The 279,293-nt window shown below is 57.5% G+C and overlaps 3 protein-coding genes, 2 long non-coding RNA genes and 1 other non-coding gene across 25 annotated transcripts in view; 1 reads left to right on the top strand and 5 right to left on the bottom strand.

Moving 5' to 3' along the window:
* The window catches only part of PEMT (phosphatidylethanolamine N-methyltransferase), a 91,956-nt gene extending 2,905 nt beyond the window's left edge, over positions 1–89,051 (bottom strand). For 2 of the 11 annotated variants that reach the window (XM_023653677.2, XM_005597842.4), the window contains exons 1-5: positions 84,805–85,591; positions 66,221–66,328; positions 13,650–13,765; positions 3,445–3,590; positions 878–989 (exon numbers count right to left, since the gene is read on the bottom strand). In XM_023653677.2, coding sequence (XP_023509445.1) covers positions 878–989; positions 3,445–3,590; positions 13,650–13,765; positions 66,221–66,328; positions 84,805–84,906 — 584 coding nt within the window. In that variant the 5' untranslated portion in view covers positions 84,907–85,591. Of the gene's footprint in view, positions 1–877; positions 990–3,444; positions 3,591–13,649; positions 13,766–66,220; positions 66,329–66,403; positions 66,955–84,156; positions 84,517–84,804; positions 85,757–85,776; positions 86,068–86,209; positions 86,369–88,944 lie in introns of those variants that run through there. The other 9 variants (XM_070228352.1, XM_023653681.2, XM_023653679.2 and 6 more) reach the window with 9 other exon arrangements.
* Positions 89,052–138,441: 49,390 nt separating this feature from the next.
* On the top strand, positions 138,442–257,015 carry RAI1 (retinoic acid induced 1). Of its 3 annotated transcripts, XM_023653664.2 has the most exons (6): positions 138,442–138,908; positions 176,770–176,904; positions 240,719–246,250; positions 250,740–250,833; positions 255,274–255,323; positions 255,651–257,015. In XM_023653664.2, the coding sequence occupies exons 3-6, from the start codon at positions 240,731–240,733 to the stop codon at positions 255,663–255,665; spliced, it is 5,679 nt and encodes a 1,892-aa protein (XP_023509432.1). In that variant the 5' UTR covers positions 138,442–138,908; positions 176,770–176,904; positions 240,719–240,730; the 3' UTR covers positions 255,666–257,015. The 3 variants fall into 3 exon arrangements, with proteins under 3 accessions (XP_023509432.1, XP_023509434.1, XP_070084441.1); XM_023653666.2 differs by lacking the exon at positions 138,442–138,908 and having other exon boundaries at positions 176,765–176,904; positions 240,715–246,250; XM_070228340.1 differs by lacking the exons at positions 138,442–138,908; positions 176,770–176,904 and adding an exon at positions 229,960–230,084 and having other exon boundaries at positions 240,715–246,250.
* Positions 166,695–174,389, bottom strand: LOC138916336 (uncharacterized). Its single transcript, XR_011423531.1, has 4 exons — positions 174,245–174,389; positions 173,057–173,208; positions 171,972–172,102; positions 166,695–166,937 (listed from the first exon to the last, which is right to left on the bottom strand). It is a non-coding gene; the product is annotated as an uncharacterized lncRNA (long non-coding RNA).
* Positions 194,699–200,591, bottom strand: LOC138916337 (uncharacterized). Its single transcript, XR_011423532.1, has 3 exons — positions 200,486–200,591; positions 199,913–200,058; positions 194,699–194,849 (listed from the first exon to the last, which is right to left on the bottom strand). It is a non-coding gene; the product is annotated as an uncharacterized lncRNA (long non-coding RNA).
* Positions 257,016–257,665: 650 nt separating the features above from the next.
* SREBF1 (sterol regulatory element binding transcription factor 1) lies at positions 257,666–278,229 on the bottom strand. 8 transcript variants are annotated; one of them, XM_023653669.2, is made up of 19 exons: positions 277,931–278,229; positions 265,529–265,960; positions 264,943–265,130; positions 264,722–264,859; positions 264,419–264,640; positions 263,604–263,718; positions 263,156–263,376; positions 262,720–262,921; positions 262,407–262,585; positions 261,837–262,098; positions 261,596–261,762; positions 261,246–261,414; positions 260,595–260,703; positions 260,183–260,292; positions 259,943–260,075; positions 259,601–259,766; positions 258,959–259,159; positions 258,750–258,861; positions 257,666–258,431 (listed from the first exon to the last, which is right to left on the bottom strand). In XM_023653669.2, the coding sequence occupies exons 1-19, from the start codon at positions 278,019–278,021 to the stop codon at positions 258,202–258,204; spliced, it is 3,447 nt and encodes a 1,148-aa protein (XP_023509437.2). In that variant the 5' UTR covers positions 278,022–278,229; the 3' UTR covers positions 257,666–258,201. The 8 variants fall into 8 exon arrangements, with proteins under 8 accessions (XP_023509437.2, XP_023509436.2, XP_023509442.2 ...); XM_023653668.2 differs by having other exon boundaries at positions 262,711–262,921; positions 277,931–278,228; XM_023653674.2 differs by having other exon boundaries at positions 262,407–262,486; positions 277,931–278,219.
* On the bottom strand, positions 259,252–259,307 carry MIR33B (microRNA mir-33b). The gene has a single exon (NR_032910.1). It is a non-coding gene; the product is annotated as a microRNA mir-33b (primary transcript).
* Positions 278,230–279,293: the final 1,064 nt, after the last annotated feature.

The raw sequence follows: 279,293 nt of genomic DNA, 5'->3' as shown, positions 1-279,293 counted from the left end.
TCGGGCTGGGGTCCCAGTCAGACCCACGAGCCCCTCTAGCTCCTCCTCACTCAAAGCCCAGTGCTCGGATCTGGGGGCCTGGCTCCGAGCCCCGAGGGTGGGGGTTGGGAGGGAACATCTTGCTGACACTGCACTATTTGAGAGTCACTCCTGTGGGTCCTCTAACCTTTCTGGTCTCTGGAAGCACCTGTAACATTCTAGGCAGGTGGTTTTCAAGTGTTAAATAAAGAACCCTTTCCGCAAAAAACCTTCTGTGGAAGGAGCCCCAGTGCAGAAAACGGTCAGACAGGAACTGCTCTGCAGGCTGCGTGGTTTGAAGCCAGAGCCCACAGTGCTCCCTGTACTGGCCTCCTTGACTTTGGGGCCTCTGAGGGGCGTGAAGGGGAGGCCCGAGCCCCAGGGGTCACTTGTCAGTCCCCAGAGCTGGCGGAGGCAGACAGCAGTCAGCCCTGGGCCCCGGTGCCCCCTCTGCACAGACGCACCCCTGCCGGGCTGGAGGCCGCCAGGGCCGTCCAGCCCTGATGTCCTAGCACACGGTCAGCAGCCAGTGGTACATGGGCCAAGGTCGTCTTTACGTTTTTAAATTGTTAAAAAAAAGAATCAAAAGAATATTTTGTGACACATGAAAACTACATGAAATTCAAATTTCAGCGTCCGTGAATGAGGCAGTGCTGGCCTGGCCATGCCCATTTGCTTAGTGCTGGCTCGGGGCTGAGCCCACCAGCCCTTTCAGGAGAGTGCGCCAGCCCCTGTTCTAGGATGCTGGTTGTTCCACAGATGAGGGACCCTGACACCATCCTCAGGCTCCCAAATGCCGCGGGCTGACCGTGGTCCTTGCGGACGTGGCCATCAGGGAGCGGGGAGGCCTGCTACTCACATGATGGCCCAGCCCAGGTAATTGGCCGTGCTGCCCCAGTACATGGGGTTGTCCAGAAGGTTGAATGGGAACGTGGTCACTCTTGCCTCCTTAAGGATCCCGAAGTAATCACCTGTGGACAGTAGGGCAGGAGCGGAGGGTCACATCCTGGCCACACCATTACTGAGGGAGGCCTCCGGGCTCAACCTGGGAGGGCCTGCCCTCCAGGAGGCTCCAGGCCAGGGGGGAGCAGGTTTAACAGTGTGCTGAGTGAGGGGGCACCCCGGGTGGTGGGCCACTGAGACCACAGGCATGCAGACACCTCAGAGGGCACGAGGTCTCCAGGGTGCTGGAGACGCAGCTGAGGCGCTGAGCCCTACCCCACTGCCATCTGCTCCTCTCCTCTGTGCCTCTGCACAGGCTGTTCCCTCTGCTTAGGATGCCTCTCCCTGATCTGCATACAGCAAGCCCTCTTCCCGCTCTGGACTTCTCTCCCGCGGCTCAAGGTGCCTCCTGACGGAGACCCTTCCCACCTGCACTGTCTCAGCAGGCCTGCCTCCTGCCCATGCCCTCCCTCCTTGCCCCAGATGTGGCCTCAGCGAGTTCCTCCCCACCCCTAGGGAAACAACAGGGGCTGCTCTGCTCCTCCACCCTGGGCCCCCACTCGGGAGGTCAGCCCTCGTATTGCCGCTTTCCCACCAGCAGCTGGCCCGGAGCAGCTGGTCACAGTACAGAGTGTGACCATCGGACGGCTGATCCCAGACAGGCCAGTGACCCAGCCCTCGCCTCCCCCCGCAGTGCTCAGCCCCTAGCACAGCGGCCGCTCCGTGAAGGGCACTGCCCTGTTCTCTCGCTTCCTCTCCCCAGAAGTCCCTTGGAGCTTTCTCCAAGCAGAAGTAGGGCAGCCGCAGCAGGAGGGATGGCAGGAGCTGCGTCACTTGTTGTCTGGGACAAAGGGTGCAGGGCCGAGGAGCCGCCCAGGGGCTGCAGGAGGCTTTTTCCCAGGAGGCAGGAAGTGGGGCTGCAATTGGAGGCAGGTGGCACAGAAACCCGCTTTGGGGTGACTCATGGCAGGGACTTCCAGAGCCCAGTGGGCCCCTCAGAGTTTCTGGGCCATTTCTTTGAGGGGATGGGGGGGGCGCTGCGGTGGCTGCTATCCTCAGGCTCCTTCCCACTCACCCCACCCCGCCTCACCCCTCCACAGGGCTTTCCCCACCCAGCCCTGACCATGCAGTGGACCCCCACACTGCCTGGGGGCTCCACCAGCCCCTTCCTCAGCTCTCTGCCCACTCTGCCCGTGGCACTTGTTGCTGGAGGGCTGTTTATCCCTGGGCTCCAGAGGACCGGAACCACACAGCACGGTGCCCCTCCCTGGGCCCCAGCCTCTCCTCCCTCCCGTGGTCCGCACCCGGCTCTGCCAGGCCCACACTGTGATCCCCCCCTCCTCCCTGGCCCCCTGGTCTCAGCCCCACCAGTCCATCCTCCTTACTGCTGGGAGAGGACCCCTCTTCTGGCCCCCGCCTCCCTCGGAGTGAAGCTCCGTCCCCTGCATGGCCTTCAAAGACCCATGTGTGGTGCCCCTGCCCCAGCCTGCAGCCCTGGCCCCACTGGCCCCTGTGCACCAGCCACCCTGCCCTTGAGTTTGCTGTTTGCACACAGGCCTTGCCTTCCCACCCACTCCCACCCGGCAGACCCAGGCGACCCGACTCCCCCTCTTCCTAGGTCCCTGCCTGCATGCCCTCTTCTAGCAGCGGGCTGCCTACGGCTCCTGCCTGAGCACGAGGCACGGAACTGCCTGCTGGAGCCCACTGCTGTGGGCGCCCCAGCCCGCGCTGGGCCCACGGCAGGGCGGCCGGGAGCGCTGGCCCTCAGAGGATGGCTACTCCCGAATGCGCCTCACCTGCCCACGCACATGAGCTCCTCGGGAGCTGCGGGCCCCTGCTGCAGCCTGCCCTGCCCGGCCTGAAGTCTACAGCCCCGCCGACCGTGGATAGAGACACCCAGGCAAGCTGAGGGCGCCGGAGGCCACCCCGGGCCCTGGAGGAAACAGGCAGGACCCCCCCGCCGCCCGGTGAAGGGCTGAGAGGGAGGAGGATCCGGGAGCCCCTGACCCAGCACGTCAGAGAGCCAGCACCGTGTGCCACCTGGGGCTCCCTCTGTGGGCAGTGCTGCCCTCCTTTCTTGCTCTGCCCCTCCCCGAGGCTGCTCTCCTTCTGGGGCTTGCAAGTTGCTGGAAGTTGCTGATGTCCTGAGCACGTCCGGCCCGGCCAGCACTGGGCTCCCAGCCTGAAAGCATGGCAGCTGCAGGCAGGAGGGCCTGCAGAGGAGGGACAGCGCCACCTCTCACCTGCCCCAGACCTGCACCAGCACCCGCTTGTGGCCCAAATGCAGCAGACCTAAATCTGCCTGGCCTGGCAGCCAAGCAGCCAGCCAGCTTCCTGAGCTAAGCATGGACAGGCCAAGGCCAAGAGCAGGAAAGCCAGCCCCACAAGACACCACAGATGGCAGGGCAGTCGGCCACCTGGCCCCAACTCCTCCCCTGAACCCCGAGTGGGTCTGCTCAAGGTCCACAGCCTTTGGGGTCTTACCTAGGAAGGTCCCGGTGAAGCCCAGTGCAAAGAAGCTGGAGAGCACAAACACAGTGCCCACTCCCAGGAGCGCAAGGCCCACGCAGTAGGCCACGGGGTTATCCAGACTCTCCATCTTGGGCTGGCTTAGCATGGCCTGCGTGAAGCTGTGGGGCAGGGGACAGGGGAGACAGGAGGTCACTGATGTGGAGAGGGGGCCACCCCACCCTTCCTGCCCCTATCCTTCATGTGGCCCCCAGAGCAGCCAGTTCATGGGTCTCAAACTCAGCGCCTGCTGGGGCCAGGCAGGTTACACAGTGGCTGCAGGTGGAGTGCACCTGGAGACCACCATCCTGCCCAAGGGGTGCTGCCCTGCAGCAGCAGCCCCCTGCCACCACCAGGGAAGTGACCAGAATGTGCCCAGGTGTGCCAGATCTTTTGGTTTTTCAAGATAAGTCAGAAATGCTGACTCGTATGTGAAATATCCTAATTTTTAGAAACAGGCAAGGCATGAAAACCATTTTGGACTCTGTAAATGTCAGAAGGCTGGATTCAGCCCACAGGCTACCAGTTTGCAAATTCCGTTCGTATCTAGTTGGCAACTGGTACTGCAGAGGCAAGCGGGGCTCAGGAGGTTAAAGATGACACCCCAGGTAGTGCGGCAGGCCCCAGGGCCCACGTGTCTCTGCAGCGGGCGTGTGCCACACGTGACCGTGGCGTCCCACTCCCCGAGTGGACTCGGCACCCTGAAGCCTGGGGCACGCTCTGCCCCTTTCCCGCCTCCACGGCCCCTGCGCAGGGCTGGCTGCATCCCAAGCGGCACCTCAGAGACTCAGGATGTCTCCCCTCCACACCTGAAATGCCCTTAGCAGTCTCCCTTTGGGGCCAAGCCATGGAAGGCCTAGTTAAAAGACAAGTGAGTTGACCAAAATGGTGACTCTGCTAGTGGTTTTGGAGGTTCAGGTTCTCCAGTTGGCTCCTGAAGACTGGAAGGCCTGGTGTGAGTAGAGCAAAGCGACTAGGCTTGGGGTGATACGCAGGAGCAAGGCTCAGGGGCTGCCTCATTGTGGGGGAACAGGCCCTGGCAGGAGGGACACACTCAAAGGAAAGGATGTGCACGGGAGCTAGTGCATGCACGTACCACAGACACACGCTTCCCATTCCCCCCCGATCATAACACTCAGAAGAGACAGGGAGATCTCCTGCCTCATGCAGGGCATCGACTTGTATTCACTCTTTACCAGGTACCTCCTAGCAGGGCAGCTCACTATCCACCCACTCACTCATCCATTCACCTGTCTATCCATCCATCTACATCCATCCATCTGTCCATCTATTAGTCTACCCGCTATCCATTCATCCATCTACCCACTCATCCACATATCCATCCACCCACCCATGTCCCCCTCCATCCAACTGCCCATCCATCGTCCCATCTCTCCACCCACCCTCCCTCCATCCATCTTTCCGTCTATCAATCTGTCCTCTATCCATCCGTGCGCCTATGCATCTGAGCATCCATCATAAGGTACCTCTGTTTGCCAGGTTCTTCCAAGCAGAACAAACTCATCATCTTCATTCATTCATTCCATTGGTAAATTCACCTTGTAAAACTATCCTCATGTGAAGCTAAAAACTGCCTCCCTGGAACTCTTTCCTCAAACTATTTTCAGCTCTTAGAGAACAGAGGCTGTTCCTCCTTCCTGTGAGGATCTCCCTGGCACCTGGCACACACCAGGCAGAAAGGGTTATTGTCCATGTTCATCAACTCGAGGGGACACGGCACCCCTCGCCCCAGAGTGCAGGAAGGGGGACTGGGAGAAAGGTCTGGAAACAAACAGCAAACAGGACACTGCACAGAAGCCTGCATGGTGACCTGGCAAACAGGGGCACATGGGTCAGGCACACCTGGCCACCGGTCACACTGCCCACACCCCCAACTCTCCACCCACCACTGCCCTCCCTCTGTCCTCCTGCTGCTCGGGCTCAGGGTCACCCTGCAGCTCCAGGCTGAGCCGCCAGGACTGACTCAGGGTCACACAGCCAGTGTTGTGCGGGCCGCCAGCCCATGCCCTGCCCTTCCATGCCCTCACCTGACTTCCCACTAAACCAGCAGACCTACCCTCTATGCAGCCCAAGGACCCAGGTACACCTTCCACCCTGCAGACACCGGCAGCCGAGGCCACAGAGCAGCCAGTTTTGGCACCCAGCCCCACATCTCCCATCTATAGATGGTGGGAGGGGGCATGGAGAGGGGGCAGGCTCTGGCAAGGCTGACTGCCCTGCTCAGGACAGGCTCAAAGGCCAGCCCCCTGGCTCCGTGGCTACCACCGCACTGGGGACCACGCAGCAGAGAGTATTTGTGTGTTGGGGGTGATGCTCAGACCTCCACACTCTTGTGGGCTGGGTGACCCCCACTGCCTGGCCCTGGACCCTGCCTGCCTACCTGTTTTGCTCTGGCACCTGTATCTCCGTTCCCTGGGCTGACTCCTTACCCCCACAGGACAATGAGGCCTGCTGGCACCATCTAACTGGACACGAGCTGCCCACAGCCCAGCATACTCATCTGCCTCAAGTTCTCTGGGGGGTGCTCTGTGGCAGCCCACTAAAAATGCTGAGGGCTCCTGGCAGAAGAGCAAGATTGGAGTTCAGACAGACCTGGTGGCCTGGGCCTGTTACCCCATCTCCCCGTGCGAGCCCGGCTGGTGGCTGTGCAGGCGGGAGCAGGGCCAGGCAGGGCTGTGCATGGGGCTTTGTGGACTGTGGGAAGGACAGAGGAGGGAGCCGGGGATGAGTCCGCATGACGGAGCACCGGGCACCGCAGGACAGGCACACTAGACAGGGGCCCAGAAGGCCACGGTGAGGCTTAGCTGAGATGTGACAGAAGAAATTTGCCATGGGAAGCAGGCGGGCAGGGAGAGCATTCCAGAAAGAGGAAGGGCCGGGTCTGGACTTCTGAAAGCTCAGGACAGGAGAGTGACGTGAAGGAGCCCGCAGAGGGGCCTCGTTGGCCTGTGTGAGATCTGCAGTGCTTTCTCTGTGGTGGGAGGTCACTGCTGGGAGCAGCAGAGCGGGGGACCAGTCAGGCTGTTGCAATAGTGGGGTTAGCGCCGGGCGGCTGGGGCCGAGGGAGCCCTGCCTCAGCCGGATATGGGGCTCGAGAGAAGCGGCCGGGGGCTGCGGGGCTGCGAGCTGGGTGGGCTCCAGCTCCCCTGCCTGAGGTCATTTGCGGCTTCGACGCAGCAGGCTGCCTGCGGGGGCGCAGGGCAGACAGAGGGGAGCCCTCTCCGTCCCACGCTGTCTGGAGCGGCTTCCCTGGGGGATGGCTCTGCAGGAAAAGCCATCTGGCTGGAAGCAGGTGGAGATGCCTGACGAAGGGCAGACCTAGGGCCGGTGGCCCTGATGTGGCCTCGTGGCTGCCCCAGACTTGCCCCTGGGCCTCTTTTCCATTCCTTCACCAGAGGGAGGAGAGGGTCCCGCAGGGCAGCACCTTTCCAAGCACCCTCGGCACCTCGGCGCGCAGCTCCCCACAAAGGGCTCTGGGCCGTTCGCTCGAGGTCACCGGCCTTCCCGGGGTTTCTGTTCGGGCGCCCTTTGCACACAACAGGCAGCATGCTCCAGGGCCAGGAGCGGCGGGTTTTCGGACTGGTCCCAGTGAGGTGACCTGTGCTGTTCTGGCTCCTCCATTAAGCCAGGAAAGCACAGTCCATTCCACATGGAAAATTAAGGAAGGGATGAGTGGCTGTGTGGGCCCTGCACTCCGGACGAATGAAGTCAGAGGAGGCAATTTCCTTGGAAACAGTCTGCGCTGGGGGTGGGGGTGGAGAGACTCCTTCATTTGTCTCAGGTTCTATTTTCCAAACTTGGATTGAGCTTCCCGTCACTGTGTGACGAGCCACCTGCGCTGCACTCCCCTGCAGCCAGGAGTTGGGTGGAGATGGGGGCGGGGCGCCGCCATGCCCAGGCCTGTTCCCATTCTCTCTGCACCTGACAAACCTCAGCCATTCGAGGTGCGTCTCCATGACGGGTCTGGTGAGCACGAACTGCTGCTCACGTCCTGTCTCCCCATCTCAGGCTCAGGGCACCTCGCACCCCATACTTCGCCCCGTACTAAGCAAAACCATCCACGAAAGTAGGCGTCTGACGGGCTTACTTGTTTTTTTCTAGCATACATTAAAATTAACATCTAACTGCTAAAACAAACAAAATGTTCATCTATGTCACCCCCCAAAATCATCAAGGGACTAGAATTTAGCGCTATGTTGGTGTGTACCAACTCTGCACATTTGAACACATCACCTTCTCAAAGTGTTTCCCAAACCCATCTCAGCCAGGAGAGGGTCTGTCGCCTCTTACCAGTCAGGAAGGATTCAGGTTCGGGTAGGACGGGCAGAACCCCAGGCCAACGGCTCCACCCGCCTTCCCAGCCCGAGAACAGTGGGAACACGCACCAACATCTCCCACAGCCCCGCAGGCCTGGGGCTCCCAGGCTGACAATCAGCCTCCTCGTGGGCCTTGGGGCGGGAAGGCAGCTGGGGCAAGGGTCCTCTTCTCCTTGCCTAGCTGTGGGTCCTATGCCCACGGCTCTGCAGGGGAAGGCCCCCTCTGCCTGGCCCTGGACCCGCCACCCCAGCCCCCTGTTGAGGTGCACCCACCCTTCCCCTGCTCCTACTCCCGGGCCCCTTTGCTCCAAGTAGCCAAACCTAGTTCCCCACCCCCTCCTGGTGAGAGGCCAGTTCTCCAGCTGCCCACCTGGACCCTGCCCCACCCCTTCCACCTGCACCGACTGTGGGCCTTCAGGCTTCTGCTTCCAAAGGTCCCGACATGCACCCCCCTACACAGCCCACTGACCCAGGCAGGTGACAACAGAACTCCAGGCATCAAGGGGTGAAAGGTGTCTGAAGGGAGCCCCTTGTTCCCCCAACCAGCCACCAGTTCTCAGGGTTCTAAGCTGGCATGGGCCTCCGGCTGCCCCCAGCGCAGGCCTGGCCTCCACCTGCCTCCTGCCCCAGCCTCCTGCTGGTGCACCTCCACCCGTTGCCCGTGCCTCCACCTCTAACCAGGGCCCTTCCCTCATGGTAGACCCCCAATGGCCCCACAGCCTGCAGAGTTACAGCTGACCCCACCTGCCCTCCCACTCCCTCAGCCTAGAACTCCCTTTCACAGCAGGGCAGGCAGACCCTCAAGGGGCTGCTCAGGGCCCTGGAGCGCATGCTCTGCGTAATCGGCCCCCTGAATGCAGGCAGACTCATGAACACCACCATCTCCCTCCCGTGATGGGGCAAGGTCAGGACATTTCTCTGATGGAATTAAGGTCCTGGTCAGTTGACCCTGCTTTAATTGGAAAGGAGATTACCCTGGGTGGGAGGGGCTTTCAAAGAGGTCTGGAGGTCAGAGAGAGAAGTCAGAGAGACTTTCCTACTGGCCTGGAAGAAGCCGACAGCAGTGGTAGGCAGACTCTGGGAGCTGAGGGCCTCGTCCTACAGCCACAAGGAACTAAGTCCTGTGCATACCCAGGGAGCCTGGGGGAGGCCCTGACCCCTTTTCTGGCTGTGCTCTCACTGCACCATTTGATGGACCCCCTGCAGTAAACTGTTCCCCGTCTGCTCCCTTCGCTTGCTCCTTCGTGTAGCCACAGGCCATAGGCCTGTCCTGACCACGTCTGTGAGCAGTTCCAGGTGGGCATGGATGCAGCAATGACTAGCACACAGACGGCCACAGGGAAGAGAGCCACACATGTGCTGACATCCGCCTATTCGGTCAGTCTACGCGCAGGGTGCACCTGCCCCCAAGCAACTAACAATCAGGTGAGGGAGCTTTGCTCCCTCTACCCCTGGCCACAGCCCTGCTCCTGCTGAACAGTGCACCCCAGCCCCTGAGCGGGAGCCGTCCGCCCCTGGTCTCCCTGCCCTGTGCTTGCATGCCCATTACCACAAGCCCCCGGAAAATTCTGAGGCATACTGGAATACAACTCCATCAAGTGACTGATGAAGGGCACCAGAGGCTCCCTGATGCCCCGAGCACCTCTGAGCACCTGCCCTGAGGCCGCTGTCTGGAAGGAGGACAGCAGAGTAGGGAAGGCTGCGGTGCCTTCCTGGCTGTCTGTACAGCACTGTCCCGACAGGTTCACTACTGGGCAGCGGCTCCAGGCTGCCCGGCTCCCGCGAAGGCCAGCTGTGCAGAGGCTGTGCCAGCTGGGGAGGCTTTGATGGACGCCCAGAGCCCATCAGGCCTCGCTCCTCCTTCAAGCCTCTGCACTAACTGCCTCCAGAGACCCAGCCTGCTCTTCCTGCCAGCAGCCCCCAGCCACCTCCGGCTGCCCAATAGTGAGCTCCCTCTGAGCCAAGCAGTGCGAGGTGGGGTTAGCTCAAGAAGACCCAGAAGCCCCTGCAAATTCTAACACCGACTCAGTTCATTCATTCCCTCCCCTGCTCTGAAACCCCTGTGGCTCCCTCTCCTCCCACATCCCAGCTGCTGCTTGACCCCAGGCATCTCATCCAACCCGACCCACCACACGCTGCCCATCGCTAGACCACCCCACCCCAGTCCAGTGCCCAGCCCAGGCCAGTTTGCTGGGGGTGTGTGTGCAAGTGGAGGAAGCGAGGCCCCCCCCCCCCCCATTTCCGAGGGGTCCCCTTGGCCCAGGTCACATGCTGGTCAGGAACCAGCCAAGGGACCTGGGCAAGCCCTCCTGCTGCAGGGCCAAGAGAGGCAGGGGCTGAGACAGCAGACAGACTGTGTGCAGGCTGCTTAGGAGAGTGGTGCCTCCACACAGGGACAGTGTGGTGGTGACAGAGAATGAGGCAGACCCACGGCTGCTGTTCTGCAACAGCCTACGCCCAGCTCCGATAAGCGAGCCCACCACGCACCGGCCATGTGCACAGTGGCGCATGCCTGTACAGGGTTTCAGTAGGGATGCTCTTGCAGGGGGCACCAAGAAACGGGTAACAGAGGGCCCGGAAGGGCAACCAGGCCAAGAAAGGGAGGCTGGGTTTGCGCCACGCAGCCTCAAATGCTGCTCTCATCAAGTGGACCACATGTGAACGGGTGACCTGTAGCTGGCTAAGCAGAGGGTGCCAGCAGGCTTGGAGGACGTCTGGAGGCAGCAGCAGGAAGAGGCCCCGTATTCCTCTGCCCCATCCAGTCCCCACTCCTCCGGGGCCTGCAGATCTGCAGCTCCTTGAGAATGGGCACCTTGTTGCCACCAAAAAACCACGAAGTAAGGGCCATTCTGAGCACCCACTTACGCCAGCCCTGCCAGAGGGGCTTCTCCTGCTGGGCAGCTGAGGACCCTGAGGCTGGAAGGCCACGGTGGGGCAGAATGGATCCAGGCCTGTCTCAGGCAGCCCCCTTTTCCCACGGGAGAGTGCTGTGGGAAGGCAGGCAGAGCATCTGTAACCCCGACCCTGTGACCAAAGTCGGAGCGGGGCCCGGGGAGAGGAGGGCCGGGCAAGGAGGGGGCAACTTGTTTACACACCTGGAGCTCTCACCAGTGTTTAGAGACCTCACTGGAGCCTCCCAGCCATCCCCTGACCTTTCTTTCTCCAAGGTCCAAGGTCAGCTGGGCCCCCAGTGCAGGCTCCTTCCATTCTGCACTTAGCCTCAGTACTCACTGAGCCAGGCGCAGTGCTCGGCCCTGGGGATAAACGGCTCACGGGACAGAACACAGTCTTGAGCCTCCTGGAGCTTACGGTCTGTCGAGAGGCGGGTCTCACGTCAGCCCTGACAACTGGATGAGGTGCTGAGGGCCGTGCAGGAGCCGAGTTAGAGCTAGCTCCCACAGCGGGGTTTCTGCACATAGGGTGCAGTCAGGGAGGGCTCTCTGGGAGGCGCCATAGAAGCTGAGAGCTAAAGGTGGAGGAAGGGGTAGGGCAGAGGCCCTGCCATGGGAATTCGGAGGGGCCAGGTGAGGAATCTGGGCGTTATCCTTCCTGCAGTGGGAAGCCGGGGTAGGGGTGTAAGGCAGCGATGACACGGTCTGATTCTCACTCTAACAAGATGCTGTGCAGCTGTGGAGTGAGGAGACTGCTGCGTGGTTCAGAGAGACAGGGAAGGGAGCAGGGATGGATCCCGGGGCTGGAACCCAGGGTGCATTACAGGTTGTGCTGCGGGACTGAGCAGGGAAATTCAGAAAGCAACCAAGGCTGCCCCCAAGGCTTCTGCTTGAGCAAGTGGGGAGACGGGGCTCCATAACCGAGGGTGGACAGACAGGGAAATCAGAACTCAGCCCTGAGACAGAGAAGCTCCCTGGGGAAGGCCACACGGCCGGGACAGCCAGGTTTGCCACCTGACTCCGCCACTCACCAGCTGTGGCCCCCATCTGATGTGTGGGCTCAAATGCCCAACCCCAAGGCTCTTGTGACCATGGGTGCCACAGGCAGGAGGCAGCGTGGCTGCCCACACCTGGTACTCAGCATTGGTGGTGACTTGGGGCATGGATGGGTACCTCTAGACCCCTGGGCCATACTCCTGACTAGGCTGAGGGCTGTGGGGCTCAAGCCCTCTCCTGGCAGAGCACAGGCCCTGACTGCAATCCCAGCATGCTCTGGGGTGGGGGCGAGCTCTCTCCAGCCTCTGCTCTTCCTCAGCCTCACCACTCCTAGAGACCTGGGAGCGTGTGCCTGGGGTCCAGAGGGGTCCCTGGGTCAGGGCTTGCAGAGAAGCAGGCCCCCCATGGTCCTGCTGGAGGGGCCTGCACTCCCAGCTTGGGCTCAGATGGGCTACTGACTCCCACCCTCTTGATGGCAGCCCAGGGCCCCTCCATTGTAAGGGGCACACTCATATGGCAGGGTGGGCAAAGTGGACCATTCCCCTCTCCCGCCAAACTTCCTACTCCTATGAGCCCAGCCCAGGGGGAGTGCACTAGCATTGTGACCACTGCATTCCCTGGGCCTAAATAAATCGAGTCTTTCCTCCCCAAGCTGCGGCTGAGCCTGAAGCTGTCAGATCTCCCACCATCTCAGGCTCCATGGGCTGGAAAACCTTGAACAAATCATTGCTTCTTGCCATGCCTCACTTTCTTCATCTGTGCAATGGGCCCCCTTCTCTGCCCTACAAATGTGAAAATGCTCCTTTGGGGCCAGCAGACCCAGAGACCCCGTAGGCAGGGCTGTAAGCCAAGTCCCCTGCCCCTTTGTGCCATAGATAGGCCTCTCTGGAGAATGTCTTCATGTCATTCAACCCATGGTGACAGGTGCCATGGGCCCCGCCCCTCTGAGGACCATGACCCTTGAGATACCCATCCTGGCCTGGAGCAAAGGAAGTAGGAGATGAGAGGCAGCCTGAAAGGCCAAGAAGCACAGGCTGGAGGCAAAGGTCCAATGGGGAAGGCCAGCCTTGGCAGAGCCCCTCCCAGCCACACTCCCTCAAGGTGAGAAGACATCGAGGGTGGAAGGCAAAGGCACCCTGGATGTGGAGAGGGCAGGCCAGGCCACCCTCTCTCCATGTGTGAGTGTGGGAGTGAGGGTCCCCTGCCCGTGGCAGCTACAGAGGCCACTTCCCAGGAGCCAGGGAGGAGTACCCAGCATCATGCTCCACCTCCTCAGCCTGTGCCTGCAGGGCGGGGCCACGGGGACCGTGGGGGCTGTCCAAAGGAGCAGCTGCCACCTGGTGATGGCTCCCACGTGTGGAGACTGGAATTCTCACGTGTGATTTCTCATTTTTCAAAGCACTGCAGGGGCCATGGTCAGGCCACGAGCTAGTGTGCTCTGCGATGGTTCTCACAGAACCCAAGAGGTGAGCCGCTGAGGCTCAGGGACGGGCTGCGCTGGGCTTGGCCACGTCCGACCGCCTGACCCCACTCTCCTTCCTCCACAGCTGACCCTGCTCCCCTCACCTCACTTGGCCTCTGGGCAGCAGGGCTTGCTCCCAGGTCCTGCAAGCAGTGCCTCATCTTGCAGAACAAGTCCACTGGCCCTGGCCTCCTTCTCTGATGGCAGGAAGGTAACATGCCAGGTCCAGAGGCGGACTGAGTGGCTTGCTGGCATCAGCCTCAGCCTGGGGAAGGCCCCGAGCCTGGGGACCACCCAGGCCTTGTCCACCCCATGCCCTGGGGTCCAGGCACTGTCCCCTTCCCAAGGTCATGAGGACTCCTCTACTGATAGGAGTCTAATGGCCCTGAGAGGGAAAGGGTGCCTTGCCGTGGCACGAGGCCTCGGAGAGCAGAATTCCCTGGGCTTTGGCCACCCCCTCCTGATGGAGCCCTGTACCACCAGCCTGGGGCTTACCAGTGTGAGCGCAGGAAGTTCAGGAGCAGGATGGCACAGCCCAGGGAGTAGCAGGCCAAGTACGGGGATCGGAAGGCCCTGCTCAGCTTGCGGGTTTTCTGTTCCCATCTCGCAACCTAAACGGGGCAAGAGAGGAGGAGGAGGAAATGTAAGACCTTTGCTGGGCAGAATCCCGGGGCCAGGGTGGAGGTGGGGAGCAGGTCTCTGTGCTCCAAGGCTCTGAAGCCCCTGGTTGCAAGGCAGGAGAATTACACGGGAGCAGCTGCTGTGTGGCTCTCAGGCCAGCTCCGCGAGCATCTCCACACTCCCTTAGTCCTGTTTGGGTGAACCACGAGGTCCTCCTGGAAGCAGCTCTTGGACCCAACACCCCTCAAACACGGCAGGAAGCAGAAGGGGCCTGGCAGCCCCGGAAACACCCCTGCGCCGGCACGGGGCTCGGACCAGACTTCAGCCTCCCTCTGAGCCTGGGGCCCGGGAGGCAAAATTCCAGCACGCCCACAGCAGACAAGAAGAGACAGCGGAGGAGAGGGCGCCGCCGCCAACACATGGGGCAGCTGCCAAGGAGGCCTGCGGCGGCGGCGCCCACAGGGGCCGGCACCCCCGCTCAGGTGGCCAGGCAAGGCCGGCAGGGGCACCTCGTACCCTCACCCCCGCCTCCCCCACTCCCTGAGGCACAGACTTTCAAGCTTTTACATTTCAGACACAGAATCCTTATTTTATTTTTTCAAACTAATCATATCTATAATCAACCTTCAATAGCTGCCAGTGGAGCGAGGCGAACAAACAGCTCTAAAAAATGCCCTTCCGGCCCCTGCTGTCCCCACCGCCCCCCTTCCCCGCACCCACGTCGCTGCCACGCTGGGCTCCCGCTGCACCATGTGCACCGGTGAATGAACAGGGTGGGAGCGGGGAGGGAGGCAGTGGGTGAAAAAGGCAAATACACAGGGAGGCTGCAAAGGAGGTGGCGGGAAGTCAAGGTGGCTGTGATCTCTCTGTGTGAGTGAGTGGTCCATCAGAGCCCTGAACAGGAATATATGCACACACACGGAGCATCTCGAAGGCCCTGGCTGGCGCTCTGCAGCTCTGCGCACTGGAAGAGGACTGGACCCCGGGGGCCATCTATCTCCATTATGGCCTCAGCCGTGATTCCGCCTGCTGCCCGGCTTGGCTTCCCAGATGCACCTGCCTTTCCTGGCAATTAATCAGCAGGGACAGTGATTAGCAGCTCCAGGTCCACCAGCGACTTGGCCCAAGGCCACCGACTCTCTGACTCTCTCCCTGGAGGTAGCTCCCAGGCTTGGCCTCAGATTTCCTGGGAAGTAACAGGCCGGGGGGCGAAGCGGGTATAGGCTGAAGTTTCCGGGAAGGAGAGGTGAGGGAGGTGGCTCCTGGGCCTTCCCCTCAATCAGGTCTCCACCGTTGGCACCACTGCCCACCCTCTCGGAAGGTAAACAAGCCCTTTGTCCGGCTCCAGGCAGGCGGCCTCTGCTGACCCCGTGGGAAGCTCAGACCTCACTCAGAAAGAGAATGGCGTGAGTGCTTCCGGGGTGAATGCACCACCTAGCAGCCTGCAGATGGCACCGTGGGGCCCAAGGCCACAGACTTCACACTTCTTATGGCCACTTCGTGTTTTTTTTTTTTTAAAGATTTTATTTTTTCCTTTTTCTCCCCAAAGCCCCCCGGTACATAGTTGTGTATTCTTCGTTGTGGGTTCCTCTAGTTGTGGCATGTGGGACGCTGCCTCAGCGTGGTCTGACGAGCAGTGCCATGTCCGCGCCCAGGATTCGAACCGATGAAACACTGGGCCGCCTGCAGCGGAGCGCACGAACTTAACCACTCGGCCACGGGGCCAGCCCCGCCACTTCGTGTTTTTTAAAAAAATTTTTGAGATATAATTCAAAGTGGTTTTTAGTTGTGCAACCATCACCATAGTCTAATTCCAGAATATTTCTATTACCCTACATACAAACCCCGTGCCCAGTAGCTGTCACTCTCCACTCCTCCCAGCCCCTGGCACCACTAATCTACCTTCTGTCTCTATGGATTTGCCTCTTCTGTAAGTTTCATACAAACAGAATCATACAATGTGTGACCCTTTGTGTCTGGCTTCTTTCCCTTAACATAATGTTTGAGGTTCATCTAAGTTTCAGCAGGTATCATTGCTCCATTCATTTTCACGACTGACTAATACTCCGTTGCATGAAAGGACTACATTTTGTTGATCCATTCATCAGTTGATGGACACTTGGGTTGTTTCCCCCTTTTGGCTACTGTTAGTAATGCTGCTGTGAACATCTGGGCACAAGTTTTCGTGCGGACATGTGTTTCCATTTCTCTTGGGTGCACATCCAGCAGTGGCACTGCTGGGTCATAGGGTGAGTCTATTTTTAACTCATTGAGGAAGCGCCAGACTGCTTCTCACAGAGGCTGCCAATTTACATCCCCATCAGCAGGGCTTTGCCAACACTTGCTATTTTGCTTTTCTTTGTTTTTTTTTAAAGATTTTCTTTTTTCCTTTTTTTTTTTTTAATACATATTTTTTAAAGATTTTATTTTTTTCCTTTTTCTCCCCAAAGCCCTCCGGTACATAGTTGTATATTCTTCATTGTGGGTCCTTCTAGTTGTGGCATGTGGGACGCTGCCGCAGCGTGGCTTGATGAGCAGTGCCATGTCCGCGCCCAGGATTCGAACCAACGAAATACTGGGCCGCCTGCAGTGGAGCTCGCGAACTTAACCGCTTGGCCACAGGGCCAGCCCCAACACTTGCTATTTTTCATTTTTAAAAATTGTAGCCATTCTGGTGGGCGTGAAGTGGGAAGTCATTGTGGCTTTGATTTGCATTTCCCTACTAACTATTGACGATGTTGGGTGTCTTTTCATGCACCTATTGGCGATGTCTATGTCTTCTTTGGAGAGCAGTCTGTTCAAGTCCTTTGCCTGTTTCTTGTATTGGCTTGATTGTCTTTGTTCACGAGCTGTTTATATATTCTGGATACTAGATCTTTATCAGGTATATGATTTACAAATATTTTCTCCAATTCTGTAGGTAGTCTTTCTCTTTCCTTATAAGGTCCTTTGATGCATTAAAGTTCCTTATTTTGATGGGCCACTTTGTTTTGCCCTGTAGGATTCAACCCAACTCAGCCAACCTTCCTCTGGGGCCTACTGGTGTGTGCTCGGCACTGCACCAGGTGTGGCTGAGGCCCCCAAAATGAACAAACCACCAGGCCTGCCCTCAGGGTGGCTCAGAATCTACCAGGATAACACATAGATTTGAGTTTCTGACTGTGTGCCTGTAGTACACAAGCCAGCTGGGCAGATTTGCACAACATCAGGAGGGAATCTCGGGTAGCTGGACTGCAGGACAGGTCGTGTGGCCTATGAAGGGTTCCTTCTGGAGGTCTCCTGCAAGACACAGGCATGCTCCAAGCAGCCACACCAAGGGGGAAAGAGAAGCCCTTTCAGAGTGCCTGCCCATGAGAAAAGACTGGCAGGTACTAACAACCAATGGGGCAAAGAAGAAATCAGAAGAGAAATCAAAAACTACCTGGAGACAAATGAAAATGGAAATACAACATCCTAAAACCTATAGGATGCAGCAAAAGCAGTTCTAAGAAGGAAGTTCACAGTAATAAATGCCTACCTCAAGAAAGAAGAAAAGTCTCCAACAACCTAACTTTATACCTCAAGGAACTAGAAAAAGAGGAACAAACAAAGCCTAAAGTTAGTAGGTGGAAGGAAATAAAAAAGATCAGAGCAGGAATAAATGAAATAGAGACTAAAAAGATAATAGAAAAGATCAATGAAACAAACAGCTGGTGGTTTTTGAAAAGATAAACCAAACTGACAAACTTTTTAGCTAGACCCACCAAGAAAAAGAGAGAACGCAAATAAATGAAAGAGGAGACGTTACAACTGATACCACAGAAATACAAAGGATCATAAGAGACCCCTATGAATAATTATACACCAACAAATAGGATAAGCTAGAAGAAATGAATAAATTCCTAGAACCATACTACCTACCAAGACTGAATCATAAAGAAATAGAGAATCTGAACAGACTGGTTCCCCTCAGGGAGACGGAATCAGTAATCAAAAACCTCCCAACAAACAAAAGTCCAGGATGATATGACTTCATTGGTAAAGCCCACCAAACCTTTAAAGAAGAATTAATACCAATCCTTCTCAAACTCTTCCAGAAGAGGGGGGAACACTTCCAAACTCATTTTACAAGGCCAGAATTACCCTGATACCAAAACCAGACAGGGACATCACAAGGCAAGAAAATTACAGGCCAATACCCCTAGTGAACATATGCAAAAATCCTCAATCCTCTTGAAACAAAAAAACAACCCACTATCTGGGAAAAAATATTTGCAAGTCATATATCTGACAAAGGCTTAATATCCTTAATATATAAAGAACTCTCGCAACTCAACCACAAAACATCAAACAACCCAATCAAAAAATGGGCTGGAGACATGAACAGACATTTCTCCAAAGAAGATATACTGATGGCCAACAGGCACATGAAAAGATGCTCATCATCGCTGATCATCAGGGAAATGCAAATCAAAACTACACTAAGATATCACCTTACACCCGTTAGAATGACAAAAATATCTAAAACTAATAGCAACAAATGTTGGAGAGGTTGCGGAGAAAAAGGAACCCTCATACACTGCTGGTGGGAATGCAAACTGGTGCAGCCACTATGGAAAACAGTATGGAGATTCCTCAAAAAACTAAAAATAGAACTACCATACGATCCAGCCATCCCACTACTGGGTATTTATCCAAAGAGCCTGAAGTCAGCAATCCCAAAAGTCCTGTACACCCCAATGTTTATTGCAGCACTGCTTACAATAGCCAAGACGTGGAAGCAACCTAAGTGCCCATCAACAGACGAATGGATAAAGAAGATGTGGTACATGTATACAATGGAATACTACTCAGCTGCAAAACAGAACAAAATCATTCCATTTGCAATAACGTGGATGGACCTTGAGAGGATTATGTTAAGTGAAATAAGCCAGCGAGAGAAAGATAATCTGTGTATGACTCCACTCGTATGAGGAATTTAAAACTATGGACCAAGAACAGATTAGTGGTTACCAGGGGAAAGGTGGGGTGGGGGTGGGCACAAAGGGTGAAGTGGTGCACCTACAACATGACTGACAAACATTAATGTACAATTGAAATTTCACAAGATTGTAACCTATCAATAACTCAATAAAAATAAATAAATAAATAAATAAATAAATAAAATCCTCAATCCTCAGCAAACTGAATTCAACAATTCAAATAAATTCAAAGTCAACAATTCAAAAACAATAAAAAATACAAATAAAGAAAATGTGGTGTATACACACAGACACACACACACACACACACACACACAAAATGGAATATTATTCAGCCATAAAAAAAGAACGAAATCTGGGGGCCAGCCTGGTAGTGCAGCAGTTAAGTTCACACGTTCCACTTCAGCAGCCATGGGTTCGCCAGTTGGGATCCCTGGTGTGGACCTACACACATCTTATCAAGCCATGCTGTGGTGGCATCCCACATATAAAACAGAGGAAGATGGGCACAGATGTTAGCTCAGGGCCAATCTTCCTCAGCAAAAAGAGAAGGATTGGCTGTAGATGTTAGCTAGGGCCAATCTTCCTCAATAAATAAATAAAAGAATGAAATCTTGCCATTTGTGACAACAGAATGGAACTTGAGGACATTAAGCTAAGTGAAATAAGTCAGACAGAGGAATAAAAGCACCATATGATCTCACTTATATGTGGAATCTTAAAAAATAATAATAATAAGCTCATAGATATTGAGAACAAATTGTTTGCCAGAGGCAGAGTGTGGGGGTGGGCAAAATGAGTGAAGGGAATCAAAATTTACAAACTTCCAGTCATGACAAACAAGCCCTGGGGTGTCATGTAGAGCATGCTGACTCTAGTTAACAGCTCTGCACTGCATACCTGGAAGTTGCTCAGGGAGTAAATCTTAAGAGTTCTCATCACAAGAAAAAAATTCTGTAACTGTGTGTGGTGATGGATGGTAACTAGACTTATTACGGGCATCATTTTGCAATACATACAAAATATCAAACCATTATACTGTACACCTAAAGCTAACATAATGTCAATTATACGTCAACTAAAAACTTAATTAAAAAAACAAAACAATACACCATGATCAACTAGGATTTATTCCAGGGACGCAGGGATGGTTCAACATCTGCAAATCAATCAATGTGATACACCACCTTAATAAAATGAAGAATAAAAATCACATGATCATCTTAATAGATGCAGAAAAAAGCATTTGACAAAATTCAGCATCATTTATGATAAAAGCTCTCAACAAAGAGGGTACAGAGAGAATATACATTATAAAGGCCATATATGACAAACCTACAACCAACATCATACTCAACGGTGAAAAGCTGAAAGCTTTCCCTCTCAGATCAAGAACAAGACAAGAATAGACATGCGCACCACTTTTATTCAACATAGTATCTGAAGTTCTAGCCACAGCAATTAGGCAAGAAAAAGAAATAAAAGGCATCCAAATTGCAAAGGAAGAAGTAAAACTGTCACTCTTTGCAGATGACATGATATTGTATAGAGAAAACCCTAAAGACCCCACCAAAACACTGTTACAACTAATAAGCAAATTCAGTAAAGTTGCAGGATAAAAAATCGACATACAAAAATCTGTTGTTTCTATACACTAATAACAAACTATCAGAAATTAAGAAAACAATCCCATTTACGACTGCATCAAAAAGAACAAAATACCTAGGAATAAATTTAACCCAGGAGATGAAAGACCTGGACACTGAAAACTACAGAATAGAGCCCAGAAAGAAACCCACACCTATAGGTCAATTAATTCACAATAAAGGAGCCAAGAATATGCGATGGGGAAAGGACAGGCTACCCAATAAATGGTGCTGGGAAAATGGGACAGCCACATGCAGAAGAAGGAAACTGGACCCCTTCTTACGTCATACACAAAACTCAACTCAAGATGGTTCAAAGATTTGAACAGAAGACCTGAAACCATAAAACTCCTAGAAGAAAACATAGGCAGCAAACTCCTCGACACGGGTGTTCACGATGATTTTTTGGATTTTACACCAAAAGTAAAGGGAAAAAAAGCAAAAATTAACAAGTGAAACCACATCAAACTTGAAAGCTTCCTCACAGCAAAGGAAACCTCAACAGACTCAGGCGGCAAGGGCCGACAGGATGGCAGGGCAGAGGAGGCTCCAGGGGCGGGATCAGGTGTCAGCAACTGTCCAGAACCCCGAGGGTCTCCAAGACACTGACAATGACAATCACAGTGACTCGATGCAGCATCTCACCGTTTCTAAAGTGCTTTTACTGGAGCTCACTTAACCCTCAACACGGAGGGCGACGCGAGTGAGCTCCATTTACATATGAGGAAGCAAGGGCCCCTCAGAACCGACTGGTGGGGTCACACCGCCAGAAAGAGGGTCAGCAGAACAACCCTCGGGCTCCTAACCCAGGGCTCCTTCTAGCCACAGGTGGCCCCTCTCTCCACCCTCCTCATTAGCCCAGTTGTTTTTCAAACGAGCTACCTGGTACAGTCATGTCTCTCTTAATGAAGGGGATGCATTAGGAGAAATGCATCGTTAGGCGATCCCGTCGTTGTGCGAATATCATGGAGCGCACTTACACAAACCTAGGTGCCGTAGCCTACCACACACCTGGGCTCCACGGTACAGACTATTGCTCCCCAGCTGCAACCTATGCAGCATGTTACCACACTGAACACTGCTGCAATTCTAACACAAGGGTAAGTACTGATGTAGCTAAACATATCTAAACATAGAAAAGATACAGTAAAAAAAGATGAAAAATGGCACCCCTGTACAGGGCATTTACCGTGAATGGAGCTCGCCGGACTGGAAGTTGCTCTGGGTGAGTCAGTGAGAGAGCAGTGAGTGATGTGAACGCCTAGGACGTCACTGCTCACTGCTGCAGGCTCTATAAACACTGTGCACTTACGCTACACTGAATATATTTTTCTTCAATAATAGACTAGCCTTAGCTTACTGGAACATTTTTACTTTACAAACAATTTTTAAAACTTTTTGACTCTTGCATAATAACAGCTTAAAACACAAAACGCACTGTATACCTTAGAGACAGTATATTAATAAAGATATAGTACGTTAATAAAATGTTTCAGATATATAGTTAAAAACTAATTATAAAAATATTAGTAGTTGTTGCCCAAATATCGTCTGACTGGTGCTGAATTGTCATTATTAGGAAATGGAGGGGCCAGGCCAGTGGGGGAGTCATTAAGTTTGCGTGCTCCGCTTTGGTGGCCCAGGGCTCACTGGTTTGGATCCTGGGCGCAGACGGAGGCACGGCTCATCAAGCCATGCTGTGGCAGCACCCCACATAGAAGAACCAGGATGACCTACAACTAGGATACACAACCATGTACTGGGGCTTTGGGGAGAAAAAACAGAGGAAGATTGGCAAGAGATGTTAGCTCAGGGCCAATCTTAAAAAAAAAAAAGAAATGGAGAGCATTGTGCTTTTTCTTTCTTTGTATCCTTATTCTATACACATTTTTTTCTATTTAAAATTTTTTTTTAATCTTTAAACCTTTTTTTGTGAAAAACTAAGACACACATTAGCCTAGGCCTACACAGGGTCAGGATCATCAACACCACTGTCCTTCACCTCCACATCTTATTCCACCAGAAGGCCTTCAGGGCAATAACACGCATGGAGCTGTCATCTCCCATGATAACAATGCCTCCTCCTGGAACGCCTCCTGAAGGACCTCCCTGAGGCTCTCCTTGAGGAGGTGTCCCTCTTGCCAGGAACATGTCCATGGTGGTTTGCTTGCTTAGTTTCTTTTGTTCATCACAGATTCACTTGTGAGCAGATAATGCACCAGGAACATTCCTCTCTATGAATGAAAACCCATCAGTGTTGGGGTCCGTGTTTTCAAAGCTTTTAAGGAGCTTGTTGAGGCCTGTAGAAGCTTCTGCTGAACCCTTCGCTGTGAATTTTCTCGGGGGTTCCTCTTCTCCTGCCTCTTCTTTGCTACGCATTCCCATTCCAGTTCCAAGCCCTCATCAGTCAATTCCTCCAGGAGCCCCTCAGTGTCGTCCGCAGCCACACCCTAGTCAAGGATGTTTCCGTCTCCACCACAGCCTTGTTGATTTCTGCAACCTCCTCATCCTTGGCAAATCCTTGGAAGTCATGGACGAACCTCTTAAGTGTCTTCTTCCAAATGCCATTCATACGCTCCTTGATGACATGACCCCAAGTCCAGGCAAGGTTTTGGTCAGTCAGAGATGTTGCAATCCTTCCAGAATTGCATCAGTGTCTTCTCAGTTGCAGCAACATCCTGGGCAAAGGTCTTCCTCAGGTAACAGGCCTTAAAAGCTGCTATCCATTGGTTGGATCAGAGAAGTGGTACTTGGAGGGAGAAACACTGCTTTGATGCTGAGATGAAGAACATCAGTAAAAGGAGGATATCCGGGAGCATTATCAACAATAAGCCAAATCTTGAAAGATCTGTCATTCTCCAATCAGTACTTCTCCATGTGACTGGCACAGCAATTCAGGAGGGCATCTCGGAAGAGGAGCAGAGTCAACCGTGACTTCTCATTGCTCCTGTGGTACACTGGCAGTGTGTGCTTATTGATGTTAGAAGGCCCTCGGGTGCTCCCTCTGCCAGATCACAAAGGATTTCAATGTGTAGCCTGCAACACTGCCCCCAAGCAAGACTGTAATCCTGTCTTCAAAAGCCTTGAAACCTGGCATTGACAGGGCCTCCTTATGGATGAAAGTCCTTTCACACATCTGCTTCCAGAATATGGAGCTGTCATCCATATTGAATATTTGCTCTAGCAAGTAGTTTTTCTCCACAATCAGCTTACCTAGAGTTTCCAAAAATTCTCCAGCTGCCTTCATATCAGCACTCACAGACCCACCACTCACTTTCGCATCATGTAAGGAATAACGATTCTTTTTTTTTTCTCCCCAAATCCCCCCAGGACACAGTTGTATATTTTAGTTGTGGGTCCTCCTAATTGCACCATGTGGGACGCCACCTCAGCATGGCCTGACGAGCGGTGCCGTGTCCGCACCCAGGATCCGAACCAGTGAAACCCTGGGCCGCCAAAGCGGAGCGTGCGAACTTAACCGCTCGGCCACGGGGCCGGCCCCGGAATAGCTATTCTTGAATCATTTAAACCATCCAAGCCTAACAGTGAATTCAACATCACAGTTGGGTCCTGGCTTTTCTTTCAACACCACAAGCAAGCTTTTTGCTGTGGCTGTGGTCATCATGGAGCTGAGAGGGACATGTTTCTGTGCCTAGTCTTAATCCAGTCATGAGAAGTTCCTTTGTGTCTGACGTAGGCTTCTCAAAGTTCTGTCTGTCTCGTTGCCTTCAATGAAGTAGATTCTTCAACAACTCCCATCAATAACCATCTCAGATTTTCCACCTTGGTAGTTCTTAATCACTTTTAATTTCATTTCCAGGTCAATCACTTGACATGGCCTCTCAGTGGTGACATTAGCAGTGGATTTCAGGGGCCATGATGAACAAAACAACATGAGATTAAATCAAGCACAGGAGGAAATGATGCAAACAAGAGACACGGTAAACACGGGATGTATCAGGCTGCCGCCGGCATAACCCGGCAGACTCTTTTACAGTAAACTTTTTTTAATAAGTAGAAAGAGTACACTCTCAAATAATGATAAGAGTATAGTGTAGTAAATACATAAACCAGTAACACAGTTGTTCGTTATCACTATCAAGTGTTACGTACTGCATGTAACTGTGCGTGCCACACTTTCACACGACTGGCCATGCAGTAGGTTGGTTTACACCAGCATCACCACTAATGAATCAGGAATGCATTGTGCTACGAGGTCACAACAGCTATGACGTCACTATGGATAGGAACTTCTCACCTCCATTCTAATCTTATGGGACCGCCACCATATAGCCAGTTTGTGGTTGACTGAAACGTCATTAAGCAGTGTGACGTACGTGACTTTAAGATATAGCTTTAAAGTCCATTGATTTTTTCCCTCTCAGTGGACGGGATAATGCTTTCAAAATGGCATCGAGGGGCCGGCTCCGCGGCCAAGTGGTTAAGTTCGCGCGCTCCGCTGCGGCAGCCCAGGGTTCAGATCCTGGGCGTGGACATGGCACCACTCATCCGGCCACGTTGAGGTGGCGTCCCACATCCCACAACTAGAAGGACCTGCAACTAAGATATACAACTGTGTACGGGGGGGCTGGGGGGAGATAAAGCAGGAAAAAAAAAGAAGATTGGCAACGGTTGTTAGCTCAGGTGCCGATCTTTAAAAAAAAAAAAAATGACATCGAAGTCTGTTAGAAATTACATAAGCTTTCATGTCCTTAGACTTGACCCTCCTGGCAGGCCCAGCGTCAGGGGAGCACTAGGCAGGGAGTCACGAGCCCTGGGTGCCAGACCCAGACCTGTCCGGGTCGTCCTCCACACTTGGGGAAACCAGTTTTGCTCTCTGGAGCTGTTTCCCTAGCAGCAAGATGAGGTGGGAGTGGGCACAGGCAGCGTTCTGTGCCCCTGATGACAGCCCTGCCTCTCAGAAACCCGCCACCTGCCGCATGGAATGTGTGGACAATGTGGGTCCCATCTGCACGATGGAATGTTACTCAGTGGCGCAAAGGACAGCTGTCACCGACTTTATGCGAGCCAGAGGAGCCAGACCAGAGGAGTGCTTTCTGCTTAATTCCACGTGCGTGAAGCCCTGGAACGGGCAGAAGCCACCTGTCCCGACAGAAGTGAGAACAGTGGTTGCTGGGGCTGGGGGCTGCGGCAGGGAGGGGAGACTGACGAGGCAGGGGCGTGAGGGGACGTTTTGGGGAAGGAGACGTTCTACATCTCGATCAGGACAGACACAATGGTCAAGCTCATCAAGCTGTACACTGAAAATGTGTGCATTCTATTCTACATACATGACACCTCAATAGAGCTGGCTTTTAAACATGCAGTTCTGGTTGAATCTGAGCTCTGAGGACAGATGGAAACAGCTGCCAACGCCCGTGCCCTGGCAGACTCTTCCACACGCAGAGTCCCGAGTCTGTCCCCTGAAGGGAGGCTTCTTCCTTCTGCTTTCATGAGGCACAGCAGACATGTCGAAGGACACCCGGCTGTGAACGGACCCGAGCCCGGAGCCCAGACTCCTCCCACTACTTCTATATCACAGCACACTCCTGAGTGGCCAGGAGGCAGCCTGTTCTGCAACGGAGCAAACCAAGGCTCAGAAGAGCCCAGGTGAGCACTCAGGCATCTGGACTCCCAGGCTGGGCCCTCCACCAGGCCTCTACTGTTCTGGGGACAATGAAACATCTTTCTTCCAAGGGCCCCTTAGGCATCACTTGGCCTCCCCTGGCCTCCTCCCACCTGTCCATTCACCTGGGAAACAGTGGGGTGCTAAATGCACATTCAGAGCCATCTAATCACAAAGGGCAGCGGAGCCCAGGACTGGCCACGCAGGAAAGGGAAACAGGAAACAGTGACTCCCATGAATGACTCCTGTCTGCCTCAGGTCGGCCTCCATTAGATCGGGCTGTTATTTCATGGCAGTCAATAAATGAGGAGCCAGGGGCCTCGCAGCATCCAAGCTTAATTTCCCTCCCCGCCTGGCAGTTGCACCTTCCCCTCCTTGCGCTCCCAGCTGCACACTTCATCTGATTAAGGGACCGGAAGCAGGCAACAGAGCATGAGCACCGGGGGCTGGCTGCAAGGGCCGAGCTGTGGGATGACGCAGGTCACCATCCTTGGGCTGTGAGTGCCGCAGGAAGCAGAATGACAGGACGCTCTGCTGTCACCGCTCCTGGCCTTGCTGGTCTTCTGGATTTCCAGAATCCCCAAATATTGATGAACTGGCCCAACCCTTCCCTACCTCATGCCCAAACTCCCTCTCCCTGGCGTTCCCAGATAAATACATCGCCCCACCTCCAGTAAATTTGAATTTTGGATAAGAACAAATAATTTCTAGTATAAGTTGTCCCAAATGTTGCATTTGTTGTTTATCTGAAACCCAAACTCAACTGAGGCTCTGTAATCATGTCCCTTTTTTTTTTCCAATCTCTCCCACAGGCTCCGTGCCAGGGCAGAAGAGATAGGAACTGGCTGGTGGAGCAAGAGGAACACTGGAATGGGTGGAAATCCAGCGATGCCCTTCTGGCCTGGACTGTCACCAGCCAGCCGCGCGTCCGGAGGCAAATCACGTAATTCCATGCTGCCTCAACTGAGTCAGCTGTAAAATACAAAAAAATGAGACAATAACTCCTGGTTGCTCACGTGCCAGGACTGCTCACACAGACTCCAGCAGGCTCCACATAGTGGCCTCATACCTCAGGCCTCCAGCATGTAAGCCCTGCACACCATGTGCCCCCGATAGGGCCAGTCCCTTTAGCTATCAAGATAACTCTTGTCACTGTCCACAGGAAGGCAGAAATCTGCCTTCACCAAGTCCCCAAGACAATGTGATGCGTTTGAGCCAGGAGCCACCAGCATCGCATGGTGACATGTCCCTGCCACTCAGAACTGAGGCTTGCTGGGTTTAAGGCCGGGGAGCACAGGCACAAGCACAGAGTGTGTGACTGGTTACATTGCTGACTTGCGACCTAGAGCTCCTGCATGTAAGCCAGCAAGGGCCTTGCCAGGTTCAGCAGGCCCAAGAGCCACAGGCTCCACAAGCCCAGGCTCGGGTCCTGGACGCCGTCTTTAGAGACCAGGTTCCCTTGGGTGATCTCCTCTGCTTGAAACAACAATAATACCTGCCGCAGAGAGCTGCTGCGGGATTATACATGATGTGCTCAGCCAGGGCAGGCACCAGGTAAGTGTGTCCTCGGCAGACCCTCACTCAGAGATGCTGACAACCCAGTGGCACCTGTTAGAACCAGGGAAAGCCATGACGTGCCAAGCATCCTGCAACTGTCTGAGCATCACACTAGGGACACAGTGAGTGTGGGTCACAGCAACTGAGAAGATGAGAGGCATGTGGGTGAGGGTACAAGTGACAGAGATATGGAGATCTAAGAGGTCTTTTCAGTGCCCACAGCCCAAAGACCAGAGAAAGTCTCCAGCGCTAGAAGGTAATGAGAAATATCCTTCTACCCAATCCATTCACCCATCCACCCATCCATCTACCTACGCCCCATCCATCCACCCATCTGCCCATCCATCCACCTAACCGCCACCATCCGCCCACCCTTCCACCCATCCATCCATCATCCATCCATCCATCCATCTACCACCCATCACCCACCATCCATCCATCCACCCACTCACCTACCATCCGTCCATCTAGCCACTCACCCATCCATCTACACATTCATCCAACGTTTACTGGGGGATCTACGATACGCCAGATATTGTGCTAGATAGTAGTTTTGAAAAGAAAACAGGAAAAAAATATATAGAAAGTTATTTCAAAAGTTATAACAATGGTGCTCATTTTGATATAGTGTACGCAATTTAGCAATGTTAATTAAAGCCAAGGATGCCTCATTCCCTGAACGCACCAGCACCACCCCTTTGTCCGGGTGTCCACAGCACAAAAGCAAGGGCCATGGGAGGAGACTAGCAGAGCCCATGCAGAGGCTTGGAGAGCCGTCTCTCCAACTTGGTGAGGCCCTTTTCTGGAGACATCCTCCCCTTTGCCTCTCAAACTTCCTACATGTCCTTGAAGTGAGGGCGACTGAGAGTGGATTTTTTAAATACCCCATTTATTTAAAAGACAGAGGCTCTTTCCTGTTCACTGAACAACTAATTGTTGAGCATCTACCCTGGCGCCCAGCAGGATAGCGTGTGGGTTAAGAGCGTTAGGTTCTGGGCTCAAACACCAGCTCCCCTACTTACTGGCTGTGTGATCTTGGGTGGATCATTTCCCCCTCTCTCTGCTTCAGTTTCCTGACCTATAAAATGGGGCTAATCATACACTACCTCATAGCTTTGCTGTGAGAATCAAGGCGTTAGCACACGAGATGCTCAAAGGGCAGGCCTGGAGAGTGGCAAATGTGCAGATGGCGGTGCTGCTGCTCGCCTCACTCTGGAGTGCACGAGTGAGTGGGAGCTGAGAGGCAGAAAGCAGGCCTGGCTGTTGGCCTGACAGGCCGCTGCAGCGCACATGAAGAAAGTCCATTGTGGGCCAGCGTCCCCGGCAGAGGACAGAGAGACCCTGGGTCACACTCGGTACCAGGCCCGCCCAGCTGCCAGTCCCTCCCAGCCCGGGCCAGCCCTCGGCCTCACCAAAGGCCCCTCCTCTTGCTTTCCACGTGCTTCCACGCCTAAACCCACTCAAAGCCCAGCTGCAGCCACAGGATGTCTGAATCCCTCAGCCGAGTCACACCCTCCACAATCTAGTCTAGGGTTCTCAACCTGGGGACCCGGGGCATGTTACAGGGTTCAGTGAATATCCCAGAACTGAGGCAGACAGCAAGGTGCTTTTGCATGGCAATTCTTGCTGAGGAGAAGCCAGAGTTTCCATGAGCTTTTCAAAGAGGGCCACGGGCCCGAAAGTGAGAACCCCTCTTCTCATGATGCGGTCCACCCCTACCCAGACACACGGGCGCTCCTGCTGTCTGTCTGCCTTTCTGCTTGTGCCTCCAGCTCCTCCCGCCTGCAGCGGGGCCCCACCCCTCCTCCCTGACTCTACCCACTCCCCCACCCCCATGAGCTGCTCTGGATCACCCCAGCTATAGCCAGAACATTCCCACTCCTCTGAACTCACTCACATACACCTGGGGAATACTGGACCTGGCTTAACAGTTCAGATGGCATCCCACCTGTCTGCACGGCACAGGGCCGTCACGAAAGGAGGCCTGTGAGCACCCGTCTTCGCACCTAACAAACGCAAGGCCTCCCACCAGGCAACCAGGCTGGGAACCAACTTCTCCGACCTTCTCTCCTCTGCTTCCACCCGCCTTGCAGGGACACTCAGTGCCGCCTGCCCAGGTGGTTCCATCTTAGAGAGAGCAAGGGCTCAGAGGGCCAGGAGGGGCAGGGAGCCACTGACTGGGAACTTAGGAGCTCCATGTAGAGGGGGGGATCCACAGGCCCTTTGCCACAGGAAAGGCAAAGCGAGAGACAGAGAGGGGCACGTCTCTGCTCAGGTGGCCGGGCTGCCTGACCCAAGGAGCCCTGGACCAGCAAGTGAAGGAGAAAGCAAGCATGCGGGCGGCTCACACCTGCCCTTCCCTGACACCCAGCTTCTCCCTGTCCTTCCAGGTGCACACGGAACTGGCTCCTTTCTGAGGCCTGGCTCGATCTGGCCAGAGAGCCCTCTGTCCTTGGAGCCCTAAGCCTGGGCCAGGACCCCTACAAGATGCAGAACTAGTACACAGGGCACTGTCCAGCAGCTTCCCACAGCTGAACCGCCCTTCACCGCTGCCCACGACCTCACTTGGTCATCACCAGCTCACTCGACACCTTCCACCAGCTCATCAAGTGAATACATCAATTTGAGGTACATCCAAGACTTCCCCTTGCCGTGAATTCACATCTGGACTTGATTGCCTGGGACAGGGTCCCCAAATCATACTTTGGAAGCCAGGACACCAAGTCTTTTGTTAACCTGGCACCACCTGCCCAACCCCAGACAGTCTGCGAGGTGCCAGTACAGCAACATGACCTCACGTCACACCCGAGGGGGCCATGGTGCAGGCAGGGAAGCAATGGATCTGGGTCTCCTGCCCGTGCTTGGCATTCCTACCCCTTCACACTGCTTTGACGAGGAGCAGGAAGAGGAGACAGGGGAGGCAGGCCGTGCTCTCGGTGGGCCCAGATGTAGGGCAGGAGAAAGAGCCGAGGGGAGGGAATCCCAGCAAATGGTCAAGAACACGGGCTCTGGGTCCACATTCTGGCTCTGGCACTACGCATAACATCCTTTAACAAAGGCACCCGCCCCAGTGTCCGTCAGCAGGTGAGGGGTGGAATAAACTGCGGTCCAGCTCCACCCAGGAGAATGGCAGGAGGAAGGGCTCTACCCAGTGTACGGTGTAAGCTCCAGGATATGCCGCTAGGGGAAGGAGACGGCGCCCTGCTGTGGCGTGAAGAGCCCTGCAAACACTTGCGTACGTTTCCAAAAAGAAACAATGGGAGGCTAAACCAAAACTAACAAAAACCAGTACCTATAGGTGAGCGTGGGTGCCGCGGGAGAAGACAGATGCTAGGCATTTAAGAATGTCTTGTTTTATAATGTTGACCGTGGGACCACGTAAACATTTTATAAAAACAAAGCAATCGCTAAAACTCCAAAAATGAAATAAAGGAAGCTAACTGTATACAAAATTGTTTTCAAGAAATTTTAAACAGTATTTCGATTAATTCTCCCTCATGCAACAATACATCCTAAGGACAAAAAGAACCAGAAAGAAATTCTAAGCTGCATCCAGTAAACGCACTGTTAGTAATAATATAGGTAGTAACATAGGTATTGTTATTTTGACTACATATAAATTATGTTAATTATTCCCAGAAGAGAAAAGGGACACAAAAATAAAATTTTTAAAGTTAAGCAAAAACTTTCAGAATGGAAATATCAGTATGAACTTAGGATTTCTTTCTAAAAAATTCCTTTTTCCTAGCTCAATGCACCGAAGAGGCCGCTCCAGCTGCAGCAAGCACCCCAGCATCCAGACTGCAGTCTCTCAGGATCACTGCCACTCACAGGCATCAGAGCTCCTGTGCAAGGGCCAGCTCAGGCCCACAATAGGAAACGGACAAGACGTCGAGCCTGAGAACGGAAGCTAACAAAGACGCGAGTGGAGACGTCAGAACACGGAGGAAAACTTCAAGCTGGCTAAAAAGGGACACGGAGCAACAAAAGCAACTACAGCAGGTAGAAATTGTCAAATATATGCACGTACACACACACACACACACACACACACGCAAATGATCGACCTTTTTGGAGGTTGCTAGGACACTAACATTATTTTGAAAATCAATTTTAAAAGGGGGGGAAATTAAGCATTCATCCTGCCGTTGCTAAATGGACTGTATTTCAGGGTAACCAAATCATTGATGAGGAAAAGCTCTTTTTAGAAGAATCACAGCTAATAAGTGAGGAGGAATGACAGAGTTAAAATATCACCATTTTGCAACACCTGATTTGATAAGTGACCCAGGCGACGCGCGTCAGCGCCTGAAGCTATCAGAGAAGGGCAGAGACCTTCACAGGAGGGTCAGGCCGACCTCCTGAATCCACTGCTCCATCTCAGTGTCACTCAAAGTGGGGCTGCGGGACGTGACGCAACCAGAAGTATGAGGTTGAACAGTAGAAAACTGCCATTTTGTAAGGCAAATAGCCCAATATTGGCAATTCCATATATTTCCCTCAAACATGCAGCACGTTCCATGGAGTATTCTTTATATCTAAGTTTACAGGAAATATAGAGGAGCAGAGGAACACGTTAGAAAGTATCACAAAGATATAGGCACCCAAACCCAGAAAATTCTACTGGACGGATGACTCGGTTTCCTCCAAAAATAACTGATATGGAAAGAAGGGATGGAACGCTACTCTAAATTAAAAGGGACGTAAGAATCACGTCAGCCAAACGCAATGTGTAGACGTGACTGGGACCCTGAGTCAAGCACACTAATCGTAAAAAGACACTTTTGAGACAATCAGGAAAAAGTGAACATGGGCTGAATATTACATGATATGAAGACATTACTGCTGTCCGTCTACTTCCAGCCAAGACGGATGGAGTCCAGCCTCTCACCTGACACAACAACAACAGACAAATGTGTATGAGAGAAGGGCATCAGCTCCAAACGGGTCAAAGACCTGAACCACGAAACTCCTAGAAGAAAACATAGGCAGTAAGCTCTTCACCATGGGTCTTATCAATATTTTTTTTGGCTCTGACTCCAAAGGCAATGACAACAAAAGCAAAATAAACAACCGGGACTAAATCAAACAAAAAAGCTTCTGCACAGCAATGGAAACATCAGCAAAATGAAAAGGGAACCTACTGAATGGGAGAAGATATTTGCAAATCATGTATATAAGGGGTTAATATCCAAAATATATAAAGAACTCATACAACTCAATAGCAGAAAAACAAACAATCCAATTAAAAAATGGGCAGAGGACCTACACAGACATTTTTCCAAAGAAGACATACAAACGGCCAACAGGCACAGGAAAAGATGCTCAACATCACTAATCATCAGGGAAATGCAAATCAAAACCACAGTGAGGTGTCCCCTCACACCTGTCAGAACGGCTTTTATCAAAAGGACAAACAATAACCCGTGTTGGCGAGGGCGTGGAGCAAAGGGAGCACTCCCGCACTGTCGGTGGATGTAAATCGCAGTAACTGTAAATCGGGTGAGAACCAGAGCGGCTGTGGGTCCTGTGGTTCTCTCTCCCTCTGCGACCCTGGCCCCCAGGACACAGTCTCCTCGCCTGAGGCGTGAGGGTGCTGGTGGCACACTCAGCCACAGCTCTCAGAACAGCAGCTGACACTTACCCAGGGCTTGCTGTTGCATATTAACCCCCCATTTAACCTGCACAGCAACCCTGTGAGGGTTGGACAATTGTGTGCCTATTTCACAGAGATGCCTTACTAAGGACACACAGCCTGTAAGTGGCTTCTCACCCAAGGTTCGGCTCTGGTTACGACCACCACGTGGGTGTGGCCTGCAGTGTCCCTGGGCCTCTACTCTGGCAGGGAGATTCTGCACCAACCCCACCCACCCAAGGAATGTGTTGTCCCTCAGCACCTTCCCAACCTCTCTTCGCCCATAAAGATCCCTGACAAGGAGCCCTGGCAGCAGTCTGTCTCATGAGAACCTTACCATTGCCCCAGCTGGCTGTACAGTGGGGCCCTCTTGGGAGCCGTGAGGCTGAGCGAGGACAACAAACCCTTCACGGCACCCTCTCCCCTCACTGGGATCTCGAGCCTCTGTCCTTGGCTTTACCCAACCGCTTAAGCCATGTCCAAAGGCCACTTCCACCTGCCCCAGAGTTACCATGGAGAGAGCCAGTGCCTCTGGTCCCAAAGCACACCAGGCAGCTCCCCACCTTTCCTCCTGGGGCAAGAGGGCCTGGGGACACTTGTCACCCTCCGTAAAACTTGCACTCCATCGGCACCCCCTGCTTGAGGCTGGGAAGCGGGTGAAAAGAACAGACTGGTAAGCGTGAGTTCACTGAAATGTGGCTCCTATGGGTTTGGGCAGGGCTGCAATGGCACGGAGCAGCCCTCCTCAGGAGCGCCTGTCACACTGGGCCTCCGCCCAGGTGAGGTTTGGCGGCACGCCCTGCGTTGGCTGGAGCAGTGTGGGAAGCAGTGTGGCCCAGGGTGGGCCTGGGGCCCGTCAGGCAGAATCAGCTCCTCCTCGAGCTGCTCTCGTTCGTGGGGCGGACAGTCTGTCCGAGCCTGAGGGGGAGCACGAGGCCCACACCCCACAGCCAGGGGAATCCACCCTTAGCCAGCGAATGCCAGGTGCTGGCATGCCAAGGAGCAGGTGGTCTGACTGCAGGTAAGACCCGCCGCAGAGGCCCCTCACGGCGGGGAGCGGACAGAATGAGCTCACAGAGATTCAGAGCTGCACAACGACCACAGATTTGGCTCCTTTCCGTCTATCCGTCCGAGTTTCAAACCAAGGTCTCTCAGCCCATTTACAAAGACGGCGTGCCCCACATGTTGGGCCGGTGCTGCCCTGGAAGGAAGGAAGGAGCAACAACAAAACACAGACAACCCGACTCAAAAACAGGCAAAGCCCTTGAACAGACTTTTCTCCAAAGAAGACGTGCAAATGGCCAGCGAGCACACGAAAAGACGCCAATGTCACTAATTACCAGAGAAACGCACATCAAAGAGCAGTGAGCTGTCACCTCGCAGCCATCAGGACGACCACCATCCCAACAACAGGAAACAAGTGCTGGTGAGGATGCGGACAAACTGGAACGGGTGCGCTGTGCGTGCAATGTAAAATGGTGCAGCCGCCATGCAGAACATCATGAAAGTTTCTCAAAACATTAGAAACAGAACCGTGTGACCTAGCAATCCCACTTCTGAGCGTTATCCCAAAAGGATTCAAAGCAGGATCTCGAAGAGATATCTGCACACCCGTGTTCACAGCAGCACTATTCAGCACAGCTAAAAAGGGAAACAACTCACTGGATGAACAGATAAACCAAATGCCGAATACCCATACAGTGGAATATTACGCAGCCTTAAAAAGGAAGGGAACGCTGACACACGCTCCAACATGGATGAACCTTGAGGGCATCATGCTGAGTGAAATGAGCCAGACACAAAAGACAGACACCGTATGATTCACTTATGTGAGGCACCTAGAGGGGTCAGATTCATAGTGAAAGAAGGCAGAATGGTGGCTTCCAGGGGCTGGGAGGGGGGAGCTATTGTTCAATGGGACGGAGTCTCAGTTTTACAAGATGAAACAAGTTACGGTGATGGATGGTGGTGATGGCTGCGCAACGAGGTGAATGCATTTAATACCACTGAACTCTACACTCAAATATGGTTAAATGGCACACTTTATTTTATGGTTATTTAATTATGTGTACTATAATTTAAAAAAAAAATAACAATAAAAAAGGAGAATGGCTAGAAAATAAAACCAAGTCCAAAATAAAAAAAGGAAGACGGGGAGGGAGTCCTGGGGGCCCAGCTCCCAGCGGAGCACCGTGGCCCCGAGCCTGCTCCCACAACAAGGCCCCGTCGTCCTGTTCCCTGCCTTCCCTTCGCGCTGCTGCTGACACCCCCAAGAGGGCAGGTCCCATCCCAGCCGGTCCCAGCCCTCACCCCTGCGGGGGAACCGCGGCCAGAGGCAGCAGTCACCTCACCAGAGAAGGACACAGCCCCTCCAACACACCTGCCCTCAACCAAATCCAAGCCTGCTTGGCGCGCCCACTCCGGGTCCCAGTGGTCCACAGGCCCTCTCCCTGTGCTGGCTCCTGACCGGATGTCCGCAGTGTCCTCGCGCTCTGCCTCCTGGCCCTGATGTTTGGCCTTTGCGGGGGAGTGGGAAGAGAGATAAGACAGGGCAGGAGAAGGAAAGGGAAGCACTCGCCCGCTCTGGCTCCAGGGCCCAGAGGCTCTGCCCCCACAGGGACGCTGACAGGTCTTCCCACGGGCCCCAGCCCTGGACATGGCTGGGGAGGATGGACAGCCTGGGTTCTAGTCCTGGCTCTGCAGGGGGACCTTGGACCAGCCACTCACGCCCACTGAGCCCCGGGAGCGCACGCGCACACGGGCGGGGCCTGGTGCAGGCCCTCCAGCAACCCAGACTTCCAGGTGGCTCAGGGAAGATTTGCGATTGTCACACAGCTGTGACCCGGGTGGGACCTCATCCTGGCATACAACCTGCCGCCTCAGGGAGGGTGCAGGCAGAGGGCCAGGGAACTCTCAGCTGGCAAACGCCCTCAAGAGGGGACAGCGTGGCTACAAAGACCCATAGCATGGCCCATCCTGTCTGGCCCGGTCCCCCTGTCCCTAAGATGGGGTGCCAGTGCCAGGCCTGGTGCCCTGAGGGTAGAGGAGGATGCTGAGGGGATGCCAGCTGTCCCCACCTTGACAGGAGGCAGGGAAGCCACCCAGCTCACCCTGAGAAAGCCCCTGGAACTCCTGTCACTCACTCAATACACCATATGGCCTCTCACAGGGAGAGGGGCCTGGAGAGCCCCGGGTGGCCCTGAATATCTCAATGTTACAGTCCTTGGTTAAGCACATCAAATATCTATTTTAAATTTTCCTTAGTAAATACACTGAAGGGGAAGGGAGAATAATTGCTTTATCAAAAAGTTCACTCTGAGATTCATCTAAACATGTGGGCTTTCTGACTGTACTTATAGTGTTTGATTCACGCATGGCTTTTTAGGATCCTTTTTTAAAAAATAAAACAAAGCCCACCTGTAAGCTACTGGAAAAATACCAAGGAGTGAGTGGCTCTTCAACTATTAACCAAATACAGTACCAAACCCGGCCTGCCTTCTTGGGTCAATATTTACATGGACTTCAGCCTGCCTCGGAAAGGAAATTTGCAAGCATCTGGGGCCAGCCAGAGTGGTTGTCTGGCTACACAGGGCTGCCACAAGCACGGGGCCTTTCTTGGGCACCACGTGGGTGGCGGGGCATGCAGATGCTCCATCAGCAACAACATCGTCACCTACACTTAGCCTTTTTTTCCTTTTTTCTGAAAAAAGGGTTTATTTTTGAAGAAGAGACAAAAAATTTTTTTAGATCAGATTTATAGAGGTAAAAATAAAATTCACATAAAATATAAATGTACCCTGTTAAATGTAGAGTTCTATGAGTTTTGACAAACACGTATGTTACATAGCTGAAGCCCCATCAGACAGAGGATGCTCCCATCGCCCTGGGAAGTCCTGCCCTTCACAGCCAGACCTGCCCCCGCCCCTCGGTGAGCCTTCTCCAGTGTGCCACCCACATGGAAGCCTGTGGTCTGTGGCCCCCTCATCCTTGGCAGGGAGCCTTTGCAACTTGTCCGGGGCGCTGTGTGCCCCTGCGGTCTGCTCCCTCCTGTGGCGGTGTGGATGGACCATGGTCGGTTTGCCTACTCCCGAGTGGAGGGACCCTGGGGCGTCAGGCTGCCGTAGACAGCTGCTTCCGGGCCTTTGGGTGCACATGTGTCTGTGCTTCTCCTGACTCTCCTGGGCTGAAGAGTAAGCGTCCATTCAGTGGTCTGAGCTGGTGAGGTCTCTGCCAGGGAGCTGAGGCCACTGGGGCACCTGGCCTATCGGGCTGCACAGCCCTCTCTCTGTGCCCACCCCCACCTACTGCTGAGACAGCACTCCAGGGGGCTGGGCAGGGAAGACTGACCAAGCAGATGATAGGGAGCCCCCGCAGCTGCCACACCCCCACTACTCAGGGGAGCACGCCCACCCTCCACAGCCCAAGGCCCAGGAGTAGGTGGGGGGACACGAACCTAAACATCAGGGCCATAGCCAGGATGCAGAGCAGAGGCACAAGGGAGTGGCAAGCAAAGGCTGGGGGGCTGAGGGGACAGAGACCCCTTCCTGGAAAAGAGATTCTGAGCTGAGACAAAAGCAAAACAGAAAGGAAGGAGTCCAGTGCATGCAAGCAGGGAAGGGCAGGGAGGGCAGGGAAGGGGCCCTGGGGGCTCCCGGGGTGGGGAAGAGAGCAGTGGCAGGCCTGAGGCCTGAGGCCCAGACCTCTTTCCGCCCAGCTCTGCCCCTCCCTGCGGCCCGCGGCCCACCATCTGGGACCAGAGAGCAGCCAGGGCCCTCTGCACCTCCCTGCGGCCCGCGGCCCACCATCTGGGAGCCAGAGAGCAGCCAGGGCCCTCTGCCCCTCCCTGCGGCCCGCGGCCCACCATCTGGGGACCAGAGAGCAGCCAGGGCCCTCTGCACCTCCCTGCGGCCCGCGGCCCACCATCTGGGACCAGAGAGCAGCCAGGGCCCTCTGCCCCTCCCTGCGGCCCGCGGCCCACCATCTGGGGACCAGAGAGCAGCCAGGGCCCTCTGCACCTCCCTGCAGCCCGCGGCCCACCATCTGGGGACCAGAGAGCAGCCAGGGCCCTCTGCACCTCCCTGCGGCCCGCGGCCCACCATCTGGGAGCCAGAGAGCAGCCAGGGCCCTCTGCACCTCCCTGCGGCCCGCGGCCCACCATCTGGGAGCCAGAGAGCAGCCAGGGCCCTCTGCACCTCCCTGCGGCCCGCGGCCCACCATCTGGGAGCCAGAGAGCAGCCAGGGCCCTCTGCACCTCCCTGCGGCCCGCGGCCCACCATCTGGGAGCCAGAGAGCAGCCAGGGCCCTCTGCACCTCCCTGCGGCCCGCGGCCCACCATCTGGGAGCCAGAGAGCAGCCAGGGCCCTCTGCACCTCCCTGCGGCCCGCGGCCCACCATCTGGGAGCCAGAGAGCAGCCAGGGCCCTCTGCACCTCCCTGCGGCCCGCGGCCCACCATCTGGGAGCCAGAGAGCAGCCAGGGCCCTCTGCACCTCCCTGCGGCCCGCGGCCCACCATCTGGGAGCCAGAGAGCAGCCAGGGCCCTCTGCACCTCCCTGCGGCCCGCGGCCCACCATCTGGGACCAGAGAGCAGCCAGGGCCCTCTGCACCTCCCTGCGGCCCGCGGCCCACCATCTGGGACCAGAGAGCAGCCAGGGCCCTCTGCAGCTCCCTGCGGCCCGCGGCCCACCATCTGGGACCAGAGAGCAGCCAGGGCCCTCTGCACCTCCCTGCGGCCCGCGGCCCACCATCTGGGAGCCAGAGAGCAGCCAGGGCCCTCTGCACCTCCCTGCGGCCCGCGGCCCACCATCTGGGAGCCAGAGAGCAGCCAGGGCCCTCTGCACCTCCCTGCGGCCCGCGGCCCACCATCTGGGACCAGAGAGCAGCCAGGGCCCTCTGCACCTCCCTGCGGCCCGCGGCCCACCATCTGGGAGCCAGAGAGCAGCCAGGGCCCTCTGCACCTCCCTGCGGCCCGCGGCCCACCATCTGGGACCAGAGAGCAGCCAGGGCCCTCTGCACCTCCCTGCGGCCCGCGGCCCACCATCTGGGACCAGAGAGCAGCCAGGGCCCTCTGCACCTCCCTGCGGCCCGCGGCCCACCATCTGGGACCAGAGAGCAGCCAGGGCCCTCTGCACCTCCCTGCGGCCCGCGGCCCACCATCTGGGACCAGAGAGCAGCCAGGGCCCTCTGCACCTCCCTGCGGCCCGCGGCCCACCATCTGGGACCAGAGAGCAGCCAGGGCCCTCTGCACCTCCCTGCGGCCCGCGGCCCACCATCTGGGACCAGAGAGCAGCCAGGGCCCTCTGCACCTCCCTGCGGCCCGCGGCCCACCATCTGGGACCAGAGAGCAGCCAGGGCCCTCTGCCCCTCCCTGCGGCCCGCGGCCCACCATCTGGGAGCCAGAGAGCAGCCAGGGCCCTCTGCCCCTCCCTGCGGCCCGCGGCCCACCATCTGGGACCAGAGAGCAGCCAGGGCCCTCTGCACCTCCCTGCGGCCCGCGGCCCACCATCTGGGACCAGAGAGCAGCCAGGGCCCTCTGCACCTCCCTGCGGCCCGCGGCCCACCATCTGGGACCAGAGAGCAGCCAGGGCCCTCTGCACCTCCCTGCGGCCCGCGGCCCACCATCTGGGACCAGAGAGCAGCCAGGGCCCTCTGCAGCTCCCTGCGGCCCGCGGCCCACCATCTGGGACCAGAGAGCAGCCAGGGCCCTCTGCACCTCCCTGCGGCCCGCGGCCCACCATCTGGGACCAGAGAGCAGCCAGGGCCCTCTGCACCTCCCTGCGGCCCGCGGCCCACCATCTGGGACCAGAGAGCAGCCAGGGCCCTCTGCACCTCCCTGCGGCCCGCGGCCCACCATCTGGGACCAGAGAGCAGCCAGGGCCCTCTGCACCTCCCTGCGGCCCGCGGCCCACCATCTGGGACCAGAGAGCAGCCAGGGCCCTCTGCACCTCCCTGCGGCCCGCGGCCCACCATCTGGGACCAGAGAGCAGCCAGGGCCCTCTGCAGCTCCTCAGGTGTGCGGCTGCTGGGCACCCACAGGGCCCGCCTTGTGGCCGGCCGCCTGTCACCCACTTAGCCAGGCGAGTGAAGCTGGGCTGTCTGCCCACTCACAGGCCACCCTGGGACCACCAGGCAGCAGCAGCAGCAGGCATGGATGGGCTTTCAGCCCTGAGCCTGGTCCTCAGCTCCAGCAGGCAGGACAGCCGTGGCATCTGCCAGGAGGCCACTCACTGGGCTTCAGAAGTCAGCCCCAGACCCGGGGCTGTGGTGGGAGAGAAAGTGGAAGCCAGCATACATTTCTCAAGCCTCCAGAGGTAAATATTTCCACGTCCATTTTCCAGGAGAGGACTCCAAGGTTCAGAGAGGAGAAGGGACCTGCCCAAGAGCACACAGCGACAGGGCCGGGACTGTGCCCAGGGCTGCCAGCTTGGTCTGCAACTGCAGAAAGATTCCCTCGTGAGCCCTCTGCCCAGAGAGAAACAGGCTCCCAGCCCTGGCTCCAAGGCCAACCAGACAGGCAATGGCCCTGTGGGCCCAGCGCCCAAGCAGCACCCGCCAAGCGCTGCCTCCGAGAAAGTGCTTTGGGGCCAGGGGAGCCCAGTAGTGAATATGAGAATGTCAGGCCTGAGCCAGAAGGGCGCAGCTAACCTTATTATTCTTTGAGGCAGGCACTGTGCTGAGGAAATGGTTCATGTAACCCAGCTCCCTGGAAGTCAGTCCAGAAAAAGGGCTGGGTCTCCATGGGCTGGACGACACAGCCAGCAGGACCCTGGCTTGGGACAGAGAGAGCGTGCTCAGGTGACCCCGGACGAGTGTGCTCACCTCGTGGCGGCCCCAGATTGCCTGTCAGGCCTCACCCCAGGGCCTTACCCCAGGGCAGCTCCAGAGAGGCCCTCAGGGCGCCTGCGGGGCTGGGAGGGGCCTGTCTCTCAGGTGGTCAGCAGCGTCACGGGTGTTCTCAAGAGCGCTGACCTGCAGCAGGCACACAAGCAGGCCGACGGCAGGGCCTCGTGTTTCAGTGGGATTCTCTCACAGAAGAAAGACGAGAGCATGATTTGGACCTTTCAGCCACGACAGCACCCCATCCTGGCGTCTGTGTCATCTCTCAGGTTTCTGAGGCTGTTTCACATGCATAGTCTGTCAGGTCCTCAGCGGGGCCTGCGAGGCAGCAGGCCTTCTGGGTGTGGGCCAAGGCTGCAGGGGGCCAGGCCCGCGGGCTAGCCTCGCTGCCCCGTGCTCAGCGGCTGGGCTGTAGGGCCCGGAGGCCACTGGGCCCCTCCACAGGATGGCAGCTTGCATTCCTTGGAGTCGCTGCCCCGGCTGGAGCATCCTGACACTAGAAGGGGTTTGGGGACACAGTTCCGTTCCTCCGGCCGCCTGCCCTCAGAGGCTGGCCTCCTCACTGCCTCTGAACTAGTTCGTCAAACCCGGTGTGGTCGCCAGAGCTGCGGCGTGGGTGCCACTTGGGAGCCTGTCAGAAATGCAGGCTCTCAGGCCCCGCCCCAGAGCCTGTGAGTCGGCGTCTGCATTTGAGCCAGATGACCAGGGGCTGCTGAGAAGGGCTGTGCTGTTCCCCAACGTTCTGAGGGAGCTCACACGCCCACTCGGTATGGATGCAGCTCTCCTGGACTGTGAGCGCAGTGGCTGTTCCTTCCCACGTGCCGTCATTGCTCCACAGCTGACGCTCCCTCCTCTGACTTCCTCGGGCACGTGGCTGGTGCAGGAGCATTATTTCACTGTGCAAGTGAGTCCCATAGCGAGTGGAGACGGGGTCAGGACCGGGACGTCTCCTGACAGCTTGCTGGGCTCTCCCAGGCCTGCGCCGCTCGGCCCGGGAGCAGTCCCCGAAGGCAGCACAGGCCTCCAGCCCCGACGCTGCTCAGAGTACAGCCATTCCTCCTCGAGGCCGTCCACGTGGCCGAGGGCAAAATCAAGCCCTTGCTTTTGTTGGCCTCTGGGCTTGACCAGCATGTGATTTGCTAGAGTTGACCCTGGTGACTGTCAGTTACCGGTAACAACATGCAGCGCTGCCACCACGGAGGAAGAGAGAGCTCAGACGGAGCTCCCAGCGCGGCAGGATCTCAGTAACTCAGTCTTGCCAGGAGGCATCTTCATGCCTCTTTTGGGAAAGGCCTAGAGGCTAGGAGAGGAGCACCGGACAGGGGTCAGGAGAGCTGAGCGCCTACTGTGTACAGCTCACTGCCCAGGGATTGTCTCACAGAGTCCTCACCACCATCCACTAGGAAAGCACTTCATTTTACGCATGAGGGAACAGAGGCACAGAGAGGTTAAGTGATTCATCCAAAGCCACACAGCTGAGAAATGAGAAAGCCCAGCCTTGAACTCTGAACCTGTGTTTCTAACCAATAAGGCCTGCTTTCCCTCCTGCTGATCACCCCCATTTGCTGGGACAGACCACAACTGCTGCTTCCTCACGTATAAAGGGTGGACTCTCTAACCTCTCTCACCAGCTCTGACATCCTGCAGTGCCCATTACAGCAGTAAAATGGGGCTGCTTCCTCCACTTCCTGGCCAGCAGGCGGGGGCCCCAAGAGCATTCTCCCACCCAACCAGGAACTTTGCCTATGCGTGAAACCGGGGCAGAAGCACAGGGAGCTGGGGCCATCACACTGAAACTTCCAGTATTTCCACCAAGGGATCTAGACAGTTGCTTTGGAAAGGAGAAGAAAGGCCACATGCAGGTCACAAGAGGCAGCCACTCCTGCACCGCTGCTTTTGGAGGGAGCCCGCCTTGGCTCCAGGCCCTCATCAGCCCTCCAAGGGCCACCTGGCGTCCTCAGCTTCCCACAGGGAGGCCACAGTGAGGCTGTCTGGACTGCATGTCCCACAGTCCCTTGCCAGGCCATACCTGTACAGCCTGACCTCTCCCGGGCACAGGCCGGGGAGGGGGGCTGCCAGGACCTGAGAGATGGAGCCCAGACTGCAGCCTGAGGAACCTCAACCACCCGTGCAGGTCACCCGAGTAAGGTCAAACACAACTAGGCCACCACTGTGAGGCCTGCGCCGTCCCGGCATCCCAGCTCTCCCCGAGAAGTCTCCCCCTCCCACTCATCCACCTGGAGGAGCCGCCCCCTGCCCTTTGCCCACATCACACTGTGCTGTCAGACCACACTGGGGTCCCTCCTCTTGTGGCCACTATTCCCAGAAGCCATTCCCACGGGCCTGTGGGGCAGCCCCACTTGCCCTGCATCCTAGGTCTTGGCCTCGTCTCCTCCACCTGACTCCTGATGACAGGGCCTATTCTGTGCCCTCTCGTCCCTCCCAGGGCTGAGCACATCCATGACTCATTCAGCCATTCCATTCCAGAACAAACCCTGCTCTTGCCTGCTTCCAAACTTTTGCTCAAAATGTTCTCTTGTGATAATGAAGTTGTGCTGAGGTAGGAAATGTCCCTAGTTTTAGAGATGCTACAATGAAGGGTCAAGGGGCACATGTCACAGCGTTCGTGACTTCAGCAAACACGGCAAGATGTTCTGGAACCAGGTGATGGTGGTGGGAGGTTCGTTCTCTCCACTTTTCTGTATGCCTGAGATTTGTCAATTAAAACAAGAGTTCCCCTCTGCCTGAGAAAGCCATTCCCCCGCCGCCCATCTCTTCCTGCTAAAGCCTGCCTCCTTCAGGGGCTCTGTGCCTTCAGCCTGCTCTGCTGTCCCCTCCCTGAGCCCCTGACTCCCTACCTGGGCCTTGCTCAGAGCACAGCATCTTCTGAGCCCTGAAATCTCTTCTGTACCCACCTCACCTCCTCAAGCAGCCTACGAGCACTGGGGAGAGGCCGCCTCAGTCCTGCTCCTGTCCACTGCTCCCTGGGGCCCTGCGCTCAGGCACCTGGCTGAAGCCCTGACCTGCCAAGGGCTCATGCCCACTGCACTTCTGCACCTGTGGTGGCCATACAAAGCCATCACTCATGGAGGAAGAAAGGAAATGACAGCATCGGTGGAAAAGACTGTGTACCCCAGTCAAGGTGTGGGCAAGAACCTGGGACACCACTGCCACCCTGGCCTGGCCAGCCCACACGCTCCGGCAGGTCCCGGCACCAGCCTGGCAGTCCTGAGCCCAGCAAGCACACATTCAAGTGCCCTAGGCTCCCTCCCGGGAACAGTGAGGCTTTCTCCAGAGACATTTGCTAGGCGGGCTTCAAGCTGATGCCAGCCTCACGTGGCCAGCCTGGGGGTGGGCCTGATAGGATTTAAGCCACCCCAAGCACTTCTGACATTTGCTAAGTCTGCTAAGGGCACAGAAAGAAAATACCTAGACAAGCTGACGGCGTCTGCGGGGCTGCGTGCAACAGCTTGGGGGGGCCTCATCACACACACACCCCCTTCCTCACCTGGTGGTCCAGCCCACCAGGCCTCTTGCTCATGGATGCAGCACAAAGATGCTCTGAGGCCAATCTGCATCCGGCCCCAGGGGCCTCCCCCTTCATGGTGGGGGCAATCAACAGCTGCGATTGTCACTGCTGGGGGTGTGGGCGTAAGAGGGAAGAGTGGCTTCCATTCCAGGAGGGCTGACCTGCCTGTGGCCAAGGGGACAGGGTGGCCCTTGGTCACCTGACAGGGCTCAGAATCTGGAGGCAGGCCATGAAATCCCAAGCTTATATGCCAATGAAGGCCACCCTATTATCCTCACAGCTGCCATCAAAGATAAGTTGGAATTATTTCATTTGCCACATGCTGACCCAGGCCTCTGCCCACTGGGCTTAGTTTTCTCTCCTCTCCTTTTAAAGAACAGAAATGAGGTGGCCAGGGTGCTGGGCCTCTGCATGAGTCGAAGTGACCTGCTGGACGAAGCCGGGTGATCCACTGGAGGCTCGAGGAGCCTGCGCCTCTCTCAAGGGCAGAGCTGAAGGCCACTCTCCTGCTGCAAGTGTGCTTCCAGCAAAGCACGGCTCCTCGGGGCACCCAATGCTCCCACGAGCAGCTCGGGCCGTTAACGCCAGACTCAGGATAATTGATTCCATAGGAAATAACTCAGCAAGCGAGGAATGCGCAATGCTATCTCACACCTGCCGAGGCTGCGTGAAACATTTACAAAGCAGCCCAGACCCCACAGCAAGCGGAGGACGGGCTCAGGCTTCACACGCTGCAGGCCTGTGCTTTGGGAAGCTGTGGGGCGTCGGCCAGGTGCCAGGCGCTGGGCGCTGAGAACAGGCCAGCGTGTGTCCTCAGGATGCCTCCGTGTGGGCAGACATGCCGGAGATGCGGGCGTCAAGGAACGGGTGCTGAGAAGAAGAACAACTTGGGGTGGGGCTGTGAGGGAGGCGGCTCTGGCAGGGCGGCCTTCACACGAGGCCCGAAGGATGAAACCGTGACCTGCACAGAACACAGAGCAGAGGGTCCTCCAGGCGCAAGTCCCCAGGGCACTCTCTCTCCTGCTCAGACCGGCCTGTTTCCCACGTGGTCCCCCAGGCCTGCCGGGGCGTCTGTGCCAGGCCAGGCTCTACCCAAGGGCCTCAGGCCCTCCTCAGTCCAGATGCCAGAGAGTGAGCGTGCCTGGACCCCCAGGACCCCCAGAGCCTGGGCTTCGGAAAGGGAAGAGAATTGACCTGGTTTTCAACAAGGTAAAATGTCTTCACAGGAGAGAAGCCAGACGCATCAGGGAGGGACACAGAAAATCTAAGTCACACTACAGTCAGGGAAGTAATTCTAATCGCCACCTCGACAAGAGCAATTGGATGCAGGGGAAGGAGAAGGCAGAACCCAAGGAGCTAAGGGAAAGAGGAAGGAAATGTGAAACTCCAGAGAGTGTCCCCAAACCAGAAGCACCAGCCCTCAGGCCTCACCAAAGAAATGCAGCAAGAGGCAGGCCCAGAGGGTCGTGCAGCCACGTCACCAGCACCCGCCAGCACCGACCACCCCATCCTCACAAGAGCTCCTGAGGCCTTGCAGGACTGCAGCGCACAGACAGGAGACTCAGGAGTTGGCCGAGCCGCACACACCAGGCCTTCTGCACAGGCTGCCGCTGCCTGGGGTGCAGACGTGAGTGGGGAGCAGCAAGGACCGAGCCCGCAGGCTGCGGTGGGCGGGTGGGAGGAGGATTCCAAGAGGTGCTGAGCAGGGACGGGGATCACCTCGCCGGCGCCCTTGAGAGACCCAGAGGCTCCAAGGTCTGTGGCCAGAAAGTCCCAGAGCTGATGGGGGCTCCATGGTGGAAGCAGGCCTTGAGGACAGGAGGGAAGTCCACCAGGCAGTGGGACGCAGAGATGGCGCAGGCCACACACGTGCCCAATCTCAGTGACATTTGTCTGGAAGGCTCCCTGACCACGCACTGGGACCAACCCTTGGCAGTGACAAGCAGCCATGGCATTCTAAAATAACCTTTTATTCTGAAATACTTTTAGATTTCCAGATAGTTACAAAGAAAACACAGGGAATCCCTGTGTGCCTCCAGTCAGCTCCCCTGAGGTTGATGCCTGGACCCACGGCTGAGACAATGTGTCCATTCCTTGGGCAGAAGCAGTGCTAGTCTGCTGGGTCTGAGGACTCGGTGGCCTTCCAGCCCATCAGATGGGAGGGGGGAGCGTGCTCGTCATGGCCACACAGCCACTCCACGCCCACACGGTCACTTAGTCCCCGAGCGCCCACACCCTGCCCTCACCCTCCCAGAGGCTGTGAAGACAGCGTGGGGCAGAGCAAGGGCAGGGCAGGGAGCCCACCCCTTCCGACAGCAGGAAGGGAGACAAAGGCAGCGTCCTGACGGAAACCCAACCCCGTTCACAGAGTGGTGTGACTGTCCCCGAAACAGGTTCTGACAGCAAGCGGACAGTGTGCTGGGCACAAGGACTCTCTCTCCTCGCTGGGTACAGCCTGGGTTCAAAATACCATGTTCTGTGCTAATAACACCCCACTGGAACATTTCCCATGACCTCTGAGGACAGGGACACTTACGGTTCTCTGTCTCCCAAAGGGAGGGACGAGACAGAACAGCACAGCCTCTGCCTGCTGCAGGCACGGCCGCAGCGCGGGCTCTCTGGGGACAATCTTGTAAAGCCGCTGATCAGGTTGGGTTTAAACAGGAGCCCCTGTTGGCTTTGCAGATGCACGTCTGGGACAGGGTTTGGGGTCCCCTGTGCAGTTTGGTCAAACACACCAGCCACAGTCCAATTTAGGACATGGGGTCTTGGGGCTTCACAATCACTCCACTCCCTGCCAATCTCCGCCACAGTCACCCTCACACCCACTCTGTGACCCGGCAATTCCAGCTCCAGGAGCAGAGCTACATATATTTGCCCCTGAGCGCAAATAAGCAGAACAAGGAGGTTTCCTTCAGCTGCGTTTACAGTCAAGTCTGAAACAAGCTACTGTCCATTGGTGGGAGAACGGTGACTAAGTGACGGGACTCCATTCAGTGGAACACTACGCAGCATTGAAAAGAACGAAGTAGATCTACGGATGCAAAAGTGAACAATCTCCAAACTCCGCTGAGAGCTACTTAAAGGATTAATTAGAACAGGGTCTGGCGCTCAGGGGACACTAGTAAACGCGAGTTCCCATTACTGTTCTAAGATGTGCATCCTCCGCTTGTGTGAAGGAAAAGATGTAGGATGTGCGGAGGCTGCCGTGCTGTGGGAGGGGAGTCTCTGCACACAGGCACGCCTCCAGCAGAGAACAGCTCAGGAAGGGGGTGCAGGGGAAAGGGGTTCAAGGAGACGTTTCCACTCATGCCTTTTGGTACTGTTTGAATTTTTATCGTGCACGTGTATTGCCTGCTTTGACATTTAAAATTTTAAACAGAATAACTGCAGAGATACTAACAAGAACCAACTAACTTATGTGCCCTGGGGTGAGGGGCCGATGCCTGCATCAGGTGAGGCAGGGGCCGGCTGGAAGCAGGAATTGGTCGCTGAGCTTCAAGGCCAACCCAAGTGGTGAGGCTATGCAGCTTCTCACGGGTCTCCACCCACAGGCACCCAAGCCAAGGGCTGGTGCGGGAATGGTTACTCCTGCCCCAGGAGACATGCGCCTACGTTGCACATGATTCTTATACAGCTGATTACATGGACGCCCAAAACAGCAGATGAGACATGACAGCTGACAAGGGATCAGAAATTCAGAAACAAGTCCTGAGAAGAGGTAGTGTCTGGGGCCACCAAGTGCAGGGGCAGGGGGCCCCGAGCGCAGTGGCCCGAGAGGAGCTCTGGGCCCCGCGCCACCACAGTGTGGTCCATCAGCCCATCTGTGCTACTGAGAAGGTAGGGAGCCTACATGGGGCCTTAGACAGAGCATATGTGTGATTTAAAAAGAAGACGGAACAAAAACAACAGGGCATTTAAAGTTTCACTGAAAGCTGGAAAGTTCACTGATGTGAAACGGATTCTCCTAGAAGGTGCTGGATAAATGGCCACCTCTTCTGCCCAGTTCCTCGCTGTGTGTGCTGGCCTTCTCTCGGCGGAGACACCACGTGCAAGCAAAGCGCTGCTCCTCACCTGCAGTGGTGCCGAGCAGCCCAGCAGAGGCGCGACGCCCGAGCCGGGCAGCAGAGCGTCTGGGTGCCCCTGAGGCCCCCTAGGCAGGCAGAAGGCAGCAACAGCAGATGGTGTCTCCCTTCCAGAGAAAATCTGCTGGCTTCATAGTTAAAAAGGTCAAGAGCAGCTGTCGTTTTTCTTTTCTCTTTTTTTCTAATTATCAGCTGCTGTTTTGATATGGAGACCCAAGGTCTAAAATTAGCTCACTGGATCTCACACCTGACTTTCCAAGCTCCAGGGAGTGGGTGTCTCCTCGCTGACCACGGAAGGTGTCAAATCCGCACTCAGGGAACAGTGTCTTCTGAACACACTGTCCGGCCCTGCCCGGGCTGGAGGACCGCTGCCCCCTATGGGGCTGGGGACACACCGAAGGTCTCTCACCTGGGAGGCTGTGGGGTCCTAGCCCCCCACTTAACACATCTAGAAAGCCCAGTCTCAACTTTTTCTTCACAGAAACTGGTGCACAGGTTTCCATTCAGGATCAGGGCACTTGAAGACAAGGGGTAGAAAGGCTGTGAGGTCCCCGTACTGTGTCCTTGCGAGGCCACAGGTCAGATCTGGAGCCAGAGAGCAAGGGGTCAGGGTACCACAGCCCCGCCAGAGAGGGAGACCCCCAAATTGCCTTCTGCCCATCACCTGGCAGTTGGTGGGGGAGGCCCCCAGGCCTCTGTCTGGGCTCACAGCAGACTGTCCAGGGCTTAGCTGGGGGATGTTTCAACTTTCTGTTTTCTCACCTGTAATTACCCGTTTCCCAGGGACCTGTGAGGATCTGAGAGAGAGAGAGAGAGAGGCTGATGTGCTCCACACACTGGGAAGGCCTTTCCTGACTGCCACCCTGATTTTGTTTCAGGGACCTCTCAAATGAAATCACACTCCCAGCTCCCTCACCATCTGGAGCACCCCTAATTCTGCACCCCTCCTGGGAAGGGCCCTTCCCCTGCCCTCTCATCTTATCAGGAATGGCCTCCTCCTGGGAGAACCATCTCCGGAGACTTCCCCAGCATCCTTCACCATCAGCAACTCAGCAAAGTGAGGCCTCACGGCTCCTTCCAACTCTGCACATCTACTTGGGAAGTCTAGCAAAATCCAGAAACTTCTTGTGTGGACGAGTCTCCTTTACTTCTTTTGCCTGTCTTGAAAGATGCCACAACCCACCCACAGCAGATGGTGGGCTGTATTTGGAGAGTCAGTTTTCCTTTCTCCCTCCTGCCAGGGAGTCCAGACCACTCCAGATCGGATGGCTGGAGGCTTCTGTGGGAGAGGGACACTTGACCTGTGACCTGAGAGGCAGGCTGAGGCCAAGCCAGAAGGCCTTGTAGCCAAATCATGCAAACCATAGCAACCCCAGATGCTTTGAACATCTCCTCTTTTCTCTCCTCTGTTTCTCTTGAGACACGGCTGGTGCAGAGGTGTCTGGCGTTCAGTACAAGGAGAGAGCAATAGGAGATCTGGACCCTTTCCCCTTTGCCACCAGCCACAGTGAGAGATCACGCCTCTGCCCTTCAGCCAGCAGGTGACGTGCCTCACGGCCAATGAAGAAGCCGAAAGATGTGAACACCCTGGATCCCGTTGTAGAATGACCTGTTGGGGTCTTCAGAGGCATAAATGTGGCCCCTGAGTACAGCTCACTGCGCAAGAGCACATTCGGCAGGCACAGCACTCGGCCACAGAGGCGGAGGGCTTGCCTCGAGCTGGGCCCAAGCAAATGGAGCCCTTCCATTGTGGTTTTTCATCAGTAGCAACCAGTGTGATTTCAGCAGATTATTTTAAAAGAACTCACAGCACAGAAGTGAAAGGGGGGCATGCATCTATTCATTCATTTATTCAGTCTGCATTTATACACTGCGCACGGCCTCTGTGCCATCTGGAGATGGGGCTCCAGAGTGGCCACCGCAATCCGCATGAGCACTAATGGGTGCTGTTCCAAACCCTGCACAGGGACCAACTCACTGGCTGCTCCCAAGGACCCTGTAGCAGGTACTCTCATTATGCCCATTTCACAGAGAAGGAAACTGGGGAGGGTCCTGGCCACCAGGCTGTGCAGCTGGCAGGCCTGGCACTGTACTCACTTCACAGATGAGGTGGCTTTAAGAAAACAATCCCTGAGGCTCTCAGTGCTGGGTACTGTGATGGGCACCAGGATTCAGCCATGAGCGAAATACGCTCCTTCTTGGAGAGAAGACAGGCCCACAGGTGTCACACAACCTGCCCAGGCAGGGGACCAGGAAAGCGACACAGGGAGTGAGTGGCAGGTATGAAGGTTCCCCTGGACCATAACCCCCAATGACAGGGCCAGCTCGGGCTCAGGTTAGCAGGCCTAAAATGTGGTCCCAGTCATCGGGCCCTTGGAGCAGCCCAGACAGGAAAGTCCCGAGAAAAGAGCCTGGCCGGGGTGCCAACCAAAGCCGGGACCATTCCAGTTGAAGCCTGCCTTCTGGTGGTTTCCTGTGGGCTGTCCGAAGCCTTCTCCCCTCTTCCAGTTGCCAAACAAGCCTCTCAAAGCAACGTGAGAATAGAGAAGACTGTTGAAATACCCCTGGTTTGCAGGGAAGGCTCCGGGAACAGGACCTTTGCTGTTAACGGGGGAAGGGAAGGCCTCTGCAGACCCTGTAGTCCCCACAGGTGTCCAGAGCTGCCAGCTCTCAGTGGGAAACAACGCAGACCTGTGTGTCTTCGGCCAAAAGCAGGATGCTGAAAAGACGCAGAGAAGCCCACCGTCCGGGTCCCCAAGGCCCTAGCAGAGACATAACTAGCCTCTCTCCACCTCATGGTCCCTTGCATCACCAGCTGCTTCTGGGTCCCCAAGAGGATTCAGTCCGGGTCAGGTGGCATGGTGGCTGCCTGGCATCCCCTCCTCTACCTCGCTCCTCTCTGGCTTCCCCCAGAGCCTTTGCACTCACCGACATCCTCCGCTCCCCCACCTCTGGGCAGCCTGCTCGACTTGGGCACATGCCCCTCCTGCATCAGGCTCTGCTGGCCTTTATCTCTTTATCCCAAGCTTCATTATGAAAAGGACGTGAGGTGCTTACAAAAATACACACAATCAACAGACGGGAAATGAGAAATGGAAAAGGCGCTGGGGCCAGGGCTGCTGGTGCACGCATGAGGTCCTGGAGGAAGGGCAGGGAGTTGGCTCACAGCTGCTGGAGTCTGAGGCCTCGAAGAAAGCCATTTCCGGGAGTTTCAGGGGGTTCACAGCTCATTCTGGTACCCACGGTGGAGACAAGGATGCTCCAGCAGACCACAGCCAACTGTGGGTCCATCATCAGGCTCCAGAGTCGGCTTCCTATTCACGTGTAACACCCCACGGCTCCCAGAGCCATGCCTTCCGTGGGACATGTGCCTTGGAAGTGTCTGCTGGATGAAGTGAGCCTCAGCAGCACCGCAGTGGACGGCCCAGTTGGCACAGCGGAGTGGACGGCGATGTTAGAGGAGCTGGGTCCATGGCAGGCTGCACTCCCAAGTCCAGGCAGAGGCAGAGGTCCAGGACTGGCAGTTCCCTCAGGTCCAGGAGCTGGGAAGAGCAGTCCTGGGGAAAGCACAGGCGTCCTGGAGCCCACGGGGTGTCAAGAGGGGGAGCAAGGGCTGGCCACACACCTCCAGAGGGTTTGCCAAAAGGGAAAGGGCCTATTTCACAGAAGAGGACACTGAGGCTTGGAGAGGCTAAGTGACATGCTCAAGGCGGGAAAACCAGGATTGGAGCCCAGGCAGCCAAAGGCCATGCTCACCCCTTAGTGGCACTGCTGGGACAGGAGGCTGGCCAGCCAGGAGCCGGGCGCAAGGAGAGAGGGATAGAGAGCATCTTAAGCAGGCGCGGCTCAGGGCTGGGACAGGAGGCTGGCCAGCCAGGAGCCGGGCGCAAGGAGAGAGGGATAGAGATCATCTTAAGCAGGCGCGGCTCAGGGCTGGGCTCCTTGAAATGGGCCTTTGAGCCTTCATACAACCGCAGTTCCTCAGAGGCCCCGAAAAGCCAGTGGGGCTGGAATGAGCGGTGGGCACGCCGTCTGGGCCAGTGGGGAGGCAGCAGTGCAGCGGTCGGGGTGTGGGGGCTCCGGGTTGGGGTGAACACTCAGGGCTGTCCCCAAGTCATGGCTGGGATCCCCAGGAAACTCTGGGGCATAGGACGGAGCCAGAGAACAGCCTCAAATATGTGGGAGCAGAAAGGCCGCCGTGCAGTCCCACCTCTTCCAGTTTCTGCATGGGGAAACTGAGGTTCGCGGCAGATGAGATGGCCTGCCCTGGCTGCCGGTCAGCCAGCGTGTGACTGGACAGAGCCGCACCGTGGGGCTCCCCATCACCTGCTCCCTCCCCAGCTCAGATGGGCCTCCTGGACCCTGAGTGCTGGCAAGTCGGGTGGACGAAGCCTCTGAGCCCAACCAGCTGCTCTGGTCACCTGAGGCCACCCAGGACCCGGCCTCTCGGCCAATCACAGTGAAGAAACAGCCTGACCAGGCCAGAAAGCTCCCAGGTGGTCGGAGCTGGGGCATGTTTCTCGTGCCCCTGCAGTGACGGGCAAATATCTCGAAGGCCAACAAGGAGGTCCTGGGGCAGCAGGGAAAGGCTCCAGGTCCCGCCCTTGGGAACAAGGCCAGATGCAGAAATGGGCACCAGGAGCCCAGGAGCAGGAGAAACGCCCTGGGCAGGCACTGAGGCCGGCCCTGAGCAACGTTCCCCCAACCTCACCCCTCTGGCTGGGGGCCAGGTCCTGGGCCTGCCCTTGGCACACAAGATCTACTTTAGCCCCCAAACAAAAGCCAAGGCGGAGGTCATCCAGGGAGGAAACCAAGGTGCAGAGTGGGTCTATGCAGCCCCACAGCCCTGCTCTCTACTGCACCATGCCTGCCCTAAGGGGATGTGAGAGGAGGCGGGGGGAGAGGAGGATGCAGAGGCCCTGGGTGCAGGCGTGAGCGCCCTGTGACCAAGAGCGCCCTTGTTGCAAAGCTGCACACAGCTAAGAAGCTGCGCAGAGACGGCTAGGCTCTCTGACGTGCCCACGGGTCCAGATCAAGCCATTCCTCCTCCACCTTCACTGGGTCCCCATCACCCCCAGCAGCAGGGGCAAGCTCCTCAGAAGGCCCAGGAGGCCTCTCAAGAGTCCAGCCTCGGGGCTGGCCCCGTGGCCGAGTGGTTAAGTTCACGCGCTCCGCTGCAGACGGCCCAGTGTTTCGTTGGTTCGAATCCTGGGCGCGGACATGGCACTGCTCATCAGACCACGCTGAGGCAGCATCCCACATGCCACAACTAGAAGGACCCACAACGAAAATATACAACTATGTACCGGGGCGCTTTGGGGAGAAAAAGGAAAAAATTAAAAAATCTTTAAAAAAAAAAAAAAAAAGAGTCCAGCCTCAAGTCTGGCCACCACCCCCAACCCTCCTGAACTTCCAACATGGCGCCGCCTGCTCTCCCTCCCACCTCTCTTCCACTTAGACCATCCTCGTGTCCCCTGCACTCCCTCCTCCCCGCTCACACTCCCAGAGCTGCCCTGTAACTGGCTGTCGCCCTGGGCCCTGAATCCTAGGCCCAGCCTGGCACAGGCTAGGGACCCAGCAGGCGTGCATGGCGTGACTGGCAATGTCAGGACACATGTGTGCCCTCTCCCATCTCCTCCCTTTCTCTACAACCTTCCTGCCCCTTCCTCTAGACCGCATGGTCAAAGCACATGATCAGCGGACCAGCACGCAGCCCAGGCACCGATCAGGTGGCACCCAGACAACAGCTCACGCTTACCAAGCTTTGCTTCTGTGCCTGGCACTGCCCCCATGCCACATGTGGATTATTTCGATACTCTCACAATCCTGGAACAGAGCCCAAAATGAACCCTTTCACAAGTGAGGAAACTGAGGCATGGAGCTTAGGTGAGGCCCTTGCCTGAGGTCATGCTGTCAGTAGCTGGCCACGACTTGGACCCAGGCAGTCAGATCCCAAGCTGGCTGGTAAGGCCCTGCTGCCCTGCCTGAGCCCTTCCCAGAGGACTAAAGCCACAGGACAGCTCCACAACAGAAGCCCCAAGGCAGCCAGGCCACGAGGAACTGCCAGGGGCGAAGCTGACAGTAGGTGCTGGGAGAAGAGAAGAGAGACAGGACAAATGTCATGCTGAATCAGCTCCAGGCACCATTCTATCCACATTCTTGCCCAACCCAACAGGGCCTTGAGGCCTTGACCACTGTGCCTATATTACAGTTAAGAAGACCGAGGCTCAGAAAAGCCAAAACTCCTGCCCAGGTCTCTCGGCTGGGAAGTGCCATCAGCAGGCAGGTCTGCATGCTCAGAGGCCCCTGCTCCTCCTCCCTTGGCCAGGCAGGGAGGGCAGGGAGGACTCAGGGGGCAGAGGGGCCAGACCTCACTGGGCTTCTGAGGCTGAGCCAGCTGAGGACAGGTCCCAGGACACTTGCATCTGCCCTGCCTCTAAGCAAAGGCATGCCTTCCACGTGGCTGCCCCTCGTGCAGCCCTGCCCACAGGAAGTCCACATGCAGTCATAATATTGACATAGGTGGGGCATACACCAACAAGGAAGCCAGGCTGTCAAGAAGTCAGTGCACAGCATACACATGGACCCCAAGCTCCAGGAGGAAGAGGCCACAGGGCCGGATCCCCGACAGTGCTCTGAAGGCCTCTTCCTGCCAGCAGGGCCCAAGTTCCGCCCTATCTGGGCCAGGCCATGCTGTTGCTTAGGGCTATGTTTGCACCAGAGAGGCCCTCCAAGTGGTGGGATGGGGGAAGGGGATATTGCACAGGAGCAGCAGCCCCAGCTGCCAGGCCCAACTCTGCACTCACAGCTGTGTGACCTGGGCAGGTGGCAGGTCAAGCAACCTCTCTGGTCCTCAGCTGCTGCTTCTGAAAAATCCAGGGTTGAACCCCAGGAGCCTGCCAAGTTGAATCCATTCAATCTGGCGGGCATTGTGAAGCAGGCACCGAGCTAGCCATGGGGATGACGAAAACACAATAGCAGCAGTTGTGGCGGTGGAGGTGCTGAGAGTGGTGGCGGGGGGCCCATAATGCTCCCTCTGTGGCAGGCATCACTGAGGCACCCCTTGGAAGGCGCTGCTCCCACCCGGGGCTGTGCTGCCCTCACTGCAGGCTGCCATCCCTTGGTCCTGCTTTCAAAGGCTGGCAGGGAGATTACGCTGAGGACAGAGCAGTGCCACCACACCCAACCAACCGGCTGACCAGGCAGGCTGCCCACGCCCACCCCTTTGACCTTCAGCCGCCTCACCAGTGACCGTGTCCAAGATTCCCGCCTACTTGACAAGGAATAGATTCTACAGAACAGAAAACAGATGGCTCTGCGGAGGACAAGTCACCCCTCCTCTCGGAAGCACTCCTTCTCGCGCGTTCTGCAGAGCCAAGGGAGGAAACCTGACATCTTGTGAAGGACAGCTCAGCTGGATGGAAGGTTCTGTCTTGCAGTGACAGGGGAGAAGCTGAGGGTGGGCACTGGGGGCAGGAGGCCACAGCCAGGCAGGGGGGCAGATTCTCAGGGGCTCCCCTGTGCTTGCAGTGGGGGAGGTGGCGCCCCACACGCTGCGCAAGGAGAGCACTACCCCAGCAGGCGGGGGAGGCGGGGGAGGTCCCAGAGGCAGCACGGATGGTCCCACCCCGGGAAAGTAACGCAGATGCTTGCCCTTCTGCAGGTGTTCTGGGGCGACAGGGGCATCCGCTGCACGGCTCAAGCTGCCTTTCCCCACGCAGCACTTCCTCTGCAGGCTCCCCAGGCCCTTGGGGGCTGCCCTCAGCACAAATCTGCCCTTGGTGCTGCTGGGGCACCTCCCAAGAGACAGACTCACTCCCCCACCTCGCGGTGCACACGCAGAACTCTGCTGGGGCCTTGGAAGCGGTGGCTGGCAACAAGGTGGCTGGAGATGGACTGCCAGCTCCAGAGCCACCAGGCCAGGTGGGAAGGGGCGGGCGCGGGCAGGAGGGCAAGGACCCTCCTGGCCGGCAAGGGCTTATGGACAGATGCAGTCCACATGAGTGTTACTATTGGTGCTGGCAGGCAGGGGCCGAGGGAGCTACGCTGGGCAAGTCCTCTCACCCACCGGGCTCTCGTAGGGGTGTGCCCACCTCTCCCTCCACTTTCCGTAGGGTTCCCAGAGCTGCACGGGAGCGGAGCAGCAGGTTGGGAGGCACCAAGGGGGTGCTCAGCTGGGTCTGCTCGGGGTCCGGGCTCAGGAAGGCTGCCTATAGGACGAGAGAGGCCTGTGAGGGAAACGCAAGGCAGCCAAGCAGAGGGGAGGGGAGGCCCTTCTAGGAAGAGGGAGTGGACTGTGCAAAGGCACGGGGGCATGAGAAAAGACACAGCTGCAGAATGGTGGAGGACAGAGGGCCAGAGCTCTGGGAGGAGGTCCCAGGAGACATGCCCTATGGAGGTGGGTGGGTCCAGGTCACAAACAACCCCCAAGCCACACATCTAACCTGAAAGCCATGGACCTGACAGGAAGATCCAAGTAGGAAGGCCTGATCTGCTGAAATATCTAAGAAAAGGCAAGGCTAGGCTGAGAGATCATCCGCGCCAAACCCGCGGCCAGGAGGCGCTTCCACTGCGCCCAGTCACACGCGCTGCACACATGCCAGTGCTGTCTGCTGTCCCCACGGGCTGTGGAGGCCAGAAGCAAACATAAACCATGGCAGGAAGACGTGCTTGGGCAGCCACCCCACACACACAGCACGGACTTTCTAAGGAAACTCAAATCGCCCCTCCAGAGTGTGAGGAAGCTGAGGCGAAGGAGGAGTTGGCGGAGGAAGCCCAGCTCTGTCGGGGTTTCGCCTGAGCTGCAGGTGGGGAGAGCCTGCTGTGGCTTCCTTCCCTTTGTTCCTAACTGCGTCACCCCGAGTGATCCTGGCAAAGACTGTGAGCTGACCCAGCTCCAGGCGCTATGACACTTTCTCACCGCGTTGCTCAGACACCAAGACTCTAACGCTAGCTCTGGCCAACGGCACGAGGCTCCCCTGCCAGGCCGCAGCTGGTCCCACAGAGTGATGCTGCTGCCCAGCACGGCTCTCATTCAGAGAGGGATGGGGCCTCGGAGGCGGGCAGGGCTACTGCTTCCAGCTAAAAACACACGTCTACTCCCTGGTTCAGAAAAGAACACACACATATATGCCACAGAACATCTCGCACTTGAGCCAAAGTCGAGAGGCTGGAGCAGCAAGCATGGGTCCCTGGTGACGAGGAGCTGACTGCCCCCAGCCATGGAGCCGAGGCCAGACACGTCGTTAATTCCATAGGAATCCAGCTCTGAACACAGCTCTGAACACAGCTCAGGCAGGGAGGATGGCTGGGGATGCCACGGTGTCCTAGGTGACATCAGTCAGAAGGGATGAGTGGCCAGCCAGCTAGAGCCCTGTGCTCTCAGAGCCAAGGTCTGTGTCAGGCCCAGCCAGCCAGCTGGCTCTGCTCAGAGAAAACCCTTCTTGTGCCACAGGCTGCACCAGTAAGCCCAGCTCAGCGTTCCCGCAATGTAAAAGGAACCCGGGCCAAGGGCAATATTCTCTGACCTGGAAACGCGGCTCAGGGCCCAGAGGGTGTAGGTGGCCATGCCCCGGGAGCCAGATTTCTAAGCAGGCTGGAGGCGGGTCTCAGCCTGGTTCATGTCCCGGCCCAATTCCCCTGCCTGCCTGAGTGAAACGTGCACACACTTACACACGCATACTCACATGCACACTTGCACACTCTCACATGCATGCCCATACTCTCACAATACATTTGCACTCACACTTTCAGACACACTCTCACATTCACACCCACACACTTATAACCTTACACACACACTCGCATACTCACCGCCAACCTCTAGCAAACTATCAGGGTCACAAGCCAGCATTCAGGGTCCTCCCCAAGGGGACCTGTGCCTGCTGTCCACCTTCTGGCCACACACGTACCTTTCTTTGGTCTTGACTCTCACCTCTTCTGGAAAGCCCAACCATTACCTTGCAGCCCTCAAGCCACAGAGCCTCACGACCCCTCCCTCATCGCCTGTCTTCTAGATGTGTTCTGCAGCTGCAAGCTTTATGACTAATCAAATCCCGACTTTTAGATTGCACTTCTGATGTCCAACCTTATCTTACTGACCTGAGCACCAGCTCTAGGAGAGCGGGGGACATCCCCTGGGCAGAGCACAGGGCCATCCCAGGGTGGGACTTGGTAGAGTGAGTGGGTCATAGTGTTTCAGAGCTTGACAGGACCTCAGCTAGGTGTCCTCACCCCACAGATGGAGAAACCAAGGCCCAGACGGGGTGTGAACACAGGGGATGGGACCTGGGCCTCCCTCCCGGGGGCCAGGCTGGTTCAGCCTGAAGCATCTGCAGGGTCAGCTTCCTGGAACCTGTTGGGATCCCCCAGGGTACCCCGCAACAAGCCAATGGATTACTGACTGGGGATCTGAAAGCAGAAGATGAGGAAGCAAAGCAAATGCACACTACAGGTGTCAGGCAGGGGAGGAGGCGGTGAGGGGCACGACACGCCTGGAAGCACACCACTCGCCCTCCCGTGGCTGTCACACCTCCTCCGGCCTGGGAGTGCCTCGACTTGCCTACAGCGCCACCTACTGTCCTGCTTCCCCAGCCTCTCCAAAGCCTGTGGCTGCCAGCCCAGGACCACAGGTACTCGGCAAGTAACTGTCCCTGGGCCATGGGACCCCGGCCAGGCGGCAAGCTCCCCCACTTCCTGCAGAGGAGGCACTGCCTCCTCCCAAACTTGTCCCTGGGAAGGCCGAGTCCTTCTGCAGACTAGGGTGACCCACCAGGACCGAGGGGCTCCAGAGACATGGGACTCTCAAGGCTAACCCAGGAAGGTCCCGGGCCAGTGAGCAGGTTGGCTGTCCTGCTGCAGACGCGGAACCACCACTGCACCAGCGGGGCCCAGGCTGGGGGCTTTGGCAGTGGTTTGGTTGTGAGCGCCGCGATGTGTGTCAGCAGCTAACCCACCAAATACATTCACTCTGTGAGCACCCGGGAAGGAGCTGCCCAGACACGGGATACAGATTCCACACTCAGAGAGGGGGCCTGAGGCCAGGACGCACTGAGGGGAAGCCCGTCCCAGGGGGCTGCACTGACCCTTGAAGGAGAGGCGGTGCGTCTCAGGCAGAAGAAACAGCATGAACAGAGGCATGGGCATGAGAGAGCCATCATACCACGGGAGAGCAGAAAGGTGGGCCAGCCACTTGAGGCCCTTTGAGCCACTTTGAGCCACTCCAAAGCACCCTTTCAAGGCCTACAGAACCCGTTTGCCAGGACAGTCCCCCACTGTCCTGGTAGGATTATTAATAATGTCCCTTTCCCTCTCCCAAGTGTCCCCCTGTGGAAGGTCAAGAACACAGACACTCTGTCCATAAACTCGCCTAATTTGGCCAGGGTGACCAAACGTGCTGAGACGTCTCAATCAGCTTTGACGCCCACGACAGCAATTTGTCTCCCATAATAGTCACAGCACCAAACCATGTGAACAATTCTCTTTTGTAAACAACGGGAGAGCTGAAGGCTACCTTATAACAAAGCGTGTCCTGACATGGAGGGAGTCCTGGTGAGCGGGAATTGCGCAGGGCCACAGCCTATCTTATCTTTACTGAGATGCCAGGAATAGCCGGGCCCACCGTGCTTCACTTCCCTGCAATGCCCTTTCTTTGCAAAGAGTCAGGGTATGCATTTGCAAATGCCACGCAGATGGAGACAGGCCTTGTCCACTGGGTGCCATGGCAGACAGCTGGGAAAGAGCCCAACTGTTGGTGAAGCCAGCGAACACTGACTGCGGGTCTGTCTGTGCGGGCGGCACCAGGCGTGAGCACAGAGAGGCGAAGCAGATGCTCTGCCCTCCACGCCGCAGGGCAGGCAGCACACAGCATCTGGCACACGCCGGGGCTGGGAGCACAGAGGAGTAGCGCAGGCACTGTGTCAGCTCTCTTGGAACACTGGGGCTATGAGGAAGGCCATGGGCTAGCAAGTGATGCTGGAGGGCACACGGGACACACGTGGTGAATGCAACAGGGGTGACTGAGCCCCTCAGGGGACCCTGGCAATGTGTGGAAACATCTGAGACAGTCAGGATGTGGGGGTCCTACTGACACCTGGTGGGCAGAGACAGGGGATGTGGTTAGACATCCTGCAGTGCTCGGGACAGTTCAAAATGTCAACCATGCCAAAGCAGGCAACGCTGACCAGGAGGCTGAGAGTGGGGAGGGGCTGTGGGGAGCAGGGATGACTGCCTGGAAGAGGTGGCACAGGTGTGCGGGAGGCCTGGGTAAGAGGATGAATCACCCGGGGAAGGGCAGGGACCCAGGGTGACTGAGGGTGCAGGTGAGAGGACGCCCGACAAAGAGGGGCCTCATGGGCCAGGCGAAAGAGCCTACACCTTCTCCTAGAAGATACAGGCACTCTGAGCAACTGAGAGTGTGTTGGGGTGCTGGGTGGGGTCAATCCTTGGCCCTACGTATAGGAGTGAGTGTCACTTGGAGAAGGTTGGAGACTAACAGGGAGTAGCAGGGAGCCAGGCTAGAAGGCTGTTGTGCCAACCCAGGTGATGGTGGTGGCCCTCACATTTAGCACCTGTGAGGCCAGAGCCTGTGGAGGCAGGTGAGGGGAAGGAGAGAAGGCTGGCACCTGGATCTCCACCCCGGGCCACTGGGACAGGGTGGCCTCCTCCTTGGAGATGGGGAGGGGAGCACGTCAGAGAGATCTTGGCCAGGGTTTAAACAGTGAGCTCCCTTTTAGGCCTGGACACACCCAGGTGGGGACACAGCACCTGGACTCAAGCTCCCGGCACTCTGAGATGATTCTGGGCCAGAGATTAAGACACAGATGACAAAAGGAAAAGCCCCAATTAGCCCCTTGGTGGCACCTGACCTTTTCACAATTTTAACTACAAACCTTTTTGTGGTCTTTGAGAACAGAGGCTGCACAGGTTTACTCGCTGGCTCCTGCGGGCTCAAACAGCACATGGCACACAGCAGATTCTCTATGAACATTTGTTGAATGAATGAATGACAGTAGAGGAAAAGAAGTTCACAAGGAGCAGCAGAGAGCAAGCCAGAAAAGCAGGAGGGGCACAGGGAGGGCAGGATTTCAAGAAAGAGAGAGGGTCAACAGTGTTACAGTGTCCCCCAAAGATCCAAGGAGAGAAGGCAGAAAGCCTCCTTTGGACTGAGCAACAAAGAACTTGAGGCTGGGGAACAAAGATTCTAACAGAGGAGGACACACACACCAGCTGCCTGGAGCGAGGCGGGCCAGGGTGCTGGGCGGGGCCGGGGGGCGGGGGGTGCACCAACACATCTACCTAATGGCATTGACAATTCCAGCCGGTGTCAACACTTCCAAGAGCACAGCCCAGGGAGGCAGACAGTGGGCCCTGGAGCAGTCAGAAGGTCTGGGTCAAGGCCAGACTCAGCCCTGAGCAGCCACTCTCCACCGCTTCAGACATCATCTCCGGCCCCCAAACATTGCCCTGAATTCCAGACCCACGCGGTCTCCAACTCCACCTGGAGTCTCAAGGACATCGTAAATCTGACACAGGCATGACGGAGCCCTCTTCCTCCACAACCCTGGTCTCCCTCAGTTGTCCCATTTCAGCAAATGGCCACGCCCTCTACAATTCTGCACCCAATTCCAACATATGGGTTTTTTCCCCCACACATTCAAGCAGTTGTCTGATACCAGCTAGGTGTCCTACAATTCAACTCAATTCTGACACCATCTACTCAGCTCACAGAATTCAGGAAACCAGTTTACTCACTAGACTACCAGTTTATCACAAAGGATATTAAAGGATATGAATCAACAGCCAGATGGAAAGATGCAGAGGGCAAGGTGTGGGGAAGGGCGCAGAGCTCCACGCTCTCTGGGCACGCCACTCTCCCCACATCTCCATGTGTGTGCACCAACCTGAAGCTCTCTGAACCCTGTCCTTTTGGGTTTTTATGGAGGTTTCATTACATAGGCGTGGTTGATTAAGTCACTGGCCATTGGCGATTGAATCCACTCTCCAGCTCCTCCTTTCCAGAGGTCAGGGTGGCATGAATGTTCTAACCCACTAATCACTTGGCTGGTGCCCCTGGCAACAAGCCCCATCCTTAGGTGCTCTCCGAAAGTCACCTCATTATCAGAACAAAAGACACGTTGGTCTCACTCACTGCTTAGGAAATTCCAAGGACTTACTTGCGATGTGCCAAGATGAAGACCAAATGTATATTTCTCACTACAAGTCACTCAGGTCCCAACCATGGGGCTGGCCATGCTGCCTCTCTCTTTCACTTCCCAACCAAATCACGGCAAATCCTGCTGACTCTTCCTGCCTTCAAATTGTGCCCAGAATCTGACCACTTCTCCCCCCTTCGCTGGTGCCATTCTGGTCCAAGCTGCCATCTTGGTGGCTCAATTGCTGTGACAGCCTCCCAGCTCCGCCCTCACTCCCGGTGATGAGATCTGTTCTCATCACAGCAGCCCAAGTCAACCTCGTCAACCCTGAAAACTTGAGTCAGATAGGGCCACTCATCCCAAGGCTCCCAGCTCAGAATCCATCGAAGTCTTCCCCATGGCCTACGAGGCCTGCCCCGTTGTCCCAGCCACCTCTTCCATCTGCCCTCCATTCTCCCCGTCAGATTCCAGCTGGTGGCTGTTCCTTGAAATCACCCAGGACTTTTGTCCAGGACTTTTACACCTGCTGTGTCCTCTTCCCCAGATACCCAAGGGCTCCCTCCTACATGAGGAGCAGTATCTGCTCAGAGGGCACTCCTGCCCTGACCAGCGCTCCCTGACTTTCCCTTCCCTTCCCCTGCTTTACCAACACCGGGCAGTATATGTGTTTATTCACGTACTGTCCCCGCTCCCAGAGTGTCAGCTCCATGAGGACCAGGGCCATGTGCCCCCAGCATCTAGGACAATGCCTGGCACATAGTGGGGCTTCAATAAATACTCGAAGAAGAAATGAGTGAACCTCTTCAAGCCCCGGTTTCTAAAGGGGATACTAACAGGCTTTGCTGTGACGATTAACTGAAATACTGCACGAAACGCCCTCAGCACAAGCATGGCAAGCCCTGCCAAGCATCAGCTGTTACGGGGATTGAATTAATGTTCACGCAGTGCTTTCACAGCGCGACTTCTCACTGCTCGGGGCTGGGACTCTCCATGGCGTCCCAGAGCGGGGGTCCGGTGTTCCCTGCCTCCCAGGGCCATTCCACAGCTCTCCCGAGCAGGAGCCCACTAAACCGCAACATGTCGCTGTAACGTTTCTCCTTCTGAGGCGACTTTGAGGAGCTCTGTCTCTCCCACTAATGATCACAAACTGTTCCAGTGAATAATTTTTTCAAAAACACGGCAAATCAAAAACGTATGACAAAAGAAAAAAACCCTTATGACAAATGCACAGGCACAAGCTGCCTGTCCCCCAAACCTTCCGTGCCGCAGCCTCGCGGCTGTTACGGACATTGGTCGCGGGCACAGCACAGCTTCAAAATGAAATCACAAAGCGCTGTCGGACGGGCCAGCGGGAAGCAGAGGAAGGGGCTTGTGTGTGACGAAGTGCCGCTGTGCACCGGCAGACAGGCCCCCGGCGCTGGGAGACCAGCGTGACTGCAGTCAAGACCAGGCCTTCGGGGAGAGGCGCGTGGACCGGAGGAGCACCGCACACGCAGCGACGTCCTCCTGCCGTGATCAGCAGCCTCCTTAATACCCTGTGTCAGTTCCTGTGGCTGCTGCTGTAACAAACTACCAGAAACTAGTGGCTTACAACCACAGGAACACATTCTCTCTGCTCTGGAGGCCGGAAGTCCGAAACCAGCACCACTGGGCCACAGTCAAGGTGTGGGCAGGGCCGCCCCCTGAGGCTCCAAGGGAGAAGCCCTCTGCCTCTCACAGCTGCCGGGGCTGTGGCCTTCCTTGGCTCGTGGCCGCATCACTCCTGTCTTCAAGGCCAGCGTCACGTGTCCACATCTCCCTCTGCCTCCCTCTTGTCAAGGGAGGCATTTAGGGCAATCTCCCCATCTCAGGATTCCTAACTTACTCACGCCCGGAAAGCCCTCCCCTTTTTTTGCCATATAAGGGAACATTCACAGGTTCCAGGGACTAGGACACGGACATCTTTTGGGGCCATTTTTCAGCCTGCCACACCCTCTTTACCCTTCACTGTCTCACACTGAAGATGCTGAAGAGGTGAAGTGGGAGGGGCAGGCGGCGGGGCCCTGGGAGAGCATGGGGAGATACAGGAGGGGCTGAGGGCTGCTCGGACTCCACCAAGGCCAGCTTTTAGCTCTTGTGGGGCGCTGTGTGTCAGAAGGTCAAGGCCAGCTCAGGCACAGAGTGGGGCAAGGCCACCCAGGAGGGGGCGGGGGTCCCAGGAGGCCTGAAGAATGGCTTTGGACAAAGCAAGCTCTGGAGCTCCTTCCCTCAGAGCCCCTCCTGCCAGTGGGTCCCCCCGGCCCGAGGCTGGCGCCGAGCTTCTCAGGGCAGGTCCAGCGTGCTCAGGACAGGAGGGACAGCACATTCAGAATGTGAACTCTTGGAGATGAGCAGCCCCGCCCCCACCCGACTCCCACCCACCACCCATCTCCCCACATGGAGAAAAGACCTAACTCATAAACCAGATGAAAAACATGTCCTGTTCTGCCCCTGGGACCAAGGGATCACCTGAAATGAAAACGGCCTGGAACAGTGTGCTGCTAACGCTGAGCTGGCGTGACTCCTCAGGCTGCCCTCAAAGGCAATCACAGGACGTCCGCAGCTCTGCATCAGCAAACCCAAGCACGGGCTGAGCCCCAGGGACCACCAGCTCGCCTGGCCCGGGGCAGGAGCCTCGGGAAGCAGCCCCGGGAGCACCACTGCGGCTCCCTTCCACCCCTCTGGAGACGGCCACACCATGGGAGAGCTGGACCAGAAACCCCAAGAGCTTCCACCACATCTTGGTGAGTGGGACGTCTCACAAAAAGGCTGCAGCTGGAGAGACTGCCCTCCCTCCCACGCCTTCCTCCAAGGGCCCAGAGCCCCTTCCTACACAGCCCGGCCCCACCCCAGCTCTCCAAGGGTCCATGCACCCACAGAAGAGCTGAGTGCCGCTCTGTCTCCTGTTTTCACTTCCTGTTGGCCAGTTCTTGCTGCCCAGCACACCTCAGTTCAGCGGTGTGCAAACCATTTTGCAAGAAGCTCGTTTAGGAACAATAATCATGTTTATGGAGCACATATGAGGGGGTGGGGAGTCACAAGAAAGTGGCTTCATTGTGAAGCGTGGCAGAGGGAAGAAAACCCCTAAACCAAGAATCCACTTCACCAACTAGAAGACCATGCGTGAGATCGTGGGGCACACGTGGGCAGCCCACCACAGGACAGCCCTGCTGCCCCAGGCCAGCCCAGCAGCACCCCGGCTGTCTGCCGATGCCAAGACGCCCTGAGATCCTGGAGGTGAGGGGCTTCCCTGGTCAGCATCCTCTAACGGGGTGCTAACCTCAGTGGGGAAGCAGAGAGGAGGATTCCACACAGGCCAGAGATAGACGAGGGGTGGGAAGAGCCAGCCGCGTGTCCGTCCGTGCAACCCGCCTGGCCAGTGTCAGTGTGAGAGCACTTACCACATTCCAGAAGAGTGGGTTGAAAGTGATGGCGAGGACGGCAGCCACAAAGCGGGGATCCGAGATGTCCACGTAGCCCAGCAGCCGGGTCATAACGTAGAGGTCTGCCTGTAGGACAGAGCTGGTGTCAACAGGAGACCAGCCAGCCCCCTCCCAACACCCCACCCCCAGCCCCTTCCCGACCTGGACATGGGGAGCCCAAGGAGCGACAAGCCCGCAAAACTCAGAAACAAAGTTACCCTCTGGGAACACGCCAGGAGGCTCTGGCACATCCAAGTCCCAAAGGTTACTACAGTGTAATCTCATAAAACTGAAGATAAAAAGCTGAAACCCAATCAGCTGTGTCGCGTCTTGGGGGGGGGGCGGGGGGGGGGGGGAGCGGGCCAGCAGCGGAAGCGCAGTGTGCAGGCACGCTGGACAAGGGAACCGGCGGCTCTGAGGGGGAGTGTCAGCGCCCTGAGGGGAAGTGCCTCCACTGGGGCCAAAGTCTAGGTCACCAGGGTGTTGCGACCAAGACCCTGCGGAGGTGTTCAGAGGCCCCAGAGCAAACGCAACGGGCTGACACCCGCGTGAAGAGACGCTCAGCCTCCTCAGTGACCAAGAAAATGCAAACCAAAACGACAGCCGCCTGCCCCTTCTCACCAAACCACACGGCGGACAGTCTTGAGTATTGATGAGGGTGTGGACTGGAAAGGTGTGCTCCCATGTGCCAGCAATGACACTCCCAGCCATCCGCCCCAGAGATACTCACAGAAGTGTGCAAAGTCGTGCGCAAAGATGTTCCTATTGGTACGCGTGCAATGAATGAGATTAGAAACTTGGGTGTCTATCTACGGAAGAAGGGATAAATAAAACGTGGCCCATTCCTAAAAGAGCTAAACTACAGAAGTCAAATAAACTGGATGTATGTGTCAACATGTGACATTCTCAAACACATATTGAATGAACAAGGCAGGCTGCAGAATTCCCAGAGCATATCTATACATTTTTAGAAAACAACACACGACCACATAGTACAAAATATTCTTTCTGCACGTGTGTTTAAACACGACACTGGCATTGGACATACCGAATTCATGACAGTGGTTGCATCTGGAGCAGGGCACTCACCCTGCACACTGTCCACTCCTGGGCTGGGCTGCTCCTCATGGGGAGGCTGTGCCCTGCACTGTCGGCTTCACAGCTCCCCCTCTGGCATCCACCTACCCGAAATCAGCAGCTCTCCCCACTTGGGACAACCAAAAATGTCTCTAGATGTGACCCAAACATCCCCTGGGGACAGAATGGCCTGCAGTTGAGACTTCCTGCCTCTCAAGAGTGACAAGAGGGAAGAACAGCTGGACACTTTGCATATTGTTTTCCTTCTCTAAAACGATGAGATGCCTCCGACATTTGGAGTGGTGAGTATTTACTGAGCCCCTGCATTATTCTTTGCACTTTTCTTTTTCTTTTTAGAAAGGATTTTAGAGGCCCAAAGCACTGAAAATATTATGGTGGCTCTCCACATGTAATTCAAAGTAGAAATGTCTAAATTGCAAAATAACTCTAAGGCCATCAGAGTTCTGATCTTTCCCATAACGTCTACTTTGAGGGTGTTTTTATTCTGTTTTGTTTCGTTTGGAGGGAGAGTACATTCTTTCAAAAACCCTGCCACTTTTGGGGGCTGAGAAGAGACAATGCTCCTGGCTTGGTCCGTCCCACAGGTCACCCAGCCCTGGAGGGCAAGGAAGGTTCCACTCCAACTCTTGCTTGACCAAGCGACCTTCTCCTGGCATAACTCAGGCTGCCCTCTAGACAGTGCTGCTAAGTGTGACAGTAGGGAGATTCCAGAAGGTCACTGAGCGCAGAGGATGTGGCCCGGCATTTCCTTCACACATGTGGTCCTCCTCTCCCAGTCAGCCCGTATCTCCCAAGGGCAAATCTTCACCTCTGTGTGGCCAAGAACCGAGGTAAGAGGAGAGCAAGCAGTCTGATCCAGACGGGCCTACGAGTGAGTGAGGAATGCACGAACCCCCCAAAGGAACCACAGGCGCACTCTCACGCGCACGCGTAGAGTGACGACGGGGGACGCGACCCCAGGAGCAGGCAAGTGCATTAATAAACGCACAAAGAAGGAAGACCCGCTCAGCAAGCAGGGGAAGAAGGACCCACAGGCGGCCTCCCAGCTTGCTTCTGTCTTGTCCGGGTTGCACCCCTGGAGGCTCCCAGGCTGGGTCAGAGCAGCAAGCCTTGGGCCATGACAGACGTTTCAAGTTCCCCTGGAGAACACAACAGAAGTGAAGCCACTCATGAAGGATGAAAGAGCTGGAACAGGCCTCAAAACAGGCTGCCCCCCCTAGAAGGGGACACCCACAGCTCAGCCCCGAAGCCTCTAGAACTCAGGCTGAACCAGAGGGCACTCTACCTTCTGTTCAACAAGAAACACTTACTGAGCACCTTCCACTGCAAGGTGCTGTCCCAGGAGGGGCTGTGATGGCGCTGACCGGTGGGGCACAGCCATGGGGAGGGAGGCAGGGACAGCTGGCCAGGGAGCTGCCCAGGGTCCTGCTCTGATCCTCCCCAGCCTCGAGCAGAGTGAGTTGAGGGAAGGACCTTCTTGCCATGGACAGCAGATCCCTTGCCAGCCAGAAGCCTCAGTCACCCCCGCCCCTTCTCCCTGGTCCCCATCTCAACCCCCAGCCCAAACCTGCCTCCACTGGCCCCTCTCTCCTCTCCTCCACAAGGCCAGTCTGTTTGGTGACTCCATTGTTCCCCCGATCAAAACTCTTCCCCTGCATCCCCTGCCTACAGGATGGTGCACTCCAACCCCAGCCAACTTCGAGAGCCCTGCTTCCTACTTCCTGCCACGCTCCGCACCCCAGGCCTCCTACCTACACAGGGCTCACCCATCCCAGCACCCACCAACAGGCCATGGAGTCACCTCCTTGGCAGCACTGAGAAGACCCTCCTTGGCAGCACTGAGAAGATCTTCCGAAGCCTGGCTGTCTCTCACCTGCCATCCTTCCTGTCCTACCCCATCACCCACACCAAACATCGTGTTCTGGACCTTTTCACAATGGCTTTTTCATGTCTGAAATACTCTCTATCCCTCTGTAACCCTCCAGCAAGCTCCTATTCATCCCTCGAGGCCCAGCAGGAGCATCTCCTCTACCCTCACCCATAGCACCCTCTTTTGTTTCCTTAGTGTATACCCCGTTACAATTATTTCTTTATCTGTCCCTATCTTGCAATCATTCTCCAGGCTAGTGGCCATTTTTTTCTCCATCTTTTGTATCTTCTGCCTGACACAAAAAGCAAATGCTTGCTGAGTGAACAATGGCCCTCGTTCCATCAACAGTAAAAAGCAGAGGCTGAAGGTACGCCTCTGAGGGTCCCTCTAGCTCAGCCACCGATGCTCCTGGGACTCTGATCCCCTCCCTTCTGGCTTTGGACTGGAGGCAGGAAACTGTCCAAGCGGCCACTGTGGGGATTCTGCAGGTGAGCAGGCGCCGGGGCCAGCAGATCCCTCTGGACAGAGGGGCACGGCCTCTTCCTCTACCAGCTGCCCAGATGCCGTGCTTCATAAATATTTATTTTTATGGCACCTTTTAGGCTGAGAAATCAAGCAATGTTCACAAGCACTGGCAGGAGATGGGACGGCCAGACGGGGGACGGGGATGGCTCCTCAGGTTCGTGGAACCCTGGGGATGGAATCCACTGGAGACAGGTCAGTCTCCCGGGCGGAGGCCTGCCTGTCCCTGGAGCGTGCAGCCGGTGGAAGGTATTTAGGGAAGAGACCTGGCCCTCCCTGACTTTCAGTTACCGCCCTCCAGGCACCAGTATCCTCACCCGTCAACTCCATAACCCGCATCCTCGCCAGCGAGCTGCCCCGCGCACAGCTCCACACAGAAAGTCCTCTAGGACCGGCTTGCCCTCTGAATCCTCAGAAAGAGGAACTCAGGGCCAGCACAACTAGAGCATGAAATGTACTCTTTATCATGCGCAAACTTTTACACCAACAATTCCCACAGGAGTTCATATGGCAACTCTAAGACAAGGATTTTATTGTCAGCCAGACTCCCTTTTAAGGAGCATTCTCTCCAAGACTGCCATTCTTCTAAGCTAGCACTCTACTCCTCCATTCTCCTGTCCTTCAGTGCAGCCAGGCAGCTCGTGTTGACAATGATGGAAACGCCCCCAGCAGTCAGGGTCTGCAGTCGGCTGTGGTCCATACCCACAAGGCAAAGAGAAATAAAATATTCTCTCCTGAAATCCTGCTGCCAACCCCGCAATCTATATGGTCAATGTCATCTGCATCCTTATTTTATAATAAGCAAACTGAGGCTCAGCTTCAGACCCCTGTAAGCCTGATTCTTAAGGCTCCACCCCGTGTAATCTGTGCTGTCTCAGCAACTCTCAGGTCTTTGTCACTTTTCAGTAGGAACTAGTGGGGAGCCAGTAGCTGGCTAAGGGGATGTACACCTTCTCAAGGACTGGAAATCCCATGGTCCCAGGCAGGCCCAGTGTACCCTCAGCACTGTGCCCCCTGCCCTGTAGGCTGACCCACAGGACCAAGCCAGAGGAGAGGGTAAATGTGAGGTACAGAGGAGAGTCCGGACCAGAGGGGAAGAGGGTGCAGATGACAGCTGGAGGCTCATGGCTGGAGGCCCAGGCCTGGCGACACGGAGCGGGAAGGAGAGAGCCAGGCAAATGGTTCAGGGGAGGCCTCAGAAGGCACAGCCACACTGACGGTGGCTGCTTGGGGAGCAAGGCACAGGGAATTTCCTGGGGTGATGGCAACATCGCCCACCTCAACTGGGACCTGGGTGGCAGGGAGCGTGCGGTCAGACCTCTAACCAGTTAACCAAGTTCTGCGCGCTTCACCGTGTGTAAATTACAACTCTGGAAAAGACAGTCAGCAGGGGCCTCCACAGTGGGAGTGGTGTCCCTCATCCCCACTGGCCCCTTGGGAGGAACACTGCCTCTCGAAACGCTTAAGATATTTTTAAGAATTCAGCTCAGGGGCTGGCCCGGTGGCGCAGTGGTTAAGTTCACACGTTCTGCTTCTCAGCGGCCCGGGGTTCACCGGTTTGGATCCCGGGTGCGGACACGGCACTGCTCGGCAAGCCATGCTGTGGTAGGCGTCCCATGTATAAAGTAGAGGAAGATGGGCACGGATGTGAGCTCAGAGCCAGGCTTCCTCAGCAAAAAGAGGAGGATTGGCGGCAGATGTTAGCTCAGGGCTAATCTTCCTCAAAAAAAAAAAAATGAAAAGAATTCAGCTCAGTGTCATTCAACAGATACTGAGCATCCCTCAAGAAGGCCCGACTCCAGGGGGTCTGAGAAACAGATTGAGGGCTAAGACCCTCTACAGAAACTTCATGATGCCAGTTAACAAGATCAGGGAGCATTTATTTAAAGTTCACATACCTCATCTCAGGCAAGCCTTTCAACCACAGCAAAGAAAAGCACTACTGTTGCGCCTACTCTGCAGATAAGAAAGCCAGAGACTCCGAGAAGCCCCCAGATCAGCGGCTGACAGCAGAGCCAGCCTCCGCCAGCCCAGCTCTTCCAGATTCCTGATAGAAGCTGGGGCTTTCTGTCAGGACTTGGAGCCACCGCCACCCACCAGTGCGGCAAGAGTAAAAGTCCTGAACACTCCCCAGGAGACCAGGCAAATAAGCAAGGAGAAATAGACTTCTTTCACCTCTAGTGGGAGCTGAGGTGGAAGAGGGAAACTGAGGTACTGAAAGGTTAACAAGCTAAAACTGGTTGAAGCTGACAGCAAGGGAGAATGTTGACAGCAACTCCCAGTTAGGGCTGAACTCATCAGAACAGGAAACCCAGCCCCCACCCAGGTCCCAGTGCCCTCAGGTCAACCTGTCTTGGGAGGGAAATATCTGGTTACCTCAGTCGCCTTGAGAGTGGAGAGTGATGGAGGCTTCTGTTGCCTGGAGAGGGGCCAACTCAGCATGAAAGAATGAGTCATGGTTCACAGTGGCATTCCAGGCAGCAGAGGAGAGCCCCTCCCGGCTCCCACTCCACAGACCTAGAGGTCCCTTCCTGATTACTGTCGCTGCCCAAAACCCGCTTGGAAGGGCAGGTCTCCCTCCAGAAACTGGATCGGCAGAAAAGAGCCAAAAACCTGGGTCAGACGTGAGCAGAGCAGAAGGCTCCTGGGGCCCACCTTCACCAAGGGGAGGGATCCCCCCACTTCTCCCCCCCAACCTTATTAAAGAGCAGAAGTCCTGGCTTTCTGCCACCTGCTGATGCTACAAACGGAGCCCCTCCAAGGTCACAGACGACAGAGTTCTCCGTGTTTGGACAGAGGACAGGCGCTACCTACCACAACCAGGGATAACTCCACTAGAGTCGCCAACGAACGGGCTCAGCTACTGAAACCTCACGGGTGGTAAGGAAGTGGCCCACGGCAATGTCACTTCACTGAGGGATTTGAGGACACCTCAGGGAAGGATGTGCCCCGGGTCAACAGCACCCAGGGTCACATTGTGACATCCGAACAAACAGCAGGGGCCCAGAGAGTCAAAGTCACACTGACCACAAGTGGGATCCACACACCACGTACAGCAAAGGGCAGGAGGACCGGGGCGAGGGCTGGAGGGCCAGAGGGCACAGGGTCCTCCAGCAGGACCCCCATCATTGCAAAATACAACTGCGGAACCACAGCCCCTCTGCCTCTCCAGGGAAGCCAGTGCCCGGGCATCCTCCGCTGACTCAGGGAACTGGCACTGGGCACCTTGTGGTTAGAGCCCTGTACTGGCACAGACACAAGAAGGAATGTGCCAGAGTCTTTTTCCTCGAAGAGGTTTTATACTAAGACAGCCCCTGAACTCATTTCCTCTGCTCTGCACTGGGGGGCCCGACTCAGAAGGTCATCTCTGGACAGCCCATAGTCTGGGTTCAGGGTGCTCCCACCCTCCAGGATGGGTCACAGGCAGGCTTCCCATGACCAATTTTGGCCCAGGGTTTCCCTTTGGTGAAACAGGGGTGATGAGATGGGCTCCCCACGGTTACATTCTGGACAGAAGGGAGAACAAATGTGAAAGTCCAAGGTGCAGAGGGTTCTTCTAGGGCCAAGGCTGCTCCGGCCCCTCCTCTGTTTGCTCATTGCTAACTAACACGGACAGACACCTCACCTCTCCCGAAAGGGGCCCAAGGGAATACATGCATCCTAAGAAAGAGCCAGAGAAAGGATACTGACACAAGGAATGCAGCCCCCACGTGGAATCTGAGGGCAAGCAACCCCTGGAAACCATCTTAAGGCAGGAGGTTTATTGGAGTGTCACAACGTGACAGGGATCCGCTGCAGACAATTCCTGGAAAAATATTGAAGTGTTCCTAAATCCCACAGTAAAAAGAAACGGCCAGCAGCTGCTCCAATTCCCCAAATCCATAACTCAGTTCAGGAGGGGAAAGATGTTTACTCATTCTTCTTCATTCAGCAAGTGCGTCCTGGGCCACGTGCAAAAAGGCTCTGCACTCCCCAATCAGTGGGGCCAAAGCGAGCCCCCTCCCTGGGCGTGGGGTCTGCGGGTGGGCCCTGTGCTTCTCAAGACCCTTGTCTCCCCCACCTTGGTCCCTTCTGCATCATTGTGAGCTGCTGACCCCCTTTCACTCACCCTCAAGGGCCCAGGACAGACCCGGCTAGGTCAGTGCTACTGAGCATGTTTATGCAAATGTGCATTATACGTTAACGGCAATAACGACAACGAGCCAGCTGACCTTCACGGGGAAGTTACGGGGCGCCAAGCCCTGGCAAAGTGTTTAATGAGGGAGGGCAGAGAATGGTCCTGAGACAGGGTCCACCCCACACTGGTCAGGCCTGATGTCCTGTGTAAGCCTGGGCAAGTCACGTGCCCTCCACGAGCTTTGAAGGACAGTGGTGCCTCCTTCATGCGTCTGTCAGGAGGATTAAAGGAGACCACACAGGCAACGCACTTGGCGCAGCGTCTGGCACACGGAGGCCCATTATCGCCATGTTACTCAGTCCACGCAACAGCCCTGTGAGGCACACCCACTTTCCAGATTAAAAAACCGAGGTTAACACATGAAGCAAAAACGGACAGAACTAAAAGGTGAAACAGACAAATCCACAATTACAGTCGGAGACCTCAACACTGCCCTCTCAGTGCCTGACAGAGGACGGAGGCAGAGAACTGGTAAGGACATGGTCGATCTGGACAAGACCGCCAACCACTCAGCCCACCTGACATTCACAGAACACCCAAGCAACAGCAGACGGCACATTCTTCTCAAGTGCACAGGGACAGTCACCAAGACAGACCACAAAAACAAATCTTAAATTCAAAAGAAGAAGAAAGCATAAAAGTATGTTCTCAAAGCACAACAGAATTAAACTAGAAATCAATAACAGAAAGATACTTGTAAATCCATGGGTCAAAGGGGAGGTCTGAAAGGAAATTTTAAAATATTTTGAACTGAATGAAAATGAAAATACAACATACAAGTTGTGGGATGCAGAGCTAAGAGAGAAATGGACAGCTTATATTAATGAAGAAGAAAAATCTCAAATCAGTAATATAAGCTTTGCCCTTAAGAAATTAGAGGGGCCGGCCTGGTGGTGCAGCTGTTAAGTTCACATGTTTCGCTTCCGCGGCCCAGGTTTCCCAGTTCGGATGCTGGGTGTGGACCTAAGCACCGCTTGGCACATCATGCTGTGGCAGGCGTCCCACATGTAAAGTAGAGGAAGATGGGCACAGATGTGAGCTCAGGGCCAGTCTTCCTCAGCAAAAAGAGGAGGATTGGCAGCCGATGTTAGCTCAGGGCTAATCTTCCTCAAAAAAAAAAGAAAAAAACAAAAGAAAGAAATTAGAGAAGGGGCCAGCCCCGTGACCGAGTGGTTAAATTCACGTACTCTGCTTCAGCAGCCCAGAATTTCGCCAGTTCAGATCCTGGGCAGGGACCTAGTGCCACTCATGTCAGGCCATGCTGAGGCGGCATCCCACATAGCACAACCAGAGGCACTCAAAAGTAGAATATACAACTATGTACTGGGCGGCTTTGGGGAGAAGAAGACAAGAAAGAAGAAAAAAGGAGATTGGCAACAGACGTTAGCTCAGGTGCCAATCTTTTAAAAACAAAATTAGAGAAAGAGGAGTAAATTAAACCCAAAGCCAGCAGAAGGAAAAAATAAAAGTGCAAAAATAAATCAAATTGAAACAGAAAAATAGGAAAAAACCAAACCCAAATCTTGTTCTTTGTGAAAAAATCAAACTGAAAAACCTCTAGCCAAACTGACCAAGGAAAAAGGAGAGAAGACACAAATTACTAAAACCACGAACAAAAGAGGGGCCTCCGCACCCGCCTCACAAACATTACAGGGTCACAACGATCAAGAGGGTGCCCACTGTCCAACCACTCAGACAAAATGGCCCCATCCTGGAAAGACAAGCGACCAAAATTCATTCAAGAAAACAGAGCCCTTTATCCACTAAGGGAATTTAAACTCATAGTTTAAAACCTGCCAAAAAAGAACGTTCCAGGTGCTGAAGCTTCACTGGATGAATTCTACCAAGCACTTACGGAAGATATAATGCCGATTCCACACAGCCTCTCCCAGAAGGCAGAAGAGGAGGGTACATTCCCAACTCACATCAGGAGGACAGCACTCCTGTAACAGTGAACCCAGACAAAGACACCACAAGAGAACTACAGACCAATGTCCTCATGAACACAGCTGCCAAAGTGCTCAACAAACTAAGAGAAACCAGGGCCTGGCAGTGGGGCCCAGCGGCTGAGTTCATGTGCCCTGCTTCGGTGGCCTTGGTTTGCAGGTTTGGATCCTGGGCGCGGACCTACACCACTCATCAGCCATGCTGTGGCTGCGTCCCACATACAAAATAAAGGAAGACTGGCACAGACGTTAGCTCAGGGCAAATCTTCCCCCCAAAAATAAGAGAAATCAAATCCAGCAATATACACAAAGGATAACACCCAAGTAGGGGTCACCCCAGGAATGCAGGGCTGGTTTGACAATCCAAACATCAACGCCATTCACCATATTAACAGACAAACGAGGAAAAGCCATATGATCATCTCCAGCAGGCTCGAGAGTTCAGTGGCTTGCCTGAGGTTGCAAGGAGGGCAGAGGAGAGCCAGAACCCTGCTGTCTGGACTCTGACCCAAAAAAGACTGAAGATAAAAATTATGTCCTCGAGACCGTCCCAAAATAAGTAGTCCAGTGGCCTGATGTTTATCCTAGCTAAAATGATAACAACAGAAGATTTTATAAAATGATTTTGTATAGCCAGCAAACTTTCCCCAAAAGGCAGTCAAGACTTCCCATATCGGCCAGTGGGATTTTGCTTCCACTGGTTTACTCCACCTCCCGTATCACAAACGGGGACTGTGTGAATAAAGGGGCCTGCCCCTCAATGTGGCCTCGAGGCTCCCTGAATAGGGGGCTTTGCCACTCAGGTGGGCTGTACTTTACAACTTCTAAAACTCCTCTACACCCGTACCTCATTTTGGTCTTCACCACTGCCCTGGTATTACTTCCATTTTACAGATCAAGAAACCGAGGAGAGAGAGCCAAGATGGCGCCGTGAGTAGTCCTCTTTGTCTCTCGCCCTTCGAGTCTACAATTATTTGGACACTTATCGCTTGACAAAGGATATCCAGACAGCATCTCAGGACGTCTGAGACACCCACGCGACTATACATCGGAAGGCGGATGGACTTTCCTCCGGGAGGATGTGGAAATAGGTGAAAACTCTCCGACCCTGACGGGCAGCCTAGTACCCGCAAGCGGCTTTCTTCCAACGGGCGACCCCAGAGGATCCACGCACATCTAGGGCAGGAGCGAGAACACAACAGAGGAGCGACGGTGGAAACAGGTGACCAGAACCCTACCTAAACCCCCCGCAATTACTCCTAAACGCAGAGGGAAACTTTGGAGTTGCACACCTGAGCCCGCGGGGAGAGTCTCTCCCCGCCATTGGCAGGGAGACCCAGCCTGGTGCTCGGGGCGCCCGGAGGGTCCCAGAGAGAAACACGGAGGGCACGGAGGTCTCCCAGCTGCCGTTGCCCGCCCCGTGGGACTAGGGATTGCCGGAGATCTCGGAGAGGGCTGGGGCTGGAGAGAGTTCCAGAGACCCAGCTTAGTAGCCTAGGGGGAAACCCTACAGGCTCACAGCAGCCTTAGGGAAAGCCTCTGCACAGCACCAGTAGAAGGCACCCAGCCGCCAGCCACACGGCTGGAAGACCCCAGGGCAAAAGCAGCATAGCTAGGTGTACTAACCACAGACTGTAGAAGATGCCAATAGCTCTCCTGCGACCCATAGAGGACAAGTGAGATTTGGTGGGTGCCGACAGCAACGGAGCGACAAATATAAGTGATCCCACCCTTGGCCGCTGGAAAAGCCCATAACACCGTTGCAGACCCCAAGGAGAGAGCGCATCTAGGTGGGCAACAACAGTAGGCACCTGCAGCCTGAAGCCCCCCTGTGACGGCCCCCACGGCAGAGGAGGGAATCCAAAGGGCCACTGTGGCTACGAAGAGGGGCCCAGGCCCAGTTAGCAACTACGGACAGGGTTCCTGGTTGGTGAAGTATAAACAGCTGCTCCCCCCACCGCAGCAGCTGAAACAAGTGAAAGGAGCAACTAAACTCTATCTCCATGCGGAGGCACAAATCAACATCATCAAGCAATACGAAAAAATACATTAAATCTCCAGAACAGAAAGAAAGTAACAAATACACAGAAAACAATCCCAAAGAAAATGAGATATATAACCTAAATGATGATGACTTCAAAACAGCCATCATTAGGATTCTCGATGAGTTAAGAGAGAATTCTGACCGACAACTCAACGAGTTCAGGAGCTATGTCACAAAAGAGTTTGATACGATAAAGAAGAACCAAACAGAAATATTGGAAATGAAGAACACAATAGAGGAGATTAAGAAAAATCTAGATGCTCTGAACAGTAGGGCCGATAATATGGAGGAAAGAATTAGCAATTTGGAAGATGGCAATATAGAATTGTTGCAGGCAGAGGAGGAGAGAGAAGCAAGACTTAAAAGAAATGAAGAAACTCTCCGAGAATTATCAGACACAATTAGGAGATGCAACGTAAGGATTATAGGTATACCAGAGGGAGAAGAGAAGGAGAAAGGGGCAGAAAATCTATTCAAAGAAATAATGGCTGAGAACTTCCCAAATCTGGTGAGGGAGATGGATCTTCAGGTGACAGAAGCCAACAGATCTCCAAACTTTATCAATGCAAGAAGACCAACTCCACAGCATATAGTAGTGAAGCTAGCAAAAGTCAACGACAAGGAGAAAATACTAAGGACAGCCAGGCAAAAGAAACTAACCTACAAAGGAACCCCCATCAGGCTATCAGCAGATTTCTCAGCAGAAACTTTACAGGCTAGAAGAGAGTGGAATGATATATTCAAAAATCTGAAGGACAAAAATCTATAGCCGAGAATTCTCTACCCAGTGAAAATATCCTTCAAATACGATGGAGAAATAAAAAACTTTCGCAGATAGACAAAAATTAAGGGAGTTCATTGCCACAAAACCTCCTCTTCAGGAAATCCTCAGGAAAACCCTCATTCCTGAAAAATCCAAAAAAGGAAAGGGGCTACAAAACCAAGAGCAGAGGAGATAAGTAGAAGGACAACAACAGAGAGTAGCAGCTCTACATCAGAACAGATTAAACCATGGGACGAGAAACAAAGGAAACTGAAGAAAACCGGAAAACAAGACACAAAATGGTAGTGGTAGGCCCCCACGTCTCAATAATCACTCTAAATGTAAACGGATTGAACTCCCCAATCAAAAGACACAGAGTGGCAGGATGGATCAAAGAACAAGATCCAACAATATGCTGCCTCCAGGAAACACACCTCAGCCCCAAAGACAAACACAGACTCAGAGTGAAGGGATGGAGAACAATACTCCAAGCTAATAATGAACAAAAGAAAGCAGGTGTCGCTATACTAATATCAGACAAGGTAGATTTCAAAGCAAAACAGATAAAGAAAGATAAAGAGGGACAGTATATAATGATAAAAGGGACTCTCCACCAAGAAGACATAACACTTATAAATATATACGCACCCAACACAGGAGCACCAAAATTTGTAAAGCAACTCTTAATAGAACTAAAAGAAGACATCAACAACAATACAATAATAGTAGGGGACCTCAACACACCATTAACACCAATGGACAGAACATCCAGACAGAAAATCAACAAGGAAATAATAGAATTAAATGAAAAATTAGACCAGATGGACTTAATAGATATATATAGAACACTTCATCCAAAAACAGCAGGTTACACATTCTTCTCAAGTGCACATGGAACATTCTCAAGGATTGACCATATTTTGGGAACCAAAGCAAACATCAATAAATACAAGAGAGTTGAAATAATATCAAGCATCTTTTCTGATCATAACGCTATTAAACTAGAAATCAACTACAAGAAAAAAGCAGAGAAAGGTGCAAAAATGTGGAGACTAAACAACACGCTTCTCAACAAACAATGGATCATTGAGGAAATTAAAGAAGAAATCAAATATTATCTGGAGACAAATGAAAATGAGAACACGACATACCAAATCATTTGGGATGCAGCAAAAGCAGTCCTAAGAGGGAAATTCATCGCAATACAGGCTCACCTCACTAAACAAGAAAAAGCTCACGTAAGCAACCTCAAACGACACCTAACAGAACTAGAAAAAGAAGAACAAACAAAGCCCAGAGTCAGTAGAAGGAGGGAAATAATAAAAATAAGAGCAGAAATAAACGATATTGAAACAAAAAAGACAATAGAAAGGATCAATGAAACAAAGAGTTGGTTCTTCGAAAGAATTAACAAAATTGACAAACCCCTAGCCAGACTCATCAAGAAAAGAAGAGAGAAATCGCAAATTAATAAAATCAGGAATGACAGAGGAGAAATCACAACAGATACCAATGAAATACAAGAGATCATAAGAGAATACTATGAAAAACTATATGCCAACAAATTGAACAACCTGGAAGAAATGGACAAATTCCTAGACTCCTACAATCTCCCCAAACTGAATCAGGAAGAAATGGAGAATCTGAATAGACCAATCACAAGTAAGCAAAATAGAAACGGTAATCAAAAACCTCCCCAAAAACAAGAGTCCAGGACCAGACGGCTTCTCTGGAGAATTCTACCAAACATTCAAAGAAGACTTAATACCTATTCTCCTCAAACTGTTCCAGAAAATTGAGAAAGATGGAGAACTCCCTAACACATTCTATGAAGCCAACATCACTCTGATCCCCAAACCTGACAAGGACAACACAAAGAAGGAGAACTACAGGCCGATATCACTGATGAACATAGATGCAAAAATCCTCAACAAAATTCTGGCAAACCGATTACAGCAATACATCAAAAAGATTATACACCATGATCAAGTGGGATTTATACCAGGGACACAGGGATGGTTCAACATCCGCAAGTCAATCAACGTGATACACTACATCAACAAAATGAAAAACAAAAACCACATGATCATCTCAATAGATGCAGAGAAAGCATTCGACAAGATCCAACACCCATTTATGATAAAAACCCTCAGTAAAATGGGTATAGAAGGAAAGTACCTCAACATAATAAAGGCCATATATGATAGACCCACAGCCAACATCATACTCAATGGACAAAAGCTGAAAGCCATCCCTCTGAGGACAGGAACAAGACAAGGGTGCCCACTTTCACCACTCCTATTCAACATAGTACTGGAGGTGCTGGCCAGAGCAATTCGGCAGGAAAAAGAAATAAAAGGAATCCAAATAGGTAACGAAGAAGTAAAACTCTCGTTGTTTGCAGACGACATGATCTTATACATAGAAAACCCCAAAGAATCCACAGAAAAACTATTAGAAATAATCAACAACTACAGCAAAGTAGCAGGGTATAAAATTAACGTGCATAAATCAGTAGCATTTCTATACACTAACAATAAACTAACAGAAAAAGAACTCAAGAACTCTATCCCATTCACAATCGCAACGAAAAGAATAAAATACCTTGGGATAAACTTAACCAAGGAAGTGAAGGATCTATACAATGAAAACTACAAGACTTTCTTGAAAGAAATAGGCGATGACATAAAGAGATGGAAAAACATTCCTTGTACATGGATTGGAAGAATAAACATAGTTAAAATGTCCATACTACCTAAAGCAATATACAGATTCAATGCTATCCCAATCAGAATCCCAAGAACATTCTTCACAGAAATTGAACAAACAATCCTAAAATTCATATGGGGGAACAAAAGACCGCGAATTGCTAAAGCAATCCTGAGCAAGAAAAACAAAGCCGGCGGAATCACAATCCCCGATTTCAAAACATACTACAAAGCTACAGTGATCAAAACAGCATGGTACTGGTACAAAAACAGGTCCACAGATCAATGGAACAGAATTGAAAGCCCAGAGATAAAACCACACATCTATGGACAGCTAATCTTCGACAAAGGAGCAGAGGGCCTACAATGGAGAAAAGAAAGTCTCTTCAACAAATGGTGCTGGGAAAACTGGACAGCCACATGCAAAAGATTGAAAATTGACCATTCTTTTTCACCACACACCAAAATAAACTCAAAATGGATCAAAGACCTAAAGATTAGGCCTGAGACAATAAGTCTTTTGGAAGAGAATATAGGCAGTACACTCTTTGACATCAGTTTCAAAAGAATCTTTTCGGACACTGTAACTCCTCAGTTGAGGGAAACAATAGAAAGAATAAACAAATGGGACTTCATCAGACTAAAGAGCTTCTTCAAGGCAAGGGAAAACAGAATTGAAACAAAAAAACAGCTCACTAATTGGGAAAAAATATTTACAAGCCACTTATCCGACAAAGGGTTAATCTCCATAATATACAAAGAACTCACACTGCTTAACAACAAAAAAACAAACAACCCGATCAAAAAATGGGCAGAGGACATGAACAGACATTTCTCAAAAGAAGATATGAATATGGCCAATAGACACATGAAAAGATGTTCATCATCGCTAATCATCAGGGAAATGCAAATCAAAACTACACTAAGATATCACCTTACCCCCGTTAGATTGGCAAAAACATCCAAAACCAAGAACGACAAATGTTGGAGAGGTTGTGGAGAAAGAGGAACCCTCATACACTGTTGGTGGGAATGCAAACTGGTACAGCCACTATGGAAAACAGTATGGAGATTTCTCAAAAAGTTAAAAATAGAAATACCCTATGACCCAGCCATCCCATTACTGGGTATCTATCCTAAGAACCTGATAACAGATATCTCAAGAGTCCGTTGCACCCCTATGTTCATCGCAGCATTATTTACAATAGCCAAGACGTGGAACCAGCCTACATGCCCAGAAACTGATGATTGGATAAAGAAGATGTGGTATATATACACAATGGAATACTACTCAGCCATAAAAAAAGACGAAATTGGCCCATTCACAACAACGTGGATGGACCTCGAGGGCATTATGTTAAGCGAAATAAGTCAGTCAGAGAAAGACGAACTCTATATGACTCCACTCATAGGTGGAAATTAGTATATTGAGAAGGAGATCTGATCGGTGGTTACCAGGGAAAAGGGGGGGTGGGGGGAGGGTACGGAGGGGGAAGTGGTGTACCCACAACATGACTAACAAAAATGTACAACTGAAATCTCACAAGCTTGTAATCTATCATAACATTAATAAAAAATAATAATAATAAAATAAAATAAAATAAAATAAAAAAAGAAACCGAACGTACCTATTGACACCTACACGGAGAAGGTGACACCATTCATCTGCTCACAAGAGCAGGTGAGTGCATAAGGAAAAGGGACTCGATACCTTGGCATGAAAGGGCCACCTGACTGTGCCCGGCCAGGTGGGTTCTCCAAGAAGCCAGCACCCCCAGACCCCTGGAGCCATCTTCTGAGCCCTAGAGGTGCCCCTGCCTGTGGAAGCCAGTGGGCAGGCCCCATTCCCAGCCACTGGCAGCTGAGGTGCTTCGTGCCCCCGCCAGGCTGAGGCGGCGGCTCTGGAACCCCACAGCGGGGCAGGGCGGGGAGCTGCAGCAGGCACCTCCCTCACCCAACAGAAAATTTTGTTGCTTTTTTTTTTAAAACAAAACCAAGATTCTGTACCAGCTCGAGCAGGCCCAGAAGATAGCCGGTTCAGGGCAGTGCACCCAGCAGCTGCACTGTTCCGTATAGCACCGCGGCCACTAGGCACATGGAGCGGCCGAGTGCTGGAGGTGCCACATGATGAAATAATGTTTTTGACATATTGAATTACATAAAATACATTGTTAAAAGTCATTTCACTAATTTCTTTTTACTTTTTAAAATGTGGTCACTAGAGAAGTTTAAATTATAAATGTAACACACTACATTCCTATTGGAGGGCACTGGGCAAGCAGGCTGCTGATACCCTGCAGCTCAGATGCCAAGGGGTAAGGGGAAGCCTTGAATCTCCCTGGGGCCAGGGACTGACATCCTTTAAAAGCAGAGATTTTGATTGAGAGAGGAGAGTCCCCGTACAAGACAAACACACAATGTTGTATGTAGTTGGGTTTTCTTCGAAGAAAAAATCCCTTAGCAACAGGAAGCTTAACTGTGCCAACAAGGGCAGCAGTGGGAAACTGAATGTCAGTCAACCACAGTCACCCTGACCTGTCCCCCAAAATGTTCCCAGTTCTCTCCAACCGCACAGCCCCGTCAGGCTCTGCAGGGAAGGGAGAAAGAGCGGACAAGACCCTCCCACACACCCCCGGTATTCTGCCCTACCCACGGGTGAGTCACCTCCCGCTCTAGAACACAGGCCTTGCTCAGACACCCACGGGCAGGGCCCTGGGCCCCCAGCCAGGCCTGTGCTGGGCCCACTGGCCGCCTGCATTCTGCCCTCTGGCTCGAAGGTTTCCCCACCTCAAGTTAATGGTGATCCACCATCCCACGCGGGGGCACTCGTCATGAAGCATCTACCCCCTGAGCCCCTAATGCTGAGGGTTCCTCTTTGGCATTCCAAGTGCCTTTTCATCTGAGGTTTGCGGTGGCAGGAAACATGAAGCACAGTTCTGCCACTGACCCTGTGCATCCAGAGGGTCTCTAACAGTCATTTACAGCTTAACATTCTAAGGGTTCCACTGGATGCGATCACTCTCCAGGGACGGCTCCCCAGGGGCTGGGGGTGATCTGCCTCGATCTGGGTGCTGAGTACAGGGGTGTGTTCACTTCATGAAAATGCACGAGCTGGACCCTGTGATCCATCACTCATCCGACTGTACGTTCTACTTCAAGAAAAAGTTTGCAGAAATAATAATATCTTCTTTCTCTCCTCTGCTTCCCACCCATCCACTTCCCGCACTCCCTCAGGGCCAGGTGCTAGCCCTCTCTTTGTTCCTTGAACAAACACTCCCTCCTCAAGGCCTTTGTCCTGCTGTCCCTCCACTGAGAGCAGCTGGCCCCACTGGCTTGGTACTCAGGTCTCAGATCAGAGGTCACCTCACAGATAGGGAACCAGCTATCTCGGGATTTCAATCCCGCCTCCTCGCCAGCTCTCTCTACAACACTGACCACTTTCATCTCCTTTGGGGTTTCCAGGCTTTTTGGCTCCTCGCTAGAAGGAAAGCTCTGAGAGGGCAGGCCTTTAATTGTCGCCCAACACAGAGTCTCCATAAAAATCAGCGATCGACGCCGAGCAAAGGGAACGCGGGAACGGGGGAACAGGGGGAAGCGGGGGAGGGCTGCTTCGGGCAGGCGCGGACCTTCCGTGCTCCGCGGAGAGGTGCTGCCTGGTGAGGGAGGTGAAGGGAGAATCCAAGAGGGAGCGTGGACGGGAGGGCAGGAGAGAGGGGGCCACCGCACGGAGAGGGCAGCAGAGGGGAGGCCACCGCACGCACGGGTAGGGCAGCAGAGGGGAGGCCACCGCACAGGGAGGGCAGCAGAGGGGAGACCACCGCACGGGGAGGGCAGGAGACGGGAGGCCACCGCACGGGGAGGGCAGGAGACGGGAGGCCACCGCACGGGGAGGGCAGGAGACGGGAGGCCACCGCACGGGGAGGGCAGGAGAGGGGAGGCCACCGCACGGGGAGGGCAGGAGACGGGAGGGCAGCAGAGGGGAGGCCACCGCACGGGGAGGGCAGGAGACGGGAGGCCACCGCACGCGGAGGCTGCGAGACGCCCGAGAAGGCGAGCCGTCACGAGGGCGGGGGCCAGCCGGGGGACCGCCAGGGCTCCATCAGGCCGCGCGCGCGGCCCCCCACGGACACGCGGGCGCCCCGCGGCTCGGTCGCTCGCGCTCAAAGACCCCGACACGCCCTCTCGGAGGGACTCCGCGCACAGGCCCGCAGACTCACAATCGCAGGGGGCTCGCGCACACACAAACGCGCACCCGCGCGGCCTCGCCCCTCGCCACGCCCCGACCCGTCGCCTGGTAACGGCGGCCCCGCCCATCAGGCGTTGGGGGCGGCGCCGGGGGGTCGGCTGACCGGGCTCGCCCGCCCGATCCCTCTGCCGGCGCCGGCAGCGGCCCGGCGCGGTCGGTACCTGCCTAAAGTCGATATTGCCGAGGCCTCCGCAGCAGTCGGGCCCCGCCACCGAGCTGCTCATAGGCTCTGGCCTGGGCCCCCGTCCTCTCAGCCGGGGGCTGCCTCTGGAGGGACCACGCGGGGGCCTCGCGGCAGCTGCTCGCCCCTGCAACCGGTCCCATCGCTCCTGGAGGCGCCGCCAGCCGGGGCGCTTTCCCGGTGACCCCCAACTTCTCCCGGCCTTCTGGGAAATGTAGTTCCCCGTCCCCGCAAAGCGCCGCTTTCCTGTAGCTCACGTCGGCATCTCGAGGAGCCGAGAACTACAAGTCCCAGCATTGCACACTGCAGCGACGGCCTGTTCCGAGGCGGTCACGCGGCAGTGTCCCCTTGGATTCGGCCTCCCGCTCTGACCCCTTTAGTCCCCGGCTCCCGCACGCGGCCCGCCAACCCACCTGGCGTCCTGTGTTTGGCTGGCGGCTGTGGGCTAGAGGCCAGCGGCCGCGGGTCGTGGGTATAAGTAGCTTCTTGCGCAGCCCCCTGCGGACGTGGACTTTGGCCCAGGCGGCCCCCCGCCCCGCTCTGAGGTTTGCTCCCGCCCGGGCCGTGCGGGCCGGGCGCGCCCTGGCCCCGCAGCCTCCGCCGCCCGCCGGACCCAGCCTCCACTCTAGGACGCTTCGTCCGTTCGCGTTAGCTCCCGGTGTGGGCTGAGCCCGGCTGTGTGCTGCCGGTGCGGAGCGAGCGACACAAGACCCCGGGCCCAGTCTCCTAACGGAAGTGAGATGCAAAACGCGAATAAAGGATTCTAACTTGGACGCGTACTGTGATGGGAAAACGGGGGCCTAGGCCAGATGACAATAAGGGAGACTGCCTCAGACTGCTCAGGGAAGGCCCCCGAGGGAGCCCTGAGCTGAGAAGGGGCCAGACTGCCCAGTGCAGGGGCAGGGCAGCCCAGGAAGAGGGACTGCATGTCCAAAGGCCGGGAGACAGGACGGAAGTAGGGGTACTTCAGGAATCCCGAAGGGCTGGTGAGCTGTGGAGTAGCAGTGGACGGGAGAGAGCGAGGGAAGGAGTTCAGAAAAGCAGGTACCATTTTAGATGGTCGGCTCCCGAGAGAGCCCCTTTTGTAGCCGGGTCTTACGTATATGGGGAAATAGAGATTTCCAGATTTGCACAAAGTTCTCCAGCCGGCTGGGAGGCCAGGCAGGACTTCTGCAAGACCAGCTCCTTCCATTGAGGCGGCCCACCTCTCTGCTCCTTGGCCCTCAACACCTGCCGTCTTGAGCAGCTGCTGTGCACAGGGCCCTGTGCTGACCTGTTAGGGATAGGCCCAGCCTTCACAGCATCCTTAGGATGGGCAGGCCCGCCCACAAGACAGGCAGGACACTGGCTTGGAGCATGCACTAGCTCTGTGGCTGTGGGCCACTGGCAGTCCCCTCGAAAGCGAAAGGGAAATACATGTGGTAAAACGCTCCACACAGGACTTGACCCGTGGGAAGTGCTTAATAACCACTGGCCATGACAGGGCAGGGCGCACAGTGGGTGCTCAAGGGCTGGTTTGCCCACTGACCACTGTTGCTCACAAGGGTCAGGAGCGCTGCCCTGCTCAGGGCTTCCAGGCAGGGCCTGCTGGAACCAGAGCCCATTCTGGGAAGCCTTCCCAGGGGGAGGGCTCCCGGCGAGTACCCTCCTGACACGTCTGCTTCACTGAAGCCCCAGTTTTCTCCTGACCTACCTGGCCTCTCCTGTTGTTTTGTTAAGCCAAAAAAATAAGTTTTTGTGTGTTTGGTTTATCTGGGAACAAAGAAAGGTAAACGTCAGAGGTCACGCCAGAGCTGATGCAACCGGAGGAATCCACTCCTCTCCCGCTAACGTACCCCTTGCCTCTCTCCCGCTGTGAAGAGAAAACACCCAGGCACGCAGAAGCTGGGCTGCAGCTTCAAAGGTGATTGGGTCATTCAGATCAAAAACCTCCCGCCCAAGATAGTTTGGGACGGAAGTCTTTGCCTGGCCCTTCCAAAACTCTCAGATGTGACAGCTTGCAGGGAAATCATCCGTGCCAGCCTCTTTGACTGGAATATTCCTTTTCGGGCCACCCTGGCAATGGAAGAGTCACTTCTGCTTACGTGGCTCAGGTGCTGGGAGGCTAACCACCTCTTCCACTGCTGGACAGGGTGTTGATTCACAATACAGACCCAGAGTCGCCATTCCTGAAGCTGTAGCAAATAGAGCTCCTTTCTACTCTCAGGGTTATCTCTCTTTGCCCCTTGATAGCTCTTCAGATATGGAAGCCACTTATCACAGCGCATCTCCCAGTCGGCTCCTGGCAAACATCTCCAGATGACCCCTCTGGCCAGGAGTTTGACCCTTGCTACAAGGGAATCAAAGCTAAAAGCCATTTCTTCACTTCTTCATCGCCTTCCTCCTCCTCCCCTCCCCCCACCCGGTGGCACTGGATCTGGCTGCACGCCTCGCAGCAATCACTAAAATGGGCTTTTATTACTAAAATTCACATTTGCGTATTGAGTGGCTTTGGGTAAAACCTACACCTTTTCCCTACTCTGAATTTATTTTCTGTTCATCTAGTAGGTATAATGATATCTCTTGAGTGAGGCTGTTGTGAAGATTAGAGGCAATAATATGCATGAAAGTGCCCTGCACATAGTGGCTTTGCCGTCAGTGTTTGTCTCCCTCCTTCCTACATAACTGAGACTCCGCTCTCAGGATCACCCTCAGGACTCTCATGGACAGGCTGGAGTCTAGGACCAGCTCAGCACTGGGGCCCCGGAGAGCTGGGTGGCAGCTCAGGGGCTGCCGAGTTCCCAGGAGGACATGGGGTGAGAAGGAGCCAGGCTGGGCTGGCAGAGCTGCTCTCCAGCCCTCCTTTCCTGGGGCGGGAGCAGGGCCAGGCTAGGGCAGGGCGACTGTGGGTCGCGGGAAACCACATCCTCGGGAGGTCTTTAAAACCAGAAGGGTAATTAGGGACCATGGCCGTGATGCCCAGCGCCCCCTCCTAGATTCAGGTCTGGTTGCCCAGATGGAAGGTCCAGGAGCCAGAGAGCGGGGTGGGAGCTAGGGCAGGCAGCACTGCTGGTGATGAGCAAACCCTCCCTTCCGTCCCCAGCTGAGGAAGGACACCCTGCCCTAGTGACCTCCTGCCACTGGGGAGTGGGCTCAGGAGTGGACTCACCGCATCCAGCCGTCCACAGCCTCGGCCGGCCTGGGAGACACCAGCAAGACATTGGTGCTGGTGGGGCCTCCCTCCCCTCAGCGTCCGCAGTGGAAACAAGCCCTGCCCTCCTACTGGCCTCTCTGCTGTTCCCGGAACACCCCAGGCACACCCTTAGGGCCTTTGCATGTGCTGTGCCCTCTGCCTGGAATGCTGTTCCCCCAAATGGCCTCACAGTTCCTTCTCTCCCCTCCTGCAGGTCAAGTATCTCTCCACTGTATTGAACACGCCAGCCTTGCTCACATGCTGCAGCCCCTTCCTGACTTTATTTCTCTCCACGGCCCTCATTGCCATTGAACAGATTTATTTAGTGCACCTATTTGTTTTGTGTTGTGTCAATCTCCCCAGGAGAACGTGAGCTGCGCAAGGGCAAGGGTTCCTACCTGTTTACACACAGCTCTCTCCCTGGCACCTGGGTCGTGCCTGGCACCCCATCAACAACGAGCATAGCTTTGCCACTCCCAAAGTGAGAGAGCTTGGGCAAGGCTCTTGCCTAGGCCTCAGTGACCCGGTCTACGGAATGAGGATGGCAGTGGGATCTGTGAATAGGAAGTCAAACCCAGTCCTGCCCACCACTTCCTGGCTGTGTGGCCTGGGGTAAGTGACTTACCCTCTCTGACTCTCAGTGGAAGAGAAAATCCTAACCATAAAAACAATAGCTAAGATAGTTGAGCCCTTGCAGCACTGCAGGCCTAGTGCTCGCCACTGTCTTCTTGAAGCCTCCTAACAGTCCTGCAAGGCAGGCAGTGTTCTGGCTTTCCAGGTGAGGAAACTGACTCATGTGGGAGGGGCCGGCCCATACTCATGCCGCTGAGTTAGAGATGACTTGAAACCTGCCCCAAGCCTGGCCTTTTCCCATTGCTCGCTCCTGCCTCCCTCGATGGAGGCAATGACATAAAGAGCCCACAGGACCCAGTGCAGAATACAGCACTTACTCACATACTCGCTGCTCAAAACCCATCCTGTTTGTGGCCCTTCTCTGCTTTCACACCCACACTTCAAGGTCCGGTTAAAGCTTTGTCTTCTCTGGAAGCCTGACTGCTCCTATAAGGACGAAGGCAAAGCATTATTCCTCACCATGGCCCCAAGGTCCTCTATGGCCCAGGTGCTGCTGCCTTTCCAGTTCTTCTTGCTCTCTGTACTCCAGCTACACTGGCCTCTTCTCGGTTGCTTCCAGCCACAGGGCCTTTGCATCTCCCCTTCCCTATGCCAGGCACACCTTTCCTTTCTCTTCTTGGAGAGCAATGACATTTCCTGCTTTGGCCACCGCCACATCTCCTGCACCTGGCACACAGCCAGCACCTATCAGGCACTCATGGAATATGTACTGAAAAAACAGATAAGTGAATGAAGGCCCAAACTGAATTTTAGTGCTGTGAAATTATCCCACAAAAATGGGGACAAAGTAAAGATATTTGCAGACAAACAAAGGCTAAGGGAATTCATCACCAGTAGGTGATGAGCCTAAAAAGAAATATGGGGCGGGGGGGGGGGGGCGGTGGCGGGGTTCTCTATGGGGCGGGGCGGGGGGGGTGGGGGGCGGTGGCGGGGGTTCTCTTCAGGCGGGAGGAAGTGAGCCCAGCCTGAAGGCCAGGAATGCAGGCAGGAATGCGGCACTGGGAGACATTCATGCGTGTGCAGGGAAATCTCAGTGAATGTTAAATGTTCGGAACAGGAAAAATGTCCTGTGGGGGTGAAAATATTTATCTTGGTGACTGAGAGAAAAGGGAAGAAAAACCCTGTAGGGCTATAGATGTGAACATGAGCAACCAACTCCAGCTCGTTGATCTCCGCAGAAGTCCCCTCCCAACTGCAGAAGACGCATTGTTTTCAAGGTCACGTGGAACATTTGCCAAAATCAACCATGTGCTGAGGCATAAAGCAAATCTCAACAGGTTTCAAGGATTGAGACCGCATTGTTTATTTTCCTAAACACGGTGGGATTAAGCTAGAAAACAAGATAACTTAAGCATCTTCCAATGTTTGGAAATTATACATCTTTTTTAAACCCCAGAGACAAGGTCCAGTGGGTCCTGCCTGGGTCAGGTGTCCATCCATGGACCAAAGAGGGTAGCTGAAGATGTGGGTCCTATACCCAGCTGGGGCGGGTCAGGTCCCAACCCTAGTCCAGCAACGGTGGCCAGGAGAGGGCTGCAGACTCAGAAGGGAGGAGGGCATTTCCCATTTAATCGCATGGCTCCAGGAGAGGGGCAGTGTGGGCGGGGGATGCTGAGTGTGCAGGCCTCCCAGGGCGCTGTGCAATAAATAACAAGCAGTCCTTGTCCCCACAGCTCAAAGGTGACGAGAGCACAAGCCGGTCATTGCAATGGAGTGAGAACTGCTCAGTATGAGCATGCACAGGAGAGGGTAGGAAGCTCAATGCAAGAGCTGCAAGCCGCCGGTTAGAACTAAGGCCTGGGGGGTCACAGCGGAGACCCTCTCTCGGCACAGGGCTCGGCTTGCGGAGGCTTGTTTGGGATTTCCCCCTTAGGACTGACCCTGGGAGCTCCGAGGAGACGGCAGCGGACTGCTGTCTACGGTTCACACGGAGCTCCACTTGCCTGCGCACTCGCCAGCCAGAGTCTCACTATTCCAGGCGTAGCTACATCAGTCTAACAGCTGAATAATTACACCTTCTTGAATTGGGCTTTTTTCTCCATTATTTGTGACATTGGCCATTTTCCCACCTGCTTTTCTCTTTCACTAGAATAGTGACTTATTTGCACTCCTTCCCAATGCATCTCAGGACCTTTTGTCAGAAGGACCCGTGAGCCATAGTCACAGCCACCTCTTGAACATGTTCATTAAATGAATCGAGCTGTGGTGACTTTTAAGTGATTAAAAAATATTTTACCTTGAAAATTTTCTAACCCACCAAAACTTGCAAGAACTATACAGTAAACACCTTTATCGCCTCCCCCTGGATTTCTGTTATCAGTTCCCAGCGCTGCTTTATCTGTTTACATGTAGTTATTTTTTTATGAACTGTTTGAGAGAAAGTTGCAGACTCTTCACCCCAGAGACTTGAGTGGCTGTCGTCCTAGAACAAAGACATTCTTCCAGAAACCCAGTGCAAGGACCAGTGTCAGGACTTTGTCACGTCACAAGAGCATCTAACAAACAGGCCATTCGAACTTTGCCAGATTGTCTGACACCATCCCTCCTGGCATGTTTTCTCCTCAGATCCAGTCTCCAGGGCAGGATCACGCGTGGCCTTTAGCCAGTTTTGATCTGGAACATTGCTTGGTCTGTCTTTCTCTGTCATGACGCTGGCATTTGGGGAGTCCAGGCCAGGGGTTCTGCAGACTGCCCCTCAGGTGGGTTCTGTCTGAAGCCCCTCGTGATTCACAGCAGGCTGTGCGTCCCCAGCCAGGACGTCGCCCGGGTGTGGCTGCGTCCTCAGCGCCCGATGTCAGGCTGCCTGTCCCGGAGCATGAGCTCTGATCCTTGGAGCACAGGTCTCTCCTCCGAAGAGGCTTGTGGGGTTCAGCCATTCTCTTTCCTCTGAATTGCCTGATCTGTGGTCACCCACTGGCATGTTGTTCCTATTGATTCGTAAGACTTCCAGGGTTTTATAGTCCAGCTCAGGCACAGGCAGGTTCCATGGTATCCAGGCTGAATGCAGGACAAGCATCATCCCGGGCCCTTGCCAGCCACCCCTCCTACCTGGTCGATGTGTCCTTGTTAGTTAGAGTGAGGCCCAGGATGGTGAGCAACAACAGGAGGTGTTGGGCCAGGACCTCAGCCCTGCTGGGCCTGACTCTTCTGTCCTCGCCTGTTTACCGCTGTGCCCTAATGGAGGCAATGCCACATGCTGGCCATGGCCCAGGTGTCGGAGATCAACCTGAGTGAGAGATTGCGTTACTGCTCGGCAAATATTTTCCCCGGCTCTTCCTCTCTTGTGTGGGCGGAGCACACTTGCCCTCACATCGACTTGGGGCCTGAGCCTTTGACTTGCTTTGCTGGCAGAATGAGAATGGGCGGGACATAGCAGAGGCCTTAAATGTGCTCTTGTGGTTTCCTTTGGCTTCTGGAGCTCCAGGGGCCTACCAGGAGAGGTGCATATCCTGGGTGACTGATGCCGTTTGAGCCTGGGCCCCAGAGCAAACACCTGTGGAGGAGGCCTGACCTCATTCCAGCCTGGCTGACCTGCAGACTGAAGTGGAGCTGCCAGCTGAGCCCAGTCAAGAGCTGCCAACCCGCGCTCACCCTCAGAGCCAAGGCATGAGCATGAAGTCTGCCGCTGTCGGCCCCAAGCGTGGGCTGGTTTGTTACGCAGCGTTACTGCAGCAATGCCGACTGATACAACCTGGGCTCCAGGACCAGCTCGAGCAGGTTGTTTTGCCCCTGAAGATCTTTGTTTCCCCATCTGTATAACGGCACAATGATAGTATCGCCCTTATAGGCTCGTTGTGAGGATGGACGGTAGCAGTGCTCTCAGCACAGTGTCTGGTGGGCAAGAAGTATTTTGTAAATAAGTGTTATTCATGACAACTATCGCCGCTGCTACTACTGTTACTGTGTAACCTAGATACTATGTTACTGTCACCTCTGTTACTGCGAGCTGTGACACTCAGGATCCAGTACAGAGCCCTCACCCCCAGTCTCAAGGACTCCCGCAGTCTGATGCCATTGGACTCGAGGAGAGGTAGCCCTCGGTTAGGGAGGGCGGCCCCAGGGTCACCTGTCGTAGTCCCATAGTCACCCCTGCCACCAACCCAGTGAGCCTCTGGAGCCGGCTGCCTGGGCACCACATGACCAAGTGCCTGGTGGCAAGGCCTGGCCTGGTCACCTGACCCACAGGCCGCAGGAAACTTGGAGCCAGCCCCACCCCTCCCTTCGGCCCCTGCAGCCCAGGCCCCCCGCTGCCAGTACTTTTACCCGCAGGTGGAACCCAGCCCGCCCCAGCCCAGGGCGGGTGTGAGTGCTTGGGCCTGTGTCTCATTAGCTGTGTGTGTGTCTGCTTCAGGGTGTGTTTCAGCACGTGTCTGTTTTAGTGTGTGTGTGTGTGTTTTGGGGATTGGCGTGTGCCTCAGCATTTCTGGGAGTGTGTGTTTGATTTCCTATGTGTGTAAATGGGTGCGCCTGTGTTTTTGTGTGAAGGTATGTGTGTCAGAGAGTGTTTGCCTGCGTTTCAGTGCCCGTGGGGCTGCGAGTGCCGCCTGTGCACAGGGCGGGTGTGGCCACGTGTGAGCACATGTCAGTGCGAGACTGTGTGTCTGGGGTACTGGCCGCGTGCACCTCCAGACTCAGTGCACACCCCAACGCCCCTCTCCTGCCCACGCCGGGGCCAGACCACCTGCGGGCCCATCCCGGCTCTGCCACCACCCTACAGATGGCCGTCACTGGCAAGTGCCTGACCTCCCCGAGCCCTCATTTCTTCCTGGGCTGGTTACGAGCAGGGTCAAAGGCCACAAGATTCTTCCCTGGCTCTGGGGCCTCTGCTGACCCCGTGGGGAGCTCACTCAGACAGAGGACAGCGTGAGCCCTGAGGGGCTGGGGCGGCGCCAGCCAGTGGGGCCCCCTGTGAGTGCAGGAGGGGGTGCCAGTGCCCGGAGGCCTGCAGGGGCAGCTCGGGGCCTAGGGCCACAGCCTGAACACTCCACATGGCCGCTTTGTCTTTCATTTTCTTTTGTTAGTTAATTAGACTATTTTTTAGAGTACTTTTAGGTTTACGGAAGAATTGCGCAGAAAGTACAGAGACTTCCCATATACTTAAAGAAATTTTTTTTCTATTGAAATAAAATTCATCATTTAACCATTTTATTTATTTTTTAATGTTTTTAATGAATTTTATTTTATTTATAAATATATATTTTTTGTTGAGGTAACATTGGTTTATAACATTATGTAAATTCCAGGTGTATATTTCGATTTCTGTGTAGATTCCATCACGTTCACCACCCACAGACTAATTACAATCCATCACCACTCACACATTTTAACCATTTTAAAGTGTACGGGTCAGTGGTTTTCAGAACCTCTGTAAATTGTGTGACTATCATCACGACCTTATTCCAGAACGTGTCCGTCGCCCCAAACAGAAGCGCTGTGCCCAGTAGCTGTCACTCTCCACTCCTCCCAGCCCCTGGCACCACTAATCTACTTCCTGTGTCTATGGATTTGCCTCTTCTGGAAGTTTCATACAAGCAGAATCATACAATGTGTGACCTTTTGTGTCTGACTTCTTTCCCTCAAGGTAACTTTTTTGTTGTTGTTTGCTGCTTTTTTTTTTTTTTTCTGAGGAAGATTAGCCCTGAGCTAACATCTGCCGCCAATCCTCCTCTCCTTTCCGAGGAAGACTGGCCCTGAGCCAACATCCGTGCCCATCTTTCCCCACTCCATATGTGGGAAACCTGCCACAGCATGGCTTGCCAAGCGGTGCATAGGTCCACACCCAGGATCCGAACCAGTGAACCCCAGGCCACCAAAGTGGAATGTGGGAACTTAACCGCTGCACCACCGGGCCGGCCCCAAACTTAGCATTTTTGAGGTTCATCCACGTTGTAGTGTGTGTCAGTGCTTCATTCCTTTTTATGACTGAATAGTATTCCACTGTATGGTCAGACCACATTTTGTTCATCCATTCATCCTTTGTTGGGCATTGGGGTTATTTCCACCTTTTGGCCATTGTGAGTAAGGCTGCAATGGACGGTTCGTGTACAGGTTGTTTTTTTAACGGATGCACATTTGCATTTCTCCTGGGTGTTCTCTAGCAGCGAAATTGCTGAGTCACGTGGTAACTCTATATTTAGCCTTTTGAGGAACTTCCAGACTGTTTTCCACAGTAGCTACTCCATTTCACATTCCCACCAGCAGCGCACGAGGGTTTCAATTTTCCCACATCCTCAACAACGCTTGTTGTTTTCTGTCTTTTTGGTGATGACCATCCTCATAGGCATGAGGTGGTGTCTTGTGGTTATGATTTGCATTTCCCTGAAGCTAATGATGCTGAGCATCTTTTCATGTGTGATTGGCCATCTTTACATGTCCTTTGCAGAAAAGTCTGTTCAGATCCTTTGCCCGTTTTTAACTGGGTTATTTACCTTTTTATTATCGAGTTCTAAGATAAAGGGTAATTAAACATCAGGAGTCATTTAAAATGGAATGTTAGGGGCCGGCCCATTGGCGCAGCGGTTAAGTTCGCACGTTCCGCTTCGGCGGCCCGGGGTTCGCTGGTTCGGATCCCGGGTGCGGACTTGGCACCGCTTGGCAAGCCATGCTGTGATAGGCGTCCCACATATAAAGTAGAGGAAAATGGGCATGGACATTAGCTCAGGGCCAGTCTTCCTCAGCAAAAAGAGGAGGATTGGTGATAGATGTTAGCTCAGGGCTAATCTTCCTCAAAAAAAAAAAAAAAGGAATGTTGGACATCCCAGCTTCTCGAGGGGGTCAGCCCTGTGGCAAGGAGACTCCTGTCGCGCGGCACCCTGCCCTCTGGCATTCCCACCCCGGCTCTGAGGAGAACAGATCACCTCTCCCCTGTGAGGTTGCTTCCAGGCAGGCCCAAAGGCTTTCGGGTAATCAAGGGCTTTTAAAGTATTTTTCCAGACAGGAGCTGCTCTTTCTCCAAACCTCAGTACTGCCACCTTGCATGTATGCAGAAAGAGCTGCAGCCAGCCTCTTAAAAATCGAATTCCACGGCTTTCCTTCCAGTCACTATATGTGAATGACTCCCAATTTTCCATTTCTTGCTCAGACTCCTTCACACTCCAGGCTCCTTCCACCTGCTGGACTCCTCCCCTCAGGGTGTTCCAGGCACCTCGTCCCCAGCCTCCTCCACTCCCTGGTCCATGACCTGAGGCCACCCCACCCCGGCACCCCTCTGACTCCTCTGCTTCCTCCAGACACAGCTCATCAGTCATCAGCTCCTGCAATTGTTCCTCTGAAATGGCTCTGCTCGGCCTCGTCAGCTCTCACCTGGCCTGGACCGGCGGACAGCTGGTCCCCCAGCCTCCACCCTTCCCAAAGCATCCTCCACTCAACAGCAGCTGACGCCCCTGCCAAGAGCCCTGCAGTGGCTCCCTACTGTCCAGACCAAACGCGGAACCTCTCAGGCTGGAACAGGAGACCCTCCTTGAATCAGTTCCTTCACTTATGGATCCATGTAATCATTCAGTTTTCTGAGCTCCTCCTGTGAGTGAGGGACCAGGATACAGTGGAACAAAAGACAGGGCTTTGAGGGAGGGGAGCCATCACAGGTGACCAGCAGTACAACGGGCCTGTAGAAGGACAATGGGCACAGAGAAGAGGGGACCAAACGCGGCTTGCAGGGGGCCTCCTGGAGGAGGCGGCTCCCCAGTGCCCACCCCCGCTGCAGCCACATCAAGTCACCTCCAGCTCCCAGAATGCGCTGTGCTGTCTTGTGTCTCTGGAACGTTGCAAACCCACTAAAGACGCCTCCCCTCTCGCCCCTTTGACAAACTCCTCAGAGCCTTCCCCACCTGGCGGAAGCCTCCCCTGCTTCGACCTGCTAGTCCCGCCTCTGCGCGCCGCCCCCCAGCTCTGCAGAGAGCTCGTTATGGTGTTGGCCTCATCCAGGTATTCTTCTGACTGTGATTTCCTGGGAAGTGCTTTGCCATCTTGGTTTTATTTTCTGCTGCGATAGACACACCAGGACACAAGGAGTGCCTCCCTCCCTCCCTGCGCCTCAAACCTCCACCAAGGTGAAGGCGCCTTTTCTACCAAATGTTTTGGCGTCTGCCAATCCCGTGTTCCCCACAGGGGGTGGCTCTGCCACATACAACCCCCCAGGGACATCGACAGCGTCCGGAGACACCTTTGGTTGCCACAGCCGGGAGGTGCTATGGACATCTGCTGGGCAGAGGCCAAGGATGCTGCTCGACAGCCTACAGTGTGCAGGACAGCCCCACAACCAAGAATTATCCAGCCCGAAATAGCATAGTGCCAAGGTTGAGAAGCCCTGTTCTAACTCCAGGATGAAATACAGATGTGTGTGTTTCAAGGAAAGAGGGGCCCTTGGGCCGGGTGGGCTTCTTGGAGATGGCCCCTGCCAAGGTTTCCGTGTTGGGCAGATCCAGGCTGCTGAGGACACTGGCCGGCTGGACTGCAAGGAGGAGCAGACAAGGGCTTGGGGAGAACAGGGAGGGAGCCTGCGCCCACGGCCTCCAAGGGCCAGCTGGGCCCGCAGTGTCCGTGCTCTCTTCTTCCTGGGCACACCACCAGACTCCCTTTCCCAGCCCTCCTTGCAATTAGTGGTAGCCGTGAGACTGAGTTCCAGCCAGTGGGACGTGAGAGGAAGTGGGGTCGCCATTTCCAGCCCTGGCCCGTAAGACCCGCCCATGCACCCTCTTTACTCTTTCCCCTTCTGCCCGCTAAGTGAGTGGACTCTGAAGACCCAGAGGAAGGCAGAGGCGCAAGATGGAAGGGGCCCAGGTCCTTGAACGATTGCGCAAAACAGACCCCAACCGCACCCTGACCCCCACCAAACACATGGGAGGGCGACATGAACAAGCAATAAATCTTCACTGTTTTCACTGCGCTCCGGGACTTCAGGGTTTACTGGTTAGAGCAGCTCATCTTACTTAACTGAACCAGCCCGGGGCAGCAGGAGCTTCACGGGGAAGACAAAAGCCCTGTCCAGTTTTTCAGGGCTGATTCCAGGATCCCAGACCATCCTGAGCAGGTCCGCCCTTTCCCCGTTTCGCTCTGTCCCAGGTGCTGCCAGCCTTGCCACGCAGGCCCTCAAGTCAGGTTTAATCCAATTTTTAAAAGTAAAGGGATTTCTTGCACCCTGAGAGTCACGCAACAGTTTGGACCAGTTACACAATTTGTGTCATCTTTTTTGGTGGACTGTGGCTCCCTTGAGGGGAGGGTCTGGGCTGATGTCACCAAGGCCAGCAGACGGCCAGCGCACAGCGGTCCTGAGGGACTGTCTGTTGGTAGCCCTGAGCAGCCAATGTCCCTGATGGCCCCACCCACCCTCTGCCTTCGAGTCTCTATCAGTTAGGAATACATTTGTCTGAAAAAAAAACAAAATCCAACCAACAGAGGCTTGAACAAATAGATGAGAGTTTCTTTTTTTCATATAACACAACTAAAGGCAAGCAGTCGCTAATATGAGAGACCCTGATTCCACCACCCCTCGTGTAATTGACCCTTCATCCTCTAGCTTTGGACTCATAGTCACAAGATGGCTGCTACAGCTCTAGTCATCACACCTGGGTTAAGGACAAGCTGAGAGTGAGGGAAAGATCGAGGACCACACCGTTGCACCCGACTCTGTCCATCAGGAGAGCAAAAGCTTTCCTGGAAGTACCCCCAGCCAACTTTCACTTTAGGATTGATTTGCCAGAACTGAGTCACGCGACCAGCATGTGAGGCTGGGAAATTTGGTAACAAAATGGTCACGATTAGCTGAGACTAATCAATGTTTTGTTGGCACAAAGGGACTAGGTATTAGGAAATAGGCCAACAATGTCTGTCTCAATTTCCAGGCCTGTTTCTGGGACTGCAGCCAGAAAGCCCCCTTCTCCCAGGGACGAGGGGCCCAGCGTGCCCAGTCTCCCCCAGACCTGCGGCTCCGTGGGGATGAAGTGGCCGGAGAGCTCGGGCGCCTCGCCTCCCCTCCCACATCCACCTGCTGCACTGTCCTGGTCAGCTTCTCAGGGAGGCTGGAGTGGAGCCACCACACATCATCCCTACGGCCTCCTCAGCAGAGACCATCCCAGCTGCTCGGGCAAAGCTGGCCTGTCCCCAGGAGATGGAAGGGAAGTCCCTGAGTGGCTCCACCAGCAAAGGGGCTGGGTCAGTGGTTTCTGCAATAAACGCAGCATTCCCAGGCACTCCTGTTGGAGAAGCTGTCACGTCTCCCCAGCCCTGGCCTTCCCACGCCAGCTGCAAATAACGACTGAGCTCACATCTAGAGCCCGGAATGCCATGGAAATGGAACTAAGAGTAGCTCGAGGCAGGAGGACGTGCCCCCAGGAAGACAACGTTTAGCAGGGAGGCATCCAGGGCACTGGGAAGGGGACTAACAGCCAACATGTGCCAGGGCCCGCTGCACACAGGTCCTGGAGGCACACCGCAGGCGTCAGTGTCTTAGTGCATCCTCAAATCAGCCCCAGGAAGGAAGCACGTTGTCACCTGCATCCTAGAGAGTGATGCTGAGGCTCACAGGGCAGTGCCCGAGCGGTGTCCGGAGCGTGGGGGTATGGTCAGGGCCCGCCCGGCTGGGCCGTTCCCTATGGCATGTCAAGCCCCGTCTGTAGGGCGGGACAACGACACTCCGCCAGAGGCTTGCTGCGAAAGCCTGCTGCTCTCAGATGTGTAGACAGGGCCTGGCGCAAAATAGGCCCTGCATGCACGTGTGCGAGTGTTACGATGCCCACTCTGTGGATGAGGCAACAGAAACTCGCAGACAGCTGTGCATTTCCCCAATGTCGTGCCGCCTGTCAAAGGTGGAGCTGTGGCTCGAAGCCAGGTCTCTCCAACCCCAGCACCCACCCTCTAACTACCCACCAGTCAGCCTGAGGCCAAGGAGCACGGGCCACCTGCACAGCGGCCAGGAGAACAGGCTCCACACGCACCAGGCAGCGCAGCGAGTCCCCTGAGGAGAGCACAGACAAAGCCACGACGGGCAGGGGGACCGTGACACCTCATTTTGCAGCACACACCCCCTGACATGGCCCTCTGAGCCCATCTCCCAGCAAAGCGTTCTAGGGGAGAGTGGCTGAATGACTTTCGAAGCCTCGAGTTACTCCCGTCAGTGGGTCTACACTACGTGCACGTGGGAACACACTGGTCTGGAGCCATCTGGAAGGCATGGGACAGGGCTCCTCCAGGGAACAGAGCAGGGAGGGAGGCCCTGTAACGTAATCCTCCTCTTCCTCACTCACAGAGCTCGGGCCTTTTTTGTTTTTTTGCAGAAGATTAACCTTGAGCTAATATCTGCCACTAATCCTCCTCTTTTTTGCTGAAGAAGACTGCCCTGAGCTAACATCCGTGCCCATCTTCCTCTACTTTATATGTGGGATGCCATACTATATATGTAGATGTGGCTTGACAAGCGGTGCATAGGTCCACACCCGGGATCCGAGTGAGGAAACCCTGGGCTGCTGAATCGGAATGTGTGAACTTAATCACTGTGCCAGCAGACCAGCCTGCTCGGGCCTTTTTTTTGCACAGCAATGCGCCCAAATAAAAGACTGCATTTCCCAGCCTCCTTTGTAGTTCTGGTGGCGAATAATCTGGAAGCTGGAAGTCTTTCAGTAGGACTAATAAAGACCCGCTTTAAAAAGCCAGCTAAATTAGGAATGAGGTCATTTTGCTCCTTCTCCTTTCTTCTTCTTGCCTATAAAATAGATGAGATGGCTGGAGCTCCAGCAGCCATCTTGGACTGTGAGGCAGCTTTAAGGATGGAAGCCATAAACTGAGGATGGTGGAATCTGGGCCTCTGATGATTTTGTGGAGCTGCCAAGCCAGCCCTAGACCCTACTTCTATCTATTATGCAAAAATAAATCTCTAATTTGTTTAAAGAACTATAGTCAGCCTTCTCTTACTAACTGCCAGTTACAATTTCTATCTTATGAGCATCACCTTTAGAATCACCCAGAACTGGGTTTGAATTATGCCTCTACCACTTATGAGCTATGTGACTGGAGCAAATCACTTGATCACTCTAAGCTTCTGCTTCCTCATCTGTTAAAAAGTGATAATATGGGCCAGCCCAGTGGTGCAGCCGTTAAGTTTGCACATTCTGCTTTGGTGGCCCAGGTTCAGATCCCGGCTGTGGACCTACACACCGCTTGGCAAACCATGCTGTGGTAGGCGTCCCACATATGAAGTACAGGAAGATGGGCATGGATGTTAGCTCAGGGCCAGTCTTCCTCAGCAAAAAAAAAAAAGAGAGGAGGATTGGCGGCAGATGTTACCTCAGGGCTAATCTTCCTGAAAAAAAAATTTTTTAATAAAATAAAAAGTGATAATACTTCTATCCTCCTAGAGTCACTGTGATAAGATAAGCCAGGAAAAGTGCTGAGCACAATCCCCAGCAGCTGGTTTCATGAGCCCCGACTTGCTGGTTCCCGCCCATCTCTGTGCTGTGCTTAGGCTGTGCCCACTCCCACAGTGGCCTTCCTCTTCCCATGACCCTGACGAGCGTCCTGGACGTCAAGTCCCAGCCCTAGGCTGACCTCCTTGGAAAAGTGTGTAAGTGCATCTCCAGTGCTGGCCCCAGTGCCTACGGACCGCCTGTCCTTGGGAGGGCCATCCCTCTGAGGCATCCTCCCCGTGAGGCCAGCCCAGCAGAGTGCTGCCCTGGCTGTGGTCTCACAGCATGCACGTGGCCCTCACGGTTGTGTGGTCTCCCGCCACGGCACCTGCTCTGGGGGCCTTCAGACAAGGAGCGTGCGGCCGCCCTGGAGAGCGTGCAGGGGGCCGGACAGCAGGGGACCCGCAGACACGGCCCGCCACCAGAGGGAGCCCTCGGGCGCAGACACGGCCCCGCCGCCAGGGGGAGCCCTCGGGCGCAGACACGGCCCGCCGCCAGGGGGAGCCCTCGGGTGCAGACACGGCCCGCCGCCAGGGGGAGCCCTCGGGTGCAGACACGGCCCGCCGCCAGGGGGAGCCCTCGGGCGCAGCAGGACCACCGGCCCCGGAAGGAAGCGCAGCCTTTGCGAACCACGCTCCCGGCCCAGCCGAGGCCCAACAACGGCCTCCGGGCAGGCACGGGTCCGACGCGACCCGCCAGCGGCCCAGGCGCCGAGGCCGGGCCCAGGAGCAGGGCCGGCCCCGCTCACGGCGCACAGGAGACCCAGAGAAGCACCGGCGACGCCTCTGAACGGCTCTCGCCGAAACCCGCCGGCCCTGGCTCCGCACGAGCTCTCGACCCGACCGCAGATTCCAGGAGCCGCAGGACGGCCCGTGCGGAGACGGCACAGGCGGGCGGGCCGGTGGGAAGAGCCCGGCTGCGGGAGGCGCCCCACGGCCTCGGCCGGTATCCCCAAAAACAGATTGCGAGAGATCACAGAGAGACGGCCACGGAGCCCGTGGGCTGCGAGGGACATGCCAACGTCATGTGACTGCAGCGCCGGGCGTGGGCCGCCCCGGTTCACTGCCTCCGGCGGGCTGTCCGGTGATTTTAGCGAATTGTCCTGACTCCTTCTTTAGGTGTCATAATGGTGGTATAGTACTTTGGTAAAAGAAGTGTCTTTGTCCTTCAGAGATAACTGTTGAAATATTTACAGATAAAACAACGTGATGTCTGGGATTTGCTTCAAAGCAATCAGTGAGAGGGGACGGGTGGGAGGGCGGAACACGGCGGGGCTGACCGCCGGGCGTCTCCAGTTTGCATCTGCGTGCTCTTATCCACAAGAGAAAAGTCGACGAGGAAGTGACGGGTGGCCCCCACTCATTCATTTTTTAAAATATACTTGTTTTTTGGTGAGGAAGATTGGCCCTGAGCTAACATCTGTTGCCTATCTTCCTCTTTTTTTTTTCTCCCCAAAGCCCCAGTGCATAGTTGTATATCCTAGCTGGGAGTCATTCTAGTTCCTCTATGTGGGACGCCTCCACAGCGTGGCTTGATGAGCAGTGTGTAAGTCTGTGCCTGGGATCTGAACCAGTGAACCCTGGGCTGCCAAAGCTGAGCGTGCAAACTTCACCACTTGGCCCCCATCACTCATTCACCGATTCTTTCAGCAAACCCACAGTGACTTCTCCCCTGTCCACTGGGGACCATAAATGCTAGCATCAGTACACTCAGCATTGTGATGGGGACACATGGGGCTCTGTGGGAGGACTGAGGAGGACCCCTGACCCAGCCTGGGATCAGGGAAGTCTCTGGAGGGCGTGGGAGCCAAGCAGAGGCTGGGAAATGGGCTGGGAAGGGGCAGGTGGAAGGGCGTTCCAGGCAGAGGGAGCAGCACGTGCAGAGGCAGATGGGCCTGAGGGAGCCTAGGTCCTGTGAGAACCTGAGGGCAGCTCCCTTTGGGGTGAATTTGGCCAGGAGACGGGGCCAGACCACAAAGGCGTCACTTCAGCACAGCGCGGCTCAGCCAGGGCAGTTCTGGCCCCCAGGGGAAGTATGGCAACATCCGGAGACATTTTCAGTTGTCATAACTGGGGCTGCCACAGGCATCTCTCGGGTTGAGGCTTGGGACGCTGCCGACCGTCCAAGAATGCTCAGGACAGCCCTGTGACAGGGACTGTCTGCCCCAAACATCAGTGGTGCCGCAGCTGAGAAGCCCTGAGTGGCCCCGAGCTGGGGAGCGGGTGCGGCCGGCTGTGCTGGGGGCAGCGCCTCCGCAGAAGGTCTGGAGGCAGGAAGCCAGCCAAGGGGCCGGCAAGGGGCAGGGCAGTGGTCCTGGAGAGCAAGGACGAGGCTGGCAGGACTATGCCCCAGAGGGGCCCAGCCAAGCAGGCGCTGCTCCAGGCAAGGGGCTGTGGGCACACAAAACCCCTGCCCTTGAGGGGCTCACACCCGCTAACGAGATGAACGGTTAGAACACTGGGGACGCCAGGCGGTGACCAGTGCTCTGAAGCAAAAGAAAGGGGTGGAGTGGGGCAGGGTGCGATTTTAAGTAGGGAGGACCTTTCCCCGAGAAGGAGAGTTTGGGGTAAACTCTCGAGGGCATAGGGAGCAGACCCCAGCAGCCAACCAGGTACCGACGCTCCTGACCTTCAACTAGGAATCGTCGTGGGTAAGCACGAAGGAACATTCCAGAACAAGCCCCAGTGCTGCCCATCCCAACCCATAGCATTAGCGGTCAGCTGTGGTCACTCCATTCTCAAGCATCCAGCCCGTGGCACGTGTGGAGTCTGGGTCTGGTTCTGGTCCTCTGGACAACCTCTCCCCAAAGCCAGGAGATGTGGGCAGCACCCACAGGTGGAGGCAGGGAGGGACCCAGAAGCCCAGAGGGTTTTTGGAAGCAGAGAGTGGTGAGCAGAAATCAAGACCACTCGTGCGGAAGGGGTGACACTTTTGAGAGGAGAGTGCATTCTGATGGGCAAAGAGGAAGCCAGGCCCTAGGGAGGCCATGCTCAGGGCTCAGCGCTGGTCCACCCTCGGGAGGACGAGGCTTGAGCAGCCCTAGGACACTGAGCAGTGGCTGGAAGCTGCGTCTGCAGGAGTAGCCCGCTCCGCTGGCTGTTCTGTTCATCCAGCACCCACAGGCCCCCACTGGGCCCGGGGAACTGGGGAGTCGGCAGCAGAGCCGGCAAAGAAACCCCCAGCCCCTCATAGACGGGCCTCTGGCAGAAGGAGAATTAGCCGGTCAAGTTAGAAACAAACTATCTACACTTCGAGCAGTGTAGATAGCTCAGAATAAAATAGGGCCCGGGAATGAGCTGTGGGGCGAGGGGGCTGTGGACACGAGGTCGAGGTTCTCTCTGAGGAGGAGACAGGGATGCGGGCTCAAAGGTGGGGAAGAGGCAGCCCCAGGAGGTCTGGGAGACGGGAGGGAAGAGCGTGTGCAAAGGTCTGGAGGAGGGACCCCAGCAGGAGACACAAAGGACAGAGGGAGGGCAGAGCCCATCAGGGGCAGGTGGTGCTAGGCCTGTGGGCCCCGCTCAGGAATTCAGGGTTACTGTGAGGGCATCGGGGAGCCAGTGGAGGGTTTTATTCACATGTGGTCTGAGTTAATTTTGTTTGTTTTTATTGTGATAAAAAACACATAACAAAATTCACTGCTGTAACCGTTTCAAAGTGTACAAATTCAGTGGCATTTAGTACGCTCACAGTGTCGTGCAATCATCACCGCTACCTAGTTCCAGAACATTTTCAGCACCACCAAAGGAAACCCCGAACCCATTAAGTTATCACTCCCCACCCACCCCCAGCCCCTGGCAACTGCCAATCTGCCGTCTGTCCCTGTGGATCTGCCTGCTCATGGGAACGAACCCTACAGCAGGTGGCCTTTTGTGTCTGGCTCCCTTTGATTTCATTTCTTAGAGGCCCCTCTGGCTGCTCCAGGAGAAGGAGGTCCATGGCGGGCCTGGTTGAGCAGGGAGGTCAGAGGAGGCTGGGGCCACGGCCAGGTGAGGGATGCTGGTGGCCAGACAGGCCAGAGTTGGGGTGGTGAGAGAGGAGGGCATCAGGGCCCTTGGAGGCAGCCCAACGAGGCTTGCTGTGCCTGGGCTGTGGCCGGTGAGAGAGGACTCAGGGCTTGGGGCCTGAGCGACTGGGACAACATTGGTGCCAAAGTGAGATGGTGGAGACGGGAGAGGGGATGATGGAAGACACAGTGGCCGGGCTCCTCTCCCTCGGCGCCCTGGGGCACCTCGTCCCACCAGGCCTGGCCCTCAGGAGAGACCACGGTCACTGTAGTCCCCTGCCCAGCCGGCCCAGAGCACTCGTGCCACTGAGCCCACACGTCCTGGGTACGTCCGGAAAAGTGCAGGTCCAGGACTGTCGGTGCGGCCGGGGACCATGCACGCTGCACAGCAGGGCTTCAGCTCCCTGCAGCCGGGGCCACGGTGCAGCCACCTCCAGCCAGTGAGCTTGGGCGCCCCGCTCCGGCTCTGGAGTGTAAGATGGGCTGTCGGAGGAGTGAAGGAGACAGGGGATGGCCCAGCACTGGGCCCAGCCCGCGGGGGCGCGTACATCTCAGGCTGGGGCTCTCCGCAGCAGCCCTGAGACCAGGGCTCCAGACGGTGGTTCATTTGGGAGATGCCCCCCCCCCCCCCCCCCCCCCCCCCGCCGCCGGTAGGAAGTGAGGCAGCCGGTGGGGAGGGGAGAGCCGGGAGGGGCGTGGGCCCAGCTCCTTCCACCCCGGCCGCTGTCTTCCCTCCAAGGGCTGCTGCCAGAGGGGCAGGCAGTGTGAACCCCAACCAGAGCTGCCCCTCACAGGCTGAGAGAGCCCAGGGACATGGGGGCCAGGCAGGCGCGGGTGCAGACAGTGCTGGTCCAGGCAGGCCCACCTGCTGCCCGACCCCGCTGCCTCCTGGCCCGTGGCCGGCAGCAAGCCTCTCAGCGTTCCCTCCCATGGAAGACGAGCGAGGGGGAGCAGTTGTGAGGGCTCTTGGGACACACAGGCCCCCAGGGGAGTGCTCAGTGAACATCCCTTATTATCAACACAGCCTGGTTGGTATGCTTCCCTGGGAAATCTCAGCAAGGGTCAGCTGCTGTCCCAGCGGACTGCAGGACCTGTAAGATGGCCTGGAGGGCGGCGGGGAAATGCATCTTGAGTGCAGAGCCTCTGAGGTCCAATTCTGGCTGCTTTTGGCACCAGGCTCGGGGCAAATGGGCCAGGAGGGACTGGTCAGAGGCTGGACTGGCCCAGAGCTGTTTGTCTCCCAGCACGGGCCCACACCCGTCCCTGCCAGCATCCAGAACTCAGGCAGCCTTGTGGAGCAGTAGGTCCTCTGAAGCACCAGGGAATCTGGTGTCAGGGCTTTGCGGAGTCTGGACGGCAGGCCAGAGGGAGAACGGGTCCGGCATGAAGCCTCTGAGACCCTGGCCTGGGAGGGGTTGGCACTCAGTGACCAGAGGGAAGAGGCTTTGCTGTGCCACATAGTGAGGACAGAGCCAGGCTCTGCCAGCACCAGGTCCCTCATTCTTGCCCTAGCCACCACACGCCTGCTGGGGGTCACCCTCATGCACTGGTAACCTTGTAAGATTAACGCTGGGAGAGTGGGCAGCAGCAGGGAGGAGCCACTGACAAACAGCAGCCTCTGCCCCACCCTGTGGATGGTCCCATCCAGATGCTCAGCTGTGGCCAGGAAAATATAAGCAGCAGCAAACCCCCAGTGTTCGTGCCCTGCTGTCTGGGCCGTGAGGCGCCTTCAGCCACCCGCTGCCGTTTTACTACTCGCTGATTGAACGATGCACTGGGCAGCTGCGCCCACCCACTGTGTGTCAGGCTGAGGCCTGCACGGCCGTCGCATTGCCTCCTTCAGGCCTCTGCTTCAACATCCCCTTACCTGAAATAGCACCCCGTGGTCGTGGACACTTCGTGTGACAGGCTGAAAAGTGGCCCCAAAAACGTCCATGTCCTATTCCCTAGAACCTGTGGATTTCCCTATATGGCAGAAAAAAAAGAGGGCTTCCCGGGTGTGAGTTAGGGATCCTGAGATGAGGAGATTGCCCTAAATGCCTCCCTTGACAAGAGGGAGGCAGAGGGAGATGTGGACACCTGACGCCAGCCTTAAAGACGGGAGTGATGCGGCCACGAGCCAAGGAAGGCCACAGCCCCGGCAGCTGTGGGAGGCAGAGGGCTTCTCCCCTGGAGCCTCGGGGGGCAGCCCTGCCCACACCTTGATTGTGGCCCAGTGATGCTGGTTTCAGACTTCTGGCCTCCAGAGCAGAGAGAATGTGTTCCTGTTTGTGGCAGGGTGTTATAGCAGGAACAAATACACTCTCTAGGGCCAGCCTGGTGGCGCAGCCGTTAAGTGCACACATTCTGCTTCGGTGGCCCAGGGTTCGCCAACTCGGATGCCGGGTGCCGACACTGCACCGCTTGGCATGCCATGCTGTGGTGGGCGTCCCACATACAGAGGAAGATGGGCACGGACGTGAGCTCAGGGCCAGTCTTCCCCAGCAAAAAGAGGAGGATTGGCAGCAGTTAGCTCAGGGCTAATCTCCCTCAAAAAAAAAACAAAACCGCTCTCTAACCTCATTCTGAATTACCAGGTGCCGTCATATGCTCTTGTTCATGTGCAGTGTCTCATTCCCAACTAGAACATCAGCTCTGAGGGGTAGGATTGTGTGTGCGGGTGTGGGTGTGTGTACGTGAGGAAGATTTGCTGTGAGCTAACATCCGTTGCCAGCCCTCTTCTTTTTTCGCTTGAGGAAGATTGGCCCTGAGCTAACATCTGTGCCACTCTTCCTCCACTTTGCATGTGGGATGCCTCCACAGCATGGCAGATGAGTGGAGTAGGTCCGCACCCGGGATCCAAACCTGCAATCCTGGGCCACTGAAGTGGAGCACACAGAACTGGACTCAGCCATGCGGTAGTTGGCTCTGAGGGGCGGGATTTTTTTTTTTTTTAAAGATTGGCACCTGAGCTAACAACTGTTGCCAATCTTTTTTTTTTTTTCCCTGCTTTTTCTCCCCAAATCCCCCCGGTACATAGTTGTATATTTTAGTTGTGGGTCCTTCTAGTTGTGGCATGTGGGACGCTGCCTCAACGTGGCCTGATGAGAGGTGCCGTGTCCACGCCCAGGATTCGAACCAGCGAAACCCTGGGCGGCTGCAGTGGAGCGTGTGAACTTAACCACTCAGCCACGGGGCTGGCCCCCAGACGGGCGGGATTTTTAAGTGGCTGTTTTTCATTGTACCTGAGGGCTGGCAGTGCCCAGCACAGAAGGAACGCATGAATGAATGCACCAGTATGTTTTTGCTTTTCAAAAGTAGTCATAATTTTTATACAAATGTGGGCTTAGGTACATGCTTAGAGAAGGCCCCCGAGGGAATCCACAGCGATGTCCAGACAGCGCTGACCACTAGGAATGGAGCTGCGGAAGGCTTGGCACTCTACAGTGAGCACTTTTGAGGATTTAAGAGCCTCTATTTATTTTATCAACAACACAAATAAGAAAGGCAAGCCATGAGAGGACAGGAACACCATTTTTTCCAAAAGTCCGGTTTCCTGTGGAGTTGGGCCCAGGAGTCGGTGGGGCGAGCCGGTGGCTGCGACGGGGCGAGGCTCTGCAGCAGGCGCAGGCCTGGGAAGGCCCTCGAAGGCCCCCACAGGAGTGACGGAGGGACTCGGATGAGAGATGGGCTGCCGCGGTTCTCGGAGCCATTTGGACGTTGAGAACCCGGCTCTGGTGACCTTGGAAGGGCTGCAGCGAGGGTCCCAGGAGCAGACCTGACACTGGACCAGCGCAGACACAGTTCATTGACCGCCCGCCAGGCGCCAGGCACCGTGAGCCCAGCTTAAGCCTCTCAGCCAGATCTCAAGACGGCACCAGTCCCTGACTGATGGGGGAGGAAGCTGAGACTAAGGGGTGAGTTGCTCAGTGTCACAGGGCAAGATGGTGGGAGAGCTGAGACGGGCCTTCGGGCCGCCCTGACCCTTCTCAGGAGGCCGCCATGAGCACGCACGTCGGAGCACACGGGTGGATGGTCTGCAAGGATTCTGCACACTCGGGAACGCCTCATCTGGCCAATCTGAAGACCTGGAACCCCGGGATGGCCCTGTTTGTGCCAGTGCTTTAAAAGAACGTGTGGGGATGTCAGTTCGGCCCCAACACCTGACAAACAGTGCCACCTGGTGGAAGACAGGGCCACTACAGGCACTATGTGTGCCGAGGGAAATGGTCCCAGGTGCCGGCGAGATTCAGGGCCAAGCGCAGGATTGTTCTCTTGAATTCATAAGAGGAATAGGAGAGAAGCCCCATTGTTTTATCACAGCTGAAAATTGGAGGGCTCGTCCCCCCGGGGTGCCTCTAACAGTGAGCCCAGACTTTTGGGTTGCTCAAGCATCTGATGCAATGTTTGACTTCCCTCCACGGTATCCTGCCAAGACAGCATCCAGCCTGGGCTTAAATACCTCCGGGAATGTGGAGCTTACTCTCTGCATGCCGTCATTGCAAAGCTCTTACCCATCTGTCCTTGTAATATCCACTCTGTGCGCCTCCTCCTCTCTCCACAAAGAGCTCGCCTAACTCTTTTCCTCTCTGACAGCCCCTCAGAAGTTCAAAAGAAGCTTTGCTTTTCTCCACCAGGCTAAGCTTCCTCCATCGTCACTCCTGGGACCTGAGTCTGGCTCTTCTCCCCAGGTTAAGTGCTGGCAGCTGGCCGTAGGAAGTGAAGGGCAGGGTCACCACCATTTTGCTGTTTCCTTTAACTGGCTTGCCCTTCCCCCAACACCTGACATGGCTGAAATCTTCTCAGACGTCACCTCTCAGTGAGGCCTTCCCTGACCAGCCCAGGCTTTCTAGCCTCTCCAGGCACACCCTCTGCCATCTCCCTGCTTGGTGTTCCTCAGAGACCTCCTGCTGCCTAAAATAGCGGTCTGCCCCTCCTCCGCCCCATCCCAGACTTGAACTCCACAAGGTCGGGGGTCTTGTCTGCTGTGCTGGCTGCTGAGCCCACGGCCCCGCACGGGAGTCGGCCTGGAAGCTCTGCGTCTGCTCGCCTGATCCTCGCCGAGACTGGGAGTGAAGCAGGGCTCCAGGGGGCCCGCCGAAGAAGACCCTGAAACAAGGATCTGAGGGCAGGTAGTTAATCTGGGAGTTTGTTACGGGTTGAATCGTGTCCCCCAAAACTCATACGCTGAAGTCCTGACCCCCTAAGATCACCTCAGAACATGATCTTCTTTGTAGATGGGGTCTTCACAGGGGGATCAGGTTAGGTCTTTAGTCATAACTTCAGTGAGTCACAGTGAGGTCATTGGGGCAGGCCTGATCCAACATGACCAGTGTCCTTATAAAAAGGGGAAATCTGGGTACAGACACAGACACGCACAGAGGGAAGACGACGTGAAGTCACAGGGAGAAGACGGCCGCGTGCAAGCCACGGAGAGAGGCCTGGAGCAGCTCCTTCCCCCACGGCCCCGCCCACACCTTGGTCTTGAACTTCCGGCCCCCAGAGCTGGAGACGGAAGCTTCTGCAGTTTAATCCACCCCGCCCGGGGTTACGGCCCCTGCTGTGGCAAGCTTGGGGAGCTAATCCAGGCCTCTGCAGAACCGGCCACCGGCAGGAGTTTGGATCCCCATTTACAAGTGAGAAAGCCGTGCCTGGAGGTGCGGCAATGCACCCACAGCCTCCTGAACCAGGCCACAGACCCAAGTCTCTGAACTCAAGATGGGGGGACAGGCCTGCAGTCCCAAGCCCCCCAACACTAATGGCCTGAAGGATAGTTTAGCACGTGACTCACAATTGTACTCCTAGGCATATACTCCAGGGGATTGGAAGCACATGTCCACACAGATGCGTGTACATGAGTGTTCATAGCAGCACTGTTCACAAAAGCCAAAATGTGCAAACAACCCAAGTGTCCATCGACAGGCACGTGGATGGACAAGATGTGGTGCGTCTATGCAATGGAATACTATTCAGTCATGAAAAGGAACCAAGTGGTGACACACTAGAACGTGGATGAACCACAAAAACGTTTCCCTAAGTGAAAGAAGCAGACGTGAAAAGTCATATGTTGCGTGATTCCATTTAAATGAAATATCTGGAATCAGCAAATCCATAGAGACAGAAAGCGGATTCGTGGCTGCCAGGAGGTGGAGGGAAGAGGGAATGAGGAGGTACAGGTTTTCTTTTTGGGGTGATGAAAATGTTCTGGAACTAGATAGCAGTGTTGCATAACATTGTGAATATCCTGAAAACCACTAAATTGTATACTTTTAAATGGTGAGAATGGTAAGTTTGTTATTTGAATTTTACCTCTTTAAAAAAATTTTTTTAAAAAGAAAGAAAGGGCATACCAGGCAGTGGAAATAACAAAATCAAAGGCCTAGAGGCGTGACGCTGCAGGATGTCTTCCAGGAGCTGAAGATCACGCACAGGACTTGGCGAGAGAGAAGCGTGGTGTGCGGCCCTGAGAGCCAGGCGAGGGGTTCAGAACTTAGCTGGATGCCAACAGGCAGCTGCGGTGGCGCTTAAGCAGCAGAGCGGCTGGGTGTGGAGGTCGGGAGCCGCGCGGCGTGAGGACGAAGGGAAAGTGAGTCTGGGGGCAGGGCAGCAGGACCAGGCAGGAGCCGTGAGGCCTGAGGAGGGCCAGGGCCAGGAGGACAGCGGAGGAGAGGGAGAGAAGACTCAGGCTGCCAGCTGGGTTTCAGGTTGGCCGACTCAGCACCCTGGGCTTCACAGGATGGAAGCTCTGGGGCAGGAGCCCTCCAGGAGGAAGATGAGAAACAGGTGCAGAATGTGTCGGCTGGTTGGTGCCCAAGAGCTATCCGGGTAGAGACGCCCGCAGGCACCTGGGCACATGGGCCGGCAGGCTGGGATGAAGGTCTGGGCAGGTGACAGGGACCTGGGAGAGTCCACTTAGAGAATCAGGCTGCTAGATGGGTGAGATCACCTGGGACAGGGACGCTGAAACCTTGGTGACAATCTACAGTGGTGGTTTGCCTCGCGGGCTCTGAACAAGATGGCCTGAGCTCAAACCTGAGCACTGGCATTTATGGGCTGTGTGGCCTTGGGTGAGCTACCTAATCTCTCGGAGCCTCCTTCCCCACCTGCAAGGTGGAGGTGGTCATAGCTCCCATCTCCCAGAGCTGCAAGGAGGACTCAGTGAGTTAGTGTTTGCCCCGTGCTTAGACGGGGGCTACTGATTGGTGGCTACTATGCAGTGTGCATGGGAGTCATTCAGGGAGCTTAAACACGAGGAGGATTCCGGGGCCCCATCCCCACATGCTCCGGTTAGGCAGCTTCAGATGAGGCCTGCGAATCTGGCTTTTTAACCAGCAACCCACCTGCCCGCCCAGTGTCACCCTGATGCAGGTGGTCACAGGACCTCACAGCCCCAAGAGAGCTGAAGGGGGAGATGAAAGGGCTCTCAGGAAGCCTACAGTGTGAGGGATAGGAGGAGGGGGAGAAGCCTGGGACCCCCAGACAGAGCAGGCAGAGACGTGGGGGGAATCGGGAAGAAAGGAGACCAGCACATGAGGGGACGTGGACTTTCAGGGAGAAGCAGGCAAGTCATGGGGCCAGATGCTGTGGGAAGGCCCAGCCAGACGAGGACAGAGCAGCCTCTGTCCCGTGGGCTCGACAACAAGAAAACGGCTGTCGACTTTGGGGAGCGCTGTTTCAGTGAAGCAGTGGGAACTGGGCCAGTGGCTGGGGATTCAGGAGCATGTGAGACACTGTGGGATGAGTCATGTCCCCCCAAATCCACATGTTGAACTCCTAACTCCCAGCACTTCAGAATGTGACTTATTTGGAGATAAGGTCTTTAAAGAGGGGATTAAGGTAGAATGAGGCTATGGGAGTCCATTGTAATCCAATCTGACCTGTACCATTATAAGAGGAAATGTGGACACAAACATGTACAGAGAGAAGACGACGTGAAGACACAGGGAGAAGACAGCTGTCTATGAGCCAGCGAGGCCTCAGAAGGGACCAACCCTGTGACACTTTGATCTCAGACTTCCAACCTCCCAGACTGTGAGAAAATACATTTCTGTTGTTTAAGTCACCCCATCTGTGGTGCTTTGTTATGGTGGCCCCAGCAAACTCACACAGGAGGTGAGTCAGCAAGGCTCTCTAAGATTCCAGAGATCACCTGAAATCTGAGGAGAGAGAAAGAGACCACAATGAACAAACATAAAAAAGCCACTTAGAAGAAACAGAGACTCTACAGGAAGAAGAAAACTTCAAAAATTGGTAACAACCTCATTAATATCCTCAGAGAGATGAAAGAACTGCAACCATGAAACAAGAACAGGATGCAATAAAAAAGGAACATGCAGAGAACAGGAAAGAGCCCATGACATTACATCTGTATTTCCATATTACTGTATATTATGTCATTGGCATAATATATATTATAAGTTATATTTATGTACATATATGTAAGACATATACTTACAGAAATTAAAACCTCAATGTAAGGGTTAGAAGATAAAATTGAAGAAATCTCCAAGAGCAGTGAGGTACTGACACGGAAAATAGCAGAGAAAAGGTAAGATAATGTAGGAGATCCATACAGGAGGGTCAACAGGTAACTTACAGAAGTTCCAGAAAGTGTGAACAGAAAAAACTGGAGGAGAAGGAATCATCAACCATATAATTTAAGAACATGTCCTAGGCTGAAAGGGCTTTTTCTGCCCCCTGCAGTTTCCAGGATTGCCAGGAACCCAGACAATGGATGAAAATAGAGTCACATCAAAGCACACCATCTTGATGATTAGGGATGAAGGGAAGATCCTACAACTTTGCAATGAGGGGCGGGGGTCTCATACAAAGGATCAGAAATCAGACTGACTTCAGACTTCTCAACAGCAGCACTAGAAACCAGGAGACGATGGAAGAGTGCCTCAAAATAGTTGAAGACAAATCACTTCCACCCTTCAATTTTATACCCAGCCAAACTAAAAACCAAGCAGGAAGGTGAACTAAAGGCATTTTCAGACGTGAAAAGTTTCAGTAAATTGACTCCCCCACCTTCTTTCTCTGGAAGGGTGGGAGGTATGCTCTACCAAAATAAGAGAGAAAACCAAGAAAGAGGAAATCGTGGACCCAGGAAATCCACACAGGGAAAGCTAAGGAGGGACCCAGAGGCGATCTAAGCCATGCGCTGGGCAGAAAGGGCAGCCAGACCGGGTGAGAGTGGGGCAGAGGCCCTGAAGAGACTTCCGCAAGAAGATGCAGCTGAGAGAATACACGGTGCACAGGAGAGGATCAGAAGTCGATTTAGACAAACGGCAGAGGCAGGGGGGTGGAATTCCAGGTAAGAACATACAAAGCAAAACCAAGCCAAGGGCTCCCGGCTGCAGGGCAAAGACAGCTCCAGCTCGGCACACGTTGGCTCAGCCAAGCGGCACGCACGTGGGCATTGGAAGGTGCATGTCAAGCACCGTGGTGTCGGTTTAGACCCTCCAGGAGGCTGGCGCTAAGAGGATTCAGAGCACGGGAGTTTACTGGTGAGGAATGCCTGCGAGAGGGGGAAGGGAGGGAGCAGCACGGGGCAGGAGGGCGCTGAGTCTCAGCCAACCCAGTCAGGAGCTCCAGAGCAAAGAGCCCCGTTTCAGGAGTCCCGGGCGTTGGCAGGGGCTTCCCTGGGAGAGTGTTGCCTCGGCTCAGATGCCGCCCCAAATCCCAAAGGTGCCACAGCGGAGCCCTCACCGCCATGGCTGGCACTTTGATCTAATCACCCCATGACTTAGGCGCCCTGGAGAGGGGCTGGGGAGGCCCCGTGGGTGTGGAGGGCAGGAGGGGAGCACTGGATCTTCATCGTCTCCGGTGCAAAGTCAGTAGATAATACTGAAGCTGGAAACCAAGAAGCAGCGAGGTCAGCTAGCTACTCACAGGGTGGGGACGAACCAGCCAGAAGTTTCTGGGAGCAGCTTCCTCTGGGGAAGGAGGCACTTGTGGGAAGTAAAGAGAGACTGCCATTGTTCCTAATAAACCTATAGAACTATTGGACTCCTTGAACTATAGGTATGCATAATTTTGAAATAAAAATTAAATTAAAAACCGTCAGAACAAGACTTTAGTTAAGAGCACCTGGAGTGTTAGCTAAGTGGGTCAGGAAAGTCACTCTGAGGAGGTGGCATGTGAGCTGAGACCCGAAGACTGAGAAGGAACCAGCCTGGGGAAGGTAGAGGGAACAGTCTGTGCAAATGGCCTGAGATCAGCAATGAACTTAGTAAAGAAAGGGGGTAGGTGAGGGGAGAGGAGGCCGGAGAGCTGTGGGGCTGGGTCCTGCAGGTCCCTCTCGGCCACAGGCACCGACCGTGTGGATTTTATTTTAAGGATGATGGGAAATGGGGTGGGGCAGTGTGGGCGTCTGAGTAGGGACGTGGTGTGGCCTGTTCCAATTTTTAAATGATGACTTTGGCTGCTGTGTGGACTTTTGGGGGAAGACAGAAGCACCACAATAATGGGGCGCAGATGGTGACGGCAGAGGGCTGGGGACAGGGACAGGTTAGGGCTCTCTGTTGCAGGTAGAGTCGGCAGACATTGAATGACTGAGCATGGCACCAGGGAGGCCATAAGAGACATCACGGGGACACCACAGCCCAGGCCCTGCCCACCAGGCCCAGACGCTGCTGCCCTCCTTCCTCCCAACGGGGCTTCCTGGGGCTGTGCCGGACGTGGCCCCCACTCAGGTCCCAGGCCTCAGGCCCAGTCTGGGCAGGCCTGGTGAGCCTTGTGGCGCCTTTGACCAGTGGGTCCCACACGGCCTCCATGTGCCACCTCAATGCTGGCAACCAGGCCATGAATGTCCCCAAGAGAGGCAGACGCCTGAGTGGCCCAGAGCAGCCACATGCCTCATCCTTCCTGGGACAGCCCAGATGACACCCAATGTCCTGGCCTCCTTTCACTTTAGGAGTGTCCCCATGGGGACGGTCAATATATCAGGGGTTGGCAAAGTTCTGTAAGGAGCCAGAGAAGAAATATTTCAGGCTCTGTGGGCCACGGGGCGCCTGCGGTGTGGCTGGCCCGCCGTCGTGGCGCCACGACTGCCGTGGACGGCACACAAGGCAGCTGACTGTGTGCCAGCAAAGCCTTGTTCACACAGCAGGCAGCAGGCTGGATTTGGACCCTGGGCCATCGTTAGACGATCCCTGAATTAAGTAGTCATCCTACTTGACCCTCCATTTGGACAGGGGAAGGCAGTGTTCTTTTCCCTTACAAGAATCCCCAGGCCTTGGGAGCCAGGATTCTGGCCCACTTTCTCAGTTTCTCCTAAATTCTGTCATGCTGGAGGGGCTCCCTGCCCACCTGTGTCACTGACCAGGCTGTACTCCCCAATCCTTCCCCAGGAATGACGGTGACTACAGTCCCTCAGCCTGTCGTACCCTCAAGACTTCTAAAAGTCTGTCTGGCCTTATCTTACTGGGTCCTCCCAGTGGCCTGAGGGGTGCTGCGTCCTTGCCCAAGGTCACACAACAAGTTGGGAAAGCTGAGAGGTGTTGAGAGGTAGAACCCCAGAGAGGGGCCGATGCTGGAGCCTGAGGCGGTGGCTCCTGCCACCAGGAGCAGGATGACTCAGGCCCGCAGTCAGACCCATTCACCCTGCTGGGTCCTGAGACCCCTGGTTGTGTCAGGGCTCTCTGCCCCCAGGGGCCAATGGGACGCTCTTGGGCTCTGATGAGCCACAAAAGCTCCCCTGGGGTGCCCCCCACAAGCCTGCCCCTCCCCCAGACTGTCCTGCTCTGCTCCAGCATGACCTCCCGTTCCCCCAGCCTCTTGGGTAAAGAACTAGATGCTGAGCCAGTGCTGTGCTGCTGGAGCAAAGGGACACAGACTGGGTGGTTTATGACAGAAGCGTGCCCTCTCAGCTCTGGAGGCCCGAAGTGTGAAATTGAGGTGTTGGCGGGGCCACGCACCCCGCCTCTGCCAGCTCCTGGAGGCTCCTGGAGCTCCTCGGCCTGCGGACGAGCCCCTTTAATCCCTGTCTCCCTTCACACGGGCCTCTTCCATGTGTCTCTGTGTCCTCTCTTCTTATAAGGCCACCAGCCATTGAACTTACGGCTGACCCTAAATCCAGAATGATTTCACCTTGAGATCCTTAGCAAATTACATCTGTGACGACCCCCTTTCCAAATAAGGTCACATTCTGAGGGGCCAGGTGGACATGAATTTTGGGGAATATTGTTTGACCGTCCACAGCAAGGATCAAACTATAGCCTATGTCCCCTCCCTCCCCCCTCCCCCAATCTTCTCTCCCTCTCCAGTGCCAGCACTGCCCTGCCCTCCCCCTCAGCACCCTCGTCCTTCTGCCCCTCTGCCCACTCTGAGCCTCCCCTTCCCCAGCCTCGTTCTCTGCCTCTTCCTGCCCTGTGGTGGCACCCCTGATTCCCACCCACCATGTGTGGACATGGTCAAGCGGCCTTCACACCTGTTCCCACTTCTTCCTCCTATGCCTCCCTGGACAGTGAGGCTGGAAAGCTGACACCACATTCCTGGATCTCCTGCATCTGGGTTCTGGATTCGAAACTGGCTCTGGCCATTCGATGCACTGACTCTAGACAGCAGGAAGAAGGAAATGAGGGAGGAGCGCCCCCCTGCTTGGAAGGTGTTGGGCTGCTGCACTGCTCGGGCTCCAGGCTCCAGCCTTGGGAGTGTTGAGAGGCTGTTATGGTGGTAGAGACACCCTGACCTGGCTCTGTGGGCAGTTCCTGATTCCCCACTGTCTGGATCACAGCAGAGTCACAGCTTTCCCGGGTGGTCAGTTCTGCAGCCTGGTTCTGCAGGCCAAGAAACAAATCTGTTGCTGATCGCTGCATTAGTCAGGACAGGCGAGGTTCTGCTGTGGTAGCACACAGCCCCAAGAGCTCCATAGCTTTTAAACCTTAAAAGAACAAAGGTTCAGTGATGACATTTTGGATACAATACCAAAAGCACGATATGTAGAAGAAAGAATTGATAAGCTGGACCTCATTAAAATTTAAAACTTCTGCTCTACAAAAGACACTGTGAAAAGAATGAGAAGAAAAGCCACAGACTGGGAGAAAATATTTGTATCAGACACATTTGATAAAGGACTATTATCAAAAATATACAAAGAACTCTTAAAACTCAACAATAAGAAAATAACCCAATTAAACAATGGACAAAAGATCTGAACAGACACTTCACCAAAACTGTGCAGATGGCAAATAAGCACATGAAAAGATGCTCAACATCAGCCATCTTCAGAGAACTGCAAATCAGAACAGCAGTGAGACGCCACTACACACCTGTTAGAATGGCTGAAATGCAAAGCGTGGACAACAGCAAATGCTGGGGAGGGCGTGGAGCAGCAGGAACTCTCCTCCACTGCTGGCGGCGATGCAGAATGGTGCAGCCGCTTTGGAAGACAGTTTTGCAGTTCTATGGCCTGAACGTTTGTGTCCCCTAAGTTCATGTGTTGAAGCCCCAACCCCCAACGTGACGGTGTTAGGAGACAGGGCCTTGGTGGAGGTGATTAAGGTTAAACGAGGTCATAAAGGCGGGGCCCTGATCCAATAGACTCGTATTCTGACAAGAAGAGACTCCAGGGGTCGGCCCCGTGGCCGAGTGGTTAAGTTCGCACGCTCTGCTGCAGCGGCCCAGGGTTTCGCCAGTTCAAATCCTGGGTGTGGACATGGCACCGCTCATCAGGCCGTGCTGAGGTGGCATCCCACATGCCACAACTAGAAGGACCCACAGCTAAAATACACAAGTATGTACCAGGGGACTTTGGGGAGAGAAAAAGGAAAAATATAAAATATTAAAGAAAAAAAGGAAAAAAAGAAAAAGGAGACTCCAGAGAGCTCTCTCCCCCGCCGTGTGAGGTCATGGTGAGAAGGTAGTCATCTCCAAGCCAAGAGGAGAGGCCTCAGATTGGAATCTACCTGCTGCACCTTGATCTTGGACTTCTCCGCCTCCAGAGCTGTGACAAGTGAATTCCTATTGTTAAGACACCCGGTCTGTGGTATTTGTTATGGCAGCACGAGCTAGGATAGGCAGTTTCTTACAAAAATAATTTTACCACGTGATCTCCCCAATCACGCTCCTTGGTATTCACCCAAATGGGTTGGAAACTTATGTCCACACAAAAACCAACACACAGATGTTTGTAGGAGCTCTGTTAGTAATTGCCGAAATTTGGAAGCAACCAAGATGTCCTTCAGTAGGTGAATGCATAAATAAACTGAGATACATCCAGGCAATGGAATATTATTCGGCACTAAAAAGAAATGAGCTATCGAGACATGAAAAGACAATGAGGAAACTTAAATGCATACTGCTAAGTGAAAGAAGCCAGTCTGAAAAGGCCACCTACTGTATGCTTCCAACTATATGACCTTCTAGAAAAGGCAGAACTATGGAGACAGTAAAAAGATCAGTGGCTGCAGGGGTGGGAGTAGGAGGGGAGAGATGGGTAGATGGAGGATTTTTAGGACGATGAAAATATTCTGTGTGATGTTATAATGATGGATACATATCATTATACGTTTGTCCAACCCACAGAATGTACACACCAAGAGTGGCCCCTAATGATCATGACAGATGGACATAGGTTCGTCAGTTGTACAAACGCCCCACTCGGGTGGGTGCTGATGCTGCACAAGGCTGGCAGAGGGGTCTGTGGGAAATCTTCACTCTCCACTCAGTTTTGCTGTGAATCTAAAGCTGCTCTAAAAAATAAAGTCCACAAGGAGGGAAGCAAGGAGGACCAAGAGGATTTCTCACTCACGCTGCACGTCTGACCCAGGGGAGCAGGAAGACACTACCTGTCGGTCACTCCAGGGTCCAGGCTGCCGAGACTGTCTTGGCGGGAGGGCACCAGGTCAGGGAAACCGGAAAGTGAAGAATTGCAAGCCAGCTCTTGAAGCTGCTTCTTGGAAGTGCTGTCCTCATTTCTGCTCATATTTCATCGGCCAGAGTAAGTAACCTGCCACCCCTGACTACAGAGCAATCAGGGAGTGCATTCCACTTGCCCGGGCAGTGTGGAGGACCAGACCGCCGTATTCTGCTTGAAGTACCCAGTGTGGTCCACATTGAACCTTGCCTCTCTCTCTCTTACACACACCCCTCTTCAGCAAGCCCCTGACATTCTTGCGCGGTTGTTCCTCAACTATGGAGAACAAGGACCCTCAACGTTTGGAGGGAATCACCTCCAAGTCAGTCAAACAAGTATTTATTGAGAAATTCCTCTATGTCCGCAGAGCCAGGCTAAAGACGAGCCAGCTGAAATCAAGCGAGGTGGAGAATGTCTATTTCCAGAACTCCCCTCCACAGCATCTCTGGAAAGGATGGGAGAATCACTCAGCCCCAAGATTGGTGGGGTTTGGTTTCTTGGTTTGTGGCCAGAAAAAATGAAGTGTAATTTACATACAATTAAACTCACCAATTTTTAGCATACAGTTTTATAAATTTCGTCAAATGTATAAGATCATGTAACCACAACCACTATCATGACGTAGAACACTTCCTTTGCCCCCAAAAATTTCCTTCATGCCCCCTGTGGTCAGCCTCTCCCCTACCACTAGCCCCTGGCAACCACTGATCTGTTTTCTGTCCCTGTAACGTTGACACTCCCAGAATGTCACATAAATAGAAGCTTACAGAATGTAGCCTTTGATCTGGCTTCTTTGTCTCATCATAACGCTCTGAGATTCCCTGGAGTTTTTGCAAACACCACTAGTTCATTCCCTTCATTGCTGAGTAACAGTTCGTTGTCTGGACGGATCACGTTTGGTTTATCCATTCAGCAGCTGATGAACGCTTAGGCTGTTTCCAGTTTGGGGCAATTCTGAATAAAATTGCCATGAGCATATGGGTGGACATACATTTTATTTCTCTTGGGTAAACACCTGGGAGTAGAAAGGCTGGATCGTATGGTAAGTGTATATTTAACTCTGTACAGAACTGCCATGCTGTTTTCCAAAGTGACTCTGTCATCATATATCCTCACAGCACATATGACAGTTCCTGTTGTCCCATGTCCTCACCATTACTTGGTGCTATCCCTTTTTTTATTTTTTATTTATTTTTTTTTTTGAGGAAGATTAGCACTGAGCTAACTACTGCCAATCCTCCTCTTTTTTGCTGAGGAAGCCTGGCCCTGAGCCAACATCTGTGCCCATCTTCCTCTACTTTATATGTGGGACGCCTGCCACAGCATGGCGTGCCAAGCAGTGCCACGTCCGCACCCGGGATCCGAACCGGCGGACCCCAGGCCACCAAGAAGTGGAACGTGCGAACTTAACCACTGCGCCACCGTGCTGGCCCCATTTCCCTTTTTTCACATTTTAGTCATCCTAGTGGGGGTGTAGTGGTATCACACTGTGCTTTTGACTTGATTTCTCCAATGACTAATGAATTGGGCATCTTTTCATATGCTTACTGACCCTCTGTCCCTCTCGTTTGGGGAAGTGTCTGTTCAGATCTTGCCCTCATTTCGATTAGGTTGTTTGTCTTCTTATTGTCAAGTTGTAAGAGTTCTAAGTTTGTTTCGTCAAGCAGAGCATGCAGGGGGGGACGAAGCAGAAGCACTCTATACGGGGGGCGCTGTCGGCTGCCACTAACACCTACCCACCTCTCGGGCCCCTGAGCCCCGTGCACCTTCCACACAGTCCTCAGGCTTACGGGGCCTCTCCACTGTGAAGGGCTGTCCAGGCTTTCTCGCCCTTAAACCCCTCCCCGGGCCCAGCATCCAGGTCCCTGGCCTGCCTAGTACCTGTGGACAGCTCCAATCCCTCTTCCTCTGCTGACCTGCTCTTTCCCATCACCACCTGTTACCTGCATGCTTACCTCCTCATCTGCAAATGTGCAGCCACGGCCATGCCGCCCACTTCTCTCCAGCGCACAGCCTTCTGCTGTGCCATGGACACCCAAACCTCAGCCCCTCCTCAGGACCTTTGCACTTGCTGTTTCCTCTGCTTGCAATGCTCGTCCCCTGATGCTGTCCCTCCTTCCTTCAGGCCTCTGCCCCAAGGTCACCTCCCTGACAGCATCATCTTTCATATTCACCCCCCTCACTCTGTGCCCTCATCTTGTTGTGCTTTCTCACAACACATCCCTGGTGTCACTGTGTTTTATTTGTTTACTTCTGCGTTGTCTGTCTCCCACCAGGCTGAAGAGTCCCAAGGGAAGGGACTTTGACCATGCTGTGTCCCTAGGGCTTGGCACACAGTCAGCCCTTAATAAATGCATGTTGAATTAATAACTTTGCTGTCACAGGACTCATATGAGGGTTACATGAAATATTGAGTGCAATTGCCTTTTGCAACCTCCTGTGTTTACAGAGGATGACACTGAGGCTCAGAAAGGTGTGGGGGCCCACCCAGGGCCATGTGGTCAGAGTGATAGACACCTGAGTTCACACCCCTCCCCCTGAGCCACTCTCCTGCCCACCCTGTCCCAGGGCCGGCGTCACAGAGGCACATTATACACACACTCCATGAAAACACAGAGCACATGCAGCTGAGAAGTCACCCATGCGCAGAGTCATCCATAACATAGACACACACGAATCTTGTTCACACACCCACACGTGCCTCACATTCTCAGGAATTCCGTAGGCACAAGCACACAGCCTTGCACACTCGTGAAATCTGTTCACACACCCACACACAGGCACACAGCATGCTCAGGAATTCTGTTCACACACCCACACAGAGGCGCACGGTCTTGAACACTCAGGAATTCCACTTACACACACGCAGGCACGTGACCTTGCAAACCCAGGAATTCCATGCACACACAGGTGAACAAACCACACGCACCCTGCATGCAACACCCACGTGCCCATGCACCCACAGCAGCAAGCCAAGGTGACTGACAGGCCTAGGACTCCAATAGGCCTCCGTCACCATGACAACAGACGGCTCCCGCATCTCGGGCGGTGCACAGCGGAAGGACTCAAGCCAGGGTGTGCATCACAGCTGTGGCGCATGCTTCCCAGAGCAGGAGCAGCCCACACCTCCTTGAAGACCCCAGGGCCATCTCCTCAAGGGTGCAGAGCATACCCTCTCAGATGTGTGGAACGTGCCCATCATGATCCACATGAGGCGTGTGGCTCCCACTCGTGTCTGCTCTGTGCCAGGTGTGTGGCCAGCATGTCACATGTTTTCTCCCCTAACCCTCACAATGCCCTTGCCAGATGAGTCCTGCCAGGGAACCCATTTTTCAGGCGGTGAAACTGAGGCTCAGAAAGAGTAAATCTATTGCTCAGAGTCACACAGTGAGTCAAAAAATTTGAGTGAGAGCTGAAACGTGAACCCAGGTCTGCTGAATCATGGAGGGCTTCTTCCTGGTGCCCTGCCCTGCGCCTGGGCCAGGAGGGCTGCTTCAGGAGCAGCCTGCCCCCGTCATCTTGCCCCTCTGCACACCCTTTCCAGACAGAAGCAATCAGTCATCAGCTCTCACTAGTTTCAGAGTTGGTTCTGCTCTTATGGAACTCCCTTAGGAGGTAGTGAGATCCCCATTGTGAGCGGTATTCAAGCAGAGGCTGTCAGAGCTGCTGTGGAGAAGGATCAGGCCTCAGGAGATGAGAGATTGGATGAGCTAGCCTCACATTAGTCTTTGAGTTGCAAACGACAAAAAAAATTATTGGCAAACATAACTAGAAAGTAGCTGGCTTCAGGAACAGCTGGATCCAGCTGTCAGACACCGTCAGGAAGCTTCCTCTGGGCTTCCCTTTCCTCTGGTTCACTTCACTCTCAGATCAGCTGTCCCTAGCCCAGGGTGGCCCCCACAGCTCCAGTTTACATCACAGGAGCTCAGCGGCCCCAAAAGCAAGCCCAATAAATGTTTGTCAAGTGAAGGCTATGCAAGAATAAGGCTGGGGGTCTAAGTGTAAGCGAATCCCAACCCTGACCCCTGGGAGAGGAGCATCTGATGCAGCACAGCACTCATTCCTCTGTGCTGAGAAATGTGTCTCTGAAACGTGAAATAATGGGCTTGGCATTTACTCCGCACCAGGCTATGTCCTGAGCACCTTACAAATAGGAACTCACGGAAATCACATGGTAGCGCTACAGGACCAGCACAATCTCCATCTCATGGATGGGGAAACTGAGTCACAGAGAAGCAAGTATCATGCCCGAGGCAAGGCTGGACCACATAGCCCCTCAAAAAGCCCAGTCCCGGGGGCTCCACCTATACATGAGGCCAGGACTGCTCTCCCAAAGCCAGCGGCCCCCAAGGATGAAGGGGACGGCACACGTGCCTCACTCAGCAGCTGCCGTGGACCAGCGCCCACTGTGCCAGGCAGTCCTGGGGTTACTGAGGCCCCCAAGCCAGACACTCTGCTGCCCTGTGGAGCTGGAAGCTTCCAGCTGCTGCGACTTGCGTGCATAGCTCTCTGTGTCCAGTCCTCACATTCCCATCTGTAAAACGGGCAGATCACGCCATTCAAAAGTGTAGTAGTTGTGTCATTTCTGTGATGTCCCACATGGTAGTCACACGTGGCTATTGATAGCTTGAAATGTGGCTTGTGTAGCTGAGGAACTAAATTTAAAATTTTTATTCCACTTTCATTAATTGAAATTCAAACAGCTGTACGTGGCTAGTGACACCCGTGTGGAGGAGTGCAACTCTAAGGTTCTGGGTGAATGCTGATTTTCATTTTGGTTTCATTCTGTCTAATTTTTCACTCACCCCTACCCCACACTCCAATTCCAGGCAGGCCAGCCCTTTACACTTCCTCCTAGGGAGCTGTGCTGGTCACAGCCCAGCCCGTGCTGACCTGTAGCCCTGCCAGAGGCACACCCAGGGGACGGAGGCCCAGCGCAGCTGAGCTCCAGCTTCCCTGCAGCCAGCGAGGACAAGGCTTAAGCTGATTTAAAGAAGACAAGCAGCCTGTCTCTGGCACACCTGGGTCTTCAGCTGGGTCCACACCAGCTGTACATGTCCCTGCGCCCACCAGTGTGGGCGTGCTGCACAGCTGTGCCCCGCAGCTCACTGCACATGTGCACCAAGCCACCCCACCCACACGCAGGTCGGGGTGGACCCACAGGCAGCCCACGCACTGAGGGCTTTCTCCTCCGGAGCCCTGGGCTCTGGTCGGCGGGTAATGACTTTCTGTGCCCTCTGGCCTGAGGTCTGATGGAACCCTTGGCCTTCTCCAGGGTAAATCTTGGCTCCACTCCAACCCGAAAAGGAACTGGGGGGAGACCAGACAGAGCCAGGCCAGGGCAGTCCAGCCCAGCCACTGCTGCTGGCACCCAAGAGAGCCCAGGCCTGAGCTGAGCGTCCAGCAGCTCACAGCACATGAACACGTCCCAGCTCCTGGACCCCAGCCACCTCTCTCCCCTCTACCTGCCCTGTCGCCCACTATCTCCCGATCCGCAGGAGTAAAAGACCCCCCCCCCACCCTACTCACTCATGTCCCGGCTCTGGGTGAGCAGTGGGCAGGGAGGGGCCCAGGATGGTAGCCAAGAGACCCTAAAACGTGAGTGCAGTAGCTTCCTGTGGCCGCTGTGACAAATTCCCACAAATCTGGTGGCTTCAAACAGCATTCGTTCTCTTCCAGCTCTGAAGGCCAGAAGTCCGAAACCAGCACCACTGGGCTGAAACCGAGGCGAGGGCGGCACTCCACTGGGGAATCCGTCCCCGCCTCTGCCGGCTCTCCTTCCAGCCTGCCTGGGCTGCGGCCGCATCGCTCCAGGCCCTGCCTCCGCGGCCACTTGGCCTCTTCCCCTGTGTGTGTCACATCTCCGTCTGCCTCTCTCTTATAGAGACACGTGATGGCATTTAGGGTCTGTGGGATAATCCAGGACATTCTCCCCATCTCAAGAGCCTTAACTCAATCATGTCTGCAAAGACACCTATTTGCCGTATAAGGGACATCCTCAAGTTCCAGGGGTCAGGATGTGGACATCTTTTGGGGACCATTTTCAGCCTGCCACAGTGAGCCACATGGGATCTGAGCTGGAGCCCCTGACACTTGTGACCAGCTCCTAAAGCCAACTCTGGGTTTACCAGCCAGGTCACCGAGCAGGGCCGTGCACAGCAACAGGTCTTGGAGACCCTGTCTGGAACCGACGTCCCGGGCCTCGTGGGCCTGTGAGATTCCCCAGAATGGGGGGGCGGGCTCTCAGAGAAGCAGAGTGAGGAGATGTGGAGATGGGGCTGAGTTCCACGGGGAGAAAGGAATGAGCGTGGGAGAAGGGCCTCCTGGAGCCCAGGCGCTGAGTCCCCCGGGGCACTCCACGGACAGCGTCTCGTTTCATCTTCCCACAGCCCTCCCTGACAGATTAGTAAACTGAGGCTCACAGAGGTAATGACTAAACAACCCCACAGAACAGGTGCTATCAGCTCCAAGTTACAGAGGGAGGAAGTATTCGCTCAGAGAGGTGAAGTGACTTGCCCCAGGTCACACAGCAACAGGTGGCAGAATTGAGCCTCTCTTGGCTCTCTCGAGTACCCACGTTGGGGTCTCGTCAGGCTCTTTGAAGCCAGGCTTTGAGCTGGTCTTGGACGACGGACAGGACTTGGGGAAGCAGAGGAGGGTGGATGAATTCTGAGAGCTACATGGACTGGCGGGATTCTTCCTGATTTCCGGAAGGAGGTGACCTGGGGAGTGGGGGCCAGTGTCTCTGTTATTGGGTAGGTCCTCCTCTCAGCAGCCCAGGATGGACCCAACCACATCATCCCCAACAACAGGTGCTCCCCAGAGGAGGGGGGAGACATAAAGTGCCCACGTGCTTCTTGAGGGCCTGTCACTCACGACACCCCCGCCCAGTTCCTTCTCCCTTTCGCCCACACCCTGCCCGCCAGCCCAGGGGGCAGGCAACAGGCGGGCTTGCTAGGCTGAGAGTGCCCTCACACCTCGCCCCGGACAGCAGGCACTGTCAGGCCAGGGGAAGGCTCCAGCCCGCTTACCTGAGACCCTGCCCTTGCACTCTGCAGGCACCCACACAGATGCATGCGCCCTCACCCACGTGTGCAGACACACCTACTCAGCAGCTGCCCTCAAACCCCGTGCTTGTGAACAGCAGATGCCCACACGGAATCGTGGGCTCCTTGCCTGAGGCAGACGCACTGCCAGGCGCTCAGGCCAAGACCCCGCGGTGCCCCAGACTCCTCTCCTCCTCACCGGACATCAGCAAGCCCTGTCCCTTCCACCTCAAAGTAGATTGGAGACTTCACACACACGGCTTGCACCCGGCCAGGCCCTGTCCATACCCTCCAGGCTGGTGCAGCCGTGGCCTTGCTGGCCTCCCTGCCAGTGCGTGTTCTCTCCACGGCAGCCGGGGGGGGGTTGCGAGGACCTGAGGAAGATCACGCCCCTCCCCACGCTCCCATTCTCGGAGTCAAGCTAGAGGTCTCTCCACCACCACCCAAGCCCTTCCTGACCTTCTCTGCCCCACGCATCTACTCCAGCCCCACAGGCCTCCTCACCATTCCCTGCACAGTCCTGCCTCAGGGCCTTTGCATTTGCTGTTCCCTCGGCCAAGCAAGCACTTCCCTACTCTCTCATCCCCTTCTGCACTTCCCCATGACATCACCTGTATATTTACTTGTCTATTTTGTCTGTCCATCTCCTCTACGCCCCTGGGATGTCAGTTCCACGAGGACGTGGATTTGTGTCTGCTTTGGTCATGGTTGCACCTCTGCCCAGCCCAGCACCTGGCACACTTCAGGGGCTAACACCACCTGTGGAGTGAAGGGAACACATAGGCGTAGACACAGGTGGACACCCATGGAGACTGGCAGGGACCAGTGACCCGTGTGTGCCCATACACACGCACGCACAGCTGCACACGTGCACACACCATGCACAGAGATGGGTCCTGAGCTGAAGCTGCCCTTGGCCAGTGAGGCCCTGGCTGTGGGCCCGGCCCCAGCAGCGTCAGCAGCCGGAGTGCCTGCCCCCACCCAAATCCAGCCAGCCCTTCCCTGGCTGTGGCTGGACCCGCAGGTGGGCCCCTGGCTGAACTGGCCAATCTCCTGGAAGAAAAAGGACAAGCTCCCTGCAGCCAAACCTCCAGGTGCGGAGAACAACACGGCAGCTGGGCCCCCAGCCCCTCTCCTCACGGCCCTAAGAAGTGAGGGAGGCAGCCAGGTGTAACTGCCCCACTGAGCAAAAGGGGAGACCGAGGCAGGAGGTTGAGGCCGATGGATGTGGCTCCCCGCCCAGCCCCACCCTGGTCGCCTCCTGATCTGACCCCAGCTGCGGTGGACATCCTGCATACCGTGGGCACAGGAGTGTGCAGCTGTCACGCACACTCCCACCGGCCCAGCCCCTCCAGTCCCATCTTGACTTTCCCGACAGAAATCGATAGAAAACGTTTTATCTGCTTCCCCAGGGGCAGCTCCTCTTCAGAGCAGAGTGGGCTCCCGTTACTATGGCGACCCTCCCAGACCTCCCTGACTCCCTCCCTCTCCCTCTCCACCCTCCTCTCTCCCCCTTCCCACTGCCCACCCCCGCTCCCTTCCCTCCCTCGCCTTGGTCTCCTCACTCTCTGCGCCCCCATCCCACAGCCCAGGACCCACATTCCCTCCACCCTGCTGCCTGGTGGCTGGACAGAACCTGTGCACCTCTTGGCTGCAGCATGGCTGTTTTGGGTGCCGGAGAGGGAGTCGTGGGGGTCCTCCTTGGGTCCACCCAAACCCGACCTCACAGGTCTCCACTTCCATGCCGGACTGCAGCTCTGGACCCAGCTTGGCCTCCTCCCAGTGCCAGGCACCGTCCTCAGTGTTCTGTGACTATTCACTGTGCTGCTAAGCTCGGGTTCCCCACTGTGCAGTCAGAGGGCTACCAGTACCTCCCTACAGGGCCGCCATCAGCACTGTGTGACTGTGGATCTGTGTGCAGGGAGCACAGGGTGTGGCCGTGGGTGACACTCAAGAAACGCCAGCATTGTTGGTAAGCCTCAATCTGCACATTCACAGAATGGGTATACGAGGGATTACGGTCGTAAAAACTAAACAAGAGACAGAAGAAACGGCTTGGCCCTCTGCCTGGCACATTCGGAACATTGTGTTCTTGAGAAGGACCACCATCCGCCCTGTGGACCACCAGGGAGTGTGGGGGTGGGGAGAAGGTGGAGGGGACAGGTGTGCCCGCCCTGGCTCCCTGGCCACGGCCTCCAGTGGATAGTGATGTCACATCGGGATCACTGTGACCTGTGCCCTCCTTCCAGCCCACCGGGCTGTGTGGATTTCCTCCCGTTCTGCTCTGGCTGGCGCTCCTCCTTCTGCTTCCAACGCCCTGCTCCACACGTCAGCCAGTCGGCGAACCTCCAGGAAGGCAGGCACTATGGCTCAGAGATTTGCAGCAGGACCTCCTGGGTCAGAGTCTCAGCTCTGTCACTTGGGGACACTTCTGTAGCAGCTGAACAAGGGCCCCGAGGATGCCCACATCCCGAGCCCCGGAGCCTGTGAAGCTTCCTTTCGACGGCAGAACAGACTCTGCAGATGTGATTAAGGTAAGGATCTTGAGATGGGAGACTATCTTGGTTTATCTGGGTGGGCCCTAAATGTCATCACAGTGTCCTCATGAAAGGGAGGCAGAGGGAGATTTGACACAGAAGAGGAGAAGGAGCTGCGATGACAGAAGCAGGAAGCTGCAGTGATGCGAGGAAGGGGCCACAAGCCGAGGAATGCAGACAGCCCCAGGAATCTGAAAAAGGCAAGGACACGGGTTCTCCCCGGGAGCCGCCAGCAAACAGCAGCTCTGCCGGCACCCTGCCTTTAGCCTGGTGATGCCGATTTTGGACCCTGACCTCCAGAACTGTGACAGAACAAATCTGCGTTGTTTTAAGACACTGAGTTTACGGCAATCTGTAACAGTAGCCACAGGACATACATGCCCCCTTGGTGCCTTCCTCCTGTCTGTAAAATGGGCTGATACAGTACATCCCTCCCTGGGCTCTTGTGAGGCCTAAATGAGTTTGTAGGTGCAAAGAGCTTAGAAAAGTAAGTAGCACTGTTTAAAAAAATTGTTATGCAGGGGCTGGCCCCATGGCCGAGAGGTTAAGTTCGCGCACTCCGCTTCGGCAGCCCAGGGTTTCGCCAGCTCGAATCCTGAGCGTGGACATGGCACCGCTCATCAGGCCATGCTGAGGTGGCGTCCCACATGCCACAACTAGAAGGACCCACAACTAAAAATACACAACTATGCACCGGGGGCCTTTGGGAGAAAAAGGAAAAATAAAATCTTTTAAAAAAAATTGTTATGCAAAAACTATTTGCCAAGCCCTGAGGACACCACTCTTGACCACAAGAAACTTGCCACCTGGAGCGAGAGAGGCTCATGGAGAAACAGTGATGACCAAGAATGTTACAGGACGGCAGTGTCTGGATGCTGACTCATCCATGGGCGAGGGATCGAGGGCCTGATTTGACCAAAGGAGGACTGGGAGGGCATCCTGGAGAAGCCCTCTCTTAAGCTGAGCCTGGAAGGATGTGGAGGGAGCAGCCAGACAGGGCAAAGAGGAAAGAGTGTGTTAGTCAGAGGGAACAGGGTGTAGGGACGCTCAGAGGAGTAAGGGCTGAGGCAGTTGAGGGACCTGTAAGTCATTGTGCAGGGGTGGAGCGGCGAGGATGTCCAGGGGCCAGGCCAGCCTTCGGAGTGTATGTGGGGGTGGCAAGCTTGGGAGCGACACACGGAAAGGGAACAGTTGCTTGGGCCACTGTGAAGGGGGTGGATGGGGGGGTGACACTGAAAGCAAGGAGAGGAGTTCCGGAGGCTGCGATCAGGGGAGTAGCGAAGGGCACAACCGATAGGATTTCCTGACAAGCCGGGAGAGGTGGGTGAGCAGAGGCAGGAGGAAGGCTGGGGCTTCCTGACCCAGGAGAGTGGGTGGGCGGAGGGCCAGGTCCCTGAGATGACGGCAATCACAACCAGCGCTGTAACGGAGCTCTCACAACACACCAGGGGCTGCACCGGTCGTGACGTGCCTTGGCTCGTCTCCGTCCTCACAGCCCTGAGGAGGTGAAGATGCATGGGAGGGGAGGCCAAGCGCGCAGACACCGGGCTGGAGGAGGGGAGGAGGCTGGGGCTCGGGGGGCGGGGAAGGGCGACCACGGAGCTGCTCCTATATAAACAAGATGAAAAACTGCTAGGGGATTGCCTTTGTAATACTTTTCTATTATTAAAAAGAAAGAAAGAAAGAAAATACATGTTTTATTAGTAGCTAAGCACTTTTATTTTCACCACTGGTAATAACAAAAAATCTGTAGGGCCTGAAAGTATGGGAATTCTAACCCCTCTATTTAAGAAAGACCTGGGAACTACACACCCCTTTAGGATGGCGCATATGTCTAAGAGCTGGAAATCCAGCAAGGGGACAGTGGGGGCGGGGGGCGGGGTGGGGGGCGTCTGTGATCAGGAGCTCAGCTGTATCGGTGAGTTTTTATTTTTTGAGCCGGCAATGGTAGATGCAGGGGTGATCACTGAATACTTTTTGTATCTTCTTGAATATATTAAATACTTTACCATTAAAAATTGGGAGTCACAGGTATTCTCCAGCTGTCCACCAAAGCTGGGCTGAGGTACCAAGTCATATTCGTTTCATTACAGGATGACCGTCCCAGCCAGCCCCAGTCCCCTCCACCACCCCAGCCTCTGTCTGCAAACCCCCAGAGACGGGGAACTTAGTCTCTCTCGAGGGGATGCATGGTCCTCTTTGAACAGCTCTAATTGTGGGAAAGTTCTTCCGCATAAAGCATCAAAATGCTGCTCCAGGTCCTCCCTTCCACTGGAACCATGCAATCTGCACGTCAGTGCGTGGGGCCAGGCAGCCCTTCTGATCTCTGAGACAGCGCTCACAGTCCTGCTCTCCTCAACCTAATTTTTCTTCTCCAAGCAAAGCAGGCTCAGTTCTCTTTGAGAGAAGTGACAGGAAACCAACTGAAATTGGTTTATGCACTCAGGTGAATTTACTGTTTTGTGTATAATTGAAAGTCCTGGCGTTTCCAAGCTTCAGGTATAGCTGGATCCAGGTGCCCAGATGGTGTCTCTGTTTGTGTCTCGACACTGCTTTCCCCCATTTTGGCTTTCATCTCAGGCCCGTAGCCAACCAGCTTACCCCTGGAGGTTCCAACAATGCCCAATGCTTCCAGCAAAACTCCCAGAGGGCTTAGGCGCTGTGGCCATTCCTGGACCAATCACTGTGGCCAGGAAAATGGGGCACTTTGTTTTGCTAAGCCTGAGTCATATAAAGATCTCCGCATCCCAGAGGTAGGGTCAGTCCAGGCTGAACCACATAGGCTGAAAGTGGGAAGGAATGTTCACCGCCCTGGGAAAATCAAGGTGTTATTACCAGGAAAAGACAAGGTGTATTAGGAAGGTCTGTAACAGACACCCTCAACAGCTGAAACACGACGGACTTCTATCCCTCCCTAAGGTAACTCCAGATGCAAACAGTCCCAGGCTGATCTGGCTGGTCCTGAGGATGGGGGTCCCTGGCGGCTGAGCATCTGTTACCTGCTTTGGAAGTAAAAAGTTGTTAAAACATGACCATATTTGTTACTGTCCTGGCTGCTCGCAAACTTAGTCCTCATTGAAACATCCTGCCCGGCTTGCACCAGCATCCTCCCCATCCCTCTCATCAGCAGCTTTTCTGTCAGGTTCACTCAGGCAGGTGGATGGCAGAGGACATCTTCACATCTTGCCAAAGTTGTAGGATTGCACGACGTTGATTGGAGAGGTGTTGGAGAGCCCCTGGGGTCCCGCACGTGATGGCTGGCACATCAGGCTCTATCTGGCTGGGTCAGCTCTGTCGAAACAACAAAATCCCCACCGTGAGGAACAAGGACACAGTGCTTCAGAGGAGAGTGATCCGAATGTCACAGAACTCAGCGGCCCGAAGAACGCAGAGGGATGAGAATTTAAGCAGCTAGTGCTCGGAAGGGCCTGGCACAGGCCATCAGGCAACTCTGTGGGAAAACCATGCCTCCTCAAGTTAATTTTTTGGCATTCTAAGAATTAGCACATTAATGTAAATTTTGTTGCATGGAAGGTAAAATGTAGGTATTTTATAGCTTTAATTTCATTTTTTCAAAATAAAATTCCAATTAAACTTTTTTCTCCAATTACTGAGAAATGTTGATTCCCAGCTGCCAGGGGATTTGTGGTCCAAGTGGCCTTTTTCTTGGGATAATGAGGCCTCCAGATTGGGTCTCACGTCTGTTTTCGCTCGCCAGACCGTGGGTGCTGTGGGGTGGGGCCTGCGCCGCCTTTCCCCTGGCCTGCCCTCCCGCCGCAGGGCTCCGAGCACTGGGAAGAACTTTGCAAGATGTGGCCCATTGGCATTCACCTTCTGGGCAGGAGCGGAGGGGCCCATGGGCCGCTCATGGGGCAGGGGCAGCGCCAGCCATGCGGGGCTCTGCAACACTGAGTGCTTTCCACCTCTCAGAAGAGGCCAGAGCAGGCTTCGCTCTGCTCCCCCTGCAGAAAGAGATGCTCAGGCAGGGTGCGGGAGCTGCCCAAAGCCATGCTGTGAGCAAGGGGCAGAGCCAGAAGAAGCGGCCTCTGCTCTTCCGCCTGGCTCCTCCGGTTACTGACTGAGCCTGTCCTCCCCTCTCTGGGCCTCTATTTTCTCTTCTGCAAAATGGAGATAAGAGTCCCCACCGCGCAGGGCCTGGCCCATAGTAAATGCTCCATAAACGCGGCTGTGCGCTCGCTCAGGGGCGCTGCGGGAGATGCGCCTCCAAGGAGGGCTTGCAGCCCCGGAGCTGTCGTCCTTGGGAGGCAGGCTGGCAGCGCAGGCGAGCTCAGGCTGGGCGCTCCTGAATCCCGCTCTGCTGTTCCCTGCTCTCAGCACTTCGCCTCCCTGTGCCTCAGTTTCCCTGGCTGAGCAAGGGGGCTGTTGAAATGGGGACATATACCTAGTGAAGTGGCAGCATGGTGAAAGGCTGTTTTGCGTTCTCCTGAGTGAGCAAACGTTGAGCCTATTCCCTTAGGGTACAGGACTCTATCTTTTTTTTTTGAGGAGGATCAGCCCTGAGCTGACATCTTCTGCCTATCCTCCTCTTTCTGCTGAGGAAGACTGGCCCTGAGCTAACATCCATGCCCATCTTCCTCTACTTTATATGTGGGATGCCTACCACAGCATGGCGTGCCAAGCGGTGCCATGTCCGCACCCAGGATCTGAACCGGTGAACCCCGCGCCGCCGAAGCGGAATGTGTGCACTTAACCACTGTGCCACCGGGCCGGCCCCATGGACTCTATCTTGAGATCGAGCCCTCCCCTTGCCCTGTCCTCCAGCCCTCCGGGATCTTTCTCCCTAGGCAAGACTCATTGTCTCCTTTTGACCTATGCGGAAACCGAGGCGGAGTTCAAGGCCAAGGCGACACAGATGCAGAACCGGATCTTCCGACTCCTGGGGAGGGGGCAGGATACCTCAAACTCCACTGCCTTTGGGGGTCAGTCCCGTGATTTAAATGTAAGGCAAGAGGTGGTGGTAGGGCCCCAAGAATTTAGATTCTTTAACGGTATTTCAACTCCAAATTTTTTCAACACTGCTCTGCTCTGCAATCCAAAGAAACCCGGCAGCCTGGATTCCACGTTGGAGCTGCAAGTCTGAGACCTCTGTACCAACACTGTCTTCACCGGGCGTCTGTGCTGCGCAGAGGGCCCGCTGGCTTCTTGCCCTCCGCCCTGCATCCAGCTAAGGTCCACAAGCAGGTTCTCAGCAGAAATCTCCTGGGGGCTGGCTCTGCTGACAGCGAGCCCTGATGGTTGCCGGTCCCCTCTTTGAGACGCCTGTGCCCACAGCTGACTGGGTACTGTCTTGCTCAGAAGGCTCCCCTGGCTAAATCAGGCTAAGCAGCCATCCGAAGAGGGCTGAAGATCACTCTTCAGATCTCGGCTCACAGGTCCTCTCCTCCAGGAAGCCTTCCCTGAATTCCTCAAGAGGACAAGGTCATTACACTTCATGCCTTTGCTCCACAGCATGCTTTTCACAGGTAACTTTTACACTGCAAGCCAGAGCCTAAACCAATGTTTGACCCACAGTGGGAACTCAATAAATATGCACGGAATAGGTGAATAAACTCATCTGCTATGCGCCCTTGGACAAGTGACACACCCTCTCTGAGTCTCAAAAATGAGTTGTGATGAGGCAGCATTCAGAGAATACATGGAGTGTGAGGCTGAATAATGGCTCACAAAGATATCCAGGCTCTAGTCCCTGGAACCTGTGAATGTTCCCTTATATGGCAAAAAAAAGGGGGGTCATCCTTGTAGGTATGATTAAATCAAGGGTCTTGAGATGGGCAGATTGTCCTGGATTGTCCAGGTGGCCCTAATGTAATCACAGGGATCCTTATAAGAGGAGGCAAGAAGGTCAAGCGAGGAAGTAGGAGATGTGACAACAGGAGCAATTATTTCCTTGTCTTGTCCATCTTCTGGAGGTCACCAAGGGGTCATGAGCCACAAAATGCGGGTAGCGTCCACAAGCTGGAAAAGGCAGGAGACGGCCTCTCCTCCAGAACCTCCAGAGGGAGCCACCCCTGCCAGCACCTTGACTTCAGCCCAGTGACACTGATTTCGGACATCTGACCTCCAGAGCTGTAGAGAACAAATGCGTGTTGTTTTAAGCTGCTAATGCTGTGGTTGTTTGTTACAGCAGCTCTAGAAAGCTAAGACACACACGGAAGGCATCTGGCGCACAGCAGGTGCTCAGAAATGGCAGTTGTTGGTGTTTGGACCCCATACGATCTCCTTCCCCCAGGGAGGCCCCCTCTTTCTGCAGCCCACTGAGGCCTCTGGGGCCAGGCCTTCTTCCCCTGTGTCCTCCCAGGAGCCGGGAAGGCAGGGTGGGCGGGAGAGTGGACCGTGCTGGGGGCTGGGAAGACCCTGTTTGGGTTAAAGGGACCATGGCACTCACCCAGCACTCAAACTCAAACAGTGAGAGCGGCACTAGCACGCCCTGTGCGCCCGGCTCTGGGCTACTCGCCTCGCACGGCTTTCCCCACTGAAGCCTCTCAACCACCCCAGGAGGTAGGGACTACCCTCAGCCCCATTTTACAGACGAGGAAACTGAGGCAGCAAGTTAAGGGTTTCCCCCGAGCCACCCAGCTGGGCGCAGAGGAGCCAGGTTTAGGACACAGGGCTTTCTCCCCCAGCACCTATGCTTAAAACACCACGACTCACGTTCGGATCTCGCTTCCGTCCTGTTCTTGTGTCCATCCTGGGAGACGGGCTGAGCCCGGTGGGAAGGGCTCCGGGTGCATATCTTCACCCTGTCACTCTAGTTTGAGAACCCGGACAGCTGACTTCACCACTCTGTGCCTCAGTTTCCTCATGAACAAAACATGATGAGCCTGCCTCCCAGAGGGGCTGCCGGGATCAGATGACACGACCTACAGAAAGGGGTGCAGTCATCTGGCGCAGAGTAGGGCATCGCATCACACCTGCTGCAGTGCCTTCCTTTACAGATGAGGGGCTCAGGGTCGACACGGGAACTCACCCATCCCAGGCCACCTGGGAGCTCTGCACCTTGACCCCCCATAGGACCAACAGACCCCAGAGGTTGGGGGTGCTGGAAGCTTCCGGAGCAGGTGGCTGCAGGCTTCTGCCCGAGCTCTGGTGAGTCAAAGCCTTAGAGCAGCAATTGTCAGGAAGTCTCTAAGTTACTAGGTTCATTCACTCATTCATTCAACATTCCTCTGCTCAAAATCTGCCAATGGCTTCCTTCCCATAGCACTAGAATTGCATCCAAATTCTTCACCAGGCCTTCAGCCCTGAAGACACTGACCCTCCATATGGCTCTGCCTTCAGCATGCCCCCTACTTGCCCCTGGCTTGTTACACACCAAGCTCTCTCCTGCCTCAGGGCCTTTGCACTTGCTCTTCCCTCTGCCAGGAATGTTCTTCCCCTGGCTCTACCCATGGCAGATTCCTTCCTACTCTTCAGTTCTCTACTCAGATAGTCCTCCTTCTCTCACACCCAGCTAAGTAGCCCCTATCCGTCACTTCACCTGCTAATCTTCCTAGAATTTATGATTTTCTAAGATTATCTCCTTTATGTATGTAAGCATCTCTTTGTTGTCTGTCCCATCCCCATCAGGACGCCTGCTCCATGACAGGAGGTATCGCTCGTCTGTTGATTCCCCAGCACCCAGCAAGATGCCAGCTACCCAGTAAATGAAAACATTTATGTTGGGCCTATTGAGCTTAGAGATCGAAATTGTTTCCCAAACTGTAAGCAGGAGGTCAGGGGAGGGCTCGTCGCGGGGTGAGGGTGGGAGCCCGGCCTAGGGACCAGGCCGGAGACTGGAAGCACCTGAAGGCAGAACGTGGGTCCACATCCTCCGCCCGCGGCTCTAGCCCACACCCGAGCGGGTCCCACGGCGGCCCCAGGCCCGGGGTGGGGTGTGAAAGCCCTCGGGGGCTCCACCCGGATCCCACAGCAAAGCCCCCTCCCCCCAAGGCGGGGGTGGGGGACGCGCAGTGGGGCGCGCGGGCCGCCAGGGGGAGGTGTTGGGGCGCGCACGACCCACCTGGCGCCCGGGGCCGCGAGCGGGCGCAGCCAGGCCGCCCGGGAACTTTTTCCTCCCGCTCTCGCTCCCCTGCTCCCCCCGCGCGGCGCCCGCTCTTCCTGTGCGGAGGGGATCGCATTTCCCCGCGGCACCGCCGACACCAGGCAGGCCCGGCCGGCTGCGCCGCCAGGGCCCGCTCCCCGCGCCGCCCGCTCCCCGCGCCCCCGGGCGCCGCCCCCGCCCGCGGCTGGGCTCCGAGAGGCGACTGGAGAGCGAGGCGGCGGCCAGGGCGAGAGGCGAGCCGAGCAGGCCGCCCTGCCCGCGGCCCGAGCGCCGGCGCGAGGAGGGGGCGCCGCGGCCCACCCTCCTTCCTGCCTGGCCGCGGGCCGGCCGGGCCGCCGCGCCCTGACCCCCATGGCCGCCCGGGCCTCCGGGCCGCGAAGTCGCAGCGCCGGACCCAGGGCCCCCGAGTGAGCGCGGGCGCCGAGGTGAGCACCGCGCGCCAGGGCGCGGGGGCGCAGGGGGCGCTGCCCCGGGGCGGGGGCGGCGGCGGCCGAGGCAGGGGGAGGAATGGAGGCGGGTGCGGGGCCGAGCGCGCGTTGGGCCGGGAGGTGGGGGTCCCCGGGGTCATTGCTTTGTGTGGTGTGGGGGGTGCGCGGGGTCACCGGCTGGCCGTCTGGGGAGCTGCAGGGTGGGGGCGCCGTGCGCCGCGGATGGGGGTCTTCGGGAAGATTCGGACGGCCGGCTGGGGTCGGCTCGCGGCGGCGTGGGGGCGCGAGGAGAGAAGCGAGGCCGCGTGTGGCTGGGGGCTCTGCGTGCGCCGAGGTGCGGAGTGTTTGCTGAACGTGGGGTGGGGACCTGGGGGCATTCACAGGGCGCCGGGGGCGGGAGGGGAGCTTTGTGCGCGCGTCCGGAGCGGGGGCGGGGAGTTGACTTCCCCGGGCGGGACTGGGGCCTGGTGGGGGCCCCCGCGTGGGAGCCGGGGCCGCAGGGGGCGGCGAGGGCCGTGCGTGGGCCAGTGGGGCGCGCGGGGCTCCCCGCGGTGACCCCACGCGGGCAGCGGCGCCCGAGCCTGTGCGCAGGCCCCACGGCCGGGCAGGAAGCGGCCCCAGAGTCCCGGGAGCTCTGACGCGGCCAGGCCCCGGGCGCGCGGGCCCTTCGTGGGGTGACGTCACGGTCGGGGCACCGGACACGCGAGCCCCGTGTCCCCGGACGGCGGCGCGCCGGCCAGGTTCATGGCCCCCGCGCCTTGGGGACAGGGGACCCGGGAGAAGGACTTGGGGGCCGCGCGCACAGCGGCGTCGCCAAGCGCGGCGGGGACGAGGGGGCAGCAGGACGCGGGAGTGACATTTGGGGCCTCGGTCGCGCTGGGGGCCGCCGAGGAGGGGCGGAGGGGAAGCGAAACGGCAGGCAGGCCCGAGGCAGCCGAGGCCGCAGCTTCCTGGGGCGCCCGTTTTCCCAGCGAGCGGTTTCCCTTCCTGGGGCTCTCGGTGGCCCTCGAATCCACGCCGAGCCTTGGCCTCCGCTCGGGAGCCCTCGCTCGCGGGGAGCCCCCGGGCTTCGGCTCGGAATGGACAAAACCGAGCGTAACAATGCGCTATTGGGGGGCTGGGGGAGGGGCGCCGCGCTGAATGGCGGACCCCGGCCCGAGCTGCCCCTGCGCTCCACTCCCCCGCCGCGCCTTCCCCCTGGCTTCAGCAGGCTCCGATTCAAGGACCCCCGCCGGACCGCACGGTTCCCTCCCACCCGAGGTGCCCCCCCCCCCCCCAACTTATTTTTCTTCCAACGCAGCGGTGTGTTGAGCCTTCAAGGGCATTACATCTGGTTGCAATCCAGTTTCATGCCGCGGCTCGGCTGCTAAGACCTCGCGCTGACGTCAGAGCAGGGGAATTACTTCTTTTTACTTTATCTTTTTTTAGTTGTCTGCTGCCCTGGGAAGGGGAGGCGGGGTGGGTTAGGCGAGCTCTGATGTCCAGGCGCCAGCGCCTTGGGAGCCCCAGGCTGGGCCTCTGCCTCTCTCCCCGGCTCCATCCTCCGTGCAGACCTGGCTCCGCCTAGGTCAGGCTTACCCTGGACGGGGGCAGCCCTTGCTGTAGGCTGAGTGGAGACCCCTTCCGACTGACCACACAGCTGCGTTTCCAGAAGCTTCCCTGGGACGTGGCCCTCGGGGTCTGGAAGCTGGAAAGGGATCTTCTAGTTTACCACCGTCCCCCCTGACAACAGCTGGGCGTGTGGCCCCGGGAACATCCAGGAGGGGTCCTTAGGAGCGAGGAGAGGCAGCCTTTTGGGTGACACGGAGGAGTGGACACACACATTCTGGTCTCCCAGAGGCTCAACCCCAAAGTGCTAGCAAAGGCTCCTACAGGCAAAAGCCTTGGAGAGAAGGAGAGTGTATCCAGGGGTGACCCAGGCCCCAGAAGCCAGCTATGGGGTGGGCAAAATGGGACCTTTCCCGAAGCCAGGGGCCTCTGGCTTCCTAAACAGAGGGCGCTCACCCACTCTACAACTGTCTTTCCTTCCCTGTGGACCAAGGGGCTCTTGTAGGCAGGGCCCCTGTCTTATTCCTCTTTCGACTCCCAAGTCTGGGCCACCGGCTTTCAAACTCTTGCCCAGGACCCAGAGTAAGAAATGCATTTTAGGTCGTAATTCCCTTCACATCTACTATGTATAACTGAAACAAAAAAAAAGTTCAGTGAAATAACTCTTGCCTCTATTACGTCTGCTGACCTGATACTTTCTGTTCTGGTCTATTTGATTATTTTTTTAAAAAAAGTTGCTGATTGCGACCCACTAAATTGATTTCACAGTCCACTAATGGGTCCTACCCAGAGTTTGTAGAAACAAGCCTAGCAAATGAATCTGGCTTCTATTCATTCAACAAACATTAGCTGAGGCCCTAACGTAAGTTCTCTCTTTTTTAATCACACATGTAACACATGGATTCATTCCCATGGTGGAAAATGCAAATAACCCAGAGCTGTATAGAGGAAAAGGAAAAGTGCCCTCTGCGCCACCATCCCCACAGGGGACCCCAGGTGACAGGCTAACAGAGCACGTCCTTACTCGTGTGTGTGCCCATGTGTCAGGCATATGAACATGTGTTCTTTTCCCTCAGAAGAGAACACACCTCAGGCTCTTACCCAACTTCTTTTTCCTTTCCATGTGTCTTGGTGAGGTGCTTCAGGGCAAGGCTCCGGGTTGACTTCTGGCTCCGCCACGTGCTGAATGAGTGTCGTCTCTCTCTGTGCTCAGAGTCCCTGTGTGTACAATAGGGATGGTAGCATACGGGCCTCACAGGACTGGAGTGAAGATTTAAGGAGTTCATCCGTATAAACATAAAATTTAGAACAGCGCTTGTCCTAATAAATGCCAGCTGCCGCTATCATCATTATTATTACTATTCTATTTCCGTGGCAGCCTGTGTTTGCACCTTGTTGCTTTCATAGCCGCCTGTGGCTGTCTTTCCCCCTCGGGGTGTGGCCTGCAGGCAGGGACGAGGTGGAGGCGTGTGCATGCAGCCGTGGACATGGCCGCGTTTCTTTTGGAGAGGCATCTGGGCTCACTGGCCCCAAGGGAACCGGTGTTTTCCAAGGACCCACCATTTTCAGAGTCCTGTGCTTGAGGCACCTGCCTCCAAGAAGGTCACAGCCCAGTGAGTGACTGCTACCCAGATGACACTTGAGGGGACAGTGGGCCCATGTGCTGGGTCTTGGCAGGAAGCAGGTCCTCCTGTGAAAGTGCCGTGTGAGTGTTGCGGGCTGATGGGGGGAGAGCGGATGGAGCGTCTTTGGCGAGACTTGCCCACGTGAAGAAGAGCAGAGGGAGATGGTGCATGATTCACTTCCAAGATGGGTGGGATGGACACCCTGAGCATTAGGATTCAGGGACGAGTATGCCCGTACTTGGCCACGGTGGGGGCCTTTGTGGAGGCGGGGGCTTCATGGAGGGGGGGGCTTGGAGCAGGTGCTTCAAGCACAGGTAGGTGAGAGGGGTGTTCCTGGCAGAGGGAACACACCAGCAAGTCTTTGAAGGCTGGAGTGGACGTGGCCTGTGTACCGTGGCCAAGGCGGAGGAACCGGCTCAGAAAGAATGGTGGCGGAAGAGGCCGGGCTGTTGCCTGGGCCCCTCTCTGGCCTCCTTGCCTCCATCCTGCCCCCTCCCAGCGTGGGCCGTACTGCAGAGTAAGCTTTCTCAACCACAGCAGATACCTCGGGGGGCTCCTGCTGCCCTCTGGATAAAGGGGCTGGTCCAGAGTCCTTCCCTTGCTGCAGGGACCCTTTCTGGAGTCTTCCGCCTGCTCTACCCTATTCAGTCCCATCTGCCCCTGGCACAGCAGAGCCCTCCTTCCCAGGGTTCAGCCACGTGCGTTCTGCCTGAGCGGTTCCTTCCACCTGGGATGCCCTTCTCTTTCCTCCCTGCCTCCCAAGACCAAAACAGACGTCCTGTCTCCTCCTCCTCTGACCTCCGAGGCAGGATGAGTCATCTGCCTTTGTCTATACCCGTGGCACAGCGGTTGTCACGGAATTATCGGTAATTCTGTCAGCGTCTGTCCTCCCCGGGGCTGGAGCTTCCAGGCCCGAAAGCGCACCCCTCCTCTCGCCAGCCCCGGCTGCCAGGGCGAGGCCTGGGACAGGACACGCTCAGGAACGCTTCCTGGCAGGAGGGCCAGGTGAGGTGGGGCGGCTGAGGGCCCAGACGTGGTTTCTCTGGGCCCCTGTGGAATCTGCATGGATTCTTGGGGTGCTGGTCGGGGATTCTGTTCTGTCAGACTTGTGAGGAGATGAGTGAGGCCAGAGGAGGGCCCAGCCCCCAGGCTGCTCCCCGAGGGGCTGAGGAGAAACTGGCTGATCCTGTTTCCCGGGGGATTGAAGAGACGGTTTGAGGCCTAGCTGCGCCCTGTGCCTGGTGGGTCACTGGGGACCCGAGCCTGGAATGTGACACCAGGGAGGGGGCGGGGAGGGGGTGCCAGGTGCTGGAGGTGCAGACTGGGGCTGGCTGGCAAAGGAGCTTTTGCTCTCTTGGCTCTGGAATCTGTGTGAGTGGTGTGTGTGTGGTGGGGACAGGCAGGGTTGAAGGGTGGGAGAGGAGAGCGTCAGAGCCATGGGAGAGAGGGAGGGAGATGTCTTGGTGCTGAAGAGCATGCCTCGAATCAGGAAGGAAACCCCCAGGAGTGCACGTCCCCGTGACCCTGGAGCCTCGTTCAGCTGGTCCCTCTCTGGGCAGGCACGCCCACGTGGTTTGCTCCCCTTGGCCACGTGCTCACACTGGGCCCAGAGATGGGCGCGCGGAGGTCTGGGCTTCCGGGCCCTCCAAGTCGAGGGGCCAGGTGCACAGTGAACGTCCATCCAGTGTCCACACCAAGTGATGAGGCTCAGGGGAGAAGGGGCAGCAGTGAGTCCTGTGTGAGGGGAACAGGGAGCTGAGGGGCCGAGGGGCGGGGCCTGGGGAGCCACAGGAAGGAGTGAGGGCATCGCCCCTCTCCACCCGCCTCCGTCTCAGCTGTGAATTGGGGGAGGGTTGACTGCTTAGGCTGAGAAAGTAGGGAACCCAGTGGAGAGGGCTTACAGGACAGAGCTGGGGGCTCGCTCAGAGTGACCACACGCCCCAGGTGGGGGTCTGGAGGGAGGACGCGCAGGCCCATTTCCTCGAGTCCCCTTCTCAGAGGCGGCACCTGTCTATACGGCAGTGTGGTGGGGAGTGGGCGCAGCCCTGGATTCAGAATCAGGCCGAGGTCTGGGTTCCAACTGCTGCTTCAGGCGCCTCACTTCCCTCGCTGAGCACCAGTTTCCTTTCCTGTCAAAAACAGCAGCAGTAATTGCGGTAATTGCTGCAAGCGTTCAATGCGACGACAGTGTTGGTGTGTTTTGTGATCTGGAAATCATGGAGGCCCTGAGCTTGGGCTCATAAACACAGGCTTTGGGGTTAGGTCAGCCTGGGTTCAAATCCAGGTACCAGCTGTCCCCTCCGAGGCTCCATATGCCCACCTTTCAAATGGGCATGATCACGGGATCCTCGGGGTTGCTGGTGCATCGCACTTGGCAGGCACGGCTGTTACTCTTACTGCTAACGGACTTTGCGTGCAGAAGAGATCGCTGTTGGTCTTCCCTCCTGTTCCCGCGAGGTTGCCTCTGACCTTCCCTGGGAGAACACTGGCTGAAACAAGACATTGGTGCCTGTTTGTTTTCCAGCCAGGGTGAGGCAGGTGGATCGAGTGGGTCTTTGTTACACGGTGGGGCAAGTGAGAGTTAGGGTTTTCTGGCCAGTCTCTGCTTCCAAAGATGCTTTGCCCGGGTGCCGTGGGGGACCCGGAGAAAACATCCAGCAGCTTGCGACTTCACTGGCAGTGAATGTGGCAGTATAACCAAAAACTCCCTCATTTGTTCGTTCATTCATTCGTGAATCACGTGCTGAGTACCTGTTGCACACCAGGGTGCTGGGAACACAGCTGTAGACACGATGTGTTTCTAATGCAGAGTAGCGGGTCAGCACATGGATTGGGGAGTTCAGCTGCCCGGGTTCGCATCTGGCTCTGCCACTTCCTAACCTGGGCAGGTCACTTTTTTTCCTTTTTTGTTCCTTTTACTCAGTTTCCTCATCTGTAAAGTAGGGAAACCACAGCACCCATGTCCTAGAGCTGTTGGGAATTAGTGAACTCATGCAGATAAAATACTTGAAGCAGTCCCTGGTGCACAGAAAGTGCTAGAGAATGGCTCTTCCTCTTCCTCCTCAGTTTTCTGCCTGCCCTGAGGAGCCTCGTGGACCAGCCTGGTGCTGGGGGAGGTCAGTTCCAGCCCGGGCTTTCTCCAGAGCGATGACACCCCGCAAGGGAGTGATGGCCTTCCAGCGCCCGCCCAGGCGGGCCCACTTCTTGAATGGGCACTTGTCACCTCCTGGCCTTGCTGATTGTTCCCTGGTGACCTGGAGTTGGTTCTCTGCAGGGGAGCTCGGTAGCTGAGGCCTGATGGTGGGGAGGCCCTGTGAGGGCCTTGTTCACCCGGAACGGTCTGGCACCAGGCAGGCTTCAGACTTTAAAAAAGAATTTCAGGTCAAATATTGAAGCTGAAAGTGTTTTCTGATTGCCAGAGGCCGCCAGCTGTGCCTGGGTGTCCTTAGACAGATCCCTCCAGCTCTCTGAGCCTCTATTTCCTCATTTATCAAATAATGAGAAGAATAGTACCTACTTTATAGTTTTGTTTTTTTAAAAGGATTAACTGAGATGCTGCCTCTAAAGCACTTCGCTGTACTTGGCACATAGCAAAGTGATTAATAAATGTTGCCTGTTACTAATAATAATAATAATTCTCAGAAAACGTAAATGTAAATTTAAAAGCATTTGAAAGATTTCTTCTTGGGGGCTACAGTTCCTTAGAGATGTGAACTTGTCAATCTTCCACTAGCCCAATAGGACAAAGCATTGTTACAATGACTGGAGAGACACTGAGGCCCAGAGAAGTTTAGCTACTGTAGCAAAGTCACACAGTAATCCAGGGCAGGATCGGGAAGAGGGAACCAGAACTGGATTTTAGTCCATTGCTCTCTGATGGTTTGATAGTTACTCCTTCAGCAAATAGGGGTGATCAGCATTGACACATAGCTGAGCTCACATGGGCCTGCTTTTGGTCTGGTGGGGAAAATGAAATTTGTACATGATTATGATAAGAGGTAAAATAAAAATCACCTGTTCTATTCCGAGGAGAAGGAGAAAGAGTCATACATTCATTCATTTGGCGGGGGAGGCCGCATTCTGCCAGGCCTTAGAGCAGTGGTTCTCAGTTGGGGGCGATTTTGTTCCTCAGGGGACATTGGGTCAAGTTGGGAGACCTTTTTGGTTGTCTCAACTGGAAAGGTGCTGACATCTAGTGGGTAGAGGCTAGGGATGCTGTTAAACAGCCTGCGATGCAGAGGACAGCGCCCACCACAAATTATCTGGCCCCAAATGTCAACAGTGCTGCAGGGCTTAAGAAACTGCTCTGGAAACAGTAGTGGCCAAGCGGACCCTGCCCTGCCCCGTCGAGGCTCACAGTCTAGTAGGTGAGCAGATGTGAAAGAAAGAATTGCACAGATGTGGGTTTAATTATACTTGTGTTGTGAGCTAAGGCAAAGTGCAGAGCGCAGGAAGAGGCTGTCCGTTCCACCGGGGAGGCCTTGGGGAGGCCATTCCAGGCAGAGGGCACAGCCCCAGCCGTGGCTCAGAGGCAGAACATCAAAAGGCATGTGTCTGGGGACGTGCCCCCTGTCGGGTTTCCGGAGGTGGGGAGGAGATAAAGGCCCAGAGAAGCCTCCCCTTTGCCTGGATTGAGGGAACTGCAACTCCTAGGGTGCCCTGCCCTGGGGGACTGGGCTGCGGGGACCTGCAGAAGCCTGGCGGGTGGGAGGGAGTGCTGCCCTCGCGGGGGCCCAGCCTCTGCCCTGCTTTTATTTGCATCCCTCTGATAGGTGGGAAAGAGAAGCAGGAAGAAAGAGAGAGAGAGAGAAGAGGAAGAACAATATTTTCATTTCAAACACAGATAGGGGTGGGGGAGGTGGGAAGGAATCCGGTTTAGGGTACCTTTGAGACAAGCACAGAAAATCCCCACTGTGGCCCGAAATAGCACGAAAAACAGACGTTTTGCCAAATCAGACTTAACTGAGTGACTCTCACTTCTTGAGTCCAGCAGGATGTGGATGGAGCTGGCTTTGCTCCCTTAGGGTGACATTGTCCCCTGGGGCCCCGGCCCTAGCTAGTTAAACCGAGAGGCCCTGGTCTCCCACAGGACAGGAGCCTAGTGAGCTCTACTTGGCGGCGCTTGGCCTCAGCTTGAGCGTCCAGAGGGCCAGAGATGGTGACTTGGGGGATGCCTGGCAGCATGGCCAGAGGGGTGAAAGCTGGACTGGGAGAGGCCTGGTTCCTTTAATAAGTGAGCCTGTCTCTTTGGATGTTGAAAGGGAACGTGGAGAAAAGCCATCATTTAATGAGTGCCTGCTATTGTTCTTGGCATTGGGCAGTCCTCTTTAAGCCTTATTAACTCCCTTATACAGATTATCAAGGAAACAGAAGCTCAGAGAGGTTAAGTGACTTGCTTGAGGTCACACAGCAATCAAGTGGCAGAGCTTAGATTGGAGACCACATTGACTGGGCTCCAAAACTAGAGCCTGCCTGCTCCTCACTCATCTCCTCGTGGCGGTCACCCATCCATTTGGCAGATAGTCACTGACTGTGAAATAATACTGCAACCTAGTAGGAAGTTTTTAGGGCTTGGAGTCAGACAGAAGTGAGCTTGAATTCTGACAGGGCAGTTTGTGTCCATGGCTGTCTCTCTTGGAGCCTTCTGTCATCTGTCAAGTGGGCAGAATCCTGCCTGTATCCTTGAGTTGCTGTAAGGGTTAAACTGTGCATGGAAGGGGACAGGAAGGGGAAGAGGGAGGCCCGGGAGGTTAGGACCTGCCCTGGGCCACCCAGTGTGGCAGGGCCCAATAAAAGAGTGGGCAGAGGGAAGCTGGAGAGATTGTGATATCTCTGTGCAGTATCAGTGTTGGGTTTCTTTATTTGAACGAGGAGAGAGGGCAGCCCCCACCCTGCAGGTAGAGAAGGTGGCATGGAATGTGGTGTTTATTTTTCTTTGCCTGTGAAAGTCCTGTTTCAGCTCAGGCTGATAGGGCTTCCTAAGATACTGCAGAGGGTGTCTGCCATGCAAGGGATCTTCCAGGTGCCTGCCCAGGGCGGGCCCTGCGAGGGCACCTCCCAAGTGAGGCCCCCAGTGCAGCCTGTAAGCCCTCATTCCAGAGCCTAGGATACCTGGGAAGGCCCAGAAAGAGTGAGGGGTGGGAGGGCCATGAAACTGGGCATCCCTCCGCTCCTTCAGCTCAGCCCTCCTGGCTCCATTCATCTCCTTATCTCCTGGCTGCCGGTGGGCAGCTGGGAGGTGGGGGGCAGCCTTCCTGAGGGAGAAACGAAACAAGGCTTGCTCACAAAAAGAGAGGGGCGGTTGGCTGGGTCTCTCTGGCTCCCCTCCCCCTGCCCCAGCCCCTGGCTGCGGGCTTCTCTCCTGCTCCACCCAGCTGGCACCCTACATTCTGAGGCAGGAGGGGGCTGCAAAGCCATTGTGGGTCAGGCTGCCTCAGCCAGGTGCTGGAGCACTGGGGAGGTGGATTTGAGGAACCATAGGGTCCCCGTGAGGCAGGCCCTGTTGGAATGGCGACCCCCTCCTTCCCTTCAGGGGGCGGGAAGCAGCTTGGAGAGGAAGCCAGGCCGGCAGGTAGCAGAGAAAGACATGGGATGGATTGGGGAGGGGGGGGGGAGCCGGAGAGAGAGCAAACAAACAGGGCTTTGTGTGGCTGCAGATCGCTGTCTCGGAAGGGAAGCAAGCCTGGGGCAGGGGGAAGGGGAGCAGCAGACGAGAGGCCAGCGCATCGCTCTGGGCCAGAGATAGGCGGCTGGGCCAGCCCAGGCTGGGTGGCCAGGGAGCAGGGAGTGCCACTGTGTGGACAGGCGCCTGGAGTCACAGCCTGGCGGACTCCCAGCTTGCCACTTCCCTCAACAGATCTGGGCTTGTTTGCCCACCAAGCCAGGGCAGTCACTCGTGTGTAGGTCTCGGGGAGACAGGCATCTGGCCCGACTGGCCTGGCCCGGCCAGTATGACTCCCATATTCCTGTTCCCCGCCGCTGCTCGGAGGACTCGGTATCAGGGGCTCAGGGTCTCCCGGGGAGCGGCCAGCCCAGCTGGGTGTCCTGGGCGGGCAGGGACGGCTGCAGAGGTGCGGGCGCTTGGGGGCTGTGACGAGCCCTGCCGAGGGGCAGCGGACCCGCACGCCCAGGAGCAGCCTGGCGCAGCGGGCAGGGGCTGGCTCTCAGGCCCCGCACGGGGGGCGGAGCGCGCGGGCTGCGGAAGGGACAGGGCCGGGAAGACGGCGCCTTCGTGGGGAGCCGAGGGGCCGCCTTTGGGAGGCTCGGGTCTGGATGCTCGCGGGGCACGGCCGGCCCGCCCCGGCCTCCGGGAGAGGCTGCGGTGGGAGCTGTCCGGCCAGACGCGCGGGCAGCTCGGTGATCGCCTCCGGGCTCACTTCCTCCTCCCCGTGACCCGAGAGGGGGCGGCGAGAGGGCAGGCGCCCGCGCTTCCTGCCGCCCGCGGCGCCCACCCCTTGGCCGCGCGGGGCCCTCCGCGGCCGACCAGACGGCCCGGCCGGGGCCGCGCGGGGGCCGGGGCCGCGCCCGTCGCCATGGCAGCGCCGTCCCGGCACGCTCCGCGGCCGCCGAGGCCCCGCCCCTCGCCGAGCCCGCCCTTCCCGGAAGCCGGGCGGTGGGTGGGGCTCCGGCGGCCGGGGGATGCGCGCGCTGCCGGGCCCTCCTGTGCCCCCGGGCCTGGGCGAGGGGCTGGGGGCCGGGGCGAGGCCCGGGGGTGCCCCTCCCGCAGCCGCCCCCCGGCCCGAGGGCGCGGCCGCCTTCCTGCAGCCTGCGCCCGCCGGCCCTGCTGCCGAGCAGCGCTGCCCCACGCGCCCTCCTCTTGTGCCTCGACTTCCCTACCGGTCCCTCGAGCGCCGCCTTCTTTCCCCGGTCTCTTCAGAGGCACCGACTCAGCTGACCTCTGTCCCCTCCTGCCTGGACTGGGCAGACAGCTACATTTAATGCTGAGCTTGGGGTCTTGGATGGGAGGCTCGGTGCCTGTCCGCAGCTGCCCTTTGGCCTCCCCCAGGGCACACGCGCGAGGAGAGTGAGAAGGGGCTTCGGCTGTAGCAGGAGAGACTCAGGCTGGATATCAAAAAGAACTTCCCAGTCCTAAGCGTTTTGTTTTTGATGAAATTATCAAATTAATAACATGTCCATTTTAGAAAAACCTAAAAATACAGGGAAACAAATCTCCTTTAATTCCACCCTTAGGACATAACCACTGTCCACATTTTTTCTCTAGACATAGATGAACAATATATGGTAAGTAAATATAAAATATAGAGTCATGCTATATGTTTTGTAAGGCACTTGGTGGTTTTAGTGGCTTTTTTTCTCACTATAAAAGGAGGACAGGTTTATTAGAGACTTCTGGAAAATATGATGTTAAAAGAAAAACAATTCACCCGTGCTTCCAGTCTGAAAGCAACCGGTTATGTTTGACTTCTTTGCCGCGTCCGTGGGGCTTGTTTAAGTATGCCGTCACTGCTGTGGATGCCATTGGATGTCCTGCTTTTCTCACTTAATGTTGTATAACATGCTCCTTCTTCCTGAGTCTCTGGGCGTCTTGAGGGAACTGGAACCACATTCTTGAGAGGGCTTCAGGAAAGAGCTGGACTGGATGGTGGCTTTCTGACTTTGTCCATCCTCTCCCCATCTTCAGACCCCCAGGAGCCCTTCCCCCTTGCCACTAACTTTGATAAGCAGTCTGGGCCAGGGGGTCCTGCTTGGTGGAGGCCAGGAGGCCACCCAGCCTGGACAGGGACGCTGAAGACTCATGGCCCCAGCTGAGATCCAGCCTCCAGCAGCGAGGGGCTTTAATGGGCCCCAGATGTGCAAGGCGGCAGCCCGGTCTCAAACTTCAGCCTCATCCAAGGCCTCCCTTGCACAGCCGTGCTCAGACCCAAAGACCCCTTGCTGGCCAGGTGATCCAGCTTCTACTCCCTCCCTACATCCTCAGAGCCGATTTCTACTGCCTTGGGCTCCTTAGCCTCTCCGGGGGCAGGCAGGCCTGGCACCAGGCGCAGCCTCCCTCTGCCCAGCTGCCCCTGAGGCCTAGCTCCAAGCTGCTTTCTCTTCTCTCCTCTTCCTGAACAGTTCGGTTCTAACACGTCCAAGCCCTGCGTGAAACAGGCCTTGGGAACTCACAGTTGCCAGGGATGGATTGGCATTTAAAAGCATCCAAGGCTTGAGGGAAAAAGCTGAAGAGATAAGAGAATGCAGGGCCCTGTCCCTGAGCAGCAGCTGGATTTGGTGGATGGAAAATCACAGAATGCCCCTTTCCCGGGGAATGACATGCCTGGCGGAGGGGTGGCAGGTGGGGCACTAGACATCATGCCCCACTGACCACCACCTGCCCCCACCACTGTGTGCTCTCCGAAATGGGAAGATGTGGGAGGGATGTTGTGAGCCTACAGCCAATGGCCCTGTAAATTATATTCTCTTAACAGGTTTATTCATTTATAAAATATTTAAGACCCGTTTCACTTTACCTGTAGCAAGGAGGCAGCCAGGTTGGGCCTGAGATTGATGCTTTAAACATGATTTATTTATGTGGATTTGCTCTTTTCAGCTAGGAGCCACCTGCCATATGGGATTTAACCAGGTGGCAAGATGGGTGTGTGTCTGTGTGTGTTCCCAGGCTTGGGGCCTGTGGGTGTGCAGCATGTGTCTGTGTCCGTTTTTGGGGGGCGCGTTCTGTATGTGGAGGGGGTGATGCTCCTTGCATGGGTGCTGCACCTGGGCATGCGTGAGTCTCTCTGTGTTGGATTGCTGAGTATGTGCCTGTTTGTGTGATATGTGTGTATAGAGGGGGTATCTGTGTTTGTGACTAGGGACCAGTGTGTGGTTGTGTGTGTGTCTGGGTTGGGGAAATGAGCTGAGGGGGTGGGTTTGTCTGAGCATGTCTTGGGTGCTCATGTGTGTGGTGGTACCCGTGACACGGGGTGGGGGGGGCGGGGCAGGCGCTCCTCTGAGTGTCTGTGTGTGTCCCACGTGAGGCCTGTTCCTGTGGGCGTGTGGAGTAGGAACTTTTATCAGTGGTGGAGGCAGTGGCCACTGGCTAATTGCTGGGCATTTACTTTTCCCCCTGGGTCCTGGGCACTGGGAGGAACTCGATGCCTGGCAAACCTGAGTTCTGTGACCCCGTGTGGTAGAGCCTTAGGCTCCAGGAAGGACTGGCTTTGGGGCCTGAAGGGACTCTGACAATCCCTGACCCTCTTCCAGCAAAACTGGGCCTTTCCTGCCTCGTGGCTCAGAACCACAGAGAACTCTCCTGTCAAGGTGTTCCAGGTGCCCATTTTACAGATGGGGAGAAACTGAGGTCGAGAGAGCACATAGCCTATTAGTGGCCAAGCCGGGACCCTAATGCCGAGCACAGCTCCTGCTCCAGTATCCTGCTCTGGGGCAGCCCTCCCTGGGCCTCACTTTCCCTTCTGCTACAGGAGGGTGGGTTCCCAGGTCCCTGTGCTCCTCTCACACGGAGCACCGGAACTGTAAGGGCCACGGCACAGGGGAGGCAGGCAGCAAGGACAGTAAGGAACGATGGGAAGATCCCTGCTCTGGGCCCTGAGTCCTGGCCCTGGGGGCAACTCTGCACTTGGAGTGCTGTCTCTGTGCCTTCCCCTGCTGCAGCCCCTGGCCCACATGGGGCCCAGTGGCCTGGGAAGTGGCAGGCATTTGGTTTTCCTCAGCCTTGTGACAGCCCTCAGCTCCCCCCACCCCACCTTAGCAGCTAGTGCGTCTGTCACTACTTTCCTAATGAGGCTGCCGAGGGCCCCCTTGGGACAGATACCTTTGCAGGCCAGCCAGCAGCTGAGGGGGTGGGCTGGCCTCAGGGTCAGGTTGGGAAGAGGGAGGCTGAGCCCCTCTCCTGCCTGCAGGGACACGGAGGCCATCCAGGCCCCTGAGCCGGTGGGTGGGGGTGGGGAGGTGGGGCCGGAGGGCTTGGGAGGCATGAAGGCCCACACCAGCAAGCATTTTCTCTCCCGCTGTGACTGTTTGTAGTAACAATACTCCCTCTGGTCGACAGATAGGTTTGCAGGCCTACTGTGTGCCAGGACTGAAATGAGCCACCATCTGGGTGTTTGTAATCTCTGCTCTTGGGGGTGTGGCCACAAGGGAAGGACGGTAATCAGGTAATCAAGTTACTGCTGTCTTATACCTTCCTGTATGGGAATGCACGTTCCTCGGGAGCCAGGACGGGCATGGCAAATACACTCAGAGCTCTTCTCATGGACAGAGGGAGTCCTGCCTAGGGGACTGTTCCAGGCGCTCACTAAAGGCTCAGCAAGGACTGAATGAGTCAGGGGACCCAGATGCTTGCTCTGTGGCCCCAGGCAACTGCCCACCTTCTCTGGGCTAGAAATTTCCTTCTCCATCAACTCTGAGTGGACTCAGGCAACCTGAGTCTCCTCTTGCAGTGCTCTTTGCTCTTCTTGCCACGGCCTGCGCACGACGTCTGTGGACCACAGCCTTGACTTTGGAATGCCTGAGGCACTGCCCCAGGGGATACCAAGGCAGCACAGCACAGCTGCCTCAGGCCCCACCTGCCATTTGATCTGGGCCCTGTGCTCTCACAGAGCCAACCCAGGGCCCAGGGAAGCCCCGAAGAGACGGAGCCTGCAAACGGTCCCCGTTCCCCTCCACTGTAGAGGGAGGCAGGTTTTCATGCACTCGTGTTCCTTTGCTCACCTCGTGCTTCTGGAGCACCTATTAATTGCCAGGTGTTAGACTGAGGTAGCAAACTGATTGTCCTCCTGCCACATTCTGCCCACAGACCCATTTTCGAAGGAAGAAACAAAAATCAAGTGAGTTGCCAGCGAGTAATCCTTGGGCAATTCCACACCCAATTCCCAGGTTACAATTCATCTGGATTACTACAGCCTGCTTCCCCCAGGGCCACAATAGGTGGCGCGGGCTGCAGCTGACACCCCGTGGAGGTGGGATACACAGCCTCCACCTAGCCAGTCTCCACCCCTCCCTGGTAGCCCTTCCTGGCCGTGTCCCACGTAATAGTGTGGTTCCTGGTTATGAGCCCAGCCTGTGGAGCCACACTGCCCAGGTTCAGATCTCATTGGCATTTTACCAGCCGTGGGACCTCGGCTTCCTCCTCTGTAAAATGGGGATTACAGTAATAAGTACCCACTAGCTCCTGGGGTCGCTGGGGCTCGGGTTTAAGTGAGAGAATTTCTGCTAAGTGCTTAGAACGGGCTTAAGTGTTGGGTGCTGTTATTGACGTTGTGCTGAATAAAGGAACCGCTTGCAGGCTGAGACCTGGGTTCTAGCTCCCTTGTTTCAGGACCCTGTGTGAGTCACATGGCACCTCCAGGCCTCAGTTTATCCAGCTGTTTCTTTGAGAAAGAAACACCTGCCCTCTCTGCTTCTTCCCTCACCCTCCAAAGACTGTTCTTGGAACCTGGGCTGGGCCCCTGGGGTCAGGGCCAGGCAAACCCCCTTTCCTGGCAGGGCCCTTGCGAGCGAGGCTCCTATCCCTGGAGTCCCCAGGCTGGTGCCCCTCTGGCACTGGCCGCTGTCCCTGTGGGGTTACCGCCATGAAAGCTCTTCTCATTCTTACTCTAATGAGCTGCGTTAATGCTTCTGGGCCACAAACGAATGCCCAGGTTTTGTTGCACTGGCTGACTGGAGGCAGGGCACCGCGGAGGCAGCTGCACGCCCGCCCGCTCATCCTGCGGGTGCCTCCCACCCGACGTGGGAGAGGCTGGCGATGGCAGGTCATCGAATTAATTTGTTGCCCTGCCTCATAGAGCCCTGCTCTGCTGGCGGCCTCAGCGTTCCCTCCGGCCATGGCCGCTGCCCAGGGCCACCTCGGTGCAGGGCTGCCACCAGCCTGCAGGCACTAGGCCGTTTTTGGCTTGGCATTCAAGGCCCTTCAGGACCGGCTGCTGTCCACTGACCCCATGCCGCCCTGTTCTGCACCATCAATGGTGGTCGTGCGCTGTGTGCCAGGCACCCTAGAGGGCGTTCCACATGACCTCTCTGAGGCCCCCGGATGCCTCTCTCTCTGCCTTCCCTCCTTGCCTTTCAGAAGCTGTTCCGACTGCCTGGAACAAAGGCCCCTCTCTCCCCCTCCCTGAAATCCATCCCTGCCCGGTCCGGTCCCTGCATGCCACCTAGGGATGGCACAGGGATTGGGGGCTGCAGTGCTCCCCTGAGCCTCTGCCCAGGCTGGGGGCCCTGGGGGGAGTGGGGAAGGATGGGAACCTCAGGGAAACCTTGAGACTTGGGTGTTCTGTGTGGGACCTGCCTATCTTCCTCCCTACCCGCACGGTGAGCCACTGGGAGGGGCCTCAGGCCCAGGGGGGCCTGTATCCCTTTCTCTCCATCAGTCCCTCTGCTCTCACCCCTCTCCTCTTTTTCAGCAGAGGGAAGGAGAAAAGGGAAGGGAGAGCCGATAAACTGGTCATGTGGTTTCTCCAAGATGGCCGCTTCTCCTTCCCCTGCCTCTCCACTCCCCTTTGCACCCCAGCCCCTCCTGTCTGCCCCTCCAGCCCCTCCTCCCCTCTGGTCTGCACCAGCTGCAGCAGCTGCCCCAGTGGGCTCCTGCATTCCCTCTCTGTGCTGTCTCAGAGACGAGCCCAAAGCCTAACGGGGTATCCCTGTGCGGGGCAGTGCTGGGGCACAGAGGGAGTCAGCTTGGGGCTCTGCTCTCCAAGGACTCCTTTCTGAGTGAGATGTCCTTAGAGAGGAATACGTGTACTCTCAGGTAAAAAGGACCAATTTAGAGGAAGCAGAGGACGGACTCTGAGCCTGGACTGGGAAGGTCAGGAGAGGCTTCGAAGCTCGGCCTGGAGGAAGGACCAGTGTGAGCTACTCAGAGGGGCTGGGACAGTGCCTCAGGCCGGGGACAGTGGGAGAGAGGTCTGGGGCAGAACAGCGGCTGATATGTGGCGTGCTGGGGAGTAAAGGACAGCCACAGAGAGCCGCAGCTCACTAGAGGGCGGTGAGGCATGAGGCTGGAGAGGGGGACAGAGGTCCCTTTGTCACCCAGCAACCTTCGGTGACTCCTGCAGCCAAGAGGTGCCAATTCAGTCCTTCTGATGGCGAGCAAGCTCGTACCACCCCTCTCATTCCAGGCCTAGCCTCAGCCTGTTCCCCACTACCAGCCCAACCCTTGGATGTTTATTGTGGGCTGACTGTGTGCATGTGTGGGCGCAGGTGTGTGTTGGCAATGACCCTGTGAGGGCTCAATGGTAGTGGGGCCTGCTGGGTGGGCCTCTTCTGGTTTGCTGGGGTCCCAGCATGCCTGGCCTTCAGCCAGGACTTGGCACGCTCCATCCCTGTCCCCAGATGTCCTTGCAGACAAGCTGGAGGTGAATGGGCAAGCTGCCAAGGGCGTCAGGTGGCATCCCAGGCAGGCGCACAGTCCTCCCTGATTAATGAGGCGGTGGAAGCCTGGAGGGAGGTCTGTACTGGCATGCCTCTGGGCTCTGCCCTTGCCCGGTCAAGGCGAGGAGTGAGGCTCGCCTAGGTTAAGCACCTACTCTGTGCCGGGCTCTGTGTGGAGCTCTTGGTACTCTCTAGCTTGTCCCTACTCCTGAGGTGACTTCTATTACTGTCTCATTCTGCAGATGGAGACACTGAGGCTATTGGGGGTGCAGTGTGCCCAGAGTCTCTTAGCCGGGGGCTGGCAGTGCCAGGCCTCGAATGCAGGTCTGTGCAGCCTCAGAGCCTGTGACTGTAACTGTTGGAGTGTGCAGTGTGCATGACGCATGCTCTGTTCCTGCTAGGCTGGAGGCTCGTGGGGAGGTGGGGCCGTGCCCTTTTCAACTCTGTCTCTCTCATGGCGGTCGGCACAGTGCTTTGCATGCGGTAAATGCCCGTGCACGGATGGTTGGGGCAGTGAGCTATGCATGGGGCTCATGGGCAGTGGGACAGCTCCTCACTCTGCCTCTCTGCCCCACCCACAGGAGCTGGGGGGCTGGGGGGAAGGACACTCGGAGACTCCAGGCTTCCTGGGGGAGGGGGGCTCAGAGGAGGTTGAGGGCACCACTGCCCTTGGAGCTGTGGGCCTGGTGGGATGGGCCGCACTGAGTCAGTGGTACTGCTTGGGCATGGATGCTGAGCCAGGGTTCAGGGGCAGGGTGGGGGCTCTTTCTGACCAGGCTCCTGGGCACAGAACCTTTGGGAGGGGCTGTGAGAGAGGAGCATATGCTTGCAGCAGCCGGAGCAAGGGTCTTCACCCATAACCTTTCTCATTTGGGGGCTCCCTGTAGCTCAGGAAAGATGTCAGTTGTGGTCTGGGGCTCAGGTTGATGCGGGGGGTGGGCAGGGCTGGTGGGCAGAAAAAGTACCAGTAACGCTCATAATGACCACAGCGTTTGTTGAACACCTACTATGCATCAGGTGTTGGGTGCATTATCTGTGTTCTTGATCATGACCCCACTTTACAGATGAGAAAACTGAGGTTCAGAGAGGTTAGGGTCACAGAGCAGAGCCGGGATCTCACTCCAGGTGGGTCTGTTTTCAAACTCCACTGACCTCTTTTTTGTTGTTCAATGCCTCCCTCCACAGACCCCCCGTGTGGCTTCTCTGAGGGCCCCAAGGCCTTGTCTTCAGAAGTCCTGCATGTGGAAGCTTGGAGTAGAGATTTAGCTCCCTCCATCCCTCTTTGGCATCCCCCATGGGGGGCTGTCCTTGCGAGCAGTGAGCCACCAGGTGCCAGCCACCCAGCCCAGGTCCTCAGAGGGTGACCCAGGCTGTCAGGGCCACCAGCTTGCTGGGCCAGGAACTGGGGACACTTCCCCAGGGGATCTGCCTGCCAGGAAAGTGGAATGCACAGGACCACCCTCACATCTGAGTGACCTGAAGCTGATGATGCCACTGGGCACCCAGTGCTGTTGAGGCTGTCTGGGACACTCAGACCACCGTAGACAGACTCGCAGTCTTTCCTCAACTCTGCACAGCCCCGTGGTGTGACTTTGGCCCAGTTCTTGCCCCCTCGGAGCCTCGGTCTCCAGCATTGCCTCCAAGGCTCTAGCACTGTTGCCCCCTGGGGGTGGGATGTGGCAGTGGGAGCAGGCTCTTTCCAGTGGGGACGGTCAGTGTGGCCCTGCGCATGGGGGACTCCTCATCTGCCCAGGGCAGTCCTTGACCCCAGGCCAGCCTCAGTGGAAGAAGCTGAGAGCCTGACTGGGCAAGGGGGTGGGTAGGGCCTGCAATCACACAGGTGTGAGTCCTGATCTCAGCTACCACTTACAAGCTACATGACCTCGCTGGGTCGCTTCACTGTCCGGGCTTCAGTTGTCTCATCTGAAAAATGGGGACATTCATGGTACTGGCCTCAGAATCACGCCTGAGCAGTAAGTGAAACCTGCTTCGAGTCCTCAGCCCAGCGTCCGGGGCACAGGAAGTACTCAGTAAATGGCCTCCGCTGTTCATATTGTTGTCGGTGTTGTTAGAGGTGTCATCAGTGCTTTTGGCCAAAGTTCCCAGTTCTTCATCCTCCCAAGCCCGTGGCGGGGTGCTGCTTTCTGACGTCCTGTGGTTGGGTGGGGTCCTGTGACCAGTGCTGGTCAATGAGACACATGTCTTTCCCAGGCTGCGCATTTCACTCCTAGAGTGAGATTCAGAAGCATCTTTCCCTCTGCAGCCCGAGGTGTGGCTGCTGCCCTCCTGGGTGTGTGACATGAATGACAAATAAACCTTTATTATTTTAAGCTCTTGAGATTTGGGGGTTTTGTTATAGCAATGTAGCCTTGCCCACCCTGACTGATACATCATAACTGTCATCGTCGTCACTGGCATTCAAGTGTGCCCCCACCAGGGGTCCATACAGGAGGGCAGTGAGCAGTGCCGACCTGGCAAAAACAGCTTTATTGCTGACCTGTTTCTAGAATTGTTCCTGTCAGACTCTCACTCATTTATTCACTTTCTCGCTGATTTGTGTTCATCATTCATTTGTTCCACCAATGTCTCTTGAGCTCTTGTTTCATAGGCCCAAGGGAGCCCACAGGATGGTGGGGAGCTGGACCACGGACATTCTGCAGAGCGGCAGTGCGTGGCCCAGAGGGGACGGGGCCGGCCTCCCCTGTCGGGCTCAGAGGTGGGGAATGCTCAAGGGACGGGGTGGGCGTCAGACTTGCAGAGCCGGGCAGAGGGAAGGAACAGCATCCAGGACAGTGGGTCCTGCTTGAGCAAAGTCCGAGAAGTGGCGAGAGGCCTGGGCAGCTGGGTCTGGCCAGCAGGGATGGGACCAGCTAGCAGCCAGGCTGGAGGGAGACTTGGGCCTTTGGCCAGTGCTCTGGGCTGAAGGATGAGGATGAATTGTGGGTGAAACCAAAGGCCAGCAGTCGGAGGGAGGGAGAGCAGGTAGGAGACTGGGCTGAGGGTCCCGGTGGGGAGGAGCTGGACAAGCGTCTGATAGGGGAAGCTCAGGCCCAGGAAGAGCCCAGGGCTGGATGGCCTTTGGTTGTGGGCAGCCCCCGCAGCCTGGGGAGCGATGGGCTGGATGGGGGCACCCTGCACAGCGACAGGGAAGGATTGGGGGGCTCGCTGCAGCGTCGGTGCCTGAGCGACGTCCAGGGGAGATGTCCAGATGCAGGTTAGTAGACAACGCTGAAGGAAGGTGAGAACCACGCCTCCTACCCAAGAGCTCGCTGCTGATTTGGGGTGGGGCCTGAGCTGGGAGCGGGCGGCACCCTTTCTCCTTCTCCCAGTGCCGCCTCCTCCCGTGTCTCAGGGGAAAACATGGCAACTCCTGCGGTGGGGTCACTGTTAAAGATTTCTCCGTTCAAATAGAGAAGCCTTCCTATCTTGAATAGCAGGGTGTCGTCCTCATTCCGCACATGTTTACTGAGCCCTGCTGTGTGCCGGGCACTGTCCTAGGTGCACTTCAGGGAGCAGAGCAGAGATCCTTGCTCTGTTCTAGTGGGAGACAGTACTGTAGAGGATGTTGGAAGGCGATAAATGCAAAGAGGAAAAAAATAGAGCAGGGGAGGGCCTCAGGAGTCAGGGAGATGTTTGCAGTTTAAAACTGGGGAGTCAGGAATAGCCTCACTGAGTCTGTGACCTGTGAGTGAAGAGCCTTGTGCATATCTGAGAGAAGGGCAGGCAGAGGGAATGGCTGTGCAAAGGCCCTGAGACAAGAACATGCTTTGCATGTTGCAAAAACAGCAAAAGGGCCAGTGTGACCAGGGTGAGTGAGGGTAGAGGGTCATGAAAGGCCTCCAGGCCATGGCTGGGACTGTAGCTTTCACTTTCACTTGAAGTGAGGTGGGGGCCACCAGAGGTGTGCCCTGAGCAGATTTAGGAGCTCACAGGCTCCCTGGGACCTTGAGGAGGCAAGACAGAACGTGGAGAGCAGGAGAAGGCCCCTGGAATCCTTGGGCCCCTGACAGCTGTATGACCTAAGCTTACCCCACCCCCATCTCCCAGAAATGGAGGAGTGGGTCCCCTTACCTCTCAGGCCTCCCTCCTGCCATCCTTGTCCCCTCCCTCCTCCAGCTACTGCCCTTCCCTGCACCGTCCTCTCCTCTTGCCCACCCGCCTCCCTCAAATGACTCCTCAGCCTGTGGACTGTCTGGGTCTCTGACGTGTATGCTGACCGAAAGGCGGCAGCAGGGGGAGGCTGGCCTCCCATCCCGCAGGAGACCCTTGACGAAGGCTGAGCAGCCAGTTGCTTAGCAAGCCCTTGTTTTCTCTAACACAAGTGCTCGTTGGCCTAGATCGTACGAACAAGGAAGGAATTGGCTTTCACATTCTCCTGTCCCCTCTGGGCTGCGCTCCTGGGCGAGGTGGGGGACCAGGTGCGAGGAACCCCCGCCCCATCATAGAATTGTGAAATCTAAGTGTTCCTGGGGCAGGATCTGGCCTGAGTGGGTGAGTGGGTCACTGTCACCCACACCTCTTTGCACACTTGATGTGGTGTCCTCACACAGCTCGTAGCTTCTCATGTTTGAGGCTCGACTCTCCGTGTCCCCCGTGTCCCTGTCCCTCACTGGTGGTCATCTCTTATCCACACTCCCCTTCTAACAAATGAGCGATCCCAGACAAGGTGAGGGGCACAGGGCAATGGCTCAGTCTGGAGACCAGGTTCCTATCCAAGGCTGGGCCCCAGCTAACCCACCAGAGCCCACCCTCCCTCTGTGCTCAAATGCTCAAGCCTGTGCAGAAACACCCAGAAGGCTCCAGCGTCACAACTGCTGGGGCTGGAGCTGAAGCCGGTGCCAGGTCCCCTGCTCTCCCCACTCCAGGCACAAAGGGAGCCCTTTGTCTTAGAGTCCTCCATGGGCCTTTCCTACCCTCAGGCGCAGAGTGGGCTGGAGCACCCCATTTTACAGGCAGGAAGACTGAGTCCCAGTGAGCGGAAGGGGCTTACATTGAGAGGAGCCCACAGCCGGAGTTCCTCCCACGTGCTCCCGCAGCACCCCGGAACCATCGCTGTGACGACAGTGACCACGGCCGGAGGGCCTGCTCTGTGCCGCCTGGCTTCCTTCTGTGGGGGACAGGCTCCCTGTACAGCAGAGGAGGCGCTGAGGCTGAGCGGGCCCCCCAGCCTGGGCGAGAGGCGGGCCAGCCGCCGGGGCTCTGAGCTCGCGCTGTGCACTGCCTGTTGGGGGCAGGTTCCTCTCAGTTTCTCCCTCTGTTTTGGTCTCTCCCACAGACTCAGAAACGCCCCTTCCCCACCCCCAGGTGCCCACCCGGACTTCCTTCTCCTCGCAGGCATCTCCAGAGGCCCTGCCCCTCCGGCCTCCCGCTCTGGTTCCCAGCATCCCGTCCCCGCTGCCCCGACATGCAGGCCACCGAGCGTGATCTCGGCCCAGCCTGGAGCAGCCGCCAAGCAGCCCCTGGCTGCTCCCCGACGTCTCCTTCCTGCACAGCCCTGGGTCTGCCCCGCATGGCCTTCCAGGCCCCTGGCCTCATTCTGGCTTTGATCTCCCTCGTCTGTGCTGGGCTGTGGCCTCTGGGCGTGACCGGGGCCTGTTGGGCCTTGGGAAGCTGGGGCCTCTGCTGGGCCCCATGAGCCCTAAGACCTGGTCCAAAGTGGCGAGTGTGAGAGGCCCTAGAGCTTTGCTCTGAATCTTGAGGGCCCACATGTAAGAGCGCTGTGCCTGGGGTGCGTGCACGTGTGGGACAGCCACTCGGGCTTTAGAAACCTGTGTGTCACAGAACCAGAGAGGAGGAGAGAGCCCAGGAGGGCAATTCCAAGAGTTGGTGTTCTAGGAGGAAATCCTCTTTGTGCACACTCGTTCCTAGATGCCAGCCCACTGTGGCAGTACAGACACACACACACTCAGATACAGACACACCCACACACCCCTGCCACTTGTGGTCACATTCACAGACACTCAGACCCCTTCCCACACCCTCCAGAAATCTGTGTCACACACACAGACATGCCCTCTACCGCCAGACGGCCATGGCCACATGACCATGTACACACTCGCTTCAGGGCTCTAAAGATGCAAGAGACGCACATACAAGGGACTCAGGCTGCTGCATATACCCACCGGTCAGGGCTGGTGGCCACAGTGAGGGCGACTCAGAAGCCAGCTTTTCACAGAGAAACAGAGCCGCTGACTTCTGCGTGACCTGGCCCTCGAACACACACACAGGCACACACGCACACAGCCACAGCCAGAGGTGCCCTCCCTGCTGCTGGCGTGGGGGTTTTCCGCCTCTTTTCAGAGCTGGGATCTGGCCAGAGACCCCCTTCACGGCCAGGCCCCTGGCTCCGTGAGTCAGAGGCTCCTGGTGCTCCCTGCTCCCCGGAGAAATGGCTGCACAGCGCCAACCTCAGTGCAGAAGATGGGAACTTCTGCTTGGAGGCCCCGCTGGCCCGACATTGGGGCTGGTAGCTGGCCTTGATGGGCACAAGCTGCTCTGCCTGTGCCTTGGCCCCGTGCCCAGCTGCACCTGGCAGATGTGTACCCTTTCCCTGGTGTGCACCAAAGACGTGCCCTCTCCTCATGTCAGAGGTGGGGAAACTGAGACAAAAACGTGGGCAGAGACTGTTTCAAGGACACCCGCATGTCCTGCCTCATTTGAGATGGACAGTCCCCTTGGAAGCCCATGCATCCTGTAGGTGGGGAACTTCAAGGTCACTTTCTCCAGGGGCCCAGAGAGGGCAAGAGTCTTGCCCAAGGTCACACAGCAAATCCGTGGCATAAGCTGACCAGACTCTTACTCCAGAGCTGTCCTGGTGGGGGCCCCATGTGTGCATGGGGGGGTTGTTGAGGGGGAGCAGGCAAGGGGAGGAGGCAGGGCCTGAGTTCCCTCTCCCCCTCTCTGCTCCCTCCTCTCCCTCGCATGCATGGGTTTGTTTGGAGAATGACTCACAGGAATGCAGCAAAATCCTGATGGATGGGAAGGCAGGGCCGCAGTACCGGAAAACCTCTCCAGAGTGGAGAGGCGGGACTGAGCCGCGGGGCCAGAGAGGCTGGTGATCAGGAGAGCCCTGTGTGCAGATAGGGAGGCTGAGGCCCTAGGAGAACTCCAGGCACTGCCCGCTGTGGAGCTCTCCTTCGTCGGCATGATCACACACCTATGCATGCACGCATGCACACACACAGGCCCAACTGCAGCCGTGCACCTGGGCTCCAGGCCCCTGCCTTCTCTCTGGGCCAGTCTCTCCACTGCAGGCTTTCCCCAGGTTTCTATCTTTGTGCCTTTGCACATTGACACACAGTAGGTGATTCACCAGTGTGTGTTGGCACTGATCGTGACCCAAGATGGACCCTTCTGGGTGCACGTTAGCCCTGATAGGGGTGCGATTCATTCAGTCCTGTAATGAAGCTTCCTGGGGGCCTACTGTGTGCTGGGCACTGCCAGGGGCAAGGGAGGCCGGGATGAGGAGGGGCTACCCCTCTCATCCCCAGCTCACAGTCCGATGGGGGAGGAGTGTCTAGGGGCCTCGACGGGCCCCGTGGGTGGTAGGGCACGTAACAGAAGGATGAAGTCAGGAATAGGCACAGGGCACAGCAGCTACGAGTTGGCACCCTGGGAACTGGGAGGGTGCGGAGCATAAAGGTGCTAGGAGGTCGGGCGGGGTCGGTCAGGCCACACAGGGAGCCGCCTAGAGGCTGCAGGCCTCTGCTGGAGGGAGGCTGTCCTCCTCGTGCCACCTCTGGGGCGTCTCTGAGGGTGGCAAGGCACTCGCCTCCCAGCACCTCGAAGCCTCGCGCCTGGCGACGGCCTGCCTGGCAGAGGTGGCCCCAGGCCCCAGAGCCAGGACCCCAGCGCCCCCCAGGCCCAGCCTCTCAGTGCCTGCTGACGGTCATCACGTGGGTGTGCGGCCCTGGATGACCAGATCTGTGTTTTCAAGAGAAGCTGGCATTTGGATCTCTGTGTGAACTCTCCTGGCTCAGTTAACAAAAGGTGCAGTGTGGTCTAAACCGCACGTCCACAGGCAGAGGGCCACTGGCTCATGGTGTCTGCTCTGGGGGCACTTGCATTTTGCTTTTGCTCCTTTTACATTGCTTATTTTATTGGAAACAACCCAAATATTCACTGAGCTGCCACTCTGTGCTAGGGGTGGGCAAGACACCTGGTGATAGAGCTGCCATTTTAGTGGAGGAGAAGATGGTGGACAAGAGACAGACATGTCAGGTGATAAGTGTTATAAAGAGAAAGAGAGTGATGCTACAGAAATAGAGTTGGGGGAAGGCTGAGCAGACATCTAGAGAAGTGTGTTCTGGGTAGAGAGAACAGTCAGTGCAAAGGCCCTGAGGCAGGACCTTGCTTGATATGTTTGAGGGGGCCAGCATGGCTGGAGCAGAGGGAGCAAGTGGGAGAGAGGGAGGAGATGAGGTCAGAGGTAGCAGAGACATCAGTTTAGCTTTAACTCTTTTTTTTTTTTGGAGGAAGATTAGCCCTGAGCTAACATCTGCTGCCAATCCTCCTCTTTTTGCTGAGGAAGACTGGCCCTGAGCTAACATCGTGCCCATCTTCCTCTACTTTATACGTGGGACGCCTACCACAGCATGGCTTTTGCCCGGGATCCAAACTGGTGAACCCTGGGCCGCCGAAGTGGAAGGTGCGCACTTAACTGCTGCGCCACCAGGCCAGCCCCAGCTTTAACTCTCGTGTGAGGTGGGACCATGGGAATTCTGAGTTAGGGGAGGATGTGATCGGACTCAGCTTTAGCAGGCTCCCTCTGGCTGTCAGAAGGGCTGAAGGGGCAGGCGTGGGCGCAGGGAGGCGCCCTGTACTGGTGCGGGAGGAGGCGACTGCGCTGGTCCATGAGGACGAAGTAGACTGGTGGCTCACAGAGGCTACGGTGTGGGGGAGAGTGGGAGTGGCTGCTAATGGGTACTGGTTTCTTTTGGAGGATGAAAATGTTCTGAAATTAGATAGTGTTGATGGTTGCACAACTCTGTGAATATACCGAAAACCACTTTAAAACGGTGAATTTTATAGTCACGTGTCGCTTAATGACGGGGACACGTTCTGAGAAATGCATGGTTAGGTGACTTCATCGTGTGACTGTTGTAGAGCGCACTTGCACAGACCTAGATGGCGCAGCCTCCTATGCACCTGGGCTGCGTGGTGCTCATCTTACGGGCCCTGCGCCGTGTGTGCAGTCTGTCGTTGACCACCACGTCATTATGTGCTGCATGACCGTATGGGAATTGTACAGCATCTCAATTAGAAAAGTTTAGAGCACATCAGGATTTCCAAATAAAACTGATGGGCATAGAGAAGATTGGAAGGAAATGTTAATTGTCACAGGATGAGGGAGACCCTGGATTTTTTTTTTCCCCTTTCTACTTTTGTATATTTCCCAACTTTTAAAATTAAAAGTAAGTATTTCTCTCAGAAAAATAACTGCTTTGTGTCCTGGGGGTGGACAGGGGAGTGGTGTGCAGGGCCGGGCCTCCCACACCAGCCCCCTGAGCTCCGTGTGTCTGCCCAGCTTCCACGTGGCAGCTTTGGGCAGGAGCGCTCCTCTGCCCCCAGCTCTGACCTGGAATTCCATTCCTGCTCACATGGCCTTGGTCAAGTCACAGGACCAGAGACCCCAGCGGCTCCCCCCGCCGTCTAGTGTCTGAGCCGCCTGCATGCCATCTCCAAGAGACCACCTTTTCCTGCTTGCACGCCTTCAGCCACAGGTCGCTCACCACCTCCCGAGGCAGCTTGCTCATTCCATTTCTGGGCAGCTCTGCCTGGTGGCAAGCTCTTCCTTATAAGGAGGTGAAATCTGTCTTCCTGTTGCTTCTACCCCTCCTCAGCTCCCTCTCTGAGCCCCAGTTTCTGGGTCTGTAGCATGGGGCTCCTGGGCCCCTCCCTGCCCCCTCCGTTGGCTGTTGGGAGGTTGTGAAGGGGTTCGGGGACTAGTAGCCCAGAGCATGTTTTTGGTGGTCATTTGGTACTGGGGACAAAGCGTGGGGGAACTTTGCCCCAAGAGCAAAACCAAGTAGGACTGCCAACTGAAACATTCAGACCATCGCCATGAAACTGGAATTTGATGCTTATCCTCAAACCCCTCCATCAAGCAGGAGGAGATAGTCCCCATCAGAGCTCACGTTTGTCAAAGGCTCGTGAAGTGGCAGGCCCCGTGGTGACTTCATGTACTCATTTCCAGGAATCCTCAACACAGTCCAGGCCCCACTCTTCTCCCATCTTAAAGGAGAAAACACCGAGGCACAGAAACGTGGCGGGAAGCAGCCGGGTATGCGTCTTGTCGCACAGTTTGGGAGTGGTGCAGACTGGATCAGAAGGCTGACCAGCGACCAAGCCCCCCCCCCCCGCAGAAGTGTGTGGGAGCGAGACTGGAAGGACGCCTGGCAGTGGCTGGTTGGACTTGGCGCCTGGCCCTGTCAGTTGTCGAGTGAAGGCTCCCGTGCCTGCTCTTGGAGCCCCTCGTCGCAGGCGCTGGGTTTGGAGGAGTGTCCTGGTCTTGGACCATGACGTTTTTCTAAGGGAGAGAGAGATCAGGTTTAGAAGCCTGCTCCCTGTCCAGATCACCTCCCCACCCCGAGGTAAGCAGGAGCAGAAGCATTACCCCTCTTCTCAGCGTGGAAACTGGGCCCAGAAAAGCTGTGGAGCTGCCCAGGGACACAGCCAGGGTGCTACGAGCTGGACTTGCACTGGGTGTGGGCCGGGGCCGCGCCTCTCCTGGTTGCGGGAGTGTGGGGAGGATGGGAACCCACTTCTCACCCAGGCACTGTCCTGGAGAGCCCAGGCGGGCGTGTGAAGCACGTGGGTCTCCTTTCCCCCTCACACGTGCCGTGCCAGGTCAGACTGCTCTGGCCGGGGCCCTGGGCGAGACAGGTGACTGAGAACGGCTCTGTGAGGAGCTCACGGCACAGGGCAGCGGTTCAGGCTCCACCCAGGGTCACTTGGTCCTTGTGCCTCTCTCTTCTGCTCTCTGAGCCTCAGTTTCCACACATCTCAAATGGGCTGAGGACACGGACCTCCGAGGATTGCCGAGAGCGTCCCCTGGGGAACGCTTGGCAGAGTCGGCACCATCTCCGTCTGCCACCCCTGTCCTGTGGTACAGTCATCTGGGTTCCACCAGGGAGTTTTGGGATGAAGCCAAACCAGGAGGAAAAGCACAAGAACAATCGTCTCCGCATCCCCACCCCCGCCGCCTCCCCACCACAGACTCATGTGGTGAAACATTCTCACAGCACAGTGAACGTCCCTCCCACCCCCACCCTCCCTTTGATCAGCAGTTTCTTTTCCATCCTTTCAGAGGCCATCTCTGCAGATTCAGGCACCCTGAAAAGGGCTTCCAATTCGAGTGCTCCCTGGGACTCGCCTGCCCCAGGAGTAGCGGGCGCAGGTCTCTCATCCCATTGTGTGGCTCACAGACTGAGGCGGGGGACCAGGGCTTCCTTAGCAGAGAGGCAGTTGGCCACGTCGTGCCACAGGCTGAGGGCCTGTTGTAGCCAGCCCAGGTCCAGGAGGGACAAGATCAGGAGGACTTCAGGGCTCCTCACTTGGCTGGGGGTCAGGAGAAGCCCTGGGGCAGCACCCCTGGTGCCGCCAAGTCAAGGGAGGGCAGAGGCCCGTGGGCTCAGAGCTGAGCTGGGCAAGGGCTGGAGGGGTCACTCGAGTGGTTGAGCCCCCCAGGGACACCCACGAGCTCCGGGGCCCCACACTGGGGCTGCCTGGGGTCAAGGAGCAGACGACGTGTGGAGGCAGGTGGCTGCCACCCAGGTGTGTGCGCTGTGTGGGTGCACTCCTCCATAAAGGAACAAGACTTGCATGTCCTTACGTGTGCATCTGTGTTGAGTTTACGTGTACATGTCCCTGTTTGCATCTCCTTGCGTGCATATAAGTGCATGTGTGTCTCTGACTTTGTGAGTGTGCATATGCACAGATGGTGTGCTGTGTATTTCCACCTGGGGGAGTATGTGTTTCTGTGTGTCCTCACTGCCCCGATCTGCTGGGTGACGTGGGGCAGGCTCTCTGGAAGCCCTGGGTTTGGGGAGGCAGTAATGCTCGCCTTCTCTCTGGGTCTCCTCCAGGCAGGCAGGCATAGAGAGCCGCTGGGCCCAGGGAAGGGTTCTGCGGCCCCTCAGGAGAGGACGAGCAGGCGGCTGTTGGCATTCCCATTCCCAGGCACCGGGGAACCATGGGCCTGGGCTGGAGGGGCTGTGAGAGGGACAGAGGCCGGGGACAGTCTGCATGTGTGCATGTCTGGTTCTGTGTCTTGGGTTTGTGTGTGTGTGCGCTGGTGCCTGTGCACCTCAGGCTGTATGTGTCTTTGCACGTGTGTTTGTGTGTGAGGGTTTCTGGGGTTGGGCCCGTGGACCTGACTGTGTGTGGGTCTGTCTGGCCCTGGGTGTGTCCGTGTGTGCTCACGCTGGCCCAGGCAGCCCTCCTGCGTGGTGCTGCTGGCCTCCGCTTGGAGGAGCGTCAGTGGCCTCAGGCTCTCATTGGTTACCTCGTGAGCCTTGAGGCCTCAATGTGGGTCCTGTGTGGGCTTGATGGCACGTGTTACCTCCGGGGTGTGATGGCTCTGAGCTGGGCCCCATCTGTCCTTCCCACATGCTCCCTGGTGGCCTGGTGGAATGTGTCCACGGCATGGTCACCACAGTGCACCCCTGCAAGCATTGGAGCTCAGTCTCAGGCTGGGGGTGTGGTCAGGGGTCAATCTGTAGCAGGGTCCAGATGTTGGTCTATGTTTTAGGGACTATGGCTGGGGTCAGAAGCCATTCATGGTAGAGGGTGGAGGTCAGTCTGTGGCTGGGGTCAGGGTGAGGGGCTCACACTGTGGCTGGCGCCAAGGGTCAGAATGTGACCGCGGCTGTGACTAAGGTTCGGTCAGGGTCCATCTGTATTGGCGCAGAGGACTGTCAGCCACGCTGCTCTCCCCAGCCCCTTGGTGGCTCCCTGGCCATGGATGCAGGTTTGAGCCCCGGGCTGCAGCTGCTTGAGAGGTAGGTGCCCAGGGACTAGAAGGCGCCTGTGGGCCCTGCCACACAGGCACGTGGCTGCCGTGATCTGCTCCCACAGCTGTGACAGGATCCCAGCCAGGCCAGGTGTGCCAGGAGCGGATGGTCTTGGTCATAACCGGAACCAAGGTGTGCCCTCTGGACCCAGGAGAGAACCAGAGAATGCAGAGCAGGGGCAGCGCCTCCCCACACTGAGGAAGGGCTGCGGGGCCCCCGCCCGCCCCCTAGGGGCGCTCTCCTCACCCTGGTGCTCTGTCATTCCTTCTTCCCTCTCTCCTTCATTTGCTCCCTTTCTCTTCCATTCTTCTCACATTTCTCTCATCCTTCCCCACTCCTCCCTTCCCTCTGTCCTTCCTCTCCACTTCCCTGGCTGGCTGTCTTCTTCTCCAGCTGCCCAGCCCTCCTCTTTGTCCCGTTCATTGACCCTCTGAGCCCTGCCTGCAGCACCCCCGCTCTCTGAATCCGGGGCCTGACCTCCTGCAAGCTCAGGGACACGAGTTTAGCATCTTCCAGTGTGCTCAGATGCCGAGAAAGGAAGGTGAATGCCAATGGGGGCGGTGCGGGCAGGGGGCTTCAGGCTGCACTGGCCGGCATCACCCAGGACCCGGAGGTGGCAGGGGCGGCGGGGGTGAGAGGTTACAGACCTCCCGCGAGGTTCGTCCTCTGGAGCCCACACCCCATGAAGAGGTCCCCTAGTGGGTGGGTCTGCCCTGTCTGAGTCTGAAGCTGTGTGACCTCATCTGGTAACCTGCCACAGTCTAGTAAAGAAGGATGGACAGACTGATGGCAGAGAAAGCTGCAGATAGCAGAGGTCAAAGGTTGCACAGATCAAAGGCAGGCAGAAGGAGACCTGGCCTTGGTCTCCATCTGGGCAGGCATTGGTGGGCACACCCCAGCCCAACCCCTGTAGGGCTGCAGGCCAGCCTAGGGCAGAGGTTGTGATGTGACCCCCCACCCCCACGCAGGAGAGGTGGATGCTAGACAGCCTTTCTCCCACCCTAACTCTGGCCAGAACCCAAAGAGAGAGATCCCAGATCTTCCTCGACATCCACTGCCGTCCCCTGGGATTGGGGGGGCACGCCAGCTGTTTGAAAATGTCCCCAAAACTTAAGGGAACTTAGATATTTATAATCCTGACCCAGCCCACCCCCTCCCCCAGTCAAACCATCAAGTTCTTTGCTTTCAGAGAAACATTTTCTCGAGTGTTTTGCTCTCGGGCTCACATGGTGGTCCAGCTCTCAGGAAGTGCTGGGCATGAGAGGGTTTTTGTGGAGGAGAAAAAGGAACGAGGCTGGGATTGTGCAGTGACTATGCCAGCCCAAGAGGCCAGGAGGTTTGCCTGTTTTGTTCACTGCCATGTCCCTGGCACCCCCAACAACACCTGGCACTGGTGGGCGCTCAACAAACCTGCCTCAAAGGAGAGACTTGTGGAGATTCATGGAGAGGATTTGCTGAGACTGGTCTGGGACAACAGGAGCACCAGGAGAGAAGCCAAACAGGGCCCTTGGCCCCTGGCCTGGACCGACATGCTCATAAAAAGGGGAAACTGAGGCTGGGAGTGGGAAGGTGACTTGTCAGGTTGCTGGCTGCTGACCCAGTCAGGGCACTGCTCCTGGTACATCCACTAGAAATGGGCCCTCTTCAGCAGCTGTCCAAGCTAACAGATTGGCATAAAGGTCATTAACCTGTCCGAGGGGCAGGGTGGTTCCTTTCTGAGGGCTGGCCTTCCTTCCAGCCGGGGGAGCCTGCCCCTGACCACTCACCTGGCAGGACTGGCTGATCACAGCAGCACCATCCTTCTGGTTGTTTGAGGCCAAATGCATCAGCTAATCCTGTTAGCTGTACTTCCAAAATAAATCCAGAATCTGACGCCTTCTCAGCTCTCCATGGCCCCCACCCTGGCCAGGCCCTGTCATCGCCCACCTGGACTCGTGCAGGGTCCACCTCATGGGCCTCCCCGCTCCTGCCCTGGCCCCATGTCTGTTCTCTTTACGGCAGCCAGGAGACAATGTGAGGACCTAAGGGAGATCACGTCCCTCCTCTGCTCAAAACACTCCAGAGACCCCCCATCCCAATCCCTGTAAAAGCCAGAATCCTCACAGAGGCACACAAGGCCCTGTGGTGTGGCCCCTGTCACCCCTCTCTCCCCATCTCTTCCCACTTGCCCCAGTGCTCACTCCGCTCCAGCCATACCAGCTTTTGCCATTCCTTGAAAATCCTCATCCTGCTCCTGCCTCTGGGCCTTTGCACCTGCTGCTCTCTTCCCCCCTAGAGAGCTGCATGCCTCACTACCTTTGTCTTTCAAGTCTATTCTCAAATGTTTTCAAGTGAGAGTTCTCTGAACACCCAATGTGAAAACACAGCCCTCCCCAGATGCCCCCAGTCCCCTTCCCTGGCTTTATTTATTTTTTCACAGCAGGCTGTGCTTAAATGTAGCATATGACGTGATTTACTCATTCATTCTGTTTCTTATCTGTCTCATGACTAGAAAGAAGGGAAGCTTTGTCTCATTTCAGGCCCTGAATCCCCAACACGTAGAAAAGTACCTGGAACACAGTAGGTCCTCAGTAAATATCTGCCGAGCAAATGCATGAGTACTTCTGCCACACTCGAGTGCCATGACTGTAGGCAAGTCTGTTGTTTGGACCCAGCCTCTGAAAAGGGGAGGGTGACTGATCTGAGGGAAAGACAGAAATTTGCAGTCCAAACCTGTGTGGAGTGGATGTGGAAAGCTACCTCGCCCACCTCTGACCCCAGGCCTGCAGACATGCTCTTCTGTTCTCTCTTTGGAGAGCCACAGCCCCCGAAGGCCAGGAGGGCTTGGGGTTACCAGATGAGGGCTGAGCTCGAACTTGACTTCTGGCTGTCAGTGGCACCTGCCTGGCCTGGTGGGTAGAGTCCAAGCCCCTCTTCTCTGCCTCTTGTGCCCATCTGGGTGGCTCCTGGCATAACCCCTGACCTGGTGGCCTGTCAGTGAGCCCAACCTGGCAGCCCCACTGATACCATTGCCTGTGCTTCCCTGGCCCCCCCCTGGGGTCCCCTGCCTGGCCCCTGTTCGTTCTTTAACCCTGGAGTGGCGTTTGGACACACGCTTTGCAGGAAAGCAGCTATTCAGATAGTGCTAGGCTAACAGAAGGGCAGCCCGTCCTGGTGCAGGCTCTCCTGAGCACAGCCACACCTCACCAGGAGGCAGCAGCCCTTTGAGACCTGTGGTCACCCCCAGCCTGATCCATAGAACTCTCTGGCCCTCTCCCCTTGAGCCTGGGGCGGGACACACAGGGTGGGTGATGGAGTCACACCCCTGGGGGGTGTAGGGAGCCTGCTGGCCAGGTAGCCTCCCCTGCTGGTCATTCCCTCAGTGTTTATGGAGTGCCTGCTGTGTGCTGGGTGCTGCCACTGGATCCTGTGGAATCCTGTCACTATGGTCTGATGGAACAAGCAGGGGTTTGGGGACCATGCAGACTTGAGTTTGAATCTTGGTGCCGGCACTTCATTCATTCATTTGTTAAATGCATATTGAGCACCTGCTGTGTGCTGAGCAGAGGCCAGCAAGATCTCTTTAGAAGCTTATGGTCAGGTGTGGCTCAGACAGTCTCTGTGTGTTCTCGACAAGTCCTTTGATGGCTCTGACCTGATTTCTCCTCCCAGAGATGGGCAGATCCTGATGGGCTCCGTGATAAGGCTTGTGGAAGGGCCCTGCCTCAGTAGCGGGGGTTTCCATCTCCCTTTGGCAGATGTGAATCTGGACTCCTCTGCCACACTGCCGCAGGAACAGAGAGGCCCCTGGAACAGATGAAAGGCTCTGCTTTCCTTTGGGATAAGCCATCTCACCACCAACTCATTCTGCCAAATCCCCAGGACATCTGCCCAGAATCCCAGAATCCGTGAAGGGCGCTCACTGATTGACCGCTGATGAGTCATGTGACCTGTCCTTGCCCTGATGTTTTCCATCCCCACCCTTCCAGTGTTCTCCAAAGGGGCTGTTGATTCAAAGAAGAGAAAGCCCTGGGCTGGGCTGGGTCAGGTCAGTCTCCTTCATTCATTCACTCATTCATTCATTCAACAAATACTTATTCAATGTGTGCCAGGCACTGTTCCAGGTAAAGAGGAAACACCAATGAGCAAAAAGACAAAAATAACTACAAAATACATAAATAAATTTTATGGTACACGAGAAGCTGAGGAAGAGCATTCTAGGCAGAGAGACCAGCGAGTGCAAAGGCTCTGAGGTGAAAGTATGCCTGGTGAATTCAAGAAACCGCAAGTTGATGAGGTGGCGAGTAAGAGTGGGGAGGCCATGAGGTCAGAGACAGTGTGGGTCTGACGGTGTGGGATCTCATCAGCCACTATAAGGACTTTTTTTCTTCTTCACTCTGAAACTAGGGAGGTGGGGGGAGCCTGTTCCTGGCCCCCAGGGCAAGGGGGCACACACTACCATCCTCATACTCCCACCTGCCAGGTTTGACCTTGGCCTTGTGAGTGGCTGCATGGAGAAGGTGGCTGAGTCAGGATGTGACAGGGACAGTGGAAGGTCAGGTGGCACTGGGATAGGGTTGCTGGTCGGTTTGGCTGGGCTGGTGGTCCCCAGCAGGGTTTGGGGATTTCTTGTCTAATGGTGCACACGGCGGGCCTCTCCTGGCAGCAGCCTCAGGCCTGAGTGACCCTGCTTCCCAGGCCAGATAATTGAAAATAGAGACCAAGCAGCCCACATTTTAAAGATGGGGAGACCAAAGCCCAAAGAGGCGCTAGGCTGCCCTGGGTTCTGCAGGCTGGGAGTGGGTGCCTGCAATCAGCTGCTTTGTTTTTGCTGCATTCTTACCAGTTGAGCCAGAGGGCACGTTTAGGGTCTGTTTCTGGGAGAAAGGCCCGCTCTTTGCCCCTGGGTGGCCACGCTCAGGAGTCTAGGTAGGCTGTAAGATGCTCCAGGTCAGTGGTTCCCAAGCCTGACTGTAAGATGTTGATTCCTAGACAGAGGGAACAGCATGTGCAAAGGCACTGGGCACTTGGATTGATTAGGTCTGGGCTAGAGCCCAGGAATCTGCTTTTTGTTTGCAGTTGACACTGTACCAGTGGTAGGTTTGGGAGTGACTGTTAAGGTCACTGAGGTACTAGTGGCTTCTGTGTCACCAGGCTCTGCACACCCTTCAGCCAAGGACCTGGAGGCACAGCAGTCCTCTCAGGAAGCCTCTTCTTGCTCCCTGCTCCCCCCAGAGGGTTGGGCTGAGGGAGGCACTCAAGCTGAGCACAGAAATGTGCTGCCTGCTTGCCGCGGACCTCGCCAAGGAGCCGCCTGGCCTCTGGGCGGCCAGGCAGCGGCCAGGCAGCGGGGAGAAGCCTCCCCATGCCCAGCTGACTCGGAATTAGTGGCGGGGTTTGGGGGTCAGTGAATGGGGAGAGGAAGTTGGCGATCACTGAACAGCAAAACCTAAGCGTAATAGAGGTCGTGGGGTGCGCTCCTCGCTTCTTGCCAGAACGAAGAGGGGCCTGAGAGGGGAGCAAAGGAGAAAGTGGAGAGAGCGGGGTCTGACACGTCTGTGTGATCCCTGGCGCGATAGTCGGGTGGACGCGTGTGTGGATAGAAGGGTGGGTAGACGGAGAGACGGATAGATGAATGAATGAACGGCTGCGGGGGCAGGGAGCAGCCTGGCGAGGGGCGGGCTAGCGAGCGCTCAATCACAGCCCCGGGGCGCGGCGCCGCCCGCTGCGCTCGGAACCCCCCTGCCACGGCCCCGCCTGGGACGCGTAATTCCGTGCCCCCGGGCTCCGGAGCTGCTCCCGGTGGCCTTTAGCGTGCGGGCAGCGCCGCGGGGCGAACCTGGAGGTGCGGTCCTGCCTGGAGGCTCCCGGTCCCGCTCTTCTTTGTCTCAGCCTGGTCCTCCGCTGTCTCCTGGCCGCGACCCGCCTCTTCAGGCATCCCTCGCCTCTCGCTTCTGGGCTGCTCCCGGATCTCCGAGTCTCAGTCCCCGCTGCTCCCAGCGCATAGGTGTCTCCCCAGCCCAGTTGGGTCCATCAAACCCAGTGCCTCTAGGACCGCGGGGCCGTCAAGTGCCAGGATCTCCAAGCTGCGTCTCCGGTGCAGGGGGGCGGGGGGAGGCGCGGGATGATGGCCCCGCTCGTCTCCGCCTTCTCTCTCCCGCCCCTCCTCCGCCACTACTCGTCGCGCTGCGCCCCGACCCCAGAGCAGCTTGTTCGCGCCTTAAGCAGCTCTTTTGCGGCGGTGCGATCCCCGACGCCACGCGGATCACCCCCCCGTCGCCAGGGCTCAGACCCTCCCGCAGAACACAGCCCACACAAGACCGCCTGCGGACACACACCACAGCCTCTCTCCGAACCACGGCCCTGCACAGGCGCACTGCCCCTACACGCACAGATGAACAGCCCCAACAACCGCAATCCCACTCGCAAACAAGCCCACACGGATACACAACACCCCTCAGACACACTCGGGCCCACGCAGACACAATCTCATATACACATGCAACCTCATACAGACACAGCCCCTCGGACACACAGCCCTACAACAGGCACAGTGCCACCCACGCAGTCACACAACCCCCCCCCCCCATAAACAATCACACAAACAACCCCACGCAGGCACCGCATCACTCAGTTCCTCCGAGACCCAGAAATACATTCACAAGCTCGTAGCCAGACCCCCAAACCCCGTGACATTCACACGTAGGACAGACCAGAAATATACAGCCACATTGATACACACACGGACCTAAACGCACAGCCAAGAGCTCACCCACGGGCTCGTAAGTCACTGGGGAAATATTAAAGCGTTCCCTCTTTCTCCTTCTGACACGCGCGCTCGCGGGCGCGCGCGCGCACACACACACGCATACGGAGACAGCCACCCCCACCCCCAGTCCCTGAGCGCCTTGGAGCCTCCTAGCCGGTGACCCCAAGCCCCCGCGGTGAGAGCCGCGAGAGCGTCTCCCCGGCGCCCCCTCCTCCTGCTCCCTTCCCCGAGCTCACCACTCCTCCCCTTGCCTCCTCCCTCCCTGCCCCCTCCGCCTCCCCTCCCCCGCGTCTGGGGCGCGGGCTGCGCGCAGCCAAGCCCCCTCGTCGCGCGCCCCTCCCCGCGCGCCCCCCGCGCCCGCATCGCGCTTGCCGAGTGGATGCGGCCACGGGGCGGTCTCTAATTACCGCCTGTCCCCTGGCGGCCCGTGAATAATGGCTACTGAGGGCGCTCGCAGGGGCTGCTGAGAAGGAAACGCGGGGCGCGAGAGCCGCGGCGCGCGCGGGAGCGCGAGGGAGAAAGGAGCGAGCCCTGGGCCGCCGTGAGCAGCGGGCGGAGAGAAAGGAATCGTGCGAGCGCTCACATTTTTCTCTCCCAAGGAGCTCATCTGGCCGCCGCGTTCTGGAAGAGGCGAGGGGAGAGCGCGCGCTAGAGGAGGAGAGAGACGGCGCGGGGAAAGGGAGACGGCGAGACGCGCAGTGCCGGCGCCCGGGAGACCCAGGAGGAGCCCGCAGGTATTGTTGGCGGCAGAGCTTTGTGTCTTCGGGGGGCCGTTCCGGGGCACGAGGGCTCCCGGCGCCCCCGGCCCGCCACCGCGCTCGGACCTGCCCCAAACCCGGGGCTGCCGGCGGGGGTCACCGCCTGCCGCAGGTACCCCTCCCGCCGAGCCGAGATCTTGGCTAGAGTTGCAGATTTGCCTGTTTTGGGGTTTTCCATGCCGGTTGAGGGAATCAGTCTCTGGAGAAGGAATTTCTTTCCCTTTTTTTTTGGCCGCAGTTGGTTGTGCTGGGGATTCCGCCCTCCCCTTTCCTCCACAATACATTGGTGAGAGGTCTTGACGACAGTGGCACTGGCGGAAGGCAGGGGGCTGAGAGGGCGGGGCTGGTGGCCGCGGAGGGGAGGTGAGGGATGCCGGAGAAGGAAGGAGTTTGGCTCAAGTTCGCAGTCTGCGCCCTGGAACTGGTCAGGCCAGGGAGGGCCGTCTGCGCGCCCTGTTCTGCTCCAGGCAACCGGTGGGAAACTTCCCGAGCGCAGCCTCCCGGGAGACTCGGCGCCCCCGACGCCTCTAGGCGCTTCCTCCGGCCGCCGCAGCCCCTCCTTGCCGCCCTCGAGCGCTTAAGGTCGTGCTCTCCCCACCCCCGCCTTCCTCCCTCCCCCGGCGGCTTCCGGATCTGGACAGAGCTGGAGGAGCAGCTTCAAACACTTCCCCTGGAGACCCCTCCCCACTCCCCGCTCCAGAGCCTGCCCCGCTGGCCCCCCTTCCCCGCACCCCCGCTTTACGCGCGTCGAGTGGCCAGGCTGACAATGAAATCTCGCGCCTCTGCGTCGGTGGGCGGCCAGAGGCGGGGGTTGTAGCTGGGTTTCTCCGGGGGCTGCTGACCCCGGGCAGGGGGAGGGGGAGGGACTTGTTTGGGTTAGAGACCTTGACGTCGGATGGCGCCCTGCCAGGAGGGGGAGGGGTGGGGGTGCTGTGGAGGCCTGAGGCTTGCCTTCGTGGCCGAGGGTCGTGGATTCTAGCCCCTCTTGGGCTTGGTGATTGGCTGGTGACTTCAGGCACGTCCAGGGCCCCCCCTAACCCCAGCTTCCTCCCAGCAACTCGGCCTCCTCCCCTCGCGCACAATGCGGGCTTCAGAGGTGATCCCGAGGGTGATGTGTGTGTGTGACGAAGTGTTTGTCTCCTGCATCCACAGCAGACGCTGCTCTGGTGACCCGGAGATCCGGACGCCTCGCCCCCTCCCTCAGGGGCTGGGGGAGGGGAGTGGTGGGAACTTCTCCTTTTCCCCCTGGGGCGTGGGAAGGGAGTGCTAGCCCAGAGCGTTTCTGGGGACCGCAGTCCTGAGCGGGGGGCTCAACTCAAAGTGGGGGCCGCAGGGTCAGAGGTTTCTCAGCACTCAAAGCTCCCAGATCCTTTTGCTGCTTTGGGGGGTGGGGTGAAGGGCTAGTTGCAACGGGAGTGGGGGCGGAGGAGAGTCAATGGAAATCTGCCTTAATTGGATTCCCAGGCGAACAGCCGAGGGGGCTAAAGAGGGCTCCTCCCCTTTTTCGTCCGAGGGTAGGGAGCCGGCCCAGGGACCCAGCCCCGGTGGAGGTGGCAACCTGGCAGGTGAAGGAGATTCTCCCTCTTTAAAGAGGGGAGTCTTGGTTGGGGGGGGGGATGTTTTCAGGCTGTTGTGGGGCTTGGTCCAGGAATAGAAAGAGTTAACCCTCCCCAGAAATCTGTCAGCCCCCACACAGCGGGGACACTGTGTCAGACCCTTTGACGTGCTAACAGCGTGACACTGGCTGACAGGAGCTAGCAGATTCCGTACCCTGTGCTGCTTCACAGGGTATGGAATCAGCAGCCGTAGCCAGACAGGACCTGGCTGGGTGGTGCCTTGTTCAGGGGCCTGGGGGAGGCGGAAATCAGAGTCCAGAGGGCGCCACAGCCAGGCATTGGCCTTGTGGCCCCAAGGGAAAAGGGGTTACATGCCAGGCCCACAGGAACTGGAGGGGGGTCTCCGCCAAAGCTGGGTGGCCTGGGGTTGGGGAGGCCCCTTGAACACTTTGCCCTGCTCGGCACCCCCAGGCTCACACCCACAGCTGGAGGTCTGGCTGTTAAGGGTGAGAGTCCGACCCACAGGGGAGGCTATGAGACCCCCTGCAGCAGGGGGAGGCCTCCGGGAGGCCACAGGGAGGCAGGACCAAACCGGCAGGACTGATTTCTGCTCACTCCGAGGGCCCCATATGGCACAAGCCCCTCGGTGTAGCTATTCGGGGGCTGTCTTCCTTTCCCCGACCCGAGTTCCCATTTTCCGAGGATCTCAGAGTGCAGGGTCTTGCACAGGATGTGCCCTCAGGTTTGACTGGACAAACGTGCAGTGAATGGATCAGTAATGAATGAATGAATGAATGAATGGAAGGGGAAAGTTTCTCAATTGGAAGCATTTAGTCATTGTTGTTTTTTTTTTTGTGAAATATATACATTTTCTGTATATACATTTAAAAATATGGTTCATAGAAAATCTGAAAAATAGAGAAAAAGAAACAAAAGGTTCCTGTTGGTCTTAGTGGGCCATGGCAGTGCTAATATTTTGATGTGTCTTCGCAGTCTTTCTGGACCTGGTGGTTGGTTTGTTTTTAAAGACCTTGCCGTCATTCTCTATATTCAGATATGTATCCTGCTTTCTTCATTGGCGCTGACAGGAGCCTTTTCCTGTTTTGTAACCAACTCTTCATAAACGCCAGGTTAATGTCTTTTCCAATGGGGTGGACGTACCATCATTTACTTAATATTCCCCTTTTGTTCAACATTCTGGATGCTCCTGATGAACGAGGTGGTAGTGGATAGATTTTTATGTAGAGAGCTTGTTTTGATGTTTAAGATGATTTCCTCAAAATGACGCCGCTGATGCCGAAGGCTCCGACATGCCTGCAGTGGAAGAAATTGGCTTCTCATTCTTCCCAGAGAAGTGGAACCCTATTCTCCTCCCCCCCTCACAATCTAGAACCTTCTATCAGAACAGAAAAGAGCCTTGGCAGTGAGTCCCCTGGCTGACCCCCTCCTTTGACAGAGGAGGAAATGGGAGTGCAGAGAGAAGTGAGTCCCAAGGTCACACAGCTGTCTCTGGGCCTTGCAGTAGCCAAGAACTGGCTACTGACCTGTCATTTTGGTTTCCACATCTGGCAGGCAAGAGTCCCTAGGGGTCTTTTAGGCTGACCTTGCCCATTTCACAGATGTGGGCACTGAGACCTGAAGAGAGGAGAAACACCCAGTTTGCCTCTCGTGTCACCAGCTGGAGCACCAGACAGGCTCCTAAGCCCATCTCTGTCACTCACACTTGCCGTGTCTGTGGGATCTGGGGCCACCTAAGTTACTAGTCTGTGGTTGGCCAGCCATGAGCTCCCTGTTGGCCCTCTTCACAACTTCTTTCTCTTTGTTGTACTGTTTTCCAGCATGAAAAGCCAAGGATCTAAAGCTGGTGGGGTGAGAGGGGTGGGGCTACTGATGTCAGAGGACCCCCGTGGTTGTGCCCTGCCCCCATGCCTCAGTTTACTTGTTCAGTGACCTAACTCTGAGTCTGTTCAGGAGCTGGGGGCAGGTGTTGGCAGAGATATCCACTGTGGGGGAGTGGGGAAGGACCAGCTCCATCGCAGCCTTAGTCTTAGACCAGTCTGCCTCTTGTCTTAGATCGACCCAGGAGGACCCCTGGGGAGGACAGGGAAAGAGGGAGAGTGAGAGTGAGAAGAGAGAGAGAAGGAAGGATAGAAGCAAAGACAGTGGGAAAGAAAAGGGAGTGGAACAGAGAGACAGGAGGTCAGGAAGAAGAAAATGGGGGAAGGAAGGACCTATTTAAGATAGAGAGAATAGAGAAAATCCCTTCCCCCAGCCTCACAGGGCACCCAGAGGGGAGGCTGAGGACATCACTCCCGGTGCAGGTTTTAGAGCTACCCAAGGCTGGATGTCCAGGAAAGGCTGGACATCAGAGTGGGTTCTGTCAGGGCTGAGTGGAACAGCTGAGTGGGGGGCTCTGGGGGTCCAAAGGATCCAGACGAGGCGGATGGCAGGGAGGCAAGACTTTGGTGGTGGCCTCTCTGTTCATGGGTTTCCTCATGGGGCAGGTGGCAGGGCACCCCTAGGTCGGGGCTCGGGGCCAGGGGTGCTTGTATGGGCGAGGTGATTGTGGCTCTGTGACTTCCTATCACAGGACAGGGACCTTCTGCTCCCCTGGTGCCAGCACGCCGGCAGGCCATCAGGTTAAAAAGCAACCTCCCATGAATGTGGACATTGGGGCATTTCTCTGGTGTGTCTCTGTGCTTGGAAGCATCCCCAAAGGCTCACGCACATCCGTGTGTGTGAATGTCTGCGTGTCTGATCCTGTTTCTGTTTTCTGGGGGCTCAGTGTGCCTCCAGTCTGTGTGTGTGTGTGTGTGTGTGTGTGCATGCGCGCCCATATCTGTGTGCCTCAGATCTTGTTTGTGTATTTCTTGAGGGGCCTGTGTGCCTTCCAGCTTGCATGCATGTGTGCGTGCATGCATCCCTGTGTGTGAGCGAATGTGTGTGCCCTGTGTGTGCTGTGTCTGTGGGTGTGTACACGTGTCTGTGAATCTCTGATCCCATTTGTGCATTTCCGGGGGGAGAATGTGCCCCTGAGCTTGGGCACGTGCGTGTTTGTCTGTGTGTCAGCACACACTTTCCTCCTAATGGCCCCAGGAGGGATCCAGGCAGCAGGCTTTTGTGCTGCTTTCAAGGTTGCGGCTGGGTGGGTGAAGGGGGGCGGCCTTCAACTGGGAGGGGTGGGTGGGGAGAGGCAAAAGAAATCTTAAAAGACCGTCTTCCCTCTGGTCTCCAAGGAGATCAGCCTGTGAAATGATCCACACGTTAATTAAAAACGATTATATCCTGATTGAGCCATTCCTGCTCACATCCCTCAGCCAGGGAGAGGATGAAGCCTAGACCAGAGGATGCAGTATGGGGCAGGGTCCCACTGCAGGGCACCGCCAGCCCACAGAGGGGAGCAGGCCTTGGAGGGGGCAGTGGCAAGGTATTAAGGGTATGTACCTGAGGCAGATATGAGCTTCTCCTTTAAATATTCAAGACAGCCCCTCCAGGTGGCTCTCTGAGGTCCCAGGAGCTGAGTGGCAGCCACCAGGCCCCGTGGATCCCCACTCACATGCTGGGCACTGGGCCTATTGTTTGCACAGATCCTCTGAGTCAGCCTTTGCGGTTCCGGTTTTACACAGAAGTGATGTGCTTGCAGTCACAGACCCAGAAGTTGGGGACCCCAGGCTGGACCCAGTCCTCCGACCCCAAGGCCCAGATCCCCTTCCTAGCTCCCAGCTGCCCCAGACTCCCATGATGAGAGATCCTCTTGCTACAGGACTCCTGAGAAGCTGGGGTACCCAAGGACAGGCCCTGTCATTCTCTGTGGCACCCCTGAAATCGCTTCTTTCTGAAGTCCAAGCTGCATGGAGTGGAGGGCTGTGATGTCCATTCATGTGGAGAGCCAGATGACTCGCTGGCCCTGGGCATCTCTGCTCTGACTCATGTCACCTTTGCCAGCCTAGGCAAGGCCTGCTCCCCCCGCCCCCATCCCCCCAAAGTGGCTAATGATTCCTCAGCAGACCAGCCACAGGTGCTCCTCGGGCCTCGCCAGGCCCTGCGTACCCACGCTCCTGGATATGCGCCAGGACCTTTCTGGAAACAGTCTGGGCCTGGCTGCGCTCTGCTTTGCCTGCTTATCTGGCCCCAGTCAGCCCTGCAATGACTACAGTGGTAGAAAAAGCAGTCGCAGTAACAAGCCAGGGCCCTCAGCCTATGCCCAGAATCGAGGGTTATTGTGGTTCACGAGAGTGGTAGGCGCTCAGCTGAGGTGGCTCCCCTCGGCGTTTGTGGGGCCCCGGCTGTCCAGATGGTGGCCGCTGCTCTGGAGGGGGCCGTGGCCTGTGTGCCCAGCCACTTCTCTGAGAGGGGAGCTGGCTCGCAGTCAGCCACAGCCAGGAGCGCGCTGACCGGCAGGCAAGGGCTTTGTTTGTTTCTTTGAGCCTCAGTTTCTTCTTTATGCAATGGGTCAGAGCTTTTCCTGACAGGACTGTCAGAAAAGCACAGAAAACCAGGTCCGGTTTGTTCACGTGCCAGTGGCCTCAGGACACACAGAGGGGCTCGTAAAGTGTCCATTTGTGCGTCTGTGCGTTCAGTGCGCCTGTGTGTTGCCCCAGCAGGGGCCTTGGGTTTGCTGGCTTCTGGGGAGGGAGACGCGCTGTTGCTCCTTCAGAGCTCTCTAGGACAGTCTGGGGTTGAGGTGACTGTCATCTCAGTAGGAGCCTCTAGGGGGCTAAGAAGTTCGTTGGACCCACCTGAAGCTACGTTATCAAAGGTATGGTGTCTGAGAAAAGGAAGGGGATGTTCCTCCTGGACCAGGTCCCACATTCTTAGGGGGAGCTTGACCAAGAGCTGGGCTCTGGGGCCAGAAATGGTGTCATGAGGGATTAGAGGGGCAGAATGGACCAGGAAAGTCAGCATCCAACTATTCCCAAGGGCAGAATTGGGAGAGAGGCAGGCAGATGTTGGCTCACCCCATGAAAAGCCCTTTGCACTGGAGCAGGCAGATGTTCTGCCTGCCCCAGGCCATCCCTGCAAGGTACCACCTTCCAGGAACACCTTGACCAAGTGGTATCTGCCTTCCTGGAAAATAGCCCCTTCTTGCCTTTCCCAGGGCCTGAAATGCCTTCACTGCCAAGGGTCAAAGCTTGTAGGCCCTGCTTCAAATGCAGATGTCACCTTGGAGGAGTGATCAGAAGATGAACTCATGTTTGCATAATACAGGGGCCACCAACCTCTAGGCCCCTCAGGGCCGGCAAGCAATGCTAATGACAGTGTAGGGCAGCCTGGCCCTATGGGGCAGCAGCTCAGCCCTGCCAGGAAGGCGTGTGAGGCTGCAGCCCAGGGATGCCCGTTGCGCGCCTTCTCAGGAAGCAGGATTCAGATGTTTACAGGACGTCTCCTGGTTTGTGTATCTTGTCACCCAATGCAGCAATCTACTTGTGGCCAGATTCAGACCAGGGCTGCCAGTTTGTAGCCTCCCGGCTGAATAGCTGTTGCCCAGAGGTCACAATAGCCACCCTGTGTCCAGACCTGAGCCTTGGTGTCCAGGGCCCTGAGAACTGTGCACAGTGCCAGCCTCACACACATCCCACACTCGCCCTGGCTCTTGTTAATGTCTTAGAGGTGACGATGTGGGAGCAGAGGGCTCGCACGCATGGGTGCCAGGACCCAACTGGAGTAGGTCAGCCTGCCCCTGTCCTCGTGACTTGCCATGGCCTGATCCTGTCCTCCTGCATGCACAGCCAAGTTCCCAGTGGCCAGGGCACAGTGGGGATGGGTGTTGGCAGGCATCTGATGGGTGCCTGGTTTACAGGTCGAGGTTCATTTCCTTCAGTCCTTCATTCAGCGCTCAGCAGACGTTTGCTAACACCCCTTGGGACTTGCCCAGAGGAGGCACATCCAAGCCCTGCCCAAGCAGAGTCAGGGTGGGCCTCCCGGAGGAGGGGACAGGGGCCCCAGGTCTGGGAGGGGCATTTGACTGCATTTGGCTGTAGGAGGAAGGGCAGTGGTGGTTCCACACAGCCTGGAGACGTGAATGGGCCGGGGGACCTCTCCAAGTTCAGGTGGTGGGAGCCGGGGAGGCAGGAGCAGGAGTGGAGGCTGAGAAGGAGTCGGAGGCCTTCGCTGCTTTGATGGGATTTATCCTGAAGGCAGTGGGGAAAGAAAGGCAGGGCAGAGCGCACAGCTGGAGCAAGGGCTCATAGGTGGGACTCGCCAAGCCGATGAGGACAGAAGCTGGGGACCAGAAAAGGACCAGGTGGGGCTGCCTGCCAGTCCTCCTTTCAGGGCCTCAGTCCTCCTCAGAGCTCCTGAATTCTCTGACTGGTGGGGCCTGGCCTGGACAAGAGCTTCTTCCCTCCTTGTATTCCTCCCTTGTGGTCCACTCCCCATGGAGCTGTTGTGGGGACCTGGGGCCCTACCCAGAGGGCAGCAGGGCCTGACGCTGCTCCCCAGCTCCTGCCTGACCTGGAGCAGCTTAGCCCATCCCTGCAGCCAGTTGCTGAGCCCAGGGAGGGGTTATTAAGTCTCGGCTAGGGAAGGAGGTAGCAGTCCTCAGGGACCAGTAATTAGAGCCCAGCAGATTGTAATTCCCTAAAAGAAGGCCGGGCACAGAGAGAGGAGCGAGCGGGCTGGAGGCAGAGCTCTGGGGAGGAGGCAGCCCGGTGCCGATGGTGTCTGGAATCCCATTGTTCAGCGAGTCCTCTTGGCAGGGCCTCCTGGAGCTGGGCCCTGAGCACTTGGTTATTTCCAGTCTTTCTCCCCTCCCCTTTCTCCCAGGGAAAAGGTCCTGCCATCCCCATTTTACAGATGAAGAAACCAAGGCTTGGAGAAGTCAGGCAACTCTGGCTCAAGGTCCTGTGGGCTAGGAAGAAGTGAGGCTGAGGAATAAGCCCAGGGCCGCACTCCGGCATCGCCCTTCTTGCTAGGTATTTGTGGAGGGGCCGGTACAGCTTAACCCCAAGGGAGGCTTGTTCTGACGGCGGAGTCCAGGTGGGGCAGACCTCCCTGTGCCCCTCATGACACCCCTCATGTTTGGGATCTTCTGTCTGGGGTTGGGGGCAGGCAGGGCTGGCATCAGGGGTCACACTGTGGTAACTAGAGGGAGTCAGCCATCCATAGCCTCCATCTGACCCTGCCGTTCACTTACTCACCTGCTGTGTGATGTGGGGCAAGAGCCGCCCCTCTCTGAGTGCCTCTGCATCTTTACAGGGCTCGGATTATCTCGGGGTTCCTTGTAGCCCCAACAGTGGGCTTGGCCAAGAAGAACAAACCCTGACAGTGAAGAGAAGTAACCTTTGAGAATTCCTGCTCCTCCCTCCCTCATCGATGCTACTGGGGCCTCCTGGGCCGCTCTCACCGCAGGGGCTTCGACAGTGGGCCCCGTTATCATCCCTGTCTGACAGAACAGCACACTGAGGCCATGCTTCCTGGCCCTCTCCTAGCCAGTTACACCACGCCTCCTCAGTCCTGCTGCCAGCCGTTGCCTCTGCCCTCATCCCTACCCCTGCTTCAGAGCCCACCACTTCCCTGAGCAGGCCTCCTGTCCTCGACTTGAGGACTCAGGCCGGAGATTGTCCACTGGCAGCACCCTCAGATGGGTGCTGTTTGGCCAGCACAGGGTTTTAAAATCATATCAGATTTCACATACAAAATATTCCTACTTTCTGTTTCTCTTAAAGAAACTGGCAGGTTGCAGCTGCGTCCCACGTGCCCACAGGTGCTGCAGGCAGAGCTGAGCTGAGACTGCCCGTCCCACAGGGCCCGGGCCGCCCCGTTCTCTGGGGTCCCACTCCGGCGAGTCTGCCCATGCTGAGACCTGGGTTCCCCTCCTGGCACCCTGGCTTTCTCTGATCTTAGACAGATCGTGCCTTTGAAACACGTGTAAAATGTCAGAACTGAAGAACTGATTCGAAACTGGGTCTTGAAGGTGATTTCTAGAAATTCTTCAGGCGGAAAAAGAAAAGGAAAAGGTGCACCAGGTGAGGGGACTGGCTGGGGAAAGATGAGGAAGTGCCGGGGCACTGAGTCTTGGGAAGTGTACCCAGCCCTGCTCACCTGGGACAGTGTGCCTGGCCTAACCTGAACACGGCCACAAGTCGGATTCTGCTGGTTGCATAGCATGACCCGTTCATTTCCATCATTCATCCGCCCTCACAGCATCCCTGACATAGCACCCTTGTGGGGCTTTTATTCCCACTTTCAGTGGATGAGAAGAGTGGCCTGCAGAGGGGGAAGTGCCATGCCCTGGGTCCCAGTGAGGGCACGACTCTGATGAGGACCCCTGTGCTTGACTCCCAGTCCGGTGCTCGTTCCAATCTAAGATACTGTAAAAATTGCCTCTTAGGTGAGCTGCTGTTTCCTGTGCATTTTAAAAAATGCTCTTTTACTTAATATGCGGGAAGGATTTCGATGTTCTCGTACATAACCTTTTGCTGAAGCGACAACGTGCGATAAAGGGTCCCAGGAGAGCCAGTGTAATTTGGGCTGTAAGGGGCAGAGAATACCAATGCAGAAGCCTCTCCAGAAGCCCGGCTGCTCCCTGGAGCTGGGAGGCCTGGGGGCCCCTCTCACCGCCCTCCACGCCAAGGCCTGGCCCCAGCTCTCTCCCTTCCTGGACCCTGGGACCATCTGTTCAGTCAGGTTTATGGTCAACTATTTGGCTTTTCTTTTTCCCTCACATTTTTGAGTGAAGGCCTCAGTTCCAGAGGAGGAAGTCTAGGTAGAGAGAAAAGGGGTCTCCAGGCCCCGGAGGGAGCAGGGGCTGGGTGTGGGGCTGACGTGGAAGCTCCCTTTCTAGGCCAGACCTGGCCAGCTGGCCCACGCTGAGGGCCAGTCGAAGGGCACGTTCAAGGTGTATTCATGTCTGCCCTTGGCCCCAAAGGGTCAGAAAAGGGGACTTGGGAGGTTCCAGTTACTTGAGGCTGATTCTAAATTGGGAGGCTTAAGAGCTGGTGATAGCCTTCCCTGGGAGCAGACGGGAGCTAACCAGCGCTGCCAGCAGTGGGGACCGCGGCTTCAGAGCCCCAGTCCCCTCCCCCACCTGGAGGCTCTGAGAATTTCCACCTGCAGAGCTATCAGGGACAGAGCTGGTACACACCAGAGGCCACCTCCTCCCTTCCCTGTGTGCAAGTGCAGGGCATGGACGTGTATTCCATGCCTGCCTTTGTGTCTGCACAGGAGGTCCTTGGACATGCATGGGGCCACATCTGTGTGCCTGTGTGTGTGCACGTATGTATGTGCATGTGTTGGTATGTGCCCAGCCTCCACTCAGCTGCCTCCAGGCCCCCTTCCTCATACCAGCTGTCCCCCTTACCTTTCCCACCTGTCAAGGGAAAGGGAAGAGAGAGTCTCCATTCAAAATGTCAGCAGGACATGGGCTTTGTAACTCTGAAGAGCAGTGCCTGGCTGTGTGGACAGACGTGACATCCCAAGGTATCAATTCCACCCAAAGAGGAACTTTCTGTCATTTAGAAGTGGCCCAGCTGTGGCCTGGGCTGCTCCAGGAAGGCGCGAGTGCCCCATCTTAGTAGATGTGCAAGCAGATGCTGAATATGCACCTTCTTCTCTTTTGTGGTCTCTTCTAAGCCCGCATTCCTGGGGCTGTGAATTTCCCTAGTTGGCACACAGCAGTTACTGAAGCTGCCCTGTCCTGCCAACCCAGACTGGTTGGAGGGACTGACAGAGGGCTTCTGCCCCTTGGTATATCCAGAACTTGTCCCAGAGAGCTAGGGAATGTGAGTGAGGATGATGGTGTGTGTGTGTGTGTGACAGTGCATTTGTATGTGTATCTGTATTGTGTGTGTGCATTTGCGTATGTTCTGTGCACTTGTGTAGGTGGGGCTGCAAGTGTTCAGTGTGGGTTTCCATGTTGTGAATGTGTGTAGTGTGTGGCCCTGAGGGGTGGGAGGTGGTGTGCGGGTGGGCATTTCTGTGCACTGTAGGTATTGTCCATGAAGTGTGAGTGTGTGCACTTAGGCTAGTGTACTTAGTGTTTGTGGCAAGGCTGTGTCCGTGGGGGGCTGTGCTGAGGCCCCCTGCCAACTCCTTCCTGGTCCATTCCTTCCCACCCCAGGTCCCTCTCACAGTCCCTGTTCCCAGGTCAGACTTGGGAGGCTCCCGGTTACCCCAAACCTTGACTATTTGTGCTCCCCACTTCCAGGGACCTTGACACCTGCCAGCCAAGCTCATGACTTCATCCTTGCTCCTGACACAAGAGTGGGCCCAGCAGGTGGCTGAGAGGTCCCAGGGACTATAGGGACAAGGAGGAAGAGGAGGAGGCCACCTGGTCACTGCTCAGCCTCTCAGGAGGTCCTAAAGGAAGTGGGCTTCTGAATTTTTGCAGCATCTGGTCCAGACGGGAGACCTTTCCGGAGATACCATGGGCATTTGCAGACATGAGCTGGAACATTTCCAGAGATGGAATGTTTTTAGAAAGGAGAGATGGAAAGCATTTCTTGAGGAAGGGCATTTTTGAAGATGGAGTGGGGACATTTTTGGAGATGAAATAAGGACATTTCTGGAGATAGGAGAGGACATTTTCTGGAGTAAAGATGAAGCTTTTCTGGATTCCAAACATTACTAGAGATGAAACATTTCTGGAAATGGTATATTTCTAGAGATAAACTATAGTACCTCTGGAAGTAGAGTGTCTTTGAAGATGATGCTAGAGTATTTCTGGAAATAAAATAGGGCACTTCTGGATTTTAGGTATTTTTAGAGTGAAATGGAACATCTCTGGAGGAGGAATGTGGTATTTCTGGAGTAAAACATTCTTGAAGCTAAGATAGAGCCTTTATAGAGAGCACTGGCATTTCTGGAGATGGATTATATTTGAAGATGAGAGGGGATATTTCTGGAGATAAGATGGAACGTTTCTGGAGAGGGAACATTCTGGAGCTAAGAATTTCTGGATTCAAATGAAGCATTTCTGGAGAGGAAATGGGTCATTCTTAGAAAAGGGAGATTTTTGGATCAAGGATGGGACGTTTTTGGAGTTGGTGTTTTCTGGAGATGAGGCGGACATGGTTAAAGCTGGCTATTTGAAGGCCTCTTGAGGAGTAAATGGGGGACAGTCTTATGGGGGCCCCAAATGCCCCGTTCTTGTGATCCTCGTTTTTTAGGAGATGGACCTGAGGCCCAGTGGGGAGGCTCCTGCCCAGGCCCTCTCTTCCTGTGAGTGGCAGAGCAGACCTTCTGGGAACTTTTCTGGAGCCCCCCCACCTCCCCCCACCTCCTGGCCTATGCTGGAACCCTCCCCTAGGGAATCTGGAGCCCTCTCAGTCCTGCTCTTGGGGTCCCCACCCCCATCCTTGTGGGGCCCTGGCAGCCTCCAGGCTTACTGCAGGAACAGGCAGTGACTGAATGGTTAAATTTAATTTAATTCAATTTCGCGGAGCCATCTGAGCCTTACTCCCCAGCCCCCTCTGCCAGGAGCCTCTCCCCTTTCTTGAGTCCCCCAGTCCCCCTACCTTGGAGCAGCCCTGAGGTTGGCCTTGTTTCAGTAGGAGAATGGCAGGGGGGTTACAAGGCTGAACATGGACAAGTCCCAGGTCCAGGCTGACCATGGAGGTGCCCAGCCACCTCTCCCCACTCCAGGGAAGCAGATGTTGAGGCTGTCACCACTTGAGCCAGTCTGGAGCCCCAGAGTAATTATTTCTCTTCCTTAATTGAAGTTTCAGCCTCAGCAATCCTGCCTTAGAAGTGTGAGCCAGGCACGGAGACCCTGTGCCTGGCCAGGGTCGGGAAGCGCAGGAGCCCACTCCCCTGCCCCCAGAATGAGGGAGGCAGTGCCAGCCTCCGCGCCACAGCACTGGTGGTGGCCGTGGGGCAGAGGGCTGCAGCTCAGGGAGACGGGGGTCAAGGAAGGGCCTTGGTTTGGGCCAGTCATGGCAAACTGCAGTTAAAAGGCCGAACGTTTCCCCTTGATAGTTTGGGGCTCTGCTGAGGCGGGTGTGGAATTGGGGCTGTCTGTGCCAGGGGCTTCTGAGCCAGGTAGCAGGAGGGCACGGGCTCCCAAGTGGACCACTCCCTCTCTCAGGTCTGGTGGGGATCTGAGGGGATGGGCTGGGGGCTGTGACTCAGGCAGAGCAGGCCCAGTTCCTGGTTCAGGGCTGGGTGAACTCTCTGGCCTGGTGGGGTGGGCTGGGCTGTGGCTGGGGGCGCAGCTGAGCAGCTGAGGAGCCTGTTTTCCCAGCTGCGGTCAGGCTGGGCGGAGCATCCGGGCTGGGCGCTGGGTCACCACACAGCGCGCGCGCGCGCGCGCGCACACACACACACACACACACACACACACACACACACTCTCTCTCTGTCTCTCTCCATCTGGGTGGTCCCTGCTGCCCCTTGGGCCTGGCTGCTGGTGGGGGCAGAGGACTCCAGGGGAAACAGGAGAAGCCATGGCCTCCAGATGGCAAGGGCCTGTCCCTGCTTGAGCTTCTGGGGGTGGCTCTGAGGTACTCGGGCTAAATCTTGAAGCTGCCAGCTTCTACCCACATTTGTCCAGATGCAGGCAAACCTAGGCCCCATCGCCAGGGAGCGACTGTGGTCACCTCTGGCCCCTGGTGCTTGCAGGGGGCCAGAGAGTCTGCTTGTAGGCCCTGGGGTCTCAGTCTTTCCCATCTGGGAAATGGGATTTGTGGTCAGCTTGGAGGGCGTCTTCAGGGCTAAAATCCCTGCAGAGTGCTCAGGGCCGCACATGCGGCCGACCTCTTCACTGTTCTTGTTAATAAACGTGTCCAGGCCTGAGCAGGCCCAGCCCAGTGCCCCGCGTGTGCGCAGCAGGAGCTGGGGATGGCAGCAGCTGTCCTCAGTGTTATGAGGCGGTGTTTTCTCACACCCAGAAATGCCTGTGGGGGTGGGGGGGCACTCCCTGCCCAGGCGGTGGCCCCCTGCTTCCCTGGGCAGGAAGGTTTTGTCACCAGGGAGACTGAGGCCATTTGAAAAGAGGAAGGCGTAGGGGGAAGGATCACAAGGTGGTTGCCTCCTCCTTGCACACCGGCTCACACACGCACAGGCTGGGCAGTCACACACCCATTAAGTGCTCTCTGGGAAAACCATTAAGATGAGAGCCACGCTCAGCAAGGCGGAGCCACTGCAGCTCAACTGACGCCTGGCTCTAGAAGCTCGCAGCCACCTTTGGTGGGGGCTGCCCTCCAAGGGGGAGGAGCAGCGAGGGGAAGGGTCAGGTCAGCCCCAGGAGCTGGGGAAGTCAAGAAGGTGGGTGCGAATGAGAATGGACTGTCCATTTGCTTAGAGGGAGAGGAGGAGGGCAGCCACAGGGAGAGATGGGGAGGGATGAGGATGCGGAGAGAGAATCTGCCAGCAGTGGGGGGGGTCCTGTGGCCTTGGAGCCCAGGCTCGACTCAGCCAGGGAAAGCCTGCTGCCACTTGGGCTGCGGCCCCTCCACCTGCAGCGCTTGGGGAGCTCTGCTCTGTCTCAGCTCCAGGCACGGTCCAACACCTGCCCCTTTCCCTGACCCCTGGCTGCCCCCACTAGCCTTTCCTGACCCCCTGTTGGGGATTTTGAGGTCTTAAGCTACCACCCGCCCCAGGCTGGGCTCAATCCTCCATGCAGTGAGGGGCCGGGGGGTACTGGAGCCCCAGAAGCCGCCTGGGGTGGGTCCCAGGTGCCAGCCCAGCCTGCCAGTCAGCTGCTGAGCTGACCTCCTCACCTTGGGCTCAGGCAGAGGACAGCGCCTCCTCCAAGCACACAGAGTCGACTGAGCTGACATGTCTCACCTCACTGGTGGGGCAGACAACACCCTCTCCCCATGGCAGGGAGGGGGGAAGCCTCCTGATGCTACTATCCACCCCTCTCCCCCTCCGCAGGGGAATTGCAGGCCAGGCTGAACCCCTTCCGAAGGGGACAGCCAGGGATCCAGACATCAGTGTCCCAGACAGTGGGGATTGCTCACCTGCATGGGCCAGGCCGTGTGCCTTAGGCTCTGGGCTTGGTGTCCACCTAAAGAGACCCTTTCGGGGGAAAGGAGCTGTGTGGACACACAGGATGCAGACCTTTGGAGTCCCAGCCAGCGCTCCTACCTGCCCCCAGCTGCTCACATGGCCTCCTTTTGGGGAGGACTCTGGCCAGGGATCCCCACTGTCTCCATCCAGAGAAACCCTAGGTCCTGGGGGCCAGCCGTCTGCCCTCTTCCTTTGAAACACCTCCTAGAGGCTCTGAACCCTAAGACACAGCCACCCCTGGAGAATGGAGGTCACTGTCCTTCCTGTTGCTGCCCCCCAGCCTGGTAGAAAAGTGGTTTGTCCTCTCTCAGCCCTGGAGATGGCCAGGTTGGGGAGAGACCTGACACTGTGCCAGGGGCTTCCTACAGGTTGTCCTGTAAGGCAGGAAAGCCAGGCTCAGAGAGTGAAAGAATTTGCGCCAGGCCACGTGGCCATCAGTGGCCCCACTGGGATTTGAAACCTGCCTCCCTGGACCACAGCTCCCAGGGAGAGAGGTCCAGGCAGCACGGGCCTGTGGGACAATGCTATTTTTTTAATTTATTTCTGACCCCCACCCTGTGCCCACCCTAGCAGGCCCTGGGACAGGCCCCCGTCTTGGTTTTCCCCAGAACAAAGCAGCCTCTGCTAGACATGCCAAAGCAGAGGCTTCAATCAGAGCAGGTGAAAGGGAACTCCATCTCGCCTTTTGTTACTCAAGGAGGGAGTGAAGGGAATGGATTTGCCCTTGAGCAGGGAGAGAGGGAGGCGGGGAAGGCGGAGAGGCGGGTGGGAACGTGGAGAGGGCAGGGGCAGACATACCTGAAATGAGACACCCCACCCCTGAGAGCATCAAGAGCACAGTCACCATTTTAGTATTCAGTACACACTCACACACACACACACACGTGCACACACACTCATGCACTTCACTCCCCCCTCCCCCCCACCCTCTGAGGTCCTCTCTGAAACAGGAAGGTAGCGTCTGACCAGCAGAGAAAAAAAGAAAGAGAAAAGGAAAGAGAAAGAGAGAGATTAGTGGGAAGAAAATCCGCTTCTGGAGTTACCTTAGTTACCAGCTCTAATGACTCGAGGGGCGGCTCGGCCACCTTCCTGCGCAGAAGGACCCTCCCTCCCGGGCCCCTCCATCACCCCGTTAATAAGACGGGGCCCTTGTTCCTGAGTTCTGTGGCAGAAAGGGAAGAATCAAGGACTTTTCAATAAGAGAGAACTCCCTGGGTGGTTTTGAATAGTTGCTTTTTGTGTGGCAGTGAGGGACTCGTCTCCGGCGCTCTGCCCTGCCCGCCTCCCTCCGCCACAGAGCCGCCTGCTCCTGGGTGTCCAGATGGATGAGCTTGTTTCTCCGGAGCCCAATCCTTCATTGTTCCAGCCTTTCCCTCCTGACACCTTCAGCTTAGCAAATCCCACGGACAGCCTTTGCATCTCAGGAAAGCAAGAGAATCCCCGAGGTGATTCTAAAAAGGCTTAAACCTGGGGCGTGGGGCTCAGCACAGAGCCCCAAGTTCCTGTCCTGTGCTGGGAGACAAAGGCACGCTGGCTGCATCCACATCGGGGTGCTGGACCTGCCCATCTCAGCCGAGCTCATGGCCACTGCTTTGGTGCCAGCAAAGGGGCATGAATGGAGGAAAGCCTGGCCGAGGAGAGATGACGGTGGAAAAGGAGGGAGACAAGCAAATCCGTTTTCTCAGATGCTGCGTATCTCAGGAAAGCACATTTCAGCGCTTTTGGCTTTTGGCAAGCTGGTCCTACCCTTTAATTTTCTAATAAAAAGGAATTATGTTGCTAAAGAGGCAGTACCCAGCTTCATGTCAGTGTCTCTTGTAGAGACCATAATTCCCATCTTGGGTGCCTGCCGGTTCAGGGGTGGGGAGTGGGCTTCTGTGGCCACAGGTGATGCTGAGCAGGGGCCAGGAGCAGGGACGTTAGGGGACAAGGCAGATGGCAGGTGGTAGCATGTGGCTTTGCCCTGCTCACCCTGCTCTGGCCCCAGCCCTCCAGCCCAGCCTCAAGCCATGGTTCCAGGCTTACTGCCGAGGCCCTGGGACTCACAGCAGATACTTAATAAAATAGTTGTGGGATGAGTGAATGAGTGAATTCTTATTGCTGAGGCCTGGGATAGCTGGCCAGCTGATCAGAGGTCATATCTTTGATGAACGAATGAATGCCTGCTCTCTAGAGTCTGAAGTCACCTATCTGGAAGGATTTACCAACCCTGCACCCTCCCAAACTCCTGGCACTGAATTCATTGGAAACTTTGCCAAAAATCATCTTTTTTAAAAAGACAACGTGCATTTATTGTTTTTAAAAAAAAAAAATGTTTAAACAACAGAAGTGTGAGAAGTTGGCAGTTTCTGTCCTGCAGTGCCACGCCGGAGTCCCCTGCAGTCACAGGCAGGGCTCATCCTTTAGCTCTTCCTCCTGCCACCAGAAATCCGGTTGTCACCTGGTTTGGGGTTTACTCCATGGGACCTTCCACATATGGTTCTGCAAGCCCACAGGGCTCCTCAGCCACCCCCTGCCCACTCGCGAAGCCGATTCACAGAAGCATGCAGTAGGTGCTTACGTAAGTGCCCTGTCTCTGCAGGGTGGACACGTGGATAGCATTTTTGCTGTTACAGATACCTTCATTCCAGGCCTATGAGTTTTAAACAAGCTCATGTAGGCAGAACACTTCCCACAGGCAAGCACTTGATAAATGGTAACCTTTGTGATTTAGAAGGAATCTATACTCAGTTGCATGCCCCTAACATTTCTTGTTCCCCTATTGTATGCCAGGCGCCCCAGGCCTTGGGACCCATGGTCATAGAGGGGTGAGGAAGCCCCTGAGCATCAGTGTCCAGGAGCCCAGCTGCCTCCATTCCTCCCTTACAGCAGCTTATCACTGCTGGCACCATCAGACTGGTTTATGCCACCGGAAATGCCAGGGCATGTGGGGCGGCACATCTCTGTGGGGCTGCCTCCTGACCCCAGCCCCACTATGGAGGCAGCCCCCTGCTCCTGTCCCATGTCCAGGTCCCAGGTGCCAGACCACTGTGCTTCAGCCAGCAAACATAGGAGCAGCGGGGGCTTGTCTGGCCAGACACTTGGAGGAGACGCACAGAAGTGCCCAGCACACTGTTCCCAACCTCGGGCCTGTCTGAATCACTGTCCCTGGGGGTGGCTGGGGAATTGAGACTGTAGCAAGCCCTTCAGGTGCTACTGGTGCTGGCCAGGACTGGGAACCAGCATGAGGCATAGCAGAATGCGGGACATCTTTTAGGCTGAGCAGGGGTCCTCTCTGCAGCCCCCTGGCTGGGCCGTGGGAGAGCCTATGGACTTGGGGTGGGGGGTGGGGGAGATGGAAATGGGAGCGGGCGGGGAGACCAGTGGGACATGTTTCCCAAAACTCTGGTTTGGGTGGTTAGATCAGTCACCCCTGTGTCCCTTGCATCTTTTCAGGCAGCATAGTGGGTGCTTAAGAGACTGCTTACAGACATGAGTGACTGTGAATGGTGGCACATGGACCCACGCTGACTTGGGAGTCCCTGTGGGACTGCCAGGATTGACCCCACTTTCTCACTGACATCCAGCTTTTCTGGGGGAGACTCAGCAGCCCTCCAGGGTAGCGTGGTTTGCGTTCCCTCGTGGTTCAAATACTGGCCCGTTTGCCTTGGGTGACCCTTCCCTGCTCTGAGCCTCCTTTGGCTGTTCTGTCAAGTGGCCTAGGCTGTCCCGCACATTCAGGGTGGCTGTGAGGGTTAGCAGCAGGGAGGCAAGGCCCTGCACAGAACCAGATCCTCAGCAGGCGATTTCTTGGGAGTGGCCTTGGTGTGTTTTTCACTCAAAATTATTTCATTACAAAAGGGAAGAAATGGTCGTAAGTAGAAATGGAAAAAACTGTGGAGGTACATAAAGTAATAGGTCAAAGTCCCTCTCTAGGCTTCCCCGGACGTCATTTTTACTAGTTCATTGTGGGCCTTTTGATTGTTCTTGTGGCGCATTGTGTGCACACTGAAATCCTCATGGAACGCCTGTGTTTGTGGCCCCTGAGGTTTATGTCTCGGACCCTGCCTTTCGGGGGCGCTGGCGGTCCTGCTGGGGAGACTGACGGGTAAGCGAATCAGCTCCCCTTTGATGGGGAGCCGGCTGTAAGGTGATGAGGTAAGGGCCGGTGCACAAAGGAACGGGTTAACTGTGGGTGGCGGGGTCAGGTGGGGGAATCAGGAAGGGCTCGACGGGGCCATGCTGTGCGGTTTGAACTGGGTCGTGGCAGACGCTTGGAAGTTTCTAGGAAGCCAAAAGAAGAGGGAAGCATGGAAAAGCACTGGGGACAGGGAGGTGTTTTGGGGCAGCAGACGTTGGGGCCCCTGCGGGACTGCCAGAGTCAGCCCCTCTGTGCGAAGCCACCCGCGAGAGCTTGGCCTGGCGCCGCGGTGTGTCATAGGGCCAGTCCTGGAGTCCTTAGGGCCCCCCACCGGGGTTTCTTCTTTGTTCTGTTAGAAATGGGAGCCCTTGAATGCTGTTGAGTGGGACAGTGACCAGGTCCCGTGAGTGTTTTTGAAAACCGCCTCTCTGCAGCCCACGGTGCGGGAGGGTGAGAGGGGCGGGGCGGGGCCGGGGGAGGCGGGCCCGGCGGCTGTGGGGACGGCCGGGCGGGGCGGGGCGGGGCGGGGCCGGGGGAGGCGGGCCCCGGTGGCGGTGGGGACGGCCGGGCGGGGCGGGGCGGGGCCGGGGGAGGCGGGCCCCGGTGGCGGTGGGGACGGCCGGGCGGGGCGGGGCGGGGCCGGGGGAGGCGGGCCCGGCGGCGGTGGGGACGGCCGGGTGGGGCGGGGCCGGGCCGGGGGAGGCGGGCCCGGCGGCGGTTGGACACGGGCAGGGGCGGGGCCTGGAGCGAGGGCCGGGAATGGACGCAGCGCGGCTCCTGACGCGAGGGGCGGGGCGTGGGGTGGCCTGGCCCGCGGGGCCTTCCCTCTCGGCCCGTCGACTCGCGGCCCCGGGAGCCCTGCTGGCGGCCCCTCTTAGGCCGGCCGGGCAGAATGCTCTCCACCAGCACCTGTCACCCGCGCTGGCAAGAGCAGCGGACGGAGCCCTTTGTGTTCCCCAAGCCCTTCTTCAGGGACGTGGGTGTGACGGAGCCGGCAGATGCCCCGCTGCTGCCACTACCCCCACCCGCCACCCTCTGACGCTCAGCTGCTCTCCAGAAAGAAAGGCCTTATCACAAAGGGAGGGAGGGAGAGGACGCGCTTCCGCACCGCAGCCCATCTGGGAGCCGACGTTATTTTTCTGATTCAAGGAAACATCTGTTCGCGCCTCTCCTTTGAGAGAGGCGGGCAGCAGACCCAGGACAGGGAGCCGCTGGCCGTCTCTGGCGCTGGGCAGGAGGTGGAGAACCTGGGCTGAGCCCAGAGCCCCTGTCCTGAGGGGTTTAAGACACGCCACCCCCACTCTCTGCCTGGTTTCCACCCACCCCGCTGTGTTTGGCCAGCCTGCTGCCTCTGTCCCCATGTGGACTCCTAGTCAGATGCTCCCGTCACTCCCTCAAGATGCCTGTGGTTGTCACTGCCTCCCCCCAAGGACAGGGGCTCCTGAGACAGAAAGCATAGCCTCCCCTAGCGTGCTCTGTATGTTTTTGGGGACCCTTCCTTATTTCTCACACACAAGCCATTTGGCAAAGACACAGCTGCCAAACTGCATTTATTACGAAATGATTAATTCATTGCCCCATTTCTTATTAATCAAAGACACCCGTAACTGCCTATCTGAGCTTTGTGTGGGAAGATAGCCCATGGGGCCTTGAGCTGACAGTTCTCCAGCCCAGAGCAGGGACACTGCTGGACTTGTGTCAGTGTGGCCACTTTAGGGTAAATGCACAGCACCCCCGAGGTGTCTAGAAGAAACGGAGACAGCTTGTGGACCCCCACACATTGCCTTCCCAAGCCTCTGGGTCACCTGGGATGTTTTATCACCCCCTCTCCAGCCAGCCCTGAGCTCAGCCTGGCCCCTTGGCACTTAGCCACTGGCTGACCCACGGCTTGGCAGAGGATGAGGAAGATGGAATGGGCGTGTCCCCACCCCTGGAAGCTGCCATTTGTAACAGCTCATGGAGGAGACTGGGGGACCTGGGCTGAGGTCAGGACTGCTCTGGAAGAGCTGGAGGGCCACTGGCAGAGGACCATCCTGGCAAGCTGGTCCTGAGCTGAGAATCTGGGGGAGGAGGAGGATTTGAGTTGCTTGTCCTATCACCTCCCAGGAGCAAGGCAGGCTGTGTTTTTAGCCCTTGGGACAGATGAGGAGGCTGACACAGGGCCTGTGCTATCCACCCCTTCTGTACTTACTCATCCAACACTGACCATGTGGCCTGGCACCCACCAGGAACACCCTGCTCTCATTCTGTTCACAATCTAGTGGGGATAGGGGCAGATGCCCCAGAAGTCATTGCTCTCCTGTGTGGCGTCATGCCAGGGGTTGCCCAGGGAGCTAGGGACCGACCAGAAGGCACCTAATGGAAACCAGGGCGTGTGGTCAGAGAAGGCTTCCTGGAGGAGGTGCTGTTGCATGAAGGTTGGTTGGCTATTTTGGGGCAGCCATGGGAGAGGTCTGCTTTTAAATAACTACTTTGTGCCAAATACTATTAGACGCTTTTCACATATATTGTTGTGTTTAATTTTCATCAACAACCATGTGTGGTAGGAAGTAGCTTCGGCATGTTCTCAAGTGAGTAAGCTAGGGATCAGAGGACAGATTGCTTGGCCAACTCACTCAGCGTGGATTAGAACTCCAAAACAGTTCTTAAAAGATGGCAGAAAAGATGTAAGGAGATGAGAGGTGAATCTGGCACACCTGACAGGAGAAAGAGTGAATGCAAAAGCATGGCAGTGGGAGCAGCTGTGGCGTGGAGGTCTGTGGTGCTGGAGTGAGCAGAGTTGGGCTTGGGTCTCCGCTGGCAGCAGAGAGCTAGGGAGCCACCACAGGTACATGAGTGGAGGGAGTGATACAGTCCCACTGCAAGTCACTGGGGGCTCCAGCTTCTAGGCAGACCTCCTCTGCCTGCACCCCTCTGCCTGTCTGTGCCCTTTTAGGTACCTCGCAGCAAGCACACCTCCCAGATCTGGTGCATCTTTTCTTGCTCCTGACCTCAGGAGACAGCAGCCAGGCTGGCATCGAGCATCAGGGAAATGCCCAACCCATCAGCCCCTGGGAGCCTCCTGGACCTCTCCTCAAATCCTGCAGTGCCATCTCAACTGTCCCTGTCCAGAAAGAAATTGAATGGCGGCCAGCATCTGCCCGGCAGCAGAGAGTTCCTGCTCTCAGCACCAGCTCGCTGAGCCGCCTCCAGGGACAGTCCTGCCTGCCTCCCCAGAGAGCCAGCACTTCCGCTGCTGCCTAATAGCTCTCCCGGCTCCAGATGATCCTTGATATGTAGCCTGCCTCGCAGGAGCCTCAGTAGCAGCAGCTCTCCCTCCCTGCGCCCGCCTCCTGGCACCCCAAGACGGCCTGCTCACCTGAGCGGCGTCCTCCGTCCTCCCGCACACCTCAGAGGCCTGAGGCAGAGGCTCGTCTGCCCACTCTCGGTAACGTTGGGGGTGAACCAGCATCCTCCAGGAGCACTTTGCAAGTGGTGTTTTCTCCTCTGAGATCCAGAGATGCCCTATGAGAGAGTGTTATTAGTGTCACCTCCATTTTCAAGATAACAAACCGAGGCTCAGAAAGGCGACAGAGATGCAGAGCCACCACGTTCGCCTCATCTTCCCCCCATTGGTTCTGGGAAGTGGACCCTGTTTCCTCACACTGCGGGACCTGTACTGCTGCTCTGCCTGGAGCCCTCCCCTCCCTCTTCTCTCATTTAGATCTCCTCTGAGAGGAGCCCCAGCACCCTGCCCTTAGTATTTATTTACTAAGGATGCCTTTCTCGCCATACTGTAAGCTCCACAAGGGCAGAACTCACACCCTTAGTGTCCCTAGCCCCCAGCATGGGGCATTTGGAGCCCAAGCAAGTGAGTGAATCTCTGCCAGTTAGGGTAAGGCCAGCTGCAGTAACAGACAAACCCTAACAATTCGAGAAGCTTATTCTTTACTTGTGAGGGTAGTGAGTTTCTGGTTGGTGGACGGTTTCCTCCATGCAGTGATGTGGTTCTGCCTTCCCCTGTGTCTGGGCATGATCCTCCTGCCTGGAAGGGGCCGTATCACTGCCACTCACATCCCATTGGCTAGAACCCAGTCATGTGACCGTGCCCAATTGCAAGGGAGGCTGGGAAGTGTAGTCCAGCTATGGCTCCAAGGCGATGACACAGGTTTTGTTGACTCCAAAGGCTCCCAACCAGGTCACTGTAGTCCCCAGGGCCGGCTTCCAGTGAGTCTTTACCCTGGTTCTAAGTACTCTTCTCACGTTGGCACATTCACTTTTCACAACCACTCTGCAAGGCGGATGTTATTATTAACCCCATTCACGAATGAGGAGGCTGAGGCGAACGTGATCTGTTCCGGGCCAGAGCTGACTCGAGGGCCCGTGTTGTCAGGTGCTGCCCTGCTGGCTTCCTTCAAGTCACCTAGAAACACACCACCAGTGTCCAGCCGAGACTCACACACCAGACACTGCGGGCCTTTAGGTCGACAGGCCAGTGTCCAGAAGAAGTGAACCGTATGCAGGCTGCACTGCAGTTGATAGCCTCCCTTTTTCCTGGTTTTTATGAGGGTCCCCCCTGGGGTGGGGCCTCTCTCGGAGGGTTCAGCACCCCATCGTTTCAGCTGTCTGTGTTTGGAGGGCTTCTGTCCCTTTCTGCCTCACCAGCTCTAGGCCTGAGCCAGGCACCTATGAGTGGTGGGATGAGGCGGGACTCACCCACCTACATGGGGGGATGCGCATACGTGGCTCCTGACATTGGCTGCTGACTCTGGGTATTGTCTTCCCAGCCCCTTATGATTGACAGGTGCTCTCCTGCTGGCCTTTCTGCCACTTAGCAGCTGCCCCCGCCTCTCATCTCATCTCATTTCATCAAACACCCCCAGCAGGAAAGCTGCAGCGGTCTTGGTCAATGCTATGATGGGGTCTGTGTAGGATGGAGGGTAGCTCATGCCTCACCAAGCCAGGTGGCTCAGGCTTCCTGGAGGAGGTGAGATTTCATTGGGCCTTGAAGGCTAAGGCAGGAGTCTGTCAGCCTGAGAGGTGGGAAGGGCATGCTCCACAGAGGAAACAGCTGTGCGAAGGCTGAGGGACCCTGGCTTCCTGGCTCCTGTCTACCCCAGCCCCTAAAGCTGAGTCTTTTGCCCAGAGTAGTGGCCCAGGTCCTTCCAACATACGATGAAGAGGGAATGTCTGGGGCCGGCAGGTGGCGTAGTGGTTAAGTTCACGTGCTGGCTTCCATGTCCAGGGTTTGCCGGTTTGGATCCTGGGAGCACGCCTGTGCGCCGCTTATCAGGCCATGCTGTGGCGGCAGCTCACATAGAAGAAGTAGAAGGACTTACAACTAGAATACACAACTGTGTAGTGGGGCCTTGGGGAGAAAAAAAAAGAAGGAATGTCTCCTAGTCTGTGGAGGAGGAAAGGAGGCCTGAGAGGAGGAACAGGAGAGAGGAGGGAAAGAAGCAGATGTCGACGGGGCTGAGCACCTGCTGAGGCCCCAAAGGGGCCTGGATCTTTCTGCTTTCACCTCTCTGGCCTCCTTTCCTCTCCTCCTCTTGTTCACTGAGCTACAGACAGTGACCTCCTTGCTCTCCTTCATGCACAGATGCCTCAGGGCTTTGCACTGGCTGTTCCCTCTGACTCCAGGGCTCTTGCTGAAGACAGTCACATAGCTGACTCCCACTTCCCTTTAGTGTTCCCTCAAGTGTCGCTTCTTGATGAGGCCTACCAGATCACCCTGTTTAAAACTATAAACCACGTCCTGCACGTTCCCTATTCTCCTTACTCCATTTTGCATTTCCCAGAAGCACTTAGTCACCCGGTAACGTCCTGTACAACTTACTTATGTATGTTTTTGCCTGTTGGCTGCCTCCCTTCCTCCCGGCCCCATGTAAGCCACCTGAAGACAGGACTTCATTTTTAATCTGTCTCAATCAGTGGTGGATCTCTAGCTCCTGAACATACTAGGCACGCAATAAATGTTGAATTGATGAGCTAATTCAGCCCTGGGCAGTAGGGGACCCCGCTTCACAGAGGCTGAGTCTCAGGGCGCAGCAGGGAGTCGTGCCCTCATTGGCCTTGCCAGGATGGGGGGACGGCATGGTGGCAGCCACAACTAACAGGCCAGTGGTGGGGCAGAGAGGGCCGGGCCTTCCAGGGCAGGCCAGCGGGGGTGGGTGCATGTGGGGGCGGCCCCAGAAAAGGACGCCTTGAGACCCAGGCTCGGCTTGCAGCTCTCCCTGGTCCCTGAGGTCTGACAGTGAGAGGCTCAGCCGCACCAGTGCCCCTAGCCTGCACCCACACTTGGTGATCCGCCCCTGTCCTAGGGGCTGACATGTCCCCAGGGGCCGACTGCCGTGCTTAACACGCTGACCTCTCCCACTCCTTCCCACCACAGGGCTGTTGCACGTCGTTCTCTGTTCCTGGATGCTCCGAGTCTCTTTCCTGGCGATTCTTCACCCCTCCACTGGAAGCTTTCCAAACAGACCGCTTAGCACTTGTCTCCATTGCAATTGTACCTTTATTTTTGTGTCCTCCTCCCACACAGACTGAGTGCCATCAGGGTGGGGCCCTGCCTGTGGCCTGGCACACAGTAGGTGCTCAATTTGTATTGTTGAATGAATCCATTCATGCAGCTGCCCTCAAGGCCTCCTTGGCAGGCCCAGTGCTGGGCATTGGGACATGGGAGAAAGGGAGACAGATGCCCCTTCACTCCCAGACACAGAAGAGCTTGTGTCCAAGGCCAGGCATGGGGTGAGTGTCTGGCCTGGACCCCAGGCCACAGGAGCCTGGTTTGATGTGTGCCCTTGGTGAATGGCCCACTGTGCTGGCCAGATGGGGAGCCCTGGGGCTGGCCCTGCCTCGGGACGCAGACATGATACAGAAAGGGGCTGGTGAGGGCTGCTCAGCACGTGCTGGGGCCGGAGACCCTGGAGGGGGAGCCATCCAATGCCCCACGGGGGAGTGCTCACTGTGCTCTCCCCTGGCTCGGCAGCGTGGTGCAACAAACCTCCACGGCCCAACCCCTCCAGCATTCCCGCAACAAAACGGGAGCTACAGTCATGGAATCACTTTCACAGTTATGCACGGTGCCCCTCCTCAGGCTTTGATGGGCTTAGGGGTACACACATTGTTCCCCACCAACACCAGAAAGAAAAATGCAGCAGATCGAGAAGCTAGTGACCATACTGAATCAGAGCTTTGGGAGCCTTGGCAGGTTTATAAGCCACTCCAGAGTTTGTACCAGGGGCAAATTCCAGGGCTCAGGCCACCCCCAGATCACACATCTAAAGGGGTGGCACCCAGGAATCTGCCTTTTTCAAGCCTGTGTGGTTTTGATGCTCGGAATCTGAAGTCTAATTTTTGAGAAATGGAATGACAAATGTTTGTGTCCCTGAACACACCCGAACTCCTTCCAGGCTCTGGCAAGACCCCTTTGGCACACTGCATCCCAGACCCTGGGCCCAGATCTGAGTCTAGACTACAGGGACTCTCTACCCTTGGAAACTGGAAAGACGCTCTGCGCCCTCTTCAGAAAACGTGCTTGGGCACACACACTTGGCGTTTGATTTCAGGAAGTCCTCACTCCTGGGCGGAGCCGTCTGAAAGGCAGGGAGACCCGTGTGGGGAAAGGCCTCCATGTGGACGCTCACCTGAACCTAGGGCCAAAGTGTGTAGTTGTGTAGGTGGTCCGCTGCACAAGGGCTCCTGGCAGGAGTGCCGCCTGCGCTCCATTGGCCAGGCTGCACAGACTGGCCCCTGGGGCATCTTTTCCTCTCGTTTATAAAGGCATCATGTGGCACACTCCCAGCCGCGCCTTCACTCGCCCTCCTCCTCCCATGACGGCGCTAGTGAAGTTACAGAAATCATGCGCAGTCACTGACTAGCTGACCTTCCATAAACTCCGTTATTAAAGCTGTGACGAATGACCCAGCAGCCCTCACCTGCTAACGCTTGGTTCCTCGTGCTCCCAGGGTCCTGGGCTTTTATTGGGCAGTGGTTGGGGGTGCTGCCCACAGGTCTCACTTGGGATAGGAGATGGTCGAGGCAGCTGGGCCTGTCTCTCAGCAGAGAGTGGGGAGATGAAGAGTGGGGAGGGGAGCAGCTACTCTATGAATATTTATCCAGTCGATATATTTATTGTGAGTGATTTGTTGGGTCCATTTTATAGAACAGGAACACTGAGGCTCTGAGAGGGCTGGTAATTTGGAGTGGAGAAGGCCCGCCTGTCTGGGGAGACTTGATGAGCGAAAGCTTTGGCGTGGGGCAGGGAGGAAGCCAAGGAGGGGTAGGAGGGTGCGGCGGGCCTGCGTGGGTGGCACCGTCCCCTGGAAGCCTCCCCTGACCTGTGGGCTGCTCAGAGGCCTGCTCTGGGCTTGCATGGCCCGGGCTTTCCTGTCACAGGGCTGCCCCCCTGGTTTGGCAGGCCTGTTGAGGCACCGTCTCCCCAGCAGCCTGGCAGCATCCCGGTGCTGGACTGTGAGCCCTAGACACAGGGCCTGGCACGCGCGTAGTGTAAGCGACAGCTGTGTCGAGTGAATGAGTGAGGAGCGGCTGATTAAGTGGGCTCTAGGCTCCCGGCGGCTTTGCTCCTAGACCACCACAGGCAAAGACCTGGCAAGTGGGGTCGCTGAGAGCAGGAGGGCTGGAGCAGCAAGGAGAGGCTTGGGCCCAGGCTCGGACGCAGAGACCGAGGGGAGTGTTGGGCACGGGAGCCAACTTGAAGGGTGAGTTGGCACTTCCTGTTTGCCAAGGCCCCAGCGGCCACCCTCACTGACTCTCATCCTGGCTCAGCTTGGCTGAAGGGCAGCAGGGCCCAGACAGTGCAGTTCTGGGAGGGCAGAGGCCGCCAGACATGGAGGCAGAGCTCTCCACAGTGAAGTCTCTCTGCCGGAGACCTCAGACCCTCGAAGGAGCTGTGTTCTTCCCCCTGCAGGCTGGCCACAGCCTCTTCAGGGACCCCTACCCTCTGGGGACTGAGGGCCCTGAAAAGATCAGGGGTCCATGGTGCGTTCACGCCCCGCCCCAGCAGTAATCTCGGTGCCATCAGTCAGAGTCCCCACCAACGGGTGCTTCCCTGACCTGGAATGGGAGCACCGCCCTGCTCCCTCCTTCCCTGCTCCTTGCTAGCCTGAGCCTGGCCAGGCTCCCTCCCAGCCCTGTCCCTCAGATGGCTCTCTGAGTAAAGCCCGAAGGCCTGCGGCACACCTTCTTGTGCAGGTCGTCAGTGGTGGGGACCACATCTGATACTCAGTGGCCCCAGGATGTCCCCCCAGAGCCTGGCTCAGAGGAGGCCTTAGAGAGTGTTTGCTGAATGAATGAGTGAATGGGCGATGCCCATCTTCCTGCAGGGCCTGACCTCCTGGAGGAACTCGACAGGAGGTAGGGTGGGGTCTGGCAAGGCAGTACTTCTCTCCCAGGCGGGCGGGAAGCCTTACCCCCCAGGGGAGGCCTCTGCCTCGATGCAGAGTGGCGGCAGCCCTGTCAGCACAGGCAGGGGCTCTCTAGGCCCCAGGGAAGCAGGAGGGCCCCGTCCATCTGTGTAGCCCTCAACGCCCCCATCCTTGTGTGAGTCCCACACACCCAGCCGCCTTCTGACTTGGCATGGGTGGTTATTCGAGGGCCTACTGGTGGGTCTGTGTATCCCAGATTCCCTTGGGATGGGAGCTCTGGGGTCCCCATCTGAGGGCGCTCTGTGGCCTGGGACTCTTAGTGCCCAGCACGAGGGAATGAGTGATGGAGGTGAGGTGGGAGGGAGGTGAGCCCAGGGTGCTGCCCATGTCCTTGTACCCACTGCTGACCCTGTGACCCCAGCTGGCCCTGGTTCGGGGGAGGGCTTGGGAAGAACCTGCGCACACCCACCAGGCAGGGCTCACTTCCTCGTTCCTGTATCCATTCAGCTGTCAACAAATGCTTGAGTGCCTGCCCTGTGCCCGCCATCCTGAGGCTCGGCGGTTATCCGGACAGACAGCAGTCCTTGTTTGTGAGGCTGATGCTTGAGCGGGGGCACTGGCCCAGCGAGTTGGCAGTCGGTGATGAAGTGGGCGGGGGCTGGGCAGAGATCCTGCGGAGGTGGCAGAGCAGGCCTCTCGGGGGCAGTGCTGTCCCTGGCCTGGTCTTCTGGCCTGTTAAGTGGGGGCGATGGGCCCCCCGTGAGAATGGTGTTCTGGTCACAGCTATCGTTGTTGTTATTAACAGCCTGCGCACAGACTTTCAAAGTTTGTGGGCCCTCATGTGCAGCCCCCAGAGGATGTTGGCAGGGGGTCACTCTCCTGCTGGCCCCATGGCTGCTGTGGGTCCACACGGGGCCCGTGCTGAACGCTGGGCGCCATGGCCCTGTGTCAGCTGTGCCTTAAATCTGTAGGGGCAGTTGGGGGCCCAGGGAGGAGCAGGGTTCTCCCACAGGCTTGGAGCGGGGCTCATCTGGGCTCCTGGATGTTTTCAGGGCCTGAGGAATGAGGCCAGAGGACCCTGCATCCAGACACATCCCCATTCGAGAATGGGAGAGGATGTGACTTTTGGGGACAGAGCTGTCAAGGTGAGGGGATGTGGTCTGAGTGTTGGGGTGCCCAGTTTCTCTCCCCCAAAGACTGGAGTCTTGGGGTTCCAGGGAGGAGAGAGCCCATCTGGCTGCAGAATCAGAAAGATTTCCTAGCCTGGTGTGAGAGGCCAAGGTGGGTTGGAGGAGGCAGGAGAGAATTCCAGGTGAAAAGCCCAGCATGGGCAAAGGCTCAGGGGGTGGTGGAAATGGAAAGTCCAAGGGGAAGCCACTGCCTGAAGGCAGCTCCACTGGGAGCCACCTCCACAGGGGAGCAGCCTGGCCTACGGGGCTGGGTGGCATGTGTCCAGGCGTGCGGAGGGGGACTATATGGCTACCGTGGGGTCTGGCACAGGAAGCTCTCTCTTGTGGGCCCCCGGCGCCCAGGGCACCCCCACACTTTGCCCCTGCTCCTCCTCCAGCCCCATGGGCTCGGTGGCTTTCTCAGGGGCTGCTTCCTGCCCCACGCCGCCTGCTCTCCATCGACTCACAGCAGCTGCCTCTTGCTGCTAAGCAGAGGGAAGTGGGGACCTGCATCTTGCCTCCGTGGTGCTGTAATCAGCCCTTGGCCCCCGCCACAGGCGCCGTCAGTGCCGCTTCCGGAGACTACTTGAGATACACCTGCTCGCGCTAAAAGGAGAAGCAGTAATCCGTCAAAACAGCCCCCGGCGCAGGGCGGGAGGGGCCAGGACTTGGTTTCTCCTCCCGTGGATGAGGGCAGCTTTGGGCGTCTGAAGTCCCCTCAGGTCCTGGCATTCTGGAGTCACATGGCTCTGGCGCATCTCCCCTTGGGCTTCAGTTTCCCAGCTGTGAAAGGTGGCAGGGGGATGAGCTCCAAGCTTGTGCCTCTGCGCCTCCTCCCTTACCCCCACCCTCATCTCTCCCTTTCCAGAGACATTATAAATCAAACGACTTAGAACGTAAGGCATCAAAAATTCTGAAACCTTCATCTATTATTAACGCTGACAGTAAATTCCCCCTCCGAGCGTTTTACATAGCAACTGTTACCAAGACTCGCTGGCGGAGCCGCCGCGCCAGCCCACCGCATCCCACAGCTCCGGGCGGGATGGCGGCCGTCCTGAGCCTGTACCCAGCCGGGCCACCACCTGGGTACCTGCCAGCCTCTCCCTAGGGGTGGGTCTCCGGGGGGTAGGTGGGAGGGAGCCTTTGGCAGGGGAAACGGTTGGCTTCCTGCTGAAGGGGGTCCAAGCTGCTCTTGGTGAGCCCTGCTGGAGGCGCCTGCAAGCTCAGCTCCTGCCTGGCTGGGAGAAGGGTCCCAGTCCTCGGGAGGCCGTGCCCGTGGTCAGGGATGGGACCTGGGAGCCTCCCCTCCCTGCCGCCCCGGTGAGATGGAGGACGGGAAAAGGCTTCGTAAACTGTGAAGGGCCAGGCAGATGTTGTTTACCGACTCCCCCACCTGTCAGCTAGACGCTCCCGAGTGCCTGTTCGTCTGCAGGCAGGATCTGGGCACCAGCGACTTAAAACAAAGACAAAGGCCCAGTCCCTGTCGCGTCCGGTTTGGTAGGAGACAGACGCATCAACCCCTAATTGCATTGAGTGCGATAATCAATGTGTGTACAAGGAGCAGACTCAAGAAGGGGAAGGCAGATAACGGGGTCTGGGGAGGGGAAAGGATCAGGAAGTCATCTTCACAGGCACCTGGGCAGGGTTTTGAAGGATGAATAGGGGTGGGTCTACCTGTTCTGGACAGAGGGACTAGCATGTGCAAAGGCCCAGGGGCATGAAGTAGCCCTGCTGGCATGTGGGTTATAATCTGACCTGTTTTGATAGGGGAGGGGACCTGGAGGAGGGAACAGGGGTCAGAGGGTGCAAGACCTTGGTGCAAAGCTCAGGGGGTTTTAGTTCGAGACCCTGGGGAACCATGGAAGGTTTTAAAGTGGGGAGGAACAGAGTTGGATTTGGGATTGCAGAAGCGTCATAGATCTCATCTCTCTGGTTCCACTGTTTAGGGACCTTGGGGTGGGAGGATGGCTAACATCTGCAGATGCTGTTATTAGCACTCTCTTTGGCCTGGAGAGGTGAGAACGCTTGCCCGGATGGGAAGCAGGAGGGGCTGGCCACTTTCTGCGTGAGTTCTTGTTATAAGCACTTGCTGTTTGCCCAGCCCCATGTTGGGCCCGTTGTCCCGGCCCCGGGGAACTTGCCATCACATTGAGGGGGGCAGACCAGTACAGACCCCATGAGGGGACAGCAATGTGGGCAGGGTGTGAAGCCACTGCTCCTGGGCCGCAAGGGTCTGAGCGAGGCTCAGGGTGATTGATCACCTGAAGAAGCAGAGACTCCTGGGTAGGGGGCCTGTGGGCCCCTTCCCATGGGAGTTTCGCTTGTTCTGCCACTCCAGAAAGCAGGACACAAACCCGGACCCAGACTTCAGCCCAGCCAAGTGGAGGTGTCAATTGGTAGACTTTCTCTCCTAGTGGTGAATAATATATGTTCATTGTAGAAAATTCAGCAAATGAACAGAAGTCCCAAGAAAATGAGGCTCCCCTGGGATCTCACCACCCACCAATGCCGGGTCACATTTGGGCCCATTTGCTCCCGAGCCAGGCACGGTGATCTTTTTTGAAACAGAAACGGCGTCCTCTTCTTTCTGCATCCCTTTGGTGACCTGCTTTTCTCACTCAGCACATTGGGAATAGTTTCCCATGTCTCCACATATCCAGGGTGAAGTTTGCCAAGAGCAGAGCTGCCTGGAGGAGACCCGGCTGACCTAGAATGTCCAGGGCTTGTTTTCGTGGCAAAAGCATAGCTGTGCTGATGGTGCACACAGCACCCAGCACAGAGTCTGGCTCTCAGCAGGTGCTGAGTGAAGAGTTGTAGAAAGAAGTGAGCACTCCATCCCCAAAGGTGAGTGACCAGAAGTTGGGTGGAGCCCGCAAGGATGCTGTGATTTGGATCTGGGGCTAAATCAAGTCTTGGGATGAGCTCTCTGCTTGCTGGGGGCTCTAAATGATCAGGGTGGAGAGGGTAGGGTGCCAGGGAAAGCTTCTTGGAGGAGGAGGGCCATGAAACATTATAGAAAGGAAGCAACACATAACGTTCACTCATCTAACAGACGTCTGCTAAGGGCTCCCCCTGGTCAGAGCCTGTGTGTGCAGGGCTGGGGACCCAGACACGGCTCTGCCCCCCACAGTGCTGCCAGGCTTCACGGGAGACAGACAAGCACCCAGGACATGTGAGTGTATGCGCGGCACTATGATAGTGGAAAAGTAGACAGTGAGGGGCCAGTGACCCTGAGCGAAGCCTTAGGAGCCAGAGAGCCAGAGTAGGTTTGGAATCAGGACCAAAGTCCCTGGGACTGTACCCAAAAGTTTGGCTCACTCCAGTGTCTCTTGGCCTTCTGGATGTTCCTGGATGCTGGGGGTTGATGTCAGCTCACTTGGTGCCCTGGCCCTGGGTTCCCCTGCCTTGGAGAGGGGCACCTGCAACCCAGTGCCTACTCCCAGAGTCTTCTACTAAGGTGGGCCCCCAGCCCCCACCCAGAAGCTGCACAGCTTCTCAGAGCCACAGCCAGAGTTGGAATCCAGCTGTGTGACCTGGGGCAAAGCCCTTAACTTCTTTTTTATTTTTTTTAAGACTGGCCCTGAGCTGACATCTGTTGCCAATCACCCTCTTTTTTTTTCTTTGTCCACAAAGCCTCAGTACATGGTTGTGTATTCTAGTTGTAGGTCCTTCTAGTTCTTCTGTGTGGGACGCTGCCACAGCATGGCTTGATGAGTGGTGTGTGGGTCTGCACCCAGGATCCAAACCAGCGAACCCCGGGCTGCTGAAGCAGAGCACACAAACTTAACCACTCAGCCACGGAGCCGGCCCCCGCTTAACCTCTTTGACCTTGACTTCTTCATTGTCAAATGGTGGCCTGCTGTGCCCACCCTGGATGGCCCTGGCCACCCAGGGCTAGACTGAGAAAGTCTCCTGGGAGAATCCCCAACCTCCCAGAATTTGGGGATTGACCAATGGGAGGGGGCAGTTTGGCAACAAGGTGTGGCTGCAGATGGATGGCAGTAGGGGAGCTCAGGAGGGACACCTGACGGACTGCCCCCTTGCCAGAGCCCCCAGAGCCTCCTGGAACTGCATGCCCTGGTGACAGTCACTCATCACAGCTGAGGGACATATGTTTTGGACTCAGACAGACCCAACTTCTCCACTTTCTGGCTGTGTGACCTTGCACTAGTTCCTTGTCCTCTCTGTGCTCAGCATCTTCATCTCTACATTGAGGATAATAACAACCCTGGTGTCATCATGAGGATTGGAAGAGGGGATCCATATGTGAATTGCCTCCACATAGTGATTGGTGCTAGTAAACAGACGAAAGCTGCCATTGTTATTTTTTTTCTAGTGTCCAGGGAAATGGGGGTGGCAGATTCCTCACCAGTCTCTTAGGTCCCTGGCTCGTGTCCAGCTACCACGTCAGCCTCTGGAATCGCACAGCACCAGTCCATTCACCAGCCCACATCACTTGCTTTCTCTGAGCACCTGTGTGGCAGGTGCTGGGGCACCGGGATGGGACCAGAAGCTGCAGGCTCACTGGGAGACAGACAGCTGCAGATCCTGACGGACCAAGTGACTGATGCCACGGTGGATGGGGAGAGAAGCCAGGACAGGTGGACGGGGCAGGGAGGGAAGCCAGGACAGGCCGTCGGTTGGAAAGTCACAGTGAGAGCTGAGGAGGTGGTCCTGAGCTGAGGTTAAAAGGCCTGCTAGCGTCCAGCCAGGTGAACAAGGAGTGGGAGGCACACCCCAGGATCATGCCTGGTGTGTGTGAACATTGAGGGGTGCAGGCTGGCTGGTAGGTGCAGATAGCTCGTCTTGGTTTACTGTTGCTGGGGCATGAGGTTTGGGAGCTGGGAAGTTGGCTGGTGGTCACCCCTGAATGCCAGGCCCGGGAGGCAGGGATGTTGTCTCATGGGTGACGGAGGCCAGGAGGAGTCTGAGCACAGAGCAAAGTTGGGTGAGAGAAAGACGGGGAGCCTGAGGAATGAGGGAAGGGCAGAAGTGGAGAGGGCACAGGAGGTGGGCCGGCAGGTGTGGGGGGGGGAGGGGGACTCCCAGGGTCCCTGGGCCTGTGGGGTGAATTGGGAATTCCTGAGGGGGAGGAGGGCCTGCACTGGTAACAGCCACAGGCCTCACTCCCAGCCCGAGCCCTTCACCCAGCTCAGGCCTGCGAGTGCATTACCCACACCCATTCAGCAGGCGTGTGCCTGCCATGTGCCCCACCAGGACAGACGGGCCCCTGCCCTCATGGAGCTTACCGTCCTTGGGGTAGACAGACGAGAAGCCAGTTAGCAAATAGATGAAGGAGGTAATTTCAGAGAGTAGTAAGAGCTGTGGGGGTGGGGGGACTCCCTTAGGTCAGGGAGGATCTCCAGGAGGAGGCAGCTTTTGGGCAATGAGAAGGTGGTGCAGGCAGAAGGAATGGCATGTACAGGGACCTCAGGATCAGGGCCCAGTGTGTACCAGGACCCTGTGGGAGCCAGTGTGGCTGGAGAACATGTGGGGAGAAGAGTGAGAGATGAAGCTGGAGAGGAGCGCCCCTCACATAGGACAGTGAAGGCTGAGCTGAGGGGTTCAATCTGACCTGAGGGCAAAGTCATACCCCCAGCACTAGCTTCCTGTGTGACCCTGAGCAAGTCACTCACCCTCTCTGAGCTGCTGAGTTCTCCCGTGGCAACGCAGAGGAAGGCAAGGTGCTTGCTCAGAGCCCTCCGAGCTGTGACTGGCCAGGGGTCTGCTCCTGCCCACTCCTGCTCTGTGGTGGGGGACTTGGGGGGAGGGGCAAGTGGAGGTGACTCAGTGTAACCAAGAGCCCTTGGACAGGGGGCCTGTCCTTCGGTGGCCATTTTGCTGCTTGATGTGCCCTCAGACTCCTGTCCACACTGCCCCAGTTCAGCCCTCTCCTCTCATTAGGACTAGAAACCTGCTGCAGCAAGGCCGCCCTGGGCCCACCTGGTAACTGGCCACTCTGAGCCCTGCAGCTCTGGGAGGTCCCACAGCAGCATTTGTAGCTGTGAATCTGAGGCCAGAGCTGAGCCAGGATCGTTTATCACACAGCCTCAGTCGGAGGCCTTGCTAAAGGAAGCAGTGTTCTTTCCCCGGGGTTCCAGCTGTGTTGTCTGAAACAGTTTAGTCAGTGGCGCTGTTTGCCTCAAGCACCCCCAGATCCTTCCTTGCATCCCCCAACTTTCCCCAGTCAGTAGGAGGTCCTTGGGCGGGGGGCAGCCAGCATGAGGAGGCGGGTAGGGTGAGACAAGCCGCATTCTCTGAGCACGGCGACCTGCAGTGCTGCGGGAGGCGGCGCGGGGCCCTGGAGACTGCCAGGAGGGCTCCTAGAGACCGCTGGGGTGTCCACGGCCTCCCGGGCTGCGCCTGGCTTTGTGATCAAGGGCAGGGTGGCCTTTGAAGTCCCTCCTGAGGAGCTGGAGATCAAGCCTGCGTCTTTACTCCACTCTTTGCCCATTTCTGTGGGAAGTAACGATTGCCCACTGACAGCTGCCTGCCCTCGGGGAGCCGCTCACAGCAGCAGGAGGAGGGGTTTGGGCTGGGCCCGTGGGGGTCCAGCAGAGGGAGCTGGGTAGGAAGAGGTATGCCGGGCTGGGGCACAAAGGCCCAGGAAAGGCCCGTGACATGAAAGGGCTGGGTGTGCCTGAACAGCTGAGGCCCCACTGTGTCTGCAGCCTGGAGTCCACGGGGCTCACGGCCGGGTTTCTATGTCACAAAGCCAGAGTTTATCAGGAACCAGGCCACAAACAGCCTTGGTTGCCTGGTGTACTAGTCAGGACAGGGTGGGTGTGCTTCATGACGAGCATCCCCCAAAGATGAGCACCATAAAACAGTGTTTACCCCTCATGGTGTCTCTGACTGGACAGTGGAAGCACTCACTGTGCCACTCAGGGGCCCAAGCAGGTGGAACCACAGCCTGTGGGAGCTTGCGTGTCGTGAGGGAAAGAGGGAGGTTTATGCGCCCCTGGAGCTCCTTCCCAAAGCAGGACCTGTCACTTCCACTCGAATTTCATTGACCAAAGCGGGCCACAGGGCCATCCGGACGTCCTGGGGGTGGGGACCGGCACGCTACCATTGGCAGAAGTGAGAAGGAACTATCTGTGGGTGGGAGCCCGTTGACCACCCAGGCCAGGGCGGGTTCTACACTGCACCCTGAGGCCTGGGGAGGCATTGAGCAGAGGAGGCTGAAGTCTTGTTTGTTTTACTTTGTAACTTTTTTTTGTGAGGAAGATTGTTCCTGAGCTCACATCTGTGCCAATCTTCCTCTATTTTATGTGGGATGTTGCCACAGCGCTTGATGAGTGGTGCTAGGTCCACACCTGAGATCCGAACCTGTGAACCCCAGGCCGCCGAAACAGAGTGCACCACCTTAACCACTATCCCACCGGGCTGGCCCCTCCTTTGTAACTTTGTATTGACTTGCATGCAGAGAAGGGCACGGATCCTAAGTGAACAGCCTGTGAATTGCTACAGACTCAGTGGGCTAATGTATGACAAGCACTCAGATCGGGAGAAAAAACATCACAAGCCCAAAGGTCCCTGTGCCCCTACCAGGCATCGCCCACCCAGGATCCATTTGTCTGCTTTTAAATTTCCTCCACACACCATCTCATTTGTCCAGCTTCTTTTATGCAGTGTGCCATTTCTGACACTCGCCAGTGCTGCATGCATTTGCATGCAGTAAATGGCCAGCAACAAATGGCCATTTGTTATTTTTCATAGCTGTGTGGTATTCCATTGTGTGCATATACCACAGTTGGCTTATCCCTTCTACATTTGACGAACATTTGGGTAGTTTACAGTTAGAGGATCTTATGAATAAACCTGCCATGAACATTCTGGAACACATGGTTTGGTGCCAGTATATAGCATTCCCATTGGCTATATGTGTGGAAGTGGAATTGCCATGGCCTCGTGGGATATAAGAAGGCTCCCCTGGACATGAGGGGGAGACCAAGGCAGGGACCCATGCCAGGAGAAGGAAGAGGGACCTGGGGCAAGCCAGGCTCTTGGCCCCCTCAGCCTCAGAATCCAGAAATGACCCCAGTGCAGTCTCATCTTCTTCGGGACCTGGAAGATGAGAATCTCGTATGATCACTAGCCCCCGAATCCCATAAGGCAAGGCCCAGACACATGGGGGCTGTTGGTTCAGCCCAAATGGTAACACGTAGGCCTTGCTGCATGAGTCACACGGTGACACAGCACGTTCTAGTATGCGAGCAGGAACAGTCATTATCACATGCATCATAATGCACAGAACTCACGTCTGCCGGGAGCATGTGTAAAGAGCGCCCCCTAAGTCATCCGGTCAGGCCCCTCACCCGTCTGACACCTGGGAAGACAGGCCATCCGCTGAGGCAGCAGAGGGGACTCTGGGCGGCCAGGCGGGTTGAGCCTCGCTCTCTTCCCCGCTCCTGGGCATCCAGGACAAAGCGCCAGGGTGGTGAGTGGGAAGACTTGCCCTCTTACCTCTCAAGATGGCGTTTCTTAATGGAAGGGTCAAGAGAGGGTAATTCTTTGTCCAAAATGAAGCCAGGAGAGCAGGGGGCTCCAGTCTTCGGCCGTTGGAAGACCAGGACTGTTTGGGAGCTTCAGCTGGAGCTCACCGGCCTCTACGCGTGGCCAGCCCCTTGTTCACAAGCACCGAGTGGAGGAGGCGGGGGGCACTGGCACTGCCGCGGGCAGCTGTGAACCTGGGCCTCACTGCTGGGGAGACCATCCGGTCTGCGATGCTGAACAGGTGACTTGCTCATTGGGGCTGTCTCACAGGTGACTCTACACAGGGTACACCTGAAGCCACCGTGTGCAGCCAGACCTGGTACTGCCGAAACCCCTTTATTTGTGTGAGGCCCTAATGAGGCTCCTCTGAGATCCTTAGACCGTCTGGTTGGATGCTTGTCCTGACCCCCAAGCCCTTAAGGGGTGGTCAGTCTCCATTTTTGTTTTAATAAATATGTGGCATGGTTGTTCTTTTGGCTGGCCTGTCCTGGCCCCATGTCTGGGTGGCCCAGGCACAGAGTGGTCCCTGATGCCCTGACTCCTGGAATGGAGCCAGGTGCCGATGGGGGGGCGTCTGGGGAAGCTGAGGGGGATGCTGGCCAGTCATGAGAAGAAACACAGCTTTGTTGCAGACACATGTGGGGCTCTTTATGTAAATCGCTTCAGTGCCTAACAGGAAGAAGAGAAATGAGGCTTTGATGCGAGCCGCCTCCTCTCGGCCCGGCGCAGTGTCACTCAGGCCTGTCTGTGGCGCCCTTTTATTAAGGAGCTGTCAGCTCTTCTCAGGCCAGAGATCAGGGGACTCTCTGGGCAGGAGATGGCTCAGAGCTGTCTGTGGAAGGCCCAGCATCAGCACGGGGTGTGCGGGGGCCCTTAGCCCAGGCCCACTTCCAAGGGGCACAGGGGATAGATGGATTCCCTGGGCGCTGCCCTACGCCTGTGCGCCAGGGACGTGGATGAGCCCAGGGGGGTTGCCGGGAGTAAGGGACAAGCAGACAGGCCCAGTTTGCCACAGTTCTGATCACCACACAGCAGCACAACATGGCAGGGAGATGGGGGGAGATCACAGCCGCCTGCTCTGGGTAGGGTGGGTGCAAGACTTCCAAGGTGTGGAGAGAGGAACGTCCAAGGAACGAGCCATGGTCTCTGAGAGGCCAGAGAACAGTGAGGGCATTGGGATGAGGCCAGAAAGGGTGTCAGGCCAGGTGAGAGGGAGGGGCAAGAGTCTGTCTTATGGGTCTTGGGGCCCATGGGGATCTGACAGGCTGTGAGCAGGAAAGGGTGGGGTGGTGTGAATTTGAGGGAGGCTTCAGGGAGGTGGGGAGGCCAGAGGGAGGTGGGGGCCAGAGTGGTGGTCCAGGCAGGAGGACAGCACTGCCACTGGACACCAGCATACACTGGGACCTGCCTCCTAAGTAGCCAGGGTGACGCCAGGACTCCCAGCTCCTGGAAGCCCACACAGCCTCTCCCTGGGGCCCACACCGTCCAGAGTACTCAGATTTCCCCCAAAGAGCCAGGCAGGGACGTCCCAGGGATGACCTCAGGCCCCCCAAGTCCTGAGGAGCCTTCTGAACCCTCAACCATGAAGAGAAGAGAGGCCCAGACCAGCAAAGACCCCAAACCAGTCTGCCGTGCTGTGCGTCTTGGGGAGTGTGCCACTTCCTGGCTTGGTGTCCACGGTGACTCTCTGTGGTCCAGAACTCGGTTCCACCAACTCCCATTTCCCATTCAGTCTAAAAACTCAGAAGATAGAGAAAATACCAAAGAGTATAAAGAAGAAAATAGAAGTCACCTCTGGCCCCTCTGATGAGAAGACAGCGATGTTAGCATTTTTATGCTTTTCTACCCAGTTTGTTTAACAAAATTGGGATCACGTTGAACATCCGATTTTGCAGCCTGCCTTTTTCATTATGCGTCAGATCCTGAGCATTTGCCCAGGGGCAGAAAAGGGTTTTTGGAAGCAGGGCTGTTGGGGGCTGAGATTTGGGGGTCCTGCTGTGCTGTGTGGTCTTGCAGGAGTTGGTCACTCTCCCTGAGCTCAGTTTTTGCATGTCTACGGGGAGAAGATGAGGGTGCTCTCTCAGGCTCCACTCAGAGCCAACATCAGGGGTCCCAGAGTTTTTCCTGAAGCAGCGGCCTTTTGTTCTGGCTTCACTGCTCAGGGAGAGCCCGGTGATGTTGGTGGCAGGGTGGGCACAGGGCTGGCATTCCCATTGAGCATGTGGTTCAGTTGGGAGCCAACTTCTGGAGTTGGGGCAGCCTGGGCTCACTCTTGCCTCTAGCACTTTCCCACTGCGTGATCCTGGGCGAATTCCATCGCCTCTCTGAACCTGCATCTCATAAGCTGTGGAGTTGGGTAGCTGTGGTCATTTGTTGACTTAATTTGTGCAAAGCACTTAGCGCACAGTAAGTACTCAGTAAATAGGAGCTCTTGGTACTGTTGTGATTATTGTTATGTGACCTCTCAGGTGTGCCTGTGGATTCAGTTGTGATCTTCCTGCAGCATTCAGCAGAGTGCCTGGGACCTAGGGAACACTGCCAGCGTGTGGCGGCTGTCTGGTGACCTTCTCCTAGCCAGGGCCGGCTTTGTGTGCCTGGGATCTGTGCAGCTACAGGCCTGCACTCAGAAATGCCCTGCGCTTTGTCTAACGCTCTGTTGTCACTGTCTTGAGATTAATACTTTTTGAGCAGGGGCCCTGCATTTTCATTTTGCACTCGGCCCCGCATATTATGAAGCTTGCCCTGCTCTTAGCAATAGGATTCCTTGCAACAGTCCATAGGATCGCCTAGCTGGCACCCCACGTGTTGTCTGTGCTCAAGAGCTACTTGTGACGTAGAGGCAAGGCCAGGACGAACACTGCCCCATGAGGTCAGGTGTGGTGCCCGGGGCACACGCGGAGGCAGGCGCCGAGCTGTGCTCCAGCTGTCACGCCAGGGGCTGCCAGTGCAGTGGTGAAACCTGCCAAGGACAGGAAGTCGTCTGGGTGGAATGCCAGGCGGGGGGGCAGGGCAGAGTGAGGGGCCTTGGCGAGCTGCGGCTAGACACACTGGGGAGACGCAGGACGCCTCAGGTTGGAATCGATTGAAACTGAGCCCAGCGCCCGGGCCGCTGAGCTCCCGTGAAGAGGAGGAGGGGGCAGCAGGCCCGGGATCCGGATGCTGGGCTTGTCTGTTTCCCTGCCTGAGTCTTTGGGGAGGCAGGCCTGGATGTCCCCCAGCACTCCTCCACCGGGGTGGAGAGGAGTCGAGGGGGGACCAGGCCACACGGTGTCCAGGAGTCCAGGGTGACAGTGCCAGGGGCTTGGCAGGCAAAGGAGGCTGTAGCGAAGGGCAGCGGGGTGGCCAGAGCAGCATCCACAGGATAGGTGGGCCTTGGGCCGCCCGCCTGTGCAGGGAACGGGCATCCAGGGCATGGGTCAGGGATCTCTGGCTGATGAAGACAGCTCAGCAGAAAGAAAAAGAGGACATTAGAGAAAGACAGAGAAGGAAGGACTCCTGTGCCTTCATGAGGCACACAGGTCTCTCCGGGAGGAGCCGGTGTATTAGCGGGAAACCCATGGCCTCCTGGCTGACTGAGGGCGGGAGGCGCTGGGCTGCAGAGTTGGGGTGGGCAGGGGGGTGTCCCAAGAAGGAAAAGGGAGTCAAGGAGAGACTCTGCCTTTAAACGTCCTGTGTCGGCCTTTGCGGGGCGACCTCCTCGTGTGGCCCACCCCAGCCCCCCCGCAGCACCAGGGCCGATTGCTGTGTTCTACAGGGTGGGGGACCGAGGTTCTGAGAGACACACTCATCTGCCCTGGCATGCAGAAGGCAGCCACGTGCTGTTCAGTGGAGACAAGGGGCTCCACAGCCATAGGAGTCATCAAAGGGGATTGTGGGATCCAGAGGGAAGGGGAGAATTGCTCTGGCTGAGGAAATCAGGAAAGGCCCTCTGGGGGGGGGGGCCCTGCTCCCTTGGATTTCGACCTGCAGAGATGGGGGCACCCTGGCAGGTGTGAGCGGGTCTGGTGCTGGGACAGCCCCTGCTGGGACGGCTGAGGTCTGATCTGAGGCTGAAGAGCACAGGGGCCCTGGGGGCCAGCTCTCCCCAGGCGCCGGGGCTGGAGAGGCCTGAGCGCCACACTGACGGTGGGGACTCGAGTAGCTGAAAGTAACGGGGAGCCATGAGGGCTTTATAGCAAGAGCAGAGCTTGTGAGAGCCCACATGGAGCAGAGCTAGGAACTGGGAAACCCAGCTTGGAGGTGTCATAGAATTCCCAGTGGTCCAGATTCTGGGCTGTGGCTATGAGGACGAGAAGGAGGGGTCTGCTGAGGAGACCTTGGGTGGGGGGCCCTGAGGACTTGGGGGCCTCTTCACAGACAGGCCGCAGGAGGACTGGGGCAGAGGGCAAGGTCTGTGGAGTGGAGGGGCCTCAGGACGCCGTGGATGTGCTGGATCTGGGGCTCTGGAGCTGTAGAGAGGGGTTGGGGTGAGGGAAGATGGGGTGGCTTTGCCCTCAGGAGGTAGCTGGGGCTCTGGGAGGAGAAAAGGTCACCCAGGAAGAGAGGCCAAAGGATGGGATTGAGGAACTGTGACACTGGGGAGGCAGGCGTGGCCCAGAGCCAGAGCGCTTTGCTAGGTCTTCCAGGACCCTGGTGTGGACAGGTGCCTCCCCTGGGGACAGGCAGGACAAGACCTGTGATGGGAGGTGATGGGAGGACTAGGGAGTTGGTGACAGGAGGGCCTGAGGACTAAGTCCCCACCCACAGGGCCATCCTGAGCGAGGCCTGCCACCGAGGTCCTCGTCCACCTGCTGAGGGAGGCAGCCCGTCTCTCCAGGGGCGGGAGGGCTGGCGGGCCTCAAGGACAAAGGCAGGCAGGGCCAGGGGAAGGAGCTTGTGGCTGGGAGCTTAATGGCCCCGAAAAAAAAACATAAAACTGGAGAATTATGGGGAGACATAAACAGAGCTGTCAGGCATTAGCTGCAGGGAGACGGCTCAGCCCGGGAAGCGATGCCGGCGGCTGGGCCAGGATCCTTGTGTGTGCATAAAAAAGACAGAAGTTATAAAAGGAGGGAGATTAAGAAGATGCTGCCTCCACGCTTGGGTTCCCTGGCCGATTCTTTTCTCACGCCCCAGCTGAGGCCCCAGCCACATGCTGACCCTGGGGGCCGGGCCTGCACTGCGTGCTTGGGGCAGGGGCAGGGCCTGCCAGCAATGCAGGGGTCAGTGTGTGAGTAGGGTGGAGGGACTCAGGGCCCAGGTTGACGGACAGGCCGGGGAGCCAGGCCCAAGGACGGAGGCAGCGCCAGCCCTGACAATTTATGGGCGCTCACACACCCTGCCATCTTCATTTTTGCTGTTGCTGCTGATGTCATTAGCCAAGCACTAATGGGCTTAAATTTCACCTTAAACCATCCCCACTGTCCTCAGCAGATGACAAACGCCCTGCTCTCGCCGGCTCTGCAAAGCAGCGGGGCGGACTCGACAGGCACGCACCCCTCCCTCCTCACACGCCCTTCTGGCCCCCAACGAGAGGCTCCCAGGGGACACTTACAGGTCAGCGGGATTCCCGGGTGTCTCTGGGAGCCCCAAGGGGTCCAGGGGTCAGGAAAGGGGGCTTCTGGGGGAGCTTTGGAGGCCCTGGGATGACCCGGCATGGGGAGGCAGGAGCCCAGGGCCCCTTCCCTGTGCCCCTCTGAGTTCCCCAGCCCAGGCATCATGAAGGGTGGCTGCAGAGGGGACCCACGGGATCCCCAGGCATTATCTGCCATGTTCTCAAAAGCCTTAGGGAAATCATACTTCACTCAGGCTAACAAAAACAGCATTAGCTTTGGTAGAGCCTGGAATTTCATCCATCCATCCATCCATCCATGCATGCACTCACTCATTCATTCGACAAACATGCGGCCCAGGAACCCCTGGCTGGCTCACATCCATCAAAGCTGTTCTTTTGAGCCCCATGAGAGAGAACAAGTGGGTGATCTCTAAACACGACTTGTTTGGGAGACAGAAATCTTACCAGTAGTGGCTCTGAGGGTGGGAGGGGAAGTGACAAAGGAGCCTGGGCTGGGTGGGAGGGTTGAGTGGACCTGCTGGCCCATCCAGTCAGAGGGATGTGTTTGCCTGAAAAGGAGGAGACAGGAATAAAGAGGGAGCGCAGCATAAGAAACGGCAGGGTCGGCAGCTTGCAGGCTTCCCGGCTGATGTTTGCACGTTTCCATGGCCCGCCCTCCGCCTTTGTTTCCCAGCGAGGGGCAAGAGCCCCAGGAGCCGCTGGGGTTCTGACATCAAAGCTGGCCTGTAGGGGCTGGTGTGCAGAGCCACCCTTTCCCCTGGGAATCTCACTCCCTTCCACGTCCCCAGCCCAGCCTTTCATCCCGGTGCTGTGAGCTGTGTCCCACCCACACCCAGACAGCAGTGATCAGAGAGCAGAGGGAGGCCACCGCCTCGCAGGCCCAGATGTCACACTGTCCTCACAGCGAGACAAGGAGAGAGGAGGCCGCGGCAGGCTTGTGGGTGGGAGAGGAGGCTGGAGATGTGGACTGCAGGTTAGGCTCCAAGCCACTGTGCTGTGTGGCCCCCTTGCCCTCACTGGGCTGCAGACACGGGATCTGCCATCTAGGGCACTGACCCTGCCCAGGAGCCTGGGCAAGGCTCACGTTGGTGGGTGTATCCCGAAGGCTTAGGAGAGGCGGGTCTGAAGGGAGTGGGCAGAAGCAGCACCTCTGCCCCTGGAGGGTGGTTTTGCCTCGTGGTTGGGAGCCTGGGCTCTGGAGGAACCCTGAGGGTCATCTCCCTCCTCTCCCACCGGTGTTTAGAATTGGCTGTTGAGTCCTGCCGATGCTCGCTCTGTTGCTGGCATTTCTAGAATCTCACCCCTCCTTGCCACCCCTCTACCACCACTTTGTCTGTCTGCCCTCATTGCTCTCAGAAACCATCCCAGCCTCCTCCTCACTGGCCTCCTGGCTTCCACTCGCACCCTCTTCACCAGTTCATTCTCCGTCACTCAGCACTGGGGACTTCATAACTCGTGTCTGATAGTGTCACTCCTTTGCTTACCCTCGATGGCTCTTCGTTGCCCTCAGCACAAAGCCCGTGATCTTCGCCATCAGCCCACGAGGCCTCAGACCATGTAGACCCTGCCCAGTTCTCATCTCCTGCCCTCATGTTCAGCTTGCAAGCCATGGCCACATTTTCATGACCCTCCCTCTCACTCTCTCCTGCCTTCCGGAGGCCTTTCCTCATTCCCTCACTAACTCCTGCACATCTGTCAGGTCTCGGGCGAGGGGGCTTTCCTCTGGGAAGTCCCCTCTGATCCCCTGTTCCCATTCAGGCATGATTTAGGGTCCTTCCATGTGCTTCAGCACTTATCTGCCTTCTCCAAGAGGCGCTGAAGTCCATGACTGTCTCCGGCTGCTCAGTCGCTAGCACTTGTGTGGCACACAGTAGGCATTTAGTAACTACTTCTTAGAGGGAGTTGTGGATGGGTGGATGGATGGATGAGTGGATGGATGGATGGGTGGGTAGGTGTGAGGATGGATGAGTGGATGGATGAGTGGATGGATGGGTGGGTGGGTGGGTGTGAGGATGGATGAGTGGATGGATGGATGGAAGGGTGGATGGACAGATGGATGGATGGGTGGGTTGGGTATGTGTGAGGGTGGATAAAAGGGCCATGTGGTCTGTGAGGGGAGCCCATAGGCACCAGGAGGTGGGATTCTGAGCCTTGGGAAGTCCCTGCCCCTCAATGGGCCTCAATTTCCCTGTCTGTAAAATGGTCCACCCAGCTCCTGTGGCCAGGAAGGAGACTCAGACTGAGCTGGAGTGAAGTTGGAGGCCTAGAGGCAGTGGATCAGGGGCTCCAAAGACAGTACACAGGACAAAACAAGCTCTCCTGGAGTCCTTGCATTTCCCAGAATTCTCCGGGGGAGCTCTGATGGCCACCATTCGTGCTTGTGCCCAGGATCCTTGCCCTGAGGAGCAGACTTGGAGCCAGATGGGCCGGGTTCAGATGTTGCTGCTCACCAAGAAACTGCGTTTGCCTCCAGGCCTTGATTGTGCTGTCTGTAAAATGGAGATGCTCCCGTGTGCCTTGCACAGCTACTCTGGGGATTAAAATGTGACAAGGAAGAAGGCACGTCTCTTGATCGCCACACATGGAGGGCACCCAGGAAATATGGGACTTGAAATCCCAGCGCCTGAGAGAGTGACTTCTGCCCCAGCACCTGCCACAAGGGTCACACCTAACCATAACACAGTGCTCCGTCCTGGGCCTTCCCACTCTGGCCAAAGCTGCCTCCAGGAACTGAGTCTGAAGCTTGCAAATCCTAGGCCTGATGTCACAGCCATGAATTATAATAATAATATCAGACCTCACATTATTTACTTATTATAGTGCCTCTGGCCCCTTACAAACTGTGTGACTTTGGACAAGTGGCCTAACCTCTCTGTGCCTCGAGTGCCTCATCTATAAAATAAGTTAAAATATGTAGACTGCTTCTTAGAACAGGGCCCTGTACATGTAAGTACTGTGTGAGAATTAGCTATGAGGGCAATGATGACAAAGCATTTTTATGTCCGCTTTCTCATTGATTTTTTGTTCAACCCCAGGAGAAGGGTACTTATCACTATCCCCATCTTATGGGTGACGAAATGGAGGCCCAGAGAGGTGAGGTGACTCACCGGAGGTCACACAGCAAGTCAGCGGCAGGGCCTCAGGTACTTGATGTTCTTTCCAAAGACGTAGCAGGCTCTGGTCTGGAAGAAGCCAGCCCTGGAGCCAGGAGGAACACAGGGGCCTTTCTGAAGCCTCTTTCCATGGGCCTGGGGCTGCAGGGGCCTCCAGCCCACTGGCCACGTCTGCTCCATCCGACGTGCCAGCTCAGGAACACAGACGGCTGGGCCCTGCTCTGGCCACTGCCCGCCGCCTCTGTGCCAGGACAGTATGTCCACCCACCCGGGCAGGGACCAGCTGCTCTGGAGGCCAGAGCCAGGCTCCTGTCACTCCAAGGAGCTCCTGCCTTCCTGGCTCCACCTCCAAAGCCAGCTAGGACCAGTCAGGGATTTTCCTGAACTTTCCCTGTGTTCTAAAACGTTATATAAATATTCCCCTTTAGAAAGAACAGCTCCCTTACTGGGAGTCACTGCTCGGGTGGCTCCGTCCATTATCTCACTCAGTCTTCATACCACCCTCGGAGGGACACGCTCTCACTGCTGTTTCACAGGTGAGGAAACGCACAGGTGCTGCAGTCACCTGCCTGGGCCACACAGCTCAGGGGTGTCCCGGCGGGATATGGCCCCAGACTTGCCTGGACTGCCTGCCTCCCCACTATACACCCACGGCCCAGAGTCTGGGACCCATGGAGGCCTGGGATGGCCTCTGCTTTTAAGTCTTATACATGTGTTGCTTCTGTTCTGATGTTAGAGGAAAGCGTATGACAGAAATCGAGTAAGGTGGCACGTAAAACCAGGCGTGGTCCCTGTGAGCAATAGGCCTGCGGCTTATCAGTGGCCCTGGTAGCACTGGCTGCCTACACAGCTGGGGCTCGAGGCAGTCCTGGCTCACGTGTCCCGTGAGGCTGTGCACCCAGAAGTGAGGACACAGGCTCACAGGGAGTCAGGTTTGGTTCCTCCCTCCCCACTGGAGGCCTCAGTTTCCTCATAAACTGAGGAAAATGAGGGCATGGTCCCTGTCCTGCCCATTGCAGGACACGGGGGGCTGACTCCTTTGGCAGCCAGGCCTTGTCTCATCCTACTGACAAGGAAACTGAGGTGGCCACCCACTGCCCTGCAGTCAGACAGCTGTCACATGGCGGCACCAGACGGGAGCCCGAGATGAGACTCGCTCTTCACCACCTTGCACAGCCCAAAGGGGGAATCTCTCCATGTAATAAGTTTGAAAATCTTTGGTAGGTGTCACAGGCTTATGGAAAGGAAAAACAGTCAAATGTGCCCACCTCTTTTGTACAGTGGGCAGCGCTGCACGCTCAGCCGCCGGGAAGCCTGCCCAGTGACACACAAAGCCCCTCCTCTCACTCTCTGTGCCCCCTGCACAGAATTCCCCGCGGGTGTCCCTCACCCACTCAGATGGACGTTTCGGGGATCTCTACAGTCTTTTGCTGCTGCAGACACTCCTGGGCCTGGCTGGGAGCAGGACTGCGGGTCAGAGGGCACATGCGGTTTTATTTGGGTCCATATTGCCAAGAAGCCCTCCAAAGAGACTAGACTGGCTCACCCCCCACGTCGCCAACTAGACGGGGGCAGCTCTGTCCCCATGCCCTCGCTAGCAGGTGGATGCGGTGCACCATGTCCACACCTGCTCTGTGCCAAGGAGGTCAGAGGGGTTGTTTCCCCAGAGGACATCCTCAAATGCCAGGCATGTCTGGGGCCAGGCCAGGAGTAGCTGGAGTCCAGCCCGGCAGGCCCTGCACCCGTCACCAACCGTGTAACTCGTGCAGTAGGCTTCTGCTCTCTGGGCCTCAGTGTCCTCATCTGAAAAACGGGTGATGATGGTCCCCACCCCTGGGGCCGTTGTGAGGAGGAGGTTTGTAGATGCAAAGTGCTTATTCGGACAGTGCCTGGCACGTAAGGCCGCGAGCAAGAACCGCTGCTCTTTACTGTTAGCCTGGGTGAGACTTGTACCCCCAGGACTGCAGCCCGTGGGGTGATGCCTGGGTCTCAGGTCTGTGTCTGTGGTGCCTTTGGAAGGAAGGGCTCAGGGAAGGGAAGAGGGTGCAGGGAGCCATCAAGGGTAAGGGTGGGGTCCGCTTACCCCAGCTGTTCCCATGGGGACACTGAGGCCCAGGAGGGTTGGACTTGAAGTGACTGTGAGCATGTTGCTGCCAGGGAGCAGTGTCAAATGCAGAGTCCCGGGGGCTGCCCAAGCCACTGCAGGGCCCCAGCTGAGACACAGGGCTCAGGGACGCAGAGCCAGAGCCTGGTCCTGGGTCGTGCAGGGCCCTCTTCGGACAGGACAGGACCTCCCACCCCTCCCAGAGCCCAGCCTCCAGGGTTCCGCGGGACCCGCGGTCTCCAAGGGTTGTGATCTTGCTGCCCAGTGAGGTCCACGGGCTGGCAGTGTCGCCTCCCCGGGAGCCTGTTAGATTGCAGAGTCGTGGGCCAGCCCGCTGCATAGGCTCTGCATCTTACTGAGGTGTGCACACCAGTGTGTGAGAAACACTGAGACTCTGGCCGGGAAGGTAACCTGCCTGCCACAGGGGACAGGACACGACCTCAGTCCCAGTAGCTCTTCCCAGCTCGGGTGCATTGTCCCTCATAAGCCTTTCCTGAAGACCTGCTCTGTCCCAGACTCATGCAGCTCCCTGGGAGACAGAGACAGTGCAAGAGTTGGCCCTTGCCCCCAAGGACAGGGGCACTGGAAGTTGCTACGCTTCACTGAACCTCCACCAGGTGCCAAGCACAGTATCTCATTCAGCCTCACGATAACTCTGTAAGTGTGGTGTTAGTAACAGCAGGTTTCAGTTAGGGAACATGAAACTCAGAGAGGTTAAGAGAATTGCCCAAGGCCACCCAGCAGGTAGTGTGCAGAGCTGGAATTTGAACCCAGAGCTGTGTGGCATCAGAGCCTTAGGCATTTACAGTCATGGCTGGGGTGGGGACAGATGATGCCCCCCCCAAAGCCCAGAGCCACACAGCCAGCTGCCTGTGAGTCCTCACAGTTGGCGGGCCTGGCCATTGTGAATGACGTCTCTCTACGGCCCCCCTTGTAGCAGAAGAGGCCTGCCACTTTCCAGGCTGTCATGGCACGGCAGAGCCAGCCAGGAGGGATTCTCCTGCAACTTTCCAGAACAAGGCAGCTCTGGGGTCGGGCGCCAAGTTAGCTGTGTACAGCTGGAAGAGGCACTCTTCCCCAGATGCTGAGTGACTGGGGCCAGAGGGGAGGGAGTTCTGGAAGGGTCTGGTGCAGCTGGAGGTGAGGCTTGAGCCTGGGAAGAGGGAATGTGCCTCTAGCCATGGGTACAGAAAGCCAGCGCACGGAATATGGGCAGAAAGCATTCTGTTCACCTGGGAGAAAAACAGTGTTGTTCAGAACGGCTGGATGCTGGCCTCAGACAGTTGCCCTCGCCTCGTTTTTACCCTTAAGCACCTCCACATTTCGTGGTCATGGGGGAAGAGAGGAAAGCCAGCCAGGATGAGGAGGCAGCCGAAAACCAAAGGCAAATATTTTCCATTCTGAGGAAAGCAGTCTCAGGCCAGCCTTTGGAGCAGCGGCTGGTGGTCCGCCTTCCCCAAAGGTCAGTGCTTCTGGTCACCAGGCTGCGTGTCTGGGGGCAGCGGGCCATGCATCCAAGCTGTGCCTGGAAATGGAAGTTCCCTTCCCGGCACGGGGGCTGCAGGGGAGCTGGAGGACCAAGGGGCTCCAGCTATTCCTTTGGTAGGGGTCCCCCGCCCGGAACCAGTCTTGAGACGAGACCCCTTTAATATTAGTCCCAGAGCTGTGTGTCAGTCTGTTGTTGGTGGGAGGGGGATAGCACACCCAAAGCAGCCAGGCCCTAGATGAGCTTGTACTCATTCATCACGACGACAGCCATGCTTGTGGAGAGCAGAGCCGCTGGCCGGTGAGATCTGTACTTGGGCTACAGATGAATAAGTGAGGCCCACAAGAGCTCTGCCGCCCCGGGAGCACCCCCCCCCGCCAGAACCCTCGGCAGGGGCCTGGCACCTGGGTGACAGGGTCTGCAGGAGGGGGAATTGGTGCTCGTGGGCAGCATGACTTCTCTCTTCAGCTCCCAACCACACCAACCCCTGCCCTCTTTTTCTCCCAAGAAAACAAGTTTTTGAAATTTCCAAAGGCATAAACTAGGATCTCATTGTCGTGGATGTATCTTGCTCCCTCAAGCCCCATGGCACCTCCCTGATGCCCAGGTAATGGGAAACAGACCCAATAAGCTTGAGGCCCTACCCACAGGTCCAGGGCAGGGGGACAAGGGGAGGGGCCCCAGAAGGGGCCCCTCCCCGCTCGAGCTCAGTTTCCACATCTGTGAAATGAGAGGTGACGTCACCTCCTACAAGGGCGGTTGGAGGCTTAGCAGTAAAATCTGTCAAGGCACGGTGGCCATAGGAGGGGCCTGGCAGCATGCTGTCTGTTCAGTGCTGCTGCTCTCAGACCCACTCCTTCAGTCTGAGGGTTACCGAGAACTTCTCCATCTGAGCGAGGCCCCAGGCCCCCGTGTCCAGGCTGGCTGGGGGGAGGAGCCCCTTGAGAACCCCCACTCTGCCCAGCCAGGTCCTGCATGTGCTGGGGGGCCCTCTCTCCCCTCCTGGACCTGCCTCCTTTCCAGGGCAGGGTGCCCCAGCTCCAGCTGCTGGCCCAGGGGTATCAGCAGGACAAGTCCAGTGGCCGCTGCCGTCCTCACATCTGTATTCCACATGCGTCTTCTCTCCACCCCAGCCTGCCGGGCTTCTTACCTCTCTGGTAATCCAGCCAGAGGCTGCTCCCTTGGGGTGGGGCCCAGCCCTCCCCCACGGTCCAATTAAGCTGGGGAGAGACATGGGGCTCAGGTTCCCAAATGGGCTCAGTTCTTCCCTGCCACGGAGCCGGGCCGCTCCTTGTGGCTGGAATGCCCTTTCCCTTTCTCCTCAGCCCACCAGGTCCTCCAGTTTCCCTTCTGTTTCGCGCGATTGTCTCACCCCCACCTCATTCAGGAGGGGGGGTGCTCAGGAGCCCTATGCCTGTGGGTCTCCAGGATTGGGCACTGAGCAGAGTCTGGAAAATGTCAAGTCACTGACCCAGTCAAAGCCTCCAGGGGTTTCTGGGCTGGCCAGTTCCTCTGCTCCCCCTCCTCTGGCGGGAAGGACAGGCTGGGGTTTGGGTGGGTGGCCCTTGGCGAGCAGGGTAATGGGAGTGGACATGAACTTCCTGCTGCCTCACTGCCCTGAGGAAGGCCTGCGGGGGTCTGAGCTGCTGGGCCTGATGGGGAAGGGGCTGGGAGGGCGGGCAAGGGTGGACCTGAGGAGGGGGAGGGAGCTGGGGAAAAAGCCCCCCACCCCCACCCCCGGCACGGCCCGGGCACGGGTGGGATCGGCCTTGAAGTTGGTGTGCAAAGCCGCTGCTGTTCAAATGGCGTGTTTGTTTGGAGTGGCTTAGGGAGGAGGCTGGAGATGGGGGGAGGTAGCGCCCGCGCCCCGCTTGGCGCCGCCGCCGCTGCCGCCGGAGGGTCCGTGTATTAAAAGCTCCAGCTTGGCTACGACTGAAGAAGGGTGGGCATTGAAGAGAGACGGCCGAAAACCCACGAGGGGCTCGACGCCCCAGGCCGGCCGCCCCCTGTTTGCGGAGGGAGAGCCGGAGCCGCCTCCGCAGCCACTCTGCGAGCGGGGAGGGAGGCGAGGGGACGACAGCGCGGCTCCCCGCCCCCACCCCACTCGGTTCCAATATTTCGCAGAAAGGCACGCGGCTCCTAATCGGTCCTTTCCAGGCTGAGATTTAGCCGCGCGATGCCCGCGCAGGGGCGGGGGCCGCGGGCCGGGGGAGGCGCTGAGTCCGGAGCCGCCGAGCGAGGTGAGGAGCCCGCGTCCCCGGCTGGTGGAGCGGGCGGCGGGCGCGCAAACCCGAGAGGCAGATATAGAAAGGGGGGCAGGTTAAAAATAACCCTCTCCGGCTGGGAAGCTCGCGCGCGCTCTCGCCTCGTTCGGTGCCAGAGGACTCCAGGGGAGGCGGCGTTGGGGAGGGCAGAGCGGGATTCCCCCTCCTCCGCGGGGCGGGGTGCCCGCCTGCGCGCCGCGGCTGCACATGTGTGGGGCCGCGCGCCCCAGCCCCCTGCGCCCGGCCAGGGGGCGCCCCCTCCCCAGGCCCGGGCGCAGCTGGCAGCGGCCCCCGCCCGCAGCCTTGCGCGGCTGGAGGGAAGCGCTCCATTATTCATTATTTACGAGCGTTAATAGGTTTGAGGCACGGGGGGGGGGGGGGGGGGGTCGGGGCAAGGGCGCTGTGGAGACCTAGACATTAGGGGAAGGGGTGGGTAGGGGGCAGGGGAGGGCGGGGCTGCGGCGCGGGCCGCGAGAAAGACGTCTCCGCCTCGGCCCGGGCGTTCGGGGCGCACCTCCGTCCGGCTCCTCGTCACCACCTGGTGCTGGGGCTGCGCGGGGCTCCTGGAGGGAAGTGCGGGCCTTGGGTTTTGCCTCTCGGCCTCTGTCCTTCGCTTTCTCGCCCTTTCCGAAGCGCGAGGAGGGGGCTGCGGGCCGTACGCCCCGCCCTGCGCGCCCCCCGCGGCCACCGCCGCGTCCCCGACGCGGCCCGGGCCTCATTTATCATCATCTTTGGTCAAGTGGAGTGTGCAAGGAACAGCTGCTTCACTCGGCTGACTTCCGAGGGCGGCTACAGCGGGAATCAGGGAGATGAATGATGGGGGCTGGGGGGGCGCAGCCCCCCGGGGTGCCAGAGCAGGCAGGAGGGAGGCGCGGAGCGTCCAGCGCCGCACTCGCCACGCCTCCGCCTCGTGGCGAGTGCGGCGCCCCTTCCTCTCTCTCCCGGCGCTTCCGATTACCGTGGGTCGCGGACGGGGGCGCCCCAGGAGGGGGCCGGGCGCGGACAGGCGCCCTTCGCCGGCGGAGGACGGGCGGGCGCGCTGCTGGCGGAGCCCGAGGTCGCCATGACCTTGCTGGGGTCAGCGGGTTGGGCTGCGGAGGAGGCGGCGCGGCATCTTTGGTGGCGCTTTCCGGATTGGCGCAGAGGCCGGGCAACAAGGCGGGGGCGGGCGGGGGCGCGAGGGGGAACGCAAATAGAAGGTGAAATTTTACCTGCCCCTGAGGGAGTCCTGCGGATTTCTGCCGGCAGCGGCAGGCGCTCAGCCTTTGTCTTACACGGCTGAAACATCTGTTGCAGAGGGGCGGTGAGGCCGCAAACAGCCCCCACACCCCGCGTGGCTCCTCAGTCCCCAGCTTGGCCCTAGCCAGGCTCCAGGGCTGCGGCGCCGTGTTAACCCTGCTCGCGCTGGGCGCACGCCCCCGGCAGCCCCCTGCCGCAGTACACGCCTCGGTGTGGGGCTCCCTGTCCCCGGCCCCAGAATGAGTCCCCTCGGGGCGCCCACTGGCCCACTTCCACTTTCACAGGGTGCCGCGGTATCGATCGGAGGCGGGGGCGGTTGCGAAAAGGGTTAATGGCCTAGTCGCAGACCCTAATTGTCAGACCTGGGCCCCGCTTCGTTTCAATTACCCTAAGTAGAGACTGAATGCGCAATTAACGAAGTCAGCTTGCCAACTGGAAAGCCGTCCCCGCTTTCACATTGAGCGGAATACTCCACCAGCTGACTTGGACCAAGCAATTTCCTCCTCTCCCCCTTTCTCTCTCTCTTCCAACCCCCCTCCCTCTTTTTCTCTCTCCTTAATAATAAAATTATACCAAGCAGTTTGCGGTGTGGCAGGCGGCCAGAAAAGCGTTTCTTTAAACGCCGCCGTCTCACAATTAGGCAGCAAGAGGATTTGACACGCCGTGGCGGCCTGACAGGCGGCTTCCTCCCCGGGGGCTGGGGGGCGGGAGGGGCGCCAATTCCCCGGCTCCCTCAGGTGGAACGGGGCTGGGAGGGGCTGTCAGGATGCTGCCGAGATGGGGGTGTCCAAGGCAGGGAAGTGGGGAAGGGGGAACATTGCCTGACTCCAGCACGAAGCTCGGGAGGAGGACCTTGACCCCCTCTTCGGCCTCCAGCTCTGAGTTCATTTTCTGGTTGACAGACAGACACTGTGGGGCACAGGTCTGGGGAGGGATCTCAGCCCTGCTGGACCTCCTGGACAAGTCACTGTCCCTCTCTGGGCTTCTGTTAATCCCTCCACAAAATAGCAGAGAGGTCTGACCTAGAATGTGCTCTGCAGCAAGTGGCTTCTGGTGGCTCACTGCTCCCAGCAGCTGGCCTTGCTGGGGAGAGAGATGGATGCCCGCAGCACCGTGTCAGACACCAGCCAGAGACCCCACTGCAGCTTGAGCCATAGACCCGTGGGCCCCAAAGGCACCCAGGAGAGTGGCTCCCCAGGGATCAGCGATGCAGGCAGCTCACAAATGGGGGTGACTTTGCAGGATTGCCAGGGATTGGTGCCATGAGGACAGAGGGCGTTTGACCATTGGCTGCAGCAGCCCGGCCACCTGAGGTGGCGGAGTGGGGAGAGAGACCTACAGTGGCCCCACTTGCTCTGTTTTTCCTCCCAGCCTCACTGTGGCCGCGCCTTCCATCTGGTGGGCCCTCTCCTTCATTAGACGCTTAAGATCTCCTCTCCCCACACTCCCAGCCCCCTGGGGTCACGCCCCAGCAGTTGTCTGTGTGTCTGTCTGTCTCAGGAGAGCAGGGGCTGTGCTGCTTTTTCCTCCGAATCCTCAGCACCCAGCTCAGCCGTCGTTGCAGACTTTAAGCTGAACAGAAATGGTCTTGACAAGTGAGTGGGCGCAGGCACAAGAGGGGCTGTGACTCAAGGGACTGTGGAGGGCAGAGCATAAGCTTCATCTTTCCTTCCTGATTGGCTATTGCATGTGTCCTGGCCTCTGGGCCCGTCATCATCGACCCTCTCTCTGGGCAGCATCCTGTGGGGCTGTGGTGGGGGTTAAGTAATGCATCGAACCCAGAGCTGGCCCCTCACTCATCCCGTTTGTCCATCCATCCAGGGAGTATTTGATAAGCACCTACTCTGGGCTTAGAGCTTAGGACCAAACAGTTGAATGCAGCCCCTACCCTCATCAGGCTACATTCTGATGAAGGAGGCACATGGCAAAGAGCTCATTATCATTAATTAGGTAATTACCGCTGTGAGGAGTGCCACCAAGGAGCCCTGCAGGGACCCAGTAAAGTGGGGGCAGCAGGGCCTCATGCATCGCCTGTGGTGGAATGCTGGAAGGTGCTTACCATGTCTGTGGGCCTCAGGCCGCCCGCCTCCCAGCTTTGCAGCCCCGCTCTCTGCACCTCCTTCCAGGCTGCTGCGCCCCTCCCCCCAACAGGGCCACAGTTGCACGGGCGCCCTGCCTCCTGCGAGCCCCAGGCACTCACCCTCTGCTCCACTCCACAGCTGAACTGGTCGTCCTGGTCTCAGGGCTTCTCCCAGGCCCGGAGACGTTCTAGATGCTCCTCTGCTCTCACCCTTCTCACTGAGCACCCACTTGGGGCCCGTGTTCCCCGCCTAGCGAGGCTCTCCTTTGCCCAGCGAGGCTGCATGAGCATCAGCATCCGACACCTGGGAGCTTGGAACCAAGTGCAGCCCATGTGGGGTGGTCTTCAACTCTGGAGTGCTAAACTTTTTACTTGGTTGGTAACATTTTTTAAACGTTTTAAATGTTAAAGAGATTTCCCTTTATATAAAATCCTGATTTCTGGCTTTTTAAAGGAAAAAGCCTCAGAAGCTCTGGCACCCTGGGCCCTCATTCCCAGCAGGCAGCAATCCGCTGGGGCTCAGCGGGGCTCCCCCATCCCCATATTTGGGATCAGGGCCCCCAGTTTGCCTCCATCCCCCTGCTCACCTCCGTCAGGTGTATTACCTGCCAGACCTGAGTTGTTCTTTGTCAAATGAATGAGGAGGGTTGTGGCCGCAGCCCCCGTGCCCACCCAGAGGGGCCGCGTGCCTCCGCCTGATGGCCAGTTCTGGAGACTTTCATAGTTTTCAGACTTTAATGTGACGTTTTGCACATTGTTCATTCCTTAAGTATTTCTTGTTTTGGGAAATGGGGATATAGCTGTGAATACAACAAGCAAAAATCCCTGCTATCATGGAACTTTCCTTCTAGAGAAGAGACCGACAGTAAAGCCAGCCAGCCAGCATAGGGCTTCTTACAGGAGGTAAAGACTTCGCAGGAGCAGTAAAGGAGGCGGGTGCAGGGGTACCGGTTCCCAACACAGAGGTCAGGGAAGGCTGCTGGAGAAGGCGACGTGAGCAAGGCTGTGATTGGAGCCCTGTCGATATCTAAGAATGGTATTTCCAGCAGAAGAAACAACTGGTGCAAAGGCCCTGAGGCTCAGGGAGGTGAAAAGGCGTGCCCACGGCCGCAAAGCCAGTCAGCAGCCAGAAAAACCACCGGCTTGGTGCCTCGGTGCTCCCACTTGCCCAAGGAAGTCACGGTCCCTCTGGGCACATGGGTGGCGAGGACTAGGCTGGGGTGAGAGATTGGGTTCTCTTTCATTTCATTCTTTGCCTCCCCTTGAGGCCAGCAGACACACAGATCCTATCTTAGCCATATTGTGCAGTCACCTGCAAGGCCAGCACTTCTAAGGGCTTGGGGCGGGAGAATGGAGCTGACTGGGAGCCACCCTGTTCATCCCTCAGACCCCTACACTGGCGTCTCCGCCAGCCCCTTGATCTTGCTGGCCCGGGGGCCTGAATGTGTGGGCACAGACCCCATCCCAGCAGTGGGTGCCCCCTTTGTTTCTTTTCCTCATCTTGACAGAGATAGGGAGAGGCAGTGGTGCTCTTTGTTGAGTGGTGGATAAAATGACCCCCAACAATTATTTCCACCAGGGACTGATAAGTCTGGAGCTGATGATGGCAAGCTCTCCCCCACAGCCTCCCACAGACAGCTGAGCGCCCACAGCTCAGCTGCTGCAGAATCCCTTCTTGCTGCCCCGCACCTCGTGGGGCGGGCGGGCGGGCCCAGGCCTTTGGACCTGTTGACCACGGGGCCGTGGGGAACTGGGTGCAGCTTTAGAAGTCAGGGGCCTAAGCTGACATCTCAGCTCTGTGGCCCATTGACTGCGCTGTGGGGGTTCAGCCAGCTACCTCACTCCTCCTGGAAATGGGGTGGTGGCTTCCTCACCTGGCAGGGTGCTCCAGGGGACTAGCACAGTGCCAACCCACCCCACCTCCCCCAACTCTGGGGGGCGTCATCTGCCTGGTGGATCTGATCCTAAGGAGAGGCCCTCATTCTGGTGGCCTAGTGGGGCTTGTCTGTCTCTGCAGCTGGGTCCTTGGAGGGGACAGCATTGGTGGGCTTTGCGGGAAGACTTTCCAAACATCTGGAGAGTTCGGAAGCCTCTACTCCCCATGCAGATGTCCTCCAGAGAGCTGAGACCCCACCCTCCCCTGAGTCCCACCCTCCCCTGAGGAGGCTGGCTGGGCTGACAGCTGGTGAGGGTGCTGGACAGCCTTCCTGCCTCTTGCCCTCTCACCCCAGCGCTTGCCTCTCTGTTCAAGACCTCCCACCCAGAAGCCCTGCAGAGAGGGGTGTGTTGACCCCTGGAGTTCTCCCGTGAACATGTGGGGGTGCCCACGCATGAGGAGGGGTGCATACCGACTGTGTTACTCCCAGAGTGTAGTTGAGAGGTGATGCTTGGGGATGGGGCTGCCTTGTTCTCTGGGTTTCCTTATGCCTCAGGAAGGTCCCCCCAGCCCGAAGCAGGCCTCCCCAAGCTGGCTCAGGCCCCTCCCTCTCCACTAGCCCCTGGCCCAAGGACCCTGACTTATCCTGGAGTCCTGCAGGCACTGGGCTATTTGTTTTGGGGACTTCTGGAAAGCTCATCCTTCCCCTATTCAAGCCAGGCCCTTAGGATTCAGAATAGACCGCACAGGTCAGCGGTCAACCCAGCTAACGCTTTGTCATTTTAATCGAGATCTCATATTTAGTGTTCATCCCCCACCAAGGGTGAGGAGGCCGGGCGAGGGAGGAGTCCTCCCTTCTCCACTCTTACCTGGACGCTGCCCCAGCCCGGCCTCCTGACCCAGGTAACCCTCCCCTTTGCCTTGTTCCCAGGCCTCCAGCGGCTCCAGCGGGTTTTACATTTTCTTCCCTGCAGCTACAAATCAGGAAGCCGAGTCATAAAATAACCTTGGGTAAGTGGGTGGAATGGAACCAGCGGCCTCAGAGCTGAGACGGACAGCTTCCTTCGCTCTCCATTTTTCTCTTTCTCTCCCTCCCTTTCCCTGTCTCCCCATCTCTGTCACTCTTTCTTCCTCTTTCCCTCTCTGTCTCTGTTTCTCTCTGTCTCCCCCTCTCGCACTCCCCACTCAGGACGAGTGTCCACCACAGCTCCCAGCTGGGTCCAGCAGGGTCCCCATGGCTGCTGCTGCAGCTCTGGCCACACTGTGCCCAGACTGGGCCCTGCCCCTGGGGACTGGAGAGGTTATGGGCCCAGCGACCTCTCTCTGAGGCTGCCCAGGGGACAGTATTTACCATGGTGACACAGCAAGCACCCACTGACCACCTCTGCCCATGAGTGGAACTCCCTCAGGTGGGCCTGGCCCTTGAATGAAAGTGAGGGCCTGCCCCGGCTTTCAGGCCTCCCAGGCTGCAGAGGGGCCTGGGAAGAGGGCACCGCCAGCAGCCCCCTGCCCTTCCCCCGCAGCAGCTGGTGTGCGCCAAGACGTCTGACTTCCTCTAGGGTGGGCATTCTCGGTGTGGGTCTCGGTGAGGGGCGCCCAGCCTGGGCCTGGCTGCTGCTGCTGCTGCTTCCAGCAAAGGGGCTTCGCTGGGGGCTCTGCCCTGGCCTTGCGTGCAGCTCTCTTGCTCTGACCCTCACCTTTTTCTGTAAGTGGGCAGAACAATCAAAGCATTAACTGAGCATACTGTGCAGTCGGCACTCACTGCCACGGGTACCCCCATTCCGGCCTGTGGGCAGAGGGGGGAGGGCTGGGGTCTTGGCCTCAAAGAAGAACTGAGTCCTGGGTCACCTGCTACCAAGGGCCTTGGAGAACAGCTGGCCCCACTCTGTGGGGGGTCTGGGGTCTCCTTATGCCCCCACTCTCTGGTTCCCCCACCCCCCTACCCCCGTTTCAGGGTTGTGTAGACGGCTAGGGGAGCAGTGAGACCCGTCGCTGTGCACAGGGAAGCCCTGGCGCCTTGGATACCAGGGCCGGGCCTGAGCCAGCGTCTGCACTGTGCCCTTGAGCACTTGTTCTCCCTGAGCCGGTGCCCCCTCTTCCCACGGCCTGGGAGGGCCACCTTCCAGGAGCTGTCAGAAGGAGGTGTGCTAACTATCTGGTGCTCAGGGGACACTCAAAACTGACTTCCTCCCTCCCTCTGTCTTTCCCTTCCTCCCAGCCTTCCCGCCTTCCCAGTTTGGCAGGAACTTCAGAGATAAGGCCTTGACCAAGTGTCTGGGAGAAGAGGCAGGTGGGGGCGTGGGATGGGGAGGCTGGGCTGGACCATGAGAACTCCGTGAGGACGCGTTAGGGGGCGCCCTCCCCTGGCCCCCCCACCCCTTCTCCTCCAGCTGAAGCCACAGAGGCCAGACAGCCAGTCTGCACCCCTCTGCTGCCTCCTACCCTTCCCAGGTTCAGAGATCACCATCTCTCCGCCGGGGGGCCTCTTTCTGCTCCCTTCTCCTGATGCCGCCCCTCCTGTCCTTTCCTAGTGCTCTTGGAAAGTAATCATAACCATAATAATTAATAACAACAGAGCCCATGGCAGGCCTGAGGCAGCTCTTAAAGAGGCAGAGCCCATTTTCTCCTGGCAGAGCCGGCGGGCCTCGTGGTCTCTGAGAGGCAGTGTTTGATGCCATGCCTTTGTTCCTGCATCCACCGCCCCCTGCCCCCCCCCCCCCGGGGGCTGGAGGGTGGCGTTGGGGTGAGCATTTTTGCCTGCATTCTCCATCAGGCACTGGGCTTCTTGTTTTTAATTGAACTGTCTTTTCTTAGAGATAGATGCGTTCACTGCATCCAGCTGCTCGTGTGTATTGGGAAACCCGCCTGCAATACAGCTCAGCTAAATTAAAAGACGCAGCAGCTGGACTGATTAAGGAGGGGACACTGGACTGATTGGGGGGGACACTGGTCATAGCACTCTCTTTTTAAATAATGTTTCTGGTAATGCATTTTGGAGAATGTGAAAAAAATAAAAAATTTTTAAAAAGCTGTAGAAATGTTAATGATATCCACAGGACACTCAGCAGGAAATGAGAGCGATCTGGGACTAATAAAAGCCGAAATGTAATTTGTGCAGATATACGAGGCACAGCTTTCAGAGTGGGCCTGGGTTTGCGCATTCTGGGCTCATAAACATGGGCCAGGGAGGGCAGACCTCGGGCGTGGCGTCCTTGGCCCTAGAGCAGGCCTTTCTCACCAGGGGCTGCTGCTGACCCTGCCTGCTGCCCGAGGACACCCTGAGCAGAGGTGGCCTCCACTCGCCAGCAGGGCACCAGCAGCATGGGGAGGTGTCAGCATGTGCCTGCCTTGGGGCAGCAGAGGGCCACCCACCTGGGCAACTCTCTGGTGGTCTGGCCAGCACCCTGCCCTGTGGAGGTCTGGTCAGGAAGCGCAGAGCTGCCCACCTGGCGGGGAGCCACCAAGCCCTCACCAAGTGCTGCCTCCAGCCCCCCTGGGTCAGCAGGTCGCAGCAGGCACCTTCTGTAATGTTTGCTCCAAGCCGCCAGGGCTGCATTGAAGTGGGTCAGAAGGGCGGGCGTGTGGCTCCTTGTCAGGATGCCTGTGATAAATCCAGGGAGAGCTGGGAGGGAAGGCGCCGGCTGCAGTCGGCATGGAGCCTCCTGGCTTGGAGAAGCCCAGTGGGCAGGGACTTCTCTTGTAGGACGTTTGTCCTCTCTCCACAGCCGAGGCACTTCCACCCTTGAGTCAGGGCCAGCTACCTGCCGTGGGCAGGGGAGGTGGGCCCAGGGGTGCCAACGGCTCCCAGGGGCTGTCTGCGCCCTGGGCTTGCCCTGTGCAGCTGGATAGAGCCCCTCCCCTCCACCCCTCCCCAGTCAGTTCCCGCCACTGAATGAGGAAGGCATCCAGGGGGATCCAGACGAGGAGGAGGGGTGAGCTGGACCTCCTGGGGAAGCCGCCTACTTGCCCCCTGCTCCACAGCCAGTCTCTCTCTTCTCACATCTCTTTTAGTCCCTCCTATGACCCTGGAATCTTTGTAGCCCGAGGCAAGGCGCCCCTTCCTCTTTGGGCATTGGGAATGGGAACTGGAAGGTCCCCCATCCTCTCCTGGGGGCCTGGGCCACGCAGGCGCAGGCCAGGCAAGTTCTTCCGCCTCTCAGCCCACCCCACCCCCCAGCCGGCACGGTTGTGGGTAAATCCCAAGCCCCCTGGGACTCAGGGACGACTGCCAGCCCCTCAACATGGCTCCTCCTGAGCCTGGAGTGCTCCTTGTTTCTCCCTCCCTCTTTGGAGGGTCTTCTGGGGTGACCAGGCCCCCAGTCAATTGGGAGAATGCATGGCCTGGGTGCTGAGGGCTGGCCTGTTGTGTGAATCCAGTTGCTCTGCCCTGACCGGCCCGCAGCCCCTGCCCTGGGGTCTTCACCTGACCCAGGATCCTGTTTTGGGGCAGGTTAGACCCTGCCTGGGCCCCAGCTCCTAAAATCATCAACAGATGGGCCCTGGCCTGTGTGCCCTGGCCTGGTGTGCCCTGGCCCTGACCCTTCGGAGGCGGGTGGGGCCGACCAGGCAGGGCCTCATCACGCAGGAAGGGACTGCGGCTCCTGCCCCCGTTAGCATGTGCTCCCTCACTCTGTGCCCGTAATTTGTTTATGCACCTATATCAGAAACAGGAGGCAGGTGCCGCTGTCCTGCTTTGCGGGGAGTCAGAGAAGGGGACATTTTATGCCTACGATGGCTTGGTGGCCCCTAATCGACATCTGCTGGAAGGAACAGACAGATTCCAGATGGTGTGGCAGCGATAGAGGAGGAGTGCAAGCATGCGCGTGTGTGTATGTGTGTGTGTGTGTGAGTGTGCGTGTGCATGCGTGCCGGCAGTCCTTGAGGAGCAGCTTCTTGGGGCAGGGGCACACCTTCCCCGGGCCAGCAGGGCTGGGTCACGCTTGAACACTGCCGCCCTGGGACTAGATTACAGGATCCTGCAGCCCTGAGGGACAAGGGAGCGAGAATTGCTCTGCTAAATGATTTTGAGCTGTCATGGAAGGGCTGGGAGTGGTGAGATCGGGGAGGGAGGGGAGGAGCCGGCCCGGACGAGGGTCGGGTGGCAGCTCCCCAGCGACCTGGTGCTGGGCAGGCAGTTTGCGCCTCCCTCCACGGCAGTGGCCGTCCTTGGCAAGGCGATGTCAGAGCAGGGGTTACAGAGCACACCGCCCTGACACAGAAGTCGTCAATACGTGCACAGCTGGTGGGGAGGCTCTGGCGAGGGGAGACTATTAAGAGCTGCGGGGAGAGGGCCGGGCGGGGCGAGGGCGGGGAGGCTGGCTTTCTGAGGCGAAAGGAAATGGCCCATCTGAATCGCTCTCCCTCTGCCCCTCCCCTCCCCGCCCTCCCTGTCTCCCTTTCTCTTTTCACAGATAGCCAGCCCGAGTCATGCAGTCTTTTCGAGAAAGGTGTGGTTTCCATGGCAAACAGCAGAACTACCAGCAGACCTCGCAGGAGACACCTCGCCTGGAGAATTACAGGCAGCCGGGCCAGGCCGGGCTGAGCTGCGACCGGCAGCGGCTGCTGGCCAAGGACTATTACAGCCCACAGCCGTACCCGGCCTACGAGGGCGGCGCGGCGCCCACCGGCCCAGCCCGTGGCAGCAAGGGCCTGCCCTCCCAGCAGGCCCTGCAGGGGAGGCCGGCCTTCTCGGGCTACGGCGTCCAGGACAGTAGCCCTTACCCGGGCCGCTACTCAGGCGAGGAGAGCCTGCAGGCCTGGGGCCCCCCCCAGCCGCCACCCCCCCAGCCGCAGCCCCTGCCAGGGGGGGTGGGCAAATATGATGAGAACTTGATGAAAAAGACAGGAGTGCCCCCTGGTAGGCAGTACCCGGAGCAGGGCGCCCAGCTGCCCTTCCGGACTCACCCCCTGCACGTCCAGCAGCAGCTGCCACAGCCCCAGCAGCCCCTGGTGTACCCCAAGCTCCAAAGACAGAAACTGCAGAATGACATCACCTCGCCTCTGCCCTTTCCCCAGGGCGGTCACTTTCCCCAGCATTCGCAGTCCTTCCCCACCTCCTCCACCTACTCTGCCACCGGCCAGGGCGGGGGGCAGGGGGCCCATTCCTACAAGAGTTGCACGGCCCCGTCTGCCCAGCCCCATGACAGGCCGCTGACTGCCAATGCCAGCCTGGCCCCGGGGCAGCGGGTCCAGAACCTTCATGCCTATCAGTCGGGCCGCCTCAGCTATGACCCGCAGAAACAGCAGCAGCAGCAAGCCCTTCAGAGCCGGCACCATGCCCAGGAAACCCTCCATTACCAAAACCTTGCCAAGTACCAACACTACGGGCAGCAAGGCCCAGGCTACTGCCAGCCAGACACGGCCGTCAGGACTCCGGAACAGTACTACCAGACCTTCAGCCCCAGCTCCAGCCACTCGCCCGCGCGCTCCGTGGGCCGCTCCCCTTCCTACAGCTCCACTCCATCGCCACTGATGCCGAACCTGGAGAACTTCCCCTACAGCCAGCAGCCGCTCAGCACCGGGGCCTTCCCCGCCGGCATCACCGACCACAGCCACTTCATGCCCCTGCTCAACCCCTCCCCGACAGACGCTGCCGGCTCCATGGACACCCAGGCCGGCAACTGCAAGACGCTGCAGAAGGACAAGCTCCCGGAGAGCCTGCTGTCAGACCTCAGCCTGCAGAGCCTCACGGCCCTGACCTCGCAAGTGGAGAACATCTCCAGCACCGTGCAGCAGCTGCTGCTCTCCAAGGCCGCCGCGCCTCAGAGGAAGGCTGCCAAGAACCCGGTGCCCAGGACACCGGAGCAGCACAAAAGCCAGCACTGTAGCCCTGAGAGCAGTGGCTACTCAGCTGAGCCAGCAGGCACGCCGCTGTCAGAGCCGCTGAGCAGCACGCCGCAATCCAGCCACGCCGAGCCTCCGGAGGCTGACTACCTGAGCGGCTCCGAGGACCCGCTGGAGCGCAGCTTTCTCTACTGCAACCAGGCCCGCGGCAGCCCTGCCAGGGTCAACAGCAACTCAAAGGCCAAGCCTGAGTCCGTGTCCACCTGTTCCGTGACGTCGCCCGACGACATGTCCACCAAGTCTGATGACTCCTTCCAGAGCCTGCACAGCAGCCTGCCGCTCGACAGCTTCTCCAAATTTGTGGCAGGGGAGCGGGACTGCCCGCGGCTGCTGCTCAGTGCCCTGGCGCAGGAGGACCTGGCCTCTGAGATCCTGGGGCTGCAGGAGGCCATTGGCGAGAAGGCCGACAAGGCCTGGGTCGAGGCACCCGGCCTGGCCAAGGACGCCAGCAAGCCGCCCTTCTCGCTGGAGAACCACAGCGCTTGCCTGGACGCCATGGCCAAGAACGCATGGCCTCGGCCAGGGGAGCCAGAGGCCCTGCCCGAGTCCCTGCAGCTGGACAAGAGTGGCAACACCAAGGACTTCAGCCCGGGGCTGTTTGAAGACCCTTCCGTGGGCTTCGCCACCCCCGACCCCAAGAAGACGACTGGTTCCCTCTCTTTTGTCACCAAGCCCACCCTTGGGGTTGCCACCTCGGACCCTGCCACGGCAGCTTTTGACTGCTTCCCGGACACAACCACCACCAGCTCAGCGGACAGTGCCAACCCCTTTGCCTGGCCGGAGGAAAACTTGGGGGATGCGTGTCCCCGGTGGGGGCTGCACCCCGGGGAGCTCACGAAGGGCCTGGAGCCGGATGGGAAGGCCTCGGAAAGCATCGGCAAGGAGAATGCCCACGAGGCTTCGGCTTGCCTGGGCTTCCAGGAGGAGGAGCCCTCCAGGGAGGAGGCCACCGTGCCCCGGGACTCCAAGCAGGAAGTGGCGTGTGGGGTGCAGGCGGCGGCGGGTGGGGCGCTGCGGTGCCCAGAGGCGGGCAAGGCCGAGCAGTGGCTGGAGGACGGCCAGCACTGCTGCTCCGCCGCAGACTTCGTGGACCTCCCGCTGCTGCCGCCCACGGGCAGGAAGGAGGACCTGGAGGCGGAGGAGGAGTACTCCTCCCTGTGTGAGCTCCTGGGCAGCCCCGAGCAGAGGCCTGGCATGCAGGACCCGCTGTCGCCAAAGGCCCCCCTCATGTGCACCAAGGAGGAGGTGGAGGAGGTGCTGGACCCCAAGGCAGGCTGGGGCTCCCCATGCCACCTCTCCGGGGAGTCTGTCATCTTGCTGGGCCCAACCGTGGGTGCCGAGTCGAAGGTCCAGAGCTGGTTTGAGTCCTCCCTGTCACATATGAAGCCAGGTGAAGAAGGGCCCGAGGGGGCGCTGGCTCCGGGGGACTCCACCACCCTCGCCCCAGATGCCTCTCTGGCCCAGAAGCCCAACAAGCCTGCTGTGCCCGAGGCTCCCATTGCTAAGAAAGAGCCCGTGCCTCGCGGCAAGAGTTTACGGAGCCGGCGAGTGCACCGGGGGCTGCCCGAGGCCGAGGACTCCCCGTGCAGGGCGCCTGCACTGCCCAAAGACCTCCTGCTCCCCGAGTCGTGCACAGGGCCCCCCCAGGGACAGATGGAAGGGGCGGGGGCCCCAGGCCGGGGGGCCTCAGACGGGCTCCCCAGGATGTGCACCCGCTCCTTCACGGCCCTGAGCGAGCCTCGCACACCTGGACCCCCAGGCCTGACCACCACCCCTGCTCCCCCAGACAAACTAGGCGGCAAGCAGCGAGCCGCCTTCAAGTCAGGCAAGCGGGTAGGGAAGCCTTCACCCAAGGCCGCCTCCAGCCCCAGCAACCCAGCCGCCCTGCCTGTGGCCTCTGACAGCAGCCCCATGGGCTCCAAAACCAAGGAGACGGACTCACCTGGCACTCCAGGCAAGGACCAGCGCTCCATGATCCTTCGGTCCCGCACCAAAACCCAGGAGGTCTTCCACTCCAAGCGGCGGCGGCCCTCAGAGAGCCGGCTCCCCAACTGCCGTGCCAGCAAGAAGCTCCTTGCCAACAGCCACCTACCCACTACGTTCAAGGCCTCCAGCAGCCCCCAGAAGGAGGGCAGGGCCAGCCAGCGGGCACGGGTCCCCAAGCCCGGTGCAGGCAGCAAGCTCTCTGACCGGCCCCTCCCGGCGCTCAAAAGGAAGTCGGCCTTCATGGCGCCCGTCCCCACCAAGAAGCGGAGCCTGGCCTTACGGAGTGGCAGCGGCAGCGCCTGCGGCCTTGAGGTGGGCGCGAAGGAGGAGGGGTCCGAGGGCTCCCCCCCAGTCTTCAAGAGGATGTCTTCTCCCAAGAAGGCCAAGCCCACCAAGGGCGGTGGGGAGCCCCCCTTGAAGCCCCTGCCCCCAGAGGCCCCCGATGGCTGCCTGAAGCTCCCCTCGCGGCCAGCCTTCCAGGGGGCCCTGAAGACCAAGGTGCTGCCACCGCGGAAGGGCCGAGGCTTGAAGCTGGAGGCCATCGTGCAGAAGATCACCTCGCCCGGCCTCAAGAAGTTCACCTGCAAGGTGCCGGGGGCCCCGCCTGGGACCACCCTGGGCCCGGCCCTCCCGGAGAAGGACCGTGGGCTCAAGAGTGCCGGGGGCAGCCTGCTGGGAGCGGAGGAAGGTCTGTTAAACGTGGGTGTGGGGCAGAAACTCCCAGGAGCTCCAGGGGCCGAGCCATTGTGCAGAAACCCCACCAATAGACCCTTCAAAGGCAAACTCCCAAACAGCAAGAAACTGTCCTCGGCCGACTGTCTCAAAACCGAGGCCTTCACGTCCCCAGAGGCCCTGCTGTCACGGGGAGCTGCCCTGGCACCTAAGAAGAGGAGCCGGAAAGGCAGGGCTGGAGCCCTCGGACTCCCCAAAGGCCCCCTGGAGAAGCGGCCCCACCTAGGCCTGGCTCCGCTCCTGACTCCCCGAGACAGGGCCAACGGCACGCAGGGCGGCGGGGAGGACAGCTCTGGTGGAGGAGGCAAGAAGCCAAAGATGGAGGAGTTGGGTCTGGCTTCCCAGCCCCCTGAGGGCCGGCCCTGCCAGCCCCAGACGAGGGCACAGAAGCAGCCGGGCCATGCCAACTACAGCAGCTATTCGAAGCGGAAGCGCCTCACTCGGGGCCGGGCCAAGAACACCACCTCCTCACCCTGTAAGGGGCGTGCCAAGAGGCGGCGGCAGCAGCAGGTGCTGCCCCTGGACCCTGCAGAGCCTGAAATCCGCCTCAAGTACATTTCCTCATGCAAGCGGCTGCGGGCAGACAGCCGCACCCCGGCCTTCTCGCCCTTTGTGCGGGTGGAGAAGCGAGACGCATTCACCACCGTGTGCACTGTTGTCAACTCCCCTGGGGAGGAGCCCAAGCCCCACAGGAAGCCGTCCTCCTCTGCCTCTTCTTCCTCATCCTCATGCTCATTCTCTTTGGACACGACGGGGGCCCCCCTGGCTACACTCCCCGGAGGCTCCGTGCTGCAGCCGCGGCACCCCCTGCCCCTCTCCTCCACCATGCGTCTGGGGCCTGTGGTCTCCAAGGCCCTGAGTACCTCTTGCCTTGTTTGCTGCCTCTGCCAAAACCCGGCCAACTTCAAGGACCTCGGGGACCTCTGTGGGCCCTACTATCCTGAACACTGCCTCCCCAAAAAGAAGCCAAAATTCAAGGAGAAGGTGCGACCAGAGGGCATCTGTGAGGAGGCCTCGCTGCCCCTCGAGAGAACACTCAAAGGCCTCGAGTGTGCAGCTGCCGCCACTGCCACCGGGAAGCCCCCCAGGCCTGACGGCCCGGCCGACCCCGCCAAGCAGGGCTCGGTGCGCACCAGTGCCCGGGGCCTGTCCCGGCGGCTGCAGAGTTGCTACTGCTGTGACGGTCGGGGGGACAGTGGCGAGGAGGTGGCCCCAGCCGACAAGAGCCGCAAGCATGAATGCAGCAAGGAGCCGCCGGCAGAGCCTGGCGGGGACACCCAGGAGCACTGGGTGCACGAGGCCTGCGCCGTGTGGACGGGCGGGGTCTACCTGGTGGCCGGGAAGCTCTTTGGGCTGCAAGAGGCCATGAAGGTGGCCGTGGACATGGTAAGAGGCCAGCCCGCCGCGGTGGGTAGAGCTGGGGGTCTGCAGGCAGGCAGTGGGGAAGCCCCTATCTCCCCAGTGCTGTGGTTCGGGCCAGATGTAGCCACATCACAAATTAGGACCGGGGAAGGTGTGGGGAAGTGGAAGCCCAGCCCAGTTGAGGAAGGACACGCTCGCCCACCCTGCTCCACGCCTCCCCCGGCAGCCCCGTGCTGCCTGCCCAGCCCAGTGCCCACCACACACTCACCTGGCACCTTCCTGCTCCAGTACTCCTGGAGCCCGCCTTGCCCCAGCTTCTCAGCTGAGATGCTGAGCCCCCAGAGGATGTGGGGCCTTCCAGAACTGGATGTCAGGGGTCTGCAGTATGGGCTGGCCCCGCTCCAGGACCTGTCTCCTTGGTCTCTGCGATGGAGGGGGGAAGAACCCCTCAAACAGCATGTGGTTGGAACGAGTCTCCAGCAGGAGGCCCCCAGGATCCCATGGCCCTCATCGTGCAGGGTGGCCTGGGAACCATCATGAATGGTGCTGAAATGCCCCTTGAGGGACTCCAGCCACAGAGGTCTGTGAGCGAGAACTTGAGCTGGGTTCTCGGTTCAGATCCCAGCACTGCCCCTCGCTCACTCTGTGACTCTGGCACGAGACTTGATCTCTCTGTGCTTCTGTTTCCTCTGTCTCTCAAGCGGGCATAATAGTTCCCACTGCAGAGGAGCTGTGAGGGTTGAGGAACTCATGCCCGTACAGCTGCTCTAGCCGTGCCTAGCCTGAGTGCCCACGAGTGTGGCTGTTGACGGTCCTGTGCTGGGCCTGGGAACATGGCAGGAGCCCCAGCTCCCTAGCACCCGCCGAGGGCCTCTGCTCCTCCCGCCCTCCTGGGGCTGCAGAGAGCCAGAGGGAGGAGGCAGCCCAGCCCTCGGACCTGTCTGCTGGCTGGCAGCTGAAGGGGCCTGGAACGGAGCGCTGGGCATCAGCTTCTGTCCCTGGGGCCCGTGCTCCTGCCCCCCACACTCAGGACCCCATGTGGGCTGCCAGGCTCCTGGGAAGTGACGCTCCCTGGCACTGTGCGGCGCTGCCCAGCCCTTGGCCGTCAGCCTCTGCCTCGCCCCAGCCGGCCCTTGCCCCACTTGCACACCCGCTCCTTCTCGGTCCCCCAGCCCCTGCGCCGACCGTCGGCTGTGGGGGCCACCGGGGATGGGCAGCTGCAGCTGTCCGTGCTGCCCGCGACTCCTTGTTTCCCGCACCTGACCTTCCGCTGCCCAGGGCGCGGCTAGAGACCCTCCATGCCCAGGTGCCCTCCCTGGCCTCCAGCCTGAGGCCTGACGGAGGGAACCCCGGCCCCGACAGGACGCCCCCTCTTCCCGGGCCCCTCAGCCCCTGGAGCGCTCCCCTCTTCCCTTCTGCTTATTTGTTTCCTTGCTCCTGCTGTCTCTGCTTCTCTCTCTCTGTCGCTGGATTCTTCCCAGCTGCCCTGAAATAGGTTCAAGTCTCTCCTGTCATTAAAAAACAATTCCAGCTGTCAGATCACCAGCCCCGGGCAGCCGCGTTCATGCTCAGCTCCTGGAGGCCTGTGTTCTCAGCCCGGCTCTGCGCTCTGGGCAGCCCTCCCCCACGCGGCCCACCGCCCACACACAGCCAGGGCCTGGGCCAGGCTGTGCTGCTTCTCCACCCTTCTCTGAGTGCTGGGCCGGATCCCCATCTTTTCTGAGTCCCCTGTACCCGGTACTGGCCTGGGCGAGGAGACGGCAATAAGTGCGGGTGAAGCCACTTGCTTTGGTCTCACCTACTGACTTACACTGAGGTCCTGCTGGACTGACAAAGCCAGCGGTCAGAACGGTGCTGTGCTCTCCTGGTGTCACACAGCTGGAATTTGGCCTGGGCAGCCCGTCTCTGCCTGCTGTGCCATACTCCAGAAGTGGCCTTGTAGCCTCCCGCTGCTGGGGACACACCTGGGCAGGCCAGACAGGCATTGCTGGTCACTGACAGCGTCTCCCTGCCTCACCAGAGGGGCTCAGGCGGGGTCTGGAGGGCCTCTGTGCCAGAGAGATGGTTCTCTGTGGGGCCTGGGGTCTGCAGTCAGGGTGCGAGCCTCAGGGGGGCTGTTAAAGCAGGCCCCCCCCACCCCCAGGAGGAGTGGGCGCGCTACAGAACACCCTGGAGGGATGGGCAGGTCGCCGTTGGCCCCTCCCCTCTGACAGCCCAGGCCTGCTCTTGGCGGGCTGAACCACTGAAGAGTCCCTCCTGCCTCGGCATCTCGGTAGCAGCACACGTCCTTGGAGTCATGCAGGTCCCGGTTCAGACCCCGGCACTATGGGGGGGCGGGCTCTGTGACACCAGCAAGTCGCTGCCCTCTGAGAGCATCAGAATGCAACCCCGTGAGCAGGGCTCCAGGGCTGCAGGGCTGCGGTGGCTGTGGTGGCTGGCCCCCTGGCCCCAGGCCCACCTGCCGTGCTTGTTGGTACTTCAGCCCCACTTTTGCTCTCTGGAGGAACAGTACTTCTCTTTGGGCTCTTGGGGACCCCTCTTCCTTCTGTCCCCTCCTGGGAGCCCCCACACAACCTGCTGTCCCTGAGCCCTAGCATGCCCACCTCCTGGGACCTCAGATTCCTGTCTGCCCAGAGCCGCCGTGGGCCGCGTCTCCTCTCCTGGTGAGGCCTGGCCGGGTGCTGAGGCTGCGGGTGCACCTGTGACGGGGCGTCCTTAGGAGGCCGGTAGCACCTGCTTAGGTCCCGGTTTGGGCCCTTCGGCCAGCCAGGGGTCCTCTGGGAGGTTCACAGGCCACACCCACGCTGGCCCCGTGCCAGAGGGGCCTCCGCCTCTGTGCCTGGGTTCCTCCCTCCGGGGCTGGCCGGGCCTCCATGCACTGGGGCGCCAGGAGCCCCTCAGACTTTAACCCTTTAACCGTCAAAACACCTGTGGGCCGCTGGCGGGGCACACTTGGGACTGGTCTGGGACCCCTACTCGTGCTTCGTCAGCCCTTTGTGGGCCAGAAACCGGGGGGATGTTGGGCCCCAGAGCCCCAGGAGGTCTCAGCGCCGGCCAGAGGGAACTGCCCAGCCAGAGGCCCTGTGTGAAAACCTGATGCTCCAAAATGTACCCTGGTGCACCCCCCCACCCTCGGTGCCAGAGCGGGTGTGCCAGGCATTCTCAGGCTCCATCAGAAAGGGTGGGAGAAGGCTTTCTCACCGCTGGCCTCTCCCAGCTGCTAGGGGTGGGTCTCCCTCAGTCCTGGGGCCTGGGATGGAGCCCGCCCCTGCCCTGAGCAGTATGGGATAGTGATTGCCAGCCTGTGCTCGAGCTAGGTTGCTGGGCTCAAAGTCCAGCACAACTACTTCTGAGCTGTGTGTCCTCAGGCAATTATTCAGCCTCTCTGAGCTCTGCCTTGGTAACCTGGGTAAAAGAATGTTAACACCAATGTCACAAGTTGTTATGAGGAGCAGCTTCCAAGCAGGCCTGGCACATCATAAGCTACGGTTACTTGTTTCGGGGGCTTAGCGTCTGCACGCGGGCCTGCAGCCCTCCACTCTGTCCTGCGCCTCACTTCCACATCGAACAGGGAGGCCGTGAGTCTGGGGTCTGCGTGATTTGGGGCCCAACCTGTCCCTCTCTGGGCCTAGGCTTGGCTTCACTCTTTCAAAGGACCTCGGCCCTTGCCATCCTGTCCTGGCCACATCCCCCGACCCCAGCAGCTGGGCCAGGCACGGGCTCAGCAGACTGCATGTTTGAGACGCAGGGACGGCCGGCTGCCAGGCCGGAGGGCACAAGGTTTCCAGGACTCGCCATCTGAGGACAGGCTGTGCTGGCTCCTCCTGGGTCCTCGGGAGGGTGAAGGGCCATCCAAGGGGGGGGCAGCCTGGCGCTGGGTCAGTGCTGGTTCCACGGCAGGGAAGAGTGGAAACCGTGCTCGTTGCCTTCCCTTCACTCTCACCTGGAGTGGGAGCCTAAAGGGGTGTTCATGACGGTCACTCGCCTCGAGGGCTGTTGGGAGCAGCCAGTGGGGAGGACACGTCTGTGCCGTGACCCGGAAACACCCGCGCATGCCGGCAGGCAGCCAGAGCCAGGGTGGTGACAGGCATCACAAGTCCTTGTCCCCCGCCGGGCACGCAGCATCTCCTTGACTCCTCACGATCGTCCCCAGAGGAGGCCCCGTCCCTACTGCAGAGGGGGCGTGGGGAGTGGGGGCGGCTCGGCTGAGGGCCCACAGTGCGGAGGGGCAGAGCTGGGATTCAAACCCTGGTCAGCGTGATCCCAAGACCCATATGCTTATCCACAAGGAGTCATTCCTTGTGGGTCGGGAGGGTCCCCCGACCAGTGCACCAGCCCAGGGGCTGCCGCAGAATCTGCCCTGCGGCATTTTCACCCCACGCTGAGCTTCCTGCTAACTGATTCCAGGGACCATTTCAGAGGCAGGAGGCAGGGACCGTGGGGGCTTGTCTGGAAAGCCCACGTGCCGAGCCCTTAGCCACACACTCACCTGTCTTCCCTCTCTCCTCACCAGACTTGTTCCAGCTGCCAAGAAGCCGGGGCCACCATTGGGTGCTGCCAAAAAGGATGCATCCACACCTACCATTACCCGTGCGCCAGTGATGCAGGTGAGAGCAGCCCGAGGGCACAAGCAGGCTCTGGTGGCCCCTCGGAGCAGTCTAGAGGACCCCAGGCACAGCTCCTCAAGTGCCCCCCTATTTGACCTCTCGGCTTCCCTCCTCTCCTGTCCCGGCAATTCTTTATGTCTTCATCTCTCCCTCTACTGGGACCTGTGCATGGAGATGAGTCACTCCCCAGCCACCCACTTGAGGAATGCCTAGAGGCATAAATTACAAGATGGAGAGCTGTTTGAGGAGCTATCATTGCCAATAGGGTGCCAAGGGATGGGGAGAATTTCAGGCCTCAGAGAGGAAGGGATACTAGGGCTGGGCCTTTGAAGGCTGAATAGGAGTTCACTGGGCAGAGAAAAAGGGAAAGGCTGTACTTCAACAACAAAAAACTGAATGAGATGGGAGGAAATGAAGTTCAAAACAGACTCCTATTGGCTACAGGGAATAACTGTAGATGGTTTTAAGCAGAGCGATAGGGTCTGGAGGCAGGACTGGGCTTCCTGTGCATCCTCTCCCCACATTCTCTCCCCTCCCTCACTCATTCATTTGTCCCATGGGCGTTTATTGGGTACCTACTATCACCGGGCACAGGGAATGACAGACTGTGAGGGCCAGAGAGATCCAGGAGCCGCAAACCTCATTGGCCAGGCCGGGAAACCCAGGCTCAAAGCCTTCCGTTATTTCAGCTAAAGAAAGACTGCTGACGGTGGCATTCTAGTCATTGATGAGACAGTGTTTTAGGGGTTTAGCGGCAGCTTTGGCCTGGATTCAAACCCTGGTGGCATCTTTAAGGTGCAGACCGGGGCAAGTGCCTTGGTGTCTCTGCGCTAGGCTTCCCCGCCGTCAAGCGGAGCTTCTGGGAATCCCTTCTCTGCACGGTGGTTTGCGGCAGGGAGGGAAACACTGAACACTGCCCAGGCCCCAGGCCCGACCTCTGGCCCCTCCCCCGTCCACCTTGCCCTCCGTCCTCTGGCGTGGAAGGGGGTGAAGTTACAACCTGCCTCACAGATGACAAGGCATAGGCATCTCCCGCCGCCTGGGGGCCAGCTGCCCCTCCTCCGCACCTGAATGCCTGCTGGCTCTCCCCTGGGCAGAGGGGACCCCTCCCTGTGCCCCACCTGCATGCCTGCCCGCCTGCCTGCCCGCCTGGTCCCGGCGGCATCAGCCCCAGCCAGGCCGCCCGGGAGCACACACAGGACTCTGAGCGATGGCCGTGCCTTGGAGAGGGCTGACATACCAGCACCCTGCAAGGAGGGGGCTAGCTGGAGGAGCGCGTGAGGGTTCTCACTGGCTCCCCCCTCCCACTCTGAGCAGTGTGAACCAGATTTTAATGTGGCCTCAGGCACTTAACTAGACACGGCCTTCCTCCCAGTAATAGCTACACGAGTCGAGTTGCTGCCCTCCTTCCGCGGCAGTCACCTGAGCACTCGCTCTGGGCCAGACCCTGCGTCAGGCCCTGCGCGTCTCCTGGTGCATCTTTACAGATAGGCTGCCTTACCCCTGGCCACGTGGCACGCAGACGGAACCAGGGCGTGACTGCCTGTCTGTCTTGCTCCACGTTGGTGCTCTCTCCCCAACTCCAGTGCTGCCCAGCCTCCTGGGGGGCCACATTTGAGTGGGACAGACAGGAAAGCCGTGGTCCTTGGCCAAAGTGATGGAGACCAGAGAAGGAGAAGAGCGTGTGCTGTGGGAGAGATTCATCCTGTCTGAGCTGGGAGGGAATACAGGAGGACTTCCGGGGAGGGGGGTGACATTGGAGCCAGGCCTCTAAAGGTCAGGGGAGGTGGGCAGCAGATGGTTGGTGGTGGGTCATATATACCAGGCTTGGAGCAACAGAAGTTTTGCTTCAAACGAAGTCCTCGAAGGATCCCTATATAAGAGGGATTACGACAGGAAGTGGGCTCCCCTGCGGCGGCCCAGGGTTTCCTGGTTCGGATCCTGGGTGCATTCATGGCCCTGCTCGTCAAGCCATGCTGAGATGGCGTCCCACATGCAACAACTAGAAGGACCCACAATTAAAAATACACAACTATGTACTGGGGGGCTTTGGGAAGAACAAGGAAAAATAAAAAAGAAAATCTTTTTAAAAAGTAAAAAGAGCTGATGGAGCGCTGCAGTCGTCCAGGCAGGAGAGGAGAATTGCCAGGTGCAGACAGAGCCGTGCATCCCAGAGCCCTTGTTGGCGCAGAAAGCGTAGGCCCTGGCGTGAGGGATGAGGGAGACGGCTGTGCGGAGCCGGACGGCCCAGCTTCCCCTCGGGGCAGGTCTGAGGCAGGGCAGGGTGTGCCCACAGTGGATTCGCTGCTGCTGCGCAGCTCATGGCCGTCCCAGGCCCAATGTAGCGGCTTAACCACCAATCCTTCCTTATTTCTCACGAGGGCACAGCTTGGCTAGCAGGCTCTGCTGACCCGGCTGGGCTCGGCTGGGCTCTGCTGAGCTCACTCAGCAGCTGTGGTCAGCAGAGGGGGCAGCTGGGGCAGCCAGTCAGGCCAGCCCCTCTCGGCTCCATGTGGTCTCTCTCCTCCAGCAGGCCTAGGCTCAGGATTGCACAGGCTCCCTTGCTGCTTTCTGCTGGCCAAAGGAAGCCCCACATCCGGCTCTGGCCAGCCAGGAAGGGCGAGAGTGAGAGGGAGCGGAGAGAGTGAGCTGGGCAGCAGGAACCCCAGGCCTGTGTCAGTACCTTGCACCTATCGATCCCCAGGTCTGGCAGGTGGGGGGCTCGGGGATCTCCAGGTGTCTGGGTCACACTCTCAGACCACAGGGCACAAGGGCTGCCCTTCCCCTCTGCCCTGACCCACTAACCCTGCCCTCCATTCAACCGCGTTAAGGAGCACCAAGTTGGAGCTAAGCAGTGACTGCAGGAAGCAGTCTGTCCAAGCAGGAAGGGCTGGCCAAGGCCAGCACACAACGCGTCCTGTTCATGCTTTTCCACACTCAGGCCCCGGGGCCACCTTGTCAGCTAGGTCCCAGATTGCCCAGGTCCAGACACCAAGAGAAAGGCCAGAATTGATGATCCAGCTCTACCGGGTGGCTGCCCTCCCCACCCCCAGCTGGGGGCTTACTGAGCAAGCTGGTTCTGGAAGTGGTGGCCTCCGACCCTTTGCTTCCGGAGGCCCGAGCCCTTGCCTGTAGGGCTGCATGGGGTGGGGTGGCATGGGGGGGGGGCGACATGTGCGCGGCAGGCCTGGGGTTGCAGCCCAGTGCTCCTTGGAAGGCGTGAGTTCAGTCCCAGGACCGTGTCCGGCTTGCCTGAGCTTAGGGAAGGGCAAAAGCGGTCGCCCTCTGGCCCCGAGGGCAGAAGCTCATGGGCGGCGTTCGGGTCTGAGGCCCCCCAGCTTCTGGCAAGGTTCGGGTAGAAAAAAGGGGAGACAGCCTCAGAGAGACCCGGAGCCTTCCCAGCCCCGCTCTCAGGGCTGAAGATCTGTCTCCACTCCCTGCCCTGCCTGCCGACCACCATGCTGTCATGGTGCCACAGCACAGAGCCACCGCTGGTGGCTGCAGTGTGAGCAGGAGAAGTGTGCCGGGAGAAGGGGGCTCGCTCAGGCCTGCGGCTCTTTGTGGGTTTGGGGTCTCTTCACAACAATGGCTGGGGAGGCAGGAGAGGGAGGAGGGTGAGCCCAGAAGGGCATTAGTGACGGTGGGCGGGGATTCCAGGGGAAGCCTGGGTCTCCCTAGGTGGAGCAGGCAGGGGAGTGGTGACTGGCGGAGGCATCGACGCACCCCTGGGCCAAGGCGGGCGCCAAGGACTGGCCCTGCTCAGCCATCTTCTCTGCTCCTGCAGGCGGGCAGTGCCCTGGGCTCTCCGATGGGATTCACTTAGACCTGAGACCTCGGTCCCCTCCGCCCCGGCCCCCATGCTAGGCCCCACGGGAACAAGCCCTGCCCGCTGTGGCGCTGTGAGCGCAATGGGCACAGGCTCCTCCTCAGCCCTTGATGACGCACGCGGGGTTACAGCTGTGGAGCCTGGGCTCAGAGAAGGAGCTGGCACTTGAATCCAGACGCAGGACTGCACCTCGAAGTTTGTCAGCATGTGTTCGCTGAGCGCCCGCCAGGGTCGGGGCTTCTGGGGGGCCTCCTCTGGGAAGAAGGCAACGCTGGGCCGTGCTGGCCTTACAGTGGGGCAGAGACCATGAGCAAATCAGCCAGGAGGTGGCGACAGTGTGGCCGGGCAGGGGGATGCAGAGAGAGGCTGGGGAGTGAGGTCTGCTACAGCCCATGGGCAGGGAAAGCCCCCGGAGTGACAAGGAGTTCCAGGGAGGCTGAGGCGGAGGCCAGCAGGATGGAGGGCGGGGCTGGGGGTGTGGAGGGTTCCAAGCAGGGTCTGGTGTACTCTTTGCAAGGAGCCCCTGCAGCCCAGGGCCCACCTGGGCCCTGCGCTCGGGCCCCTGAGAAGCGCCAGTAGCTGCCCTAATCACCCGAACTTATTTTTGGTCACAGGTTGCATATTCATCGAAGAGAACTTTTCTTTGAAATGTCCCAAACATAAGGTAAGTGACCACAAGCCTTCCCTGGAGGGGGTCCAGGCTGGAGAGGGGCCCTCCCTCCTCGCTGCCCGCTGCCCTGCGGATCCCCAGCAGGCCCCAGCCCCGAGGGGGTTCTCCTCGCCCACCGCAGGGCCGCGGGCATCGCCTGCGCGCTCGGCGGGCGGTGAGGCAGGCCGGCACATGGCGGGCTACACCGGGCAGGTCCTGAGGGAGGGCCATGCCGGGGAGGGGACACAGAGAGGGCAGGCGCGGGGGGCGGGCGGGGAGGACGGAGCCCTGCGCGCTGCCCGCGCGTCGTGACGGGCGGCGGCGTGTCCGCTTCTTCCGCAGAGGCTGCCGTTGTAATCCCCCGAGGCCGCCGCCGCCCCCGCGCCGGAGGAGAGGAGCCGCCTGCGCGGCCCCGGGCCGGAGCCGATCCTCGATCCGGACCCCGGGTCTTGGATCTGGCCGCCCGGGGCTGAACCCTGCGGCCCGCGGCCGGGAAGAAAACACATTCCGGAGCCGCCTCTCCCGGAACCAGGCGGCCCCGGGCGCCCTCGCCCAGCGCCCGGGCCAGCTGAGAGGCAGACCGCGGAGCGGCGGGCTCCTTGGGGCGCGCGGGCCCCGGCGCGGGGAGACGCCGTCGGCCCGGGACACGCTTCTCCCCTGGAAGTTCCAGGACGACGTGGCACACATTCCACGTGGGTGCCGCCGCCACCGCTGTCGGTCGCGGCAAGCAGCGGGGCGCCCGGGGTGGGGGTGGAGTGCGGAATCCTTTCTGCAGACTCTCGGCCGGCGGGGGAGGGGGCGGGAGGCTTTGGAACGGACCGTTTGGGACGCGTCCAAGCGCCCTTCCCACCCAGCCTCTGCCAAAATTTTCGTGCGGTTTGGGCAGAGCGGTTCGGGGAGTCCCGGGGCCATGCTCACGGGATGCAGGCTCCCCGGGCGTGGGCGGAATGCCACCCCCCCCCCCCCCCCCCCGCTTCTGTCTGTCCCCTTTCCAGTCCTCCAGCCGCCCCTGGAACCCCGCCTAGGAGCGCAAAAGGAAAGGCGTCGCACCCAGAGGGCACGTCCGGCGGATGCGTGATCGTCCCTCTGTAGGACCACCGGTCTCCAAGGACCCAGCGCCTACTTGGCACAGGAGCAGAGACAGCGCTAGATTCGTGTACAAACCTGTGTACCCCTCTATATATATGTTACATAGAATGTATATATGTTGGGAACATGCTCGCTTCTCCGGTGTGTCGCCGCTGTGTGTCGCGCGCCCCTCAGCACGGGGCCTTTTCCCGGAAAGGGGCTGCGGCGATGCCCCTGCCTCACGCAGCCACCACCGACCGGCCCAGGCCAGTACCCACCCGTCCGTCCGCCTGTCCGTCCGTGTCCTCAGCTCTGTCCACGCTTCGATAGGCCTGACGCAGTCCCCAGAGCGGGGCCGCCGTAGCAACTTCCTGTACATATGACTGTAAAATGGTAAACGTGTGTATTATATCTGGCCTCGTTATATAGTGTATATATATGTATACATATACATATATATAATATATATGAAGACTGTAAATGTTAAGACGACTAGTGTTCTTATTAGTATATTGCTTCACACTGAAGATTGTGTGTATCGAGCTGTTTCTAAAAGATGTTTATTTTCCTTAAGAGTAAAAAACAGTCATTGCATTCAGAAAAAAAAAAAAAGTCAATAAAGATACGATTGTTTTGGAAGTCTGCAGCGTGTGTATTCTGACCAGATTCTGCAGAGACAGGGCCTGGCTTTAGGTGAGGGGTGGGAATGGAGGCGGAGGTGGAAGGGGACACGAACGGGGAATCAGGGATTCTGGCCATTACTGCAGGAACAGGAAGGGAGCCCCTGCTGCCCAGTGGACCCCCCCCCCCCCACCACCACCACCATGCAGCCTCGGGGTCTCAGGTCTGATGGGGGTCCAAGGCTTTCTCCAGGGAGACAGATGGGGGGAGGTGAGACTGACACCCCAAAGGGATACCAGGTTGTAGCCAATTCTGTCACAACAGATCCTTCAGGACACTGAACCGTCCTCCCATGTCACCCTGGGACCTGATGGGGTAGAAGCTGGGAGGCGAGAAGGGACAGCTGAGACCATGATGGCCCTAAGAGTCAGGGGTTGATACAGCCCAAACGTGCGGCCCAGAGATCAGGGGATCAGGTCAGTCCAAGTCTGGAAGACCCCCCCCCCCCCCATGACACTGGAAAGGGGAATTTTGTCCCTTATGGTGGGTGGGGGCAGGAAGCCTTTGTCTGGGTGCTGGCAGAGACGGGGGGCCGAAAGGATCTCCGTGGGGAGACATATACTTCAGCTGAAGCACGCAACCTCCTCCCCAAAGGAACACAACCAATCTTATAAATAATTTTTTATTCTCCGTACAAAAACTTCTGAACCTATGAAAATAAAGTTTGCAAAAGGCAAAGTAACACTTGAGCCTCGGAGGGCAGGAGGCTGGTGCCCCCAGATCTACACCATGCACAGGCCTCCCCAGAAGGGCGAGAAGCGCCTTGGGGCAGGGCCTCCGTGCTGGCCGGGAAGGCCAAGTCGGCCCCCTCAGCTCAGTAAAATGTACCCCTTTCTTCTCTCTGGACAGGACAAGGGAAAGCCACGGGGTGCCTGCGGGCCGAGGCGACACCGGCCCGCCGGCCCCTGCAATCCCCCGACCGCCCACGAGGGGTCAGCACCACCCTGGCCGCGGCTCATCGGGTCGGAGCCGGCAGGGCGGTGAGATGGCGCTCACTCCGTCCTTCCAGGTGAAAAGGCAAAGTCCCCGAGGGTCTCCCACCCCCCTCCCCCCCGGGATAGTGCAGTCCGAGGGTGAGCCGGGCACACCGGCCGTCCAGGCTCCAGCCCGAGGCACAGCCGGACGGCGCCGGGCGCCGCGGGGTCTAGCCGGTGGTGACGGTGGTCCCGCCGCCCAGGCGCAGGAGCATCTGCTGGCAGTCGTGCAGCAGCCGGCGATCGCCGAGCTTCTCGAGCGTGCGCGCCGCCTCGGCCAGCATGCCCACGCGCTGCCCGGGCGCCGACAGGAATCCGGGCGGCAGGTAGCAGGACGCCAGCAGCAGAGCCTCCGCGCGCTCCCGCCGCGTGGGCCGCGGCTCCAACTCCGCCGCCGCGCCTGCGCACACGCCGCGTCAGGGGCCGCGCGCCCGGGCAGGGTCCCGCCAGCCTTCAGCTCCGGCGCACGCGGCCCCTCGGCCCCCTGGCCGGCCGGTCCCGTGGAACACAGACTCGGGGGCTCGACGGCGCAGTCACCCGTCCCACAGCGGACAGTGCCCCCTCCGCGATTCCATCAGGTAACCAGCGCCGAGCCCCTAGGTCTGCCTCTAACACAGCCTCCCTCAGCATACATCAACCCTGCCGGGGCCCTTCCCACCCAGGCCGGGGGGAGGAAGCTGGGCCAGCCCCCGCCCCTACAAGGGCAGCCCCTTCTCACCTCCTTTGCCGCAGGGGCCTGCCCTCCTCCTCAGACTGCGGTCCAGGAGCTGGTGTGTCCGTGTGGGGCTGGCCCCTGCCATCAGCCGGGCCGTGGCTTCATGGAGGAACACCTGGGCAGGAGTGGGGGTTCAGGCCAGGTTCCCACTCTCCCCCTGCACCTGCTGCCTCCTGTCCCCATTGTGAGGTGAGGGGCTCGTGGGCACTCACCCTCCGCATAGCAGGCCGGAAGCTCTGTGCCAGACGCCTCAGGCCGCTCAGGTCCCGTTGGAAACCATGCAGCTCGAGGGCAGAGGCCTGGGCCCCGCTGCCCGGACCCTGGGAGGCCTGGGCTGGTGCGGGCAGCTGCTGCCGCCGCCACAGGCTAGTGCGTGCCACAAGGAGCAGGTCACACAGGAGCAGCTGCATGGCCTGGGGGTGGTGGGCAGGGCAGGGGTCATGGGGGGCTCCAGCTCTGGGAGGGTAGGGGTGGGGGCCCGCGGTGCCAGGGGCCGGCTCCGGGCTGCACTGCCGAGGCACTGCACCCGCCTCACACACGTGCAATGCAACAGCAATGCACCGCGGGGCCGCCCGCCTCTCCAGGCCCCCGCACCTGCCACTGCCACAGGAGCAGCCAGGGCCCTGCCACACCACTCACCACCCCTCCTCCTGGGGGTGGGGAAACTGAGGCCAGAAAGGTCAGCTGTTCTCTTCTGGACCCAAGCCTCAGCCTGGCCAGCTAGGCCCCCAGGCCTGTGCTGTTGGGCTAACTCCACAGTCTTCTGCAGCCCAAGGGGGAAAATCCAGAGAGTGGAAAGGCTGTGACCCCCCCCCCCCCCACAGACCTGCCAGGCCCCTGGCCCCACCCCTCACCTTGTCAATGGAGTTGCCAGCTGGTGTGGTAGCCAGGCTGTCCTGCAGGTACCCACTAGCCTTCTCACAGAGGGCCAGGCTCGCCGGGCCAGAGTCTGCCTTCCCGCGGCCCAGCAGGGCCCGGGCAGCCTTGAAGGAGTGCAGAGCTGCCCTGGGCAGGGGTCTCCTGTTGGGGCCAGGGCAGAGGAGTGATGGTCAGACCAGGCCACAGGCCCTCACTGAGCTCCCCAGTGCCCTGGTTCTGGCTTCATGGGGAAGAAAGCTGGCAACCCCAACTGCACAGAACAAAGGCCGGGGGCTGGCAGAGTGCTGGGGGGCTGGGAGAATCTGGCCCGCACTCACTCAGACTCCTGCAGGGCACGGGGCAGGTGTTCCACCAGCGGGTACAGCCGCTCGGCCGCCTCCTCATCCTGCCGCAGCCAGTGGGTCACCACAGCTGTCAGCGAGGCCCACCATTTGGCCACCGGGTCTGTGCCTGCAAGAGGGGGGCTCCCTGAAACTCAGCCACACTGAACCGGAGGCTGGGCTGATGTGGAGCTGGAGCTGAGCAGGGAATCACAGGGCAAGGGCCTGGGGGCTCACCAGTGGTGGTGGCCATGCTGGAGCTGATGGAGAAGCTGCAGGCCGGAGTCCCAGCAGCATCAGAACAGCTGTTCAGCAGCTGCAGATACCCGAGGGCGTCTGAGAATTCCCTGTGAGAGAACTGGCTGTCAGGACAGGTGGCAGGGGACCTGAAAGTCCTGGGGGGCACGGGCCTTCTCACCTCCCTACCAAAGCATAGCCTGACCCCCAGCTCTACAAAGTACCACTGTCTCCTCCTGCCAGGCTCGTGGAAAACTGAGAACCAGAGAGTCACTGATATGCACCTGAGGCCACACAGCCAGTAGACAGTAGCCTGGCTCTGGCCTCCTACAAAGGTCTCTGGACATAGCCATTTCCAGACTCCACTGTGGAGGGCTCTTGCCTTGTGGGGGGGCACAGGGACAACGCTTACCTGTCCCCATCAGCCGATCCAGGGCTGGGGTTGGGCTGGGCCACACAATTCAGCGCCCGCTCCAAGAGATGTTCACGGAATAGCTGAGTCACCTGGGCCAGGGGGTCCACTGTGGGGGGGAGCGAGTGAGGGGGGTGGTGGGAAGGGGCCCAGCCCTCCTCTCCACATCCACCCCTCACACTAGGGCTCCTTCCTGAGCACATGGGTGGGCCTGGCTCCTGGGCAGACGAAAGCTGGGAGACAGACATCCCAGCCACCCCTGGAGAGAAGAACCTCCTGTGGACAGGGTGATCCACTCAGGACCACGCCCTGTCGGCCCTGTCCAGGCCCTGTCTGACCTCCGCACTGCACAGCGCGGTTGCCTGGGATCACCTCCCAAATTAGCCAGCTGCCCCCAAATCCATCTCTCTGTTTGCTTCTGAAGAGCCCTAACTGAGATAGAGACCCAGCTCGGCCATCCTGTTCCTACAGCCCCACCGCAACAACAGAGGGCAGGGGAACAGACCAGGGTGGGCAGGGGCATCCAGAGATGCAGAGGACAAGGGACAGGACAGGAATGAGGATGAGGACTGGGAATGGGGGACGAAGGATACAGCTGGGGACAGGGGAAGGGACGGGGAACAGGGGACAGGCACAGAGGTGAGAGAGCACCTGGGTTCCCGGCCACGCTGTACAGGCTCTCCCGTGGGGCACCGCACACGGCCCAGTCCCCATCCACGAAGAAACGGTGGCCCACAGGGTGGCAGAGCCACTGCATGGCAAGAGGCACTGAGCCACTCTGTGCCAGGCAGGCCTGGCGGGCGCCGCTCAGGAAGATGCCCTGTAGGGGAGGGGAGCCGGGCGGTCACATAGGACCCAGGCAGGGGGTCAAACCCAGCCCCTGGTGAGCCCCCCCGTAACCAACCGCTGCCTCCTGTGCAGCCCCTTGTCTAGGGAGCCATTGGCCAGAGCTACAAAGACAAGCCCCCAGCCCTTTCCCCACCGGCCCACGGCCCACTCACTGTCAGAAAATGCAAGGCCCGTGGGAGACTGGTCTTGACCCTCAGTGCAGCCGCCACATAGATCTCAGCCAGTGTGGCCGTGGACACGGCGTCCCCTGCACACTCCCCCAGGTTCACGGCACTCAGCGCCAGGCTGGCGGCAGCGAGGGGCCCGCCTGAGTACTTCCCTGGAAAACAGGCGGGGGTGAGGCCGCGGCGGTGCAGGCAGCAGGAGCCCCGGGCCCACTCCTCACCGTCATACCCATAGTGTGCAGCTGGTGCAGCTGGTGGTAGACCAGGGCTGCCTCTCGGGCACTGGCGCGGGCGTCTGCCTGCAGAGCACAGTCTCTTTGCAGGCCCCCTGCCCGGCCTGCCAGCCAACGGCCCACCCAGAGACGCTGCAGCAGGTGGCGGATGAGGTTCCAGAGCAGGCTACAGGCCAGGTCCAGGTGGGAGGTAGGCAGGGGTCGGCCCAGAGCCCGTAGGGCCAACCACAGCTGCTGGGTGGCCTGGGCAAAGTCCCCCTAAGGGTGAGGGTTTTCCAAGTGAGAAAAGTGGGGTCAGAGCATCCCTAACATATGACACCACTCTAGCTCCAAAGAGCCCTGCCCCTCGGGCTCCCCGCCATGACCTCAGTGTCCCTCAGCAGCACTGGGCTGGGCCCCCAGGGGTCGCTGGGGGCCTGAGGGGTAAACAAGAGTGAGGAGGACACGGCACATCTATGGTGTGCCCAGAGGGCAGGAAGAGGGGTGGTAGCACCTTCCCAGGTGCTGCCCGCATCCCTGCCCTGCCCTGCCCGCCCCCCCTCCACTCCCAGGGTCCGGTCCCTCACCCGGGCCAGGTCCAGGTCAGCCTGCTTGCGATGCCTCCAGAAGCGCACGGCGGGGCCTGAATGGGGCCGTGTGACTGGTTCTCCGTAGACAAAGAGAAGCGTTAAAGAGACTAGCACCAGCAGCCCATTAGTCAGCCAGATCAGGGGGGGCAGCAGCCACGGGGACCAGCCAGGGCCATCTGGGGGCAGAGAGAAGGGCTGGGGATACAGCTCCCAGGAAATCCAGAGCCCCAAGCCCACAGACCTAGGGTGTACACCCCCGAATCCCCCTTCCCACTTCTCTGCCCAAGATGCCCATGCTGACCTGTCCTACCTCTGCCCTCAGTGCCCAACATGTTGCGCCCAGGACGGTGGTTCATGCTGGTGGCATCCGAGGTGCCAGGGAGACCCCAGCTGCCCAGCAGAGACGCCAAGGGGTTACAGGAGAGGCAGAGGAAGACGAGTGTGCACAGGGCCAGGCGGGAGCGGTCCAGCATGCCCCGGCTGTGGGGGGACGGCAGCTGTTCTGGCTTCACCTGGTGGGGGTGGGCGGGGGGGTGAGGACAGAGCACGCTGGCCCCGAGAGCATGGCTTGGGGAAGGGGAGATCAGCACTCTGCCGACCTTCCTGTGGGACCCCACGTGGCTCCAGGCCTCAGGTTTTCTGTCTATAAAATGGAAGGTGGACTACGGTGGGGGCCCCTTCCTAACCCGGCTCTGGGCTCAGAGGCTCTCACTGGGCGACGGGACGGGGCAGCACTGTGGGCCAACCTGGCTGTCCTCGAAGACGGGGCTGTCGGGTTCCGAGTCACTGCCGCTGCTCCTGCTGCCACTGCTCCTGCTGCCAAGAGACAAGGGGCTGCTCCGGGAGGGCGAGCCATCGTCGGAGGGGGGCGGGCTCAGCGTGTCCACCACTTCAGGCTTCATGCCCTCCATGGGCGTGTCCGTGTTTCCTCCACGGCTGCAGGCTGACGCCAGGTTCTTCAGAGATTCTGCGGGCCGGAGAGGAGCAGGGCTGGGCTGAAGGCTGACCTCTCAGCCCCAGAGCAGCCTAGGGCCCTGGGGGCCGGGGACTGGAGTTAGCTAGTGTCTGAGGGCCAGTTAGGGCCAAAGAAGGCGCTAAGGGTCCTTGTAGAGTCACAGCTCAAGGTGAGAGCAGAAGTGGGGCAGGGTTGGGGGCAGGGTCAGAACCCTGGGGCACTGGGAGGCCAGAACTCACTGCTTTTGTGGGCAGCAGTGCGCAGACTCAGGTTCTCCTGCTTGAGTTTCTGGTTGCTCTGTTGTAGGAAGCGGATGTAGTCGATGGCCTTGCGCAAGACAGCAGATTTATTCAGCTGCAGGGGGTAGGAGGGAGACAGCCCAAGTGGTGGGTCGGCCTGGCAAGTGGCCACCTAGGCAAGGGGGGGCGGGGCTACGTGGCAACACAGCTACCTCAGGGCCTTTGTACTTGCTGTTTTCCTTCTACATGGAATGCTCCTCCCCTAGTAGAACCTACCTCCCGGATGGGCATAAGGATTAATACGTAAAATGCATACAATGGGGTCTGGCTTAACTGCTATTATTATCATCACCATCGTCATGCCTCACTCCCTCACCTCCTTCAGGTCTTGGCTTATGTGTATCACCTGTGGGAGGCTTTCCCTGACCAGCTGATTCAGATGTGCAACCCTCACCATCCCTCTTCCAGCTTTATTCTCCTCCGTGGCCCTTTCACCACCCGGCACAGTCTAACACTTATTGACCCTGTTTATTGTCCCCCCACTGGAACGTCAGCTCCTTGACAACCGGGTTTTCGTCTGTCTGTTCACTGCAGTCTCCAGGGTGCCTAGAAGAGCCCCTGGTACACAGTTTAGTGGCAGGAAAGTTTACTCAGTATGATAAGTTTAGCAGAATAAAGGGCACTGGTTCGGCCCAACTTGGCTGCAGCCCCAGGGCCTGTCTGTGCAGGCTCCGCCCCAATCTTTCTCTTCCTCCCAGTTGCCTCCCTCCCCAAGGATCACCCCAGTCCATGCCTCCGCAGGCCTCTGCCCACACCTTTGCCTCAGTGCCCACCACCAGGTCTTTGAGCTCGACAATCTTGTCATTGATGGAGGAGCGGTAGCGTTTCTCGATGGCATTGTGGGCTGTGCGCTTCTCGCCACGGCTCTGGGCTGAGCCAGGGGCCTTGCCACCGGCTGCCAGCCGGTTGATGGGCAGCTTGTCAGGGTCCACGACTAGTGGCACTGTCGCTAGGATGGTTCCGCCACTCACCAGGGTCTGCAGGGCCAGACATGGGTTACCAGGTGGGCATGCGTGTGTGCAGACCCCACCCCCTTCCACCCTGCCCATGCCACCCACCTGTAAAGGCCCTGTCTGCACGGCTGTGCCAGGGGCCAGGGAGCTGATACTCGCTGCCTTCACAGTGGCTCCCACGTCTGTTTTCACGGTCGTCAGGAGCAGTGACTCTGCCTTGATGAAGTGCGGCTGCAGCAGGACCTGGGTGGGGAGAGGTCTCAGCCGCAAGCTGCAGTCTGGGCTAGGGGCTGCCACCTCCCTCATGCCTGACCAGACCCCCTCACCGGGACCTGCTGGATCTGCGAGGTCACAGTGGTTGTTCCAGGGGCCACTGTGGGGGTGGCTGTGGCCGTCAACAGCTGTTGGGGAGCCGTGTTCTGGACCTGGGTTTGCAAGGAGCCGGGCGGGACCGCTGGCAGGGAAGCCAGCGGCAGGCCAGGCAGTGGCTGCAGGGTGCTCCCTGGAGGGCTCCCTGCAGAGAAAAAGGCTAGGGCTGCGGACACAGGCTGACCTCACCAACTTTCAATCTGCCCCTCAGCTCCTTATCACCCTGTGACCTTGGATGAGTCATTACCTCCTGTGGCCTCAGTTTCCCTTCTGGACAGGCCCCACTTGGGACCCTGATGCCAATGTGTGAGCTTTCCAAGCAGGCATTTGTCTCTGGAAGGGCAGCATTGCTGTGGATGCCCCGGCAGAGCAGGACACACTGCTCAAGCCCAGGACAACCAGGGCACAGGGCTGGGAGTAGTGGAGGGTCTCTGGCGCAGAGTGGTGACCCGATTTCTAAAGCCTGCAGATTCCTCTGCAGAGACCACAGGAGACCCTTCTCCCTGTGCTCCTGCCATCCCCTCCCTCCACAAGCCCCCTTACCTGTGGAGAAGCCTCCAGAAGGGCTGGGATAGCCCAGCACAGGGGCAGAGCTGAACTGCGGTGGGGCTGGGGCAGAAAAGCTCTGGGGCAGGAGGCCCCCTGGCAGGGGCTGTGGAGTGGCGGGCTGTAGGACAGTCAGTGGCACTGGCTCCTCCTTGATACCAGGGCCGGGGGAGAACGCAGGCACAGATGGGTACATCTTCAGTGGGGTCGGTGCAGGTGGGGGAGGGGATAAGGGGGGAGGTGTCGCCTTGGGTCCTCCCAGGAAGCCTTCAAGTGGGGAGCTCATCATGGCAGGAGATGGCGATAAGCTGCCCGGGGAGCTGACATCGGGACTGGCAGGGTCTGTGCCTCCTGCTCTGCCCCCAGCATAGGGGGGGTCAAACAGGCCAGGGAAGTCGCTGTCCTGGTTGTTGATGAGCTGAAGCATGTCTGGGAAAAGGAGAAGAGGCTGTGTGAGCGACAGTGGGGCGGGGGCTGGCCCCATACAGGGCATCACACATTTGCATGCCCCTTGTCCACACAACTGTCCATGTGCAAGCAACGCCATGGAAATAGAAAGCCACGCACATGAGCCTGTGCTCCTGGACACACAGCCTTTTCTTGGGCCTCTGTGACCACTAGAGCAGGGCCTGGTGCCTCATATGTATCAAACAGCCCTTGCAATGACTGGACAAGGCCAGTGCCATGCAGGGCCAGGGCCCGAGGAACTTGCCCCACTTAGAGAGAGGCTCAGGGAGAACTGGGGCTTGGGCCCAAGACTGCTGACTTCAGGGCTGCCATCACCAGGCCATTCCTCCACAGAACATACCAAGGCTGGGGGCAGAGCCAGCTGCTGGCCACATGTGTGCCGACCAGTGTGTCTCGGCACGTCCTGGGTATCAGCAGACCCTGTCTGCAGCCAAGCAGCCCTGAGACCTGGCCACTCAAGGCTTCAGTTTCCCCTCTGTAAAAGTGAACGCTGTCTGCCCTGACTCCTTCCTCCTGTGCAGACTGGGATATGCTCCTTGCTGCAGCCCCAGCCTCACCACAGGCCTCTCCCCAAGTTGGCAGTTAGCAGCCTGGCTGGTCAGCCTGGAGCCCTCTAACCCACTGGGGACACTCAATGGGTCAAAGTGCTCTGCAGAAGCCATGAGCACGTCCCTGGGAGCCCCAGGTGCCCCCAAGATCTCCAGCCTGAGCCTCCAGCCCTGCCCACCACCGGCTTGAGGTGGAGCCCTGGGCCAACAGCCTCCTCGCACTGGGCCTCAGTTTCCCCATGTGTACAACAGAAAAGGTTAAACCCCTTTTGGCAGGGCTGCTGCGAGGCTTTGCTGGGCAGGCAGCTGGCACAGAGTAGGAACTCAGTATTGCCTGACGCCTTCCTACTGCCAGGCGCCCAGGCAGGAAACGACTGCAGGAGGGGACCTCGCTCCGGCTCCAGCAGAGCAACCAGGTTTACATAGATCATAAAGGACTTTGCCTTGCAGGATCTCCCATCTCTCACCCTGGTCCTCATGAGCCCCTCTGATAGATGGAGAAACTAAGGCCCTGAAAGAAACACCAACTGACTCCAGGACTGGGAGCCCGGACTTGGACAAAAGGGGGGCCCCGCCGGGAGACAGACTGTCAGCTGGCCCTCCTCCCTGCTTCTTCCCCCTCTGCCCGGCAGGGAGCAGAGGACGTGGGGAGCCACCTCTCACGCCAAACGTTGCGGTGGGGGTGCTTACTGAGGCCAGGGGGTGTTCCACCCCCCTAGCCGGGAACCGGCGCGTCCCCCTCGGGAACTGGCTCTTTCCTACTGGCACTTCCCAGGCGGCGGCCACCCCGCAGCGGAGATGGAGGCTCTGTAACAAAGGGGTGGGGGTCCTCCAAAAATACCTTCGAACGTGCAGTCCATGGCTCTCGGCCGCGCGCCGCCCCTCGGGCTCCCGGCGCCGGCCCCGTCTGCGCGCCGCCTTCACCTGTCAGGCCGGGCCTTTAAGCCCGCGGCGCCCCGCCCGCCGCGCAGGCCCCGCCCCGCCCCGCGCGGGCCCCGCCCCTGGGCCGCGGGCCGGGCGTGGGGTGAGCGCGCGCGGCCAATCAGCGGCCGCGCCGCCCGGGGCTCGCGGCCCCGCCCGTCCGGTGGCGGCGCGGCTCGCCTTCTTCCCGCCGGACGGGCCCGGGTTACTCGCGGGCGCCGACCTCCGCCGGGGTTACTGGCGGTCACAGGCGGCTCCCACCACCTCCGTCACCGCTCAGAGAAGTGCCGCGGAGGGGGCGCGGCCCGGGAAGACGCGGGCAGGGATGCCCCCCACCCCCGGAGCTCTGTGCTGGAAATCGTTGGCTCGTTGAGCATCTGACCGCTCTGAGCCTTAGTTTACTCCTCTAGCAAATGGGACGATCACGCCTCCCAGGCATCGGATGGGAGGCGTAAAGAAGATAATGGGTGCGGCGCTCTGTACCAAGAGGCGTTTAATTAAGGCCAAGGGCTGCCTGGTGGTGGGTGCGGGGACCTCCCCATCCTGGGGCAGCCCTGGCATGAGGCCACCCCCACCCCAACCACGCGGACCCCTGATAACAGGTCACTGCCTGGAAACTGAGACCCAGAGTGAGGAAGGGAAACCCCTACCCCAAATTACACATCCAGGTAATCCTTGAACCCGAGTCTCCTGACTCCCAGCACAGATGTGCCTTTCCAGAGGGGCCTGGGTCAGAGATGGGGGCAGGAGAGGGGTCGGTGAAGTCTGCCCTGCTCCCCAAACTATCACAGCCCCCCAGCAGTCACTAGATGAAGCACTGGAGGGTCCCGGAAGGCCAAGCTGCCACCCGATCCTTGGGACAGAGGTCAGGAAGGCAGGGGTGTCAGCCCTAGGGTGACAGGCTCTGAAGGTCTTTTGAGGGGGTACCTAGGCCTATCTCCCTTCCTGTGTAAGATCAAAGCTCGACACACACACACATGAATAGAGCCTGGCCAGCAGCCCAGGTTGCCACCTCAGGCTTCTGTGGCTCAGCAGACGATCACCACGGCCGGGCCCAGCTCCCAGCTGTGGCATCAGCCCTTCCTCCCTCCTGCTCCCTGCCTCCTGCAGCCTTGCCCCCGAATCCTGCGAGGGCAGGCATAGCAACTAAGCAGCCGGTGTTGAGGAGCTGGAGGCCCTCCTGGCCCTGATTGCTCTCCCTCTCCAGGAGCCTAAACGAGGAGACTCGGCCTCGTCTCCCCTACTCACATCCAGTGCCCCTGTCACCAGGTCCTCCCGCAGCATTCTGCTCCTGCACCTCCACCTCCCTCTCTCCTTAGCCTGTGGGTGTTCACACTCTCCCTTACGGAAAAAAAACAAAACAAAGCATTGCTGTTGGAAGGGCCCTGACCTCACCTGAGTAACTTAAGACAGGGAACACTTTCAAAACAGACCCTCACAGCTCCATTCTTCCCTTACTGTGTTCCCCAGTTTTGAGCCCAGAATGTGGCAGGTCCGACAAGGGCCCGGGCCAGCCACCCCTGCAGGTGTCGAGCCTGGGCCTCCCACTTCCTGCCCCATCCTTCTCTCCTTCACCACATTTCCTTGCCTCTTTTTGTCTCCATTTCTCACATCTTTGTGGCTCTGCACCCATCCCATCCAGACTCAGGAGCAGGAGGGAGAGGACAGTCACTCACTGACCCCCTGACAGTAGCAGGAGTTAGGAAAGGCTTCGAGAGGAGGGCTGACCTTGGAGTGGAAGACAGGATCCAAGATGCAGCCTGAAAGAGGGCCTGCCGCTGGCAGCACCTGGGGGCATGCAGCCGGCCGTCCCTCGAACTCAGGGTCTGCCCAGCCCCCCACCTCGCTCTCCTCTGGGGTGGGATCTGCTGCCGATTTCTGCAGAGGTTGGGAGCCAGGGCTAGGAGTGGGGGTGGAAATTCAGGAGCCCCGCCCGCAGCCACCCCACAGAGATACAGCCAAGGGGATGCGCCTTCCCTCTGCCCCTCAGCAGGTCACTCCCATCTCTGAGCCTCCGCCCCTGGTCTCCAGAGGGAGGCATTCTAGGAGAACAAGCCTATGAAGCACCCACCACTCAGCAAGGCCTCAGCAAAGGTTATTCCCTCTGCAGCTGCCGGAATGGTCTAGAATTGGATGTCAGGCAGCGACTTGCCCGATACTTGCAATGTTCAAGTTGGAGATCCATAACCATTTGACAGAGACTGTTTCTAGAGTTCACAGGGCAGGGACTAGGGTGAGGCAGGAGAGGCACCTGGGGTGCGCAGTTTAAAGCAGCCCCCTCCTGCCTCACAGCAGGGCCCAGAGGCTGCCACGGCTCCCAGACCACGGGCCACTTTTAAGCTAGCTAAGCTGCTCCAACGACAGGAGGCCGCGCGTGTGGCCCTGTGCGGACTCTGCACACGGGGAAGACAATGCACAGGCTCAGCCTCAGGGCCATCTCCCAGCCCCTATCTTTCACCTTCCTCGCCCCGCCCCGAGCCTGGATCCCTCCTTTTCCTCTCCTACCTGATTCTATCAGGACCCAACAGAAAATCTGAACCCCCCCATCCCCTTCTCTGGCTCTACCTTCAAACCTCCCTCTGAAGGCAGATGTGGGGCAGCCTTTTATTCTCCGGCCTGCTTGTTCAGTGAGACCATGATGGCAACCCTGCGAGGGCCCCACACCACAAACTTGGAGGAGCCCAGCTCTGACCATCACAGGAGCCTGCAGCCCATCCGACCTGCATGAGGCCTTGGACTCCCAAGAAATTCTGTCTGCATGCCTCCCAGGACAGGGAGCTCACCACCTGCCCCACATGGCCCGGTCTGTGAAGCCCAGATCTGTTTCTGACAACATCTAACTGCCATTTCCTAAGTGTCTGCAGTGTGTCAGGCTGGTGCCAGGCACAGGGGGTACAGGGACACAGCCCAAAGACCTTCCCTCGTGGAGCTTATGTTCCAGTGAGGGAGACAAATGGTTTGCAAATACGTGGAGGAACGTGGGTACAGTGGTGGTGAGCACCATGCAGAAACTGAGGCAGTGTAAGTGGAGATCAGGTGGTCAGGGCAGACCTCTTTGAGGAGATGACATGTGAGCAGAGGCCTGAATGAAATGAAGGAGTGGGCCGAGAGGGAGGAAGACTGTCCTGGGCAGAAGGAACAGCAAGTGCAAAGGACCTGAGGTGGGAGCAAACTTGGTACAATGTCGACAAACTAGGCAGCCAGTGTGGCTGGAGCAGAGGGAGCAGAGTGGGGCTGGAGGTCAGGGAGGCAGCCAAGGAGCTGGGATTCCAACCCAGGTTTGTCTGCCACCTGAGCCAAGGACACTAATTCTCCAGGGAATGGGCAGCAAAGGGATCTGCAAACATTCCCACGCGGTGCAGACCACAAAGGCTGGCAACTGTGAGAAAGTGAGCGGCGTGAAGCAGCACTGCCACTGGGAGGACACGGGGCACGCTGGTGGGACATGGGGGCACTCCGCCTGGTCTGCCTGGTGGAGGGCGCTCACTCAACACTCCAGGAGCCAGGCCTGCACCTGGGCCGCCCCCGTCCCTGCTGCCCCCACCTGCGCCTCCTGCCTCCTCCCCAGGGCTCCGGTTGGCAGGTTCCTGTGTCCTCAGCCGGTCGTGTATGCAACAGGGCACGGGCTGCCCTTGGTGCACTGGGGGCCGCCAAGGGTGCCAGTGTGTGCCGGCTCTTCCCGGAACAGGATGGCCCGTGGCTGCAGCCCCAGGTGCACCTGGGCTTGGGGCCTCGAGACGATGAGGAAACTAAGGCTCAGAGGGGGGCCATGTGCCCAAGGCCCCACAGCTGCCAAGCGGCGAGTCTGGGGCTCCGAGCCAGGCCCGTGCGCCTCAGTGGCGGCCCCCCGGGAGTGAGCACGAAGCGCGAGCCGAGGAGGCCGCGAGCCCCAGGCCGCTCCCGCACTGCCTCCCTCCGAAGCCTCTTGCCACCAGAGGGCTGGGCCCGACCTGGGCAGCTCTGTGACCGCAGCATCACTCAGCCCAGGGCTGGGCACAGACCGGCCGAGTCAGGGGTGCGTGGACTCCGGGCCTCTGGCCGTCAGTCCCACCACCCGAGCTCCCGCCATGCCGGAGGTCCTGTGGCTGCCTTCTGAACATGCCACATTCCTTAATGCTGCCATGCACTTGCCCAGGCTGTTCCCTCAGCCAGGAATGCCCTTCCCACTATCTTTGTCTACCTGCCAAACTCCTATTCCTCTTTCAAAACTTGCTCTGATGTCATCTTCTCAGATTCCTCCCTCAGCTGTGCTGCTCCACACACCAGCTTCCAATTACACGGGCCGAGTGATCCTGAACACAGCCTGTCCAATGGCCGTTAAACAAGATGCCGGTCAGTGCCGACTCAGACACTGTGTCCTGGGTGTGAGCTCGGGGCACAGGCTTACTGTTCTGGCAGCTGAGGAACAACCCATGCACCGGACGCAGTGGGGGTCTGGGGGTAGACCCCTGCTGCTGAGCAACTGTTCCCAGTCTAGATAGCAGTGCCGTGCATTTCTTTATCTAAATTGTATCTGTTTCCCGCTTTGGGTTGTCTCCCTGCGGGCTGTTTTAAGCCTGAAGTAAGTGTGTTGGTTCAAAGGCAGTGTGCTGTTTTAGTGCTGCCAGGCTGCTCTCTGAAAAAGGTAAACCCCTTTACAACCTCTCCTGCCATTGTCCCATTTTCTTCTAGCATCACCAGCACTGGGTTTTATCGTTTTTGTTTACCTTTGGTTGCTTTGCTGAGTCCCAAGAGCTGTGTGACTGGAAGCTCGAAGGTGCTTTAATTTGCATCCGCAAGGCTGCCTTAAGGCATTCTGTGCAGTGAACCATCAACTGCGGCCAGAGACTCCCCTGCCTGCGCTTCGGCCCTCCTTCACCCGGGAAGCAGTCCCTCCTGGGCGCTGCCCCTCGCTGCTCGTCACAGGTCTCCCGCCCCTCTGACCTCCCCAGCAGCGCTGGGCCTGGGGCCAGGTGTCTTGAAGCCTCATTCCCTCATCTGTGCACTGCGAGGAGGTGACAATGGCATTTCTAAGGTTCCTTCCAGCCCTGGTCTCTCTCTCTCTTTTTTTTAAATATTTTATTTTTTCCTTTTTCTCCCCAAAGCCCCCCGTACATAGTTGTATATTCTTCGTTGTGGGTCCTTCTAGTTGTGGCATGTGGGACGCTGCCTCAGCGTGGTTTGATGAGCAGTGCCATGTCCGCGCCCAGGATTCCAACCAACGAAACACTGGGCCGCCTGCAGCGGAGCGCGCGAACTTAACCACTCGGCCATGGGGCCAGCCCCCTAGCCCTGGTCTCTTTATCTTTAATGGTAGCTAAGGACAGGGTGCTTCCTCCCCAGGGGGGATGGGGGGGAGGGCAAGGGGCTCCCCAATGGCCTTGCCCAGCCCCACCTTGTCTCCCATGCAAAGAACCAGAATCACCAGTGGTGGAGGCTGAGTTGGAACCATAGCCTAGAACCTCCTGGAAACTTCTAACACAGGCTCCTTTTATAATTGCTGCTAATATTTTTTAGGCTAAACATATTAGGTGCCAGGTCCTGGTTAGTGCTCTAAATAATGATGATACTACTAACTGGCATTGGTTGAGGGCCTAGTGTGTGCCATGTACTCTTAAGCCCTTGACTTAGATGAGCTCATCTGATGCCCACAACTCGAAGAAGCTGGTTCTATTTCTGTTCCCAGTACACTAATGGGAACCTGAAGGTCAGGTTAATCAGCCACTTGTCCGCAGTCACACAATAAGGGCTGGATCTGAAGCACTCTGGGCTCCAGCCTTTCAGCTACAGGGAGAATGGACCCCTGGGAGCGCAGGCCCAGGGTGTGACTGGGAGGCACAGGCTCGCTGGAGATAGCTGGTGGGTCATCCAGGGCCCGGGGAGGGGGGGCTGGGGGTTGAGCAGGGTTCCAGGGCAGGGTGAGTTTCTCCAGGCTGCAAACTCTCCCAGGTAAGATGGACCCCCAACCCTGCCCCACCTTCACCAAGTCCCAAACCCAGCAGGGAAGCCGTGTACCTGGAGCCAGTCTCAAAGACCCCCTTCCTAGGATCCCCCAAGTCCATCTCTAAGGCTCCCCACTCCCCTGACTCACCCGCTTGTAGGGCCGCATGGATGTGGGTCTCACACGTGTACAGCCCCAATCAGGTCCCAGGGTCACAGGGCACATCCACAGGGCCCGTGGCTGACAGGACACAAGGCCAGAGACACTTCCTCCGGCCAATGCACCATTCCCACCAGGGCTGCACCTGTCAGTGGGGCAAAGTCTAGATCCCAGGCCTCTGTCTGGCAGTGACCCCTGCCTGGGGCTGACCTGGTCACTTGGGATGTTTGTGTCCAGTGAGGTGACCATAGGGCAGCAGGTAACTCCCAGCCGCCTGCCTGGCTGCCTCCCTGGAGCCACTCCCATCGCTTCTCTCCGTCCCCCGAACCTTGTCCCCTCAGAGACGTTAGGGCTGGAACCCATGATGCTCAGGAGCAGCAAATCTCACAGCCTCCATCTCCTGCTTTCCAGGGGAGGCCCCTGAGGTTCAGAGAGGGCAAGGTACCTTCCCCAGGAAAAACAGCAATTCATGGCCACACTGGGAGGACACCACTTTCTGCTGCCCTAGACTGGACACGCTGGCTACCAAGAGGCAGAAAAAGGGATGGGAAGGGGAACAGGTTCTGACAGCAGAGGCTCTCTGAGGCTCCACCCCCGAGGGGCTCTGGACGTGGGAGTGAGAGGAGGGGCACCCTCCCAGGGCAGAGTGTGTCTGGGGCCTGGGAGTACCTGAGGCCTGAGCGCCTGACCGCCATGGGCCTAACACCCGTCCCAAGCTGCACTCAGGATTGCGCTCGCAGCCCCTCGGCCCACAGCTGCAAGGGGCCCAGAGCACAGAACGAGACAGGGAGGCCTGGGGGGAGACAGAGCCCACCAGAGGTCATGGTACACGGGAGCCAGGGTAAGCCTTCACCCACAGAACCAAGGACTCGTGGTGGCAGCCCCACCCCAAAGCCCGTTCACATGACACAGGGTTTGGCTGAGGCGGGTGGCAGGGCCAGGTGGGGCTCAAGGCCCTTGGCTGGCTCCCTGGTGCCAGTCCTCAGTCTCATGACTCAAAGGGAGGGGGAGGCAGCCACATGGCCTCTGACCCTTCTATGACCCACTCCCAGACCCCCAGCACAGCCCCACAGGGAGCAGCCCCCTGGGTTCCCTTACGCCTTGGCCCCTCACCCCACCCCAACTCTTAGGAGCCCAGCAATTAAGAGCATGGGCTCTGGAGCCCGCAGCCAGGGTTTGAATCCTGGCTCGGCCATGTTCTGCCTGTGTGACCTTGGGCAAGTCACTTAACCTCTCTGTGCCTCAAGGCACTCATCTGTAAGACGACAATCATAAGTCTCCCTGCTTGGGGTTGCTGGGAGGACTCAATGGTCAGCACAATGCCTGGCATACCGTAAGTGCTCAGTTACTGTTCCCTATTCTCGCTGTAACCCTCCAGCATGGCTATCAGCGGGAACTCCTGACACACAACCCCAGCATGACACAGCCGTGCTCTGACCCCTCAGACTTCCCACGGCCCCCGGAACCCAATCCAGCTCCCCATCCTGGCACTCAAGGCCCGCCTGGCCCACCTCTCAACCCTCAGTCCTTTCAGGGGCCCTGCCCTTCCCACCCCCCTGTCACCTGTCTCTAGACCTTCTGGAACCTGCCCAGCTCCACAGGCAGGGTAAAAGCCTCGAGAGCAGGCCTGGCCTCTGAGCAGCAGTTCCCATCCCAGAGCCTCGGTCCATGGAACGAAGCAAGGATCCGTCCAGGCTAAGACTGGCCTCGGGGTGTCCACTCAGCGCAGACCATGAGCACAAAACAACCCAGATGCCCATCAACGGGGGCCGAGCGGGTAACCAAGGACCCTGACTGTTGTCTGGCTGCTGACATGGGACAAAGCAGGCTGCAACCTGCTGTGCACCAGTGGGCCTGCTCGAGCTCATCAAAGCCTGGAGAAGTGGCAGCCTGGGGCTGGGCTGGCCAGGGAGTGGCTGTAAAGTGGCACGAGGGGTCTCACTGGGGATGTAAATCTTCTACAACTAACTGGTGACCGTCATAAGACTTGGTAAATTTCCTAAAACTCACTGAATTGTACACTTAAAATGGGTAAATCTTACAGTAGATAAATTAAACCTCAACGAAGATTTTTTTAAAAAATAGATCAGGAGTGTGCAGCCATTCCAAAAAACTACATACATCTGCGCACACAGGAAATAATCCCCCACATAATTAACAGAGCTGATCTGTGGGCGGGGGGTTTAGGAAAGATTTTATTTTCTCCTTTTTCCTCACCTGCACTTTCTAATTTTTCTACAGTACAAAGAGATTAGCTGTATAATTGGGGAAAAGAACAGAAAGTGTGGATAAAGACCAAGGAGTCCTCTGCTGCAGTGGACAAAGTTCACGTCCCCCCCCAGCGAGAGTCCCCCGTTGTCCCCTTTCTCTCACAGAGCAGAGCTGGGGCAGGTCTGATCTCCAATGGCCCCCTGCCCCTACAGCTGCCCGAGCCTGGCCTTTGCAGCTGAGGAGATAATGTTTCTATAAGTCAGTCAATGAAGAAAGGGCTGTGCCAGACCTGTGGCCCAGATACACCTGCTCTGATTCGACCGTCCCAACTCCCCTGGGAAGGGAGGCATCTGCATGAGGAGGGGGAAGCAGGCTCGGAGGGTGACAGGGCTGGGGCTCGAGGGCAGAGTGAGTGAGCAGTGTCCAGATTCGAGCCCTGACTGCAATCGCAGGCCCTCACTGCCTGGTCCTGGTGCCTCATCAGCCACACCCACTGGGCCCAGCGCTCGGGGAACTGTTAGTTGACTCAGGCTCAGGTCTCCCCAGTGTCTGGGGTTTTGTGGGTCATCACTCCGGAGTGCAGCGATGGGGGAGGCTGCTTTGGAAAAGTCCCACAATCAGGGTCTCTCTTCTCCGGCCCTCCCCTGGCCTGGCCCCAGGGGAAGGCGAGCAGATGAGGCCCTGGCTGGCAGCAGGACGGCAGGAGGCGGTGGCTTAGCTGTGTCTGTTTTGCCAACTCCAGGGTGGCCATGGGCTCCATGGACACATCCATTCAGGTTGTGGGAAGTTTGAGTTCTGTGCTCTTGGCCTCAGTTTCCCCATCAACCAAGTGCAACTTAGCGGGCATTGCTGAAACTGCAGGGCGATTTGCTGGGGCTTCAGTCTGCCCTGTCTGCAAAGTGGGGCAACAGCCTCCTAGCTGGCACCTGTTGCACCACCGGCCGCAACGCCCTTCTCTGGAGAACAGCCAGAGCGACGCATCCAGTCCTTTCCCGGGCCAACGCGGGGCCCTCCTTTTGCCTACCTTCCCAGCCTCACCTCCTGTGCATTCCTCTGACCCCTCCGACTCAGGGCCTTTGCCCTTGCCGTGCCCACGGCCTGGAAAAGTATCCTTCCCGGGCGGTCGGGGCTAACTCTCGGGTCTCAGCCCAAACCTCTGCGCAGAGAGGTCTCGCCCCACCACTCTACCCAAAGTAGCCCCACCCCTGCTCCACCCCAAGGTGCAACGAAATATCCGTTTGCGGGTTTCCTGGGGGATTTTTGTGCTCCCGAGAAAAGAGAGCCTGGGTCTGACTGTGAGCCCCCAGTGCCTAGGACGAGGCCTGGTATTCAGTAGATGCTCAATAAATGTGCGCCGAAGCGATCGATGCTCTTCTCTGGCTGGCAGAACCGGACCCCCGAGGGCAGGAGCGGGAAGGCGCGTCGCGCGCATGCGCAAGAGCTCCTGCGTCGGGTTGAACTCTCAGGCAGGAGGGAACGACCGCGAGTAACCCTGCGCTGACATCATGGCTGGGGCAGGGGCGGGGCCTCGGCGACGCCCGGGTCCCCAGCTCCCGCCGCTGCAGCCTCGGCTGAGGACGCGCTGGCCGCGCGGCGCGGAGCCCGGGGCGCCCGGAGGGGCACGTGCCCCAGCCCCGAGCCTCCAAGGGCCCCGGCACGTCCCCGAGGCCCGGGCAGCCCCGCAGGGCGCCCGGTGCACAGGACACAGGACATAGGGCCCAGGACACAGGGCATGGCGCACAGAGCCCAGGATACAGGGCACAGGGCCCAGGGCACAGGACCACAAGGCACGGCGCACAGGGCCCAGGATACAGGGCATAGGGCCCAGGGCACAGGACCACAGGGCACGGCGCACAGGGCACAGGGCCCAGGACACAGGGCATAGGGCACGGCGCACAGGGCACAGGACCACAGGGCACGGCGCACAGGGCACAGGGCCCAGGGCACAGGACCACAGGACCAGAGGGCACAGGGCACCGCGCACAGGGCCCAGGACCACAGGGCACGGCGCACAGGGCACAGGGCCCAGGACCACAGAGCACGGCGCATAGGGCAGAGGGCACGGGGCACGGGGCATAGGGCACAGGGCACGGCGCAGAGGGCCCGCCCAGAGACGCGGGCCGGGCGCCGCCTGCGCTCCCCACTGGCGCGGAGCCCAGCAGCCTGACGCACCTTCGATGTCGGTCAGCAGCGCCGCGTCCAGCTCGCACGGCTCGGCCAGCGCCTGCTCCAAGGCCACCTCGCTGAAGGGCGGCTCGTCCATGGCGCAGTCGCCTCCTCCGGGCGGCCCGCCTGGCCCGCCGCTGCGCACAGACTTTCGCAGGGAGCGCCGCGTCCGTCGGCCCGGCCGGCCCGCTGCCGCCGCCGTTGCGCGCGCTCGCGGTCCGCCCTGGCCTCCCTGGTGGCCCGGCGCCCGCGAAAAGTTGCTCGCAAACTGGCTCCCGGGCGGCCGCACCGCGGGGCGGGCGGGGCGGGGCGGGCACTGCGCGGGAGGCCCCGCCCCGGGCAGGCGGCCCCGCCCACCTGGGGCGAGCCGGAACCGGCTCCGGGTCTACCCTGCGAACCTGCCCCGCCTGCCCCCCCCCACCCCCCCGCTCCCCGTCAGAGGGCCCTCCGGTCATTCATTTCCCCCAGCCGCATGCTGGGCAGCCTCTGGCCGACTGCTGCGGGAGCTCGGGCAGGCCGGGCCCCTCCTTGGGCCTCAGTTTCTCTAGCACCAAGCAAGGGGGCTCAGTGGAAGCCCCAGGACTGGGCCCTTCCCAGAGGTCTCTGGACTTGGGGTGGAGGGTGGCCCGATAAACCTCATCCTAGATTTGGCTGTTCAGAACAAGACAGACCCGTCCAGGGTATAGCTGTAAGACCTGCTGTGTGGCCTTGGGCCAATTACACCGCCACTCTGTGCATCAGTTTCCTCGCTGTAACTGGGACTTGAGGATACCTCTCCATAGGCTGGCTAGGACCTTAGTGAAGACATGGAGGGAGGCTGGGCTGTGACATCAGCCTGCCCCTTCTCAGTCTCTCAGATCAGATTGGCCTCCTGAGGAGGAGGTGGCCCAAGGAGAACCTGGCAGAGGCTGGAATTTCCCATCCTACTTGATCTGGTTTCCTCCCAGATCCAGCTGTGGGGACAGCAGAAGGGCATGGGGGCCGGTGGGCCAGTCCAGCCCCTGAAGTTAGGCTGGCTTCAGTACCCAGGAGGGCAGGAAGACCCAGAGAGTTTTAAGGAACCCACCTGCCCAAGCTCACACAGCTACTCAGGGACAGCCACCCGGGGGGGGGGGGGGGGGGGGTGGCCCAGAGCTCTCTGACTCCAAGCTTGGTGCTTGTCCCTGGAGCAGTGGGAGGTGGGCAGGAGGCAGAGGCGGGCTGCACTTTAGACCTGAGCCAAGTTGTCCTGGATCGTGACAGGTGGGGCTGGGTCAGAGGACGCAGCTTGGCTGGCGAGAGGGCTGGAGACTGAACCCTGGGCCCTGTGGATTGAGGACTGAGCTAGGTGGCAGGGGAGGGGACCCAATGAGGTTGATTGAGATAAACC

The sequence above is a fragment of the Equus caballus genome, chromosome 11 (assembly GCF_041296265.1).
Source record: "Equus caballus isolate H_3958 breed thoroughbred chromosome 11, TB-T2T, whole genome shotgun sequence".
Lineage (NCBI taxonomy): Eukaryota > Metazoa > Chordata > Mammalia > Perissodactyla > Equidae > Equus > Equus caballus.
This window is presented reverse-complemented; position numbering and strand designations above follow the sequence as displayed.

Excerpts from the sequence above, each read along its gene's own strand:
- SREBF1 (XM_070228343.1), bottom strand. The coding sequence starts at position 278,021 with ATGGACGAGCCGCCCTTCAGCGAGGTGGCCTTGGAGCAGGCGCTGGCC. Across the intron at positions 264,641-264,721 it reads TGCAGACAGGGCCTTTACAG|ACCCTGGTGAGTGGCGGAAC; the intron begins GTGGGTGGCATG and ends CTGGCCCTGCAG. Across the intron at positions 261,763-261,836 it reads GCACCAGCTGCACACTATGG|GGAAGTACTCAGGCGGGCCC; the intron begins GTATGACGGTGA and ends CCTGTTTTCCAG.
- RAI1 (XM_023653664.2), top strand. The coding sequence starts at position 240,731 with ATGCAGTCTTTTCGAGAAAGGTGTGGTTTCCATGGCAAACAGCAGAAC. Across the intron at positions 246,251-250,739 it reads TGAAGGTGGCCGTGGACATG|ACTTGTTCCAGCTGCCAAGA; the intron begins GTAAGAGGCCAG and ends TCTCCTCACCAG. Across the intron at positions 250,834-255,273 it reads CCCGTGCGCCAGTGATGCAG|GTTGCATATTCATCGAAGAG; the intron begins GTGAGAGCAGCC and ends TTTTGGTCACAG.